The sequence below is a fragment of the Emydura macquarii genome, unplaced genomic scaffold (genome assembly GCF_026122565.2).
Source record: "Emydura macquarii macquarii isolate MOO-44397 ecotype Brisbane River unplaced genomic scaffold, CSIRO-AGI_Emac_v2 contig_67, whole genome shotgun sequence".
Taxonomy (NCBI): domain Eukaryota; kingdom Metazoa; phylum Chordata; order Testudines; family Chelidae; genus Emydura; species Emydura macquarii.
The window spans coordinates 716323-975575 of NW_027130204.1; the positions used below are offsets into that span (position 1 = coordinate 716323).

At 46.7% G+C, this 259253-nt stretch overlaps 2 protein-coding genes across 8 annotated transcripts; one reads left to right on the plus strand and one right to left on the minus strand.

Moving 5' to 3' along the window:
• Nucleotides 1-700: 700 nt before the first annotated feature.
• PITX3 (paired like homeodomain 3) lies at nucleotides 701-41589 on the minus strand. The gene is made up of 4 exons (XM_067536596.1): nucleotides 41428-41589; nucleotides 21995-22135; nucleotides 7742-7947; nucleotides 701-2149 (listed from the first exon to the last, which is right to left on the minus strand). Exons 2-4 carry the CDS (start codon nucleotides 22101-22103, stop codon nucleotides 1586-1588), a joined length of 879 nt encoding a protein of 292 aa, XP_067392697.1. The 5' UTR covers nucleotides 22104-22135; nucleotides 41428-41589; the 3' UTR covers nucleotides 701-1585.
• Nucleotides 36888-239970, plus strand: GBF1 (golgi brefeldin A resistant guanine nucleotide exchange factor 1). Of its 7 annotated transcripts, none has more exons than XM_067536029.1 (42): nucleotides 58393-60053; nucleotides 61035-61092; nucleotides 63151-63256; nucleotides 64647-64713; nucleotides 145661-145792; nucleotides 155575-155693; nucleotides 156336-156444; nucleotides 156832-156892; nucleotides 160968-161022; nucleotides 162354-162452; nucleotides 168907-169054; nucleotides 179382-179611; nucleotides 182037-182205; nucleotides 182404-182615; nucleotides 189731-189829; nucleotides 191591-191785; nucleotides 192202-192388; nucleotides 203573-203713; nucleotides 204354-204442; nucleotides 210063-210265; nucleotides 210870-210993; nucleotides 211303-211428; nucleotides 212177-212259; nucleotides 215470-215706; nucleotides 216466-216559; nucleotides 220612-220788; nucleotides 221305-221369; nucleotides 221479-221602; nucleotides 222253-222324; nucleotides 228457-228551; nucleotides 229277-229430; nucleotides 230531-230753; nucleotides 232404-232567; nucleotides 232988-233234; nucleotides 233773-233972; nucleotides 234930-235080; nucleotides 235837-235967; nucleotides 236394-236495; nucleotides 237069-237182; nucleotides 237408-237585; nucleotides 237877-237993; nucleotides 238333-239970. In XM_067536029.1, exons 1-42 carry the CDS (start codon nucleotides 60023-60025, stop codon nucleotides 238614-238616), a joined length of 5772 nt encoding a protein of 1923 aa, XP_067392130.1. In that variant the 5' UTR covers nucleotides 58393-60022; the 3' UTR covers nucleotides 238617-239970. The 7 variants fall into 7 exon arrangements, with proteins under 7 accessions (XP_067392519.1, XP_067392364.1, XP_067392130.1 ...); XM_067536106.1 differs by having other exon boundaries at nucleotides 233773-233960; XM_067536181.1 differs by having other exon boundaries at nucleotides 162354-162428.
• The last annotated feature ends 19283 nt before the right edge of the window (nucleotides 239971-259253 follow it).

The following is a 259253-nucleotide window of genomic DNA, read 5'->3' on the forward strand; positions in this document are numbered from 1 at the left end:
TGCAGATTCCTCATGACCCACTGGAAGCAAGCATCATCTGCACACCCAGCTTCCGCTGTGAGGCCAGGTCCCACAAGCTCCTCTGAGCCCATGCATAGCTTAGCTCTTGTGGGCGCCATGCCTACGGCAGCCCCCCACATAGCAGAGCCAGGCAGTGTAAGTTCACGCAGACTCTCCCTCTATTAAGAGTTGGGTCTGGGGGCAGGAGGGAGACTCCAGAAGAGCCCAGGTCTGATTTCTTCCCAGCTCACCCAGTGTATAGCCCCATGGACCTGAAACCCTCCAGGGACCCCCATGAAGGGGCTTCTGTTAGTTCATGCCTCCGCACAAGGTGGGGGATTAGATAACCATGGACACTGACAGTTCTGCAAGGGTTCTTGTAAGCCCAGCGGCTGGGCTGCTGGCCCTGAGTGTTCTCAAAAGAACGCCCACGCATTTGAATTGCAAATCAGTAGGAGAAAGATTGGCCCCGTCATATATTGGAGCCTCTGTCTCTTGACTTTGCTTAGATGACACTTCCCCTTCTGTTACTCGGACCCCACCAAGAACTGGCATCTCACAAACAGCACCCCTCGTCTGGAGGACTCTTGTCTTTCACAATGTGAGTTTGATTTTGAACCTGTCGACACAGTCACTGGCCTTTCTTTTCCCCGCATTCTCATCTGGTGCTCGCAATAACCAGACAAACGTAAACCTCTAAAGGGACTGCTCCAGCTTTCATTTTATTGTGTAAAATGGAATTGGAGGGGTAGGGGGAAGAGGAGGGTGCACAAAAGAGGGTGGTTTGTTGCAAAAGGAAAAAAAAGGGGATTCTTTGGATGTACATTGGCAAAGGAATTCCTACCAGAGTGGAAATGACTTAAGCAGTAAAGCACACGGGCTGGATGTTCCTCCTTGGTGAACATGCTTAGCCTTTCATCTGTAAGGTCTACTTCATAGATTATTCCACGTACAAAACAAAACGTGTATTTTTATATGTACTTGTGTGTTATATCACACATACACACACACACACACACACACACATCCTATAACCCTACAACTCCCAATCCCTAAGGGGTTCACTTGCAATGGCCATGCATATATCTGTAGTATAAAAATGTATGCTGGCTGAGACTGCACTTTCCTTACTGGTGTGAGACTGGCCATGTGAGAAATATAAGGGTGAGATGCCTCTAAATGAAATCTGGCTGCTCACATGTATGTGTACTCAGCCAAGCATTGAGTAGCTGCGCCATTTTGCCTGGGTCCCTGGCTGCTTCCTATAGCTGCGCCGTCAGGCTGCCTATGCTTAAACAGGGCTCTTCTGCCAGGGAGGGGCATGGACAGCTATCATACTGCGGGGTGGCGGGGAGGCAGGCAAACTGAACATCACAGGTTCCTGTTTCCAACGGGTCTTCCAATGAGCAGTTTTGATTGATTTATCCCCAAAAAAAAGAGTCAAAATTCACCATACGATAGTTAAACTAGTCTTCGTAGAGGTCCGTCTGCCTTTCTCTCTCCTGCAGGGCATCTGCTATGGTAGGGCTGAAGGTCTCCTTTCTTCAGGCTAAGGTCGAGTCCCTGGTTGGTGGTGGGAGGCCCTTCATACGGGCCTATCCACAGCATACTGGCAGGGGCTCAGGTTGGAAGCTGCCGTCTGAACCGCCGGATAGGTGAAGCTGGCGTGGTGCTTGGCCTTCAGCCTCAAGCTGGCCAGGCTAGAATTGCACGTGTCCCTGTACACATAGGGGCTGGCAGTGGAGGCGTAAGGACAGGCACCGGAGGAAACGGCAGAGTTGAGGCTTGGGCTGTTGAGGTTGTTGATGTTTCCCAGGTTGTTGAGGCTGGAGCCGGGCACCCCTGTCACTGCTGACGGGACCATGGAGGAAGGCATAGTCATGGAGGCAATGGAACTCGGAGGGGAGAACATGGGCTGGGAGGAGAGGGGGCTGACATTCATGGAGTTGAAGAAGGGGAAGCTCTTGGCTGACAGGGGGCTGGTGGCAAGACCTTTGGTAGCCCAGTTGTTGTACGAATAGCCAGAATACATGTCGTCATACGGCTGCATCAGTCCATTGAACTGCGCTCCAAAACTGTTCTTACAAAGCTCGGCCTGTTGGTTCCTTTCTCGTTTCCTCCATTTGGCTCTGCGGTTCTTAAACCAGACCTGCAAGGGAAGAAGAGAGGGGCAGATTATTCCAGCTATTGCCTTTGTCAGTTATCCCGCCTTTTACCAATGGGGACATAAGGACAGCAGAGTATGAGTGGAGAAAGCTAGGCTGAAGTGAGCGAGGGGGCTGTAACTAGGCGTGATTAGATGGCATTAGCCAAAGGAAAAAGTAGCTGAATAGCAGGAAATGTGACTTCATAGTGGTATGGTAGGCTGTGTCATGGTCTTCCAAAAGGAGCTGGTGGAACCCCTGAAACCAGAACAGAGCACTGGTGCATACAGTACAGGGAGAGCCCTGGGGCTGACTAGAGACGGAAAAGGGCCTGCTAGGTCACCTAATGTCCATGATTTACAGCATAAATATAGTGCTGTATGTTTGGATACATACACTGTTTTCACAGAGTGGACTGGGCCCTACAGCAGTGGAAAATTCAGCAGACTCCATTGAAATCCTGCTTCTGATCTCTGTTAGTTTAGTCTGGTTCTCTATCTCTAGTGGAGATAACTGGAGATTCTCCGTGGGGATTTCCACCGGTGCAGACTCCCTCCTCGGCCGTTTGCGACCATGTGACCCACCTTGCCTTCCATTCTCAATCACACAACAAATGCAGCAGTTGCTTACATAGGAAAATATTAGGAAAATACTTTGTGTATTTTTAACTGTGATCTAGCAGCTAGAAACCGGTATCATATAACTTTGTAGATCTTCATAGACCATGAGCAAGTGCTCTGAGGTGCCCATTTCAAGATGGGCTGCACTAAGGGAATTCACACTTCTTTTTGTCCGTATCTCAAAATCAGTTTGATTGTTGTATTGGTAATCTTTTGTATTCATTAGAAGGTGATGAAAGATTGATTTTGCTGGGGATCTTTAAAGACAAATGACAAATGTAAAAATAACCCCATAGGAAATACATCTAAAAGTTGACTGAAGACTATTAATGGAACACTGTCAAAAATCCTGTTTGAAAATAATTTTTTCTTATATTACTAGTGATACCTCAGATTAAAGAATTTTACAGATATAATTTGTTTTGCTACTGACGCACTTTGCTTTCTTCTGACATTTCTGTCAGTATGGATGGTGAAACAACTGGTCCATTTCACTTTTGGGTTCTTATGCTGCAGACCAGTGTAGTTGTTTATTAGGGATTTAAACTACTTGACTAGTTCCCTCTCTGAGAATCATACTTCCAGTCCTGCCAACTCCAGGCATTCAAAATTCATAAGTCAGCACCCAAAAAAACATGTGTCTTAAAAATGATAATTTTGAAAAAAATGTCATTTTGTTAATTTTGGTTTTGGCCTGGCTTCTGACTCCGCCCCACCCCACCTCACCTTTGCGGGAAGCCACACATTTCCAACTTGTGTGGGATCATCTTGGGTTCAAAATTCAATCTTAAATACAAGCACAAAAATGCACCTTCCCTGTTTGCTGATCAGAGCAAATACCACCTACCCTCTTGTGTCACCTGGGGAGGGGGCCATCCCATCCTTCTCTACCTCCTCCCTAGCTAGACAGGGCAAGCAGCTGTCCCACACACATGTTCCCTTTTGTAGTATGCATGGTACTGAAGAAAGAGGGGCAGACTTCAGGGGGATCTAGTTTGTTTGTTTATACTGCTTAGAGCTTAGTAGAGTTCCCCCATATTTACCCTGACAAAGTGTAATTGGGTGTGGATCACTTGCCAGGATTATGGGGCATATCTCACTTAATCATTTCCCGGCTATTACAGGGGGCATTGGTGTACGTTGGTCCCTAATATTCCTTGCCTGTGGTGCATAATAATTTAGTCTCCTGTGGGCTGCAATGCTTTGGTCCAATTTCCATTGTTGGGTGTAGTGTGTGGGTGGTAGGTGGATGCGGGCCTGTGAGATACAGGCAGTCGGGTAGATGATCTGGTAGGCCCTTCTGGCCTTCCACTCTATGACTGTATTAAGTCTGGGGTGATCCCAAGGGCTCAGAGATGGACCCTGGGGTGAGGCTGCTATCACACAAACTATAGAGCCGCAGATAACACTGGCCTCTCAGTCTGCTCAATATAGATCTCTTTCTGACAACGCTGGCTGCCTGCTGCATCCCCTTCGCTTTCGTACACACCATGTTCTCTTGCCCTGCCACCCATGGGCATTTTCATCCACTAGCCCTGCTGTCCTTTGACTCCTAATACAGCTTCCTGCCCTGTTATAGAGTCATAGAATCATAGAATATTGGAGTTGGAAGGGACCTCAGGAGGTCATCTAGTCCAACCCCCTGCTCAAAGCAGGACTAACCTCAGCTATATCATCCCAACCAGGGCTTTGTCAAGCCTCAGCTTAAAAACCTCTAAGGATGGAGATTCCACCAGCTCCCTAGGTAACCTATTCCAGTGCTTTACCACCCTCCTAGTAAAAAACTTTTTCCTAATGTCCAACCTAGACCTCCCGCCCTGCAACTTGAGACCATTGCTCCTTGTTCTGTCATCTGCCACCACCGAGAACAGCCTAGCCCCATCCTCCCTGGAACCCCCTTTCAGGTAGTTAAAGGCCGCTATCAAATCCCCCCTCACTCTTCTCTTTTGCAGACTAAACAAGCCCAGTTCCCTCAGCCTCTCCTCATAAGTCCTGTGCTCCAGCCCCTAATCATTTTTGTTGCCCTCCGCTGGACTCTCTCCAACTTGTCCACATCCTTTTTGTAGTGGGGGGCCCAAAACTGGACACAATATTCTAAATGCGGCCTCACCAATGCCAAATAGAGGGGAATAATCACTTCCCGTGACCTGCTGGCAATGCCCCTCCTAATGCAGCCCAATATGCTATTAGCCTTCTTGACAACCAGGGCACACTGCTAACTCATATCCAGCTTTTTATCCACCATTACCCCCAGGTCCCTTTCTGCAGAGCTGCTGCCCAGTTCGTCGGTCCCCAGTCTATAGCTGTGCATGGGATTCTTCCTTCCTAAGTGGAGGACTCTGCACTTTTCTTTGTTGAACCTCATTAGATTTCTTTTGGCCCAATCCTCCAGTTTGTTTAGGTCACTCTGTATCCTATCCCTACCTTGCAGGGTATCTACCACTCCCCCCAGCTTAGTGTCATCCGCAAACTTGCTGAGGGTGCAATCTACCCCATCCTCCAGATCATTAATAAAGATGTTGAACAAAACCGGCCCCAGGACCGACCCCTGGGGAACTCCGCTTGTGACCGGTTGCCAGCTAGACATGGAGCCATTGATCACTACTCACTCTCTCCTCCACCCGCCCACTGCCCCATTCCCAGCACCTCCACAGTTTCCTGGCTCTTACCTGTAGTCACCATGTGAAGGCCAAGTATATCTGCACTGCGATTAAAAACCCATGGCTGGACTGTGCCAGGTGACTTGGGCTCGTGGGGCTCTGGCTAAGGGGCTAGTTAACTGCAGTGTAGATATTCAGGCTCAGGCCTGCAAGGAGGGAGGGTCCCAGCGCTCGGGATGCAACCAGAGCAGGAAGGTCTACAGTGCAATTAACCAGCACCTTAGCCCAAGCCCAGCCAGCAGCCAGTGTCTAACTGAGTGTAGACACACCCAAAGGACGACCCTTTCCCCTCAGAGCATGGCTTCCGCCCCACTGGTAATTATGAGACATGGGGGCCAGCTTTGCTGTGGGCAATCTCCTACGCCTACACACGTGCGCAAGGGGCATGTTGACCAACTTGCTGAGGGCAGCCTGCACTGGGAACGGGGGGCCCTTTTGGAGAAAGGTACCATTTTGTGAGAGGAAGTCAGAAATTTGTACGACCATTTTTAAAAAAAGAAAATCCCAACAACCTAAATGTCATGAGACTCAGACTAAAATCAGGAGAGCTGGCAACGTTTCCCTTTAAAATGGGACACGCTTGCTTTTCTGGGAACGTATTCTTGCCAGCAAAGAGAAGCCCAAAACCGCCGTAGCAGGACAGGAAAAATAAAGAGGGGGAACAGTAGGAAGGGAGGGGAATAGACAAGGGAAGGGCAAGAACATGGGGCATAGGCAGGGCAAGCATCGAGGGGATGAGAAGATAGGGAGATGAAGGGGGCATGGATAAGGGTGGTGGTGTTAATCTGTATTTACAGTAGCACCTCATCCCAACTGAGATCAGAGCCCTGTTGTGCTGGGTGCCGTTAGTGTCACCTAGCAAGACAGGCCTGCCCCAAACAGCTGGCAGTCCAAAGAGCGAAGATAAAGGATGGAGGGCAGCGGGGCATAAAGTGTGCCCAGTGGAAAGGGGGTGCAGACCTGCAAACGAAATTTCAGGTACATCTACACTACAGCAGCTGTGCCACTGTAGCACAGTAATATGGATGCTTCCTCCAGTGACAGAAGGGATTTTCCCGTCGCTGTAGTTAATCCGCCTCTCCAAGAGGTGGTAGCGAGGTGGATGGAAAAGCTTGTCCATCACCCTTGATGTATCTACACCAGGGGCTAGGCTGAGCTAATTTTAGGGGTAGCCCCAACCTTCTACAACTCTAGCCATGTCATTGAGAGGCGTACATGTCAGCCCTGGGAAAACCCCTACTGATTGGCTGCTCTTGCCCAGGAGGTGGGGCAGTGGGGAATGTCGCCAATCAGAGCTGCTGCAGGAAGCAGACATGGTTCTTATAAGTGGGGAATGGTCCCTGGGGAGCAGAAATTGACCAGCTCCACTCCCCCATCTGCCAACCTCCTCCCCTTCCTGCAACATCTAGCCTGGGAAAGGAGCGGGGGGTCTGCCGCAGCTCCCCCAAGCCTGGGGGGTGGGGCGGTGGAGAACTCAAGGAGCTGCAGGAGGAGAAGAGATGAGGCTGGCGGGAGCAGCACTGATTTGGGGCAGGCAGCTGTGATGTCACTTCCATTTTCATAGGAAAGGGTAAATCGTCCCTCTCCACTTTTTCCAGACTGTGGCCAGGCCCGCGCCCGGCCCATTGGGCAATGCTGTCCCAGGGCAGAGGAAGGAATGAGACTCAGCGCAATGGACAGGGAAGAGGAATGGGGGACTAGGATTGAGGAGGAGGAGGAGGAGGGTGGAACAAGGCCTGGGCTAGGGATGAGGGGTAATGGGGTAGAAAGGCAAGGGGCAAAAGAGGGGGTTGGCAGTGTTGGGGGGCACAGGGGTCAGGATGGTGAGGCGGAGGAGGGGGGGGTGTTTCCCAAGCTGAGTAATGGCATCACCTCCGTATTGGGTTAAATTTCTCCCCCATAGCAGCACTGGACAACTCCTCTCCTGCACTCTGGCTCCCAGGGAGTGCCGGTTTTATGCTGAGCGGGAGGAAGGTGGGCAGGTCTCCACCTGGGCAGGAGCCTGCCACCTAATTAATCATTCCCAAGGAAACCCAGTGAGATTTCCCTCCCGCTCAGAACCCTGCCAGATCGATGGCTCTGGGGAGCCTGCCCTGAATCCCACATGGCAGCCTACAGGGGGTCTGCAACTGGGGCCTGTGGGGCACCGGGGGCAGGGTTGGGTGGACTCTGTGCTGGAGAAGCCCCTGGTAACCTCAGCTCTCTTTTAGAGGCAGGTTCTGGGTTGCTTTGATGGCTTGCTGCAGAGTTGGTCTTGGGTTGATTCCCCTCCTCCCGCAGAGACTGTGGGGTGGGAGATTGGCATTAAGAGCCGTACTCGAACGCGTGCCTCCGTCAGGTTGGTCCAGACGGCTATCTCCTCCCTGGTGCTCATGTCTGGATAGCGGTTCCTCTGGAAGGTGGCTTCCAGTTCCTGGAGCTGCTGGCTGGTGAAATGAGTCCGCTGCCTCCGCTGCTTCTTCTTCAAGGAGCCATCCTCAGGGTTGGAGTCATCCGTCTGGTTCTGCTGAGACTTCTCGGTGTCTGTGAAAAGCAAAGGCCAGCAAATCATCACAATGCAGCCCTGGGACTCTGGCACATGCCTGACTCCCAAGATGGCAGCTTCCCCAAATCCCACCCAGCTCGTGGGCTGGGATGCCCCTCCTTTTCATTACCTTGGTGCCCCCTGCTCTAGGCTTCTGGCCTGCACCTCTGTGTCCCCTCTCATTCCTGGTGTATGTCATAATCCAAGCACACACTTCGCATACGTGAAAGCCACCTGTCTTCCCTCCCTAACACTGCCAGCTGTGGTAACTGGGTCGGACGTCAGGGGCAGGCAGCATCCTATTACACTAAGCTCCTCTTCTCTCACCAGCCCAGACTTACAGCCACCCACCTCTAGGCATAGGAGGAGCCAAAAACCTACTCCTTGTCTACACACAGGTCGCACTGGTTTAACTTAAAGCCTGTTTTAAACTGATGTGAGGGTTTCCATTTGAGTGGCTTATTGCAATTTAGCTCAAATGTGCTCCTGACTGACAAACTAAATTGATACAAGGCTGGTTTAAATAGAGTTTCAAGTGTTCACTTAATGTTTCTTATACTGACTTAACTAAAAGAGTTTTCAGTCATGCCATTAGTTAACCTGGGGCACTTTTACATCTAGACAAGCCCCCAGAGACTAAAAATAAAAAGTACAAATTGCAGAAAAAATGCCAAATGAGAAAGAAAATGGACAAAAGAGTCGGTGGGAGCCACGTGTCAGAAACATTAGTCAGTCATGTCATTTACTGCATTTCTGGAAAGCACTTGGATTCTGGGGTGATGGTTGCAGTATAAGAGCCAGAATAGAACAGAATGGTCAGGCCCTGGATTGAGGGAACAGCAGAGGCAAGAGGTGAGGGGAGCCAATCTGCCAGTGATCACAATCAGTGGAAGCCACAAATGGAAGTAATGTCTTTTCCCATGACATTCTATTACATTTTCCTTTCCGTTTAACAGGCACATCTTGGCCTCCCTTGAACTTTTGTTATGGTAAACTGCCAGGTGCTGAAATATTTTCCCCCACCAGCCCCGCCCCATCCCCTCTGACCCCACTCCATAGCCTTGTCCCTGACAAGTGAATATTCTTTCCCATCTCTACTCAGTGACCATCTAGAAATCCCTTCTATTGGATTCATAGGTGAGAAGGGACCACAGTGATCATTTAGGCTGATCTCCTGTATAGCACAGGCCATAGGACTGCCCCAAAATAATTCCAAGAGCAGATCTTTGAGAAAAACATCCAGTCTTGATTTTAAAATGGTCAGTGATGGAGAATCCACCATGATCCTTGGTAAATTGTTCCAGTGGCTAATTACTCTCACCAGTAAAAATTGCACTTTCCTGTCTGAATTTGTCTAGCTTCAACTGCCAGCCATTAGATCATGTTAGACACAAGAAATCATTAGAAATACCTACATGGGGAACAAACATTTAATAGACTGTAATCAAGTCACCCCTTTAACCTTCTCTTGGTTAGACTCAAGGTGCTCAACCTATTTAGCTTATCGCTAGAAGGCAGGTTTTCTAATCCTTTAATCATTCTCAAGGTTCTTCTCTAAACTCTCTCCAATTTATCAATATCCTTCTTGAATTGTGGACGCCAGAACTGGACACGATATTCCAGCCGTGGTCGCAGCAGCACCAAATATATTGGTAAAATAACCTCTCTGCTCCCACTTGGGATTCCCGTTTATGCATCCCAGGATCACATTAGCGCTTTAGGCTGCAGCATCATAAAGGAAGCTCCTGTTCTGCTGGTTATCCACCAGGACCCCCAAATCTTTTTCAGAGTCACTGCTTCCCAGGGTAGAGCCCCCAGCCTGTCAGTGGCCTACATTCTTTGTTCCTAGATGTGCATATTTATATTTAGCTGTAAACCCTAGCATTCACACTCATCTCCAGTGAAGATAAAGCAGTTCAAAAATACAAAATATTTTAGAATTGTAAATCTCTTTATATCCTATAGGTGCATCATTATACTAGCCTTAAAGACAAAAGAATTTACAATCCCAGCAGCCATATTCTGCCCTGCATAGAAGTCAGTGGGACTACATGCCTTTGAATCAGGACAGAATTTGAATGCAAAAGTGCATCTGTTGAGAGCCAACATAGTGTTTTAATCATGTGTGGGGATAATATCCACCTCATGGAGTAACAAACATTATGAGGAGGAAAAAGCTGTATACATTAAAAATCTTCTAGTATGAGCAAAGATAGCCTAGAGAGACCACATAACCAATGATAAAATATTGGAGCTGATAGGAACTCTGCAACCACTAGTTTGAGATCTTATGAAAAGAAAGATGTGATTTGTAGGGCACATTTTAAGATGTTCAGTGGGTGACCTATGTTTATGGGCGCCAGAGGGGAAAGTTGATGGCAGAAGAACATGATGCAGAAAAAGAGGATCTTTGAGGGACGAGGTGCTGTCCTGGGTGGATCAAAAGGACAATCCATCCACAAAGCGATTAGCAGAGGATCGTTCACCATGGGCTACCTCGGTTGCAAAGCTTCAGTGATGGAGAGGCCACATAAGAAGAAGATGAGCAATAAAGATAATATTCAGTTATAGGCTGGAGAAAGACATTTCTGGGGGGAAATAAATAAATAATCATGGCTTTATCCCCTCTTTTATCTAGAATTAAAAACCCAGTTTTCCACTGAATCCTTGACACCTCCCTCCTTCCCCCCCCCCCCCCCCGGCTTTTGTTTTTTAAATAGAAAATTTTCAACCAACCCTAACTATAACTGATCATAACACAATTGAATTGGAGGAGGAATCGTAACAAAAACTAGCACTGCAACTAAATTTCAGATGTGGGGGATTAAAAAAGATGCTAGTCAAGGCACAACAAACTTAGCATAGAGGTTACTTATCTACCTGTATCTTTAGCTATCTATCTAATTACCGAAAAATGGGAAGGCAGGAAGAAATACAGTGTGATATAATGACAAGGTAACAAAGATTATTCAAATTAAATGAATAACCGTCAGAAAATGGAAATTCAGCCCAACAGGAAGAAGTATATTGACTACGGCTGGTAAAATGTAAGAAGGAAATTAAGAAGGTTTAAGAAGGAATTTGAAGGGCAAATAGCCAAGGATACGAACTGCTAACAAAAATTTCTTTAATTATAGATGCAGCAGGAAACCTGTGAGAAAAATCAGTGAACTAGTGAACTAGTGAACTGAACTAGTAGAGAATAAAGAGAGCAACTAAGGAAGGTAAGGACACTGCAAGGAACTCAAATAATTTCTTTGCAGGCTCTACCACTGAGGATAGATGGGGGAAAGAGGGCAATAGGGGTTTTTAAGGAGCCCACTGAGCCAATAGATTCTCTTCTTGCATGGGAACTAAATTGGGTCTACCTTTCTATCCTTCTTCATTTAGAACATAAACACTGCCATGCTAGGTCAGACCAATGGTCCATCTAGCCCAGTATCCTGTCTTTCAACAGTGCCAGGTGCTTCAGAGGGAATGAACAGAACAGGTCATCATCAAGTGATCCATCCTATTGCCTATTCCCAGCTTCCGGCAAACAGAGGCGAGGGACACTTCAGATCACCGTTTTCCATCCCTGTCCATCCTGGCTAATAGCCATTAATGGACCTATCCTCCATGAACTTATCTAGTTCTTTTTTGAACCCCATTATAGTCTTGGCCTTCGCAACATCCTGTGGCAAAGAGTTCCACAGGTTGACTGTGCGTTGTGTGAAGAAATACTTCCTTTTGTTTGTTTTAAACATGCTGGATATTAATTTCATTTAGTGACCCCTAGTTCTTGCGTTATGAGAAGGAGTAAATAACACTTCCTTATTTACTTTCTCCATTCCAGTCATGATTTTATAGACCTCTATCATATCCCCTCTTAGTCATCTCTTTTCCAAGCTGAAAAGTCCCAGTCTTATTGATCGCTCCTCATATAGAAGCTGTTCCATACCCCTAATAATTTTTGTTGCCCTTTTCTGTACCTTTTCCAATTCCAATATATCTTTTTTGAGTTGGGAGTGACCAGATCTGCAGACAGTATTCAAGATGGGGGCATACCAGGGATTTATAAAGAAACAGAAAATATCATATTGCCTTATTCTGTATCCCTTTCCTAATGATTCCCAACATTGTTAGCTTTTTTGACTGCCGCTGCACGTTGAGTGGATGTTTTCAGAGAATTATGCAGAATGACTCCAAGATCTTTCTTGAGTGGTAATAGCTAATTTGGACCCCATCATTGTATATGCATAGTTGGGATTATGTTTTCCAATGTGCATTACTTTGCATTTATCTACATTGAATTTATTCTGCCATTTTGTTGCTCAGTCACCCAGTTTTGTGAGATTCCTTTGTAACTCTTTGCAGGCTGCTTTAGGCTTAAATATCTTGAGTAGTTTTGTATCATCTACAAATTTTGCCACCTCACTCTTTGCCCCTTTTTCCAGGTTATTTATGAATATATTGAACAGTACTGGTCCCAGTACAGACCTCTGGGGACACCACTATTTACCTCTCTCCTTTCAGAAAACTGACCATTTATTCCTACCCTTTGTTTCCTATCTTTTAACCAGTTACTGATCCAAGAGAGGACCTTCCCTCTGATCCAATGACCGCTACTTTATTTAAGAGCCTTTCGTGAGGGATCGTGTCAAAGGCTTTCTGAAAATCTAAGTACACTGTATCCACTGGATCACCCTTGTCCACATGCTCGTTGACGCCTCAAAGAATTCTAGTAGAATGGTGAGGCATGATTTCCCTTTACAAAAATCATGTTGACTCTTCCCAAACAAATTATGTTCATCTATGTGTCTGATAATTCTGTTTTTTAATATAGTTTCAACCAGTTTGCCTAGTATAGAAGATAGGCTTACCGGCCTGTAATTGCCAGGATCGCCTCGAGTTTTTTTTAAAAAATTGGCATCACATTAGCTATTCTCCAGTTATCTGGTACAGAAGCTAATTTAAATGATATGTTACATACCACAGTTAGTAGTTCTGCAGTTTCATATTTGAGTTCCTTCAGAACTCTTGGGTGAATCCCATCTGGTCCTAGTGACTTATTATTGTTTAATTTATCAATGTAAAGAGCAAAAAGTCACATGTAATGAAATGGAAAGGCAACTTATTTAAAACTGACCTTTTTACACACTGTATATTTAGCCTGTGGAACTCCATGCCACAGGATATCACTGAAGTTAGTAAGAGTCAAAAAAGGATTGGCCACTTATATGGATAAGTGAGAAAACACCTGCAGTTACATAATTAGTATATAATAAACACTTATGCATCATGTTATGAGCCAACTGCTACCTGACAGAGCTCAGGAAGTTAATTCCATAACTGTTCTCTAGTGGGTTCTTTGTCCCTTTCTCTGAAGCACCCGGTTCTGGCTCTGTTAGAGATGGACTCTGGTCTGACTTGGCCATTCCCATATTCCCATTCTCTCTTTGCTTGTCCTCTAACAGGTTATGGTGCTTATGGTGTTATGCATATTCTTGTTGGTTGGCTATATGACCGTAGCACCCGAAGACTCTAACTGAATCAGGCCATTTTGCTAGGCCCAGCTCCTGCCCCAATCTGCTTTTGCTCTTACAAATCCCTTTACCCTTTTCTGTGATATCAAATTGCTGCACTAACAGTAGTGCCTTCTATACACCTTTGCTGTGAAAACCCTCCTCTAATTACTTTTGAGAGAAACAACAGAGGAAAGTGTCATTTAGGCTGCAAACAAGAAGTTTGTTGGAAATCCATGGCCCATGGTAGGAGGAGCTGTGTCTGGATAAGAGGGAATTAGCTGATATGGATGCAGAATATTACTATAGAAGTGAAGTAGAACAGGAAGTAAGATGTACTATCTATCACAGAGCAGTCTCAGAACCAACCTTCACCTAGGCTCAGTGTTCGTGTGTGAACTGAGTGCTGGCTAAAGATGCCCTATTGAAGTGAAGTTCTCTACTGCCCAACAGCACAGGCAGTAGCAATACAGGCTTCCCTTGTGCTGCCCCATCAGCCCCTCCTTAAGGATGGGAGGTTAGTTCTGTCTCCATTTCCCCCTTGGCCTCTGCTGCGTTTAACAAGAAGTCAACAGGCGTGGCCAGCTGACCAGTAGGAAGTAGAGTGAGACCACTAAATATTTAACAGAGGCCCCTCAACCAACATCAGCTCACGACAGCTGGACTGGTGAGGCAGTGGGAGAAAGGCTCCATATCCCATTCTCCAACCAGCTAGCTTCTTCACCTAATGCCGATGTTTGCGTATGAAAACACTGAAGATGTGTATTCAAAAAGTGGAAATATATAGTACCTAAAAATAGACCAGCAGGAAATTGCTGTACCCTTGTGACAGGCCAATCACTGCCATAATTATCAAGATGTGGCGACACTGTCCATTTCCTTAGGGCTCTTTGGAAGCAGATTAATTTCTCCGGCCCCCATTGATCTGAGGCTATTTGACGGCAATATGTGCTTTTAATGTGTGTGTTTCAGTTGTTGCTCCAGTGGAGACTAGAATCTTATTCCTCTGGTAGTTCTCTGGTCTGAGCCAATGACAGAGGAGAGAGAGTCAGCCCTGGTTGGTATCTGAACAGATGAGATTGTAGAAGCCACCATTTCTGAGCATGAAAGTAATGGTCTGGGTATCCAGGAGGGGACAATATTCAGTTGAACCCTCATTAATTTTGTTAGATGTGGGGCTGTAGGAAGGTGTGGTGGCTGTCCTCCGAGCCGGGGCCTGAAGAAGGGCCACAACCGCGGGGTGGGACAGTAAAAGGGCCGGCCGCCCAGTCTGCCCGGCAACTGGGAGGCCGGCTAGCGATAGGTCCAGCCGGCCGCCCAATCCAGCACCAGAGGGGCGGAGCCTCAGCCAGGGCTGAGTATAAAAAGCAGGCCCCACAGTGCAGAAAGAAGGAAGCTGCTGCTGGAGGCAGATGTGCTGCCCTGCTGGCTGCAGCAAAGGCCTGAACTGGGCTGGGCTGGGCTGCTGCCCCAAGTGAACGCATCCCAGAGCGAGGCCCTCGGGAGCGGCCCCAGTGACCAACCACTACGGGTTGGATAGGGCCCCCGAAACCTCTAGACTGGCCTAGGCCTACAGGCCCCCAGGACTGGGCCAGGCCCTTAGGCCCCCAGGACTGGGCCAAGTCCCCTGAGCCTGAGGAATGAGAGAACCCCCTGAGGCCGGATCTGTCCTGGAAGAACTGCCGGACGCTGAGCCACCAGAGACTGGACAAGACCTGGAGGAGCTGCCCGAGGCCGAACCCTGCCCTGTGACCTGGAGGAGCTGCCCCTCACAGAGCTCCCCGCCTTCCCACCCGTGGACGAGGAGGGACTGGCTGGTCTGCCATGGGCTGTGTACCCCAGTGACACCGAGGATCCCACTGATACAGGTACCTGGGGATACGGGGAGGAAGTGGCCCAGGGACAGCCATAGCCCTGGCTGAGACAGGGGCAAGCCCCGTCAGCGTATTGCGGCGGGAGCCCTGCCGACTCCGTGGCAATGCCTTTGCCACTGCTAGGGCCCTGGGCTGGGATGCAGTGGAGTCGGGTGGGCCTGCATCCCCCTCCCCTCCCCCTTATCCTTGCCACCCAGAGAGTGAGTACTGTCCCCTGCTCTCCTGACTAGAGGACACTGCTTGCTCACCCACCCCACCTGAGGGCCGGGGCGATAGACTGCTTGCTCGCCCACCCCGCCTGAGGGCCGGGCGATAGACTGTTTGCCTGCCTGCCCTATCTCAGGGCCGGGGCACTGACTCATCACAGACGCAAACGTTCCCCCGGTAGGAAGGTGCGGTGGCCTTCCTCCAAGCCGGGGCCCGAAGAAGGGCCACAACCATGGGGCCAGACCGGACCCCATGTTACAGGGGCATATGAAATCCTTCAGAGAGAGAAATACGGGGTGTAAGAGCCTGCGCGTATGAGTCAATGGCAAAATACCACTAACTTCCAAAGGACTTGATGCTAAGGCAGTAACAATGGGCCGTAATCTGCAGGCTTTGCTCAGAATTTCTATGGTGGGAGAAGCTTGCACTGCACAGGGCAGAAAGGGAGTGGTGTAGACGTAACACACTGCTTATGGGCTGTATCAGCCCTCGTTTCATGAAATATCTGACTTTTGACCTCATCAAAGCTCATGGCATCATCCATCACCTTTGGGCAGGGGTTATTGGCTGGGCAGGTAATTGTGGAGCACAAGAAGATCAGGGGATTGTTGTCCTAATCCTAAAAATCTCAGCACGCGCATGCAGAGCAGTGTGTGTGGCGACATGTTCTCAGTGCCCAACTCCCAGAAGACAGAAGCTCTGTCCTACCAGCTAAAGTTGCAAGTGGCTTCTGTAGTTTTGCCAGCGGGAAAACCTCTTCATTCCTACTCTTGGTGGCCCTGGCTTCCCCTGTGTGGTGTTTGTAGTGGAATCCAGCTTCAGTGCAATTACTGCCGTCACTCCCCGCTGCAGTATAGAGAGGGACGGAGGCCCTCTGGGAGTGTGGTGTACCTTAGTGATGGCATTGCATCTCCTTTGAGCAGTAGAATATGGGGTAGATGTAGGGCTTCATCTGCCCCCAGTGCTGTAATCAGCAGTGCAGGATCCCTTCTTAGCCCAGTGGACACCAGTAACACAGTGGTCCATGGGCTCTGACCTCCAGGGTTCCTCCTTTTGTAGCTGAAGGGCTGTGAGCCAGGAAGACTATTGCTGATACTCAGTAAAGCAAGAAAGCACAATGCCAGGGAACCAGGCCCTCCTTATTGCTCTACAGCCCCAGGACATTACACGCCCTCTCCCTCTCTGGACCCAAGTCAAGCATCAAATTGGCATGCCCAGTTCCCCCTGACACAGTTGTCAGAGGGCAGAATCAGCCCCTCTGGGTAGATAACCCCGGTTAATGGAGCCCCTTTAGTTTGTTCAATGGACAGTTTTTATGTCTAGGTCACTCTCTTGTTTTTGCCAGCAGTGGAAACTGGCACATCCAATAACTGAGCATTTACTGGTAACCTAAAATAGTACATCAAGTACGTTACATGCACCTTTCGCCCTCAATTAAGCTGCTATAGTCATAGCTGGAATTAGCTGCTTATGCTAAGGGAAAATGCCACTACCAGCTACCCAGGTTAGCTCTGTGCGATAAGATGATTTCCTGGGGCAGGACCCATGAATGGAAGGTGACGGCTCCAGTCTAAAGCAAGCGACTAGATGCCAGTAAATTGGTAAGGCTTTGCCCAGCTAAGGGCTTGTCTGAATGCAGAAACATACAGGTACAATCATACCACCATAGTTCCAAGAATAGATATTTATTATCTGGAATAAAAGGTCCACACAAGGAGTTACCAGTACAGCTATAGTGGTATAGTTATGCCAGGTAACTTCCCCACATAGACAAGCCCCAAGGCCTTGCAGGAGGGAGCACAACCTAGCATGACTGTGAGTTGAGGCTACACAAGGGGACAATTCAGCTTAGGTGCTAAGGGCCTGATTTGTAGTGGCGCTGAGCACATGCAGCTCCCATTGAAGGGGTCCTGTGAAAAAACATAGTAAATGATAGTGTAATTAGCCAATATCCAGGCATACACACGGGCTGGGTGGGCTGTGTGGGTGAGGGAGAGCTGAATTAAGGTTGTACAGCCAGCCTTAATTCTGGCATCTTCTGTTAGGAATCATTAGGAAAGGGGTAGATAGTAAGACAGAAAATAGCATATTGCCTCTTTATAAATCTGCGATAGTCCAAATCTTGAATACTGCCTGCAGATCTGGTTGCCCCATCTCAAAAAGGATATATTGGAATTGGAAAAGATACAGAAAGAGCAACAAATTATTAGGAGTATAGAAAAGCTCCCATATGAGGAGCAATTAATAAGACTTTTCAGCTGGGAAAAGAGATGACTAAGGGGGGATGTGATAGAGGTCTATAAAATCATGACTGGTGTGGAGAAAGTAAAGAAGGAAGTGTTATTTACTCCTCAGAACACAAGAACTAGGGGGTCACCAAATCAAATGAATAGGCAGCAGGTTTAAAACGAACAAAGGAAAGTACTTCACACAATGCAGAGTCAACCTGTGGAACTCTTTGCCAGAGGACGTTGTGAAGGCCAAGACTATAATGGGGTTCAAAAAAGAACTAAAGGACAGGTCCATCAATAGCTATTAGTCAGGATAGGCAGGGATTGCTGTTTGCCAGAAGCTGGAAATGGGCAACGGGCATGGGTGCGGGGTGAACCACCCCTGAGTGGAGGCTAGCCTATGGCTCCTCCCTTTCTGCCTGAGGCCACGCCCCTCCTGCCCTCTCCTTCACCACTGTGGAGCTCCCTCCCCCCCCCACTGCAGCCAGTAGAGCCCCCCCCCCACCCTACCCCAGAGCTGGGCCGCCCCAAGTCCCAATTGAGACACCCCAGCACCCCCAGCTGCCCAAGGGTCCTGGCCAGCAGCCCCAGCACCAGCTGGGTGGCCTGAGCTGCACGTGGCCCCAGCCACCCCAGAGAGGCAGCCATGTGCAATCCCAGCACCCACCGGCGGCCGCAGCCACCCTGAAGCAGTGCCTAGGCAGCCCCAGCAGCACCCCAGAAGCTTCTGCTGCAGAGGCAGCAGGAGGGGGTAGGGCCATGCCTGGCTCTTTAGGAAGGCTAAGCCTTCCCCCGCCTACATTACCGGCCCCCCGACGGGACAGGTCACTTGATGACAACCTGTTCAGTTCATTCCCTCTGAATCATCTGGCACTGGCCACTATCAGAAGGCAGGCTACTGAGAGAGGGCCCAATGGTCTGATGCAGTATGGCCGTTCGTACACTTGAATCCTTGACTTTGCAATTTTAACCTTTTCATGTCGTTTATGTAATTTAATTTTTTTTTTTTAAACTTAAATTGAAAAATAAATCCATCATGTGGGACCATATTGCCCCCTGGGTCATCAGCAGAATGGGATCTAAAGATTCCCCCACACAAACCTCTACGGCTTGAACTAACTGCATACCTGGTAAAAAGGAGCAGCTTTCACCTGCTAGGTGGACCTGCCACAAAAGGGGATGGAGCCACTTCACCAGTGAGTGTTGCAACTAAACAGCAAAGGAATGGTGAGACTCAAGAATAATTGGTTTCATTCCTGGTTCTGTAGGGGAGGGTTCTATAGTGGTTAAGAGCCCCTTCCCCCAGTCTCTCCCTGCACTCTTCTGCTTTTCTCCCATCCCCCCTGCCCTATCCATTCCTCATCCCTGTGCATTTTGACTCAGTTAAGCTTTCTCTTCCATGCTACCTGCACAGGGCCGGGCTGGCAATTGGCGCTGGCCGCAGCTGGCGCTCCTATCTGCAGCCCCCCTCTGCCCTGACACGCGTCCCGGGACAAAGGCGAGAGACCGAGAGAGTCCGTGCGAGGTGGCCCAGGAGTTTCACCCGGCTTCTTCCACGGGCGCAGAACCGAGCCCGGGAAGGAAAGGGACTGAAGTGAGCATTTCCCAACCCTCTCCTCGCCCGCTCCAGCGATCGGCTCCAGACGGATTAAATCCTTCCCCCACCGGCCGCCCACGATGATTTCAGAGACTGCAGTCCAGAAGCTGGGCCGGGAAGAGGCAGGGTGTGGGACACGCAATGTAACTGGGAAGGAGGAGAGCGCTCGGCGAGTCCCAGCCTGGGCGAGAAACATCCCTCGACAAATCCCCAGGTACAAAGGACCCTGTGAAGCCAGACGAGGCTGAAGGACGGAACCAGGCAGGACAAAGATGAGCGGAGCCAGGGTTAATATTTCACAAACAAACAAACCGGAGCGTACGGGTGCAGATTTCGAGCGAAAGCGCGCTGCAAACCATGAAAGCGCCACGGCGCGGAGAAGGGGCTGCGGAACTGCTGGGGGCGGGTGTATGCAGGAGCAGCTTGTTTGCAGCAGGCTGAGCTGGGGGCAGCCGCAACAGGGGCTGGTTTCTGTTCGTGTTTTAGGGAGTACGGGGGTGGTGCGTGCAGTGGATGAATGATTGCCTGGCACCCACGTGCGTTCTGCACCGGGGCACTGCTGGCTGCATGTTGGCGCTGCGCAGGTCGTGTGACTTTGGCCACAGTTGCGCATGTGTGTGTAGCGCTCTGCGCCGTGGTGACAGCGCGCGGCCTGGCCTGTCCGGCGCTGGGTGGTTGCGGGCAGCGCCTGTCGCGCTCCGCGGGCAGGGGGATGGGGGAGCTTGGAGCAGAGATTGTAATGTGGAAGCTGAATCTGGACACAGCCCGCTAGCAAGGGGAGAGGGAGCGTCTCCCAGCAGCTGCTTATTGCTGCTAAAGCCTCTGTAGCAAGGGTCCCAGGGACCCTGCAGGGTTACCGGAGCGAGGGAAGCCTTAGAGGCTTGTCCGTCTCAGCGGCCCCTTAACAGAGAGGTTACAAAGAAAGCCAGAGCAGTGGAAAGAGGGAACCTCCTCTCCAGGGTGATGCAGAGCTCACTACTCCAGCAGCTGCATGGTCTGTGCCCCTTCCATGGTTGCGGTGCCTGATACCCAGCTGTGCCTGCATCCCCAGCCCCTCGGAACTGGCCCTAGGGGATGCCAGCCGTTTCTGGGTTCTCCTCTTGTAGGCGTGTGTGGGGTTGGAATCCTTGTAGGGACTGCAGGGCAGGCGGTGGGAAATTGGCCCTTGGCTTCCAAGGATCTTGGATGGCCGCCTTAAGTGCAGTGAGAGCATTGAACCAAACGTGATCTGGGAGGTTTGAACATGATTCCTTGGATGAGCGTTGCCCCTGATAGATTCTCCTTTCGTCTTCAATGCCCTTTCCCCTCCCAGCTTTGATTCAGCCCGTTAATGGGGCCAAACCTGCAGCTGGGGAAGCAGCTCTTTGCAAGGCCTCTGCAGAAGACCATTATCAGCCAGCAGGCCCAGAGCAATGAGAAGAAGTCACAATTCAGGGACAGCTGGGCCCACCCTCTGTCTATGGCTTAAACCCAGAAGGGGTGCATCTCTCCCCCATTGGGGACCCTGGCTTGGTGGAAACACATCTGCCCACAGGACATGATGGTGCTGGACATTTTAAACAGACTGGATTCCTGTAGCCTTCCATCTAAGGTCCAGCACCAGGCCACCCAGCACGTCAGTGACACAACCAGGACCAGAGCCCAGGTCTCCTGACTTCCTGCCTCAGCAGTGGCCAGTCCTCCCTCCAAGGGCCTCTGGCTGCTCACGGAAGTCAACTGCTATTGATGTCATTGGGTCGGAAGGGAGCCCTAAATGAGGCAGCAGGCAGTGCTGTGGACAGGATGCATTTTATACCTCCTGTAGGTCAGTGTGGGTCTATAGGAATGGCTGATGAAGAGATCTGGAGTGATATTCTAATTAGAAAGCAACGGAGTGAAACACCTCTTCTGTGTGCTCCCAGGAACAGCAACAACTGGTCCCATTCATCCTTCTGTGCTGGTTCCCTTCTCTCCCTTATCTCCTAGGAAGCTGCTTGTTCTGCTCTCCTCTCTCCATCTCAGGACACAGGTGGGGGGTCAGGATAGATCTGTGGGTATCAGGCTCCTGACTAACCACTGAGATGTTTGTATCATTTAGTCTGCTTCAATTCCTAGCAGAAAACAAAACCTCCAGCTACAATCAGCTGTAGAAAACCACCAGCCATTTGGAGACATACAAAGAATACACTGCAACCCTGTCTTGTGTTAGTTGATGAATTTCTTGAGGAGGTGGAAGAGGTTGGACGCTTTTAAGGAAGAGCCCAAGATCCAGACTCTGGATCCACATGTAAAGTGTTGAGGATGTCTTTATTGAGCCCCCTTTAAGATTACAGTTATTTTGGGGTAGGGACCGTCACTGACTCTGTTTATACAGCACCAAACACACGAATAAAGGTCTCTACCCAGCACCCATTTAACCAGACAAGTCACTTTGAACTGACCCATGGAGCAGTGACACAGGAGAGAGTGACACAGTGACCCAGGAGAGGCAGAGAGCCTCCTGGCACGGTCAGGAAGGGACATACAAAACAGAGAGACGTCCATTCAGTGCAGGTGCCATGCGGGAGAGCCGTGCCATCCCTTCTGGACCAGGCTGCAATGCCAGGGAAGGGAAGGAAGGGTGTCTCAGGAGCAAGGGAGATGCCTACACTTACCACTATGGTCCTGCCCCTTGCAGCTGTGTTCGTGTTGCGGGGTCCCAGAATCCGAGAGGGACAGAGCAGGGCTGCGAGCCTCTGGGTCCGTCAGCAGGTTGAAATCCATCTGGCAGAAGGTGGAGGTGGAGGAAGAGAGACCTGCAGAAACAGAGATAGGGTGAGTGGGAAGGTAGAGCTCACAACATGCCCCATTTCCCCTGCAGGGAAGGGGCCAGTCAACGCAGGGCAGAGGAAGTTCTGCTAGGAAAAGTAAAAGGAAACCTGCAGGAGTAGGACCCCAGCCCAGGCTGGGTTTCCTGGCTAGGAAGCGGGCAGGCTGGCCGCAGTTCTCACTAAACTCCACACTTAGCCGCCCTATAAATCAAAGATTATCTAATGACACTTCTATTTGCAGCCTTCAGAGAAAGAGCATCCAATTTATAGGTGACATTCAGACTGAAATAGCAACATTGGGAGCAGGCTGCGTAATGGAGATCTGAGGAAGTGGCCCTGTGGCTGGCCAAGTGCAGTTAGCACCTTCCCAAAACATCCAGCTCTCCCTCCTGCCCCCCATTCCCTGTCTTCCCTGCAGTGGTCTCCCTTACCTTCTCCTTTGCTTCTTAACGAGCTGGTCAGGTCTAAATAATGTAACAGACACACACAAAAACAGAGCTATAGAGTCCTATAGAATCACTTATCAGCATAACATGAACACAGCTACACAGGCAAATACACAAAAACAAACTGCAACAGAGGGACGCAAACAAGAAGCCAGATACATGGGCACAGGCACTGACACACAGCTAGAATATTACAAGTTAATGCAGTTCTTTTCGGTGACAGGCGAGATCCATCCAGATCACTGTAATTAGGACAAGAGTAAATATCTTTGATGGCACCTTATTTTTAACCTAAAAAGGTCTTAGCTTTTCCTTTTGGCTCCCAGGTTCTGCTCTAATGGTGATTCCTATGTGCCCATGTGCTTCCTCTTCTAACCTAACACATCATCTGAGATCAGTGTCTCTACAGGAAACCATATTCCCCTTGCTCTTTTTTCGTATTCCTCAACCCGTGTTTTCCTGCCATATTTTTACAAAGGGACCAGATTGCTCTATACAAAAGAAAAGCCGAAGTGGGAAAAATGCTTTCATCCTAATTTGGGGTATCGAAACATTACAAGGGGTCAGCTTTGTATTCCTTTCAGACTAGTAAGAGTTAAAGGCCCTGCCGTGTGTCTCTAGACAGGGACTTTTCCCTAGATTTGTGCTAAGATCTCGAATTTAACCTGTGACCTTGCTGTCAGGCAGCACTAAAGATTCTTATCCAAGTGCGCATGTCCCGTGTTTTCTGTTGACTCACTCTCATTTCATTAAGAGTGAATAGCGCACACTGATTTCACAAGTGACCTTTACTAGTGCTAACTCTTCCCATTCTAGAGTCAGGGAGCCCCACTAAAATTTAACAGCAGCTAGGCTGAGACAGTAAATTGAGATCCAGAGCCAGATTTCAAACCTTTGAGTCTGGGACTGTTCAGACCCAGAGTTTTGGATTTGCACGTGCAGAGATGGGGTCAGTTGTGACATTTGCGTCCCAGTTTGGAAACATCTTCTACATTCCCAAAATTCAGTAGATTAGGAGTTGCAATTTCTAATCCAGGGCCCTGGGTGGGCTACTCACGTTTATATCTGTAAGGATAACCAGTTATCTCCTCTGTCTCACTGGGGTTGGATGATAAGTACTTGGGGCAGGATTTTCAAAAGCACTCAGTATTTGCCTAGTTCTGCCCTGACTAAAGTTAATGGAAGAACTCCTGTTGAATTTAATAGGGAGTGAGTACAGGCCAGTGCCGAGTGCCTTTAGTGTGTGTGATGTGCTGTGAGAACCACCAGGAGTGGAAGGGCAGGGGTCATCTTAATTCTGATGCCTATTATTAGATTGCTCCTATGACAGATTTTGATTTTAAAACCATGGATGACTTATCCACTCTCCTATGTACTAATTTAGTCATTCTCTCAGTTCAAAAAGCCCCCAGAGCTCTGACAAATGTATCTTGATGCTGGTCTGAGTCAACCCTCCCTTGTTTCCCTGCTCACTTTGTAAAGCCTGTGTTTTCAAGAATGGACACAGTTGCCCCCGTGCCCATTTTCCAGTCATTTGTCTTGCTGCAGGCTTCCGATCCCCTATCCAGGGAGGGAGTGGCAGGAGTGCCTCATTTGTTCTGAAGCTGGTTCCCATTTCCACCGCATTGCACACGCAGCCTTTGATGTCTGCAGACTGCATAAGCTCCTGGCAGCAGCAGGGCACAGCCCTGTTGCTTTTTACTATGTGTATGTACATGAAGTGATGTGACAGGGGCTGTGTTTTCTTTAATACCTTTGCATGGAGTTGGAGGGAGTCCATCTGCTGCTGCTATTGCCATGGCTTTTAGCATTACTCCTGGAATTATGCAGAAACGCACAGTGAATTAATTCCTTGGATTAAGTCTTGATTAAGATGTGTGTCACTTTGCTGTCTCAGAATTTATTAAGAGCCCTTCCTGAGGAGGCGGCAGATGGAATTTCTGCCCAATGTTTGTAGATGATAATTTCCCCTCTTCTACAGCCATTTGCATATGATTGCATCTGTCAAGCACAATTTCCTCTCTTCTAGGGCTTGACTCTGCACTGAACCAGATTTAAGGAGGAATTCTTACTCCTGCCTGTCTGCAGCTAAAGTACATTTTCATTCGATATAGGGTCCTGTTTGCACTGAGACTTCATTCTCTCCTCTTGCATCTTGTGTCATCATTTACACCTATGCCACCTGGGATGTGAACTGTACCAGACCAGAAGAGGGGCATTTTACAGGCACTTTGCATGGTGGTGAGTAATGCCACCATGTAAGGCAGAGAATCCCCATGGTTCAAAAAGCACGTTCTTTTATAAACTAATTCAGACTAATGGTGTAAATAAGGTTAAACCAGCAGTATGGACACAGCATAAACTTTTTTAACCATATTAAAAACCATGCTTTGAACTAGATAGGGAACTAGACTAGAACCGGTTTTAAAAAGAGGTTCCAACACAGTTTGATTCCAACACAGTTTGACTCCATCTATTACTGAATCAAGTTAAAAACCGTTTAGCTAGAACTGTCTTTAAAGCCACTGATTAAATTTATTTGAAGCTTAGTGGAGTTTAAGAGATGGATGAGTTTTTCTACTCTTGTATGGGGAGACAGTGAAAGGTCTTGGTCCTTCAGACCACTGAAACTCCACCATGGGCAGACTGTGGTGAAGCAAACGTGGGGGCACACTGCAGAAAGGATCTGTGATGGGGTGAGTGGCACACCATAAGTATCTACACTGATGCAGCTTTCCCAACATCATCTCGGGCAACTGGTAGAGAGGAGACGTGGCCACTGTTTCAAGCCCATACACTCACAGAAAGTTTAATTACTTGAGCTTTAGGCAGATCAGGGTGGCTTTCATCTTAGGTGCAGATTTTACACAAAGAAGGAACACACCGAGCAAAGAATATCTGAGCAACACTACACAGCCTGACTGGATTTTTATCTTGTTATTTATCTGTCCTTAAGGAAAGTTTTTTACCATTGAAGTCAACTTTTTCTGCTACCCCATGGTTACATTTGAAATATCGCTGTGTTGTAAAGGTAGTCAGTCAGTTTTAAGGCAAGAGTTCTCAACCCAGGGAGCCGTGAGCCCTCTAACCTGCCTGTATTGCTAAATTGTGAGGGGGTCCAGCATGGCAAAGCTCAAGAACCACAGCTTTAAGGTAGCTACTGCAGTAGTAATAGGAAATCTAGGCTCCTTCAGAGCGATTGGTGCTGTAGCCCTTACAGAGCAGAGAGCAAAGAACAAGTATATGTTTCCTCCGTTTTTTAATTAGACAAACTACAGTCCCTTCCCCAAGGTAACATGCAGAGTTACTGCACACTGTTTGGTTATATATGTATTGCTTTATTTGTGTTCGGCTCTAAAACCAGTGGAGTGTGATAGCTTTTCAGTCCTGGAGACAAAAGTTCTCAAGCAATCTAAGACAGGTACAACACGGGCAGTAGCAGGTGTTCTTCAAGCACTGCTTCCATAGGGTCACTCCCAAGCTTTCAAATTTGGGGCTTAACTCATGATAAGATTGATTTAAAAAAAAAGTTGAGGTTTAGGATACCCTCGTTATATTTACGAGCTTCTCTCCACAACAAAAAGCTTACGTCTTTAAAAGGAAAGCTAAGGCTCTCACAATCTCATATGACTCCAGAAGCTGGGTCTTTAAGAAAAAAAATAGCATGACAAGACTCCCAATACAAGCACAAGCGATAGCAACACCTTCACCAGTGAGGCTCCGCCATGCTGTGGAAGGAGTGCTACAAAGGGTGAGATGAGAAAGATCAGTCTGAGTCACTATCAAGGGATGGGCCAAGACACCCTACGCATTATAGCAGCCGTACGATAAAGAAGAATAGAAAGTATAACAAACACCCTAGATCTTAAAATGCTCTAGCAGACATGTCTACTTACATATAGTCAAGTGAGCCAGAAAGCTCAGAGATACAGATTCCTAAAATCGGTACTCAATAGGCTTTTTTCTTCAAATTGCTACCCAGGTACATCCCAGCTTTTCCTCTTCCATGGGCCTTTTGACAGCACCTCCTCCTGTTCTTCTAAATAATACAGAAATGCCTCCATTGTAGAGGACTTCCAACTCTTCCTCTTCCTTTTCCAGCATGCTTTACAAGGCAGTTGAAGGGCAGGCCTTCCTTCCCCCATTCTAGGAGAGGAGTAAATGTGTTGTGTACCACATATGTACTGTCTAGTTTTCTGGCAAGGTTTCTTCTTTTCTGCCTTCATATTTTACCCCCTTTTCTAGTTTTGAGGGAAAAACTATCCTACTCTGGCTAAATTAGTTTGGAAAGAGGATCATTCGTTCTTCTCGAAGGGTTCCACTCCAGAGCAAACAAATGGTGAGCCCAAGCTCTGTTTGTTAAAAAAAAATGGCTTTTTCCTAATTCCTAGTGCTGCTTGGTCACCCAATGGTATGTACACCATGGCTTCTTGGCTGAAATTTAGTAGTTGACATGGAAGCCAGCTAGTGCTAATTATAGTGGTGGTTTATGCAGTGTGGACAGCTATCCACGAAGAACTGGCTTGAGATCGCCAAGCTCATGTCACATAGGTCCCTTAACTATCATCAGATAATAAAAAACTTTTCACACTACCAAGCTAGGCAGCCTTCGGATAGACAACCTTGTACCTTTAAATTACTATCTGGTTGCTTGGTGCTATTAGATAGGTGCTGTGACTCACCACCAAAGTGGCTATGTTTCAGTACTGACCTGATACACTGTCTGTATAAACTTTTAGGATCAACCTTCAGGCTGAAAAGTGTTCTATAGATGTCATATTATAAACTGGCAGAGGAGACAACTCCACCTCTAGTTATCGTCTGAGATTAAGGTGTGGTTGAATTATTACATTAGGTTTTCTAAGGAAAGACTCTCTCTAACTTCTGCTCCATCCATCCAAGAAATCAGGCGGCTGGAAATGGCTTTTCTCCTGCTGGAGTTTAGTTGATTAGTTTTCCTCTCTCTCCTACAAGTCCCTATTCCCCTTGCACTCCTGTTCACCTCCCTCCTGCGGGCAGATTTATTTTTAGCAGCAATAAACATTGAGGTTTATTTAATTGCACAGTTTCACGAGGACAATGTGTTTCTCTTCACTTTGGGCCCTGAGAGAGGCTGGCTTATGGCAGAACAGTTCCCCCTTCCTGTTCCGGCAAGTCAGAGGGGAATAGGCGGAAGGTGTGCAGGGGAACTGAGGTTCCTGCCTGGCCAATCCAGGATTAGCACTTGGGTATCCAGATTCAGCGGCTGGGGGCTATGCCAGCCAGGCGTGTGGTGCTCAGTGAGCCTGGGTTTAAAGTGCCATTGCACCCTTGGCCCAGTAACGTGAGCTCATTCAAAGGTGGTTCAGGCTGTGGTCTCTTTATAGTGACACTCCAGCTAAAAAAGGCCAGTAGGGACATAGGGGCGCTAGCCTCCTGCATGGGGCTCATCTCCCAATTTTGTCAGGACTGGAGGAATCAGACGAAGGGAAGAGCAGGATCTGCTGCTGCAAAAGTGCTCAGTGCAACTTCCCTGAGTTTCTAATCTTAATGGAATGGCAACAGGAACAGAGGCGGACCATTAATCACTGGAAGATAAACAGCAGCAGCAAACCAGTTACCCAGAGTACAAATCCATTACAGGACAGGAGGAGAATATGCCTTCCTCTGTGCGGCTGTGTGTAGTGCTGGCCGGGCGAGCTGTGTGTGCAGGCGCACGCAATATTAAATGGCTCCCCTCCCCCCCGCTCAGACTAAGTCACTGTTTATAATAAACTTTTTCTTGCTTTAGCTCTTGTGCTCCCAACTGCAACTTGGCACTACCCCATGAACTCAGGCACACTGAGACGACACTTTTGGTGGCCTTGTGACACTTTCTGCCCTCAGTGGGGCCTGCCAAAACCCTTGGTGTCTCCGGACATTTGCTGCCATAGTTTTTTTTTTGTTTTTTTTTAACTGCCTGCTTAGAGAGTGGGACAACTGGTTCCCTCCCATGTGCGGCCATTCCCGTAACACTGGTTTGTCACTGGAAACAAAGTGCCATATTAACCCCTGGCAAAGGCAACGTTCAGCCTTCAGGAGACAGAAGGACCAGCTGACTTTCCAGCCACGTTTGACTCATGAACATCCCACTAGCTTCTGCTAGAAGCTCTCTGATCACTTGCCCTGGGATCGAGAAGCCCTGTCTCTGAGTTGGTGAGTCGCTAAACTCTTCTGGACCTCCATTTCCTGTCTCTAAAATGATGCTAATCATCCTGACCTCCCTGGCAGGGGCGCTGAGGCTAAATTCATGTCCGTGCTTTCAGGTCCTCAGATAAGAGGTAGCAGGGAAATGCACAGTATAGCAGATATTGACTGATGCATTGTTGAATATATAGTCCCCATGCCGTAGGCAGCTCAAGAGATGGCCAAGCTTTTACTTCTTGCCTGTAGTAATGGGTGTGGCATTGGGGAAGAGGGTAATCATTTAAATCTTGGTCTAGGACAACAGAGGTTGAATACATCATTGACATATTGTGGTGCTATCTAACGGTTACAGTGGAAATGTTCCAAGGATTGGCAGCCTCATGTCAATTTGTTCCCGGCAAAGAATTATCAGGGAATTCAGTGTCCTCTAGGCTTATTTGATGGTCTGTATTGTGTGCCCCAAGGGAAGAACTGTGACTCAGGCCATGCCTATACTTATGGCGGCAAATTTGCTGCCGCCAGATCAATCTTTCTGGAACGATTGAGCGGTCAGTATAGAGCCGCTCAATCAATCAGGAAGTCAACTGAGTAAAACCACCCCCTCAAGAATCGTAGCGCTGCATCAAGGGGAACACTGTTCCTGTTAGCGCAGCGCAGTGTAGACAGCGCGCAGAAGGGAAGCAGAGCAGACAACGTGAGTTACGCAAACCTCGAATCGCGAGGTAAGTGTAGACCAGGGCTTAGTGTCCCATATATAATGGAGCATTCACCCCAAAAGGGATGGAATGATGTTTTATATGCTTCCGCTGAAACTGATTATCTCACGTCCCAAGGGACAGACAGTGACTGCTCCGTTGAAATGAAATTGTATTGGGTCTAAAAGAATCTCTTCTTTTAGGGGAGAGTAGAATAGAGAGGGAATACAGCATGTTTCTTAGTTGGGATATCCCAAAGCAGTTTGCAAAGTAGTAATAATAGAACTCTTTAATTCTGTTGTTAAAAAGCATCAAGGGGAGTTAACTCAACCAAAGCAGGAAATGTAATTACAACATGTAAAGAAAGCACTTACTAAACAGCAACCAGAAACCTGGCTTCCCTGCTTCTTTCCTGACCTAATGTTACATTTTGCTGTAGACTTTTAAGAATCCACAAAGCCCACTGCAGATCTTGGTATGACAGACAACTCTCCTGTGTGGTAACTTGGATACTTAGGCCTGATCTATGCTACAAACTTTTGCCAGGATAGTTTTGTTGCAGGGGTGTAAAGAGGTGTGATCCCTGACCAGCAAAGCAGTGTTTGCAAAAACCCCTAGCATGGATGTATTTTTATATCAGCAAAATGTGCTTATTTCATTTGGAGGGGCAGCGGGAGCGCTTGGCCAATATGGTATACTGGTATCGCTAATACTATCAAAATACTGGTATCAAAATACTTTTAGAGTAGACTAGGCATAAGGCAATAGGTGCTACAGAAGAGTTTAAGAAGAATGAATCACACATTTTGGTTGGGAGGAACAAGCTTATTTACCTAGAAATCCTATCTGAAGAAAATCTTGAACAAATGAGCTGGTAAGATGGAGAGAGATTCAGTGTTTTTCTAATCTATACGTACCTATAGTATTATGCACTGATGCCTCATCTGGTCCTGCAGCCCTCATTCATAGGAGTAATCCTATTGATTTCCAAGATGTTACTCCCATGTAGAGCCTCTGGACCAGGCCTATATCTACATGGTAGGAACTGCACTGAAGAAGCTAAACATGTACAAGAAACACTGACACCCTTGTTGAGGTAGAGGCAGCAGTCAGAAATGAAGATTGCACTCAGACCCATGCAGAGAAACCAGAGCCAAACACCAGCATCTGTTCAAGCCCTTTCTCCTCCGACAACCTAAGATCAACAACCTATACTCAAGTGAATGAAATGCACAAGAACAGTCTCTTCCACTCATGGAATGAAGATTTAGGGCCTTATACTGACTGAAGATTTAGACCTGGACTAAACAGATTTGGTTTTTTGTTTTGGGGGGGGTTGGGGTTTTTTTGGCACTAACACTGTTTTGATTAGTAATGTGATTTTTATCCTGAAATAATCAAATCAGGCCAGTTCTTAGCATGGATGCAGTTAAATTGCTATAAAGGTGTCTGCCTGTAAATTGAGTTTCTCAACCAACTGACTGATAGTGGTACCAAAACTGTAGCCAAGCCAAGATGTATATTACCCTAGCTCCAGCCATGCAACTTCAGCTGATGACACTGGGCTTTGTATGCAGATGGAAGACAGTATCTGACTCAGACATTACTGAAGACATACAGGGTCCTTATAATTAGGAAACTAAAGGAAAGAAACAATGAGCCACGTAATTTGTATATAATGCCTCCTCCCTATCTCTAGCTTCTGCAGAGCTGATTTATTTTACAATCTGTCAGCATTTCTGTAATACATCTTTTTTTGAGAGAGGCCAGGGGGGGCTTTTAACTTGATCATAAACTTTTATTTTGTGATGAACATCGGCAAAGACCAGGGCAGCCCAATGGAATTTTGGTTTGGGGTTGAGCTGACTTCCCCCCCAAAATCACTGTTAAGTGGAGTGAGAACATTGAGAATGCCAGTGGAGTTGTGTACCCTTCTCCTCAACAGAGACTACATTGGTTATCACAAGATTGCACAAGAGGCTGGTTTGCTTTGAAGGAGATGTATATTCTTAAAGTGCAAACCCACAACACAGGAGGGGTTTAGTGTCAATTGCGTCTGGCAACAAGATTTCCTGAGGATTTTTCTCAAGTTTTTCATACTTAAAAAAAAAAAAAAAAAAAAAAAAAGTCCAGCAATAAATCCATTACATAGCACAGATTGCCTGAGAATAAAACAAGCAGATCTCAGAGCATAGTACAATGGAGAAAAGCAGATTGTCAGCCGGAGTGTATTCTGTCCCTAGATTTGTATGGCTAGGGAAAGGGCATCTCAGTAATCTATGCTAGAATTTGCTTCCCCCACTCCTCAATCCCACAGAGCTGGCGTTTATGGACCTTGCAACATGCCCTGAAGGTCAATCTGTTTATCTAGGCATTGCTTGAGGGGGGCAGTGTGTGTGTGTAGGTTATTGTTTGTAGTGGGGAGGTGCTTCCTTGTCAGCTGATTCTCTAATTCCTCTGAACAGCCCTCCAGCTTGGGAGATCAGTGCCCAGAAGGTTTGCAGGATTGGGTCCACTGGCTGGCTGATATCTTGCATTGTAACTGTGCCAAAAGATAGTTAAGTGTTTATAGATGGTGGGGAAGAGAGGGGATAACTAAAATCTACCAATAACTAGTGAGCACCTACTACAATATATTAATATAGGGCCTAATCCCGTGTACTGAATGCACTCAGTCCTCCCTCTGCAGCCTACTCTCAAATATCCTTGATTATAGCCCAAAAGCTAACTGCATTCCACATGCACATTTGCTGACCCTCTTGTATATTGTTATGAATTAACATCAGAAATAATCATGACACTAAGCTTATAATACTTCATTACATTACAAATTAACTGTACATGATTGTAAGTATCTTGCATTAATAATGTTTTTGTTCTTCATTTTGGGTTTCTGTCAGACATTGCATCACACAGTTGAGCCTTGGAAGTGTGGAATTTTGGGTGGGTAAGAAATACAGGGTAAGGTCCATAATTAATTTGTCATACAATTATTGTCCCTAGGAAAATCCTTTCAAAATCGTTAAATAAACTCTGGCAAATGGAAAGTTTTGGTTATGTCCCCATTAGTTTAAACAATTCAATGATTCCTCCTACTTCTGGAACTGAAATGGTTGCACTGTGAAATATCTTGGCTTCATCAAAATCAAGAAGTGTAATTGCTTGCCATCTAATGTAACACACAACTTAGTGGCACTGAGTACAGATTCCTAAGGATTTATACCTTTCATTCACTGGTATGGGTTTGTTTTAGTGTTAACAGACATCTGAACCAACACGCTGAACGTTCAAATAGGAGTCAGAGGGTTTTTTTTATAATACGCTCATTTAAACCTGCCAACAAAAAATTAATACACAGAACCCTTTTAAACTTGACATCAAATGCATATACAGCCCTTTATCTTGCACCTAAAATTTCCCTTGGCCTTAGTGTGCCTTCTGTACACTGGAGTATTAGGTGGCCCTGTGAATCCAACTTAAACCCACAATGGTGACTCAAATTTGATCCAAAATTTAGGTTTTGTAAAATGGACTTTTTGCTATTAACTTCAGTTGCATCAGAATCAAAGCCAACCTTATACAAAACCTCAGACCCCCATAGAAATGAGCCATGAAATTATTTTAACAGCAAATTAAACAAATACAAATGTCCCTCTCGTATCTGCAAGGCCAAATGGAAAACCCAAAAACAAAACTGATGGAACAAAGGGGATATTAATTTCATGTGCTTTTCCTTATCCACGCTCAGAAACAAACAGAAAAAAAGGCAACAAATAAATAAAGCATTTTTTAAAATGTTCTACTCCATGGTTTTTTTAGTAAAATGAATAAATAAATGTATTTAAAATAAGATTTCTAAATTGACAGATTGTTTAAATCCACAAAACCAGGTAATCTAGATTTGTGGCTGAATCTCTATTCTCCCCATGACTATATATTATATACAAGAATTGCTTACATAATTTAGCATCATATATTCAAAGATCTTTTAAAATAATTCTTACAAAATATGTTATCTACCCCTGCTGCAGCAGGGAGTGACATTTCCTATTTTCAAATTGTGATCCCCTCTTGCAGTGCGATAGACCCAACCAGAGAAAACAAATTGACGGTGGCCTCAATCTAGCAAGCAGCACTGGGTGGGTAGATCCCTCCATTCGTGGGAAGCCCCGTGGACTTGAGGGGACAGCAAATGGATGCAAGGGATTGACGGTATGGAACAATGTGGGGAAACTATGAAAGACTACACACAGTACTACTGAATGCACAAAACAAACTGAAATGGAGATGTTTCTCCAATCTTTGTTACTGGGCTCTTAAGCATAGGAACATTTTTTCAGACAAATGTAGTTTTTAAATTGGTGTCCCTTTAACTGAGGATGTCTCAAATAACTACTGAGTTTAGGGGTCCACTTTGAGACATCTAGGGTCCAATATTCTTAACTGGTAAGCACCCACAATTCCAGTCAAGGGCAATGGGAGTTATGGAGTGCTCGGCTCCATGTCAAAATCTGGTCCAAAGTGTCTGAAGTTAGGCACTGAAAATGAATGGTTGCTGCTGCCTGAGGATACCTCTCCACTGCAAAAACAAAACAAAAAAACTTGTCAGCCAGTCTCCAAGCCTGGGTAAAATGGACTTAAGTGTGCAGGGCTTGCACTATTTGCTAAAAACAGCAATGTAGACATTTCCACTCAGGCTGGAGCCTGGGCTCTGAGACCCACCCTGATCGCTGAATGATAGAGCCCAGGCTCCAGCCCAAGTCAGGTGTCCTGGGCTCTGAAACTCACTCCTGCAGAATTTGTTGGGTTTCTCTTTTGCAGTGCAGAGGTACCCTTAGTGTCCCTGCCTGCTTCTCCGTCTGTAAAATGGGGATAACTCCTGCCTGCTTCACAGATGATCTGTGAAGTGTAATTGCTTGCAGAACATTCCGTGACAGTGGATGGAGCCTTGGGCTGGGCCTCAGCAGACCTGGCTTCTATTTCCTGCTCCACCACTGGGCTGCTGGGTGACCTTGAGCAAATAACATCCCTGCTCTGTGCCTCAGTTTCTCCATCTGCAAATGGGGGATAATGACACTGACCTTTCTTGTAAAGCACTTTGAGACCGATGATGAAGTGCTGTAAAGATGCTAGGAAGTATTAATTATTATTATCATTATTATTATTATTAAAGGCAAGACACCTAAGTGCAAATGCTTATAAAAAAGCATGTGCCCAATCCTGTTCCTATTGAAACTGGTGGCAAAGCTTCTATTGGTTCAATAAGTGCAGGATTGGGTGATTTTATTCAAATACACAGGGAAACAAACAATTCCTGACAGACCCAGTTATGAGAGAGGGGAAGGCTTCCCATAATAATAATACAAATTAATATCGAGCTCTTATCAGTAGATCTCAAAGGGCTTTACAAAGATGGTCAGTACCTTTATCACCATTTTATAAATGGTGTTCCTGCACACAAGCTATTTAAATTTAATAGTAACAGGATCATTTCTCAGTGTCTCTCCAAGGCAAAAGAACACATTTATTTCCCTACAGAAAAGCAACTTTAAAATATTTAATTGCTGTACATACTGCAAAATGACAGTTCCCTCTATGAAGATATAACAGGAATTCTCTACTCTGGCTAAATTATATTCATTCCCTTGCTGGAGACTTTCCCTTAGGTCAGAGTGAAATGTTGATTTCAGACAACTCCTTTGCCAGAGAACAGCCATGTTGCCCCCCAGACACTCCCCAGCCTTTTTCTTGGCCCTCATACTGTTGATCCTTCAGTAACAGACCAGGGACTCCCTTAAATATATCAAGGAGTCCAGCAGCTAATAACCAGCTTCATTCAATTCCCAGTCACATTATTATCCAATCTGCCAGAGGCATTAATATTCAGAGGTGAAACGGGAGGGAGGGCAAGGGTGCAGGGGCGGGGGAGCACAAATAGGAAGAGGGGAAAATCGAACAGTAGCCTGGTGTCACCAGAATCCTCCTTTCTAGTCTTGTAGAAAATCAGCTAATTTCAGCAATGTGTTGACAAGGAGAGTCTTTCTGAATAGCCTTGGCATTAACTTTGGCTCCAATTTATAAACATGGAGCATGAGCAGATGAATGGAGTGACAGAATGCTTCACATAATCTGCTCCGGGTCTCCTCTCTGCACGGGCTCCAAAGGAAAGGCCCACTCCTGCAAGGGGCTATGGGTTCTCAGCATCCATCGTGCAGGACAGATGTGGAGGACGCTCAGCACCTTTTCAAATCAATCTCCAAATAACTAATAGCCTTCATCTTCCTCTTTAAAAAAAAAGGGAGGAAATAATTGAGCCTCCCTAGTTCTGCTCCATTTTTTTTTCTAGGCTACCTTATGCTTCAAGTCTCCTTTTCATGACCGTTTCCCTGGACCAGGTCTGCGTTTCCATCATGCCCCATTCCCGAACCAGGGTTCCAGCCCTGTTTCACCTACTCTAATAGGCCAGATTTACCTTTTGTTTCTCCAGAGCTCATCTCATGTTCCAGGTTTCTCTCCTATCCCTGCCAACCCAGGTTCACATTCCAGAGGACATCCTGTACATGGGAGTCAGGGCTCAAGTCTCATGTTCATCTCAGCTGGTAGGCCAGGCTCCTATTTCTGGTTCCTCTTGCTTTCTTTTTGGCAGAGTCTCTGTACCCAGGTTCACCCCCGTATCTGAAGTTTTTGGGATGCTGCTCAGACAGGAGCATTTTCTCGTACTTTTCCTGATTCCATGCACTGAATATTAATTGATACAGCTGCAATCCATTCAGAGTTTTTAGATCTATTGATTACCTGCATTATCCTCTAGACTAGAGAAAGGCAATATGTATCAAAGGAGCCTTGTAACTATTTCTCTGCCAGAGGAAAAGACACTGGCTCTGAATAGGAATATAAATCAGATCTGGGAATTTAAAGGGGCTTTGAGTGAAGAAGGTGGAGCGTCTGGACTGCAACTCCTCTAAGGTCTTCAGTGCAGACCCGTTAATCCTGTGAAAAGCAGCGGAGCCTGTTATCCGTGAAGGACACACTGGCTCGGATCCTCAAAGGTATCTAACTCTGCCCTGCTGTGAAGGCACCTAAATACCTTTGAGGATCCAGGCCCCTCTTCTTTAGAAGCAGGGTTAGGGATGGCTTAGGCAATTGCTAAAGGAAATCAGGGCCTTGTCACTTACTCAGATTTATCCCAAGTTTGTAAGCTTTTACTATCTGACAGAGGGTTGGTGGCTGCAGTTGGTGGGGCCAGTTCTCAGTGAGCACATATCCAACACAACCAGACATCGCCACCATTTATATCAATAGTCCCCCTTGTTAGCACATCGCAACAGAAAGAGGTGAAGGATTCAGTGTACTGGGAAGGCATAGCTCCCATCTCAACCTTTGAGGGGGTCCTCCTGGTCATAGTAGGGATTTGGCAGGACAGCATGTGGATAGCTTATTCTGGTGACTTCCCTCCCCCCAGCGGTACCTGTTCTGTGGATAAATGGATTTCAGCTGGCTAACCACTTTGCAACCCAGCACTTTTCCCACAACAGGAGTGCTAAAGGAGCTGCAAGCCAGCCCTCCAAAGTCTCTAGCACCCTCAGTACCAGCTACCCTTGCCAGGAGAGGGTCCAACTTCACCTCAGCAGCTTGCTGCTTTAATCTAGATCAGGGCATTTCATGAAAGCATGGGAATCATGAACCCCTGAGGGCATGGTCTAGCTATAGACTACATGCTTGGAGCTGGTCCGCCCTAAAGAAACCTATGAGCTACCTCTGCCAAGAGATTAACAACAAAGTTAACGGTTCCTCCCCAGGCACTGTGTGGTTTGGTCTTTGCTCATCATAAACTGTACTGCTTTAGCTAAATCAGTGCCCATTTATGCTACATTGAGAGAAGGCACACAACCCCATTTAAGGGTGTCACCTTATGGGGGGACACCAGTCTGACTCATTGTGTCTAAAGCCATGGAGTTAGATGGTGCAACTGTGTGTGGACAACACCTTTGGCAGACAGCGAACTAGGGTTTGTCTGTGCAACTGGCCACTGCTAAATTCAAATCGTTGAGCTTCCGCCTCATGCAATGTATTCTTTCTAGTTCTCCTGCAGGTGGAGACCTGGCCCCCTATTGAGCTGTGCGCGGTGGTATATTAATTAGAGTAGCGCCGTCCTGAAAGAGTTTGTGGTTATCCCTATACACACAAACCAATTACACCTGCGGGGTTAGCGCTGGGCCTGCCCAAGAACATCAGAAGCTGCGTTTTACAATAAAGAGCTGGCTAGAAAGGGGAGGGTTTTTCACGGTCACGTAGCTGCAATTTTAGGAAAGGTCCCCCACCTGGGATCCCAAACCTGTGCAAGGGAACCCTCCCCCTGAGGCTGGAGCGAGAAGCAGCCAGCCAGCTCCGCGGTCTAAGGGGCCGCGGGACCCAGCAGAGGCAAAGGCTGGGAGGACTGGGGCCGAACGTGAGTGCAGCGGTCTCTGGGGGCGGGGGAAATGTAGCTCCCTAGCTGCAGCTAGCTGGGCTTTTATTACTTGCTCCCCGCCAGCCGGATCGGGTCCATTCCGGGTATTTCTACCTCTCCCTTGGCCGGGGGTTTGACCGGGCAAACGCGGCGTTCAGGGATCGGCCCCGCTGACTTCCCGCGCGGGCGGCAGAAGGGAGAATCCAGGCCGAGCTCGCCGCATCCCAGTAGGCTGCCCCGGAGCGCTCTTCGCTGGGGGAGAAGTTGGCTGCAGGAGAGGCCCCGATCCAGCGCGCTGGCCCTGGTTTGGCAGCCGAGAGCGAGGGGCAGACGGGTCCCCTTCCCAGGCAGGGTAAACGGCTGCTTCTAAGGGGGGAATTTGCCCTGGAGGCAGCCCGGCTGCCCCGGCCCGGGTCCAGGCAGAGAGTGCGCAGCGCGCCGCTCTCCTGCGCTCTCTCCCTGCCGGGAACCAGCCTCGCGCCCGGAAGACCGGCTCCGGGCTGCAACCAGGGCCCAGGGGCCCTGCCAAGCCTCCCCGCTGTCTCTGCGGGGCTCGCCCTATCTCGGGACCAGCCTGCGGGCAAAGGGCCCTGGTCTCTGGCTGGCGCCGGGGGGCCCAGACCAGCGCCTCGGCTCGGTTCCATTCGAGGGAGGCTGGAACACACGGGCCCGGGCGCCCTGTCCCGGCTGGGGCTGCGGGGAGGGTAAATGGCAGCTTCAGCCTGCGCCATCCCTTCCCCTCAAACAGCTCCTCACCAGAGGCTCCCGGGCAGCTCAGGGCCTGGCCCGGGAAAGAACCACTGCTCTTCCTGGGGTCGCCCTGGGTGGTGGGGGGCGCGCTTGTGCCCCCGGACCCTGAGGATGAGCCAGGTGCCCAAGACCCACACGCAGGCAGGGTACTGGTCTGGGCCCGGCCTTGGTTGAGGGGCGCATGGCGGGGTGCAAGAGCGCTGGTTTCTTCCTGGCTGCTGGCCTGTCCGGAGAGACGCTGGTTTCGGGAACCCCAGCGATGTCAAAGAGCAGGTCGGGGCGGGGGGGGCGGTTCCGCTTCCTGCAGAGGGAGTGGGGGGCTGGCAGGTGTGACAGCCCCGGCCGGGCCCCAGAGCAAAGCGGCGAACCAAGGCAAAGCTTCTCACAGCCAGCCCTGGGGACCTCCGGCCCGACAGCTGCACAGAAGGGAGAGCTAACCGCTCCCCTCCCCGGCGAGGGGAAGGCCGGAGCGGGCAGCCTCTCTTAAAGGGTCCCCACTGCAGGAACCGAATACAACTCTAGAAGGCCACCCGCTGCACTCACTCGGCACAATCGGCTGCGAATATTTTATCTGCTGGTTGTCTGGCCTGGGATCCGGCGCGGCGCAGACTCTGCGCCCCGAAAGGGCCGGGCTAGCCTTGGGGACCTGTGGGCAGGACGTAGGGAGAACTGCGCCGGCGTGACCAGACAGCGCTGGTGCGCTCGGAACCGGGCAACGAACGTTTAAACCCGAGGCCCCGCTGGAGGGAGTCTACAAAATATTCGTTGCGTGAAAATTAACTCGAGTAAATGTAGCTCGCTTTTTCCATTGTTGCCACGCTACAGCTAGTCCATGGTGTAGTAACAGCCTGTTTTCTATACATTATCTATGCACTATTTCCTTGTGATTAGCAGCAGAATATACTACAATACACGCCGAATTCACTTTTTGTGCCCTATAATTCATACTGTATTACAGACACTGTTTTCTTGTGATGAGTAGATACAGACAACTAATACACGGGATCGAATTCTGTTATCCCGTAATTGATACTATACTATATTATATACACACCCTATTTCCTTGTTAGTACAATACAGACAGACCGTATGAAATAATAAGAAAATGCTATCGTATATGCCTATTAGTAAATAGCGTGTATACAGAACAAATAAGATAATTGATTATTGAACAAATTGATCACAATTGTTCTGTATACACGCTATTTATTAATATGTATTCTACGAAGCAAATATAAACACTCCTAAGATGAACTGATGGGTACTATACCTATATATAGTGCATATCTAGAAGTAATTTAGCATTAGAAAATAGCGCATCTTTAGCGCAAGTGTATACGGTGTAAAATTTGATATTATATAGCTAGGTTTACTCCTATTCATTAAAATACGCCTAGTTGCTAATGTACATATAATAATACAGGTTTTTTGGGAAAACGGTAGTGCCATCAGGTATCTTTAAAAGATCTTTGATGGCGCTTTCAGTCCCTGTTAAATCTTGATGTAGAAATGCGAGGAGAATTAAAATGTGACGCGGGGAAAAGGTGGAATAACTGGGTGTTGGAGAAGGTGGAAACACCGGGAGAGGAGTTTGTTGTTAAATGTTTCTTCGGGCAACTTCTTGTCAATAACGCAAATCGCAGTGAACTAGGATTGCAATCTGGTTTAGTTGCCCGCATTTCGGCCGGGGAAGGCACGCCTTAGATCTCTTTATTTCCTTCTTACATTTTAATATTAAACCAAACCCGGCCGATCGCTGCTCAGTGTTGGATTCGTTCCCTGCTTTCTGGATTGTATTTAAAGAAAGGAACCGTGGCAACTTCAGCTCAATAGCGGGATTCAACGGAAAGAATTGCGGGGAAGGCGGGGGAAATAATGAAGCGGGAGGAGGGGAGGGGGGTGAATCAATTTGTCGCTAGGTATGCAAGGATGCAGCTCGCATCGGAGGGGGTGTACAGGAGAGCTGGCCAGTCCTCCCCTCCTCCCGGAGCTGGGAACTAACTGCAGGGAGGTCGCTTTGCTGTAAACAGGCGCTAGTTCGTTACATAAATATCATTTATCCTACTGTCCAAAAGCCGTCGGGCTGCTTTCCTCTTCCCAGGCGGTGTCTCCCCGCCCGTGCTCCCCAAACCCTCTCCCCCGGACTCTGCGATCGGCTGATTTAGCCCAGCCGGGCGGCATTATTTACATCCAAAGCCCCGCTACTTTAAACAGCTCTGCCAGTCTCGCCCAGCGCAGTGGGACAGGACTAAGTTTAGAAAGGGCGGCCGCGCACACTGAGATGGCGGGCTGGAAAGTCAATCCGGGCTCGGTGGGAGGCGAGCTAGGCTGGAGAAACGGAGCGACATAAACAGATCAAAATAGTCTAGCGCTTCGGAGTAACCAGCTCCCCGGAGGCCCCTCGGGCCGGAGCAATCCCTGCTGAAGGCGCTGACCCCGCTCAGAAAGCGAGGCTAACACTAGGGCCGGCTGGTTTCCAAAACTGCGTGTGCTCGTAAAGACCCGCGTCCACAGAACACACTGTCCAGCGCAATTTCAGGGCCCGATCCTGCGCTGTCCCCGGGGCGGAGGGAGGACGGCAGGACCGGGCCCTGGGAGTACCAGGGCACGCGAGGGGCAGGCGGATCACGCTCGGGGAACCCGGCCTGGTGGCGCCCGGCCAGCTGTGCAGAAGTTGCAGGCAGCCAAGCGCCGGCTTCGGGATCTGAGTTCTCGGCGGGGAGCCGGCCCCGAGGGGGCACGCCACGGCGGTGAGGGGCAGGGAGCACTTACAGCGCTTCCAGATGCTGGTTCTTCTGGGTGGCCTTAATCCTGGGCACCGCAGGGGCCGGTGGCCGGGCTGCGCCGCTCCTGTCCTACAGTAAGCCCCCCTGGCTCCCTGCGCTCCGCTAGCCGGTGACTCATGGAGGGAGGTGGATTCCCGTCGACGGACTGACTCCTATTCACTGTGGCCATTCACTTTATGGAAGGCAGCAGGCGCCCCCAGCCAGCTGCTCCCCGGCTCTACGCTCTCAGCCCGCCCTATTTCCAGCTGCGCAGCCCAGCCCCGGTACCTGCCCCTCCCGTCCAGCTGTGAACCCTCAGGCACCGCCCCAGCATCCAGGGACCAATCACAGGCTGCGTATTTGCATTCCCGGGGCCCGCCCATCTAATTGCCTGTTGGGGTGGTTAGGCCCCGCCCCGCCTATTAGAGCTGAAGGGAGTGTTTATGTCGGGGACTAGCCCGGGGTGGGAGATACAGCGCAGAATCAGGAGGTAGAGCTCGGGGACGTTTCGGGGGGATTGCCTCGGGCTCAGCCGGTCCCTGCCTCTTAGCACTAATCAGGGAGCATCCCCCCAATTCCCGGGCTCCCTTTCCCCCGGCCTTCAGCTGTTTCCCTCCAGCTGGCACAGGGCTCGCACCATGTGCCCGAAGGCAGCGGCTGTTTCCCTCCAGTTGCACTGTCACCGGGGAAGGCAAGGCCCCGCGGGTTAGCCAGCTGACTTTGCAGAGGTGCGGCCATCTTGTGTTCTGCTGGGCCCACATGGGAACAGAGGTCTTGGGGATATGCTGGTGATCAGCCATTAGGTACCATGCTGATGGGGTTTTTAATCTGCTGGCAAGACAGGAAGGATTGTATCCCCTGGATTCAAATACACTTCTCAGCTGATTTAGTAAGAAATGGAAGAAATAATTCTCTTCTGAGCCATAGTTTGATCCCTTTAACTTTCTGCTGTGCCGCCATCTAATTTATAATGATTTATTTCCACAGTTCAGTGTTTAAAGTTTGGTTTCTCTGAAATCCTTCTTAGATGCTCCCTTCAATCAAGTTTTGCAAAGTGTTTTGAGATCTAGGGAGGGAAAGCTCATCTACTTTTGCACTTGTATTGTGCATTTTCTCTGCTTAACAGATGGGGCAGCTAAACCACAGGTGTTTAGGGAACACATGTAATACATCAAACAATTGCTTGATCAGGCATACTGGTAGGATGCTTGGAATAAAGAGCCGGAGTGGAAGTCAATAGCATAGTAATACTTCCACTGTTATTACATGGCATATTTCCCTAGAGGGCATGTGATATTTTCTAATTGAGTTACATTCTGCCAACCTAAATACCCCCTGCAGTTTTACAGTACAGTTCTTCTCTTATTGATGGAAATGGCAAAACTTCCATTCACTGCAGGCCCTTAGTTGAATGCCATATTGTTTTCACACCCTGTCCTGACAGGTTTGTGCAGTGTTAAACCCCAATTCTGCAGATACTTGCACACATCTGATGCTTAATTTTAGGTATGTGCGTAGTCCCACGGACTTCAGTGGGATGCTCAAATGCACAGACTGGGCATGTGTGCAAGTATATGCAGGACTGGAATTTTAACTGCCATGTTCCAGCCTAGGGTGTCTCCCCTTTACTGGAGCCTACTGTATGGAAGGGGTTTTACCAGGGGAAGGTGCTTATGCCGCTGGATGGTGAATACCTATTTCTGCATTCAGCTTTTCTTGAGGTCACTTCCATGTCAGCCTTTCCTGAGATTTATGATGCCAAAGGTCACTCTTTAGCTCTCACCCTGGTATGTTTTAGAGATTAGGAAGTGATGTGGGGAGTGAATTTAACTCTCGGTGATTTATGAGCTGTATTCAGAGAGCCTGTTAAATGCATAACATGACACATAGATATGTATGGAAAGATGAGAGTGCCAAAAGCAGGCATATTACAGCAAATAGGTTGTAAAGATTTAGGCTTTATGGATTAAATTCAGTAATATGAACAAAAATGTTTCTCAAACACAGTGCTGGGCAGTAAAAAAATAATTTCTTATCACAATATTGACTGTCACTGGAAGCTGCTGTGGTTTTTTTCCCCCTCAAAAGGTGGTAACCTGAGACTTTTTGGCATGTTTCTTTGGCATGTTGTGATCAGATTTGGGGCCACATTCATTCTGAAGTCAGTAGTCATAACAGGGATGAATTTGGTTCAACTCCAGATTTTTATAAAACCTGAGCCTCGGAAAATCCTGCACCGGCACAGGGACTGACTAGATTTAATAGGTCTCTTCCATCTAACACCTGATTGCATATAATTCAGTGAACACATATTTGCTCCTTGGACAGAGGTTGTTTTGTGACTCAACCATCTTCTGGATTCTGAAGATGCCAGCAGGTGGGTGTACGAACTATATGATGCTCAGGTACTGCTGTGCTGAACATGGTATAAATGTGCAGACATACATTTTCCTGAGGAGACATGTTTTGGTTTATCTGATTTAGGAAAGGATTTGTCTGTCAAGCTATTCAGCTATCAGAGCTGAATCTTTTAGTTTTCTCTTTTAGTTCTTGGGCAAAACACCCATAGGCCTCCACGGGACCTTTGCCTGTGCAAAGACTACCAGATCTGGTTCAATGTTTTTGCCCTCTGCAGAATTCTGAAGGAGAACTCTGAGGGAAAGGGTAGCAAACTGAACCTAATCCTTCCCCTTTTCATGGTGTGGACCACATTCTTACTGTTTTGTGGGTGCTTCCTCTCTCCACAATCACAGTCACTATTTCTAATTGCCTAACATCTCTGCAGCAACTACAGTAAGTGCTTATGTTGAAAAGTAATAAGGAAACAAAGGTAGTTTCAGCTGTTTAATATTAGCAGCTGGAAACAGGAACCAGCACCATGTCACGAGCTAGTTCCCCATGGACTATAGTACTAGCAGGTGCTCCATGAACCATAATTTGCGAACTGCTGGTTTAGATGATCCTGACCTGAGCTAAGAATCTAAGAGCCAAACACCCAGTAACTGAAGGACTCACCCTCTAAGAGTCTCTCTAGGATTTATCATGGTCTGCCCTTAGCCACTGATTTGAAAATACCCTGTACTAGCAGCTTTTGCTGCTTTGTGCCAAGACTTCTTAGCTATCATCTTGTCTTCCTACAGTTCACTACCAGAGAGGAGGACAACGGATTCACCTGAGATCAGGAGACAGCTATTATTATTTTATACAAATACAATTAAAGCAAAAGCAAACTAAAATCACAGTGGAGCTAGCCCACCTCTCAGCAGCAAGATGAAAAGCAGAGAGAGAAAAGGGAAGGGAATGACTTTGGACCTAAGCAAAACTTCATTTTCTCAGAGCATGACCACTTCTTTATTGAATAGTAACTTCCCCTGAAAATGCGAGCACATCATTCTCACTACAGCATCCCTCTGACTATAACCAAACATGTCTCTGGGGCAGAGGAAAGGCCTGGAAGGAATCACTCAGGGCTCAAGAGACACGATATCATCATCATATTCAATAATTGAGCATTCTCATATTTCAGAAATAGATGTTGCTTGCTCTCCTTAGAATAAGGGTGTGTGGATTTAGTTTGTTTCTTGATGCTACAACGGTTGGTGTTCTGTGAGTACCTTGAAGAGAGGCTCCCATATACAGCTCTATTCCCCTCTATTCGGCATTGGTGATGCCACATTTGGAGTATGGTGTCCAGTTTTGGTTCCCCCCACTACAAAAAGGATGTGGACAAGTTGGAGAGAGTCCAGCAAAGGGCAACAAAAATGATTGAGGGGCTGGAGCACAAGACTTATGAGGACAGGCTGAGGGAACTAGCTTTGTGTAGTCTGCAAAAGAGAAGAATGGGGGGGGGATTTGATAGCAGCTTTCAACTACCTAAAAGGGGGTTCCAGGGAGGATGGAGATAGGTTGTTCTCAATGGTAGAAGATGACAGAATAAGGAGCAATGGTCTCAAGTTGCAGTGGGGGAGGTCTAGGTTGGTTATTAGGAAAAGATTTTTCCCTAGGAGGGTGGTGAAGCACTGGAATGGGTTATCTAGGGAGGTGGTGGAATCTCCATCCCTAGAGGTTTTTAAGGCCCAGCTTGACAAAGCCCTGGCTGGGATGATTTAGCTGAGGTTAGTCCTGCTTTGAGCAGGGGGTGGGACTAGATGACTTCCTGAGGTCTCTTCCAACTCCAATCTTCTATGATTCTATGATTCAGTTTGCTGCCTTTTCTCTAGCTACCTCTTGACACCTTAGGGAAGTGTGTGACTTTCTCTTGGGGATATCTGAACAGTTTTCAAGGGAAGGTTATGGGTCCAAGTTCAAGATCTCCCCGACTGTATAGCATGCCATAGTGTTTCTGTGTCCAATACTTCACTTTCTTCAGGAGACTGCACTTTTCATTAATTCCCTGTAGCCAGTGTTTATTGAGCAATGACTTTTCTGGTCAAGATGTTCTTAGTGATAGTTGCATTATGAAGTTGCTACTCATATCAGTTCCTTATTTCATGTAGCGTACCGCATCAAGGACAGCTATCTTCCTTGTAGTTTGGGAATGTGTGCACACTACTCACACTCTGAGAATGTCATATGATGTCTTTCTTACCATGTGCATTGCTGCCCTGAGTGAAGACATTCTCCGGTGTCAATCCGCCTGTGGATGGACAAGGAGTGATTCCTTCTTGGTGTCAATTCAGATTAGTATTGCTAGAAAGTGAAACCGAACTAAGTGCCTATACACTATAGTCTGTACTGTATACTATTCAAACCCTGGATCTGGTTAGTCATCATTGGTTCTCCTCACTGCCTTGCTGCCAAAGATCGTGCATAGCTCATCCTGAATGGCAAAATACAGTGGCACCTCTAAATAGTGCCACTGCTGAGTCATGCCTTGACCATGTGTAAATGTCTATCAATCTGGCTGGCTCTTCCACACAAGCAGTATAACAGCCAATTGAGGCAGCAGAATATTCAATAACTCTTTGTATGGGTGACTGTGGGCTGGACATTTGCTTGTTTGCCAAGGGTAATGGAACTTGCAAAGCCGGTCCTGTCCAGCAATGCAGGCTACAATATCAGAGATGTCTGGCTGCAAATTTTGGGTCTAGTAAACATTACTAACAAAGTCTTGGAGGCATCTTATATGGATTTGGAGCAGGGATGTAAGTAAGCAAGAGAGCAGCTGGTGGGAAAGTTGGCCCAAATGAGGGCCATTATGGCAGCTGTCAGTCATCTAACAGTAGGGATGTGCTCCGTGGAGTTCTCCATCTTGATCAAAGCAAAGACCTCTCACAGCCTGGCAGTTTGGAACATGCTGTGTCCAGAGGCTGCACCTCCCTACTGAAGAGCAGCGGCAGTGGGCTGCATTGTACAATCACATGGCCTACCTCTGCCTGAAGCTCATCATGGAGTCAGGGTGATGGATCAGCAGCTCAGATGTCTAAGATGAGATGAAGTCCAGGGGCAGTGACTGAATTAACTAGGTTGCTGGGCAAAATCTAGGGATGCTTTGTTCAGTGTGGTTGCTTTCCTTAGGGCTGCCTTTCTATATGCTGCTTGTTGGTTTAAGGAGAACATACAGAACAGAAGTTGTTCCGGGAGTAGAATCCAGCCTTGATAGTAATAGGAGTCAGAGGCATTCACGTACCTTCTAATCCTCTCTGCCTTGATTTAATAGTGCTGCTTTATAAGAACCAGGTGTTATGCTCTGAAAATTCAGGTTCAGGGGATACTTTTAAAGGAACTGGCCTGTCCATGGCTGTGTGTCACTTTTGCATTTGCACACTCTTTGGTCTGTCAGAGCGGTCCCATCTGCATGCTCACAGGTTTGAGTAGAATGATGCGGTGTCATGTCAGTGTTCCTTGGTCCAGGCAGGGCAGTACCATATTGCCACTGTGTTCACTTGGTCCTGGTAGGGTGGTGCTGAGCTGTACTGAAGAACTTGTCTGTCCAGATGCGGCACTACCGTATCAGCATGATGTCAGATCAGGAGCGTGTAATGCTGGGTTGTGTCTGAAGGCTTTTCAGTCTGGGTAATGCTGCGCTGAATTGTGTGTGAACGTTCTTCTAGCCAGACACTGTGGTGCTGCATCATGTTAATGTTTTTCTCTCCCGCCAGTGCAAGAAGAAATGCAAAGCACGTTGAAATGTTTGTTCTGTATCAACACACTGAGATGCATTTGGGTGCATGCTGATGGTTCCTGGCTGGCTCAGTTTCAGGTTCCGTGACAAGCTTCTATAAATAATAACTTTGCAGTTTACAAGACACAGTGTCATATGCATCTGAGCTCTGCTCCTTCCATCTGCAGGAATTAGGGGTCTGAGGGATTTCCAGGTTCTACCCCATGATCCTGGAGGCTCAAGCTAGCTTGTGATGGTTGGAAACTTCTAGCCAAAACCACAGAGTCCAGCATGCTCCTGCCACATCCCTACTATGTCCCCTTCACTGGGGTTGGATAGCACCAGGAGTGGGTGGCACAAAACTGGCCAAGCTGGCGGTGTCAACTGGGAATTCACATATGGCTGGGTGAAATCCACAACTACCTCTTCGAAACATCTTTCTGTCCCCTTTATGCTCTGGAGCAGTGCAAAAGGGAAGGAGCCAGGGGCCAACATTTGATCCTGTGTCTTCTACTAATTACCTAATCTTTGCAACTCCTCTGTGGCAGGTCAGTTTTCTAATACCTGTTTTACAGATGAGAAAATTGAGGCACAGAGAAGCTATGTGACTTGCTCAAGGCCACAGAAAGAACCGATTTCAGTGTCAGGATTAGGAATCCCTGTATGTTCAAGCCACTACAGGATAATGCCTCTTATTCTATCCTTCTTGAAACGATGTTCTTGCTGGTGGCAGTTACCACTGATGGCCTGAAACTTGTAGCTCTGCAAGTTTTCAAAATAGACTCATCACTGTCCGGACTGAGGAAGTGTACAAAAGGCAAGAATGGAGAGGCCAAAACCAAACTATTCAAAAAACAACCAAAGTCTACTTTAAGAAGGCCTCCAAACTCACTCCAGCCAGCAGACTGCCTAGTTAGAATCATAGAGTTGGAAGGGACCTCAGGAGGTCATCTAGTCCAACCCCTTGCTCAGAGCAGGACTAACCTCAGCTAAATAATCCCAGCGAGGGTTTTGTCAAGCCGCAGCTTAAAAACCTCTAAAGATGGAGATTCCACCGCCTCCCTAGGTAACCCATTCCAGTGCTTCACCACCCTCCTACTGACAAACTTTTTCCTAATGTCCAACCTAGACCTCCCCCCTGCAATTTGAGACCGTTGCTCCTTGTTTTGTCATCTGCCACCACTGAGAACAGCCTAGCTCCATCCTCCTTGGAACCCCCTTTCAGGTAGTTAAAGGCTGCTATCAAATCCCCCCTCATTCTTCTCTTCTGTAGACTGAACAAGCCTAGTTCCTTCAGCCTCTCGTCATTAGTCTTGTGCTCCAACCCCCTAATCATTTTTGTTGCCCTCCGCTGGACTCTCTCTAATTTCTCCACATCCTTGTTGTAGTGGGGGGCCCAAAACTGGACACAATACTCCAAATGCGGCCTCACCAATGCCGAATAGAGGGGAATAATCACTTCCCGTTATCTGCTGGCAATGCTCCTCCTAATGCAGCCCAATATGCTATTAGCCTTCTTGGCAACCAGGGCACACTGCTGACTCATATCCAGCTTCTTATCCACTGTTACCCCCAGGTCCTTTTCTGCAGAACTGCTGCCTAGCTCGTCGGTCCCCAGTCTGTAGCTGTGCATGGGATTCTTCCGTCCTAAGTGGAGGACTCTGCACTTGACCTTGTTGAACCTCATCAGATTTCTTTTGGCCCAATCCTCCAGTTTGTTTAGTTCCTTCTGTATCCTATCCCTACCTTCCAGGGTATCTACCACTCCCCCTATCTTAGTGTCATCTGTAAACTTGCGGAGGGTGCAATCTACCCCATCCTCCAGATCATTGATGAAGATGTTGAACAAAACCGGCCCCAGGACCGACCCCTGGGGCACTCCGCTTGTGACCGGCTGCCAGCTAGACATGGAGCCATTGATCACTACTCGTTGAGCCCTATGCTCTAGCCAGTTCTCTATCCATTTTATAGTCCATTCATCCAACCCATACTTCCTTAACTTACTGATAAGAATACTGTGAGAGACGGTATCAGAAGCTTTGATTGCTCTTATTGTTCTAGAAGGTGGGCAGGCTTTCTGCCTTTCTCTTGAGCATAAAGTTATGGGTGGAGCCACTTAAATCAAACTATAAGGCCCTTGCCTCAAAACCTTGCATCAGAGCAACCAACTTTATAATCAGAAAATTACAGTCTCCAGGGCACAGGTCAGACTAGCAACCTGTAACAGTCAGCGTAATTTCTAGTCCCAACCCTGATCAGCTGCCATTTCCTGTTTCTATAGACCAGCACCACCGCAGGACAGGTCTCCATGATTGCTGTTTTGGTTGCAAGCTTTGGACTGTCCCTTGAACGGGTGGTATACCCCTGTAAAGAGGGCACTCTGCCTACGGGGTGCCAGAACTGGAGTGTTCTTAAAAGTGGGGTAATTGTGTCCTATGTACATTTTCAAGGGATCTTAAATTCTCCCTCTGATTCTCAGGCAGGCAATACTCAGGAGGTTTTATGAGGGTTGATGCATTTGCGCTGAGAAGGAAATAGTGACCCAGTCCCCTGAGTGCCCCTACTGGTTAAGTCATGGAAGGGCATTGCAATCAGCCTTTGTGGAGAGAAGGAAGGTTCTCTTTGGCCACCTAATAGAGAGAAGTTGTAGCCACCTTTAGTTCAGGGCTTAGCTAACTAGGAAAGGCCCATGCTTCAGGGTCTTGCTGCATCTTTTCCCAAAACCTTCTCCAAAAACTTTGTTTCTTCATCCAAAATATGGCAGCTGTGCTTACTGCTCTTGACTGGCTAAATGTTGCACATCCTGTTTTTTCCCCCACCCCAGCCTGCTTGTTAATCTGATCACCTGTTGTCTTGGCTTAAACAGCAAGATCTCTGGGCCAGGGTACAATGCCTAGCACAACAGAGCTCCAGTCTGGTCAGCCTGTAGGCACCACTGCAATATTGCAAACGCTTCATAATCTCCCCACCCCCCAAAGTTGAATTACATGAAAAATAATGATTGGAAAGCAGAGTGTGAACTTCAAATTGCACAGTGATACTCTGTGTATTCAAAACCATTGTTACTGCAGTAGTTCTTAGGAGCCCTAGTCCTGGGCCAGCAGTCAATTGTGCTAGACACTGTACAGACATGGAATGAATACTGTCCCTGCCCAAAGGGTATAGAATCTAAATTCATTGTAACCCAAATATCAACCCTGCGTTGCATTAAAGAAAACAATGTCTTTCTCCATCGGGCACAGGCAGAGTGTAAGGAAGATTCAGAGAAGGCCGGGCAGGCGAAACTGAAGAACGGGGAAGAAAATTGGCAGCATGTGACCTCCCGAAGAAAGAGAACCTATGTGCCCACTATGCAGATAGAAGTAAGGAATCGTTTTCATCCTCTCTGCACAAGTACTACGGCGGAGAACGATTTGGAGGACCCTTTGGAGGGAATGGATCAGAAGGAGACCCGTTTGATCAGAAGGCAAGGGATGCATTCTCCTAGGGACGGGGGTTCCATGACCACCATTCCCAAGAGGAAGAGAAGGGTGATGGTGGTCAGGGACTCCCTCCTAAGGGGGACGGAGTCATCCATCTGCCGTCTGGACCGGGAAACTAGAGAAGTGTGCTGCTTGCCTGGAGCTAGGATTCAGGATGTGACGGAGAGACTGCCCAGACTCATCAAGTCCTCAGACCGCTACCCCTTCCTACTTCTCCACGTGGGCACCAATGACACTGCCAAGAATGATCTAGAGTGGATCACTGTGGACTATGTGGCTCTGGGAAAAGAGATAAAGGAGTTTGAAGCACAAGTGGTGTTCTCATCCATCCTCCCTGTTCAGGGAAAAGGCCCAGGTAGGGACTGTCGCATTGCGGAAGTAAATGCGTGGTTACGCAGGTGGTGTCGAAGAGAGGGCTTTGGATTCTTCGATCATGGAATGTTGTTCCAGGAAGAAGGATTACTAGGAAGAGACGGGATTCATCTAACGAAGAGAGGGAAGAGTATCTTCGCAGACAGGCTGGCTAACCTAGTGAGGAGGGCTTTAAACTAGGTTCGACAGGGGATGGAGACCTAAGCCCGAAGGTAAGTGGGGAAGAGGGACACCACAAGGAAGCAGAAGGAGAAGGGTGCAGCAGGGGAGGCCTCCCGATTCATACTGTGAAAGTAGGCCAATCGGCTACTTATCTCAAGTGCCTGTACACAAATGCAAGACGCCTGGGAAACAAGCAGGAGGAACTGGAAGTCCTGGCACAGTCAAGAAACTACGACATGATTGGAATAACTGAGACTTGGTGGAGTAACTCACAAGATTGGAGCACTGTCATGGATGGGTATAAACTGTTCAGGAAGGACAGGCAGGGGCGAAGGGGTGGAGGAGTTGCACTGTATGTAAGAGAGCACTATGATTGCTCTGAGCTCCAGTATGAAACTGGAGATAAGTCAGTTGAGTGTCTCTAGGTTAAGCTTAGAAGCAAGAACAATAAGGGTGACGTCGTGGTGGGTGTCTGTTACAGACCACCAGACCAGGAGGATGAGGTAGATGAGGCTTTCTTTACTCAACTGGGGAAAGTTTCCAGTTCACAGGACCTGATTCTCATGGGGGACTTCAATCACCCTGGCATCTGCTGGAAGAGCAATACAGCAGAGCACAAACAATCCAGGAAGTTTTTGGAGAGTGTCGCAGACAATTTCCTGGTGCAAGTGCTGGAGCAACCAACTAGGGGCCGTGCTTCTCTTGACCTGCTGCTCACAAACAGGGAAGATTTGGTAGGGGAAGTAGAAGTGGGTGGCAACCTAGGCAGCAGTGACCATGAGATGGTCGAGTTCAGGATCCTGACAAAAGGAAGAAAGGAGAACAGCAGGACCATGAACTTCGGAAAAGCTGACTTTGACTCCCTCAGGGAACTGATGGGCAGGATTCCCTGGGAGGCTAATATGAGGGGGGAAAGGAATCCAAGAGAGCTGGCTGTATTTTAAAGAGACCTTATTGAGGGCACAGGAGCAAACCATCCCGATGTGCAGAAAGAATAGCAAATATGGTAGGTGTCCAGCTTGGCTTAACAAAGATGTCCTTGGCGAACTTAAACGCAAAAAAGAAGCTTACAAGAAGTGGAAGCTTGGTCAGATGACTAGGGAGGATTATAAAAACACTGCTCGAACATGCAGGAATGAAATCAGGAAGACCAAAGCACAACTGGAGTTGCAGCTAGCAAGGGACGTGAAGGGGAACAAGAAGGGTTTCTACAGGTATGTTGCCAACAAGAGGAAGATTAGGGAAAGTGTGGGCCCCTTAGAGAATGAGGGAGGTGACCTAGTGACAGAGGATGTGGAGAAAGCTGAGGTACTCAATGCCTTTTTTGCTTCTGTCTTCACAGACAAGATCAGCTCCCAGACTACTGTACTGGGTGGCACAGAATGGGAAGGAGGTGAACATCCCGCAGTGCTGAAGGAACAGGTCCAAGACTATTTAGAAGGATTGGACATACACAAGTCCATGGGGCCGGATGCAATGCACCCGAGGGTGCTGAGGGAATTGGCTGAGGTGATTTCAGAGCCATTGGCTATTATCTTTGAAAGCTTGTGGCAACAGGGGGAGGTCCCTGAGGACTGGAAAAAAGCAAATGTAGTGCCCATCTTCAAAAAAGGGAGGAAAGAGGATCCAGGGAACTACAGACTGGTCAGCCTCACTTCAATCCCTGGAAAAATCATGGAGCAGGTCCTTAAGAAATCTATTTTAAGGCACTTGGAAGAGAGGAGGGTGATCAGGAACAGTCAACACGGATTCACCAAGGGAAAGTCATGCCTGACCAACCTGATTGCTTTCTATGATGAGGTGACTGGCTCTGTGGAAGTAGGGAAGGTGGTGGATGTGATATACTTTCACTTTAGCAAAGTTTTTGATACTGTCTCTCACAGAATTCTTATCAGCAAGTTAAAGAAGTATGGGTTGGATGAATGGACTGTAAAATGGATAGAGAACTGGCTAGAGCATAGGGCTCAACGAGTAGTGATCAATGGCTCCATGTTTAGCTGGCAACCGGTCACAAGCGGAGTGCCCCAGGGGTCGGTCCTGTTCAACATCTTCATTAATGATCTAGAGGATGGGGTAGATTGCACCCTCAGCAAGTTTGCGGATGACACTAAACTGGGGGGAATGGTAGATACCCTGGAAGGTAGGGATAGGATACAGAAGGACCTAAACAAATGGGAGGATTGGGCCAAAAGAAATCTGATGAGGTTCAACAAGGACAAGTGCAGAGTCCTCCACTTAGGAAGGAAGAATCCCATGCACAGCTATAGACTGGGGACCGACAAGCTAGGCAGCAGTTCTGCAGAAAAGGACCTGGGGGTAACAGTGGATAAGAAGCTGGATATGAGTCAGCAGTGTGCCCTGGTTGTCAAGAAGGCTAATAGCATATTGGGCTGCATTAGGAGGGGCATTGCCAGCAGGTCACGAGAAGTGATTATTCCCCTCTATTCGGCATTGGTGAGGACGCATTTAGAATATTGCGTCCAGTTTTGGGCCCCCCACTACAAAAAGGATGTAGACAAGTTGGAGAGAGTCCAGCGGAGGGCAACAAAAATGATTAGGGGGCTGGAGCACAGGACTTATGAGGAGAGGCTAAGGGAACTGGGCTTGTTTAGTCTGCAAAAGAGAAGAATGAGGGGGGATTTGATAGCGGCCTTTAACTACCTGAAAGGGAGTTCCAGGGAGGATGGGGCTAGGCTGTTCTCGGTGGTGGCAGATGACGGAACAAGGAGCAATGGTCTCAAGTTGCAGGGGGGGAGGTCTAGGTTGGACATTAGGAAAAAGTTTGTCACTAGGAGGGTGGTGAAGCACTGGAATGGGTTACCTAGGGAGGTGGTGGAATCTCCATCCGTAGAGGTTTTTAAGCTGAGGCTTGACAAAACCCTCGCTGGGATGATATAGCTGAGGTTAGTCCTGCTTTGAGCAGGGGGTTGGACTAGATGACCTCCTGAGGTCCCTTCCAACTCTAATATTCTATGATTCAGCATGGTTCTTTGCTTCTAGGCCAGCTGAGATGAGTGTGCTGCAGAGATAGTGTGCAATTCCTGTGGCCACCTCAGGAACTGCACCAACAGCTCTGGAGGCAGCTCTGTCAAGTACTTGAGACTGGTAGGTGGAATGTGGTGGAAGGAAAGCCGGTGTGGTGAATGAGGGAGTTATGTATCTGTGTTATAATATCATATGCCCCTGAGTTTCTCTCTTTGATATTATCCTGCCTGACTGCCAGGGGTTAGATCAATAGAGGTTGTTGGAACCAAGCAGGAAGTGATTGAATGATTAAAGGGTGGGACAACATGCCTTATAGTGACAGACTCAAAGAGTTCAATCTATTTAGCTTAAAAAGCAGGTTAAAGGGTGACTTGGTTACAGTCTATAAGTACCTACCTAGGGAACACAAAATTGATAGTGGGCTCTTCCGTTTAGCCTACAAAGGTATAACAAAATCCAATGACTGGAAGATGACGCAAGACAAATTCAGACTGGAAATAAGGTGTAAATTGTTAACAGTGAAGGTAATTAGCCATTGGAACAATATACCAGGGATTGTGGTGGATTCTCTATCACTGACATTGGGTGTTTTTCTAAAAGATCTGCTCTAGGAATTATTGTAGGTAAATTCTCTGGCCTGTGTTATGCAAGAGGTCAGATTAGATGATCACAATGGTCCCTTCTGGCCTTAGAATGTATGAACCTATAACAGGTAAAACAATGGCATAGATAAGAGTCCTGGAGGAAACAATAGAAAAGCTGTTTATGAGGGAAAACCCCCCTATCTGCCTCTAGCCAGGCTACAATGGATTACTCTTCCCAAGGCTACAGGCTGAGATTAAAGGGGCTTCTAAACCTCAAGGGGGTTGGGTGGGAAAGGCTAGAAGAAGCACCAAGTATGTCAGTGAAAAGTTGGCAAACACACAGAGGGAAAGGGGTAGAAACTGCAGCAAGGGCAGTGTGTTTGCTGGGCTGAGGGGAACTTACATAAATGTATATAATATGCAGGGAAGCTGACCTTTTATTATTTTTACTTTTGCTCTTTTGTGCTTTGTACATTTGAGGAATAAATAAATAATGCCTTGTTTGGAAGCCGCTGTTTGTGTCACTGCAAACTTATGTTGTCACAGGCTCCCAAAGAGAAATTTGTAGTTGCCAAAAGCATGCTAGGCCAGTGGTTTGCAACCAGGGAGGCTGGAGCTCAGAGATCCAGTCTGAATGCCTGGACCACGTGATTTCACCCAGGTGCAGGAAGGCAAGTTAGCTTTGCACCTAGGGGCTGCACTCAAGAGGGGCTACAACTCTGCCTAAGGCATAGTTTACCCTGATGCTGTGACAGCTTGATGTTATGGGGAGGTGCTGTTGGGTGCTGCCCCACCTGCCCAGGCAGGCTACCAGTCTTAAACTGGGGTTTTAAATACTTGTCCTTCCTGCCTCCCATTGGCAGGGGAAGTAAAACTTTTGTCTCCTTATTACTGCAGCCAGCAGCAGATTCTGCTCTGTCTCTGCCCCTGCTGGCTGCCTGCTCCTTACCCTCCTCTGACCTTCACTACAGAGAGGGGTGGGGGAGAGAAGGCACCAAGAAACAACCATCTTTCCTTGTCCAAGGTAGGAGGAGGGAGAGACACATGCTAGGGTTGGTGGCAGGAATGGGTAGGGATGGGGACTGGAGTCAGAATGTCAGGGGAGTGGGGGTGAAAAGCTGGGGGAGCCAAAAGATTGTGGGAGGCAGAAGAGCTATGGGTGCTCTTTGAGGGGGCAGAAGGACTGGAGGAGAGACTTTAGATGGAAACAGAAGCTGCCATGGACAAGAACTCAGAGAAACCCAGTTTGGGGCAGACCTAAAGGTCCTCAAAAGGGTGAGGAAGGAACAGATGGGCGCTTACAGGATGAGGTGGAGGAAGAGTAGGACAGTGAGAGTTGTAGTTGACAGAGATAGGAAATAGGAATACTAGAGATGGCTGTAGGGTCAAGATAGAATAGTTAATTGGAGGGAAAAAAGGCAAAGAAGGGGGAAATAGTACATGGGTGTGAAATGTTCATGAACTTTAAGAAGCTAGATGCCAAAACTTCAATCACACAGGTTTGTATCTTGTTCCTTTAACTCTCACTAGACATTCCCCAGTGATGTGGGGGCCAGAGGGAAAAACTGGCAGGCTTGCTTACAGCTGGGTGTTTAGGCAGTTTTTGTGTTTTACTATGGGTTTTACTGTTTTCAGAGGCTGACTTTTGGAATATCGAGTTGCGAGCCCAACACACCCTTTTCTGGTGGAGATCCCTAGACTCTCCCTTAACGTCTATTCACGACCACCTCACCTTGGCTTAATGTTATGGGTCTAACAACAAAAGACCTTCAAGGCCTGAAGTTCACGTAGCCATCTCCAGACAATCCAGAATGAAGGCTTGGATGGAGTAGTGTATGCTTGGTGCTGCTAATCATGGGAGTTTAGTGTCTCCGGAAGCTCCAGGTGAGAGCAAACCCTACCATGCTAGGTGCTGTACGTTCCCGCCGGGATGGTCCCTGCCCCAAAGTGGCTACAATTTAAATAGCCACCACAACCGGTGGGAGAGGCTGGGAAGTGACCCAGGCAGCGCCAGGAGCCAGAGCAATGTGTACAGGGGGGTGCTGAGAGTCACTGAATGGAACTGTAAACCCTGGATACCATGGAAATGGCTTCAAGCCAGGGGGTGCGACTGCCGGGGTCAGAACCCCAGCTCTCCTGACCCCATGCCAAGGACTCTTGTTGGAGCAGGGCATGTTGGCAGCTGAGCCTGCATCGCCCCTGAGCTCCGGCTGGGAGCCACGGTTGCTGCGCGGGCTGTTAGCGCCGGCTTGGGCCCGGGACCTTTTACACTCGCTGTCCTACGAAATTGTTCCCTTACTCTTCCTGTGTGATACTCAGAGTACCCACAATGCATCGCACCGGACAGCAGTGCAGATCTACCACACATGATTCAGCCTCCTGTGGTTGTCCCGCCCCCTGCAACATAGTTCCTTCTCGCTATTGGGAATCAGTCTTGCCAACTCTATTTGCTATCATGTGATTGGTCATCTTCCCTCTGTCACGGGGGGCGTAATCCTGCTGGGTTTTGATCTCGCCTTCCTCGCTAAATGCGTTATTTTTATTGGGTAACTTGCGCCTGCCCTCCAGGTTCATGTTGTTCTGGTTGGCCATCCGGCTTATCCGTCGGAGAAGTAACCAGGCAGCGTGTTAGATTGAGTCCGTTTCCACGTCAGTAAGAGCCGAGCGGAGCGGAGCCGGCTCCTCTTGCTTGTTCTCCACTGGTCTCTGCTCTTCCTCGGCTCCGAGCGCAGCCCTCGGCTGGCCGGGGTCGCTGCTCCGCGGCCGTCCCCCCTCCGCAGCGCCGCGCGCGCGCGCCCGCGCGCTATGTGAAGCAGTCGCTGGCCCGCGGGCAACAGGCGGCGCCATTTTGGATGTGGGGGTCAGTAGAGACGGCCGGGTGACGAGCGCCTGTCGCGCAATAGGGCAGCTGCGGGAGGGGCGCTGGGCCGGGGGGCTGAGGAAGCTGCCACAGCACGGCGGGGGTGGGGGAAGCTGTCCCGGCGAGCAGCGGTGCGGCCTTGTCGGGGGCGGAGCTGGGAGCTGCCGGGGGCGAGGCGCCCTGGGCGTCGGGTTGGGTCCTAGGGCGGCAGTGGCTGGGTGAGCTGCGAGGGCCCCGGGGTGTCGTTGCCTCCTGGGGAGGGCCCGGTCCCAGCCCCAGCAGACGGGTGGGGGATCATCTTGCCCCAATTTCCTCCTGCTGTGACATTTATCCCATCTTGAGGTGGGAGGTGGGGAATCAAGCCTAGCTCTCTGTTGTGTGACCCGCCCTGACCCCAGGGGACACATGTACTTGCTCAGGGAATTTCCTTTGAGCATATGAAGAAATAACGGGTGGTAAAGGTCAGTTTTGTGCTGGATTAAACTCTTTGAGAGGTAAATGCAAATTAATCAAACGATGGTCAAAGTAGCGTATGCTAGCCCACTACACTGATTGGTTCTAGGCATGTGGGATCCTCTGGAAGGGTCAGACCTGGAGTCACTGGTCATGGTCAGTTGTGTGAAAAGGTCTGCCTAGGTTGCAGCAGCAGTTCTAAGAAAGTTGATTGGGTGTGTTCAGTAGGGAGAGAATAAAATACAGAAAATGGGGCCCCCTCCTAATTGGGAGACTGTCCGGTTGTGGTCACCTCTCCCTAAATTAGGTGGAGCAGAGATTGAAAAGGCTGAGAGAAGAGCAGCGTGGTCTATCAGCAGGATGGTGCGATTTGCATGTGATGAGATTGCAAAATCTAGGATTATTTAGGCTTGAAAGAGTTGGAGTGGATTTCTGTTAAGTGACAGTTATGGGTAATTCACTGAATATGTGTAATTTAGAAAAGTGAAAGTGAAGACTACTTCACACAACATATAGACAGCGTTTTTGATTGCTGGAGGAAGAAGGATCAAAGAGAGTGGCCTTATTTAAATGGGCACTGTTAGTATAAGACTTTCTGAACTGTAAAAACTAAGACAGTTTAATCAGTCATAAGTAAGTAGAGAAAAAGCATTCACTCCTGCTGTTCATACTGTTTAGTTTTTACTTTTCACTCCATTTTGACAGTTAAAAGAGGGTATTTAGGTTCACTTTCTTGTTCCCATGTGCTAGCGCAAAGCTGTTATATTTAGGCTTACAACAGCACTGCAGAGGAGTTATGCCAGCCTTGCCTTTCCCTTACACCAGTAATATGTTATAGCTACTTATGAGAGCACCCTAAACTGTCCTATGGAGTGTAAATGCCACAATGTCTGTTCTGTGACACCATACTGTGAAATAATAACCAAACCTTTTGGGTTAATAAAACTACTCTTATGCATTATTTTTTAGATATTAGGAAAAACTTGCTAATTAAAAGAGTAGTTAAATTCTGTACTAGGCTTCCAAGGAAGGTTGTGGAATCTCCATCAGTTCAACAAATTGAACTAACACCTGTCAGGGATGGTCTAGGTTTACTTGGCCCTGCCTCAGCACAGGAGGCTGGACTTAATGACTTCTTAAGGTTCCTTCCAGCCCTACGTATCTGTGATTCTGTGATTTTTGTCCAGTGCTAGAGAATTAGCCTTAAGAGGAGTTTCTTCAGTTGTTGCGACTCTCGCTCCTCCCAGTTTTTGTACTGTATGTAAAAAGCCCAAGTGAATTAGACTTCTAAATCAACCTTTTATATGAAGATTGAAAGGCCCAAATTCGATGAAGGCCAAAAATGGTGATGGAAAGAGGTGACTTGATGGAATTTTGTCTAACAGTTTAACCAGAGGTTGGTGCTAATTCTTGCTTCTATTTCCAAAGGCACTAGCCTCCCAAAAGGACTTGAAGCTGTTTTCCAAAATAGTACACCTGACTTTTGATGCCTGTACCCAGGAGATGTGCATATGTACCTGACTGTTGAGTAGCCAAGGGTTCCATCTGGGTATGAGATGGTAGCATGTGCCTTTGACGCCAGACATTTGAAGCATTGCTGAATGTGGAATTTTGATGTAAGATCACACACAGGTACTTAAGTTGATTATCATTTGGCTGCCAGAGAGCATTGCTCCAGGCTTTCATCAGTAGAATGATTTGGCAGACAAGAACATACTAACTGAAACATGTAAACATTTTAGACCTATTTTAGCCACAGGATTTAAACCGATTAGCTAGAGGTTGATACAAAAGAAGGTAGAAAGGTCCAGGGCAGCATTCTGGTGGGAAGCACTTTATCTACTGTGGGGTGGGGAGAAACCCTTGCAAAAAAGTCTATCCTTATACTCTGGATAGGGCGCTATTTCAGTGTCTTCAAGTTGGACCCCAATTAGATACTTGTGTATTGCAGTGAGGAGGATCACGTAAGGGATTTGTCTTTTCCTCCCTCCACACTGCTCAGCTTACTGACTATTGGGGCAGTCAGTACTTCTCCCTCCTCTCCTCTCTCTTCAGATCCTGTTCCCACATGAATAGCTCCAATGTTTACTTTTGCTTCCATTCATAATATTTCTGCATATAATAGAGATGTTGGTATGACTTTGTTACAGCTTCGCTGCTGCCTATAAAGATCTGAATAGCTGCAGTGATTCTGATCAGAGCTAGATTCAGCAAGATTAGTAGACCTTCACCAGAAAGAAATGTGTTGGGAGGAATGAGCTTTTGCTACAAAGAGCGCAACTGCATAAAAGTAGCTGAAAGTTAACAGGTGTCTAGTTTCTGTGGATTTTTAAAGCCGGAAGGGGTCAGCAGGTCATCTTGTCTGACTTTCTGCATTACACAGGCTATATAATTTTATCTAGTTCTTTCTGTATTGAGCACAATAACTTGTTTGAAGCATATTTTCTAGAAAGGTGTCCTGTGTTGAATTAGAGAATCTACCATTTTCCTTGGTAGTTTGTTCCATTGGTTGTTAATCACCCTCCCTGTAAAAATTCTACAAACAAAATTATGTAAAAAACTTCCTTATCAGGGTCATAAGAAAGTGTCATATCCTGTAATTTTTTTTTTTAGTGTCTGCGTTTCGTGAATTCTGTATTTGCTACACTATTGGCAAGTTAGGGATAATGAGGTAGGTTTAAATGACTTCATACGGTCACATGTTTGAAGTTTACAAATGTGCTAACATGACTAAAAATTTGGGTAATATACCCAGACTGTTCTTTCCAATTTTCCTGGGGTAGTTCCACATCAGTCTGCCACCCATCCTCCATTGCTGTCTTTTTATTTTCTTCCTTTAAACCAGTGATTCCCAACCTTTTTTTGCTCGAAGGCCACAGATACCATTTTTACAACCCTAAAGAGCCACCAGTCTCTGCCAGCAGGTTCCCCCTCCTCCCCACTGCCTCCTCTCTGATCTCCTGTCTCCCTGGCTGCAGCAGGGAAACCGCACATGTCCTGTTGCCCTGTGTGCTCCACCTGGGTCCCTAGGCAGTGGCTCCCTTCTGTAGCCAGGGGGGTGGAAGATCACTGCTCCCTTCCCTCTGGCTCCAGCAGGGACCCCAGCACCTAGGGATCCAGGAAGACCGCTTTGCTCTCTGCTGGAGCCGGGAGAGAGGGGAGCGCTGATCTCCTTTCCTTCGGGCTCCAGCAGGGAACCCTGCACCTATGTACCTAATTGGAGCGCTTTGGCATGCTCCCTGCTACGGCCAGGGGGAGGGGAGCACTGATCTCCCATCCCCTTGGCTGCAGCAAGGAGCCTGCAGCCATCTTTTACCCCCACAGAAATGCGCTCCGCCTGGGTCCTTAGGCAGAGGATCCTTTCTGCAGCTAGCAGGAGGGGAGCAGTGGGCTACTTTGAAAGCCCCTGTGGGCCACAGATTGGGAACCACTGCTTTAAACTCTTTCTAGGTGACCCCCTCCACCTCCATGGTGTTACCATTAATATTCAAATTTACTTCTCTGTTTCCACCCCTCTGCTCAGTCTCTCAACTCTTCCTGGGTATTCTGCTGCCATCTCAAACTCAATTGATTACAAACTAAACTTCTCATCTTTGCTTCCAATCCCTCTATACTTCCTCATTTCTAGGCTACCTTTCAACTTTCAACTCTTCTGGGTTTGCAGGCATGGTGTCCTGTCACTCTAGTCTCCTGATAAGTCCTGTTGCTTATTTGTTTTGTAACCTTAATCAGTCTTTGTTCCTTTCCATCACAGTTTCTCTATTTTTGTCCATGCTTTGGTCATCTCTAGCATTGATTACTGTAACATTGTCCTCTCTTCTCCCTGCCTCTTCACTTTTGCATTCCTCACAGTCCATCAAAAATGCTGCTGCTGCTCCAACCATATCATTCTTTCACCCCTCCCAGTGCAAATCCCTTCTTTGGCTTTCTATCTCAATTAATCAAATTCAGGCTTCTCGCCATTGCACTCAAGGCCCTGCATGACCTCAGGCTGTCTTGGACTACATCTCTGCTTTTATCTACTTCCACTTTCCCTCCCTTTGGTCTGTCCAGTTCTGTCATCCTATTGCTTCCTTGATGTTCTCCTCCTGACTTCATGCTTGCATTCCTCCTCCTTTGGTGCCTTACCACCAAGTACATCTGAAAGCAATATCCAACACAAATGGTTTTAATCTGTAAAAGTTTAACAGCCCAAGGAGCTGCTACCCTAGGCAAATCAATAGTGACCTATATAAAGGGCACAAACAAGAAGTCTAAGTCAGGTTTCCTGTACTGTGTAGGGCTGCAATATTTACATAGCACTGTAGATGTACATGATTTTATGCAGTGGGTAAACTTGTACATACAAATAACTGGAATCCTTGTGGTTACTGGGAAAAAAGTGAAACGGGTAGCTCAAGTGCAGTTGTTTATTACTGCACTTATCCCCTGATGTATCTAGCTAGCTGCTTTGAATCCTTCTTATATGGAAAAGTGTGGTGTCTTCCTAATAGTAGAATAACTGTATTGGTCTGTATCTGGAAAACTGGAAATATACCCAAATGGTTCTGTTGGGAATGCTCCTGTAACTAACCTACAGTCTATAGATATTTCTTGCTTGTTTGTTGCATCCCTAAGGTGTCCCTTACAGACCTGAGGACCAGATTGATTTCCTGCCCTGGGCAGGGGGTGATTCAGTGCACTTTATTCTGAATAACTAGGCATTAATCTGGATTTTTTTTATTGTTAGGACTGTCAGGATGGTGGATAAGAATATTTACATTGTCCAAGGTGAAATCAATACAGTGGTGGGTGCCATAAAGCGCAATGCTCGATGGAATACTCACACCCATTTGGTAAGTTTGCTTGAGTCGGTGAGATCTATATGTGTTACAAAGAACCTAGAAACTGTAAGTTTTAATAAAATCAAATCTCCTCAAACTAACGCACCCTAGAGTAGTTTTCTAGGTAACAGGAATAATCATTAGCTATGGTATGCTACTCTAGACAGCTTTGACCTTTTACCTGTGTGTGCTTGTAAGCATATATGTTATACTGGCTGACATAGAGAGATGAAGCTGGAAATCTATTGCCCTGTGAGTTGAAAAAGTGACTCAGTTAGGGATATGATTATATACCCTCACATTCACTTTAACATTTTATTCATACCATTGTGGGAATCTCTCCTGGTGTCATGAGTGTCTGAAAGTACTGCCTGTTTCATTTAGCATAGTTTTTACATGTTTTTTGTGTCCTGCCATGGCTGACAGTTTAAAACCATAAGAGCCAGGAAATGTAAATTTGGGACATGGAGTAAGTTAATAAAAATGGGGCATTTTCACCCTTTATATGGTACAGTGTCACTTTTTATCTTTTTACGTCTGTCTTGCTCTTCTGGCTAGCTATGCCATTGGCTGAAATAATTAATAGTTCAAAACCTGATTTGTTAAAAGGTCACTAATGCAAGATTTTTGGTTCATATAATATTCTCAGCCAGCATTTATCAGTTCAACAGTGTATTGTGTATGTGTTGTATGATATCTGTGGTGCACTGTAAAATAGCACATAAAACACAAGTGGCTTTATTCCAAAACAAATGGCTTTAATCTGTCAAACGGCAGGGCTGTTTTGCCTTCTAAAAAGCATTCCTTCATTAGTGTTTGGTGCCTTCCAGTAGGAGATGTGACTGTATATGCATGCAACTTGGAGGAAGGACTGCCTGTGATAATAAAAATGGGCATACTAAATTATGGCTATAGGATGTAGCTAATTTGGTAACTTTCTTACACTGGCTCTGTTTTCAAGTTACTGTTGCAGTTGCCAAGTATCTTTGTTGTGCTCCCATTATAAATCGCTCTGAGGATTAAATTGGTTCATAAGGTTTTGCTCTGGGTGTTAATGTGACATAAAGGATATCTACCCTGAACTTCATTGAGTAGTGAAGAGCTAATCAGAATTCCTTCTTAGGACACTAAAGTCAAAACAGAGTGCTGAGTCTTGAGAGGGCATTGACCCTGAAACGATACAACAGTGGAAAATTGTAAAGGAAAAGTGATGGAATAGGGAGGGACTGAAACTGATGAACCCAACCTACCTATCTTCCCCTTTGGAAAATCTCTCAGTATGGCTTGTTCTGAAGGGAAACGAAAAGGAGATGATATATTTGTAGACTCTGCATACCTTTTTTTATTATGTGACGTAGGAATCCATCTGTCTCATTAATTACTTCCTTTGTGTAACCTGTAGGATGAAGAACGGGATCCGCTGCTGCATAGCTTTAGTCTCCTGAAAGAAGTGCTAAATAACATAAGAGGTAAGTGCACATGTGCATTATGCAGGTATGTCTATCTGATAGAACATGTGTAAATATGGTATGTCTGTACCTGGGAACAAATATAGCATCTTATGTCTGGCACTTTTTATCCAAGGATCAGATATTTAGTAATGGAAAAGCATTAACATGTACACACTTCATAGAAAATAGTAAATCAGTCCACAAGATAGGGGACATGCCTTTTTACTGGGAGTGTGTACACATGCTTATGACTAATCACATACCATTTATGTGCTTATATCAGTTACTCAAACATCTTGCCTGTGTTGTTAGACTTTCATCAAGCTGAGAAATGTTGGGGTCTAGCATACCTGCTTGTTCTGAGGTACGGCATTGCTTTTATAACTTTTTTTCCCTGTAGCACTGGCTAATGAATCTCCCACCCTTTGAAATTATTCTTGTGCTCTGAGCTGTAGACCAAGAGTTTACACTCTGACCATTTGTTTTTTTTTTTTATATTGTGTTGTGTTTATACAATATGTGTGAGGGACACTTCAAATATATTTCTGGGCAATCTGTTGTCGTGACACCCATACCTCTCTGTTCACCCAGGTCTGTCTCTCTAATCCAGTATGTTTGTAGTATTATGTGAAATCAGTGCGTAAACATATGTAGTCTTTCTGTCCAAGTTGTGATAAGTGTTTTGTTCCTGTACGTGGTCATGAGTGATAGGCAAATTCTGCCTGGAAAGCAGCCTCCCATTATTTGATTTCTTCCTCCTTCCATCTCTTAGGACTGCAGGTTTGGTCACCTGCTGTCTGTAATTAATGACAAACAGACTGCAATTTCAATATCAATCTCCTGGGTTCAGGGATGAAATTCTGGTTAGCCTTGCACTGAAGGGAGGCCAGCAGCTGAGACAGATGTTCTTGCAGCGTTTGCTAGGATTTCACTGTTGTTCAACCTTCTTTTTGGAAGTGAACCTATGTGGATTAATTTCCCTGAGCTTTGAGAGGATTGGTCATTCTTACGCTACACATAAACCATAGTCTGCTAGGACCTGATATTGAGCCCAAATGGGTCATTGACACACATCTTTAATGGGCCAGTAGCCCTGTGGAATGTGAGCCATGCTAACTTTCCCCCCCCCCCCCCCCGGAATAGGATGTCTTCTCTGATTGGCAGTGTCAGGGCAGTGGCATTACTTTAAACCAGTCGTATGTTGGCATGAGCCTTTCCCTCTCATACTCACAAGTCAGGTGTGCGTTCTGTTAAATCTCACGAGATCCAATTGTCTCATGACTGAATGTAACAGGAAAACTAGCTTTGAAATCTTATGCAATGGCTGCTTCACTACTGAACTTTGTTGAGAGCCACAAGCATCTTAAGCTTATTTTGAGTTGGTCTCTGCACATTCCCACTGGTGGGCTTTGCCCATTGCTCTGCTGGCACTGAGTTTAGGAACCCTGTTAGAAAGCAGTGTTCATTGGAACTCCAGGTGCACCACCTCCTGGCTCCGAAGAAAGGTTATAGGAGTGAGTCAGTGGAGAGAGAGAGTTCCTTCCTTTTTCATGACTAGCTGCAGGCATAGGGACTTCTGCTCTGTGCCTGGAGAACTAGCTTGGTCTTAAAAAAAAAAAACAAAAAACAAAAAAAACCCAACTCATGTTAGCTTGAAGTACGGTCATTTTAGGTAGGTAGGTAGGTTCTGCCCAGTTCAATTTCTCGATTGTGTTTTGGTTCTGGGGCATCATATCAGACCCTAAAGTCCTTGAGCTAGTTGATGTAAATGTTTTGGAGCCTTCTGTCATCTTCTGAGTTGGATGAACATACCCATTGCCTTCAAAACCTTGGGAAGAACTGTTCCCTGGAATCTTTTTATGACAAACCTCTGAAAAGATAAGGATGTTCTGCTCCATTCCTTAGTTACAAGAACTGCTATGGCCCTCACTTGAGTGAGATTGGGATTCTCTCTGAGGGGCTTCTCCTGAAGTCCTTTCCTGGCAGTGATGAGGGTAACAGACATTAACAGAAATGGTGTGTCAGGCAATAACAAAATTGAACTGGAGAGCCCTGATATTTTCATACAGTCACAATGAGTAGCTGGCAGGGGTGGTGAGCATTTGGGCACTGTCCACAATAAAAAAAACAAAAAACAAAACAGTATGTTCTCTGGAATGAAGGCAACCCAAACTACTAACTGCTCATTATAAAGAGAGAGAGTTCTGTGCGCTGAGTAACCCAGAAGCTTCCTGTGAGCTCCAGAGGCATTATGCAGAAAAGGCCTGTGGCATTCTGTCATGGTAGTGCCAAAATAATGCCATTCACAAGCAGACACTATAATGTGATATCACTTTGATCACAAGGTGCTCTCCTAAACGGGCAGTTTCAGCACCAATCACTGCTCTGCCTTTGTTACTGCCTGAGAACAGGAGACAGATGCTTTGCCCAATTTGCCTGAGCCTTAGGCATGCAATGGAATCCAAGCAGTACTTTGTAATACTGGGGGAGTCTGCTGGAGGATGTCCACTACTATGCTGAGCCCAGCATCTTCTCCAGGCAGTGTGAAGCCAGAGCTTAGCTCTTGCCCAGACTTTCCTTTTCATGTCTCTTTCATTAACTCATGGGAACACACAGCTTTTATATTTAAATTTATTCAAGCTGTAATCTTTGACATTTGAGTTAGCTTTTAGTACAGTTTTGCATTTATAGTAATATATATTATGTATTTTCTCAGTCCCCCAAGAATCCATTTTAATCTGTTCCGGATGCAAATTTCAGGCTGCCTTGTCCCATCTCCCCTCTTGCTCTTCCCCTCCCCTCCCCCCATGGAGCATGTTTGATCAGGTGTGGCAGGAATATCCACTGTCAAGCTGCGCCCTTTATATTAGTCAATATTATCCTTCCCTCCCTCCCACTCCCTTCATTCTCCTCTGGGCTTTACCAGTTGATTTATAATTTTGGAATTCTCATCGGAGTCTGTAATACAGTTTGTTCATTATTTAACCAAAACCTGTTTAATGAGCAGAGACAGGCAATGTAAATGTTAGGCAAGTTGCGGTGGAGTACCTTTTGTTCTCCTCTGAGCTGGTGGATATTTAACTCTGTCCTGACTGTAATGCTTAAATACCTTGGTGTGGGGTATATAGATGCACCCTATTGCCCCCAGCAGCTCAAGATTTTTCACTTCAAAGGGTTGCTCATCAGGGGAAAGTAAACTGCATAATACAGTCATAATTTGAGTTACCAACAATAATGAAAATCCCCCACTAACTTGTGGTAGACCAGCTGTTCACAAGATAAGCAGAGTTTCAGGTGGAACAATGTCAAGGCAGACCCTAGGGGGTAGTGTTTGTCGAAGAGACTCTTGCTCATTGGGAAATATTATGGTAACGTAGAGCATGGGATTTGTTAAATTTCTAAAGTTCATACAACTTCCATAGCAAAGGCCTTTTGTCCTCCTTGGACCTAAACTTTGTGGCATGATTCCTGAATTCTGTAGCAATGTGGTGCTGAAACTTAAATTGAAGCTGTCACAAAATTTACATTTTTAAAGATGTTTTTAGTAATTTGAAAATGAATAATACAGTTAGTACAATAGACACAGTGCACTCTTTTTTGTTTAGTTTATGTTCTCACTTTTTTATCATTATTTTTGGTGTTCAGTGTGCTGCAGATTTTTGTATTGATGCGCAGTTGCAACAAAAGTAGTAAGTACGTTAGAAGTCTTCACAGTGGATAGGTAGGGGGCTTTTGGCACACTGAGAAGTGTGGGAGGCAGTCTGGGATAAGCTTCTACTAAAGCTTTTTACTAAAATAATCAGTTAAATATTGTTGCTCATGTAAGCCCTAGTCTGGGTGGGGGTCTTGTTTTGCTAGACACTACAAACATGAATTACTTCATGACCTCATAAACAAACTAGAGAAATAGGGCCTAGCTGAACCTCATATAAGGTGATTACACAATTGGATTGAAAAGCATACTCAGGGTCGTTATCAATGGTCACAATCGAGCTGGAAGTGTATGTTGAGTAGGGTTCCACAGGGATCTGTCCTGGTTCCACTTCTATTCAATATCTTAATAAATGATTTGGATAATGGCATAGAGAATACACTTATAAAGTTTGTGGATTATGCCAAACTAGGAGGGGTTGCAAGGGCTTTGGAAGTCAAAATGATCTTGACAAACTGGAGAAAAGGGCTGAAGTAAATAGCATAAATTAAATCGTGACAATTGCAAAGTAGTACGCTTAGGAAGGAATAATCAATTGCACAAATACAAAATGGGAAATGACCGCCTAGGAAGGAGTACTGCAGAAAAGGATCTGATGGTTATAGTGAATCACAAACTAAATATGAGTCAATGTAATGTTGTTACCAAAAAAAGCAAACATCATTCTGGGATGTATTAGCAGGAGAGTTGTAAGCAAGACATGAGAAGTAATTCTTCCATTTTACACAGCACTGATAAGGCCTTACCTGGGTATTGTGTCCAGTTCTGGGCGCCACACTTTGGGAAAGATGTGGCAGACTTGGAGAAAATCCAGAGGAGAGCAATAAAAATGATTCAAGGTCTAAAAAACATGAGGAAAGATTGAAAAAAAATTGGGTTTTTAGTCTGGAGAAGAGAAGACTTGGGGAGGAGGGGGGATATAACAGTCTTCAAGTACATAAAAGGTTGTTATAAAGAGAGTAATAAATTGTTCTCCTTATCCCCTGAGGACAGGACAAGATCATAGAATATTAGAGTTGGAAGGGACCTCAGGAGGTCATCTAGTCCAACCCCCTGCTCAAAGCAGGACTAACCTCAGCTATATCATTCCAACCAGGGCTTTGTCGAGCCTCACCTTAAAAACCTCTAAGGATGGAGATTCCACCACCTCCCTAGGTAACCCATTCCAGTGCTTCACCACCCTCCTAGTAAAAAACTTTTTCCTAATGTCCAACTTAGACCTCCCGCCCTGCAACTTGAGACCGTTGCTCCTTGTTCTGTCATCTGCCACCACCGAGAACAGCCTAGCTCCATGCTCCCTGGAACCCCCTTTCAGTTAGTTAAAGGCCGCTATCAAATCCCCCCTCACTCTTCTCTTTTGCAGACTAAACAAGCCCAGTTCCCTCAGCCTCTCCTCATAAGTCCTGTGCTCCAGCCCCCTAATCATTTTGGTTGCCCTCCGCTGCACTCTCTCCAACTTGTCCACATCCTTTTTGTAGTGGGGGGCCCAAAACTGGACACAATACTCTAAATGCGTCCTCACCAATGCCGAATAGAGGGGAATAATCACTTCCCGTGACCTGCTGGCAATGCCCCTCCTAATGCAGCCCAATATGCCATTAGCCTTCTTGACAACCAGGGCACACTGCTGACTCATATCCAGCTTTTTATCCACCGTTACCCCCAGGTCCTTTTCTGCAGAGCTGCTGCCCAGCTCGTCGGTCCCCAGTCGATAGCTGTGCATGGGATTCTTCCTTCCTAAGTGGAGGACTCTGCACTTGTCCTTGTTGAACCTCATTAGATTTCTTTTGGCCCAATCCTCCAGTTTGTTTAGGTCACTCTGTATCCTATCTCTACCCTCCAGGGTATCTACCACTCCCCCCAGCTTAGTGTCGTCCGCAAACTTGCTGAGGGTGCAATCTACCCCATCCTCCAGATCATTAATAAAGATGTTGAACAAAACCGGCCCCAGGACCGACCCCTGGGGTAAGATGCAAAGGGCTTACATTGCAACGAGAGAGATCTAGGTTAGACATTATGAAAAACTTCATAACTGTCAGGGTGTTTAAGCACTGGAACAAATTATCTAGGGAGGTTGTGGAATCTCAGTTGTAGGCAGTTTTTAAGAACTGGCTAGACAAACATTTGTCAGGGATGATCTAGATAATACTTCGTCCTGCCTCAGTGCAGGGGACTGGACTAGATGACCTGTCCAGGACCCTGTCCAGTCCTACATTTCTATGATTCTGTGCCCTGAACCACCTACATATAAATGATGACATCTAGGCTTAATCCGCAGTGGTGAAATTAAAAAATATCCATATCCTGGGAGATTGCTAGAACTGGTTGGAGCCATAGTATGGGCTTCTGAAATTGAGGCCTGTTTTTATCACAACTTAAATGTAGACCTGCTTTTCAGCAAGTTGAACTTAAATGCTGGTAGAAATATGTCCAGGTGCCAGAGCCTTAGCTACACTGGAGCTTCCATCAGTTCTAATGTGGGTTCAGCTGAACTGGTGGAAACTTTTATTTGAAATCTGAGGAAACTTACGAGGTAAGACCCTGTTGAGTTGAATGGAGCAGTTAACGCAGTTCAGAATAATGGTTTCAGGCTGTCAATAAACTCAAGACATTACTGCTATGGTCTGTTGTGGTTTGTGCACAAAAATGTTTTTCCTGGCAACTTTTGTGGCTGTTGAATTCATGGGACTCTGCTGATAGGTGTGAAGCTTGAGAAGAACTGTCACTACTGCAGTAAGTCTCCTCCTTTTGGAATGAGGTATGAATGGTACCCTATTCTAATGGTGCTGGCTTGTACCCACAGACTGGAGAACATGTGCTTAGCAGAAACAACCCAGAAGGAAAACTGAAATTGGTAGCACTGCTTATCTCCCAGTAGTGCTTTCCTCACTCAGTTCCCATAATCAGAGCAAGCTAGGATTTTAATGAATGAGTTGCTGCTTAATACTGTGTTCAGTGCCTTGTGGGCAGTCCTAAACTCTCTGGCACTGAAAAATCTTGTGTATGTCAGTGGTGTAGTGGGAGAAGCAGATTTCTGTGAAAATTGTGTGTCTATTTAAATAAGGCTTTTACTAGGTAAACACACCTGTGAGGAGGTGCCTATTGGAGTAGGGGGCCACGAGTGCCATGCTTGGGATGTTTGAGTTCTTTCATTCTGTAGGCCGAGTGGCTGCAAAGTAAGCCATTAGAAGTACTTGACTTCATGCACACTCATGACATTTTAAATTAATGTGTATAGCAGGGTCAGAGGAATCTGTCCATGGCTTATTTCAGACAAGAAACTGTTGAAAAATCTCCACCTTAGGGGGTTAGCAGGGTACAGTTAAGAGCTGGCTAAAGGTCAAACAATTGTAACCAGAAGAGAATCTGTGCCCAGCCTGCTAATTTAATACACTTGTTGTGGTAGCCATCAGTTTTCTGGTACTGAAATTGGATGCACACTTCACTCTTTTATGTCTCAACTTTTCATAGAATCATAGAAATGTAGGGCTGGAAGGGACCTTGAGATGTCATCAAATCCAGCCCTCCTGTGCTGTGACAGGACCAAGTGAACCTCAACCATCCCTGATAGGTGTGTGTCCAACTTGTTTTTAAAAGCTTCCAATGATGATTCCACAACCTCCCTTAGAAGGCTATTCCAGAGATTAGCTACCCTTCTACTTAGAAAGTTTTTCGTGATATCTAACTTTAACCTTCCTTGCTGCAGATTAAGCCCATTACTACTTGTTCTACCTTCACTGGAAGTCCAAATGTGTGCTTGAGGGGGTGAGGGGTCAAAGAGCCACATGCAATAACAATGCAGAAATTCTCTCCTGGTTTGGAATTAATTTAAAAAATATTTTCTGATACCTTAGTTTTGATTCAGCTTTTAAGATCCAGTAATTTGCAACAGTACAAATGAGTATATGACTTTGTGACCTAGGTTAGTTTGATTCTCAGTGCAGTTGAAGTGTTTCTAAACAGAATATGACCATAGCTATGGCATGTTTGGAAGCAGTTCACACTGGCAAGAAAAATCCCTTTAAAAGTTTGCAAGTTAGATGACATGAATAAATGAATTGCCTCTCATGGTATCTTGCCATCTCCTGTCGCTTTTGTTTCAGTCTGCAGTTACAGTGATAATTCATTCGATTTACTATTCTGAGCTTTTTCAGGAGGTTACTGGACTTCCTTTCTTGATGTCAGGTCTCGACTAAACTGTGAGATAAGACACTTTATTGTATTTATACAGCCATCTGCAGCATTAGTGCAGCTCAGCTAAGGAGAGGCATGAGTCTTGTACTTTTCAAGATAACTGTCTATACCAAGGATGGTATACACCAGTCAGTGTAACTGGGAGTAGTAGGATGAATCTGAGCAAGTGAGGACTTCCTAATGATGAGATGTATTAGACCAGAGGTTCTCAGTCTGAGGGTTGTGATCTCTGAGGGGGTCATCAGGTTATTATGGGGGGTCGTGAGCTGTCAGCCCCCACACATGCTGGTAAGGGTGGCATGGCATGGGGGTGCTCATCACTTTTGGGGGAGGAGGTATCACAGCCTGAAATATTTTCAGAAGGGGTCCCAGTTTGAGAACACCTGTATTAAACTCTAGTGTGTTTTCCCAAGAGGAGGGATAGAAGAAAGCACTGTGTTTGTCATTTAATATTAAACTGGAAGTAGTTGAGAATACACATGGAACTATCCTTTGTAGACAGATCTATTAAGTCATCTAACCCATCCCTCAAAGCTTTGAATCTTTAGTCCAAGTGGTGAGGATGGTGTTGTGCTATGAACCTTCTTAAATGTAAAAGCCAAAAAAGAAATGCAAATAGTTATGGCTGGGGAGGTTAGCCATAGTGGCACTATGGTTGTCCCTTTCCTTTCTTCTCACCTCATTCTGCCTTCTATCTCATTTGTTCCATATAGAATCATAGAATATTAGAGTTGGAAGGGACCTCAGGAGGTCATCTAGTCCAACCCCCTGCTCAAAGCAGGACTAACCTCAGCTATATCATCCCAGCCAGGGCTTCGTCAAGCCTCAGCTTAAAAACCTTTAAAGATGGAGTTTCCACCGCCTCCCTAGGTAACCCATTCCAGTGCTTCACCAACCTCCTAGTGACAAACTTTTTCCTAATGTCCAACCTAGACCTCCCCAACTGCAACTTGAGACCGTTGCTCCTTGTTCTGTCATCTGCCGTCACTGAGAACAGCCTAGCCCCATCCCCCCTGGAATCCCCTTTCAGGTAGTTAAAGGCTGCTATCAAATCCCCCCTCACTTTTCTCCTCTGCAGACTAAACAAGCCCAGTTCCCTCAGCCTTTCCTCATAAGTCTTGTGTTCCAGCCCCCTAATCATTTTGGTTGCCCTCCGCTGGACTCTCTCTAACTTGTCCACATCCTTCCTGTAGTGGGGGGCCCAAAACTGGTCACAATACTCTAAATGCGGCCTCACCAATGCCGAAAAGAGGGGAATAATCACTTCCCGCGTCCTGCTGGCAATGCTCCTCCTAATGCAGCCCAATATGCTATTAGCTTTCTTGACAGCCAGGGCACACTGCTGACTCATATCCAGCTTTTTATCCACTGTTACCCCCAGGTCCTTTTCTGCAAAACTGCTGCCTAGCTCATCGATCCCCAGTCTGTAGCTGTGCATGGGATTCTTCCGTCCGAAGCGCAGGACTCTGCACTTGTCCTTGTTGAACCTCATCAGATTTCTTTTGGCCCAATCCTCCCATTTGTTTAGGTCCTTCTGTATCCTATCCCTACCTTCCAGGATATCTACCACTCCCCCAGCTTAGTGTCATCTGCAAACTTGCTGAGGGTGCAATCTACCCCATCCTCTAGATCATTAATGAAGATGTTGAACAAAACCGGCCCCAGGACCGACCCCTGGGGCATGCCGCTTGTGACTGGCTGCCAGCTAGACATGGAGCCATTGATCACTACTCGTTGAGCCCTATGCTATAGCCAGCTCTCTATCCATTTTACAGTCCATTCATCCAACCCATACTTCTTTACCTTGCTGATAAGAATACTATGGGAGACAGTATCAAAAGCTTTGCTAAAGTCAAGGTCTGTCACGTCCACCGCTTTCCCCACATCCACAGAGCCAGTTACCTCTTCATAGAAAGCACAAAGGGACTACATTAACGTTTCACAGGCAACCTTTAATACTGGCATTTCCTAATTTTTGTATTCTTCACTTTGTAATCTTACCATTCTTTTAATGTAGTTTTTGGGATGTAATTTAAGAGTGGTGGGGTGGATTAACACTGCAGTCATTTGTCTTCCTATCTAATGGCTAATGCCTGGCAGGTAGAGGGAGGCAGTGGTGCTATTGGAAGGAATTGTTTCCTGCCCTCTAATCCTGAGGGACCCTCAGGAGTTAGATGGACAAGCACTCCTGGCTGTTCTTTTGTAGACTTCCCACAGTGTGCTTGTTCTGTAACACCAGCCCTCTGTTACCACTTCAAGACTGGGCTCTGAAGAGCTGCCACATGTGCACAGCTCGCATCTGACTCTCTCTTGTTCCACGCTTGTTGAGCAATTACTTTCCCACTTGTTGAGCACTCCATTATTTTCTTCAGTTACTGCTTCTGTGTGAAGTGGGGCCATGAAGGAAACGGCCTAATGTACTGTACATTAGAGGGCAATAAGTTGCAGTTTGATTTGGTAGAAAGTCTGAGCCAGACACGATGCTGAAATCAAGATTCCTCTTAAGTCATCCATGTAGGGTTTATTCCGGGTGTTTGTGACTATGTTGTCTTTGTCTTGGTCACTGGAGTCTTAGGGTAAAAGGGGCTGTGGGTCATTGCAGACTCCAAGGATGATGGTATTGTACTAAGAATCCTCTGGAAATAGAAGTATTCATGAAATTGTCCTGAATTCAATAAGGGTTCACAGAATATGTATCTCTTCCCCTTTTGTTCCCTTCTCACTGGCCATTTAAAATTTTGCACATTGAACATTAAAGCTTCAATAATAGTAAACATGAGAGGAAACAAACTTTTATCAGGTAACAAAGGGGATATTTCCTGCTAGTGAATGTCTGCATTAGCAGAATAGGAAGTCCTGGTCAGGACTCTGCCCCTATTTGTGCTAAGTGTTGTACAAATGCATGTGAAGACAATCCCTGCCCCACAGAGCTTATAGTCTAAGCAAAGTGGTGGAAGCAGAAGGAAACAATCAAATTATGCAATTTTTATACACACTTGCGTTTTTAAGTGGTTAACCCCCCAACTTGGCCATCATTGGCTGATTGCTAATAAGTGTTCCAGCAGAGGTGGTTTGAAGGAAAAAGGTAGTAGCCTAATGGGTTAGTTAAGGAAGAGCATTCCATGTTAAAGGGAATCATGGAAGAAAGTGCAGAGATAGTGTGTAACAAACTGATGAACGAGTAAGACGAGCCAGCAAGTTGGGAGGACCGGTGAGCAACAAGTTAACTGGATGTATTGAATGAAATATCATTGGCAGTCCCATCAACAGCCAGTTAGTTACTTTAACAAAGAGGGATGTGCAGCTGTTGGTTATCCAAAGTAAAGCTGGCTTACACAAGTTATTCCCTCTAAGGTGATTATATCTTGTGTCTCTGCTGCCCAAGTGCTGTGTGATGTCCTGAGAATTTCAGGGCATCAAGAGACATTTTTTCTGTGCTCAGGGAGAATTTAATTTCTTCCTAGAGAATACAGGCCCTCCTCAAGCTAAGTTCTTAAGACCAACGTTTTGTGCTTGACTGTTTGGTGTTTCAGTTCTTGATGGGAATAATTTGAAGCCTGCATATGCATAAGTAAACCTACATTAAGTTGCAGACTTGAGAAAGACAACTGGATAAACATAATTTACAACAGCCTCCAGGCCACTGAAGGTGTAACCTATATCTCTCTAGTAAACGACCTCCTTTGCAATGATTCCAAGTTACGTGCAGAGTGGAGGTTTGGGGCACACCTCATGCATTATTTTAATGTGGCTTGTAAGGGTGAAGACTGATGTAGTGCAGTGTGATAGGAATGTAGATTGCTCAGTGGAAGAATGTGACTGGGAATGCAGAGTGTTAGTATAGGTGGGTGAAAGTACATCAAAATGGGGGAGCACTGGTGTCCTAGGTATCACAGGGAAGTGGTTGTGAGTTTGGGGAGTGCATGGGAATGGGATTTGTTCATGGAGTAAGGAACAATAATACTTGAGTTAGAGATGTATGTAAATATTGGTGGGACAGTACATTGTATTATAAAATCGAGTTGAACAAAATGTATTTCAGGAAGTGCTCTTTATCAACTTTTTGAATTTTTTCAAATAATCATAGCAGTTATTTTAGAAAATGGATATTTTCTAATCGGTAGTTTATAAAAGTGAGCTGCATCAGAAGTTCAGTTGGCCAACATGAGTTCCTAACTGTGGAACATTAACTTCTGGAGGAGGGGCAAGTCACCTTCACTTCATACCTCTCTTCACTCTAAATCAGCATGGAATTTGTCAGAATATAAATTAGTGCTTGGGAAGTCCAGGCTCCCCATCCTGTGGTTGCACTACTAGACTATAGTGTCAGCACTGCTAGGATATAGTTACAAAATGGTGCAACCTTTCAGAAACCATTGCCGAGTTTGCTCAGTACAGCTGTATGAACACTCACATGATCAGAAATATTTTTCAATGTGTAACAAGTAAAAGACACTGCACAATCTTAAACAACACAGAAAATTTCAAAACACCTGCTCACCTTTGATCCATTTTAACTTCACCTATTAGGAGTTTGTCATTAAAATGTCTTTTCTATTTCTCCTAGTAGCTTGCAGGAAAGCGACCTTAATTTGGAACGTACTTAGCAAGGGGAAGCCTGTCTGGAGTTGTGAGACAGAATCTAGTTTTACTTTGGTTCAAGTTTACTCGTTATTTAACAAATGTAAGTGGCTAATATTTTAACTAAATACCTCCTGTTTACAAAGTTAAGTTCTTAATACACAGTTAGGGAATGGCCAGAGTAGTAACTGTGGAGTCCAGGGTGTGGTTGCCTCCACTGAGCTCAGATTAGATCCTGATCATGGCCTGTTCAAGGGTTGGAGTCCATTAGGCTTGGGTATGAAATTGGGAGGAGCTTTTGTGCTAGAACAGAAGGAAGGGAGTGGTGGTGGTATTATGCAGCTGACTGCAGTAAGATCATGCAAGAGCTGTTTACATAAGAAGCTTCATTAACTGCACTTAGGAGTTTGGATGTTCTTCAGGGCTGGATTAGACAGTTTATGTTGGTTTGATATTCAACTCTGTGTATAAGAACTGAACTGGCTGCTACGGCACCAAAGGAGGAGACCTTACTGGCTGATCATCCTCTCCAATCTGATGCTTTTACATTACTCATTCAAGGGTAGTCTGTATTTCTGCTAACATTTAAGTTTTACACAAAATAGCTGGAATTTCCTAGTCTGAGGAGCAAATAACAGTGATTCAGCACTCAGGTTTAGTAAATATTTTGAAAGTTCTCTCTCCTGCACTCCTCAGCTCATCCATGCTTCAAAAATGCTTTGCCCTAGCTGAATGAAATAAGTGGTCATATGTTACATTACTGCTTTAATTCTAAAATAGTCAGATTACTGAAGCAAAGTCAAGACCATGTTCCTGACATCTATCTCAGTGACACTGTAGTTTTTAAAGGACATTCTTAACACACATGTTGAAACATTTACCAACGTTAAAATAGCTTATGATCAGTAGGGAATGTCTTCTAGAATTTAAATCTCATATTTAAGTCTCCCATCTTAATGCTGAGCAGTTACCCCCAATAATTTTTGTTCAGTAAAAAGTAATTGTTTATTGTAGGGTGGAAGAGTCAGCTTATTGAACACCACTGTCCCCAGAGCTGTGTATACTCTTGTTGACCCAGTTATTGATGCTGGTACACAAATGGAGGGGTAAGCAAAATCCTGCCTTGTTGGCTTCTGTTCCATTAGGAACACAGGGGAAGAAATATCAATGTTTGCTAAATGAAAAAGGAGCATCTTGTCAGGGAAACGTATGTTGCCTTTTAGTGTCTCAGAGGATGTTGGAAACAGTGGAGAGGAACAAATTAAAAGGCACAGCTATCATTTTATTAATTCAAGGAGATACTTGGGAGAGGGAAGAGAACATTAATACAAAAAGCAAGATTATTGGCCATTCCTTTTATTTATTCCCTCTTGTTGCCAGTTCAGGAAAGCTTCCTTTTGAATGAGTTGTCGCTCTTAGTCCAGCTTCTGAGGGACGTTCAGTGATGTTTTAATGCCAGTTTATGACAGCTTAGTCCTTTCCATGGTTTAAAACACGAAATCACAAGGACAGTCGGTTACTGCTTTTCTGTGGCCCTCAAGAAAGGAGGGAAGGAAAAAATAAAGGAATCCTTGGCGTTAAACCTTGATCTTTGGAAAACACGCTAACTTGGCCCCCACTGTTCAATTGGTTCAGTATTAACAGACCTCTTGTGGTGTAAGCAGGATCTCATTGAAATCACTGGGGGGCTTGTCTATGCTTAAGGGTTTGCAAATATGGCTGTGCCAGTAGAATTATACTAGCAACCTCTCCTCCTCTTCCACCCCCTCCCCCCCAGTTGAAATGTAGCTTATAGCAGCAGAAAGTTCTTCTGTCAGTATAGCTTATGCCGGTACACCAAACAGGCTAAGCTGTACTAGCAAAAGGACATTTTTGCCACTATAACTGTCTATACTAGTGCTTTTGCTAGCACAGCTATGTCAGGGGGAGTGATTTTTTTTTCTTCCCCTCCTGTACTCCCCCAACTCCTAACTGGCATAGCATTGTCAGCAAAATTTAAATACAGACCAAGCCTGGGTCTTTATACTTGTTCCAGGATCAGCTTGTGCAGGTCTCGGTGCATAATTGGGTCCTTCATGAAGGATATTGTGAACACTGAGAAGTGAAAGTGTCAGTCCAGAAGTCTACTAGAATGTAGGCTTAACTCTCATTGTGATGTGTTTAATATCTTCTTTAGCAGCTGTGTCCTAGGATAAAATTCAAGAGCCCTGTTGGGTAAAACTGCTTGAATTTGAAGGTAGTTGCTAAGTACCCAAATCGCTGTAGTTAGGCAAAATCAGCCTAGCTTCAGTAGCATCTGCGTTCATTAAAAGGAATCAGAAAACCATGAGAATTTCCATCATTTCTGTTCTCTCAGACTTTTCCTTAGAGCTATGAATAAGGTAGTTCATATGGCTTCCTTACACTCATAAACAGTCTTTAGTAACCAGTGTTAATCTGTGACTGTTTTTAAGACGTAATCTTTCTTTTTCTTTAACCTGTCTATAATAATGAAATAAAGTTTATCCATCTTAGGCCAGGGTCTACCCTACAAACTTACATTGGTATAACTACAGGGGTATGAAAAATCCACACTCCCAAGCGATGCAGTTGTACCAACCTAACCCCTGGTATAGACACTGCTATGTCAACAGGAGGGCTTTTTACATCAACATAGTTACTGTCTCTTGCGGAGGTAGATTAACTACACCAATGGGAGAAGCTCTCCTCTTGGCATAGTGGTATTTTCACTGAAGTGCTAAAGTGGCGCAGCTGCACCACTACAGCGTTTTAAGTGTAGACAATTTAAAGCACAACTTAAATATAACTTTAAATGTGTGTACAAAATGTCTCTCAAGTCTTGTCTTCGCTGCGGAGTTAACTCTAGTTGTAATTCAAATATTATCCCTAACTAGAATTCTGTCCACACCCACACCCTTAAATTGAGGTGGTGCTGCTTTCAAATTTCAATGTGGCCAGTCAGAAATGTATGGGCCACATCTCAAGTTATCACAACATGTCAGCTGCTAATACAATCACTCTGCAGCTAAAACAATCACTCTCTGTTAATTTGCAGTGTGGCTGCTCTCACTTGAGCTAGGTTAATTTAGGATGAGTTAACAGCCTATATAATCTTGTGGAAATTCATGAATAATATTTGTAAAACTTTCTAACAATCTAGTTCAGATTGGAGTAGATAGTTAGATACTAGTAACTTGTGGATCTCAGGCAACAGAAAACGAAAGTGAAATAATGGAGGGAAACCACTATAAAGTACTCTGAATATTTATGGTAGTGATAGATTAGAAACTGGCCATTGTTACTTTTGTATTAAAGGTGCAATCAACTGAAATCACTATTTTAAACACTTCTTTTAGTATGTATCTGATATCCCATTAGAAATCTCCAAGTGAAATTTTTCACTCCGCTGTCGTCCCCAGCTTTAAAATTTGTTTTTATGTGGCACTTCTTAGTCATATGGACTTTTACAGACCATCCTTGTACTTGTGCATGGGCACTGGTGCACATGAACTACTCTGCAAGGTCACATGCTAGCTCTCACTCCAGAGGAACAGCAGGTGACAATACCAGCTGTTCAGATCTGTGTTAGATGCTTGAATTTGAGCAGCTGTATGAATCTGCTATTAAATTGTAATTTGCACCACTTTTCACTTGACCCTACTTTGCACCAGCCAGCATTTCTTACACCAACATCTTCCAATATTCCCCACAAGATACTGGTTTTTCCCCTTGTTTGTTAGTTCCCAACCTTCCCACATATGATACCTCTCCCAGGCATACACAGATCATACATTTGCATAGGGTGCTATTGTGGGCCAAACCTAAAAGGAAAAACATCAGAAAAAATAGTAGTGTAGAAGGCTTTAAGTAAAAAGGAGTAATTGCTTTGGCATACATTTCTGTAAACTGTTTCATGATTGAACACTTGTGATGTGAATAACTTCCAATCCAAAAACATTAGGTCCAGAAGTAATAATATCCAGAAGTAATTTTTGTTTAAAGTGAAGGGTATCCTTTGTCATCAAGGACAGCTAAGAGGTGCCCTCTTCTTCACAGTGTCCCACACTGATACCAGGTAGCCAGAGAAGGCTTATTATACAAATGTGCTGTTAAGAGAAGGTTGCAATGATTTTTAACTCCATTTTGAATAATAAAATTGGTCTGACTGTGAATTTTAATATTATTTACCCACAGCTGGTTTCAACTTTTACTTTTTATTTAAAAAGCTTAATTGTGAGCTGTAAAAACTCTCAGTTAAGCCTGTTAAATAAACCCTGGAAAGGTTGAAACTGCCTGTCTGCTGTTTCCAGGGGAATTTTTAGAAATAAAAAACCTTCCACTCTTCCCCTGCAACTTTTCTTACTCTCTCTTCCACTTTTCTCCTTTCCTCTTACGTCACTGGTACCATATCTGCACTATAGGGACTATAATGGCATAACTGCAGTGCCATAGCTATGCTGACATAATCCTGTAATATAGATGCAGCCTACAGCGATATAAGGGGTTTTTCCATTGCTGTTGGAATACCACCTCCCCGAGTGATGATAGCTAGGTCAACAGAAGCATTCTTCCATTTACCTAAGTGCATCTATAGTGAGATTTAGGTTGACATAACTACAGCTCTCAGGTGAGTGAAAAGACTGCTCTTGGATCTTCTGGACCAGTTCCCAATAAGATCTCAAGATGGTTTTCCCCTGCCAATAAGGTGCATAGAGATCCAAAAATCTTCTGCAATTTAAAAAATAAAATAAAAATTGTTTAGTTCCTAGAGGCCCCGCTCAGGAATGGAACCCATGGCGCAAAGCCCTGTGCAGAGCTTGTGAATAAGCATGTTTTAAAAACAGAAGACAAGAGGCTGAGGGAGAGGTGGAGCAGTTTTGTTTGAATTCTTAATGGGAATGAATATCATGGTCCTTGTTGGTTTGTAGCAGCAAGCTCTATCTTACAAAATCACTTCCTGTTGGAGACAGGGGCAAGCTGCCTATAATGAAGTTATGCCTGAGAGGAACAAAATGGGAATGGGGTGGGGGCAAGCGCGTGTGCCTCTGCTCTTATTTTGTCCCTACCAGGCACATATATGTTGGGTAGGGGATGCAGGGGGACATAGAGAACATAATGATAAAAAATATGAAGCATCCATGGTTCAGAGAAAATACAAGTAAAGTACAGGAAAATAATCAGGTTTATCACTGCTCAGCATGTGTAACTTGAAGAAGGGTTCTAGACTTTCAGTAGTTCATTTGGTCCTTACCCCTCTGCCCCTAGGATGGCAACCTGCCTGGAACATTACTCTGTGGCATTTGGAGTTGGTCCTCTCTTGACAAAATAACCCAATAGCCTCCTGGTTTAGCATTAGCCATTTCGTTTCAGGAAACTGTGAGATGCTTTCTAAGAGAACTAGTATAATTGGTTGGAACAGTCAGTTATTTTTAACTTCATACTTCAGATTTTTCACTATTCAGGTGTCCCCTTCAGCCACCAAGAAAGCAGTTGAAATAAACAGCTGTGTCAAATGAAGTGTCCCTTGTTCCACAACTGCTTCCAAAATAAATGGGGAGTAATGCTTTACACATTTTGTCATCTTGTACTCCAAAGGCAAGGAGCGGTAGAAGCAGCATGGATTAACATGTAGTGATTTCTTGGAGCTGTTCAGATTCCTCTGTTCCCTGGGCTGATTGACAGGGACATGTGGCTGGAGTGCAGCTGAAAGTATATAACTGGCAAATTTTGGTTGGGTAAATATAGCAGGAGCGGATGTCAGAGCAGGAGACAGATTGTTCTGGGAAAGGAAGCGTTGTCTGTCTTTTATCTGAATAACAGTTTCCTACACTTCTGGGACTTCTCTTTCTTTCAGTACAGAGGAGGAGTTGTCAGGGGGTTGGCACACTTGTCACGTTCTATCTGTGTCACTGTTTGTTCATGTGATTGGTGTTGGTGTGGTGGAAACAATAAGAGCTGTTTCATTATGGTAGGAATACTAAGATGCAGAGAACTGGCATTGATCAACTCCAGATGGTTTAATTAGCACTGACGTTTATTTCAGTCTGGTTTGTGCTGCTTTGGAAGAAGGGAGAAGCAGTCTTTGTTTGGAGAACAGTTAGGGGTGGGGTGGGGGAAGTGTTGGCAATATTGTTGCAAAGCTGAGGTAAAATATCCCAGTTGCAGAGCCACTAAAATGCAATTAGTATAAGTGTGTTAGAGAATTGATGGGGGAATGAGAGGAAGTTGGGAGTCAGAAGAAGAGAATTGTTTGGTGTCCAGTGAATCCTTGAGGTCCTTGAATTAAAACATCACCAGAATGCAAGTTGGTGTGGCTGCATTGTTCTGTCTTGAATAGGGGGAGTCAGTATTAGTGTTAATGTGAGATGATGAGATCATAAAAGAGTAAAGGTTGGGAATGCTCATTGTGAGTCACAATATTTGTTGTGTTTCCTAAAGCTCCACCTCCTGAAACCATGTGAATACATGAGAATCTCAGCTTTGTTTTAAAAACGAAATTAAGTGTGTAGCCCTCATGGTTGAAAATGGGACTCAAGTCTATCCTAAAGATTAAATCAGAAGGTAAATAAAATAAAAAGAATCCCCAACTTTTAAAAAATCTCATGCTTAACCAATCTCAAGATTTTTGGGGTTCACAGCATTGTCACCTGACCTGCTACTGCTTTTTTCTGAAACTTGTAAATGTTATTAAGTAAACTGTGGGATTAAGGAGTTTGCCTTCTAGGAGTTTGCCGAAGTGGGGAGGTGCTAGATAAGATTACACTTTCCTTGACTTTGATTTCAACGTATCCACAAGCTAATATTTGAATTTAAAATACAAAATTTCTGTTTCTTAAGTAGGACAAGTTTATGCTAAAGGGTTTGCTGTTGTAACTATACTGGGAAAAGCTTATGCTGGCAAAAATGCTTTTTCTGGTATATATTATACCAGCTTCCCAAACAAAATAAGTTATGCAGGCAAAAACACTTACGCTAGTATAACTGCATCTATATTAGGTCTTCTGCTGGTATAGAAATGTCATGTTAAAAAAAAAAACAAAACCACCTCTAATACATGCTACTATATCAGGAAAAGATTCTAATGTGGACCTGGCCCCAGTTAGCCCTTAGACAGCAAGTAGTAAAAGTTCTATTCTTGGAAGTAGGGCCCTGGACTGACCTGGGAGAAACAAGCAGCATTGTCAAATACAAGAGTTCAAAAATCATGCATCAGACTACTAAAAAGAAAAAAAAAAAAAAAAATTTTTTGGTGGGTGGGTGGCCCTCCACAGCAAGAGCTCTTGGAAATTCTGCTGCATCAGAAGCCAGCAACTTCTCTCCACATTTCAAAATCCCAGTTAATTCTGTTCTCTGATCCCCACATCTCTTCTTGTCCAGCCCAGCAATTATGCAACCCCATATCAGTTCTGCTCCCACATCTGCCTGTTCTCCTCCTGCCAACCATCACTTTTACTCTTCCCAAACTCCTAGGTTTCTTTACCATCTCTTTCCTCCAGGCCTGGGGGTAGGGTGGGGAGGCAGCTCCATGGGCTCTTTACCCCTTTCCCATTTCCAGGTCTGATGCAGTGAGGCACAGCAGACAGACCCACTTTTTGCTGGAAGGGAGGAGAGAACAGAACCCCCTGAATTGCTGGGCTCTTGATCCTTCCTCCTCTCTTGTGAGAATAGTGTCAGCTGCTCCCTCTCTCATACCCAAAAATTCCTCTCTGCTCCTAAAGGGCAGTGGGGGAGTTCTCTCTACTTCCTGCAGCAGCCTTCCCCAGTAGGTGGGCCAGTAGGGAAGACAGCCAATCACAAGTTGTCATGAGACTGGTTCCAGACCCAGCCAAAACTCTTATTCTTGAAGAAATTGTGTGAGTTGGCAACACTTCTGGAGTGAGGCCAGCGGAGGTTTACTCAGGCAAGGGGATATCCAATTTGTTTACATCTGACATAGAAATGTGTAATTGCTTGGTAATGTCAAACTGAAGTCTTATAGGTACAAGTCACAGAAATCAATATCTGTATAGTACAGTCCTCCTGAATGGCGATAAGAAAATTTGAAATAAATGAAGTTGCAAAATCTACTAGAACAGCAGTGGTTGGCCGTGCCTCCTCCCCAACCACAGTGTTGAATAGCATGATGTGATAGGGTTAGGTGAAGCAATTTCTTGACTCCATAAACCATCTGTTGGAGCTGCTCATCCCAAGAGTGTGCAAGTGGTGGAGTTTCTTGACAATCTTGTATAGTAAAAATGAGTTAGCTCAGGACAGTCTCATATGGGAAGTCACTGGGTAACGATGACCACTGCATAATTAGATTTGCCCTAATAGAGGGCAACACTTTAGTAGGGAGCAGTCACCTTGAGCTTCAATAGTGGAGACTTGACAACTGGTTACTTACATAGCATCTGTTGTCCTGAAGGATCCCAAACTGCTTTACAAACCAATATACTGTCCACATAGCACCACTAAAATGTAGCCACCTCTGGGGTGATAACAGCCGACAGGTGCACAACATACTGCACAACTGTGGAGGAAGGGAATTTTTGTCCAAGGATACTGGGGTAAACATCTACCCTTTAAAAAAGCATTGTGCAAATTTTAATGCTCACATGGAGCTTTAAAAATCTCACCCAAGCAGAACCGAATAGTTCTACCTCAGAAAGCCAAGGGCTGAGTCAACTTCAGGATTTGCTTTTAAACCATATGGAAAAATGGCTGAAAGCAGGCTGAAGAATAAAGTAGAATCAACCTGGAGGCTATCTAAGAACATTGCTGCACAGCTGCATAGTTCAAAGCTCAAATCCAAAAATGTAGAAGTAAAATCTGCATGGCTAAGTGGAAGTTTAGTTTAGTAGGACTTGCAAGGCTTCTTTTAATAGTCTTTGCCACAGTTCAAGGCTAGCTGGACTTCTGTCCTCTCTTCTGAGTGCACCCTGCCAGGTATTAGGCCTCTTTTTTCACTGGTCCTGGCGTGGAATCCCACAATTTTTCCACTCTTAGACCAGGTCCAGGGCTCTGTACCTTGTGTACCAACCGTGATTGCTCAGCAGATCTTACTGGGCTCAGTCACTTATAAGTCTTTCCCTTGAGAGCTATGTCTAGTACAGAATGCGGTGACCCAGAAAAGCCTCTTTAGAACAAAATGTTGTGGAACCCCAACAGTAGGAGTAATGTAACGGTAGAAGGGATTTTAATGCAATAAAATGTCTAAACACATATCCTGCTTACCTAGAAGCTTAGGTAGGCCTATCTCACCCTGGATGCCCCAACGTCTGGGGAATGAGGTTCAGATGCTCTCCAGAAGTCTCTGCCTTACTCCCTCCTGTTCTTCGGGGGCTGTCTTTTTAAACACTCTGAAGTTTTTGTTCCTAGATTTTCCTACCTAGATCCCCCCCACCACCTACAGTTATGTGCCAGATGGTTGAACTCTGCATGGACAGAGGTGAAACTTCACAGTGAATGCCACCTGCATTATTCTTTAGGTATCAGAAAACTGGGCTATCAGAAACTTTTGTCTGCTTTCCTGCGTAGGAGCACTCAGATCCTCCTAGAATTAACCCCTTGGAATCATATAGCAAACACAGGAACAATCAAACAGAATATACAATAATCATAAAATATTACAGGCAGCTCCCATATCCTTCAGTTTTAGGGAAAGGAGCACTGTCCTTTTATATATGGTAATATATTGGCTTTAATACACAATGGGACGTAGCCATTTTTAAAAACAAAAATCTGATAGTAAGTTTGTTTTTTTCTTTGTCATAACATCCTGTGATGTGGAAAAGTATTAACTTAGGTTTGGAAAAAATCCTAGAAGGAGCTAAGGAAAAGGGGATTAATTAATATTTGTACAGGCTAATGAAAATATAAAGCATTGTGTACAGTTGACACTAAATGGTAACGGGCAGCACAGCAGCAGCATTAACTTGTATAATAACAAGTCTAAGCTTCTCATCAGCAGTAGTGGGCTCTGAACTTGCAGAATCATAAGAGGAAAGACCAAGCAGCCAATCTAATTAGGCAGTTATCTTTGCTCTACTGACAAATAAGATTTGAATGGATGTGTTAAAGGGATAGAAAATATGGGAGATATGATATCATACAAAAGGATAGAATATTCTTACATGAAGTACTATGTATGCAGTGTTGTAGCCGTGTTGGTCCCAGGGTATTAGAGGGACTAGGTGAAGGAAGTAGTATCTTTTATTATACCAACTTCTGTTAGTGAGAGAGGCAACCTTTCAAGCTGAAAAAGAGCCATGCATAAGCTCAAAAACTTCTCTCTCTCAACAAAAGTTGGTTTAAAAAAACCCCAAAACTACCTCAGCCACCTTAGCTTTCTATCGAGTACTATGCTACATCTTAACGAGGAAAGCTAAACTGAACAGGGACTTAGAAAACCCTTGGGGCAGCAACAGTGGGTATGGGTGGATTGTTTCTCCTGCATGAGTTTGAAAAGAATAGAGGTATTTATCTTCAAACAGAGATGAGTGGGGGTGGGGGGAATATGATTCAGAACAACTGTATCCTTTATGGTTTTTAAACAGGTTAATTGTTGTCTTAGGCCTTGTCTACATGGGGAAGTAGACTTGCATAGTTAGAGTGGAATAAACTATTCCAAAGTGGCTCCCCGTGTGGACAATATTCTGGAATACAAGTGACTTTATTCTGGAGGAGTGGGGCCACCTTTGGAACTATTCTGTAATAGCTATAGTTGAATAGCTTGTTCTGCTGTAACTATGCTGTTCAGTTTCCCTGTGTAACAAGGCCTTAGTCTGTATTGTGAAGAATAACTTTTTGTATTCTGCAACAAACTTCATTACAATTGCCAAATGATGTTGGAATCCTACTGTATCTGAGCCCTGTTTTTGTTAACTGGCTGTATTTTTGCTAGATTACAAGATTGTTTAGTTTGCATATATTGAAAACCTCATTACTTTCACTGTATAAAGATTGTAGGCATTTCACAATTTAAGCATAAGCATCCTTCATTCAAACTATTTGGCATTTTTATAACAACTAACAAGCATCAGAACAACAAACTTAAGGGAAAGAACAGAGAGCAAGCAGGAACAGTTAGCTGATTTTTTTGGTCTGGTGCCTCAAGTTCTTCATTCCTCACCTCTCTTCCTCCACTTGGGTATCTTCCTAGGAAGTAGCTTTCATGGATATTGGAACTCTTCAGTCCATCCAACTGGATCTTCAGATCACCTTCATCAGTCTCTTTAGCAATAATGCCAGGTATTTCAAATGATAGTTAAACTTCTTAGTTCATAAAATGTACCAGGATCGTTAGCTTAGTACAGTCTTTCAGTGTGAATTCATCTGTGTTCAGAGTCCCTGATTACAAGAAAAGGTTGCAAAGTGTCTAGACTGCAACCTGATTTCTTTGTCAAAAAAGGAAAAATCAAAATCCAGAAGAAGTGCTTTGGAAATCAAAGCAACGGAAGGAAAAACTAGGAAGTGGGAGACATGGTGTCACAGCTCCAGTTGAGAGCCCCCTCTTACTCACTCACCACACTGCTGTGAGAAATCCAGTTACTTGCTTCTTGGGTGTTTTAAGCCTGTGGAGTCTGACGAGAGTCCAGGCACTGCCCTAGTCTTGGAGTCCCTTGGCACAGTTTCAGGGTTTCCTAAGAGCTTAAACCATGTGGTCCTTCTCCATGGTCCCTCAGTGTTGACTTCTCAGACTCCACCATAACTCAAACACATGCTCTCCTAGAACTCCTCCTGAAGGTATGAGCTTTCTGGTTTTTCCCTTCAAAGTGGCACATGCTAGGTATAAATGCTTAATGCCCACAGATAGACTTTGCATTAGATTCTAACACACTATTGCTCTTTGCTCAAGCACAGGATATACACAGAGTACAGACAGTAAGGAAACAACAAACATCCTGAATGCAATGCCTCCCACTCTAGCTTGTTTTTCCCTAGGGAGTCCTTTGGGGACTGTTGTTCAGGTAGACAGGGTTCCCTCCACCTCAACAGGTTCTTGCAGCAGCTTCCCTCACCTTGAGCTGGTGAAAATGGCTGAAGTCCTAAATAGATCAGCTTGTGCTCTTTTTATAACCTTCTGGTACCTCGGTCAGCTGCCTCCTGGATCAGCCTTTTCAGTTGATCCTAGACTCAAACCTGGTGATTTACTTGCTAGGCTGTCTCTCCTTTGATACACCAGTTCTCCTGGGTAAGAGCCAACCTCTTTAGAGCGAAAGCCCTGTATCACTATCCTTTAGAATTTTAATCCAATATGGAGGTAGCACAACAACAGAGAAGGTAATGAACCCCACATCCAAAATGGAATCTGCAGTCTAACCCAGATACAGACCGAGAGCCCCCCCTACTGAATAGAATTCATAAGTTGAATATACAGATTCCCCAAATCGGCACACATGGACCATTGTGCTAAAATGTAGAACAATCTTTGAATCAGTTAACATGATTTAAATCATATTGCAAAAGTTGTGTCCCATCTCCTTATACTAGAACATGCAGCACTCATGATCAGATTGGAGACTTCAGCACACACACATTCTCTGTAAACTTAGAGTTAATTTAGCAAAAGAAGGTCTTTTCCCTGAAGTCTGTTGCTTGACATTCATGTTCTCAATAACCCTGATTCTTTCTTGAACTTGTCACCACTGTATTTTGGAAATGAGTTCTCATTCACCATCCTCCATACACAAACCTATTAAGGCCAAAACCCTTGGATGGTAAATGACAAGACATGTTTTTTCCCATTGAAAATTCACAATGCAGCAGCTCTTCCTAATATGGTTCTTCTTCCCTCCCCCCTCCCTCCCCTAAAAAAAATCCTCAGTATCCCTTTGCATAATCAACATTGAGTTTTTGCTGGGCTTTTATACAAAGGAACTTGGAAAGGCAGGTATTTCTGGATTTGAACTTATGAAACTTCCAGACATGGAGTGTGTTGTGTCCCCCTACTCTCCTTCTGTAATACTCTGTAGCCTGTAATAGGTTGAGTTGTAACATTCATTAAACCATTCCTTACATTCCCTGCTTTGAAAGCTTATCAGGACTGCTTTGATTTAGTTATCTGGAACAAAAAAGGCAGTTTGTGAAGGCTGGAAAGGAGCTCTGGAGCAGTAATATATTGGAGATCACATTCAGGTCCCAGTTGTATTATTCCTAGGGATTTATTTGTCTGTGTACACACAGGAGCAGAGTGGTATGTATGGAAGGCTTGTCGGAATGCAAATTGGACACATTTTGTTGGGACCTGTAGGGGATTTTCATTGCTTCATAATTTTTCGAAGGTTTGTATACATCAGGCAGCCACTGCTTTTTCTTTAAAGCTTTAAATCCCCCCTCTTTTTGCTGTTGTAAAGGTCAGATTTTTTGACAACTGTGTGCAGGAACAAGATTTGCTAAATCCCTTCATTTTTATTCATACAAATATCGGCGTTTAGTGATCAAGAGTCACCCCAGGATTCAGAGGCAGATAGAGCTCACCACAAGCTTTGTGAACCTAAATTCAGTTCAGAAACATTTCTTCAGGGCTGAGCCTGCCATCTGGATTTTAACCCTTGGCTGTCCTGGTAAAGGTGGCAGCAGCTTGCCCTTTTTTGTGTGGTGCTAATATAAGTAAAACTAAACCCTTCACAAGTGTGAATGGATTGTTTGCTTAACTGGGCAATGGAAACTCAAGAAGCTCAAAAGGGCTGTGGGCATATTCTGAAGCTCGCTTGTTAGGACTCAGGCCTTGAGAGTTCTAAAAGTTGGTCATATCACATTCTCTTATCTAACTCCAGTTAATCATGATGAGACAGCAGAATATTTTCTTTTGAGCCTTTTCCTTTTCTGGTCCAGTCACTGAAGTAATGGAGTGCTCCAAGTGGCAAAGTCCTCACAGAAGCTTTTTTTGCTTGCCTTTATGTAAATTATTTGTGATGCTCAGTCTTGAACAAGTGATGTGAATACTGTTGGTTTTTGGTAAGTGCATAAAGACTTAACTCATATCTGTACCACCTTTCTTAGGGAAGGCTGACACTATTCTAGGTCTGGTTCTGTGAGTGCTCAGGTCCATGGGAATTGAGGGTGATTGGCATCATTGAAGGGTTAAGCCCTGGAAATAGGTTTTTTCATAGGGGTGTCCTCTTTTCTGGCTTAATTCAATCTGTTCCTTCACAGTCTACCTTTCCTTGATCTGTCAAGACATGTGGGATCATATTTTAGTTGGCCGTAGCTGGTGGTGCAACTCAGGTAGCATAAAAGGATTTTTTTTTTCTGCTGGCCTCCCATCTAGGTTATTTAAAAACTAAAATGTTAGCAAAAAAGCCCACTACCCTTGCTTATCTGGTTTAATTAATGCTTTAATACCAAAAGCAGTTGGAATTCTGTCTCAATTAGGGCTCCCATCAGTGCTACCAATTCAACTGAACCATTGGTAACACATATAGGAATTTCTATATAAAATAAAAAAGATCAAGGACAGTTAATACTTGTATTTAAAGCAAATTGAAAATGGAATGTACCCCTTCATTTTTAGCTTTCAGAGAGGGACTTCCTGGAGGCATTCTGGAATTAGCCAAATGTTCCTGTCACTCAGATTTCTTGACTTAGGTTTGAATTGGCTATCCATCTCTAGCTTTTCCCAGTCACCTTCAGCAAACTTCCCGCCCACACAATGAAACTGACCAACTGTTCTTTGCAAACCCTGTGTTGACTGACTGGAGTAGGCTGAGCACTAGGGCCATGTCTGATGGCTGTTGTTTAGATAAGCGAGTCTTGGATTTTTATTCCACTGGCCCCAAAAGACTGGAATGTGCTTCCACTTTCACACTTGGTGCTCTGAAATAGAAATGTGCAAGTCCCAAGTTGAAGTTTATTTTAGTCTGTTCTGTGCCAGCCAAATGAGGCTGGGGAATTAAGAGCCATTTTGACACCCACTTGTACTAATGTGGTGTTCATCGCCTCTCCTGTGTAAGCAGGCTTGTAGCTGCAGAGTGAAAAAATGTAGTAAAGGATAGATTGAGCTTGACGCCTGCAAAAGGAAGCTTAGCCTGTTGCTGTGCTTAGTAACTGCGCCGGCTGTGTTTATACTTCTCATTCTTGGTGTGGGAAAACCCTGCTTTGGGCTCCATATTGTCCTGGATGACGAGGGCGTGTGTAGGGGCTGGAGGGAAGGACACAGGCAGCTTTCTCAAAATAACAAGACAGCTAACACCACCTTGGAAAAAGACCTGCTGTGTGGAGGAAGCTCATTCAAACAGCATTGCTGGAATAGTTGAATGGGCTGTAATGGAATCTGTAGTAGATTAACCTTGGTGCTTTTTAAGTGAGCCTGTCCGTCAGAAGGGTTTGACCTGAGCAGCAGTTTTAAACATAAGGTCATGGTTAATCAGTCAGCAATGAAGAGAAAAAAAGGGGGAAGTAAAGAGTGAAAAGCTTGTCCTTCTTGGTGATTGCATTAAGAAATTTTGGTATCTTTAGTCATTTTCTTTTCTTTAGAATGATCAGTTTAAATGTGTTCCATCCAACTTCCTGGAGCGTTCGAAAACTGGTGCAGAAGGGCATTTTGAGGGCACAAAAGGTAACAGCTAACCAAAAAAGCATGAATAAAATCAAAACAAAACAAGGGGAAATTGTCTTTTGTGTAGATAACCTGGCCTGAGAAATCTTGATTGTGCTGATAATGCAGGCCAGATGCTGGCTGGAACAAGCCATGAGAGATTACTTCGTGGAGAACTGGCTGTGTGGAAGCAAGAAGTCTTTTAATTAGTCTCTTAATTCATTAGAAATGACTGGGATTAGTTGAATGTGGTGCACACTTGATTTATCTGTTTAGAATAATCACTTTGGCTGTTCATTGCTCATAGGTAGCACCTTGGTCTGACCATCTGAAAAGGAAGCTAGGGCTTCCTTAGCTTGAGTTTTGACGCATCTGTAAAGATAGTGGCTGGGGCAGTCTCTTGCTTACAGCTCCAGCTTCAACCTGGCCAGTTCTCATGGCCGTTTCCAGGGCTTATCTACAAATGGGTACGTTTGAAGAACATCCTGTTTTTTCTTTATTCATTCAGATTAAATTTCAGACACCACCTCGATCTCTAGAAATAAATGTGTGAACAAGAGCTTAGCCGATTGTCCTTGTATAAAGTGCAGTTTTAAAGGGTGACATGCCTGGTTGGGAAAATGGGCCTTGAATAAAAGTGGGAGTAGTCAGTTTTCTTTGAAATGTAAAACTGTTGGTGTAATACTGAGGATCTCAGTTTGTAGCTTTAAGATATTTTTTTACATGTCCAGAGATTTTTATTTCTATGTGTAAATCACATGATTGGAATTGTAGTGGAATTTCTGCTACTTCTCATGTTACCAAAGGCAGACACACATGTCCCAGTGCTGGTGCCTGTGTGGCCTTTGAAGCAGCTTGTGGCTAAGAGCAGTGAACTTGGCTTTTGGGATGAGAGATCTTGCCATGTGCATCACCCATTAGGAGCGCAGACTAGAGGGAGGAAGAGGGAATGCAAGTCTCCATCTGACTTTGGGTGAAAAGTAGTGATTAATAGAAACAATTACAGTGAGCAGCCACTGAGCTGCTGGTTGGGAGCTGTAAATCTGGCCACTTAATGGCACTTTAAACAGGGAATGACAGCTTTGGCTTAGATCTGGTGTGAAGAGGGGTGCAACTGTTGTCCTGCTTCAACAGCTTTCAACAATATGCTGAATGGATGAAGGGTCCCAGACAAGAGTAATTAATCAGTTCAGGGTCTCTGAAGTGCTGACAGAAACATTGTGTAAGACACTTGCAAAACCAACTTCTGAACTGCAGCCGCTGTATCACTGGATTAACTTGACCAGTTGGGTTTGCAGGGGGATAATGGCAATTACTTGACAATTGGTCTGCCAGTTGTTTTATAAAATAATAGTAAATGTGGTTTGGGCTGAAGAGTAATAGTGAAACGGACTGTGTTCTCCTCTAGCTCAGTGGTTCCCAATCTTTTTGGCTCGAGGGCCACAGATACCATTTTTACAACTCTGAAGGGCCACCAGTCTATCAACTCATTAAAAATGTATTGATGTATACAGCATTAAGGACTACAAATCACTACATATTTAAAGTAAACATTTTGATGCTACTGTGCTCATATTTACATTCACTATTTTACACCTACAAATTATTCACGGTATGTCTCACAGTCACAGACAAAACACTAATGTACATGAGTGACTGTCACTACACACTGAAGCACAGGGCCTGGCAGCTAAATCATGGTGGGTGGTCTGCTAAGTGCAGGCCAAATCATAAGGCACTGATTTTTAGAGTCCTGTCTCTCCTCCAACATGGTAGGTCCTGGCTATTCATAGAATCATAGAGTTGGAAGGGACCTCAGGAGGTCATCTAGTCCAACCCCCTGCTCAGAGCAGGACTAACCTCAGCTAAATAATCCCAGCGAGGGCTTTGTCAAGCCGCAGCTTAAAAACCTCTAAAGATGGAGATTCCACCGCCTCCCTAGGTAACCCATTCCAGTTCTTCACCATCCTTCTAGTGAAAAACTTTTTCCTAATGTCCAGACTAGATCTCCCCCACTGCAATTTGAGACCATTGCTCCTTGTTCTGTCATCTGCCACCACTGAGAACAGGCTAGCTCCATCCTCCCTGGAACCCCCTGTCAGGTAGTTGAATCAAATCTCCCCTCATTCTTCTCTTCTGCAGACTAAACAAGCCTAGTTCCCTCAGCATCGCCTCATAACGCTTGTGCTCCAGCCCCCTATTCCACCAGCAGTGCCCCTCCATCCCCAAACTGCAGCGAGAAGGAAGAAGTTCAGCAAGGAGAGCTGATCTCCCGTCCCCTGGCTGCAGCAGGGAAACTGCATGTACTCTGTGCGCTTCAACTGGGTCCCTAGGCAGTGGCTTCCTTCTGCAACTGGGGGGGATGGGAAATCAGTGCTCCCCTCCCTCTGGCTCCAGCAGGGACTCCAGCACCCATAGACCAAGGAGTAGCACTTTGCCGTGCTCCCTGCAACAGCCAGGGGGAGTGCTGATCTCCCATTCCCTTGACGGTAGCAAGGAGCCTGCACCAGTATTGTAGCTCCACAGCAACACAGTGCCTGAATCCTTAGGCAGCAGCTCCCTTCTGCAGCCAGCAGGAGGGGAGTGGCGGGACACTTTGAGAGACCCCTTATGCCACTTTTGGCCCCCTGGGCCACAGGTTGGGAACCACTGTGCTGTACTATGTATATGACACTGGCTGTAGGTTAAGCCCTCTGCCTGACTGGGGACAGGCATTAGTTTGAGAATATTGGCTGAGCAGCAGAGATCCCAGCCCTCGGGAATGGTCATGTTTTATTCACTTTTTAAAATATTGATTTACAGGGAAGGACTCTTTGTGTATAAGGAAGTTAAGAATTTCTAGGATGACCACTTTTGATTTAAACTTGCTGTAGGACATTTGTCTCTTGAGACCACCAGACAATTCTTCATAGTTTAGAATGCTCGATAGTTTGAGGGATCCAGTATCGGAATGGAATCTGCCAGCCAGTCAAATGACTAGGTGGCTGAATTTTTAAGTCAGTGTGGTGACAATTCAAAAGTAGACTTAGTGCTGGTGAGGCCAGGTGCCAAGTTGACCATGTTAAAAAGTGAATTAATTCTTTTAGCTACAAGGATAAGGGTTGCTGCACTGCCAACTTAACTAAACTATTCTATTCATGTCTTGATCCTGACTTGGACAGACTATCTCTGGATGAGAAATTCTCTGTTTGTCACCTGTTGGACTTGTCTGCTGAGCCTGTATCAGACAAGCGTTTTGCCTCACAAAATTTCTACCACGTCTGATAGGAGCTTGACAGACTCACCAAATTTATTTGATGTAAATAACCATAGTTAAAACTTCAGCTTTCATGATGGAGGTGCCAGTCATGGCTCCATAGTTAAGGCTGTTGAGCACATATATAAAGAAAAATACAGTTTATCCTCTGCAAACTTATACCATTTGTGGAGTTCAAAATTAATTTTCTGATGATGCACAAATAAACACATTGGTTTACATTAAAATTAATTTAAAAATGCGTCTTTTGAGAACTGTTGCATCTGTCAGATTTCAATCCAACTGATCTTAATAGAACACTCTTCAAACTTTCCATATAGTTAAGCTTATTGAAATCATGCATAGGTTATATTTGAAAAAAATTGTGTTGTAATTAAGAAGTTTATTTGTTTTGTTACCTGAGCTGTAGACCTCAAGTTGTGTGTAGCTTATGTAGTTCTAAGTGACATCAGATGTAACTTGATTGACTGGACACGTGTAAAACTTCTCAAAGGTTCCATTGCTGTATACTATCTGGGGCATTTGTGCTAGAAAGGCTTACCATAGCTCTGTCTCAGCTTCCCTGCACACTAAGGCAGCATTGCTGGAGGAACTGAACCAGGAACATAATGGGGGAATTTAAAGTGGGAGACATTGGAACTTGGGGTATGAGCATCCCCTTTTTTTCACATAACACTGGTCTGTCTAATAACTCTCTAACTAATAAATCACTTGCAAATTAAATCAGTGATTCACCAGTGCACTTGGGGTATGTCTGCACTAGAGAGCCTATGAAGGCATAGTTATGTCAGTATAGTGTAGATGCAGCCTACCCCAACAGGAGTTCTTTCAGTCTAGTTTATTCTATTTGCCACCTCCACGAATGATGTTGGCTGCGTCAGCAGAAGCTCTCGTCCTTCAACATAAACTGGGGGTTTTGTCTGCATAGCTGTCAGTCATGGGTGTGGCTTTTTCACACCCCTGACCAATGTAGCTATATCAACATAACATTTAGGTGTAGACCAACCCTGGGGTCCCTTCATGCTGCTCTCATGTATCAGTGAATCTACCTTTGCATGTTAAAATTTAAGCAAGATTTAAAGTTGATACTACATATCTTCACATCATAAGAAGATAAGACTCCTTGGGATTACTGTTTAGTTTTTTAAAATTAAATTAATATATGAGCTACAAAGAATTCCCTAGACACACTGTTAAAATGTAAAATAGCAAAAGTTCTGTGGCACCTTAAAGACTAACAAATTTATTTGGGCAGAAACCCACTTTGTCAGATGTGAAATGTTAAAATGGAGTTTGTTACTGATATGTACTGTCAACGCTAAGGTAAACATTACAGGGATGTTGTAACTAAGCATTACAGTGCCAGGCAAGTCAGGTTACACTTAAAGAAATCCAACAGGGTGAGGCACCCAAACAGCCTTAACTCTGCCTTGTAACTATACCATGCAATAACCACACAATTGTGATGAAGGTATGTTAGTATTTGTGTTCCAAGGTAAGAGGAAACTAGTTTTAAAATACTTTTTCACATTTTTTCTCCCTATGCTGTCACTATAAGGCAGAGTTAAGGTTGTTTGGATGTCTTAACTGTACATTTCTGTCCTCTATTCAATGCACCATGCTTACTTATTAAAACTACATACACCATGTATCAATATTTGATCAAATATCTAGGAATGATGCAAGTGAAACACAGAATTATCTACACAAAGTTGCACAAGTTTAACCCAAAGATGTGATTTTTAAATGTGATTTAAACTGAAGTAAGCCACTCTTAAACAAAAATAAGTGTCCATGAATTTAAATGAAGGTATAATTATTTTTATTTTAAAAATCTTTTCAAATTTCAACTTTCTCGCTTGGATAAGCCCTTAACTCCCATTTCTCTGGTATTTAAGGATTGGCCATTGTCTTGTCAAGGGAAGTTGGAGAAGTCCCTTCATCTCTCTGTGCCTGTTTTCCCATCTATAAAATGAGAATAAAGGTGTTTATCAGCTTTTATAAAATGCTTTCAGATCTATGAAGGAAAATTGGTATAGCAGGGCTAAGTATTAATTTTAATCAAACCCTAATGGTAGAAAAACTGAGCTTTTGTGTATGACAGTGAGAACTTCATAATATTGCACTAAATCAACTTTTCTGCTATTGTCAGTAATACTGCTAATTGACCTTCTCTGTCTCAGAAAACTATTGTAGTATATAAAATTAAACTAAACTTCAGGAACTGCCAATAGTCCAATCATGTGATCTGTCAAATGGAATGTGGCAAATAACTCTTTGGTTGCTATGAGGGGCACTAGATATGGGACCTGTGCCTCACAAAGTTAGACAGCCCAATTAAAACAATCATGCGTTAAATAACACATCACCAGGCCCCTTTGTGTTTCTTTACTCTGATCAGGTGTCAGAAACCATTAGGATCAACACTCTCCTTTTCAGTTATATAATACCATGGTGTAGTCAAGGAGAGAAAGGGGAGGTTGGGGCCAGCAGTTCTGTAATTGATTAAGGGCACCTTACTAATTTCATTGTTGCCTAACAAAATTTTGCAGGTTATCTTTGTGCAACCAAAATGTGGTGGAATGGAATTCTGGTTTAGTCCCACACTGTTGGTGTCTTTCCTTCTAATGTTCAGTGCATCTTGAGAGACTTAATAAGATGAAGTGGGGAGTAGGGAAAGCAATGTGCAAAGGGGTAGAAAAAGTAGAATTGACCCAAAATGAGTACGTCTGATCCTCTCCCTGAGTTTTAGAGATCTTGGATAAATTAGGGTTGTAAGTTAAAGGCACCCATGGGGTGCTAGACTAGCACTTATGCTTCAGAACACCTTGGCTTTCTATCACAATGTGCTATTACAGTATTATATTCAGGCCTTTCCTTTCTCCCTGTCTCTTCAGTAAGGTAGTGCTCTTCAGTAAGCTAGTGCTGGGGTCAATGTATGACTGTGTCTTCTCTTGGAACATTGCAGCAGCAAAGTGTAACTGCACCACTGTAGCGCTTCAGTGTAGACCCTCAATACAGTGACGGGAGGGGTTCTCCCACCGCTATAGTTAATCCAGCTCCCTGAGATATGATAGCTAGGTCGACAGAAGAATTTTTCCATTGATTTGAACGCTATCTACACTGGGGATTATCGTCTTAACTGCATTACTCAGAGATTTGGATTTCTCATACCCCTAAGCAACATAGCTGGGTCGACCTAACTTTTTATGTAGACCTGGCCTCAGGAACATCCCATTCTCCATTCATATTAAGTTCCATTATGTCCCCCTCACATATTTTTTTTCTCTGTCTGTCTCTCGAGTCTATGCCAGTATAGCTATCTGTGTAGACTCAGCCTACTCTGGCAGAAGGAGTGTTTTATTAGTGTTGGAAAACCAGCTCCCTGAATGATATTGATAGAACACTCTGTTGGCATAGTTGCATCTACACTGGGAGTTTTGTTGGCATAGGTATGTTGGTCACAGGAGTGTGGTTTTTTTTTTTTTTTTTTTTTTTTTTTTTTTTAAAACACCACTGACCAATGTAGCTATGCCAACGTAACGTTTACATGTAGACCAAGCCTAACTAAAAGTGTGACGTTCAAGCACATTAGGACAGGTCTATACAACAAAGTTAAGTTGACCCAGCTACATCATTCAGGGGTGTGAAAAATCCACACCATGGAGCAATATAGTTAGTTGACCTGACCCCCGATGTAGACAGCGCGAGGTTGGCTAAGAATTCATAAGAATGGAAGCCTGTGTAAGAACGGCCATACTGGGTCAGGCCAATAGTCCATCTAGCCCATATCCTGTCTTCCAACAGTGGCCAGTGCTGGATGCTTCAGAGGGAATGAACAGAACAGGGCAATTATTAAGTGATCCATCCCCTGTTGTCCTGTCCCAGCATCTGGCAGCCCAAGGCTTAAGGACATCCAGAGTATGGAGCTGTGTCCATGACCATTTTACCTAATGGTTCTCAACCTGCGGCCCAGTCAGCACACAGTTGTGGTCCATGTGACATCCTCAGGGCCATTCAGGTAATATTGGAAGTGACTCTCAATCGTTAGTAGGTTGAGAATCACTGATCTTGACTAATAGCCATTGATGGACCTGTCCTCCATGAACTTATCTAATTCTTTATTGAACCCAGTTTTGACCCTCACAACATCCCCTGGCAACAAGTTCCACAGGTTGATGGTGTGTTGGGTGAAGTACTTCCTTAAATTTGTTTTAAACCTGATGCCTCTTATTTCATTGGGTGAGCTCTGTTTCTTGAGTTATGTGAAAGAGTAAATAACACTACCTTATTCACTTTCTCTATACCATTCATGATTTCATAGACCTGTATCATATCCCCCCTTAATTGTCTCTTTTCCAGGCTGAATAATACCAGTCTTTTTAACCTAGTTAGCACCTCTCAGGGAGATGAGTCACTACAGCTACAGAAGAGCACTTCCTGTTGCTGTAGCGAGTGGTTACACTGAAGTACAGTGTGATGCCTTGTAGCAGGTTAAGTATAGATATAGCCTTAGTTAAAACACATTAAATCCCTGTGTGGACACACCCATTCAGAAGTAAAGTGGCTTTGGTTCACTTTAGCTTAATCCCCTTTGACCATGGACTTTTGCAGATTGACAGTAGACATGTGAGAATGGTCACACAAAGTCAAATTTCAGGGCTCCATGCTGACCCGTGCTCTTTCTTGCACAGAGAAAGGAATGGGGAATTAGCTTTAGGAGGTGAAGGTAATACCTTTTGCAGTGTTGGGTCAGAATGGCATACATGCAAGCCTCTTAAAGGTTTTGCTATGTCAAGTGTTTCTGAGGCTGCAAGGCAAGGTGCAGTGTTCCTTGCATGTTGAGCCGCACAGCCAGTACATTCCCAGTTAGTTACTGGTAACTTTTATCTTAAGTATTTCAGTTATCACATAACAGAATCAGGGTTGTTCTTACTTTGGTAGCCTGTACTGCATTGTACTGAGCATTTTGGATTGTTGGGCACTATGTGAATCTCTGGTGCTACAGACATATGATTGGCTGAGTGTTTGAAGTTCTCCAGAGGATGAGTAGGTGTGTTACTAATTCCTGCAACGTCTTTTATAGCACTGAAATCTCTGCATGAACGGTGGAGGTTTGTTAGTGTGCGTTTCTTTGATCCTCTACCATGGGGTTATCAGGGAACAGCTCCTTTTGCTGATAGTAGGTTAGTTCTGATGCTCTGGGCATGCTGATCAAAGAAGGAAATGAAGTGATTCTCATAGTTGGAAGACTGGACTATGTAACAGCTGTGGCTTCTAGAGCCATTTCCTGCTGCCAGCCTTATGAAGATGACAGCAGTGGGCAAACTTGACTCATGAGCTAAAATAATCTGAGGTCAACCTGGCATTGGCTTGTTGCATTTGTGGTGGGAGGAGGAAGTTCAGAAGTGAGGCTTTGACCTTACCACTGGTAAGGTCAGTCCTGTTGGAAGGTAGTTCCCTTTTTCCTGAAGTCCTGCACGTTGGGAATTATCTGTTTTAGGTCAGCAGCTACTGCATCTTGTGCTTTTTAGCCTTTGCTGTGTGATGCCTTCAGCTGAGGAAGGTGAGGAATCGGCAACTTACAGCTTTCCACAAACTTGCAAAGGGGCATTTGTCCTGTTCCTGCTGGACATTGCATGTGAATGATTTCCACTGACTGTTTATCTGGCATGTGCAAAGTAGTATGCAATATTATAAGGTGGTATAAAGTTGTATTGTGACTGTATATTATTGAGTAATAGGATGTGATCCAGTCATTAAAGTCTGGGGGTATAGTTAAGAGTCCCAAATTTGAAAGAGGCCGGTTAAAAGAAACTTTGACAGCTTGGTGTAACTGAAAGTAGTGCACTCATTATTTTTAATTTTTGTGCCATATACCATGTTGTACTATCTGCTGTTGTGACGCCAGTGAGAATTAGTGATAGATAGCTTGAGGGACTGGTACAGGAATATAGAGCTTTTTCTTACTTCTAAGTCACTGATTCAAATGCAGCTGAGGGCAGGGAAAAGAGATGGCTCAGCAGTTGTTAAAGGGATGTGGTGTTCTGAGCTCTGGTTCTGATAGGAGTCCTGGTCAAGTCAGTAGTAACTGGAAATTAATCTTGCAGCTGTTCAGTGGTCTGTATGAAATGGGTGGCCTTAGTCCTGTTTCTAGTGCAAATTCTCAGTTGGTGTGGTACCATTTATCCTCTGGTAGAGAGGCTGAAGATTGAGTGGGGATGGAGATAAACTGCCCTCCTGACTCTGGAGATGGCCCCTCCAGCTCAGAGTTTACATTCCAGCTTGTTAGTGGGAAGTTAGAGAATGCTTTCCCGGCCTCTGTGCTTTTACCTATTCCGTGACTCTTCTAAGGACTTCAGTCTCCTGGGCAGGCAGTTAAATAAAGTAGCTTCTTAAAAATTTGTTTCAAGCTGTTGCAACTGTCATGATCCTCCCAAGTCTGATCTCACCAAGTTTTCACAAAGATGACAGCAGCCCACAGCACAGTCAAGCTTCCTTTTGCTAATGCTGGCATGCATTTGTAAGTCTTCAGAGACTCATGTATTGACTCTAATCAAATCTACGTGTCAAGAGAGGTTTTTTCTAATTTCTGCGCCTGATCAGTCACTGACTGATATGGCAGTCCATGTGTCCAGAGTGTCAAGCAGAGCAGGTAAGTGCTGACACTCTGATTGGACAAGCCACATTTTGGGGATTGACAATAATGTCTGCAATGACGTTGGAAGGCCAGCCAAGAATTTACTTTCAGTGAACAAATGGGATTAGTTACTATGTTTAGCTGACATTAAGCTATAAATTATTTGAAAGGTGAGAGGAGATTCCACTCAGAGTTCACATAGAATTTCCATTTACTAATCTGGCTACACGAGGTCTGGGTGTTTACTAAGCTCTTCCTGTGCCACGTATTGTATTGTATTTTTGATGAATGTGTGTAGTAATTATATTGCAGTAGCATCCAGAGGGTCCAATCAGGATCAAGGGCCCATTTTGCTAGGTGCTGTATAAACATCATAAAGCCACAGACACTCCCCTGAAGACTTTATACTCTAAGGTCCTGTTCCTGCATACACATGCATATGCCTAATTTTAAGTATGTGTATGGAGCCCCCTTGAAGACAATGGGATTAATTTTAAACTTCTGAGTAATCATTCAAAGCCAGTGAATATTACTAGGATACTTCCTCTAAGGATACTTTCTACCTTTTGAGTTACTTCCACTGAAGTAACATTGTTATGGCAATAGTTCTCTGTGCGAGCTGCTTTCCAAACACAGAAAATGGCCTTTTTAGATTATCTGCTGTGAAGGACAGGGGTACAGCACAGGTCAGTGTCATGGTAGTTACATACTTGTAAGAAAAAATAAAAATTCAGCATTAAATCCCTCTCTACCCTTCAGCAATCTCAGTTTGAGTTTTACCCAATGTTCAGCCTGTTTCCTCAGCATAAAGTTATCTCATAAAATAAATACACTAAATATAAATTACTTAGTCAGCTAGTTTCTTGTAGGAGTCACAAGAAGGGTCTTGTAGATGTCCTGAAATGAGCCTTCAGCAAGATGTTCATCAAAATGTCTAAAGCAAGAGGGCTTTCTTTCTGGTTTGTAAATGTAATTTGGCCTCTAATCTAACTTTATGTATTTTTGAAATTGCATTTTTTTTCCTTGTTTGATAGTTAATTTTTTGCATTATTGAAGCTTGTAGATTTCTGTATGGTCAAGAATTCATGCTTGCTGTTTGCACCTTTTTTTGCAGAGGTGATTATCAAAGAGAAAGTGCTGATCACTAGAGAAGGGGCAACTGATGTGAAATGACTGGCTCTGAATTGCAGCTCATAGTCAAGCAAGAAGGATTAGCAATTTTGTGGTGGTAGTAATGAAGGTGGCATATGACTAGTTTACTTCTGCTTACTACTGTTAATAGACAGATGTTAAGAACACTTACTGCAGAGCAGAAGCTGTCTAGTAGTTAGGCACATTAAAATGCCACCTTAATTTTGCTCCTTGCTGTACTGTGAATAGCTGCCCTCTTTCTAATTGTTGATGAAACGGCAAGTGATTTGAAGGGAATCTTACTGGTGGAAGGCTTCAACATGCTGCTCCAAGGGCTTTGCTAGTTGGCATTAGCTATTATGGGCAAGGAAGTTGACTATAATGGAAAACTCTTGCTCCTCCTTATGTGGCAGCTGCTCATTAACGCCGGCATATGGCTATTCCTAAGGAAGCTGAAGGCTGGGGAGTAGGCCTTCTCTGCCATGTTTTCATCCTCCTGTTATGCCTAATGCTCTTCTTCCAACTTGTCATATAGGTTTCATTTTACCTGTGCATTAGGGAAAACACCCTGTGTGGCTAAGGATACCTGAGGAAGGTACATAGAGTAATAGAGGAGGGAAAGCGAGTTGGAGGATATGTCTGTCCCTTCTTCTCCTTTCTATGTGCCTTTTAGTGTAAATATATTTGTAATGCTAGTGAAAGCATGTCGCAGGCAAATTTATTTTGGAAAGATTGCATTAATAAACTTATGTAACTCTGTTTGTTTGTTTGTGGAGATTAATACAATTACAGCCGTAATTCAGCAAGTTTACTAAATACTGTACAGATTTTGATTTATCAGCAGACTAATGCTTTGTTCAAACTGTACCAAATCATTGAGAGATCTTAGTTTCTTGCTCAGACTTTGGTTTTCTCTGGCTTCCTTTCCCTTAAGTGAGGTACTACTGTTCAGGCAAACTTGAAATTAAAATAACCAATAGGGTCTGTATATGTCCTTTAATTTCTTCATACTCAAGATCTGGAAGCTCTCCATCTGAACAGGAATTAAACTGTTGGTCCCAGAAGGTTAACTGTATAAAACTTCAGAGGTTTAAGGCAATGTTTGCTGTCAGGTTTTAGGTGAAGAGTGACATAAAAGAATGGATGGTTACTCTGGTGGACTAAAATTCCCGAGTCAGTTGTATGTTGCTGCTGCTGCTGTTGCTTATATGGAGGGACTTGAACAATGCTACTTACCATGCAGCTGAGCTATTGCTTGGGACCAAAAAGTTATGCAAGAGTTACCCTTCCTTTTCTAGCTTCAATCAGGTATTTTTACATTTAGTTACATTTAGATCTATCATGAAGCATATCCCACAGCTCACTGTCCATCAGATTTTCTATGGCTTGTACACGCCACCAAGTCCCCCCTCAGATTGGAGACGTCTCCTGTGGAGTTTGGAAAAAGCAGTTTTTATAGTTTAATACTTTAGCCATAACATAAATGTGACCCTTTCCATTGAGACAGTATAAAATACTAAGGGGAAAAGCTTGCACCTCACTTGTTTTTAAATTCTCTCTCATTGTATGGTGTTCTGTAGTTCCTTTCCCTTCAACAAATCTGTCTCCCATGCCATGGGAAAAGAGTCCCTTCTGTGGATGCCTGTGTTTTATTTGTGTCTTTCTGGCCAAAAGTTGTGTCCCAAAAGCACCATTTGTTCTAGTAGGAATGGGGAGAGGAGACAGTTCAAAGAAATGCTCTGAAATTTAGAAATTTTCAGGAGTAAAAAGAACGTATCTTTTTTTATTTTGAGTCAGCATTCCTCTGCAGACATTTTTCACTTGGAATCCTAAGAGTCCCTGGATGCTGTGTTGAGCATCAGCTTCATTGAGGAGGTAGGAGAGTCCTGAAGAGTGAGAGCTGAATTACTATTCTTGTTGTCCCTCTCCATAGAGACATTTTGGTGTAAAGAAGAGAGAATAAGGCTCCCTTCGGTATCCATATCACATTTCACCCACAAAACCAGGACCAGGAATAAACAGCTTGCAAAAAAAAAAAAAAAAAAAAAGCCATTTGCTGGGGGATTGTTTTTCTGTTTATTGGAGGTGACATGAGCAGTGGGGCAGTGGCAGAGAGGCCATGTTGCCATTGCTAAATATACATCCCTGACAGTCTGATAATAGGTTCCAGGAAGTTCAGTGGAAAATTAAAACAAAGCAACATTTATAGCTGAATGAACTTGAAAAGCAGTGTTCATGTTGAATGGTAAATATGTGGACGTCAGCATTCCAGGAGACTGATGCAGCCCCACTGGATGGGCCTGACCTTGTGTGTGCAGAATGGACTGTGTACACAGCAGCATGCAGAATGGTTTCATCTATAGAGCACTGTATGGGCAGGAAAAATTTGCTATCGTGCACAAAAATTGTTCTCACATACCCTTATATTTATACAGTGTCCACAGGTCTGAATAGCATCTTTCGTATGAGTCTTTTGCAGTCTGTTAATGGTACAAGAATGATTGGTACTGGCCTGTCTCTGCCAAAGTGCTATAAATAAATACCCTCCATCATCCACCCCTCCTCTGAAGCTGTAAGCAGATTTTGCTGCATTGTTTATGCACAATAATGTGATAGTTACAGTTTATATACAAGGGATGGGGAATGGCTCTAAATCAAAATTTGTTCCTTCCATCACAAAGATTTTAAAAAATCAGCTGTGCAGAAACTGTTATAATTTAAACTTATTTTATTCCTTTGAATGCTGGGTAACAAACCCCATTACACAGTGCAATTTAATAAAATAGAAAGATGGAAGCAGCTAATTCAGCTGATGGTGATATAGAATGTTGTCATAAAGAATGCTAGAACTGCAGTTCTTGCTCAGTTTCTCAATGCTAAAACACACCACAAGCTGAACACCCATCTTCTATTGGGACCCTCTAAAAGAGATCAGATGAATACTGTGCATTTACAGCCTCTTTACATTTAGAAGGCCCCGTAAATAGAATTTTTAAACATCCTCCATTGTACAGCTTTATTATGTTAGACTGATTGTAAAAGTAAATGTAGGTGTATAGATAGGATTACAATATTCTGGCCCATGAGTCCTTGGCTAAAATTCCCCTCTGCTCCCCAGTGCTATGTAATGGGCTGCTTTCTTTTCACTCCTAGTGGTGCCTCTGTCTGGCTGTCCCATACATGTGTTTGTAACTATAATATCAAGCTTGTAAAGCACTCTAGTGTCTTGCAGGATGAAAGGCATAGTAAACAGGGTTATATCAATGACCAGATTGGGCCAGAATCATTCTAGGATTCCTGTGAGGATCAGGGCCTAGACACCTTAGGGGAAGAACAGAGGGTCTGAACCCTAAAGAACAAGCAATTGAATCAACTTGGCTGTGTAACATATTGTTGTACTATAAAACTGTATTGAGTAAGGTCTTTTATGAAAGCTAGTGACATACTGGTGTTTAATATGACTCTGTAATGCATGCATTAACGCTATATGAGCAATTATAGATACTCACTTTAAAGTTTGTGACCAAACAGGGAGAAACAGGCTCCCTCCCAGACAGGAGGTGAGGCAGCTGGCTGCCTGTCTCCAGTGTAAATTAAGCATTATGGAATCAAAACAATGGAAGTCCCATTTATGCACGAATCAGCGGGGGGATGGGAAGTCGACAGGAAGGGAAGAGCAGCAGAAGGTTATCCTGACAATGGGGACAAAACAATGAATTTTGGTAAATATAAGCAGAAGCAAAAGGCTATTTTGGCTACCATCACTTTCGAATATAGCACCTTCTGAGCCTGTGAAAGTTGGATCCCCTAACCTGGAGGCTTGATGCCGGTAACTTGATGCAAGCAAGAAAACTGCTTAGGCAAAGATTGAAACATGCTAAATTTAAGATTTAGTCACTAGAAAACATGTTTTGTTTTGTTTTGTTTGCAGGCATGCCTTTTTCATTCTTGTTTAGTGTCACTTAAATCCCTGTTCTTTGTTAATAAACTTTATTCTTAGTTTTACTATAAACCATCTCACTTCAAGATAACAGCACTAAGTGTGAGTCTTCAGCTAACCTAACAGCCTGATGTGTCTTTGTCACTGCTCTTTGAAGGTAGCGAGCCTAATACTTTCTGAGAGTGCCCACTGAGAGGGACTGGACACTGTGGGGAGATGTCTCTGGGAAACTCGGGAACTGGGGTTTACCGATTGTTACCTGCAAGGCAAGGTTTAGACCAGTGTTTCTTAACCTGGGGTTTTAGAGGGGTCGCAAGTGCAGAGCTGGTATTGGGGGTGGCAAGAAAGGCAATTGCCTGGAGCCACAGGGGCGCCATGAAACTAAGTTACATGCCTCAGCCCCGTGGGGGTGGGACTCAGGCTTCAGGGGTACAGTAGTTTGGAAAGGTTAAGAACCACTGGTTTAGACTGACAGAGTCTCAAGGAGTTTGTTAGTGAAGCAGACAAATTGGCATGGCAGGGAGCTGACACACAGCCTAATCTCCATCAAAGCTCCCTTTTGCTAAGACCATGTCTACAAGTACAGGGTTGCTGCAGGGCAGCTGTACCAATGCAGCTGTGCTGCCGCAGCGCATCTGGTGAAGACACTCTATGCTGATGGGAGGAAACATAAAAACAGCTTCTGCTGTTCGCGGAGGTGATGTCGATGCGATAAGCTTGCTGACTTAGTGCTCTGCACACAAACGCTTATGTCAATGTAATTTATGTCACTCTGGGGTGGCTTATGCCGATATAAGCTGTAGTGTAGACAAAGCCTTAGGCAATGAGGTGTAACAGTGGTTTTTGGTTCTGGTCTGCCCTGAGGAGACCATCACAATTCCATGAATATCTGTGCAGCTAGGACTGTGGGAATAGTAGGCAAAACATTGACATTCTTTAAATCGCTGCAGACTAATCAACTATTATCGAGTGTGTGCTGCATTTCAGATAAAAATCAAGATTCCAACTGTGATACTGTCTTACTTCTGGTAAGAAAACCCAGGTGTTAGAGTCTGAGCCATGCCCCTTCCTCACTGCCAGATATTTCTCATGTGAAAGTGCAGTGGAATGTTTACAAATACAGAAAATGTCAACTCCATTGCTGCTCCATTCTGCTTTTAGAATTGTTGGATAATGCACTTAATGGATCCCTTCCCATCTGCTCAGCTGTGTGCAGTGCAGCTCCAGTCTGTCTGTTTGCTGGCGTTTAGTTTATAAACTTGAGATAAATTGGCACGAGTCCCTCATATCACTTACATGTTAGTGTAACAAAAGTTCAAGACTTTTATTGACTTTATAAGACTGTCCTTCTATTTAATGTAGTGTTTTTTTTCTTATTTCATAGGCTATAAGCTACATGCTTGCAAAGTGTCTGTACTGTATTCACCTGAGTTACTAAGGTTGCTGGTGTGCTGAGATCTGTTGAATTGATAATAGTTTTGATAGGCATACCCTCCTGATTGATATGATCCGACTCCAGTGAGGATCTGTCAGGGCCCTTATGGGGACAGTCTGACCTAATGGTCGAAGCTTAGTGTAGCGTTGGGATCATGGTCAGGAGTCATGCCAAGGGTTGGAGCCGGAGTCAATAACTGGGATCAGGACGAGGTAGCAGGAACAAGGAGTTGGGAACCAGGCAAAGAGACAGGAGCTTGTTTTTAGGGGTCTAGTCAGCAGCAGGTCTAGCATCTAGTTGCTCAGACAAGGGGTGTGTCAGGAACAGGAAGCTTTCTGGTAGGAGATGACCAGTCAGCAGTTGGTAGCCAGTCAGCTGATCTTGCTGAGTCAGTGGGTATAGCCTCTGTTTGCGGGGTATCAGTTGCACTTTCCCTGTCAGGCTTTGCAGCACAGTGGTGTAAAGAGTAAGGCTCCTGCTCGGCAATCCTGGATTCAAGACCCGGAGTGCCTGACAGGATGTGGAATTATGCTGTGAAAGCAGGCTATGCTGTCTACTTCAACTCCTCTCCTCCTCACTTTTACATATTTTTCTCACCCATCCTGAAGAATGTAGCTGTTTGACTTTGTTTCTGAAAAGCTCTCTGCAATCCATCCCACTGAATTAACTGAATCTGTAAAAGGTTACTCCTTCCTCTAGATATAGTTTAATCACCACCTGTGAATAAATCAGCATTTGTATCTGGAACTCTTTTTGTGCCAGAGTGTTCTACTATTGTTGCTATGTATCGTTAGAAGTAGAAACCACCATCCTTATATAGTTTAGGAGCTTTGCTGGGACTAGGCCCACAATGAAAGGCAAAACCTTTTTTAGATAGAATCATAGGGCTGGAAGGGACCAGGAGAGGTCATCTAGTCCAGTTCCCTGCACTCATGGCAGGACTAAGTAATATCTAGACCATTCCTGACAGGTGTTTGTCTAACGTGCTCTTAAAAATCTCCAACGATGGAGATTCCACAACCTCCTTAGGCAATTTATTCCAGTGATTTCCTAACTCTTAAGGTGGATAGTTTTCCCTAATGTCCAACCTAAACCTCCCTTGTTGCAGTTTAAGCCCATTGCTTCTTGTCTTGTCCTCAGAGGCCAAGAAGAACAATTTTTCTCCCTCCTCCTTGTAATAACATTTTATATACTTGAAAGCTGTTATCATGTCCCCTCTCAATCTTCTCCAGAATAAACAAACCCAGTTTTTTTCAGTCTTGCCTCATAGGTCATGTTTTCTAGACCTTTAATCATTTTTGTTGCTCTTCTCTGGACTTTCTCCAATTTATCCACTTTCTTCCTGAAATGTGGTGCCCAGAACTGGACACAACACTCCAGTTGAGGCCTAATCAGCGCGGAGTAGAGTGGAAGAATTACTACTTGTGTCTTTCTTACAACACTCCTGCTAATGCATCCCAAAATCATGTTTGCTTTTTTTGCAACAGCATTACACTGTTGACTCATATTTAGCTTGTGGTCCACTATGACCCCCAGAACCCTTTCAGCAGTACTCCTTCCTTCGAGTGATCGCTCATATCCATTCCAGTATAGGTGTGCGCGCGCCCCGTGCACAGATTCCTGGAACTTTTTTCCCTTAGCTAGCTCCGTAGGGTTGGCTCAGGTGCCCCCTGGAGTACCGCGCTCATGCCACGGTACATAGGGCACTGCCGACCCTGCAGCCCCACCGTTTGTTCTTTCCGCCTGTGACGGTTACTGGAACGTCTGCCTCTTGCATACTGCAAGTAGCATCCCTTAGTACTATAGCTTTGTTATTCAAGTTCTTGTTAATTGTTTTCATAGTGATTAGTAGTAGTTAAGTTGTGTAAAGAAATAAGATAGTGCCCTTAGGGGCTAGAGCTGAGCCATGCCTGGCTCCACCGGCTTTAAAGCCTGCACCGTGTGTGCAAAATCCTTCCCCGTGAGTGACCCTCACGACCGTTGCCTCCGATGCCTCGGGGAGCAACATAGAAAGGAGAAATGTGGGATCTGTAGGTCCTTCAAGCCACGGACCCAGAAGGAGAGGGACGCAAGGCTGAAGGCGATCCTAATGGAGTCCGCTCTTCGTCCAGACTCCGAGCCGTCGCGTTCTCCAGCGGCACCGAGCATCTCCTCGGTGCGGAGCGCTCCACCGGCACCGTTGTCGGCACCGAGAAAAAAGAAGCGGCCAGAGGCCACACACATGGACTCCCCCCTACTACCGGGACAGCAGGGGGTACAGCAGAAGATGCCCCAGCCACGTGCCGTGGAGAGTACTCTGGCACTGGCATCTCCCCGCAGGTAGCCTCCCCCAACTCCTGGGGGTGGGGGAGCGCCCCTGCAATGGCCGTCGATGCCGGAGGCTTTCGTTGCAGCACGTGCCCTCATGGGCCTGCCCACGCCTCCATCCCCCCCTCAGCCGAGGGTTCCGGGACTGGTGTCTTGGGGTAAACCCGCGTTGGGTTGCCCCAGTGGGTGGAAGAGACGGGAGTCGAGGTCTCCCCCAAGACGGTCGAGGAGGGTCAAGAGTGCGGGCTCCCCTCCCAGCTCCAACTCTGAGTCGTCGAGCTCCTCGGCACCGAGGGCGGTCGAGAGACAAACGCTCGAGGTGAAGATGTTACAGTTCCGCCTCGAGCGGGGACCACAGCTTAGGCTCCGGTACTCCGGTGCAGAGCCCAGCTCGGCATCGATCCCCAACGCTGCCTGCCTCGGCACCGAGCGCCTTGGCACCGTGTGATATGTTGCTCTCCTGATCAGTGTCGCGACGGCATAGGCATCACCGCTCCAGATCTGGGAAGTGTCGCCGTAAGTCTTCCAGACAGAGGAGGCGTTCCACCTATAGCTCCTCCAGCAGCTCCTCCCCTCGTCGGCACCGCAGATGCCAGCACCGGAGGTCATCATTATCCCAGAGCCGCTCCCCTTCCAGGACCCACAAGCACAGGTCAAGCGGCTCGGGTTCCAAGGGGCGACGCCTGGATGTGACCCAGCAGGCTCCTACGCCTGCACCTACGTGGCCCCAAGGCCCCTGGCAATGGCCATATTGGGGGCCGTGGGGTACCCAGATGGGTCAAGGGACCACCTCAGTTCACTCCTCGGTGGCCCAGCCAGTACCCCCCATCGACCTGTCCACAGGAGGGCCACCCCTCGGAGGAGGGGTCTGACCCAGAGGAAGGCCCTTCTACAGGGGCCCTTCCACAGTCCTTCTCCTCCTCTCTGGATGAGGCGGCGGCCAGGGACCATAAGGCCCCCCTCTTTGACTTCCGGGCCCACCAGGAGCTTCTGAGGAGAGTGGCGGACAATCTCGGCTTAGAGATTAAAGGATTGTCGGAGGAGGAGGACCCCCTCTTCGGGGTTTCTGAGGCAGCAGGCCTATCACGACTGGCCCTTCCTGTTCATGAGAGGGTAATGAAGATAGCCAAGACCCTCTGGCAAACCCCCTCCTCAGTGGCCCACACTTTGAAGGGCGCTGAGCGCAAATACTATGTACCTAAGGAGGAGTTTGAATTCCTTTATACGCACCCCGCCCCAGGTTCGCTCGTAGTGGACGCAGTGAACCAGTGGGACCGCCAGGGTGGCCAGGGCAACACCCCTAAGGATAAGGACAGCAAGAAGCTGGACCTTTTCGGGCGCAAAATGTATTCTACTGCGGCGCTGCAGCTGAGGGTTGCGAACCATCAGGCCCTCCTAGGGAAATACAATTTAAATCTGTGGTCTTCTCTACAGAGGTTCTCCTCGGGGTTGCCCCCGGACCAGGCTGCAGACTTCGCCACTGTGTCGCAGGAAGGCGTGGTGGTGGCTAAGGCGGCACTTCAGTTGGCCAGTGACACAGCAGATGCTGCCAGCAGGACGATCGCTTCGGCCATTGTCATGCGCCGCTGCTCCTGGCTCCAAGCTTCTGGCCTGTCCCAGGAGTCCAACAGTCAATTCAGGACCTCCCCTTTGATTACACTGGCCTCTTCTCCGAGAAGACGGACGAAAAGCTCCACACCCTAAAGGACTCACGAGGACAGGACCCCCCTTCGAGCCCATGGCCACATGCCCGCTGCTCGTCCTCTCTTGGAAGGTAGTCTTTCTGGTGGCCATTACATCGGCTAGGAGGGTCTCCGAGATAAGAGCTTTGACCTCAGAGCCCCCCTACACGGTCTTCTACAAAGATAAGGTCCGACTGAGACCCCACCTGGCTTTCCTGCCTAAGGTGGTGTCTCAGTTTCATTATAACCAAGATATCTTCCTCCCTGTGTTTTTTCCTAAACCGCACGGTTGGGAGGAGGAGCGGAGATGGCACTCCCTGGATGTCAGATGAGCCCTGGCCTACTACATTGAGCGGACCAGGCCGTTCCGGAAATCAACACAGCTGTTTGTGGCAGTGGCGGACCAAATGAAGAGCTCACCTGTCTCCACCCAGCGCATCTCCACCTGGATCACCGCCTGTATTAAAACCTGCTACGAGCGGGCGAAGGTGCCGCTTCCAGGAGCTGTGACAGCGCACTCAACCAGAGCCCAGGCCTCATCGGCAGCCTTCCTGGGAAGAGTGCCCCTGCAGGACATCTGCAGAGCAACGACCTGGTCATCGGTCCACACCTTCACGTCCCACTACGCTATAGTGCAGCAGGCGGGAGAGGATGCAGGCTTCAGCAGGGCCGTGCTGATGAGCAGCTCACCGATGACTCCTACCCACCTCCAAGGTATGGCTATTTAATCACCTATACTGGAATGGATATGAGCAATCACTCGAAGAGAGAAAACAGGGTTACTTACCAGTAACTGTTCTTCGAAATGTGTTGCTCATATCCATTCCACACACCCCCCCTCCGTCCCCACTGTCGGAGTCGGCAGAAAGAAGGGACTGAGGGGCCGCAGGGTCGGCAGTGCCCTATGTACCGTGGCATGAGCGCGGTACTCCAGGGGGCGCCTGAGTCGACCCTATGGAGCTATCTAAGGGAAAAAAGTTCCGGGAATCTGTGCACGGGGCGCGCACACACCTATACTGGAATGGATATGAGCAACATCTCGAAGAACAACAGTTACTGGTAAGTAGCCCTGTTTTTTGTACATGTGCAACTGATTGTTCCTTCCTAAGTGGAATCCTTTGCATTCGTCCTTATTAAATTTCATCCTATTTATCTCAGATCAATTCTCCAGTTTGTCCAGATCATTCTAAATTATAATCCTATCCTCCAAAGCACTTGCAACCCGTGCCTCCCCCCAACCCCCCAGCTTGGTATCGTCCACAAATTAAATACGTGTACTCTCTGCTATTATCTAAATCATTGATGAAAATATTGAACAGAACCGGACCCAGAACCCGGATAGCTGATCTCTTTAACGATACTTGTCTTTTACCATTCTGGTGTCTCTTAATATCCAGGAAAGGGCTGCAGTAATGAAGTTGAAATACCCCCTCTTCCATCTCTCTCACTTGTGCAGAGAATAAAGCAGATTAGATAGCTTGGAGTCTCATGTATTCTTTTCTTCTGTAAAATGAAATACACTCACAGGTGTCCCTGCCCATCCCACAGAACTGCTTAGTGTCAGCACTCAAAACAAGGGACCATGGCCCACTCTGAACACAGACAACTTGTTGTAGCAGTTATTTCTGCATACAAGTCCATTTAAAAATTAGTTATTTATGAGGTGTGTGCTCTTATGCAAAAGAAAAAAACCTCAGCCATCATGCAGGCCTTTTAAATTCCTGGGTTTGCTTGGAGGTGTGGGTTACAGGAGATGCAGGTAGTGAATGGACACAATTCTATGTTGGGCTCAGCTGCCCAAAGTATTTGTGCTGGTATGTATATATTTATGAGCCTGTCTTTGCTGGGGATTCACCTGGTGAGTGAAGACTCATGGGCAGAATGAGGAGGCACTCATTAACCTTCTTGCTCTTGTTTAGGATTTCTCATGCTGCCTGCTACAGTTCCTCTTGGAGCAGGGACAGGCCTCTCTCAGTGAATCGAAATGGCCAAGATTAATATTAATCCCTATAATACTGCAGCTCATGATATAGTCATTAGGTGACTTGGAACTAATCCCACCCACCTAACTAGTGTGATTTATTAAATACACATGGAGGATTTAGTCTCAATACAGCTTGGTGGAATAGGAATCAAATAAATACCTCTCTGTGTCTGTGTTAATGCTGGCAGATTGGGACACAATTGCAGGATATGCTGGGAAGAAATAGGAGTGGAAGGGATACTTATCGCAAAGTTCAGTAGGCTCTACCTTGTTAGGATTAGTGTTACTGACTTCCATAGCTGCAGGCTGCATGTGTCAAGAGGTGAATTTGGATAGAGGACTTAATGTAAGAAGAAACTTTCTAAAATCTGCCATTTAAATGGAGCTTATTTTTGCTCCAAGGATTTAGAAAGTAAACAAAACATGGTGGAATTTACACTATGTACTTCACAGTAAAACCTGTTCAAGATCTTTGACGTATTGTGTGGAAAAAGCCAATCCTGCTAGCCTCAAATTCAGGTTAGTGCAGTGGAATATGCCAATTGATAAAACTCTTCTACAGATGTTCAAGCCATTGAGTACGAAGGCAGTGAGTTAATTAATACTAGGCTAATTTAACTTAGTTACCACTTTTACCTTGCTGGACCACAGAATTTCACCACTATATTTTAGCAAAGTTATTCTTTAAAGCACTTTCTTTATTGACTCAATCACAAACATCCATGCAACAAAAAAGCCACCTTTTCCCCCACATATTGGACTATATATCCTAGACCAGTGTTTCTCAACCTGGGGTTTTAGAGGGGTCGCAAGTGCAGAGCTGGTATTGGGGGTGGCAAGAAAGGCAATTGCCTGGAGCCACAGGGGCGCCATGAAACTAAGTTACATGCCTCAGCCCCGTGGGGGTGGGACTCAGTCTTCAGGGGTACAGTAGTTTGGAAAGGTTAAGAACCACTGTCCTAGACCCACAAGATCTTAGGGCCAGGTTCACACCGATCTTCCTAGCCATATATATACAAAGCCCCAGTTTCTGACTTTGTTTTGTTTCAATATCTGGCTCGCCCCTTTCTTCCCCTACCCCCTAGGTTGTGCAAGAGAGTATTTAATTGATCTCAAGTATCTACTTTCATCCCTAAACTCCTTTTACTTAAAATCCCCTCTGTCCCCAATATATTTCCTCACTGGGACAAAAGAAGACTCTGGGTGAAACAGGCATGATTCATTCCTAGGTCACACCAAAACAAAAGCATTCTGTTGGCTAGCAAAAGAAAACAAACCACATACACATAACCCCTTATGCATGCTGGTAGTGGCCCGAGTTTCGTGTTCCAAGTATCTACCACAATACACAGGCAATTACTGGGTAATATTTATAGCGAGTCTTTGAAAGCCAAATAAAAGAATACCAAACTAGTTAGTTAGAGACTTCCATGTCTCACATTCCTTCCTACCTAAGGGAAGAGTGGCCACCGGGCTTGTGTTTTAAGAGGCATTTCTTACTGAATATGGGTGCTAGGATGTTACTTATCAAATAAGGAGCTACTCTGTAGTAACTGATCAACTTAAAAGCATGTTTTCAATCAAACAGTTAGATTTCCTGTGCCACATCTGGTCCAACAAGTAAAGGATTCCTTGTCCAGACTGTTAGCTTCACTAATTTAAATTTGTACAGAGTAACAGCAAAATTATTTTAACCCTGAAACCTGGGGGAACTATATAGCCTTGTTCATTGTTGATGCAGAACAGCAATCTGCTTTGGCTGTTCTTTTCACTGCCTAGCACTTTCAACCACTTTCTCTTCCCAAGCCCCACAACTTTTAGCTGATTCTGATCAACCATAGGCTGTCCCCAGGGTTGCCTGATACTAGCTAACACTTCTTAAAGTGGTTAAACCCTGCCTATTAGTGTTTTTAAAATTTGTTAAGTTGATGTTGAAAAATTATTTTGTTAGGATGGATATATTCTTTGTCACTGTAGTTGGTCATCTCTTTAACGTACTTGAGTGGAACAGGTATGGCTTATCTCTTGGTTCATGTGGGCTCTGCAGTGGCATATCTAATCTTATGCAACTTGCACTTCCAGATTCTGGTCTTGGCTTTAGAGTATGTTTGCAGAAAAACCATGGGAGCAGGAGGAAAGGAAGACTACATCCTCCCATTCATTCTTCCTCTTTCTCCGGCTCCTCATCCCTGCTTGAGATGTGGAGTGAGTAGCAAAGGATTCTGACATTCCCTAGAGCATGTCATCCATCTGAAGGAATCCAGCAGGTGAAGCAAATGTATAAGGAGCATTTCTTTTTCTCTGTCTCTCTCAAACGCACACAGTTGTGGATGTTTGTACTCTCAGAACTAGTGTGAAATTTAGTCACAGCCACAGCATGTGTTCCAATTTTCCAGGGAAACTCTTCCCCAGCTGTGATTTTAACCCTCTCCCTATTCTGCTTCTTCCTTCTGTTTCAGTAGTTAAGGAAAATTTGGAAAATGAAGAAAATGGCTGAGACCAAAAGCAGTCTTGAGAGATTGAGGCAAGATTTAAGTTTTAGTGATCTTATTGGGAAAAGGGAAGAGGATAAGATGTGCCTGGTTGATAGGGCATGCTGGAGGAGGCTTTTACTAGTTTTCTTCAGATAATGAAGAGTTACATGTTTTCTTTTTTTAAACAAACCTTAATATACCATATTTTCTGTAGCCTACTATTTCTCCACATACTAAGGGCTTATCCATACACAATTTGTACTGCTTCACCCACCTTGTCTCTTTCTAATATCCTGGGACCAGCATGGCTACAACCACACTGTAAATAAGTTGTACTGCAGTAACTTTACTGGTATGGGTTAAAGCAGTACAAACTACCTAATGTGGATGCAGTTATACTGGTATAAAAGTATTTATACCAGTGTAACTGCATCCATGATGGGGGTTGTACCACCATAACTTTCAGTAAAATCACATCCCTAACCAAAACATTTGTCCCGGTACAAAAACTGTATGTGCTACAGGCCTAAGGGATCCTGTACTACTACTGCTTGAAGTAAGAATTGCTCTGCTAAGAGGACAGACAGTTTTTCTCCTGTCTGATGCCGACTGATACATGTTGCATTACTTCTTGTTATGTATTCTATTGATGAGGAACTAATGTGTTGGTATTTTTTATTTTCTTGGTGGGAGTGGCATTTCTTTTAAAGCAGGTTTTCATGTTAGTAGTGTATTCATTGAGAGATTTCCTGTTAGTGCATTGGAATAAAATATGGGATAAATGGACATCAACCTTCTAAACTTAAACCTAAAGAGAGAATGTAGTTTTGAAACTTTGAATTTTAAACTTAATATTATGTGGAGGGAGGAAAGAGGAGAAGACCCCTAAATTAAGCCCATGTTAGTAATAACTTACTTATATATGGTACTTTACAATTTGAAGAAATCCAAAGCAGTTGACACACTATATTGGCAATCCTTTTCCCAAACACTGAAATGCAGCTGTGACTGGTGTGGAAAGCAGCATGTATTTAATAGTGCCCACTATTAAGCAGTCTTTGGCAGGGAGTGAAATACCACATCCAGTTCTAGAGTGGAGACATTGTGGCACACTTTTCTTCAGCTGCTTTTCTCTTTGGCTGTACTGATGTAGGTCATGTGATCTCCTTTGTCTGCTGCTGCTCTTTTCACTCAATTCTGTGTTTGGATTCTTTTTCCATTAAAGTTGACCCCTTAGCAGAGCTGGAAAACCACATCTTCAGGTTCTCTGCTGCCAGTTCGCAGCAGTTTGAATTGGACACTTAAAAAGCTGAAACAGGTGCTGGAAACCCTATTCCCCCTTTGGTGTGATTCATTGAGTGCCAGCTTCAGCTGAGGGGGGAGGGGAGGTTCTCTTGCCAATAAAATCTAAAATTGCTTACTATTAGTAATCCTCTAACACAGCAGAATAAAGATTCCATGGGTGGTGGTTATTGTTGCATTTTCCTGTAGATCAGGGTGGCTGCCGTGGCTACCGTGTGGCTCATTTTTTGTGTGAAGACATGGCTATGTGGCTCAAGAACAGAGCATGCCGTGTTGTGGCCTTGAGTTCTGTAGACTTCATCTCTTAAACAGGAGAGCCAGGGCAACTTGCTCCATTTTAATCCTAGCAAACATGAGATCCCCAGACTCTGGCAAACTATCAATGTGATTCTTGGGTGGGGAAAAGCTTGAGTCCCTTTGTTGACTCTGTATTTGTGTTTAGGAGTCTTATAAGAAAATTATGAATGTATTTCTAGTACCAAGTTCTTTGACAAGGGTGCTGAAGTGCAAACAAGGAGTCCTTGCTGTTACTCATGGTATTGACCAATGCTGGGGCTGAGAAGAAGGAATTGCTTAATTCAGTGAAGACTATAATAGATGACACTATTAGTGCAAAAACTCTTTTTTTGCAGAGCTTTCTGCTTTTGGAGTAAGCAAAACTTAGAAATCCTTGATCACACTCTTCCTGTTGGAGAGATATCTGATCTCCATCTCTGCCTTGTTTGGGCTATTTTAGATTCTTAGAAACTTTGGCAGGCTCTTCTTGGGCTTGAAAGGCATGTTGGGTGCTTTTCTTGGTTAGCTGTTGGGGAAGGTGACTGGTTGGTGAGACTGGCTCCAGAGATCAGTTGGGCTTCCCATCATTGGAGGAGAAAACCCACAATCAGTTGGGGGTTGTCAAAGCAAAAATTTTACAACACTGCTCTGGTAGAAAAGGGAGTAAAAAATTAAAGTGTTTTGAAGACCTTATCCTTTTTCATAGCTTAGTCATTAGCTTTAGCTTTTAGGAGAATTGTGGAAGTCTCACTTTAGATGTCTGCTTCTACAGACCAAAATCCTTCGCGTAGAACTGTATAACATATTTGTGTGTCTCAGTATAATCTGGACCTGGACTAAGCTGTAGGTACTTTCCTAAGAAGTATTAGGTTATGCTTCCATATTACAGGAGAGCAGTGAAAGAGTTAAATTGGAAAATCACTTGCATTGCTTCTCCTCTCACTCCCACCAGGAACAGCTTTTGCTTCTGCTTGTCACTGCTCCTCTTGTCTGTTGCTCTTTTTTCTATCAATTTTTAATTCAGTGTGATAAAACATCCGTTATTTGTAAGTTGACTGAGCATGAAGTATTTCATTATAAAACGGTCATCCATCACCGGGAGGCTGGGGGCTGCAAAAAACATTAACTGGGCACTTTTGGCTGGAATGCAGCTTTGCCAGAATAATGCAGCTTCTGTGTAAAGTATGCAGCATAAAAAAACGGACTGTTCAAGAAAACAGGTGCTGAGCCTGCTCTCTGAGTTTTGGGATTTCATCCCAAGTTTTTGGAAGGACCCTCCACGTCCTTCTGTTACCTACATTCGGACAAATGGCCTCAAACTAAGCAAAATCATTTTGTATGATGACTTATCTGCATATGCTGTTCTCAATAGAATATTTTCTAGTGCTTTGTATTTTAATTGTGGTTCTTGAGCTGTAGATGTAGGAACTGGTGGTCCCAGCTATTCTGCAGGTCCTGCATCTTTCCCAGCTAGTTAGTTGTCCTGTGGATTTCTAGGAGTGAGACCTTGCTTCCTTAGGTAATACTTGCTTGGCCATACAGCTTTCCAGATGTGCATCTTTTCAGAGTATTTTTTATGCTGCTATTGCTTTGAATCTAGAAATTCTGCACTGAGAGAAGTAATAATTGCCTGCTCCTAGCCCCTGTTTTTTCTTGCAGCTGGTAGATATAACTCAGTGTTGAATTACCTCTTTGAGGTATGTGATCATTACTAAGATGGTTGGAGCGCAAATCTGAGGATGTGATGGGAGCATGTTAAGTGTCTGGGTTGTTGAAATAGACACTGTATCTGGAAACAGGTTAACCTGATCCATTGTGTGAGAGAAGTTGAAATAGCTCCAAAGAAGCTTTTCCCTATTCATCCTTTCCTTCACCCCTTCTTTCCTGAGCTTTTCCATAATCCTTTTGACTAGCCGAAGAGTGAGGAATGGAGAACATCCTGCACCAGTACCATTGTCAATGTGGTGTAAGGCAAAGATTTCTTGGAGAACTTCCTAATCCATCTTTTTTTAGGATACCTTCTGAAATCTTTGGGCATTGGAGGTCAGCAACTTAGTATATGTGTGTTTGTAGTCTTATACATACAGTGAGATTTCCTTTGGAGACCGTACTGTTTAATGCATTATATTTTTGGAAGCGTGAGCATGGGTACAAAAGGAAGAAAATACATGACCATAAATTAAATAACTGAGTGACCAGTTATATTCAGACACTGCTGAAAAGGCTTGCTACTGTTTTGACTGCTACTCTTTAATATATGGAGTATTACCACCCTAACCCCCTCTCAAATAAATATTCTCCACGTTTCTGATCCATAGCATCACAAAGATGCATACGTAGCTCAACTTTAGAAGGTTGTGTCTAGATCTTTCTCTAGTGTGCTCATAATGTTACTGCTCTGAGTTTTATTGTGAGTACTGCACTACTTAGCGCTTTTCTTAAGTATTGCACTTACATGAGAATCTCAGCTTTTGTTTTAAAATAAGTTTCTAGCTCTCATGAGTTCAAAGAAACTGGTAAACTCAGACTCAAATTAGAGGCAAAGAAGACCCCCAAATTATTATTTTAAAAATCACGTGATGTTTGGGGGGGGCCTTGCTCATGACTCTTGAATGCTTGGGCTTGGCAATAGTGTGCCAATCACAATAATATTTAGTCTTCTGCTACAACAAAGTGATCTAAATGTTGCTCAGGAATTTGCCTGCTTCTCCTTTCAGACATGTGTTGGCAAAACTTCTCAAGGATAAATCTGTTTGTCAGAAAAGATGACAGAATGATGGACTTGTGTTGTTAGGGTTAATGGATTTTAGGAAGCTGAAGTTGGGAGAGGATGTTTTGAATGGGGAGACCGTGGGTGTTGGCAGGCTGGAGGGTGAGGATGGCCACACTTTTTTCATGCATAAATAAAATCCCCGTTGGGGTTACTGAGCTTGAGGTACTGAAGAAAGATGAGTTGTGGTTAGTCTGGATGTTAATATTGCTGTATCTAGTTATTTCTTTGATTGGAAACTCAATTGAACAAGATGAACTCTAAGCGAACGATGTTTTTTGGGGGGGTGGGGGAGGTACTATTGACTTGGGATCTTGAACTGGTTTCAAAACCATTTAAAAACAACAACTAAAACTTTCCATTTCATTTTACATCTGTCACTACAACACTCAGTATTGTAATTAGAATATGATATATAGTTGAAAGCTGATGAAATCACTGGAAATTCTAAATACCATATAACAAACCCCATGAAACTGGGAGAATTGTAGGAAAAACTTCCGTACTGTCAGGGTAGTTACACACTGGAATAAGTTATCCAGGGAGGTTGTGCAATCTCCATCATTGGAGATTTTTAAGAGAGATAAACACCTGTCAGGGATGGTCTAGATAATACTTAGACCTGCCTCGAATGCAGGGGACTGTACTAGAAGACCTCTCAAGGTCCCTTCCAGTCCTATAATTCTATGAGAGGTATGTAAGAATCTACATTATGATTCATTTTTCTGTGTTGTTTCTTCCAGAGTGTGTGTTTCCAAGTGAGTTAACATCAGAAGTGCTCAGGTGTCTTCCTCCTCTGTTTCCTTAGAAACATCCAGCAAAAAATGCACTTTATCAGAGAAAGTAGGTAGAGGAGTTTTTTGCAGTGCAGTCTCATCAGCAAGTTGGTGGTGTCTTGGTCTGATTCTACCAACTGGGTCACTTTAGAGAGAAGGACAGGAATGGGGAACTGAAGCAGAAGTGATGTGACTTGCCCAAAATCACCCAGGAGGTGAAAGTGGCAGAGTCAAAATTAGAACTAATCTCCAGATTTTTTGGTCTAGTATCCTGTCCACTAGGCCGTGCCACCTTCTGATGGTTATCTTATCTGAATATACACTTCAGCACTGTCAGGACCAAAATTATTGGTAGCTGAAGGAAGTTCTTGCTTTGTTTTTTGAGTAGGATTTTGAAAGAAATGCCAGTTTAGTGATTCTATCCCAAAGGTCATGGTAGGAAAAATGCTGAGGGTGAGAGGTTAAAGCAGAGAGATGGTGTTTGTTGGTCTGTTAAATGTGTGCTTTCTAATTAACATGGAGGGCTGGGCTGCTCTATGCCCTGAGGGAAGGAGAGGAATTGAGGAAGTCCACATAAGCATGTGGATTGAGAGATGCCTTGAGCAAATATGTTTGTCTGTATGAATTCAAGTTTATGCTGTGCTGTCACTTTTAGGTCAGTCTGACTACATGCTGGTCAGTCAGTCAGTCAATGATAGTCTTAATAAAATCAAGACAAGGACACCCAACAGAGCTTCCGAAGCATGCTCACAGATTCAGCTGCTGTGGGTAGTAGGATTGGAGGAGTTATTGGCCCACAAAGATAATTGCAAATAGGTTGTTTCTTCACCACTAGCTTCATCCTGTGAAGTGTTTACAGTGCCAGTGCCTGTGCAGGAGGGCGTCTGTTACTCTTTACACTAGCTGTCTTACCTGGTGTATATTGGCCACTTGTCTTCTTTCTAAGGGGTGTGTCAAACGGTTAATGCTGTAATGACAGGCTACATGTTGTGGCTTGATGTCTGGGGCAGTGGCTGAAGTAGTACTCATAAAGGTGTGTGCAGACCTCTACATAGAAACCTTATCAACTTCCTGGAGGAACTTATGGAGCTGCTGTAGAGCATAGTACTAGAATTCCCCAGATTCTTAGTCCTCGGTGACCTCCATCCTCTACTGATAATGTAAAGCATACAACAGTGCTTAATCTCATGGCCAGTGGAAACAATAGGATTCTCCTAGACAATCTCTGGACTTAGACGTGCAGCTAGGGACACACACTGGATCAATCCTGTCTTCAGTGAAGGAGTGGCCATTGAAGACATTGCCAGCATTCTGCTCTCTTGATCTGACCACCACCAACTCCTCCAGGCAAAGATCAGAGCCTATCTTCCTTCCTACTCATGCCGCAGTAATGATATTTATGCTGCAAGACTTCTCTGCAGCTTTTGACAGGGTAGAGCACAAGGTATTACTAACATAACATACATAACATAACATAGCAGGAGTACAAGGTGACTTAGCCTTTTAGTGGCTCCGCTCACTTCTCTCTAGCAGAACTTGAGGGTAATGGCTCTCTGCTGCTGCTCCTCCTTTGAAAGCTGCTCCTACAGGGTCCCAGAAGGGTCCATATGATCCCCTCTTGTCCAACACATGTATGAAATCATGGGGAGAGATGGTGAGATTCCACAAGCTCAGTTGGCAACAACATGCTGATGACACTAGACTAGAGCTCTTTAATCACTGTCACCACTGCTGCAACCACCACCACTCTTAAAATGTCAGAATATCTACAAGAGATAAGATCTTGGATGAAGAGAAGATGGCTTAAACTGAACCCAGGCAAGACCAAAGAGAAGCTAGTTGAAAGGATGAAACACGTAGCACTATCTGAGATGCTGTCCCAACTTTCCATTAGAGGTTTACAGTTCCCATTTATCTAAATGGTGTGAATCCTTGAGGTCTTGTTTGACTCTTCACTAAATTTGAGTAGTCAAGTAGAATAACTCTCTCAAAATACCTTCTTTTCTAGTTTGCTAACAAAATCTCCCCTTCCTCCTGGATGTAGACCTGGCCACAGTGGTCCATGAATTTATCTCCAGGCTGGATTATCATAATTCACTTTATCTGAATGTGGAGATAATGCACAGGCTCTAACTGATACAGTGCCCACCTGCTCTATTGTCTAGGTTTCAGGCAGCCCATCTTCGTCCGTGCTTAAGTTCCAGTCAATATTCATTTTATGAAATGGAATTTCATCGTTATCCAGTGACAGATTTGAGGTCATTTTAAGACATGGCAGACATTTAAACTCTTCACAATTTGCCTTGTGGGACTGGTTCTGGGAGGGTGGAAGACCTATATACTAACTAGGAAGCTGGTGTGATTTCCATAACACACAGATGTATTGAGTAACATACTATTCTGGCTGATGATCAGAGTGGATTGATTTAAATCATAATTTAAATCACCAAGAGAAAATCACTGATTTAAATTAAGTTTCCCACTGATACTTCTTCACATATTTCATAACAATGGTGCAAATCTGATCACTAAAACATGTTAATTTACAACTCAATACAGCATTTTACATCATCTAGGAGGGTATACTTTGTGTAATTTTTTAGATAGCTTGATTTTTATTATTTTAGAAAATAGTACATAATACTCATTACCTGTGTCAAGCTGCAGATGCAGCAGCAGCACATTAGGAATGGTAAGAACTAAATCACACACACAAATACAAAAACACATTTATTAAACTAAATCTTAAATGTTACATAAATGTTTCACATTTGCAATTGCAGCAGTCTGCTTGAGTTGCTGGCTGATGGCTGTCGGCTGTCCTTAAACTTTTTTTTAATTTTCAAAGTTTATTAACTCTAACAGCCCATCACAATACTAAATGTACGCTGTCCTTAAAACTTCTACTCATCTTCCCCGCTCCCACTGTCATTTTTATTCATAGACTGAAACAGAAATATGAGTTTTCCTGCTTTTTCAACTCCCAGTCGATTTCTTAGCTTTGAGTGAATAATACCAAATGATGAAAATATTCTGTCTGTGACTGTGAGGAAGCTACTACTGTGAAAAGTTGGCTTTTACCCAGGGAAGGAATTTCTTCAAAATACTCCCAGATAGGGTCTCTGTCATGGCTTCTGGGCATAAGAGTTTTTCTGTGGCAAAAGTGTGGGGGAATATAGGCAACTGTGTGTGTACTGAATAATGTCTTCCCTTTTTCTTTCCAGTCCACTCCACCGTTCCTTTCTACTGTGCCTCCATCCTTTGTCTTAACGACAGTGTCTTAATGAACTCTTCTGCTTTGCTTGGCCGAACTTCACAGCCACATAAGCACAGAACAACAACAATCCTATCCAGCCTGTGTCTTTCTTTGCACATGTGACTTTAGTCTGCTGAGAAACAGAAACTGAAAGCCCAGAACTTTTAAGACACAAGAGCTGGTAGTTAGGCTGGACAGACTAGAGCCATTAATTCATTTTTATGAGACTGTAAATATAGGTTTAGCATGTTTGTGATGAGATTTAATTGCAACTGTTTTTTAAACAAGAGAAAAATTTAGTATTGTATTGATTTAAAAAAAAAAAAGGATTTTTATCCACCCTATTGAAGATCCTAGCTGAAATTAAGAATTCACAGACCTATCATTCTTTCATTGTATCTGGGCCTTGTGAGTTTCACAGACTATGGAAGCAAGGTAAGTCTTGAACTATTGGCTCTGTCTATAAATCAAACCTGCACATTAGCACTCTACCAACAGGTCACTACAACACACAGGATTGGCACTGAAGGTTTCCCTTCTTTCCTAACATATCTTTAGAAATGTCTGGCAATATCCATGTGTTGCTGTCTGAGGATCACGGGCCCATTTCCTTTTTTATAGGAGTCTCCCATTTCTTGGACTTTGTTCTGGGAGCGTTTATGCTGCATGTATAATGCTCACTTCGGTTATTACTCTGTTAAAACTGTTCTTATTCTACTAATATTTTATATTATGGTAACACATTAAAGCCACAACCAGGTAGGTCCCCACTGTGACAGCCTTGTGTTGCTTTTATTTTTTGATGTCCCTCATCCACTTCCAGAGGTTAGGAGCTGTAATGTTCCTAAGGAATTTTGAAGCCCCTTTGCTGAGGCTCACCATATGCATCCATAAAAAGTTAATATTGGTGTTTAAGCTATTCAGAACTCATGGAGCTTACATTTGGCATTAGTATTTGGAATTGCAGCTAGTGACAACAAGGTGCAGAAGCACATTCTATTTCCTTCATTATATACAGCTCTGATAGAGATACATTTTGTAAAAGTCAAAATGACTAGGTGTGCTAAACTTAGGAAGAAGTTTTGTGACTGAAATACATGGTTCCATTAAAAAGCTCCTTTGTTGAGCCCATCAAGTTTTTCTTCACCCCTTTCTCTGGTTATTAGAGTTTTGTTTGCTTCCCTGATGGTTTTCAGATTCTCTGGCATCAGAAAGAGTCTCTTGGCTTGTTTGGAATTTGTTTCCCTTTGATTTCCTTTTAATTTTCCCCCTCCCCGCTCCTGTGCTTCCCATGAGAAAGGTGTAAACAGAACAGGGTAACAGCCAGAAAGCTAATTGATGATAAAACTGTAATTCTCTTTTTCCAGCTTCTCAAAAACAATTGAGCTTTCTTTTTGACAACACGGTGAATTTGCAATGAGACAGCTACTCATAGTGTGCCAGCCACAAAAAGCTGCAGAGAATTACTGTGCTTTAAAGTGCTACAGAAGAAGTTTTAATTTCTCCTGGGCTTTCAAATTGCCTGGTTAGTTTGGGTTTGGTATTGTGCAAAGCATGTACAAAATACCTCTATGGAGCGAGTACAGTGAGTTCTGTAGTGTTACTACCTAATTGCTCTTTCTTCGACATGTGCCAATTTTCTAAGAAGGGGAAAAAGAGTGCTTAAAGTTGACACACATCAAACTTGTGCTGTCAGTAAGATGGATGGATCAGTCCATCCTCTGGACTTGGCAGTGTGCAATGCAGTTCCCTGTAGGTTTCATTTAGCCCAGCTGGCCTTGTTAGAGCGGCCTTGCTCTTTTTCTCGTATTAAGAGGAAACCTGGCCCTAATTCACAACAGGAGCAAGATCAATAACTATCAGTGTTTGGTCATGGGCAGATGAATTTGTCATGGGGTGGCTGCTTTTGCTTTGGTTTAGTCTGATTTCATAATTTCATTTGGAGTTGAAAGTAACTGCCTCAGTGGTATTGGCTGGCCCTGGGTACTGAAGCTTGGAGCTGGGGCAAGTTCAGTCCAGGGGCTGACCATTGTCCTTTGTTTATTTACTTTGTGTGAGAAATCTACCAAAAGGGTCTCAGTTGGAAGTAGAGACAGTGTTAAGCTTATCTGTGCTTGTGGTGCACTTTAACTGAGCTTTATGGCCATTTTCAGTAGTGATTTATGAAAAACAGTTTGTAAAACCACGCTTTCCTTTCTCCTTTTCAGTAATTGGTGCTACTGAACTAGTGTAAATACTGACTGCTGACCCTTGGGTGAAGGAGTAAGAAGCCCTTATTTTTGTAAGCTGTTATTAGAAATCTGTTATAAGGAGAGGTTCAGTTGTTGTGTGTCTCAGTGAGTTGACCCCAGATTGGAGAGATGGCTGTCCTGTACATCAAATGATAGTGCCTCTTGTTGATTACCATTCATCAACATGAGCTTGTTGCTTTTACTTTAGTGATAAAATAATGCCTTTGTTATTGTCTTGCTTTTATTTAAAAAAACAAAATAGCCATGAAATGTTACTGAGTTAAAAGAAAGCATTAAAGTTGTTGCTCTTGTTATACTGAATTTTAAAGTACTCAAAACTTTATTTAGTTAGCAGCCAATACAGGCAACATCAGAAACCAGTATGATGGGCTCATGAAAGCCTTGGATCCAACTTCAAAGAAAACAGCCCCACCGAAATCAACAATGGGAAACAATCAATGACCACTCCAAGCAGGTGGATTACTGGGTTGAACACTATTTAGAGGTTTACATTTGCAAAAATATTGTTTATGGACACAGCTATTAACACCAGTGAAAGCCTGTCTATTATGAACCAACTCAATCATGAACCAGCTGTCGAGGAGCTTAGCCTTGCTATAGATGGCCTCCCTAATGGAAAGGTCCCTCAAAAAGTCTTCGTACCATCAGAGGTCAGAAAATGAGAAAACCTATCCTTTACGAGTTGCTCTGTTTGTGCTGCAAAGAAGGCGAAGTACCCCAAGAAATGAGACACCAACATCACTCTCTATAAAAACTAGGGTGACAGGAGTGACTATAACAACTATTGTGGCATTTCCCTTCTTAGTATCATGAGAAAAGCCTTTTACCAAGTCGTCCCAAAAAGACTTCAGATCCTGATGGACAGAATTTATCCTAAATCAGTGTGGGTGCTGAGTCAAAAGGTCTACTATTGACATGATCTTCTCACTGAGACAGCTACAAGAGAAATGCAGAGAACAAAAAAAGCCCATTTTTATATAGCCTTTATCAATCTCTCAAAGGCTTTTGACCTTGTTGGTAGAAGCGGACTATTTGCACTTCTAGAAAAGATTGGCTGTCCCCCACCCAAGCCCTTAAGCATGATTTGATCCTTTTCATGAAAACATGTATGGCATAGTCCAATATGATGGCTCAGTCTCCAAGGCTTTCCAGATTCAGAGCAGTGTCAAGCAAGGCTGTGTACATGTCCCATCTCTATTTGGGATCATCATCTCCTTGCTACTGAAACAAGTTTTGGTTCCTCAACTGAGGGAATCTGCTTGCACGCAAGATCTGATGGTAAACTGTTCAATCTTGCAAGACTTCGATCTAAAACCAGGACTCAGGAGGTCCTTATCCAACCCCTCCTTTTCGCTGATGATGCAGCAGTGACAACACACCTAGAAGCCCATCTCCAAAATCTCATGGACAGTTTTTCCAAAGCCTGCCATGACTTCGGGCTTACTATAAGCTTAAAAAGGACTAACATAATGTGCTAAGAAGTTGAAGAAGCACCCTTCATCAACATCAATAATTATGAACTTGAAGTGACGAATGAGTTCACATACCTGCGGTCCACTATCGCAGACACCCTTTCACTTGAAACAGAACTCAATATCCTCATCGGAAAAGCTGCCACAACAATATCTAGACTGAGCAAGAGTGTATGGCAAAACAATAAACTGACAGAACACACAAAGATCCGTGTGTATCATGCATGTGTTACCAGTACAGCTTTTGTACAAAGGAGCAAGCCATGGACCTTTTACTCTCATCAGGAAAAAAGTCTCAACAGACTTCATATGCATTGTCTTCATTGAATTTTTGGAATCTCCTGGAGAGACACAGTCACCAATACTGAGTTGCTCAAGTGGGCCAACATGAAAACACTCCTTAAACAGAGATCTTTGCTGGCTTGGGCATGTGTGCCGAATGAATGATGGGCGCATCCCAAAGGATGTCCTCTACGGCATCTGGAAAAAGGCCTAAAGGATGCCCAAAATTGCGTTTCAAGGATGTGTGCAAGCGAGACCTCAAAGAAATGGACATGGATATGGAGAAGTGTTAAGATCACACTCAGGACCACAGCCTTTTGAAACGAGTTCAGTAATGCTCTCCAAAGCTATGAGAGGAAGCAGTCCAACTTAGCAGAGGAGAAAAGAGCTCGCAGAAGGCAGAGCCCAAAGGGTCAAAACACCACCTTTAAATGTGACGTGGCAAAAAAAAAAGTGAGATTGTCTGTCTCAAGTGGGTCTCTTTAGTCACAGCCGCGGCTGCCATAAAACTAACTGAGCAAATTTATTACCTTTCAGTGTGCATACCTGTGTTCTATTGAGACCGAAGGATGCCTACTACTACTATTTAGTTCAGTCACTTTTCTCCCACGTAAAAAACAGAGTATAAGCCCACAGACATGGCTACTTCTGGGGCTTTGAGACAAGGGAACAGCGAGGTTGTAATTTGCTTGATCATTTTGCAATGATTTTTCACAGATGATTCAGTACATCTACTCTAACCATAGTGAATCGGTTGAGGGCCTTTTAGGGCTTGTCTACACTTAAAACACTGCCGCAACACAGTGCTGCTGTAGTGCTTCACTGAAGACATAACCTATGCTGATGGGAGAACTTCTCCTGTGGGCATAGGTAATCCACCTTCCTGAGAGGCGGTAGGTAGTCAACAGGAAAATTCTCCCATTGACCTAGCACTGTCTGCACTGGGGACTAGATCAGTTTAACTGCATTATTTAGGGGGTGTGGATTTTTCACATCCGTGAGCGACGTAGTTATACTGACCTAATTTCCCAGAGTAGACTAGGTCTTATTCTGCATCCACAGTTGTACTGTCCTCAATTGCTTCAGCTGCAATGCCCTTCACCTAGAAATACTTCCTCTCCAACCTGTTCTGAGAAATATCCACCCTCTGTTATAGAGCTCTGCAGAGCTCAGGCACGGTGCCAGTCTTCTGTAGCTACAGTTACGCTTTCTCAAATGATTGAGGCTCAATTGATAGCCTATGCTATTTTAGGGGTTATCAGCATGACTGGTATCATGTTCAATAAATGATTTGAAGAGCTCTTATATGTAGGAGCAGAGTATATTGCAATCATGCAAAGAGAAACAGCATTGCTAATCATGGCAAATTTCTCTAGTATAGTCAAAGCCTTGGTGGCCAGTTTGGAGGACAGTAATGAACCAGTGTAGGGATTAGCGTATAGCACAGAGACTGAAAACTACCATGGTGTTGTAACTTGTTGTTCCTGTGCTAGGATTTTGGTGAGTTACCACTGATGGAGTATTTCAGGTAAACTACAGATGTGTATGGAGAGTTTGTACCATTAATGTTAGCATATACCATATTTTGAATACATTCTATTATGTCCCAGATACTTTTTTCCCCCAATATCAAACTTTCAGGTATTTATAAAGACCATTAATTTTTTTAGCCTGATTTGCCCATTGTGCTCACAGAATTTCTTTGGAGGAAAGGTAAAAATGAGAGCCATCTCTAAAAGTCTCTCAGATAACTTCCATCTTTAGGAGAGAATTTGTCAAAAAAGGCTGCTTGGAGCTAGGTTCTCACACCAGCATTTGTGAAGGTAGCTTCAAGAGACCAGTTCATTGAACAGGTTGTGAGGCATTTCTAGTACTGTTGGGAGCTAGGACTACAAATGTATTGATGTCTTTGAAAAAGCTAGAACACTAGCATTCTAGAATCTGTCAGAGGATCAGCTTGTCTGAATTCTTTTCTTGATCTGAGAGCAATTGGTCTCTCCAGAATTGAGGTTCAGATCTATTGTGGACCAGTGTACAGAGTTTGTATCTGTGGGCCTTAAACATTGTGTCCTGAGCTAATGTGTCTCTTTCTGGAATACAGTAGTGCAGTGTTTGATCCTGCACAGCCTCTTCGTTGTATGAAATATTAGAGGAAGGTTTTTAGAAACTGGGTTGGATCAACATTTAAACTAAACTTTGATAGATAGGTACTGCTGTTCACAAAGGGCTCTCAACATTCCCCTAGGAGTCTGAAATAGAGGCTATATGGTACAAGTAGATTATTACCGGGCAAATGCATAGTGTAGAGTAATTGATTTGTTGACTTGATTTAAAAAAAGCCTCCAAGTCACTGAAGAGGTATTCAGGTCACAGGGTGAGAGTGAGCTCTCTAGGATTAATTTTAAATCCTTCTTCAAGTGACCTTCAACCTTTCCATGCCAAGTAGCTGCTTAGTTCAATTTTACTGGTGCCCTGGTTCTGGAATAGAGCCTGTTGGACATGACATTCAGCTAATTACATATCAACTATAGCTTAAATAAAAGTTTTTATATGGTGCGATTCCAATGTCTGTGTTTCTTTAGTTCTAATAATTAAGATCACAATTAAGACAAATTCCTTCAACTTCTGAATTAAAATCCACCCCCAAACTTATTTCTTCCACAAGGCCCACCTATTCAATTCTATATTGGTAAAACCCCACCACAGGTTTTGTAATCCAAAGAAATCTGAATGGTGGTATCATCTTGGTCTGTAAATGCATCTCTTAACTTTTGTCTTCTGTATTGTAAGCACCTCTGAGTAGGAACAAGGAATGTTTGTGCTTTGTGCAGCTCCCTACTTGCCCTTGGTGTTAACACATCTGTTTTCCTTGTAAAGGGGTGATGAATATTTTTCAATTTTTTATAATGCCACTGAAATGCATCCATCTCTGGAGCAGAATATATGCAGTGGCCAGCTTCTGGGTGATGAAGTGTTTTTATAATATTTTAGCTGAGGATGCCAAGGCAAATGCCTGCTCATGAGAAAACTCAAAGGATTTTTAGTCTCCAGGAAGAGTATATGTTAAAAACTAAAACATGATAGCTGGTCTAAGCCAAACTCCCATCATTGCTACTACTGGTGGAGCTATACAAGTGATAGGCTAGGGTGGGAGATTTTAACAATTGCTGATGGAGATAAGCCCTTAAGTGAGCTAAAGGTGTCCTGACCAAAAGATATGAGTATCAAATGTTCACTATATACCTTATGTTCCCTTCCCCCAAAATAAAATCTCAGTTCTGAGGGGCTCTCGAGATCCCAGCACAATGAAGCAATCATTTGTTAAAGTCATGTTTAGTGAAAGGGAGATAAACACATGAAGCTGCAGTCTGACAAATGAAAGCATTTGTGCCATTGTAATGAAATTAGGCAAACAGAACAGGCTTGACAGCTCTAGGTTCCCTGTCAAACTGCATTTGTAATTGTAGCCCTGCATTCATATGTGTCTGTGAATGGCACCGTTCTCCTTTCAGCAACACAGGCAGGGCCCCTGAATGCCTGCACTAATTCACAGTGAATTAGACGTGGAGAGTGTATTTAGAGACTTTCTGAAAAGGACTGGTAATTAACCTCTCAGCTCTCCCTCATTAACTGGGACATCCTTCATTTTAGACCCCTATTTATCTCTGCCCCATACAAACCTGCTATTATATCCCCATTTATTATTGTGACGTATTAACTTCAGAGATTTACAAACTAAGGGTTCTCCCTCACAACATTGCTTCTGCAGATTCCCACAGTGAGCTCACATGCTCTGCCTTGCAGCAACAGAACCTATTTCAAAACACCAAGGGGGTATGTGTGCATGGCCCTCTGTTCCAGCATACTAGAACCAAGGGTATAAAGCAGGGCTCAACAAATTTGCTTTCGAGCTAGGAGCCAGCACAAAAATTAAGGAGCCAGACAACGTGGGCCCAGTGGTGGGGCACTCTGGTCGGAGAGCAGCGACCGTTCTCCCCTCCTGCCCCCGCCCCCTCCCACAACGTGAGCCCAGCGGCTGGGTGCCCTGGCTGGAGTGTGGCAGCTGATTCGCTCCCCCCACTCCCAGCCCTGTCACATGGGCGCAGTGGCGCCCTGGCCAGAGCGCGGCAGCCGTTCCCCCTGGAGAAATACTAGGCGCCAGACTTAAATTTCTAGGCGCCATGGCGACCTGGCACCCGGGGTTTGTCGAGCCCTTGTATAAAGTCTCCCACTTGACAGCACTCCCTCAGCCTCATCTTCTCCCCACACTGTGGGTTTATGTGGGGGTAAGAGGGTGGCATTTTTGGTGACCATTAGGGAAGGTCAGGTTGTTGCCCTCAAAGAGGTTGTATCTCATGATACATGTATCTTATGATACCTAGAGACCTGGTCACCATTGTTTGAAGGTATTTATGCTATGGGCTTCTGTGGCTGGATGAATCACTGAGGCTGGGTCACTCTTTGTAGAAGTAGAAGTCCTCTTTCTGATTTCAGAGGCCTTGTCTAGACAAGACGTTTTGTTCCACTATAACTAGAGTGACAAACCTGATTTTAATAGCTAATCTAGACTCTGCACAAACATTTGTTCAGGGAGACCTAGGGTGCACCAGAACCAGGAAAAACCATGTGTCCTGGAACAAACGGATGAATTGCCTGAATTTTAGTGTTGCTTTTACCAGTTGCTCAGGTTAATAAGAAAACGAAGGATCTGTTTGTAAAGTAATTGAGTGCTTATTTAAGGAAGGTGCCTCATGCTGGAAATGTTGTGTTCTTGTCTGAGTTGTCTGGTGTGTGTTACAATGAGGTGCACATAATAAAGAAGATTTCAACAGCCTTCCTTAAGGCTCAACATCAAAGGGTAACAGCTGCTGCATACGAAAGGGCCGGGCAGGTCATGTGGTTTGGGTTGCAGTTGCCTGTCCTGTGGACAAATGATGTTGAAATAACTTGTCACAAACTATTTTTTCTTGCCCATTTAATCTGATTTAGACTGCATAGCAGACCCTGATAAGAGTTACTCAGAAGTGAAGAGTTTAACTGCCAGGGAAAGCAGCTTATGTGAACATTTTAGATCAGGAATGTGCCAACAGTGTATCAGCAATGAGAGGAAATCTCTTCACAGAAGGACCCACTCTTGTACGCCAAAAACGTAGGGGAATGAGTGGCCTTAATACACCTTGTTTGCTGGGGTGCAGTTACAGGCACCAGCTAGGCCTGGAGTGCAAGTGGGTGGGATTGCCTCCCAGGCAGTAGGAGACTTACTTTTGCCCTCAGTGAATTTAGTTGTTGCTCGGAGAGAGGAAGAAATGTTTTCTGGTCTGCTATTGAAGGTGGCATTATGTAACGTGGGGTGGCTTCTAGTTTTTTCAGCACAAGAGAGATCTAATCTTGCAGTAAAAGCACTTGAATGAGGAATAAGTATCCCTAACGCTACAGCTGTCCTGCAGAGTGAATGGGAGTTGATAGCTTTTGTTGTTGTACAAGCACAACCTGAAAATGAATGGGTCTGGTGTTCTCATAGATGAAAATAGTCCAGAGGATCTGAGAGTGAAAGAATGGTGGTTGCAAGGTTTCTAATTTCCGGTTAAAAATCTGGCTCTTCTGGCCAGGCTGCTTTCGTATGGTACTGAAGTGATTAAGGACATTTCCTTCACTGCTTGCTCAATCCACACACACTGTCTTGGGTCATCTGAGCCTACCACAGAGCTGTTGTGGTTGACTTCTTTATTTGCCTTCTTGATGCTGCATTAGTGACTCCTGAATTTTCAGTTAATGGAGAGTTGGAGGTAGGGTTACCATCTTTCAGGTTCACAAAAAGAGGGCACTGTTGGAAGATGGGGGGACCTGGAGAGGGGGTGTTGGTGTGGGTTTTGGGGATGTGCTGGAGGGGTGTGTGTGTGTGTACTGGGAGGGGAATTGGGGGTGCAGAAGGGGTGTGTGTGTGTGTGTGCATGCTAGGAGGGGCACCTGGGAAGGGTTAGAGGGGGGTATATGTTATCTCACTCTCGAGATGGGGGGCACTGTCTCTCCCTGTCTGCCAGCACCTCCCTGCTGTCCCCCTGACCAGGGCTGGGAGGGCAGGATTGGGGCAGGATCACAGCGGCTGCAGTCAAGGGACCAATCAGGACATGAAGCTAGCTCTTTCTGAGCTGCAACTTCCCTTTTGCAAAAATCCAGACATTTCTTTTTTGAAACTCTTATTTAAAAAATCTGCCTGGACAGAGGGTGGAGGATCAAAAGAGAGGAAATGTCTGGGAAAACCCTAGTTGGAGGTGTCCTGAAGCTGTCTCCTAAAGGAGATCCACTCCCTCCATTGATCACTAGACTCTTTTAGTTATTACTATAGCTTCCTCTCCCCCCCACCACCCATTTTGAGGGGTTTGCACATAATGTGGACCCTTGGTAAGATTTTGATCTGCTTTTGACACTCATTCAGTTTGTTCTTCTCCATAGTTCATGGCAGTGGTGTGGTGACTACAGTTTTTATTGCATAACTGAAATCAGGTGCCTAGTCAGAGAGATTTGCCGTGTTTCTGAGATCTCATACACTGAGATGCCCCTTGCTGGGAAGTGCATTTGAGACACATCTTTAATTATCAGTATTTCTGAGCTTCTTACTGGTGTGGCCACTTCACTTAAAAGTGAGTGACATCTGACCCTGGCAGAGCAGGAACCTGAGGGACGAGAACAGATGAACGTCTTTCCAAAGTGCTTTAAATATTGGCTTAGCAATCATAATTTTTAAGTCTGAACTTTCAAACATTCAATACTTTGTTTAAACAGATTTTCTGATGGCTAAGCCATTATTAAAGTAGGTTGGAAATGGGTTTTACTGTCTCTTTTCTAACATTCCCACGCTGCCAGGGTGTCACACAACTTTGCTTTTCAGTCAGATGTCTCAAAAGGATCAATCTGCAAACAGCTCCTCTTCTTCCCTCACACCCCAATTCGTCATCAAAAGTTCTTCTCTATTAACTTTCAGGGCTGAGCTACTCCTTTAAGGATGTGACTCCTCTTCTCTCCCCAAGCAGTAAGTGAACCTTCAAGCTAAGCCAGTAATAGAACAAGGGAATGGAGGATGCTGTCCAGTTTTCATTGTCAGTAGAGCTTATATGAGGGAGCACTGCCTGGGAAACCTACAGTGAAGGAGCACAAATTGCAGTTGCAATATGTGGGCTGGAGGCGCTGGGAGTATGATTTTGAACTTGACAATTCTCTGCAATATTGGCTGTAATGTTATGTTGAACCTTTGGCTGGAGACCTTCTGAACTACAATGCTGAGGCACAATAACACTAAATAAATGTAGAATTATTTTTATGGGTTTCTCTGTTGACTTTATTTAACTAAAAGCTCAAGAATCATGTTTAAAACTTTTTAAAAATGTTAGTGTTTTTAGGTGCTGAATTTATAGTCCAGGAAAAGGATGTTTTCTATTTACAGATAGCATCTGCCCATGCTATTTGTTATACAGGCTTCCCCCATATAATAGTTCACTGCCACTGAGCTTCAGTTGTTTTATGAAAAGACAATGCAAGAGTTCAGTTGTCATGCACGTTGAATCCTTAGTGTATCTGCCAAGACTACCAGTAAGAGGCCTCAGTGACGTTATGAACACTAGTCCCCAAAGAATCAGACTGAGACCACAGACCTCACATAGGCCACTGAGCAGCCTTCACAGGGTGGTAACTAGGAATGTGATCAGTACTTCATTGGGCTTCAGTCTCTTTCTGAAGGTACTTGGATTTTGTTCAGGGAGCAATCCCTTTCATTACCCCCTACCAAAAAATACAGGTAATTACTCCTAATATCAAATATTACTCCTAGTATTCTGTTTGCATATTAATATTTTTAACTATATATGGAGATCTTAATGGAAATAGCAAAAATCCTATTAATCAGAGAACTCGGTGGAGAGGGGGAACACAGACGGACAGCACTATCTCATAATTAAGGCTTTGTTCTTTGGGGTTATTTTTAACAATTTGTGAGTCTTATGTAGATGTCCAAAAATTGGAGTTTTTTGGAACTATGCTGTAATGATTAATCTCTTCGTAATGTTCCCTAGTGGGCTTTAACGTAGTACTGTTTCAAAGAGCACTGCATTACAGCACACTAGAGAACCTTTAGTGAGGACCAATGGGGTCTTCACAGACCAATTAATGCACAACATGTTAATGAACTTTAGAAATTGCACCACTGTAGTGTGCATTAGTGCTATGTGTAGACAAGCCCTTAGATATAAGTAACCATTTCCAGTATTTATGCAATGTTTATTGGATAAACACAGATTTCATTTTTTTGTATCGGGGCATTTAACAGCGTTCGGTTAAAACCTTCTTCAATAGGAAGCTCTACTCATAATCAGATTCCCAAATGAAAAGTTGACAGAGCACATAGTACTGATTTTGCAATGGCAAGTAGTTTGTTGAGTCCAATCTTTCCATTCTCTCCCAAGCTCTTGTCTATGAGAGGAGGTTACTAATGTCTGCTTGTCCTCTCTCTCCTCCCTTCCCCCCTCACGCCCAATATCCCTTTGCAAAGGGGAAGGGAAGATTGCTAGCTGTGAACCTTTGTACAAGCCTTTCTGCTCTGGATTTTGGCCTATTGGTGGGAAAAGGAACATGTAGTTTCCTTCTTCCCTTCCCTACACTACTGTCACAAAAAGGGTTCAGATTATCTTCTGCTCAGACTATGCCTCCTTCAGTTATTTAGGTGTGTAGCAGGTGAGTGATTATCCCCAAGTTAACTCTTCAGAAAGTTGGAAATTGAGTTATTTACCTTCAGAAATGGCTGGTTACCTTCGTTTTGGGCCTGTAAGAGACTGTTGAACTGGGCAGGAGGAAGAGCCTGGTTAGAAATCTGGGGTGCACTTGGTTCCATCCTGCTCCATTTTCTTCTGGTAGGGAACGTCTGGTTCTTTGCTGGTTTGGCTCTGTCCCATCTTTTCCTGCTTCTGCACCCTGCCCTCTTGCAGTAGGGTTGGGTGGCTCAGCCATCAGCAACTGAGGAGAGGGGCGCTTCCCTAGAACATGCTGAAGAGGCTGCCCAGCAGGCAGGCAGAGAGCAGAAAGCTTCTCTCTTCGCTACGATAGGGGATCAGTTTTGGTGATTTGAATAGTGGAGAAGTGTGGGGAGGAGAGTTGCCATTTGAGAAGCTAAGGACTTGTATGTTTATCTGTAGAGTTTTAAGAGTAAACCCAAGACTTAGTCAAAGATGGAATTGGAGTTTCCTGCATTACTGGCTTGCAGCTCCTTGTTCCATGGATTCTGATATTTCTGAGCCTATTGGTACAACAGTAGTACATCCATCATCTTAGATTGCATTGATTAATATTATAAAGCCATTTACAGCAAATTTCATGTAAAACACCACACTACCCTAGAAGCTGAGTGTTGTATCCAGAAATAAACGTTGGCTCTTGCATGTGAAGGGGATTCTAGTCTCTCTTGGCTCTGTTTTCTGGCCTGGGTATGATAGAGCAACAACACTAGACTGATCAGGTGTCAGTTCTGATTCATTTTGATCTGCCAGTTGCCTGTGATACAGTTGACGGTTTGAGATTTTTGGACACATCTGCTACCGTCTCTAGCGGGAGTAGATGTGATTGCTTGTGAGTGGCTTTGCTCCCTTTCAGAGATATCCCAAAAGATAAATGTTCATATATCCTGTGGGGTTTTTTTTTTTTTTTAGTAGTAGTTTTAGTTTTTGTAGTAATTTTTGTAGGATTAAGAACTTTGGGACGCTACTTCAGCGGTTTCCTGCCCACCACCCAGCACCTGTGTCTGGGTACTGGATTATGCCGAAGATGCTAGGATACAAAGTTTGTGCTTCCTGCCTTCATTCATTTTCACTCAGCAATGAGCTACAACGCTGTCAGTGCTGCTTGAGGAAAGCCCATGTCACGTCCAGGTGCAATATCTGCCTCTCGTTCCCAGCTTGTCCCTGGGAAAGCTAGGCCCTATTCATTAAGAAGCACCTCATGGAGGTCGCTATGGGGCGGCAGTTGGATCCTGGTCACGGACCCCCCCTGTACATCAGCCTGAGCAATCCAGGAGTGCCCCTCCTACTGCACAGTCCCAGTCTGGTTCTGCTGGTACCACCGCTATAGATCTCACACTGGAGCCTAGCCCTGAAACGCTTATGCTCATGCTTCTGTATGGGAGTAAGTCTTGCTTCAGATCCAAGAAAGACGCTGCACCGTCCACGATTTCTGGCCATGGAGGAGGGGCACATTCCAAGGCCCACAAGAGCAAGGAGTTGCACTGTTTGCTGGAATCTCTGATTTTGGCTTCTGAACCATGCACCCCTCCTGCATCAGCTCTACTGGCGCAGCATGAATGATAGGTCCCAAGGTAGGCCCCCTTACCAGCCTGGTAGTTCTGTCTGTGGACCAGATGTTGACGCTAGAGAGAATCGTACGTGGTGCTCAGCCTCATGAACTGTTTGCCCTGGAACAGATGAGGTCTCCACAAGTTTCGGTCCATTCGCCTATCTCAGGTCTGCCACCCTCTGGTCGTGTTCCTACAGCACACCCCATTCCATTGGTGCCCCCATTCATACAGCATTCCAGTTACTCTGAGTCTGAGGATTCAGATAGTATGCATGGTCCGTTACTTCCATTCTGAAGACGTGACTGCCAGAGCATTCTGATGGCACTGTGGCGGTACTCTCCCTTGCCTCAGCTCAGGATCCACGGATACTCAACTCCATGGGCACTGCCGCGGCAACAGCACAGAATCAAAGAGGTTGGCCATATTGGAGCTGTTGGCCACAATATTAGCCTTCACAATAGTCTTGCTCAACCTGGAAGGAATCCCATCTCACCACCCCATCTGTCATCAAGTAGATATTTGGAACTGTAGCTTGACAATGTGTTGGTGAGCCTAGCTTTGCTGGTACCAACTGATTCAGAGAGGTTCCCCTCATTGTCCCCAGATGCAGCTGTGTCATCGACATCCTCCTCTCCCCTGGATGACTACCATCAAATTCAGGAGCTGCTCAGAAGAATAGCTAATGCTCTTCAGATCCCATTGGAGGAGGTGTAGGAAAGTCCACACCAACTACTAGACATCTTGCATGCTTCAGTACTGGGCAGAGGGTCTCTACTGACCAACTACTCCATTCTCTAACCAGCATACCACAGCCATGTGTGCTCCCACCCCAAAGTGGGCAGAAAAGAGGTACTATGTCCTCCCAAGAGGACTGAGTTTCTGTTCTCCCATTCTCTGCCTAATTCCCTTGTGATCCAGGCTGCTACAGAGTAGGCCAGACAATAGCATGCATGTTCCACCCCCTCTGACAAGGCTGGCAAGAGGTTAGAGCTTATGGGTAGAAAGGTCTTTTCCTCAGCCAGACTCCAGTTTCGTATCTCAATCTACCTAGCACTGATGGCTAAATATGATTTTTTTGAATTATAGGCAGATGGTGGATTTTGCAGATAAATTACCTGGAAGGATTAGGATTATCAGGATCGTGCCCGCTTCCAAGCTATTTTGTGGGAGGGCAGGTTGGTCTCCAGGTCCGTGCTTCAGGCTGCAGTTGATTCCGCAGACATGTCCTTGCGTACAATGGCAACTGGAATCATCATGAGGAAAGAATCCTGGTTACATTCTCAGGCTTCCCTAGAGAGGTACAGAGCAGTACTGAGGACCTCCTTTTTTGATGAATCACACCTCTTCAACCAGAAGACAGATGATTTCTTACACTCACTGAAGGACTCTAGAGCCACCCTGAGATCCTGAGGTATATATATGTCAGTGCTGAAATGAAAATTTCACTGTTCACTTCCTGGACAACACTATAGAACTGCCAAGTTCTACCACCAACGAGCCTACAGACCTCCACAGAAATGCCTGTAGGTCCATAGGTCTCATCTGCATGATCCACTAGTGCAGGCCTCCACACAGCACACTCAATCTTTGCATAAGTGATATTTCTGAGTGCATCTATGGAGCTGTCAACCACTTTGCACCCCAGTGCTCTTGCCAGCCTCCTTCTTTGGGTGCTGTCTCAAACTCTTTCTACCAGCATGGAGCACGATAACGGACAAGTGGCTCCTGGATGTCATTCGACACAGCTGTATGATCTTGTTTGGCACTACCTCCTCTATGCCCCGAGCCCGTTTCAGGGATCACTCAGTGTCACAACAATATTCTTACCCTAGAAGAGGACTCTCCCCTGCAGAGAGGAGCAGTGAAACCAGACCCTGCAGCCTTTCAGGGCACAGGGTTCTTCTCCAAATATTTATTGGTACCCAAGAAGAAAGAGGTTGGAGACCTATCTTGGATCACTGACATCTCAACCATTCCATTTGTAAACCAGAGTTCCACATGGTTATGCTCGCAGTCATCATTCCCTCACTAGAAAAAGGCATGTGGTTTACGGCTTTTGATATGCAGGATGCTTACTTTCACATTATCGACTTGACCCATAGAAAGTTCCTGTGGTTTGCGGTGGGTCCGCAACACTTCCAATAAAGGGTCCTCCCATTCATACTTACCACTGCTCCACAAAAGTTTTCTCTGTGATAGCGGATCACCTCTGACAAGGCATTTTTGCCTTCCCTTACCTGGACGACTGGCTGCTGGTGATGCGATCTAGAAAGGAAGCTCAGAAATAGACATCCCAGCTCCTTCTACTCCTCTTCTCCCTAGGGATGAGTGTGAAAGCTGAAAAATCGATTTTGCACCCTACATGGTCCCTGGCGTTCATCAGAGCACACATTGATGCAGTCTCCACATGTGCTTACCTGCTGAAAGACAGGTTCCAGACCTTACTGGACCTGAGGCTTCAGTGACATCCAACCCCTTGGTCTCAGCCAGAACATTCTCTCATGTTGGACAACACCTTTACGGCTTACTACATACACAAGGTCCTACATCTCTGTGCAGAGGCAGTTCATCTCTGGAAATGGAACATTGCACACTGTATCCTCTTGGTGGCAGTGTACATACCAGGGACCCAGAATGTGATTGCTGATGCTGTCAGCAGGAACTTTGCAACTGACCACGAATGGGAACTGCATGATACAGTAATCGCAGACCGTTTTGGTCAATGGGGAACTCTAGTCAGGAACCTCTGCATTTTACACCAACACCAAGTGCATTCAGTGCTGCTCAAGGGGAGGACTTGGTGCCCATTTGCAGGGCGATATCCTGGTCGGACTGGATCAACTATATCTTTCCTCCTGTACGGCGCTTGCCATGCATCATTCACAAACTCTGACAGGAGAGGGCAATTGTCATCCTGGTCTCTCCATTCTAGCCTCGTCAATTCTGATTTCCTCTGCTTCTTCCGCATGTCGACACATCCTCCGCTCCCGGTCCTGATGTTTCTGGAACTGCTCAGACAACGCAGCAGCAGACTGACATCCCAATCCACAGACGTGTCACCTGATGGCCTGGTTTTTTGGATGGATGCCTCCACTAGCATGAGAATGTTCATTGGCAGTACAAGATGTCCTTTCCAGTAGCAGGAAGGACTCCATGAAATGATCCTACCAAGCTAACTGAGCATATTTCACCTCTTGGGTCCAACAGAAAGGTCTTGAACCAAAGGCTCTTGGCATGACAATGCTCTTGGACTATTTCTTCTATTTGAAGGCCTCGGGACTTGCTCTCAACTCCATCAGGGTACACAGAGTGGCTGTTAGTGCTTTCTGCCCTCTGGTGGGATCTTTGGTTTTCATCCATCATTTGACTGCCCAATTCTGGAAGGGCTTTGTATGTAAATACTTACCCATTCAGCATATTGCTCCTCAGTGGGACCTCAACCTAGTTCTTACATCATTAATGTGCTCTTCCTTTGAACCCATGACCTCCTGCTTCCTTTCTTTTTCCCTGAAGGTTGCTTTCCTGGTGGCCATCACCTCTATAGGGAGGGTTGGCGAACTGGAAGCCATGATGTGGCAATCCCCCCATTTCACCACAGTTCATAAAGGTAAAGATTCACTGCGCTTGCATCTCAAATGTCTTCCTAAAGTGGTTTCCCACTTCCACTTCAACCAACCCATATATTTGCCAACTTTCTTTCCCAAATCACATGCCTCTAATGAGGAATGGCGGCTTCACTCCCTCAATGTCCGTAGGGTCCTGGCCTTTTACCAACAGAGGATGAAGCCCATCCGGAAGTGTTCTTGATTATTCATTGCCATAACGGAGAGAATTAAAGGGCAGGCCATCTCCACCCTGAAAATCTCAAAAATGGGTCTCAGGATCCATTATGCTTTGCCATCAACTACTGGGACAATCTCCACCAGATGGGATATGGAGCCGATTCCACGAGAACCCAGGCATCAGCTATTGCCATGCTCCACGACCTGCCCCTTTCAGACATATTAAGGTGGTAATGTGGCATTTGGTACACACCTTTTCTTCTCATTATGCTCTAGAGCATGACTCTGCAATGCACGCCTTGTTCGGTGCAGCCATCCGTCATTCCACGGTTATGTCACCTTCCTCCCACCCTCTGCCTACCTAGGTATTGCTTGTTAATCACCCTCAGTGGAATACAATAGGTACCATCACTTGAAGAAGAAGGGGAGGTTACTTACCTACAACTGGGGGTTCTTTGGGATGTATGCTCCCTATCTGTATTCCAATCCCACCCTCCTTCCCGTCTGCTGCAGATCTGATGGATCTGCAGTTGAGAAGGAACTGAAGATGTGGTTGGTCTGCCCTGCTCTTTATCACCTCAGGTGAAACCACGAGGCAGTGCAAGAGTACATATGTGGACCAGCGAACACTACTACTTTGAAAAGCTCTGGCTCTGGGCACATGATGCATGCACATACCCTCACTGTAATACAGATAGGGACCACACATCTTGAAGAACCTCCAGTTAAGGTAAGTAACTTCTCCTTTTTCACGTCCAACTTTAGATGTATAGTCTGAAGACCAAGGTTGTTTAGGGAGGGGAGGTGGCTAAAATGGTTTGGCTCAGTTTCTCTTGCCTAAACAAAATGAAGCTGGTCTAGAATACTGGTTTCAATATAAGCCCTTGGGACATACCAACCAAAAGTGGTCATGTGTTCACATTATAGATGTAAGCGGTGGATATGCTATGCACACAGTGGATATTGGTGGGGGGGAGGGGGGAGAGGGGCGGGGAAGGATGGGGAAGGATGAGTCAGGTTTTATATAGCTAATTTGGTCACATTACAGGCATCGGAGGAAAATGCTGCAATATCTGCCAATTAATTAAAGCATTAATCTAAGGAGCAGCAGCTCTGTGGTGTTTACATAGTGCTCTTACAATGGGAGTTCAGTCAGGAGGTTCCAGAAGGCGGTTTAGAAGATCACTACATTTGCATAAGAATTAAGGAGCTTCATAAACCCTTCCCTGCTCTGCGGTGCTCATATTTTAGCAGGAGCCCCCACCTTCCCACCAATCTTCTGAAATGATTAATGAGCCATTTGTACAGCTTCCTTCCTAAGAGACTGAGCTTGGGCAGCTTCTTAGTGGGGAAATTAAATACAACCTAATGAATGAGACTAATAAGCAAACTGGCAACATGAGTACTTAGGATGTAGTATGCTGTTGGAGTTTGCAAGATATGTTGTCTCAGGCTCAAATCATATTGCCAAGTCACCAAAGGGATGATCATCATGGCTGTACACCAAGGTCCCACAGAGCTTACTCCCCTGTTTATAAGAATTTTGTTTTTGCACAAGTGATCTGGTCATTGGTAAACTAAGTTTCTAACAATGTCCTCTCTTTGTTACAGATCTCTTGGAAATTGAACCCAATGTCTTTCTCCGGCCCTTCCTGGAAGTAATCCGTTCTGAAGACACTACAGGTCCCATCACTGGGTTGGCCCTGACATCTGTGAACAAGTTCCTCTCATATGCATTAATAGGTATGGAGCTTGCATCACTGGCATTTCCCAAAATGCCAGCCAAGTGTATGCTTTGGAAATCCCATGAATGTGGGGGGTAACACAAATTTGTAGTATTCTCAGGGTTGAAGTCTGCCTGGGCTGCTGGTGTGGGGTGACAGAATCTCTAGCAATACTTAGGAAATAATGTTCGAAGTTGGTTTTCTGTAAACTTAGTTCATATGACACCAACTAGTGCCAGTCATAGCACTAAAATGGTGGTAGATGGTTGTAAATAGCTCTAGGACTTCTAGTCTTTTTTAACCATTACAGGCATTTGGCATATTTGTTTTAAATACCAGGAGTGTTAGGTATGTCACAAAAATACATACAGGTGCAATCCATGCACTGGAGTGTTTGACATATATGTTCAGACACAACAAGATGGGGAGGGAGAGTGGAGATTGACTACAAAAAATAGGTTCACACCCACAGTAAACTCAGCAGGGTTATTTGGGGAGGTATTTCCAGATTTTGATGGTTCTGTGGTAGGTGGATTTTTATATAGTTCAATCCCTGTCCAGTGGTCTACATCGTCTGTTAGCTCTTGAAAAACTAATTTCTCACAATTGACATGGCAGTAGTTTTGCTATTGCTTCTTTATGCTTACATGTATAAAGAGATAGTATTCCTTGGGAGAAGTGGGGGTAAAATCAACTTGTGGCACTAATATTTTTAAGTCAGCCACATGGGAGATTAGGGTTCAGTGGAAACTTGAAACTCTAGCTTCCTGTGCTTTCTAGACTCCCCGCATATCTAGATTAGGGGTGGAAAGTGGTGCATGTTGGACTGTTCTGTAGCACCCCCTAGTGGATGAATGCACTGAGTTGTGTGTTCTGACAATTACAGCCAGCAATCATCGCAGGACATGCTATATGCCACTGCTTGTGTTGAGGTGGTAGAGATATAGTAGGAACAAAGAAGCCAGGCAGTGCATATGAGGGATGGACAAAAGGTGAGCTCCTCTCCCACATCTTGTGTTTATAGGATGGAGTGGTTGTGGAGTTGGAATCTAGTGACAAATGGCAGCTCCTGCTTACATACGTTTAAGGCACTTGTTACCAGAAAGTTTTGTATGGTAGGAGAATCTAATCATCACTTTGACACAAGAAACAAAGTTCCCAAGTTAAGGAAAAAAACGCTAAGACGTTACTGGGGGCCTTATGACCTATTAAAATGGGCATCTCAGTCTCTTTCTTCTAAGTGATATCTTGGCTTCTCTGCAGTGGTGTGTGATTAATAAAGATAAATGCTTAAAATGGTAGGATACCGTCAAACTTTTTATGCAATTTTAATGTAATGTACTGTGATAGGTTTATTTGTTGTTAATGCATTTACTTTCTAGCACATGCAACTTTGAAAGTATAAGTAACAGTGTAGCTCTATTGTATCCTGGTAGACAGAGGGCATGACAGCTTCTAAGTGGAATGGGTATACAATGCCTTCCTGTGTGTGCTTGTGAATAGGGCAGTAGGACCAAAGTGTCAGATACACTTAGCTTTGTGTTTTAACAGGTAGTGTCACCTGTACAGTAGACACACTGCATTTCAATCAGCAGGATAACTGCTTAAATGGCTAAAGACAGTTGGTTTAGGATTTCAGTTGTTTGTTTTAACAAATCTAGACAGAAAATGATTGAGAGTTTGACAACATTCTTTAACTTTGTAATTAGCTATAGGTCACACCAGAGCTCCCAGCAAGAGGCCATCTTCTAAAGTGTGTAGGATGTGTGATTTTTGCAGGCAAAGGGAGAACCTTTGCTTTTTGTTTTGGAACAGCACCTGTAATCCAAGTTGTCAGTGATTGCTTTAGGTGGTGTTTGCCAGGGGCCTTGCCTTTTGTCCTGCTCCAGACACCAATGAGGCTGGGATTAACCGTGCTGATTGAATGTCTAGCTGGGGCTGCATTGTTAAATTAAAGCCCTGTCATTCTTACCTTGCCTTTTGTGATATTAACTTCACTCCAGCACAGGAACTAAGTGCTATCTAAAGATACGCAAATTGTAAAACTCTATTTAACAAGCAAGCTTTTTCCAGATTATAAACAGGGAAGAAGAGTGGAGAAATGTAGTGTGGCTAATGTGTGCTGTGCTTTCGAACTCTGGGTAATTGAATGATCAAACCAGAACTCTTTCCAAAATTGGCATTCATTATATCTGCTTGGGAGCAGATTCCCTATGCTCTGCACTTGGGATTTAAGATCAATGGAAGGGCTGGTGTACTAAAGACAACACATTTGAGTAAGTGTCATGAGATGCAATATGTTTATAAATTGCTCCTTCTTCTTGCTCTTAAAGGCATTTTGTGTGCAACACTCATTTTCTCAGGTGGAATCTATGCCAGCTAGTCAGGTGGTTGGTTGTCTAACCAGTATTAAGAAAGATTGGTTGAAAACTCTTAAATCAGAAAACATTCTCTTCAGAGTAACACAGTTCTTGAACACTGTTTTAGACATCTGATCTCTGACTGTCTAAAGCACAAAGATCTGTTCTGAATTTGTATGAATGCCTTCCATTTACTAATGGTGTAGTATGCCGCCTGTCAATCTGCAGTCCAGTTGGGTAAAATGATTAAGTAGCCATCATGCATGTGGTTTGATAGAAATACTCGGCATTACAGAATGTTGTCACAGGTTGTGTCTTCTGCTCTGAAATAAACACTTTGTCTTTGCTTGGACATTTATGTTCTGTAAATGCCATAGCAATTTTTTGCAGCAATAAAAAACCTTGTGGCAATATTAAATTCCATTGCATTTATTTCCATTGTTTCCCAGTGCATTTGCTTTTGGATTAGTTACTTTTATGCTTTGCTATTTTTGCAGAATGACTAGCAGCCCACTTCTTTGATAGACACTGTAGAGAATATAAGAATAGCCATACTGGGTCAGACCAATGATCCATCTAGCCCAGGATCCTGCCTTCCTACAGTGACCAGTGCCAGATGCTTCAGAGGGAACAGAACAGGGCAATTAGCAAGTGATCCAGAGCATGGCGTTGTGTCCTTGACCATCTTGGCTAATAGCCATTTATGGACCTATCATCCGTGAATTTACATTATTCTTTTTTTAACCCAGTTATACTTTTGGCACTCACAACATCCCCTGGCGACGAGTTCCACAGGTTGACTCTGAGTTGTGTGAAGAACTTCCTTTTGTTTGTTTTAAACCTGCTGCCTATTTATTTCATCACATGAACCCTGGTTTTTCGTTATGTGAAGGGCTAAATAACACTTCCCTATTCACTTTCTCCATACTGTTCATTATTTTATAGACCTCTATCACATCCCCTCCCTTAGTCTTTTCTAAAATGAACAATCAGTCTTTTTAATCTCTCAATCTGTTCCATACCCTAAATTATTTTTGTTGCCCTTCTTTGAAACTTTTCCAGTTGTAATGTATCTTTTCTGAGATGGGGCAACCAGAACTGCATGTGCAGTATTCAAGGTGTGGGCATACCACAGATTTATATACTGGAATTATGAAATTTTCTGTTTCGTCTGTCTCTTTCCTAATGGTTCCCAGCATTCTATTAGCTTTTTTGAGTGTTGCTGCTCATTGAACAGATGTTTTCAGAAAACTATCCAGAATGATTCCAAGATCTCTTTTTTGAGTGGTAGCAGCTAAGTTAGACCCCAATCTTTTTGTATGTATAGTTGGGATTATGTTTTTCAAAATGATTACTTTTTCACTTATCAATATTCAATTTCATCTATCATTTTGTTGCCCGGTCACCCAATTTAGTGAGATCCCTTTGTAACTCTTCAGTGAGTTTTGGACTTAACTGTCTTGAGTAATTTTGTATTGTTGGGAAAATTTTGCCATCTCACTGTTTACCCCTTTTTCCATATCATTTATGAATGTTAAACAGCACTGGTCCCATTACAGATCCTTGGGGGAACATGCAATTTACCTCTCTCTACTATTAAAACTGGCCATTTATTCCTACCCTTTGTTTCTATCTTTTAACCAGTTACTGCTCCATGAAAAGCATCTTCCCTCTTATTCCATGGCTCCTTGCTTTGCTTAAGAGCCTTTGGTGAGGGACTTTATCAAAGACTCACTGATAGTCCAAGTACACTATGTCCACTGATTCATCCTTGTCCACATGTTTGTTGACCATCTCAAAGAATTCTAATTGATTGGTGAGATATGATTTCCCTTTACAGAAGCCATGTTGATTCTTCTCCAGCGTATCTTGTTCATCTGTGTGTCTGATAATTCTGTTCTTTACTATAGTTTCAATCAATTTGCCTGGTACTGAAGTTAGACTTACTGGCCTATAATTGCCAGGATCATCTTTGGAACCTTTTTAAAAAAAAAATGTGTGTCAAATTAGCTATCATCCAGTCATCTGGTGCAGAGGCTGACATTAATAGATTAGTTACATACCACATTAATAGTTCTGCAATTTCATATTTGATTTCCATCAGAACTCTTGGTGAATACCATCTGGTTCTGGTGATTTATTCCTGTTTAATTTATCAGTTTGTTCCAAAAGCTCCTCTGTTGACACTCAACTCAATCTGGAATAGTTCCTGAGATTTGTTACCTAAAAAGAATGGCTCAGGTGTGGGCATTCCCACACATCTGTTGCAGTGAAGACCGATGCAGAAAATTTATTTAGTTTCTTTGCAACAGCCTTGTCTTCCTTAAGTGCTTCTTTAGCACCTTGATCATCCAGTGGCCCTACTGTGACTGTTTAGCAGACCTTCTTCTTCTGATGTACTTAAAAAAAATTGCTATTCGTTTTTGTCTCTTTTGCTAGTTGTGCTTACATTTCTTTTTTTGGCTTGCTTAATTATACTTTGACACTTGACTTTCCAGAGTTTATGCACCTTTCTATTTTCCTCAGTAAGCTTTGACTTCCAATTTTTAAAGGATTCCCTTCTGGCTCTTTTACTCTGCTGTTTAGTCATTTGTTCCTCGTATTCTTTTTGTTTTGTTTTTTTATTTTGTTATTTAGGTTACACATTTAGTCTGAGCCTCTAGTGTGGTTTTTTTTTAAATAGTTTCCATGAAGTTTACAGGCATTTCACCCCTGTGACTTTTCCTTTTAATTTCCATTTAACTAGCTTTCTCATTTTTGTGTAGTTCCCCTTTTTGAAGTTAAATGCTACTGTCGTGGGTTTCTTTGATATTTTTCCCCATACAAGGGTGTTAAATTTAATTACATTATTGACGCTACTACTGAGTGGTTCAGGTATATATTCACCTCTTGGACCAGATCCTGTGCTCCACTTAGGACTATATCAAAAATTGCCTCTTCCCTTGTTGGTTCCAGGACTAGCTGCTCCAAGAAGCAGTCATTAATGTTCTCTAGAAATCTCATCTCTGCATCCCATCCAGTCAATATGGGGAGATTTGAATTCCCCCATTATTATTGGTTTTTCTGTTTTTGTGGCCTCTCTAATGTCTCTAATCATTTCACAATCACCTTCACCATTGTGGTCAGGTAGTTGGCAGTATATTCCTACTGCTACACACTTATTCAAGCATTGAATTCCTATCCATAGATATTCTGTGGTACAATTTGATTCATTTAAGATTCTTACTATATTTGGCCCCATGTTTTCTTTCACATATAGTAATACTCCCCCACCCACATGGCCTGCTCTGTCATTCCTGTACATTTTGTACCTAGTATTGCGATGTCCCATTGATTATCATCATTCCACCAGATTTCTGTGATGCCTATTATGTCAATATCCTCATTTAATACTAGTCACTCAAGTTGACCCATCTTAGTATTCAGATTTTTAGCATCTGTATATAAGCAATTATGAAATTTGTCCTTTGTCTACCTTCATGTGAGGTAAGTGAATTCGATTTTTTTCATTTGACTGTTTCTTTTAGTTCCTGCCTGTACTTTGTCAACTTTTATCCTTGCCTCTTTACTAGGATATAGAGCATCCCCTTTTAATAAATCCTTCCCTAAAGCATGTCTTTGTCCAAGCCATGTGCTCCACCACACTTGTCCGCTTTCTCCCAGCCCTTAATTTAAAAACTCCTTTGCAACCTATTTAATTTTAGATGCCAGCAATCTGGTTCTGTTTTGCTTTAGGTGGAGCCCACCTTTTCCACAAGGTTTCCCAGTTCCTAATAAACCAAAATCCTTCCTCCCAAAACCATCTCATCCATCCACTGAGACCCTGTAGTTCTGCCTGCCCAACTGGTCCTGTGCATGGAACTGGAAGTCTTTCAGCGAATGCTGCCATGGAGGTCCTGGACTTTCATCTCTATCTAGCAGGCTAAATTTGACCTTCAGAACTTCTCTCCTAGCTTTCCCTACGTCAGTGGTAACAACAGGTGCCACGACCACCAACTCTGCAGCACTGCACAAAGCCTATCTAGATGTCTTGAAGAGTCCTCAGCTTTCTCCCAGCCCTGAGTTCAGTCAAGGCTAGCAGTGAATTTCAAAAGCATATTCTTTGCTTTTCCCTTTGTAATGTATTTGCTTTGCTGTAATCACCGTAGACTTCAGAACATCCATAGCAGCTTTCTAGATTTCCACTTCTAAAACTAACTTTCACTCTCAACATCACTAGGCTCAGCATGTCTATGGGTGCAGCCTGGATTTTCACCAGTTTAGCTCCACCTTCAGCACCACAGGATTCAGCACCACAGGGTAGCCAAACTCTGGATTTGTATGCTGCTGCAGAGATGATCTATCTTGTGTTGATTTGAGAGAGAATAAATACATCCTGCTGTAGTAGAATTGGTTTTATATTGTGGTAAGAATAAGAATCCTCTTCCAGTTCTGACGAGGTTCTGTTTATTTTCCTTTTCTGGTGTATACATCTGCTACTAAGACCTGTACAGCAGTCTGACCAGTAATAAATGACTAGCTAATTAGTCCAAGTTTTGGAATGAGTTCACTTCATGCTGAGCTATGACTGTTTATAGGACAATACATGGGTAGGTGATAGGCCTTTAAGCCTTTTTTTCTTGTATTCCTAACTCTTACATGCTGTATTGTCCCTGGAACCATCTCCTATTTCTTTAAAATAAAAAACTCTATTTTTCTTTTTCCACATCCCTCCTCACTGGAAGTGATGAGAATAAATATGGCAACTGTACCTTGGGTATGCTATCTGTTTTTACAGCTAATTTGATTTACTACTTCAGTCACTTGTAAGCTTCTATCTTTGCTCCATAATTCTTTATAGCTGCAGTAGAGCTTGCTTATTAAGCTGTTTGAAGCATATTTTCCCCCACTTTATTTCACTTCCCTTAAAGCTCCTGCTGAGAGGACCCCTTAGTTTCCTGGATTCCACAAAAGACAAGAGCCTATACTCTCCATTTCCCCTTTTACTTTTGCTTCCTGTTGTAGGAATGCAGCCCTACATTAAACACATCAGACTGTATAAATGCAAAGTCTTTAGATCTTTCAGGCACAGATGACCATTTTAGACCTGCACCTCCACTTTGCAGAGATTCCATTTGAGCAATAAGTCAGAGCAGATGGCATTCTTTTTCCACTGTACCTTCTCATCAGTCCCTTGTTCCCTTTCATTTTTCATTTCAAGCTAGAAAGTGTGAAGAATTCCTCATCCCTTTTTGAGTTCCAGTATGAAAGGAACTGTACTTTTAAAATTGAACTTGAGGCCTGGAGTACTGTGATGACAGGCTTAAAGTGCTTTAGTGGAGCTGTGGTAGGGATTCAAGTCTAGACTGGGGGTTCTATATGTCAGGACTGAGGTGTACTGTTGGTGCTGTGGGTAGAACCTAGGACTGGAATAGAAGGGGAGCTGAGGATCAGGATGGAGGGGCATTGGTAGAGCTGTGTAGGGAAGCATATATATTCCTTTCTTGCATTATTCCTGCTTCTAGCCAGTGCTACGAGTCTGTCATTTCACAAACACTTTACTTGTCCAAAACGTTTTTAAAAATGTATCCCAACTAGTGGCTGCACTGAAACTGAATAGTAACCCATTTGTTACGCGTGCTGAATGGGAGCAAAGGTTTTTGTCTACACTAGACTTTTTTCCCCTACATTTTTCCCACCATTGACCTGATCAGTTCAGCTTCACAACAGTATTGCTACTGCAGGCAAAGTGCCAGCAAGGTCACCTAATGCAGCTCAGAGGAATGCAAAAACGGCAGTGACCACGTTGTCTGCACAGGCACCACTACAGGTGGAGTTGAGCCGGCGATGACAATGGTAGAAGCCATTGTATATCCCAAGCAATTAAATGTTTACTTTTAAGTTATGCCACCAGATAGAAACTGCTGTCACCTCTCTGATGCTGAGGTCTACGTGCTGCCCTTTGCCACCAAGTGTCCATGCTTGACAGGATGCCACTGAAGCAGATTCACAGATGACCGATCCAAATCTCTTGTAACAGACTCTGATCACAGTTTAATAGGACTTTATTGGCATTATGGTTATTTAAGTATTGCCCAAATATGTAAAAACAAACCCCCCCAGAGGAAGGCAAGATCTGCACAAGACAGGGATGTACACTGTATTGCTGGGCTAATGTCCCATAGCCAGGAGTGTCCATGCATCATCCAGTGGCAGGCTGCTACATAGCATGATGCCATCCATCCCTTGCTGTGTGTGTAGCTGTCAAATGGTTTTTTACTGATGGCTTTTCAGAGCCTACACAGCACTGTTGAGGCTGCTCTCCGTGATGGGGCATGGAGCACAACGAGGGCAGCTTTCTTTAATATGTAGGTTTTAGTGCTTGAGGTGTGAATGCTATTAGAGCTGACGAGAGACTCTACTGCAGCTTCTCTGCCAAGTGCACAAGGTCCATTCACTCACTGGGCTCTTCTGCCAGCTCTGTTTTTGCTGGAGTTCATGGGGCCCCGTCCCCAGTTAATGAGGTATTAACTAGTGTTTAGTTTGTCTCCTCTCTTTCCTAATGACTGTTTAGGTAAGATGGTAACAAGATTCTTGCTCAGTGCAGTATTGTTTGAGAGAATGAAATCAAAGCCGGAGGCAGCTTTTCTGAAGCCACTGAAATGTGGCACAAGATACGGTTACCAGCAACAATCCTGTCCAAAACTCCTTCTCAGCTGCACCCATGTTTGTAGATACAAGAGAATGAAATGGAGATAGGGGTCTTGATGAATGATTGAAGTGGGAGGGCTGCAGGTCTGGTATATCAACCATGATCCTGTCTGTCTACCTTTTCCCCCTGGGAGAGCTGCTGGCCCATTTCTTCTCCCTCACTTGCTCCTTGGGAAGGACCTTAGGAGCAGGGAACAGCTTATGTCCCTATCTGGGAGAAACCACAGGCAGGCACTCCTATGCCTGTAGTAGAAGTGAGTTTAGAAAATGGAAACTGGTTCTATATGTTGTCATTGTTTCTCTCCCCAAAGTAATGTGGAATAGCATGCACTTAACAGCTGATTCTGACTAGGTCATGGGGGATTCGGGGTAGTCTTATAACTTACTAAAAAAACCATGATCTAACGGGCAATAACCAACTTAATCACTTCCTCCTTTCCCCTTCCACTTACGCCTTTCCCCTTCCCTTTGTCTGTGGAAACATAAGCTCTTTGCAAGTATAAAGGCTCCTAACCCAAAGGGCCTGTGTACAGTGCTGAAAGCTCAGCAATAAACAAAAAGTCTATTAGTGCTAATGGGAGTTGAGTGGGCCATACAGGGAGAGGAATTCACCCCAAGCCACACAGAGACAACAGATGTGAGTAAAGCAGCTCTGGGTCCGTGTCTTCCCACAGAGGAGGCGGCAGGCTGCAGTTGGCCTTTCCCTGTCCGTTTCCTTTTCCTGTCATGGCTTCCTCATTTTCTTGTGCAGATCCTAGCCATGAGGGAACAGCTGAGGGAATGGAGAACATGGCAGACGCCGTCACGCATGCCCGATTCGTGGGCACGGATCCGGCGAGCGATGAGGTTGTCCTGATGAAAATCCTGCAGGTAAGCGGAGAGAAGTGGCAATTACCATAATGGTTGCTTCCTGGCACTGAGTGGATCCAGTTACATGGAAACGCGGGAGGGAGGGAGCAGTATTTTGACTCTGCAGGAGCTTAGTGACAGACTTTATTTTTAAACAGATGGCTCATGTACCTGTGGTAAAAGCTTTTCCAAATGAAAATAATTAAAAGCTTAAATGAATTGATTTTTAAATGGAGTTCTTGATGTGCTATAACCTTGATGATCCTAGCCTGTGTGTATTCCTCCCCATTGGTGGGGAAAGCAGGAATGGGGAACCCAGTAGCTTGTTTGGTGGTAGCTAGGGGTTGGGAGGGGAGTGAAAAGAGTTCCTCTGAGATGAGCCTAGAGTTATATACCTCTTGGATCTATATTTTGGCTAAGGGATCTAAACAGACACAAATGTTGGCAGCATTTGAGGTATTAGGCCTGGGAGCATCACTCTTGCTTTCCTGCCCTTGAGCACAATATTCACTTTGACGTGACTTCTGGAAACCCTCCTGTTCATGGCAGCGATTTCTGGGTTCCAAGTAGACCTTTCCTGAGTGCCCAGAGTCTGCCTCAGTCATGCTGGTGAATAGCATTGGTAGGTGAATGGCATTACATTTAAATTTTGCTCTTTTGCAGGTTTTGAGGACCTTGCTGCTCACTCCAGTGGGAGCCCATCTCACCAATGAATCAGTGTGTGAGATCATGCAGTCCTGCTTCCGTATATGCTTTGAAATGAGGCTCAGTGGTAGGTCTGTTCTTCACATTCCCATGGTGGTGGCTCCCAATAAGTGGTCTGGGCTCTTCAGACCTCTGTATCTAGGCCCAGTGGTTGAAATCCAGTTAGGGGAAGATGCTGAGTTTACAACGTGACAAACTTCCACTGCTTCATGTAAACTTAGAGGTTCATTGCACAACTTTTTGCTCAGTGGCTCTGCTGGTTTTTTTCCCCAGCTCTGTGGTGCCATCTTGTGAGTATGTGCCCATTTTGCAGCGAGGCAGAGTTGGAGCTGGTTTTAATAAATTTGCCATAATCCTCTGTAAACAAGGCTCGGAGGGGAGTCTACTTGGAGAAGCCTCTTGATAATATCACACTGAGTAATGACACCTGTGTTATTTGTTTTTGCCTTCGCAGAGTTATTGAGAAAATCTGCAGAGCATACTCTGGTCGACATGGTACAGCTGCTCTTCACAAGGTAAACCTGCTTGTGTTTGCCTCTGCATTGCTGAGATGGCCCTCTATGGACAGGAAGATTCCACCCTTCCACTTAGGGGCTCGCAGAAAGTCCGTTTGATAGGACCATGGTTTCAGGGTGCTGGGGAAGGAAGGAATTGATCCTTCTCTCTTTGGCTGTCCCACCAAGACTGACTGGGGGGTTAAGCCAACTTGTATGGTTTAAGGTGTCCTTTAGGGACAGACAGACAATCAAACTGTGAAGAGCTTTAGGCCAGGACAGATAATGCAAATTCCGCTCAAAAACCCAGAATCCATTTTAGTGCTTTAAAAATGTATAGTTCTCTTTAAAAATGTAATAGACCATGTTAAATAGACACATGCTTAATTCCAGCAGAGAGTTTCACCTCAGATGCTGAAAGGAATTTAAACTGCTGACCAACACCACCAAAGTGTTGAACTAGGATTCCCTCTCCTTCTAAACTCACTACTTAATTCATTTTCGTAAGCAACATCTAAACTCCTCTTTCTGGCCAATGAAATAGTCAAAGCCTTTCTCTGGGTATTATACAAATATAGAGATCCCTTCAAAAGGAAGCAGTGCAGTAAGTTTGCTCCGAGAAATGCTAACTGTCTGGAGAATACAGTGTGTCTGCTCTTTTCTCAAACCCCCAGCTCCCACAAGTACATCCCTCCATCTTCCACATTTCCAGCAACTGCAACTGGCCCTGCTAGCCCCATCTGTGTTCCACATCGGAGGTGGAAGAAAATCTTAAAGAGCTTAATGTGCTCAAATCAGGAACACTGGATAATTTCCATCCCAGAATACTGAAATAACTGGCACATGAAATTCTGAGTTCAGTAACAAGGATTTTTAATAAATATATATATTCAAAGATAATACTGAATGACTGGAGAGTAGCTAATGTTGTACCTATATTTAAGAAAAAGGAAAAAAGTGATCTGGGCAATTAGACTTGTTAGTCTGACATCAGTAGTGCTCAAGGCTTCAGAATAAATTGTGAAGGAAAGAATAATTAAATTTCATGGAGGTAAATAAAAAAGGGGAAAGCAAAGCAACATGGGTTCACCAAACATAGGTCATTTCAGACTAATCTGATTTCTTTCTTTGAGAAAATAGCTGATTTTTTTATATAAGGAAGGTGCAGTAGATCTAATAAACTTGGACTTCAGTCAAGCATTTGACATGGTATCAAATGGGAAATTCTTAGTTAAATTAGAGCAGATGGAAACCAGTAAACCAGTACAAGAATTATAAGGTAGATAAGGAACTGGCTAAATGGCAGAAAGGCAACGCATCATGCTGAAAGGTGAATTATCAGACTGGAGGGAAGTTACTAGTGAAGTTCCTCAAGGATTAGTCTTGAGACCAACTTTATTCAATATTTTTCTTAATGACCTTGGCACTAAAAGCATGAGTCTGCTAATGAAATTTGCTTATGATACAAAGTTGGGAGGCATTGTCAATAAGACCTGGATTGGAATATTATGACCTTGAAGACAGGAGTGACAGAAATAAGATGAAATTCAATAGCACAAAAGTGCAAAGTCATGCACTTAGGGTCTAATAATAAGAATTTCTGCTACAAACTTGGGAGCTCATCAGTTGGAAGCAAAAAAGGAGGAGAGACACATAGGTGTTTGGGTTGATCACAAGATGACTATGAGCCACCAATATGATGTGGCTGTGAAAAAGGCATGTTTGATCCTAGGATGTACTGGGCAAAGCATTTCCAGTAGGTACTGAGAAGTATTAATACCATTGTACAAGGCACCTGTAAAACTTCATCTGGAATACTGTGTACGGTTCTGGTCACCCATGTTCAGAAAAGATCATTCAGACTGGAATAGGTGCAGAGATGAGATACTAGGATGACCAGGGGAGCGGAGGGTCTATCTTATGAGAGAAGATTTGAAGATCTTGGTTTGTTTATGCTAGAAAAAGATTTAGGGGCAGGGTGGATTGATTTAAATCAAGGCGATTTAAATAATTGATTTAAATCACTTAGAGAAAATCATTGATTTAAATCAAGTTTCCCACTGATACTTCTTCACATATTTCTTAAACAGTGGTGCAAATCTGATCACTAAAACATGTTAATTTACAACTCAATACAACATTTTATAACATGTAGGAGGGTATATTATGTGATTTTTTTTTAAGATAACTTGATTTTTATTAATTTAGCACAATTTATTAATTTGGCACAAGAACAAATGGGTATCAATTGGCCATAAACAAATTCAGGCTGGAAATTAGAAGGTTTCTAGCCATCAGAGGGATGAGTTTCTGGAACAGCCTCCTACTAGGAGTTATGGGAGCAAATTTAATTTTGAGAGAGAAATTTATGAGTGCAATTGTTTGACTGGGTTGCTTTTGATGGTGGGGACAAGGCTCAGTTCCAGTTTGTCTTATGTTTCTAAAAGCTCATGCTTCAGGGTTTCAGCTGGCCACCTGCAGGTGTCAGAAAAGGATTCCCCCTGATTTCCCCCTCCCCCCATATATTCTGGATTTTTTAAAATATCCTTTCTCTGAAGCATCAGGGATGGCCATGGCTGAAAATGGGATTGGGGGTGGGGAGGATGGAGATGGCTCAGGGCTCTGAGATGGCACTGAGCATTCTCTTGCTCGCATGCTGGTTCTTGCTCACATGCTAGGGGTCTAATTTTGGAGTCAGGAAGGAATTTCCCCCCAGGTCAGATTGGCAGTGACCTGGCAGCAGTAGGGTTCGCCTTTGTCTGCAATGTGTGGGTGCGGCTCACTTGTCAGGGTTCTCTGAGTGTATCTCACTTAATCATTTCCTGGCCATTGTGGGTGCCTTGGATATTGGTGCACTTTGGCCTTGCCTAGTCTCTGCTATGGCACATAATAGTTTAGCCTGCTGTGGGCTGTAATACTTTGGTCTAATTCTGGTTGTTAGGTTTAATATGCGGGTGGTGGGTCGTGTTAATGGCCTGTGATATACTGAATGTTTTGGTCCCTTCTGCTGTGAAATGACTCTGATTTTGGCCACACAGATAACTGGATGAATGCAAACACCCCATGGTCTATAGGTCTTTGTGGCTAGGTTCAGAATCAAGTGTATGATAGAGGCAAAATGTTCAACTTATTTGTTTTGACTTGTTTGGGGGCTAAGCAGAGTTCTTATTCACAAATCCATATGCAGCTTCATCTTTACTTCCCCCTCTCAATTTAACTTAGACGCTACCTGCATAGCTAGTTCCTTTCACAGTGAGCAGCTGAGCTTGTATATACCTGTGGCAACCATTGAGTCACAAGTAGGATGAGCATTTCCTCTGGGTTAGTGGACTTGTCCCCTATTTGTCTTTCCTTTTGAATATTATCTTGTTCCCCTTTGTGCAAAGTGGGGGCATGTATTTGTTGTCTCCACAGCCAGGGAAGGCCAGAAGTGTAATTTAGCAGATGAGAGGAGACAAGGTGTGGGGGATGGTAAAGATTTAAATGTTGTTTATTTCAGAGATCATTTGGAAGGAGAGGTTTAAGCTGCCCATCTCTGCCAAGCTCGGACCTGCCCATCTATTCTGCCCCCAAGGAAGGGGCTGCTTACTGTGAGCCTTTCAGGCTTCTAGATGGTTCAGTTGGATAACTTCACAGTAACAGACCATAAATCTGACACTGCTGCTTGTGAGAGAAGAGAAATCAAGGCACAGTTCACTGGTGCTAGCAATGTTGGGAGCCCTAGTGTAGGTGGCTCTCTGTCTCCTGCTGCCATTTTCAGTAGTGTGCTGCTTGGAGTTGCTCTGGACAAGTTTTAATTTGCAGTGCTGAAAACAACAGCTGGAGCCAGAGAATTCTCTACATAAATGCTACCAAAGCTGTTAACATCAGCATAGATGTACCTCTGTTAGCAAACATTCCCTAGTGTAGAGAAGGCTTTTCCCATAGCATTCTCTACAGAGGAAAGAAACTGGGAGAGGGCCATTTCCTGGGAAAGGTCTGGGGTCAAAGGGGTCCTCCATCCGTGGTATCTGCCGCCAGTTCTGAAGAGGGTGTTCTCTTCCTGCACTAGTGCCTGGGAGGTCGTGTGCATTCCTGCTTGTTCTTTGTCTTTCAGATTGCCTCAATTTAAGGAAGAGCCTAAAAACTATGTGGGGGCTAACATGAAGAAGGTAAGAGCCAGTACATTCCCTGCTGTCTCCGCCTTCTCTTGCTTGCTCACATCTCTCTTCTTTGCCTTCACCTCTGTGGCTACATTATTCCTGGAAACCCCTAGCTCAATGAAGAAAGCACGCTTAGTAGCACAGGGCTGAATTCACCACTGGTGTAAATGGGCACAGTTTTTATTGAACTCTGTGGAATTGTGCTAATTTTTTCCAGCAATGAATTTTGCCTACAAATTATTGCCTGGACAAGACAGACAGAGCTCTGGGAATAGGCATCTGCTGCTCCTCATCTAGAAAACCCCTCCAGGCCCTGGGATCTGTTGGTGATGACTTCCAAATATTTTACCCCTTTCTGACATCTCTTCAGCTTCTTTTTCATCCTTCCCTTTCACAACATTGGCCTGTATTGCTTACCAGTGCAACTTGTTCCTGCTCCCCTTACCTAGAGAGGAAACCTTCTTAAGGGTAGGTGAGGCAGTGTGAAAGCCTTGTAAAAAATTCTCTAGTGTTGACAAGGTTTTGGAGGCTTTTCTCATGAAGAGATAGGAAACTTAGAGAGGGATGCTCCATGATGATAGTCTGAGTTCACAAGAGGGCTTCCATTTTGGAAGAGGATTTTCTTTCTCCCCATCTCCACTCCACACCCTCTTGGAGGAGAAAGGGGCTATAGGACTCTGGGTTGTTGCCTAGCACCATCTTGTGTGTGCAGCTGCCTTGCCAATGAGTGTTAAGCAGCTGGATGCAGTAGAGTGTATTCCACAAATAAGATCTCACATGTTTAAGAACGCAATATGTCTTTTTCTTCCTTGTAAATCCCTGACATTTTAGAACTTCTCTTCCTAGACTGGTACTCTAAATAGCAGTATCCTGGGAAATCTGCTGCCAGTGTGTGCTTATACTGAGGGATCTGAACCAGCAGGGGCTCTGGTACTTCCACAGCAGCTTATGGTGACACTCTATTGTTCCATGTTTCCTTCTCTGATGGAAGGAAGCAACAAATTTTGTGCTGAGCATAAGATGGGGCAGTGAGAACAGGGAAAGGTCAGAACTGGTCTCTGTGACATACTGCAAGTGCCAGAATTCCTAATGCCCATATACAGAAGCTATAGCTTTCCATAAGTAAATCCTCCCCCCAAGAGTTCCAGTGATCATGTGATGGCTGCTCCCAGCTCATGATGGCAATGCTCCGTGTCCAGTCTCTGACCCACACAGTCACCTTGTCCTGTCTGTTCCCTGCATGCCACAATTCTCCCCCATAGTCTTGCACTCTGCCAGGTTATTCTTTCTCTTTGGGTTTATTTTGCTGTTTAAACCATGCATTTGCCTGTCTTTCACAGATCTCTCCATGTCTCCTCAACAAACTGGAACTAAGTAGTGGGGAACAACCCAAAGCCCTGAACCAGTTAGAGAGGGTACTGCTCTTTAAGAACCTGAAGGTCTCTCTCTCCCTTCCTCCCTCCATCTCTTTCTCCTTCCCTTCCTTCTGCAGACACCACCTGGGATATAGTTACGTTGTGTATAGCAAATCGCCCCCCACCCTTTTCACACAGCATGGCTTTTGGGGAGAATGCATGCAGTGATTGCTTTGCAGTGTTGTGAATCTGAAAGGAGAGAGCCTTGTTCTCACTGGGTTATTAAAGGTCTTGGTGAGTGGGATCTGGGGCACTTTTATGGAGTCATCTGAGGGAAAGAATGGGGAAAACCTAGACAAGGGATGCATCATTTCAGTGACCAGTGAAAACAGAGAAGGAGCCTGTTGCCCACAGCCTAAGTAACTCCTCAAAGACCAAGTCTTGCATGTCATTCTTGGGTGATGGCTGCAGAAGCATGATGGAGGAATCACTTGACAAGGACACAGTTATACAACTCTGGCTTGCAGGCTGAGACTGTAAACTCCTTTACACAGTGCAGTGGTGGGTAGCTCATCTGCCTCCCAAACATTCGAAGGGGACTGTGTGGTATTGTCCGTGTTTCTTTGACCTTTTCTCCACTGACATCATGCACTTTGGGAGCCATATTTAAACTGTTAACACAGGGCCTCAGCTAAACCAGTTTGCACAGTGGGTGTGAGTGTGACCAGACTGGATTCAGAAATATCTTGGAAACCATACTTTCCACTAAAACAATGGTTTTAAAACCTATTTTAAGTCCACAGTTTGGCCCTGTCTATATTGTCCCCACACAGCATTAGAAACTGGCTTAGCTGGAGCCATTTTTAGGCTTCAAAACTGAGTTCACAGACCAGTGTAGATTGAACTTCTTTTGCTGCCCCTACCTTCTTTTGCGTCTGATACAATAGGAATGAAAGTGCATAGGGTCTTCAGCATGTTCTAGCCTGTCTCTTTAGTCAGGACAGTTTGGAAAGACCATGGCTGAAGACACTTCCATAACTGGAGTACTTATGCTAAGTTGCACAGGAATGGAGGTTAAGTGAATTCCCTTTTTTGCTGATAGATGGTATTCTAGATGAATTTCTTGCTCTGAAGAGGAAATGGGGACCGGGGTTTCTGGGTTTTCCCAGGGATGGGGAAAAGATCTGTCCTTAATCGTGTAAAAAGATGTTTACCAATCTGATTCTATTAGACCTATGTGGGAGAGAGGGGCGTGTGAATAAGATGACTGATCCCATCAGTGTCTTTACTGGGACAGGACTCAGATCTGGGACTGCATTCTCTCCGCATGCTGATGTCTTGAATGCCCCTCGGTGCACTGACCAGTTCCATGCTGTATCTAGAATGAGCTCACTTGCTAGTGTCATTGCTTTAGTTACTAATCATTGGCCCCTGCCCTTTTCTCTTGAGGCTTACAATATCTTGTGGAAAACCAAACGTGTGCAGGTAAGGTGCTTGTTGCATAATGGGCTCTCTCAGACCCCTTAGAGAAAGCTGTGGTAATACATTCTCCCCCACTTTTCTAACCCTCAGCTGGGATCTTATTGTCAAAGCTTGGGAGTTCAAAGGGGAGAGCGTGAGGCTCATGGTGCCTCTGCTAGTTCCTCTCCTTATGCAAAAGAAACTCAGTTGAATGTCGATTTCTTTCTAGTATGAGGCAATTTCCCCTCATTTTCCCAGACTGTAAACTTATGGGGGCATGTGGCTATGGAGGCAAAGTAGGAGGAGGGAGCAAGTTAGCAGGATGGAGAAACTTCCAGATTATAACTGGAGTTTGAAGGAACCCAAATATAGTGGATTCCATGTAATTGTCACATCTTTGTGGATATCGTATTGACTGCAACTAGATGGAATGATTTAGTTTGGGCTGGTCCTGCTTTGAGCTGGGGTTCGGCTAGATGACCTCCTGAGGTCCCTTCCAACCTTAATTTTCTATGATTCTGTGACCAAAACGGCTGAAGCATGACTTGCAAATGGAAAAAAATATATTTTTTTTCCTTTTTTTTTTCTTTCAAATATCAAATGTTGCTTGTTTTTATTCTAGAAATACAGATATGGGCTTTTCTGAAGGACACTGTTGATTGGAGAATTTGTGACATCAGAAGACGCTGAAAGAGCATTAAAGAGGGAAAGAAATTTTGAATTGCTGTTTAAAACACAGGATTTCAAATTTCTATTAAACTTCAATACCTAATAAACACTAGGTGGAAAGGAAATTTTGGTTTCAACCCTCCTGCCCTTTATTTAAGGTGCTAGATGGAATAACACATACGCTTTTGGCACCCCCCCAAAAGTTATCCAGTAAAATCAGGAAAGGCCATACTTTATGAATTGATATTTCCAATGTAAAAATAGCATGAAGGAGGGAACCTCTTGTGGGAGGAGGAGAAGCTGTGGACAGCCTTTCAGATCATCTTTATATTATCAGAATAAAACAAGAAGGCATAAAATCTATTAAATTATTTGCAAGACATCTTTAAAATTAAGTACAATAAAAAATACAGGAACCAAGAGGATGTTACTTTTCATCTTTATTTAATTGTCAGAACTCCACAAGCATAGAATTTCATACTGTAGCACCTTCTTCAAACACCATGTGCCAGGGGTGAAACACATTCCCAGTAAGTGTAAATCTTACGCTAATTCAGTGCTGATTAAGCAGCAGTCATTAGTTGCCATCCAATTCCCTGGGAGATGTCCTAAAAAAACTATATTCCTGATGGAGTAGAGTATGGAATTCTGGAGAGTAGAGATGGAAAAGCCTTACTGGATAACCTTAGCTGTCCCTAAATTGTAAAACCAAAGCTTTTAAATAGGCCTTGGTTTATATGTTTGTGTTTTATAATATTTGAATGAATGTTAAAGTTAAATCATAAAGAAACATCATTGAGTCTCTTGTGTTCCTGGTCCAGAAGTTGCTTGCCTGCTCAGGGCATTGAGTTTGAGTCCCTGGCAAATGGTGCAAATTGGCAGAGAAAGTGAGTGTGTGGGAGTAGAGGGAATACAGAATTCAAAGCAAACCTCTGCTCACAGAGCTTTAGAGCAATCAAACTAGCATCTTAAATATCTCAAAGTTAATCATTTTAAAATAGTGTTTGTAAAGTTCCCTTTCTTAAAAGCCTGGTTGAGGGTAGAAGAGATGAAACCAACATGGCTAGTTCCCAATAAGAAATCTTGTCTCTGTGTACCACTTGCTTCGCTTGTCTTGGCTTTGTTTTTACTCTTTACCAATCAGTTAATTAATGGTTAATTACTTAGGCAAATTATGGAAACAGGCACAAGGTTTAGTAGCTAGAAGCATAATCTGATATTTTACAATTGCTTTGAAATAAACCTTCCTGGGTTTAATAGTTAATGATTCCATTTTTCTCTTTCATGCTTACATCTCTTTGCGTGTAATTGAGCATATAAAAATCTCTAGAAGTCTTTCAGATGTGGTCAAAAATGAGGAAATTAAGCTTATTTATTTCTAATAAAATAATCAAATAATACAGTGACCAGATTTGATAGCTGTCTTGAAACCTCTCCAAGCATTAAGGGGCACATAAGATTATAATTGAGCAAATTGGGACTCTTAAGGGATTACTGGGAAAATTAAAAAAGGAAAATGAAGTTGGTAGAGATGAAATATGGAGGAGGAGAACTGGCAAAAGTCTAAGGTCTAGCTATATTCTAGAAGCCAGGGCATTAAGCAGGAAATTCTCATGCAGTAGCCCATGCTGGCATTACAGAGGCTCTGTGGGATGAGGCGCATGACTAGAATACCAGAATAGGAGGATATTGGCTATATAGGAAAGACCAGCGGTGGGTGTAATGTGTGGATCAAAGTTATGTATGTAAGCGCTGGAGTACAAATAAATACTAGTGAAATCCTATGGTTAAAATAAAGGATTAACAAGCATGGAGGATAATGAATAGTAGTTTATATCCCTCTGAACTGGGAAGCAGGGGAAATGAGACATCAAACAAAATGTCTACATGAAAAAAACCTTATCAGTGAGGTTTGTAAATGGTTGAGATCTGTTAAATTGCATGTTGTACATGTTTTATATCATTTATGAAATAGTTACAACCTAAGGAAGGGTAGTTTCTTACTATAAAACTGGAGGAAATAGCCAGGGACAATGCAGTCCCAGATCTGTTGTTAATTAACTAGCTGAAAGGAAACTGTAACATCTCTAAAACTTGGGGATTAGCAGTCAAACAAATAGAAATTGTGGTGCAAGGAAGAGTTACACAAATGTGTTACCACATTGGGACATAACATTTTCACAAGCTTTATTGAAATAAGAGTAATTATAGGCCATGTAGAACAGATTATGCAGTAGAAGGGAGGAGGGGAAAGGGGGAGAGTCTTCCAGTATTATGTTTTCTGAAATGCTAACTGCTACAAAGATTAAAACAATAGCTGAAAGGATGGGTGGTGAAAGACAGGAGCACCCTGAAACAATTGGCAGGAAATGGAAAATGGGAAGAGTGAAGAAGATAGACCTAAGATGGCTATGCAGGAGTATAAACTGAAATAAGGAGGCAGAGAAGCAAGACATGATTAGATCAGAGAGAGATAGTGGGGAGTGCTATAGAGAAGTTAGTAGTTTATGACAGTAGCCATTCAACTGCAACAGTGCTATGTTGCTAAGAGCAGATTTTCATGACATTGGTAAAAATATTGGAAGCCCAATGTACACATCCAGTTCCTCTAAAACTTTAATTGCACTTAGATATCTAACCAACACTATTATAGGTATGACAAATGTGCTTTTTGGCAAGAGATCCTAAAAATGACATGGTCATAATTAAGGGTTCATAAATTTTTTTTTTTTTTTTTTTTTTTTTTAAAGGCCAGAAGGCACATTAAGAATGTTTAGTCTGGTCTCCATTCATAGGCCATAGAATTTAACCAAATGATTTCTTCATCAAGCTCAGAACTTCTGGCTGATTTTGGGCAATTTAATGGGTGTTTTGGTGGCAACAGAGAGAAAATTGTGAAGGTGAGGCATCTGAGTGTCTTGGGAATTGTGTTGATTAGGTGGTAAAGCATGCAAACAGAGTTGCTCTGGAAGTTTCTGTTCCTTAACTTCCAATTTCCTTGACTTAATGCTACAGAAGTTTGATCAGAAGCACATTTTTGAGTGAGGATAGTCCATCTGCATCTCAGTCAGCTATTCAGTATACTTCCACATGGTTAACTGAAAAATTGGATAAATGCCAGCTAGATAAAGTACTGAAGCCTTGAATAGAAATTGGTTGACAGAGGGATAATGGTAAGACTTGCAAGGAGAAAATATCAAGTAAGGGAACTCCAGGGATCAGTATTGGAACCTGTTTAATATTTTTGCCGCCTAGTTGAAACTCCCTTCTCACAACACCCAAATCTGAGTGGTTATTTCTGCACAGAAGAACAACCCTACTGTAAAGGGATCTGTAGAGGTTGGATCAGTTGGCTGCAGCAACAAAATTCAGTACTGACAAGCATTAAGTCCTAGACCCAACGAGAGGAACTAAGTCTCTCTCTGGGGGACACCTGTCTGGAAATCAGCCTTTTCAAGACCTAGCTCTGACCGTAGATTTACTAAATGTGAATGTGTGTGCGTGTGCATGCGTTGATGTTGACACTGCAGGGTAATAGTGCAACGCTACAAATCTTGATGTGGTTGTATTATAGTCTTAGTCTGCACATCTTAAGAAGAATATAAGAACTAGAAAAAATACAAAGGACAACAAACAATTCAAAGGTTAGATTTGTTCCTACATCTTAGGAGAGTAAAAGTTAAAATCTAAATTAAGGGGGACGTGATTGCAGTCTGATAACATCAAGTTAATATTCACAAAGAAAAGGAATTAGTCTCCCAAGAGCTAAAGGAAAAATTAGATATTAAGGAAAATGACTCGATAGTGGAACAGATTCTTAAAGGAAAAAGTGAAGGCCCCATTGCTGCAGAGATTCAAAGTATGGTTAAGTATGACAAGATGCAAGTGTGAATGATACACTGAGCAGAACTGCAAAAGATATGGAGTTGCACTGACAGAGTCTTAAGTCCTAACCCTACTGGGTGATTTTCATGGAATCTTCCTTAAAGGGTTTGAATTGGTGCCTACTTAAATGTCTTTGGAGTTGCTAGGAGAGTGTCATTTAAAACATTAGCAGGGACCTGCAGGCAAAAATGAAAATGTTTAGAGGCCTCTGGAGGACAGTCTTAGAGAAGACTGCATCTTAATATAAAGCAGGGAGACACTGATGTCAAAAATAGGGATATGGGACTTGGACCAAATGACCCTAAGTGAATTGTCTCCTGAATCAGAGTGGGAATGTGGGCTTTGGAGTACGGTGCTGTGAGCTAGTTTGCATGACCTTGAGGTGTTTGGTTTGTGTGAGATAGTGGGGTGCTACTGCCTGTTTTTTTGTGACTTTGGGGCAGCCTTTCTGGGCTAGTTTTATGTGGTCTTTTGTGCTGCACAATGCTGCTTTGCTGATGTTCTTGGTCTTCACTATTCACAGCTGAAAATGAGAGCAGGAGGAATGAGTGATTCATCTAAATGGAAAAAACAGAAGAGATCCCCAAGACCCTCTCGCCATGCAACCAAGGTCTCCTCAGGGACGGAGCAACCAGCCACCAATGGTACTGTTATGTCCAGTAACATCACAGGTAAGGGGAAACCTGTTTCCAGAGGATGGGTGTCATCCGTCTTATGGCCCTGTGCTGTACCTCTTTATTTTTTTTCACTTTTCCCATTCAGTTTTTCTGTATGTAGTCTTCATGTTAGCCTTCAAAGATCCTAGCGGCACACATCCCACAGCTATCCAAGCCCAGAAAGAAGTGTATGAGAAAGAGGGACTACTTAATGGTTGAGCAGGCACTACGTGCAACTCAACAGCATTCCTCTGTTTGACTCTAATGTGCCTTATAGGGAGGATAGTGGGGGTGGGGGGAAGATGCAGGGACTGGAACAAAGGGAGTGGGGGATGGAATCGGGCTTGGGAAAGATTGGTAGACTAGGTCATGGTGGGGGAAGCAGTGACCTGATGCAGAGTGGGGACACAGACAGATGGGAGAAGAGGGGGTTGAGCATGTGGGGGGAGATGCAGGAGAATGGAGGGGTGGGGAGTAGTGGTGGTGATGGAAGCAGAGACCCAAAGGGGGGAATTGGACAGGTGGGTGTGGAAGCATGGACCCTGAATGAAAAGGGGAAGGGGAGAATGAGGACACACAGACCCAGGCATCAAGGCAGGGAGCACCCTGAGCCCCTGACATGTGGGGAAGAAGAGAATGTGGTGGGGCACATAGGTGCCCTTTCAGGAAGGGAGAAGAATGGAGGATGAGGGGGAAACAGAGCCCTTGGGATGAGGGTGGAGGGAGTTGCAGAAAGTGGCCCTGGGAGTTTGAGGGGACTAGAGGAATGCAAGGAGCCCTTTGTTTGTGCTTTAAGCTCTGCCTACAGTAGCCATAAAGTATGCTACCCTCTAGTATTGTGATGCAAAGAAAAGAGTCTCATCTAGGTTGAAAGGGGAATTTGCACACCCATGGCTTTGCTGTAGGAGACAGACTGCACGGTTTCAGTCTTTAATCTTTAATTTGGGTACATGGGTTCTCTTGGCTGTGGAATAGATTCTGGTCTCATGTGCTCTTTAAATTTTGACAGGTCAGAAATAAACAATAGCAATGAAAAGAAGCAGGCAGGAAGGTTGCTACAGTCATTATGTAGCATACACAGCTCTGAAGCATACTGCCTGTGCAAAAAACTATTTAGGGTGTTTCCTAACAACAACGCAAACATTGAAAAGCAAGGAAATCCTATGGTAGAGCAAATTGCAGGCAGCATAATACAAACATTCAAATATTAGCCTACTCCTTACACCAAGACACTAATACCTTTTCTGACATTCATTTTCAGTTCAATAATCTGTCATCCTCGGTGCACACAGGAAAAAACTGAATCCTACTGCGGCATATATCCTTAACTCTGGCGTTCCTGTGCCATTATTTAATAATTATCTCTAAACTGCAACCAGAGAGGAAAAATGCAAAGTTTCTGGATTCCGTTTCTTATCTTGTGTAGCAGAAGTTTTTTGTTTTTTTTTTTAATTTGCCCTTTGCCTTTAAAAAAAATCAGCTCAGCTATACAACACAAACTACTAAACAAAACTATTCATGTTTTATATGTAAATTCATAATGTACAACTCTGGTTTGTTCATTTATTCTATTAACATGCTCTGCATGTGACTTTCTTACTTGCTTTATATTTTCAAGGTTTTCCTTCACAATCATGAATGCTACAAACGGGGGGGTTTGTCTTAAATGAAAGCTTAGATTCTGGAGTGTCCACTTGACATGTGGAGATGATGAAAATGTTCTGACAGTTCTCATGTTCATTTGATTTCTGTTGAAACTCAATTTGATTGAGGAATTACAGGATTAACTCTTGTTCTCTCTTCGAGTGATTGCTCATATGCATTCCAATATAGGTGAGTGCGCGCCCCGTGCATGAGTCTCCGGAAGCTTTTCTGCCCCTAGCAACCCCCGCGGGTCGGCTCCTGCGCCCCCTGGAGTACCGCGCTCATATCTCGGTATATAGGGCACTGCCGACCCCGTGGCCCCAAGTTCCTTCTTTCCGCCCGTGACGGTCAGTGGAACATCTGCCCCTTGCTTCGCAAGTAGCAATCTCCGTTCAGTTAATAGTTAAATAGTTAAATAGTTTATCTGTTAAGTTGTGTTTGTATAGTTAAAGTTAGTTAGTAATAGTTAGCCTTAGGGCTCCACTGGAGCCATGCCTGGCTCCACCGGGTTTAAAGCCTGCGTGGCTTGTGCCAAGGCTTTCCCGGTTAGTGATCCGCATGACCGCTGCCTCCAGTGCCTGGGAGAGCAGCACCGCAAGGACAGATGTCGGATCTGTAAATCATTCAAGCCCCAGACTCAGAAGGAGCGGGATGCTCGTTTAAGAACCATCTTAATGGAGTCAGCGCTGCGTCCGGACTCCGAGCCTTCCAGATCACCGGCGGCACCGAGTGTTTCGTCGGTGCGCAGCGCTCCTCCGGCACCGGCATTGGCACCGGCGCAGAAGACGGTGCCCAAAAAGAAAAAGCAGACGGAGACCGCACCTCTATGGACTCCCCCCTGCGACCGGTACAGCAGGGGGTGATACGGGAGATGCCCCAGCCACGTGCCGTCGACACCGCTCCGGCACCGGCATCTCCGCGCAGGGAGCCTCCTCCGACCCTGAGGGGTGGGGGCCGTCGACGCCGGAGGCGTTTGTAGCGGCACGCGCCCTGATGGGCATGCCCACGTCTCCGTCCGCCCCTCGGCCGAGGGCCTCCGGGACAGCGTCTCGGGGTAAACCCATGCTGGGTTACCCCGGTGGGATGAGGAGCCAGGGATCGCTGTCTCCCCCCAGACGGTCGAGGAAGGGGAAAGAACCCCTCCCCCCCCCCTCCTCGCTTCGACCAAGGGTCGTCGAGTGCTTCAACACCGCACCGGGAGCGGTCTCGGGGATCCAGGAGTAGCCGCTCCAGCTCCGCATCACCACTCATCTGCGAGGTCACCACTCATCTGAGTCCCGGTGCTGCTCAACCACCGCGGCACCAAGGGAGGCTCGGCACCATCCATCCTCGGTGCGCAGCTCCCGCCACAGGTAGGGCTCGCCAAGGGATGGCGGACGACGTTCCCAGACGCGGCACCGGTCCCACTCGCAGGAGAGCGTCTGGCACCGATCACCTACCCCAGTGCCGAGACATACGGCACCGCAAGGGCGGGGCTCCAGATCCCCGGCACACAGCCCGGTGCGGATCCCAGTGCGCGAGAAGACTCACGGCACTCGGCACCGGTCGAGAACCCCCGCCTACGACCCAACAGTAGTGCCTAGTAGCCGGCGCCGCTCTAGATCGCGGACGCCCAGCCCAGCGAGTGCCCCAGCACCGAGGAATGCCTCGGCACCGCGACAACGCCTTCAAACCCAGGCTTCGGGGCGCTACCGTTCGAGATCCCGGATGCGCAGTCCGGTGCGGGCTCCAGCACCGCACCACTTGGCACCGAATGACCCTTCGGCACTGCAAGAGCGCGACCGCCCCAGATATTCGGCTAAGAGGACTCAAAAATCTCAGAGGCACTCCTCTACCAGCTCTAGCCGTTCGCCCCCGAGGTGGACAGGGATCGTACTAAGCGTCACAGATCTCACAACCTGGAGCCCCGGGGCCCAGTCTCGTATCCGGCACCGGGACCGGTACCGAATTGGGTGCAGGGGCCATGGCAATGGCCCTACTGGGGCCCCTGGCCACTGCAGACAACCCAGGGAACAGGGTCGGTGCCTTCAGTGGCGGCCCAACCGCCACCCCCACCCCCAAGCCAAGACAGGGGTCAGTCATCGGAAGAGGACTCCGACCCAATGGAAGGCCCCTCCACGGGTCCCCTTCCACAATCCTCTTCCTCTTCCCCACCAGATACAACAGCCGGAGACCAGAGGACCCCGCTTCCTGACTTTAAGGCCCATCAGGAGCTCTTAAAGAGGCTGGCAGACAATTTAAAGATGGACCTCAAAGAGCTGTCTGAGGAGGAGGACCCCCTCTTTGGGGTTTCCGGCTCAGCGGGGCCATCTAGGGTCGCACTCCCAGTCCATGACCGTGTCCTTAAATTGGTCAAGCCCCTATGGGAGACGCCGGCCTCCGTGGCGGCAACATCAAAAACGGCCGAGCGCAAATATTATGCCCCCCCCCAAGGATTCGAATATCTGTATAATCACCCTCCCCCGGGGTCGCTGGTTGTCGATGCAGTGAACCAGCGGGACAGACAAGGAGCCCAGTCTAATACTCACAAAAATAAGGAGAATAAGAGATTAGACCTTTTTGGGAGGAAGGTTTATTCAACGGCAACTCTCCAACTGCGTATAGCCAATCACCAGGCGCTCTTAGGCCGTTATAACCTTAATTTATGGACCTCCCTTCAGAGGGTTGCCCGCGCATTACCTCAAGACATGCTGGAGGATTATAACACCCTGCTCCAGGAGGATGTTACTGTTGCGGGAGCCGCTCTCCAATCCGCCAGCGATGCAACGGACGCGGCGGGGAGGGCAATGGCGTCCGGGATAGTCATGAGACACTCCGCTTGGCTGCAATCATCAGGCCTGTCACCTGAAGTACAACAGGCCATTCAGGACCTGCCCTTTGACGGGGTGGGCTTGTTTTCAGACAGGACAGACAGCAAATTGCATGCCTTGAAGGACTCTAGGGCCACCCTAAGGTCCTTAGGCCTGTATGTGCCGCAGGCCACAAGGCGCCAGGGCAAACAGAGGCCTCAAAGGCAACAGCCTGTCCCCAGACCGCCTCCTAGGCCTAACCAGCCGAGGAGAGGCAGAGATCGCTTCCGGCAGTCTAACCGCCGAGACCGCCAAGGCCCTGCTGGGGGCTCTCAGCAAGGGCCGCAGAAAAACGCCAAGCGCCCCTTTTGATGGGACGCTCGAGCGTGGCGTTCCCCCCTCCCCCGGATCTCACTATGCCCTTCGCAGACAGACTGCGTCCCTTCTTCCGAGAGTGGCAGAGAATAACCTCGGACCGCTGGGTGCTAAGCATGGTAAAAAGAGGTTATGCCCTCCAACTCTCTTCCTTTCCACCGGACCTTCCCCCTACCCCGTCCCTTTTCAGGGACCCCTCTCACGAGCTACTCCTGCTGCGGGAGGTGCGCTCTCTCCTCCTCCTAGGGGCAGTAGAGGAAGTTCCTCCTATAGAAAGGGGCAGGGGGTTCTATTCCCGATATTTCCTTATCCCAAAGGCAAAGGGAGGCCTGAGGCCTATTCTGGACCTTTGTCGTCTGAACAAATTTATCAGACGCCTCAAATTCCGTATGGTCTCCCTAGCCTCTATTATTCCTGCTTTGGATCCAGGGGATTGGTATGCTGCCCTCGATTTAAGAGATGCATATTTCCATGTCTCTATCCTCCCAGGTCACAGACGTTTCCTCCGCTTTATGGTAGCGGGTGGCCACTACCAGTTTTCGGCCCTCCCCTTTGGCCTTTCCTCAGCACCCAGGGTCTTCACGAAGTGCATGGCGGTTGTGGTGGCCCACCTGCGGCGCAGAGGCGTCCAGGTCTTCCCTTACCTAGACGACTGGTTAATACGGGGAAGATCCAGAGTCCATGTGGAAAACAGCCTGGCCCTGACTTGCGCGACATGCACCAAACTGGGGCTGCTCATCAACGAGCAGAAGTCCACGCTCACCCCGGTGCAGCGCATAGACTTCATCGGGGCTACCCTCGATGCGGTTCAGGCCAGAGCCTTCCTCCCATGGCCCCGATTCGAGGCCATGGCCGCCATAATCTCCGAATTGCACAGGTCCCCCACGACGACAGCCAGGCACTGCCTTCAGCTGTTGGGACACATGGCGGCATGCACATACGTGGTGAGGTTGGCTCGCCTCAAACTCAGACCTCTCCAAAGTTGGTTGGCCACTGTATACGCCCCGGCCAGACATTCGCTATCCAAGGTGGTTACAATCCCAACCCAGGTACTGGCATCCCTCAGTTGGTGGACAAACCCGAGGGAGGTGCTGAGGGGGGTCCCCTTTGCAGAATTGACCCCCTCCATAACGCTAATAACGGACGCTTCAGATGTGGGCTGGGGAGCCCACTTGACCCGTGGCCTCAGCACGCAGGGTATTTGGTCACCTCAAGAAGTGCGCCTCCACATCAATGTCAGGGAGCTCCAGGCTGTATGGCTAGCCTGCAAAGTATTCCTCAGGTTCCTACGGGGCAGGGTGGTGCACGTCCTCACGGACAATACCTCAGCCATGTTTTATACAAACAGGCAAGGAGGAGCACGCTCCTCGGCCCTCTGCCACGAGGCTATACAATTGTGGGACCTAGTGGTGAGGCACAATTTTCATCTGTCTGCCTCTCACCTCCCGGGGGTCAGGAACGACCAGGCGGACCACCTCAGCAGGTCATTCTTATCCCGCCACGACTGGTTGCTACATTGGGAGGTGGCAACTTTTCTCTTCCACAAGTGGGGTGTTCCCCAACTGGACCTGTTCGCGTCAGCGTACAACAAGAAGTGCCCGAGGTTCTGCTCGCTCCGGGGTTGCGAACAGGGCTCCATCTCGGACGCCTTCTTAATAGACTGGAAGGGGCCTCTAATGTATGCATTTCCCCCCGTTCTGCTACTTCCCAAAGTACTCTTGAAAGTCAAGAGAGACAAAGCGAACGTTATTCTGATCGCACCAGCATGGCCCCGGCAGCACTGGTTCAGTATGCTGCTGGACCTGTCCATAGCCGAACCAATACCACTTCCGAAGCACTACGACCTGCTCTCCCAGGACCAGGGTCGCCTCTTGCACCCGGACCTGGACTCCCTCCACCTGACTGCATGGAGGCTCTGTGGTTGACAGAGGGAGAGAGAGCCTGCTCAGCGCAAGTTCAGCAGGTTCTGCTGGGAAGCAGGAAGCCTTCCACTCAGGTGTTGTATAAGGCTAAATGGAAGCGCTTTAGTATTTGGGCAGACTCCCGGGGCATCCTGCCAAGCTGTTGGCCCATTCAGGCGATTTTAGAATATCTACTTCACTTAAAGATGCAGGGTTTGGCACTAGTCTCCCTCAGGGTACACCTGGCGGCTATATGTGCCTTCCACCGGCCAATGGAGGGGAGGTCAATCTTCTCACACCCTATGTCCCTTAGGTTCCTCAAGGGAATAGAGAGGTTATATCCGCAGGTCCGTGACCCGGTACCTCTCTGGGATCTGAATCTGGTCCTGGCCGTTTTAACGGGACCCCCCTTCGAGCCTATGGCTACATGCCCATTGCTTGTCCTTTCCTGGAAGGTAGTCTTCTTAGTGGCCATTACATCGGCCAGAAGGGTCTCCGAATTAAGAGCCTTGATCTCGGAGCCCCCTTATACCGTCTTCTACAAAGACAAAGTGAGGCTGAGACCCCACCCAGCATTTCTACCTAAGGTGGTGTCTCAGTTTCACTATAACCAGGACATCTTCCTCCCCGTGTTTTTCCCTAAACCGCACGGGTCGGAGGTTGAGCGGAGATGGCACTTGCTGGACGTCAGACGGGCCCTGGCCTATTACATCGACCGCACAAGGCCATTCCGGAAGTCAACGCAACTGTTCGTGGCAGTCGCGGACCGGATGAAGGGATTACCTGTCTCCACCCAGCGCATCTCCTCCTGGATCACCGCCTGCATACGTGCCTGTTACGACCAGGCGAAGGTGCCACTTCCAAGGACCGTGACGGCACACTCAACCAGAGCCCAGGCCTCATCAGCGGCCTTCCTGGAGCGTGTGCCCCTGCAAGATATCTGCAGGGCAGCCACTTGGTCATTGGTCCATACCTTCACATCTCACTACGCCATCGTGCAGCAGGCGAGAGAGGACGCGGCAGTCGGCAGAGCCGTCCTAATGAGGGCTACTCACCAGTGACTCTTACCCACCTCCAAGGTCTGGCTATTTAATCACCTATATTGGAATGCATATGAGCAGTCACTCGAAGAGAGAAAACAGGGTTACTTACCAGTAACTGTTGTTCTTCGAGATGCGTTGCTCATATCCATTCCAAACCCGCCCGCTGTCGGAGTCGGCAGAAAGAAGGGACTGGGGGCCACGGGGTCGGCAGTGCCCTATATACCGAGATATGAGCGCGGTACTCCAGGCGGTGCAGGAGCCGACCCGCGGGGGTTGCTAGGGGCAGAAAAGCTTCCGGAGACTCATGCACGGGGTGCGCACTCACCTATATTGGAATGGATATGAGCAACACATCTCGAAGAACAACAGTTACTGGTAAGTAACCCTGTTTTTTCCTATTTTAAAATATTTCCCTTTCAAAAGTTACTACTCCGTTTTCTTGCCATGCCAACATACTTCATTGGAATCTGAGACACCTGCCAGGGTTTATAGATCCTGTAGAGCAAGGTGAAAATGTATCCTTCTCTTTTTTCAAGGCATATTGTATTCTTGCGTCCGAATTTATCAGATGTTGTTTTCCTGGATTTTTCAGTTAATTTTGATACTCTGTGTATTCATGATAGTAATTTGATTAGGTTGAAAGGGAGCATGAGTCAATGTGGGTCTGCATCCTCTTTATATGCAGAACGTAAGTAAATAGACTCAGACTCCTACCCATCCTGTCCCCTTAGTGGGTGATCTCATCCCCTCTAAATGCCTCCGTATCTGTCTCGTTCCTCCTATAATCCACTGTCCTTTCACATAGTTTCAGGCAGAGAGTTCAGAAATGGTCTCCAATTCTGTTTATGGAGAGAAAAAAACAGCAAGAATAAAGAATAAAAGAAGTCAACAATTTCTGCAAAGTTTGCTATCTAGTGATGATAAAGGTGGGAAGAGTCCATCCAGTCCCAGGATTATTTTCCATGCTGCACCAAGGCACAGTTTTAGGTCGCTGTTAACTGAAGAAGGAAGCTTGCATGGTATAGGCATTTCTCTAAATAGATGCACCAAAAGGTCTAAACAATTTCACAATGTTGATGTTGTTTTCCCCAGTGTGGGAAGCACAACAACTGCCAGTAGTTCTAGTCTACTACTTGTATGCCATGTTTCAGACATGGTCAACAAAGGGGGAATAAATTTGCTTCTGAGCAGTGTAATAATATATAATTGTGTACAGTTTCCCTTGCATCTGCCTCAGCAACAATGCTAGAATGAGGTAATGTAATTCTTGAGACCATTAATCAACCTTCTGTCCTATAATACACCTCCTGCTATTCTAACTGTAGACATTTGGAACAGGAAGCAATTTGTATATGATAGATATAAGGGCCTGAGATTCAGAGTAGATTCCAGGTGAGTCAGGCGAATGCCCATTTTTCATATTTGCAATTCTCTAGAATGTTTCCATAGAAAGTAGAAAAATAATTAAGATCTGGGAAGCTTTGCTCTTTATGTAGTTCTCCAGAGTTGTGCAGACCATGGGGACCAAATAAATTAGCCAAATACTTGTTTACTGTGTGCCTTTTTTCATACCTGGAAAATTGAACTGGCCTGGATAGGTTGGGAGAAGGAATGATTTGGCTGGTTTTTGTAAGGATGTAAACTTGCCAGATTAACATGTTTCTCAGAGGCTAGCTACTGAGGAGCAGACTCAGGTGGGTTTAGTGATGTGGAGCCCAGTTGTATGACTTATTCCTGGAGGGCACTTACTTGTGCCAGAGAAGTCAAGGGAACTACTCAGATTGACTGAGTTCTCTGGGTGAGTAAGGTTGTGCAATTGGGTCCATAAACATCTGTGAGCCAAGAAGGATTGTTGCAATGCTGAAAAAGGAAAATGCCAGCTTTGGTCTTGGCAGGAGTACAAGGGCTTGTCTACACAGCGCTGGCAAAATGCACTAAGTAGGTGTGATTTGTAAAGCACTCTAACATGCTTTGCTATAACTGTCCCAGGTAGACCCTGCTGGTATGCTCTGAAAGGTACCTAGTTAATGCACATTAGGCGTTCCTTAGAGCGTGCCAGTTGGGTCTGCATGGGGTAATGAGACATATGAAATAGTGTGACATATGAAATATCTGCCTCTCCTGCTCTGCCCTCCCACAAGCTTGTCTGTACCTCTAGTTCAGACATTGTGGGGTGCAGGGAAAGGACCATCTCTTTCAGGGCATCCAGCTTTGGACCGATATCCCACCTGGCATCAGTCTTGTCTGCTCTGCCCATTTCCCCTACAGATTGTGGCAAGTGGCAACTGCCCTGCCTGCCCACTCCCATTTTAGCTAAATGTATGCATTGTTTGAATGTGGTCTTCACTTGTTCTCTAGGTCTGTTAAATTAGATCTATTGTGTGATAACAGGGAGCTGCCAGTCTTTCTTCTTGTGATCTGCTTGGCTTGCTGTTACCTCATTTATCTGAGTCTTCTGCAGTCTTCCATCGCTTTGAGAGTTTGCGGAGCAGCCTGACTCTGGTTAAAGCAGTTATTTGTTGCTGTTCTGACGTGGTGATAAGGACAGGGCTCACAGTTTCACTAACCTGTTGCTGCTGTTTCTCCTCAGTGGATGGAGTTACTTTCATTGATGCTCCTTCTCCCATCTCATCTGGAAGTTCAGAAAACACCTCCTCTGCAGTCAGTCCTGCTACAGACAGTGGCTTGGAATTGTCCTCCCAGACCGCCTCCAAGGAAGATCTTACAGTTTTGGACCAGGTCACCTCTTTCAGACTTAGCGCAGCAATGCCTTCAAGTGAGCTTCGAGCAACTGATCATCCAAACCAGCCTGAATCCCAGGTATGAGTGTGATCGTGTGTAGAGGAGGCAACTCCAAACCCACTTATTAATTCCCTTACAGATCTAGTGTCTGTATTTGTGCCCTCCCTTTGGTCTGTGTGTCTAGTGCTATCCTATAGTTGGGAGCTTAGAAAGGGGTCAGGGAGAAATTTTCTCTTAATAGCATGGAATTGCATCATTTGGGTGCTTTGTGTTCATACTCTTCTCAAGACCATCTGGCATTGGCTGCTATCAGAGGGTAACTGTGTGGTCCAGTACACCAGTTCCTATGTAGCTGTATCCTTTCCAATATTTCCATTACACCAGCCTTAATTAAAGGAGTAACTAATAAAGGCAGAGATGGCTGACATTTGCTGTGATCCCTTTTTGCCGTCTTCAGTAATAATTTTCCAGCCTCAATTTTTGAATTTGTAGGAGAGTTTTTGATGCTTGCTTGGTGCATGTGCACTTGCATTTGGTCTTGCCTAGTCAGGGAGTATGACTAGATATAATGTGGTGCAGTTAAGAGGAAAGTGTACTGTAGAGATCAAAAACTTACTAGCGGTGCAGGTGAAGTGATGTAAATCATCGAACTAGAAACCTTGCTTTAAATTATTAATTTTAATTGTGTTTTGCATTTGTACATTTTAGTTATTTTCCTAAAGAGAAGTTCATTCTCATTAGCTGGTAACCTTTAAAACATGTTGATTTGCTACTAAAGATAACCTTTACACTGAATGTCTTGCTTCTTTTTGCTAACTAGGATACACTTTATATATACACATTTATTTAAGCAATTATATAGCTTAATTTACACTTATTCAGATGCTTTTCTCCTTTTTGATGGTTAGGAAATGGTGAATGATGCATTTCCTATTTACTAGAAGATTACATTTTTACTTGTGATTTGTGTCAAGCTCTAGGTGGATGGAAATTTAAAATTCAATTCACAACCAGCATTTTAATTTTTATTTATTTATTTATTTATTTTTAAATAAAGTAACCTTTTGAAAGTGCCGGGCTCATAAGAAAAAAAGTTTTTATTAAAAGGTTTTTCAAAACATGTTTTGCATTTAGAACTAACTGATTTATTACGCAAAGGAAGTATCTGTAGTTAATGAATTGAACTGACAGTGCTGATAATTCTTCAAGATTTTAGAACTTGTGGATCTCACCCAGCTTTTATTCATAGATTGGAAGAGGAAAAGCTTTCTTGCTTTTTCAGCTCCCAGTTGGTTTCTTAACTCTGAATGAACTACTCGTTGAACTGAATTAGTTGAATATACTGAAATGAAGAAAGTATTTTCTCTGCACTTTCAAAAGAGGCAAATGCTGTCAAATGTTGGTTTAGCAGTTCAGCAAACTCTGGTTCCAGGTGCTTAACTGGTATCTTCCAACAGTTCAGTAGTTTGACTTTCTTTAAGGGTATGTTGTCACTGAAATTTGCCGCTGTCAGATCAATTCTTCAGGATCGATTGAGCGGAAGTGAAGACCCGCTCAATTGATCCAGAAGTTGATTTAATAAATCCAACCCTGGAAAAAGAGTAACACTGAGCCAATGGGAGCATATTTCCCATTGGTGCAGCGAAGTGAAGATGCCGTGGTAAGTAGAAGTTAGAAAGTCAATGGGAGATACACAACCTCCGTAGAGTAGCTTGCGTATCTCCCATTGACTGCCGCTGAATTTCCCGGTCAGTGTAGACCATGTCTAAGACTTGGCAGCAAACGTACTACTTAATATTATTTTTATATGTAATTTATATGATTTTACTCTATATAAAAAGATTCCAGGATTGTCAATCTGCATGTCACTCTGAACCCTAGAATGTCAGTGGAATCAATGTGATGGAAACAACTACAAGCATTGTTGTTCGCCCTTTTTGTTCAGAATATCCCCAGGTTCAATCATCACTGTGATTCATGGTCTGTTGCCATCCAATTTAAGTTTTAAGCCATTTTTGGCTTGGCTACACCCACGACTTTATGAATTACAGCTGTGCAACAGCCACTGATGGATCCTAATGAATTTAGGACATAACATAGATTGCCAATTTCAAATATAATTTTAAATAAGTTTATTTTTAAAAATGAAACCTGTGTTTAATTTACATTTAAAAACAAAGTTTTGGGTTTTTTTAAATCAGTTTTTTGTCTACCCTGCTAGCAGTAAAATCTATTGGGCTGTGGAAGCATCTTCCAAGTGAAGCTGTTGAAACACTATCATTGTGGACATTTCAAAAGCAGACTGAGGCACACACTAAAGGAAGTTTCCACACTGGCTGTGGAGGATGGACTATAAGTGACTTAAGAGGTTTCTTCTGTCTGAATTTTGCGTTTTGCTTTGGCCACTGAGTGAGTGAGCCTCACCTGCAGCTGGTGCAATGATAGTTTACATTTGCTCTGTTTTGTTTTTTCCTTGCTTTCCAAATGATGGGTATTAATGAAGAATGAAGGTCTCAGGGTGGAGAAGTCCCAGTCGGCCTCAATAGAGTCTATCCCAGAGGTCCTAGAGGAGTGCACGTCTATGGCAGAACATTCTGACTCTTCCTCTGTTCATGACATGGACTATGTCAATCCCCGAGGAGTACGTTTTACTCAGGCCTCCCAAAAAGAAGGTGAGAGTTTTAGAATACTGCCAGTGTCCTTTGTGCCTCCATCTGTACTACTCCTCTGCTGTAGAGGAGGGAGATAAGCTCCTGTTCCTGAACTATTTTCTGTAACACATTATTCCGTACTTCTTGATGGGCATCAGTAAGAGATAGGAGCAGGCTGGTAGAGATGCTAAAGTTCCTCACCAGCCTTATTTTCCTTAGGAACAGCACTGGTCCCCTATGGTCTGCCTTGTATCCGAGAGCTGTTCCGTTTCCTCATCTCCCTCACCAACCCACACGACCGTCACAACTCAGAGGTGATGATCCACATGGGGCTGCAACTGCTCACCGTTGCTCTGGAGTCTGCCCCTGTTGCACACTGCCAGTCTCTGCTGGGACTTGTGAAGGACGAGTTGTGTCGGCATCTTTTTCAGGTGAGTTTGGGCTTTGCTGCTGGCTGTGCTGAGCTAGTGAGTTTCCCTGTGTACCAGGTGGGAATGATGGTGACCTAACATGCCTCCCCTGCAGATCGTTTTTGCTAGAACTTTTATTTTGGAAGCTGAGGTGAGGTTAGCTGTGATCTAGGATCACAGCTCTGGTTGCTCTCCCAGTGAGAGGAGAGGAGTGTCTCTGTTAGAAAGAGACCTTCATAAGAATTTATGCAAGAGTCTACTAGCTTTCTGTTGTATATGGGAAAAGACGACACATAGGCACTCTTCGTCCCTCACCTTTCCAGAACCCATTCCCCCTCGTGCAGCAGATGTCACTGTCAGATCACCCCTGACTCCCAAACTTCCAAAGAGGTACCAGATAATTTCTTCTCATCATTTCTCTTCATCAATTTCTCAAATGGTTCTGAAGGGCAGAAACTGCTCCTATTGACCCATCTTCACCCTCCCTCATAAAAGCAATAGGTGGACACCTTCTGCCTTTCTTTCCCCAAGGGAAACTAATCTTAATGAGCTGTTGTGACTGGCTTGGTTCTATCTTCGAGTGATTCCTCATATGCATTCCAATGTAGATGTGTGCGCGCCCGTGCACAGATTCCCGGAACTTTTTCCCTAGCAAGCCCCGCATGGCCAGCTCAGGCGCCCCCTGGAGTGCCGTGCTCATATCGCGGTATAAAGGGCGCTGCTGGCATCGCGGGTCCCCAGTTCCTTCTTTCCGCCTGTGACGGTTGCTGGAACTATCGCCTCTTGCTGCGTGCAAGTAGCTCATTCCCTAGTTGTTTGACTGTTTTTCAAAGTTGTTGTTTATAGTGTTTATAGAGTTAGTAGTTTAGTGTTAAGTCTGAACCCCGGACGGGGTTCCTCCTTCAGGAGTCATGCCGGGCTCCACTGGCTTTAAGAACTGTGTCTTGTGCACCAAAGCCTTTCCGATCAGTGACCCGCATGACCGTTGTCTCCGGTGCCTTGGGGAAGAACACCGTCGAGACAAGTGCAGAATCTGCAAGTCCTTTAAGCCTCGCACCCAAAAGGAGAGGGATGCGAGGCTAAAGGCAATACTTATGGAGTCGGCGCTCCGTCCAGCCTCTGAACCGTCCCGGTCTCCGTCGGCACCGAGTGTGTCGTCGGTGCGGAGCGCCCCCCCACCGGCACCGCTTTCGGCACCGCAGAAGGCCTCCAAGGGTCCCAAGAAGTCGGCACGGCCCTCGGCCGCACCGGAGATCTCCCCCCGGCCCTCGCAGGGCGGCGGGAGCACGGAGACGCACCAGTCACGGGCCGTAGAGGTTACTCCGGCACCGGGGTCTCCGCGCGGGTTGCCTCCCCCGACTCCTGGGGGTGGGGGAGTGCACCCGCAAGGGCCGTCGACGCCGGAGGCATTTACCGCGGCATGGGCCCTTATGGCCATGCCTATGCCTCCGTCCCCCCCTCGGCCGAGGGACAAGGGACCTGCGTCTCGAGGCAAACCCGTGCTGGGTGGTCTCGGTGGTTGGAGACGTTCCCAATCCAAGTCTCCTTCCAGACGGTCACGGAGGGTGGAGAGCGTCGGCTCCCCTCCGAGCTCCGACTCTAGGTCGTCGAGCGACTCGGCACCGCGGCACCGTGGGCGGTCCCGAGTCCGTCGCCGGAGCCGTGTGTCCAGCTCCAATGCCAGCAGGGACCGAAACTCGGGCTCGCGCTCTTCGGCACGGAGCCCGTCTCGGCACCGCTCCCGGTCACCGTCTGTCTCGAAAGGCCCAGAGACACCGATGGCTCCGGCACCGATGGCTCCGGCACCGATGGTCCAGGCACCGTTAGGCCCGGCACCGATGATGGGCCCGGCACCGGTTGGCCCGACGCCGACATCGGGGCGACGGGACTCTCCTCTACGTCGCCGTCATCGGTACCGCTCTCGGTCCCGGGGAGGAAGCGGTACCGCAAGTCCTCTCACCGCAGAGGCCGGTCGGCTACGTCGTCGTCATCATCTTCGACTTCCTCGTATCGCCGGCACCGCCGACGTCGGCACCGGTCCGCGTCGTCCTCGCCCGACCGCTCCACGCGTCGGCGACATAGACGACGCACGGCGGGCTCTGGGGACAGGAAGGCTGTGCAGCTGCAGCAGCCTTCCCTGCAGGCCCCAGGGTGGACCCAAGGGCCTTGGCAGTGGCCGTACTGGGGGCCCTGGAATGCCACTATGCCCCAGGGCTCAGTGTCGCTGCAGTCGGCGGTGGCTCCCCCCGTACCTCCCGCACCTAAGGTTCAGGAGCAAGGGTCGGAGGATTCGGACCCAGGGGAGGGATCCTCCACTGCGCCCCTACCCTTCTCTTCCTCCTCATCGCCTGATGAGGCAGCAGCCAGGGATCGTAAGGGGCCCCTGTTTGACTTTAGGGCTCATCAAGACCTCCTAAAGAGAGCGGCTGAGAACTTAGGCATGGAGTTTAAGCTCATGTCCGAGGAGGAGGACCCCCTTTTTGGGCCCTCGAGCTCTCTGGGACCCTCACGGGCCACCTTGCCAGTACATGACAATGTCATGAAGATAGCCAGGAAACTCTGGCAGACCCCGTCCTCTCTGCCCTCTACGTCCAAGGGGGTGGAACGCAAGTATTATGTCCCCAAGGAACCATTTGAGTTCCTCTACAACCACCCGGCACCTTGCTCCCTGGTGGTCGATGCGGCCAACCAGAGGGACCGCCAGGGGAACCAGGGTAACACGCCCAAGGACAAGGAGGGTCGCAAGATGGACTTATTTGGGAGGAAGGTTTACTCTACTGCGGCGCTGCAGTTTAGAGTAGCGAACCATCAGGCCCTGTTTGGGAAATATAATAAAAACTTGTGGGCCTCTATGCAGAGGTTTGCCTCCCAGCTGCCCCCGGACCAGGAGGCAGACTTTTCCACTATCCTCCAGGAAGGGGCTGCTGTGGCCACCGCTGCGCTGCAGTCGGCTAGTGACGCGGCGGACACAGCCAGCAGGGCTATGGCCTCGGCGATAGTGATGCGCCGCTGTTCATGGCTTCAGGCTTCTGGCCTCACCCAGGAGGTACACCAGGCCATTCAGGACTTACCGTTTGATGGCCTGGGTCTGTTCTCGGAGAAGACAGACGACAAACTCCACGCACTCAAGGACTCTCGGGCCACCCTGAAGTCACTTGGGTTGTATACCCCTCAGGCCTCCAAACAGCAGTCCAGGCCTCAAGCCCAGAGGCAACCACCACCCCCGCCCAGGACGGCTCCTCGCCCCGCCCAGCAGAGGAGGGGTCGTGAGCGCTACCGCGGTCCCAGCAGAGGAGGCCGCCAAGGGTCCTCTGCAGGGGGCCAGCAGGGGCCTTCGAAAGGGGGTAATCCAAATAAACGTTTTTGACCCAGAACCGGAGGGTGGTACTCTTCCTTCTCTCTGGGATCTTGGCCGGCCGTTTGCAGATAGGCTTCGCCCTTTCCTTGCGGATTGGGAAGCCATTACTACGGACCGGTGGGTCCTGGAGGTGATTGCTAAGGGGTACTCCCTCCAGCTCACAGCTTTTCCCCCCAACACCCCTCCGCGGCTGTTCCCCATTGGGGATCCGGCCTCGGTTCAACTCCTTGTGCAGGAGATTGGGTCGCTCCTCACGTTGGGGGCAGTGGAGGAAGTCCCACTGGCCGAAGAGGGCAGGGGCTTTTATTCTAAGTATTTCTTAATCCCCAAGGCGAAGGGAGGCCTTAGGCCCATTCTGGACCTCCGTGGCCTAAATAGGTATATTAGGCGGGTTAAGTTTCGTATGGTCTCCCTCGCCACAATCATTCCGGTCCTTGACCCAGGGGATTGGTATGCCGCCCTTGACCTAAAGGATGCATACTTTCACATCTCGATATTACCGGCCCATAGGCGGTTTTTGAGGTTTGTGGTAGCGGGACGCCATTATCAGTTTCGGTCCCTACCCTTTGGGCTCTCCTCAGCACCTAGGGTCTTTACTAAGTGTATGGCTGTGGTGGTAGCCCACCTGCGCCGTAAAGGTGTTCAAATCTTCCCCTACCTGGATGACTGGTTAATCAGGGGGAGGTCGAGTTCCCATGTGAGACATAGTCTGTTCCTCACACGCGAATTGTGCACTAGACTGGGGCTGCTTATCAATGAGCAAAAGTCCACACTCACTCCGGTACAATGTATTGAGTTTATTGGAGCCAGGCTAGATGCGGTACAAGCCAGAGCCTTCCTCCCTCAAGCAAGATTTGAGGCGATGGCAGCCATCATATCTGATCTCCACTTGTCCCCCATGACGACAGCCAGGCACTGCCTGCTGCTGTTGGGACATATGGCGGCTTCTACATATGTGGTGAGACTGGCACGATTGAGGCTTAGACCTCTCCAGGCGTGGCTGGCTTCGGTGTATGTACCACACCGGCATTCTCTAACTAGAATGGTCCTGGTTCCCCCACAGGTGCTGTCATCCCTCGATTGGTGGAGGGACCCGAGGGAAGTGATGATGGGCGTTCCCTTCAGAGAGTTCATCCCATCTGTGACGCTCATCACAGACGCATCCGATCGGGGATGGGGAGCCCACATTTCTCACGATCAGGGCACCCAGGGGCTTTGGTCACTGGAGGAGAGAGCTCTGCACATCAACGTGCGCGAGCTCAGAGCGGTCCGATTGGCCGGCAAGGCCTTCCTCCACTTCCTCAGGGGCAGAGTGGTCCGAGTCCTTACGGACAATACGGCAGCCATGTTCTACATGAACAGGCAGGGGGGGGCACGTTCCTCGGCACTCTGCCAGGAAGCCATTCACCTCTGGGACTTCGCGGTGAGGCACGGGTTTCATTTATCTGCCTCTCACCTCTCGGGGGTACGGAACAGCGAGGCAGACCGCCTCAGCAGATTTTTTTCTCCCCGCCACGAATGGTCCTTACACCAGGACATAGTGGCTTGCCTCTTCCAACGGTGGGGTACTCCCCGTCTGGACCTGTTCGCTACAGCGGAGAACAGGAAATGCCCGAGGTTTTGCTCGCTCAGGGGTCGCGAGCCGGGCTCTCTGTCCGATGCCTTTTTGATTCCCTGGACAGGGGATTTAATGTATGCTTTTCCCCCTGTCCCGCTCCTGCCACAAGTCCTCCTAAAAATCAAGAGGGACAGGGCGGACATTATCCTGATTGCCCCAGCGTGGCCGAGGCAGCATTGGTACAGCATGCTGCTCGACCTCTCCATCACCGAACCGATTCCGCTACCCAGACGGTGCGACCTGATCTCCCAGGACCATGGGAGATTGTTGCACCCCGACCTGGACTCCCTCCACCTCACCGCCTGGAGACTTTGTGGCTGACGGAGGGAGAGGGAGCCTGTTCCATGCAGGTTCAACAGGTCCTCCTGGGCAGCAGGAAGCCGTCCACGCAAGTAACATATAAAGCTAAGTGGCGTAGGTTTTCGGGGTGGGCAGAAGCGAGAGGGTTACACCCTAGCATCTCACCTATACAGGCCATCTTGGAGTACTTACTGCAGCTTAAACTGCAGGGCCTGGCTTTGGCCTCCCTCAAGGTCCACCTAGCAGCCATCTCGGCCTTCCACCAACCCATGGAGGGCCGCTCCCTGTTTTCTCACCCTATGTCGGTGAGGTTCCTTAAGGGGGTGGAGAGGACTTTCCCTCAGGTGCGGGACCCGGTGCCACCCTGGGACCTCAACTTGGTCCTTAACGGGCTGATGGGTCATCCATTCGAGCCCTTGGCTACATGCTCCCTTCTACTTTTGTCATGGAAGGTGGCCTTCCTAGTGGCTATCACCTCGGCCAGGAGGGTCTCCGAACTGAGGGCGTTAACCTCGGAGCCCCCCTACACGGTTTTTTATAAGGATAAGGTCCGGCTGAGGCCTCACCCGGCTTTTATGCCTAAGGTGGTGTCTCAGTTCCACTGTAACCAGGACATTTTCCTTCCTGTGTTCTTTCCAAAACCCCATGGGTCGGAGGAGGAAAGGAGGGGGCATTCGCTGGACGTCAGGCGAGCCTTGGCCTTCTATCTCGAGAGGACCAAGCCTTTCCGGAAGTCGACACAGCTCTTCGTAGCTGTGGCGGATAGGATGAAGGGCTTGCCTGTCTCCACCCAGCGCATCTCCAAGTGGATTACTGCCTGCATTAAAGCATGCTATGAGCAGGCAAGAGTACCCCTCCCAGGGCCGGTGAGAGCACACTCCACTAGGGCCCAGGCCTCTTCCGCAGCCTTTCTAGAAAGGGTTCCCCTGCAGGACATCTGCAGGGCAGCGACCTGGTCGTCAGTCCATACGTTCACGTCGCATTACGCCATCGTGGAACAAGCGAGGGAAGACGCAGGGTTCGGCAGGGCCGTGCTGTCTAGAGCAGGTCACCGATAACTCCTACCCTCCTCCAAGGTATGGCTACTCAATCACCTACATTGGAATGCATATGAGCAATCACTCGAAGATAGAAAACAAGGTTACTTACCAGTAACTGTTGTTCTTCGAGATGTGTTGCTCATATCCATTCCAAACCCACCCCCGTCCCCACTGTCGGAGTTGGCAGAAAGAAGGGACTGGGGACCCGCGGTGCCAGCAGCGCCCTTTATACCGCGATATGAGCGCGGCACTCCAGGGGGCGCCTGAGCTGGCCATGTGGGGCTTGCTAGGGAAAAAGTTCCGGGAATCTGTGCACGGGGCGCGCACACACCTACATTGGAATGGATATGAGCAACACATCTTGAAGAACAACAGTTACTGGTAAGTAACCTTGTTTTACAGTGTCTCAGTAGCTTTGTGACAACACTATATGGCTTGTCCTGGGAAAACAGGGTTTTGAGATGCATCCCCAAGATGGTAAGTAACCAGTCTGGCACCAGGTGGAGACTTGGGAATAACTATTTAATCATTCTACAGAGTGACATACTTGGAGGCAGTTAGTCACCTAGCTTTCTGCTCCGAGGAGATGTGCATGCTCTACAAAAGAGCAAGTTTAGCTGTTAAAGGGAAAATTAGTGTTCCCTGAAAGCAGGGGAGTAGTGTTTGAAGCATAGCCACTGCCATTCACAGCAGAGAGATCTTGAGAGGGGAGGATTGCTTCCAGAAATAGATATGCTATTTGATACAACAATAACATTACTCACCTGGGAAGATAGTGTGGCTGGACCTCTCACTCCTTGTGTTTTTGTTCCTTGTTCAGCTGCTCAGTGTGGAGCGGCTCAATCTGTATGCAGCCTCCCTCAGGGTATGCTTCCTTCTCTTCGAGAGCATGAGAGCGCACCTGAAGTTCCAATTGGAGGTGAGTTTTTGAAATACAACAACATGGTCCCCATGGGATATGTCTGTAATAACTGTTTGACTGTTAGGGGTATACAGAATGGGGTGGCAACATATATTGATTCAGTAGGATAAAGCCCAAGTACCAATCATCTCTGTGTTAATAGCTGTATGGGGGAGTTCTATGGGCTGTTCAGAGTCCCTGCCTATTAAACCAGTGAAGTGCTTTTGAAACTGATACACTGCCTTGCCTTCCCTCTCACTTTTTTGGAATCATGAATCAGTGTGCTGAATGGTAAAATAATTCAATGACACCTTTAAGAGTTTGCTGTTGAAACGTGTATACAGTTACTAAGGCCTGGTCTACACTGGTGGCTGAATTCGAATTAAAGTTCCTTAATTTGAATTAATTACTCCCGTGTCTACACTTGCGCACTGTTAATTCGAATTAAGGAGCCTTTAAAATCGAATTAATAAAACCACCTCTGCAAGTGGATTAGCGCCTGAAGTGCATCAGTTAATTCGCATTAGTGTGAGTGTGGACACAATGGGACTTAATTCGAATTAATTGGCCTCCAGACTGTATCCCATGATGCCCCATTTCAGTATCCTCCCCCAAAGCAGCCCCAGGAAGATTTAAATCTTCATTTCCTGCAGTGAATGGGTTTAAAATCCAAGCTGTGATCACCCCTCCTCCCCCCCACACACACAACAAGCCCTTTGCAGTTTGTCTCTTTAAGGGTTTGAAAATTTCACCCCCCACCCCCGCTGCGTGGTGAATGCGTTTTAACTGCCCAGCAAGCCCTTTGCAGTTTGTCCCTTTAAAATTTGTCCCTTTGAAAGTTTAGCCCTTTAAAGTTTTTGTCCCTTTGAAAGATTTCATCATCCACCCCGCTCCCTACATGGTGAATACCTTTTAAATGACAGCAGTGAGAGGAAATTCTTTGCTACATTGTTCCAGTAGCCAATCATGAAAATTGATACTTTCTTAAGAGTTTATTCACATTGCTACATGTGGATACATTATATCATGCTTTCCATCAGTGAAATAGAAACATTTGTATCAGTGTATTAATATACTAACTGACTCCCTTGTTATTTATCTTACATTCTACAGACACCTGTAGAATCAAAATCAAAGGCAAGCAATATACAGCGTGTGGTGGGGGGAGCGTAAAAGGCAAACAGCATACAGTTCTAAAGTAATCCAGGATAAGCTGCAATGTATTTGTCACGGTCAAAATGAGAGCATAGTTCAGCTGGCTCCATGTGCCTGCAGCAATGGCGATCGGGGGAGTAAAAAAACAGCATGAAAATCCTTTTCCTGTTTGTTTGGGGGTGGGCGAAGAGGGTGGGGGAAGCAGCACTGCATCCTGGGATGATGACACTCGTCACAACAGCCTTTATGGTTAGTTGCACTGTGGGATAGCTTCCCACATTGCACTGCTTTCTAATTCGAATTAAGGCTGGCCAGTGTGGACGCAAGAAACCAGCACAAACACTGTAGTATGAACAGTCTGCAGCGCTTTCTATAAATCGCTTTCTGTAATTCGAATTAAGCTAATTCGAATTAGTGCTGCAGTGTAGACATAGCCTAAGTGTACAGAATCCTGAAGAGGCTCTTTCATTGGAGTGAGCATTCACTAAATGTGAAGGATTTCACACTGTGAATCACATGTGAAGCGGGAACTCCTAAATCTTCATTTAAATAGCCCTGAAAGCTCATTATTGTCCTGCTTTCCTTTCTCTTCCCCTAACCTTAGCTGCCCTTTGTTTCTGCCAGATGTACATAAAGAAGCTGATGGAGATCATCACTGTGGAGACCCCCAAGATGCCCTATGAGATGAAGGAGATGGCCCTGGAGGCCATTGTTCAGCTGTGGAGGATCCCTAGCTTTGTCACTGAAATCTACATAAACTATGACTGTGACTACTACTGCTCTAACCTCTTTGAAGACCTCACCAAACTTCTCTCCAAGGTCCTGAAAAGGCTCTGCTTTGCCCTCCCCTTCAGTTAGTGCAGCAGACTTGAGAGTATGAGCTAGAACAGAGCTGGGAGAGAGGTGTAGGTGGGGATGTGGAGAGGAAAGTCCCTTGAGAGCAGGGATGATGGTGAGTCTGAGAGAGGATGGGTGAGGAGCAGATGCAGGTGGATAAAAAGTTGTGGTTGAATAGGTTTGTATGAATAAGAAAGACCACTTAAGTTCTGGAAAGCTCTAAGAAGGGGTAGGGGTGCAATAAGTCTAATAGGGGGGAAATGAGTGGGAGTGCTCAAAAACGTTATGTGGAGAGTTTTGGGGGTGTTGTACATTTGAGTTTCCAGAGCGCTGGGTCAAATTCCCTGGGAAGGGTGTTAAATCTGAGACATCTGATGTTCAACTGTTTGATTTCCCAGAATGCCTTTCCAGTTTCTGGACAACTCTACACTACCCACCTGCTGTCTCTTGAAGCATTGCTGACCGTGATTGATAGCACTGAAGCACACTGCCAGGCCAAAGTGCTGAGCAACATCCACCAACAGGAGAAGGAAGTGGCCAAACCCAGCACAGAAACAGCCAGTAGCACCAAAGAACCAAACAATAGTGAGACCTTTCTCTTTAACATCTCCATGTTCAGCCCTAGCTTTATTTTAAAGCCACTAATGTTCCAACTTTTGGTCACTCAGCTAGTTGAACTCCAAGCAAATATATTTCCATTCTTCCAGTTGCATGCTTTCCAATACTCTTTAGCATTTAAAACCTTGATGTAAGACCAGTTCACTGGCACTGAGACAAGGAGACCGAGTCCATTGTCTGTCCCAAGATGCAGTCTGGAGAGGGCAGGAGCTATGGCCTTCTCTGTTAAGGGTTCTGGAGACATCTCTGGAATGCTCTTCTGCTTCATGAATGCTAGAGTCCATCTGTGGCATTCTTCGGGACAAAATGTTTAATGTTGTGTATCTGCATGTGTGTGTTAACCTTGCTGCTGTTATTGCCCCATTTAGGGCAATATGCTCTTTCTTTGAAAATATACTGTTCTTTGAGAGATTGTCCACATGGATTCCATTCCGCCTGCCCCTCATGAAGAATCAGTGCCATTTCCCAACTGTGGCAAAAGTACACTTCAGGTGCCTTTTTTGTGTAGGAGAGGGATGTATCCCTGAATGATGATCCATGTCTGTCCTTCTCTTAAGTAGACTCAAAGTTGGAGGCTTACCTAAAATTGCCCCTCATGGACACTCTGTGCAATCCTCTGGATACCAAAAGAGGGACGCAGCTAGACTTCAGTGCTCTGGTCAGTCCCTTTCCATGAGCACCCTACTCTGCTGAGATTCCAAGCCAAACTCCTGTGCTATGTCAACCAAGAGGCCCCAGTTGTCCGCCTCATTCCAGTCTCATGCTCAGACAGGAGAAGGAAGGAGCACCACTCCAGAGATAAATCAAGGCATAGGTCATCCTGTCTGTTGCCTACCAAGTCAAGACACAAATGTCTGCAGGTATCTGATTTGTCTTGGGCTCAGCAGTTGAAGGGTAACTAATGACCTGACAGCTCTCTCTGGTTCCTGTGGCACCTCTTAAAACCATGGACCACGTTTTGTGCAGTACTCAGCACCTCAGTACTGCGCAGGTCTGTATCTAGAACATATGTAGTCTTGAATGATCCATCTGTACAACTGGTACTGAAGTCACCTCTTCAAGCTGATCTTGCGTAGCATAATTGGAGTCAAGAAGGAACTCTGCAGAGGTCACTGTCATGCTTTCATTCGAACAAAATCTATAATGTATCTTGGGTTTCTTTTTCCTAAAACTTCATCCCTTTCTGGAACAGCCTTCCTTCTGGAACAGCCTTCCAAGGAGAGTAGTGAAGGCAAAACACTGAAGTGGCTTCTAGACTGATCTTGATAAGTTTATGGAGGGAATAGTATGAGACTGCCTACAATGGCATGTAGCCGATCTGTGACTGCTAGCAGCAAATATCTCCAGTGGCTGGTAGTGGGACACTAGATGGGTAGGGCTCTGAGTTACTACAGAGAATTCTTTCTCAGGTGTCTGGATGGTGGGTCTTGCCCACAGGCTCAGGATCTAATTGATCACCATACTTAGGGTTGGCAAAGATTTTTCCCCCAGGTCAGATTGGCAGAGACCCTGGGTGGGTTTTCACCTTCCTCTGCAGCATGATGCACAGGTCACTTGCAGTTTTAAACTAGTGTAAATGGTAGATTCTCTCTAACTTGAAGTCTTTAAAACCATGATTAGAGAACTTCAGTAACTCAGCCAGAAGTTAGGGGTCTATTACAGGAGTGGGTGGGTGAAGTTCTTTGGTCTGGAATGTGCATGAGATCAGACTAGATGATCATGATGGTCCCTTCTGACCTTAAAGTCTGTGTCTATGAGAGACTGAAGTCCATTCCGTGGCCATTTCAAGGGATTTGCTATACTACCTTCAGAAGGCAAAGCCGTTCAGACTGTCCCCTCTGTCATTTTATTGCCACATCTGGTGCTTCAAGGGTCAAGCCGTCTCCTCCCAGAGAACATCAAAACAGATCACATAGTGTATATCAATTTATAATGTGATATTCTATGATATTCCTCTCCCATTAGATATTGAAAGCTCACTCCATGAGAGCAAAAACTGCATTCCTTATCCAAAATTTGCAAGACAATATGAGGAGTAATCCTCTTACTTTGATTAAACACTAAGCCCTTGATCTAGCTGCAAGATCAAATGCAAAAATTTGGCAGAGCATGTTACCATCATTGTTCAGTTAGTGACAATCAAGATTCCTCAATCCCACCTTCCAGATAGGGCACTGCCTAGCAGTCACCTACAGTGGGATCTACTCAGACACATTTTCAAAGAAAAGGAAGAGATTACTTCCCTTAGAGTGATTGTGGTTCTTTGAGGTGTCATCTGTGTGGATTCAAAAGATTTCAATGTCACATGCTTGAGGTACTTTTGCACCTACAGGGGGATCTGCACAAATGACATCATCTCGAAGAACTACAATCATTCTAAGGGAAGTAATCATTCATTACACAGAGTCTTTTGAAAGTGGGGATACCTGTTAATAGACTTGTTTGCCACAGTTTAGAACAAGAGCTGCCAAGTGTTCTGTTTTAGAGAGATCTCCAGTCTAGGCTTCCTGTCATTTGCCTTTCTTATCCTTTGAACACCAGGACCGATGTGCTTTCCCTCTCCCAATCCTCATGATACTGAGGAAATGAGGAATTTGCTGAATCGTGATCACCCTGGCATGGGCCAGGCAATTCTAATATTCAGATCTGGTGAACATCTCATCGCAGCCCCCAGTCACTTTGCCCCATGTGCTGACATAGTCTTACAAAACAATAGTCACATCCTACGGATGAACCCAGCATCGTTATGTCAGACAGCCTGGATGCTGGCTGGCTGATATCCATCAAAACAAGCTGGTTTAGCTGAAGTTCAGAATGTTCTCCAAAGCAGGAGAGCTACAACTGTACTGAGTTACAAAGCGAAGAGGAAGTGATGTTCTGTATGGGCATCTCTGCACCAGTGGTCTCCCTGGACAATGCTCATTTAAACAATATTGGATTATTTTATCCTGAAACAATTGGGACTTCTATTAGTGCTGGAAGGGTCCAACTAGCAGCGATATTTGCACATCTCCCCCCGCCATCTTTGGCCACACTGTATTTTCTCATCCTACAGTGGCAAGATTCCTTAAGAGCCTAACTCATGTTTTTCCCCCAGTTTGGGAGACCTCTGGAGATCTCGCTATAGTATTAACGTGTTGATGGGTCTTCCTTTGGAGCCCCTAGAAGCCTATTCTCTTTACCACCTATCAATGAAGAGTTCCTTTTTAGTAGCCATTACATCAGCTCAGGTAGGGGAGATTCACACCTGCCTGGTGGGTCCCCCTTATAATAGTGTTTGATAAGAACCAGGGTCATTCTTAAACTTCATTCCAAGTTCTTGCCCAAAGTTCTTTGAGTTCCAAACAAACCAATTTATTCATCTTCCAGTCATCTTCCCAAGCCTCATTCAACTAAATTTCACATACTTGATGTAGTAAGGTCATTGTCATGCTACCTTACCAGGACAAAATCATTCAGGAACTAATCCAGACTGACTGTGACCTTTGCAGTGAAATGTCCGTATTTCTGGGATAGCCGTAGAGCTTGGGCCACACATTTCCAAGACACTATACTTTGATAGAGGCTTCCACGTTAGATGCCAATTTTGTCCTGCAGTTATTGTTTTAAGCAGGACTCCTAGCACCCATCTCCAATCAAACTGCTTGTTAGTCACCAGGAGTGGGTTCTGTGTGGACAATAACTTGAAAAAATGATTTACATACCTTACAGTGACTGGTTCTTTGAGATGTGTTGTCAACATGGTTTCCTCAACCTGCCCTCCTTCCCTGCTACCACGAAGTCCTGCTCCCCTGGGATTCTGTATTGGAAAAGGAACTGAGGGGCAGTTAGACCCATTCTGCTCTTTATGCCCTTGGGTGTGTCAATTCCTTCACCAATACAGGAACCCAGGAACATAAAGGGCGGAGTGGATCCAGACATCCCTCGGTTCCTTTACCAACACAGAATCCCAGAAAAGTAGGACTATGTATTAGCAGGGAAGGAGTGGGGTCACAAAATCCATGAGGACAGCACATCTCAAAGACCCATAGTTTCTGTGAGGTAAGTAATTGTTTTTCTTTCGGTAAGCCATGCAAAGGCCTTCAGGTGGTGAACAGCAATTAAACTAAAAGGCATTGTGGTTCTTCTTTGAGTGCTTGCTCATGTCCATTCTATGTCGTTCATGTGCGGCACATGCACTAGTGTCAGAGATTTTTTTTTTTTTCCCTCAGCTGTATCCGTAGGGCCAGCTCTAGTGCCCTCTGCAATGGCGCGCGTATGTGTTGATCTAAATGGCAGTGCCGGCCCCTCCGCCCTCCAGCTCCTTCTTACCACCCGTGACAGTGCTGGAACGTCCTTGCCTCGGCAAGCATTACTACCAGTGGTTTTCTCCGTAGCATTAGTATATATTGTTCTGTTAGATAACTTAGTTTGTAATTTTAGAGAGAGTTGTAGTTAGTGCTGCAGGGATATAGTCCCAGGGAGAGGGCATGCCTCGGTCCCCAGACTTCAAACCATGCATATCATGTAAGAAGCCCTTGCCCATGAATGATCATCACCAAAGCTGCTTTAAGTGCCTGGGTAAGACCCATGTCCAGGATAAGTGCAGGATCTGCAGAAATTTCAGACCCCACACTAAAAAGGACCAGAAGATCAAGTTGAGTGCTCCTGAGGGAGTCTGCTCTTAGACTGGACTCCGAGCTGGGTCGCTTGAATTTGGCACCCAGCACTTCAGCATCAACTTGAAGTACCACGCTGGCACCGAGTTCATCCCAGCACCGGTCATTGTCCCCGGTGATGAAGAAATGGCGAAAGAAGTCGCATGTCAGAAGAGGGCATTCACTGGCCTCTAAGAACATTGTGGTATTGTCAACATCTAAGGGCTTTCTCTCACTCCCTGTGCTGCCCACTCCTCGAGAAGAGAGACCTCCATGCCAGGATCCCATGCTGGTGCAGCCAGCTAAGGACCTGTCCAATGGCAAGCCCATAATGGGGCCCCCGTAGAGATCTCCAATGCCGCTCCCCGGCCCCACATCAATCACTGATATCCTGACAGCAGTCACTGAGACCCTGTTACCGGTCCTTGGAGAACTGTCACTGACAGCCAGGTGCCTGGTAGCAATTGCTGGACCCCTGCTACCGGTCCCCAGAGCTACAATGCTGGTCACCAGAGTCTCAGCACTGATCCCCGTAGCCCTGTCATCGATCTCCAGAGCTCTGCTACTGATCACTGGATTACCATCGTCTGCCTCTGGATGCTCAGCACTGATCTGCAGAGTCCCGGTACCGCTCCCTGGAACCAAGATGTCAGACCTCCTGGTACAGTTGAGAGGTGGAGACAAGGTTTGCACCACCATGTTCGCCGGAAGAGAACCCCTCGGAAGAGATTTCCTTGCCCAGGGATCAAGTGAATGCAGCAACAGCTGCAGGTTTCCCTGCAGGCTTGCCACCCGACTCGTGGCTTCTGGCGCAATGGCCCGGACCATAACCGTTCTGGAACCCATGGGGATTCCCTCCTGCCCCAGGATCACAGGTGCTACAAACACTTTCTGGAGCATCTGAGAGACAGTCGGTGACAGTATCACACCTGCTGCTAGACTTGGATGAGGAGCCGGACCAAGCTGCGGAAGCAACAGTGCTGATCCTAGAATGGACTACTCCTGCTGGGGAGGAACAGTCACCTACTCCACTCTTACCTGTCTCCTCCTCATGATCATCATTGCCTGATGAGGTGGTAGCGGGACACCCTTCCCCCACCCCCCATGGTCTCACATGATGATTTCAAAGCGCACCAAGAGCTGCTCAAGAGAGTAGCCACAAAAACTTTGGCTTGGAGGTGGAGGAGCTGAAGGAGCCAGCTGATGCACTCTTTGATACCTTGGTGGTAGCAGCCCCTTCTAGGGTAGCCCTGCCGGTCAATGATGGGGTCGTGAAACTTGTCAAAGCCTTATAGCAAATCTCTTCCTCTCTGCCCTCTACATCCATGCAGGCCGAGAAAAAACGCTATTATGTGTCTGCTAAAGGGTTTGAATATTTGTACACTCACCCATCTCCAGGGTCATTGGTGGTGTCAACTGCCAATGAAATAGACATGCAGGGACAGTCAAGCTCAATTCTCAAAAATGAAGGCGTAAATAAGCTTCACCTTTTTGATAGAAAGATTTATTTGACTGCTAGCATGCAGCTGTGCATATTGAACTAGCAAGCTTTGCTGGGGAGATGTGACTATAACATATGGCATTCTATGGCCAAAATCGCTGACTCCCTGTCCCAGGAATCCAGAGAGGAATTTGTGGCTATATTGGAGGAGGGTGAATCAGTAGCCCGAGCTTCTCTCTAGGCAGCCTCTGACATGGCCGACTCGGTAGCCAGAACAGTGGCATCAGCTGTTGCAATGAGAAGGGTTTTATGGTTCCAATTGTCCGGCCTGTCCGCTGGGGTCCAGCAGACTATCCAGGATCTCCCTTTCAACGGTGAAACCCTGTTTTCCGATCAAAAGAGTGCCAGGCTGCATGTGTTGAAAGATTCTAGGACCACACTCTGCTCCTTAGGCCTATATACTCCATCAGCTTCAAAGAATCACTTCAGGCCCCCTGCAACCACAGCACTTTATGGGCCAAACCAGGAGTTGGCTCTCCAAGAGAAAGAACAGAGACTATAAATGCTGTCAAGGTCAACCCCCTACCAGCACTTCCCAGTCGGGCTCAAGTTGCTTACATGCCTGTGGGTACGCAGGCCTTTTGAGGATGCAGCTGGAGATGACTGGCCAGACTTGATCCAGGATCCAAACCTCCCCTTCTTTTCAAACTGCCTTTTACCCTGCTTGGATGGCTATAACATTGGACCAGTGGGTGCTAAGCACCATTGCAGTGGAGTACACTCTGAAGTTTATTTCAGTCCCTCCTTCCTATCCCCATCTCTCTTCAGGGACCCTTCTCAAGAGCACCTTCTCATCCAGGAGGTGTAAGGCCATAGAGGAAGTTCCCCTACAGCTGAGAGGGAAAGGGTTCTACTCCTGTTGCTTTCTAATGCCAAAGGAGGCCTATGGCCCATATTGGATCAATGTCGCCTCAACAAGTATCTCAAGAAGCTGAGGTTCCATGTCATCTTGCTGGCCTCCAGCATCCCCTCCCTGGATTCTGAAGACTGGTACACCACCCTCAACCTACAGGACGCATATTTCCATATTTCAATTTTCCACGGCCACAGACAGTTCCTACAGTTCGTGGTGGTAGAAAACCACTACTAGTTCACGGCCGTTCTGTTTGGTCTATCAGTGGTGCCAAGAACATTTACAAAAGTATGGTGGTAGTTGCAACATACTTCAAACATCAGGGAATACAAATTTACGCTTACCTTGACAACTGGCTCATCAAAGGTCTCTCGAAAGCTCACGTGCAATGCAGTATCGCGGTGGTACAGGCCAACTGTCTAGCAGTGGGCCTTTTGATAAAGGAACAGAAATCAACAGTAGTACTGATGCAAAGGATAGAGTTTTTTGGAGCAGTCCTCAACTCATCCCAGGACATAGCATTCCTATCGCAAGCCAGATTTCAAACCATGTCAGAGCTGATCACCCAAGTCACAGCTCACCCACTCACCACAGCGAGAGTTTGCCTCAGACTGCTAGGTCACATGGCAGCCAGTACCTACATGGTACAGTACACGAGGCTGTGCCTTAGACCCCTCCAAATGTGGTTAGCATCGGTTTACTCCCTGGCAAGACACAACCTGGACTTGATCTTTGATACCTCCTTGAGTACTTACCACATTGACATAGTGGATGAATTCTACCCACATAACAAGAGGGGTTCCCTTTGCGGTCCAACGTTCTCTTTGGTATCAGATGCCTCGGATTGGTGGGGAGCCCACCTCAGCATCCTCAGAATTCAAGGTCTCTGGTCCATGGAGGAGCTGACATTACACATAAATGTCAGAGAGGTCAGGGCAATCTGACCAGCCTGCAAAGTGTTCCTTCCCCAGATGTTGGGAAAAGTAGTACGGGTGTTAACAGACAGTGTGGCATCAATGTATTACATCAATAAGCAAGGAGGAGTGAGATCCTCAGCCATCTGCCAAGAGGCCCTCTGTCTGTGGGACTTCTGCATGGAACATGTAATCCACCTAGAAGCCTCACACCTCTTGGGGGTCAAGAATACATTGGCAGATCACCTCAGCACGTCTTTCTCTTCTCTCCATGAGTGGTCCCTATACCCAGAGGTAGTCAAGATCTTCTTCCAGAGGTGGGGAACTCCCCAGGTGGACCTATTTGCGACCAAACAGAACAGGAATTGTCATTGTTTCTGTTCCCTGCAAGGGCTCGACAATAGCTCGCTTCCCAACACGTTCCTCTAGCAGTGATCGGGAGACCTCATGTATGCCTTTCCACTGATCCCTCTCATCCACAAAGTCTGCATAAAGATTAAGAGGGACAAAGCACGGGTCATACTGATTGCTCCAGCATGGCCCCATCACCACTGCTTCTGCACGTTGCTGGACCTGGCAATGACAACCCCTTGGATGCTTCTGGACCGTCCAGACTTGATTTTGCAGGACCACAGTCGATTGCTACATCTGGACCTCACCTCCTTACACCTGACAGTGTGGATGCTGCATGGTTAAGCCTCAAGGAGCAGACTTGCTCCACTCAGGTCCAGAAAGTCCTACTAGAAAGCAAAAAAACCTCCACTAGGACTACTTACCTGGCGAAGTGGAAATGCTTCTGCTCGGCAGCTGAACGGAACCTCTCCCCGACCCAGATGCCATTACACTCCATTCTGGAGTACCCTCTCCACTTGAAACATCAAGACCTGGCGTTATCATCAATCAGGGCACACCTGGTGGTCATCTTGGCTTTTCACCCACATATTCGGGGCAAATCAGTCTTCTCTAATGAGATGATGGCCAGATTCCTGAAAAGCTGGGAGAGGTTATTCCCGTGGGTCAGGAACCCGGTCCCTCCATGGGACTGCAACCTAGTCTCATCCAGACTCACTGGGCCTCCCTTTGAGTCCCTGACATCCTGCTCTCTCCTTCACTTGTCATGAAAAGTCACTTTTCTTGTGGCAATTACTTTGGCAAGATGAGTCTCCAGAATCAAAGCTTCAACATGGGAACCTCCCTATAGAGTGTTTTACAAGGATAAAGTCCAGCTGCACCCTCACCTGGCATTTCTGGCAAAGGTGGTATTGCAGTTTCATGTCAACCAGGACATCTTCCTGCCAGTCGTCTTTCCAAAGCCTCACAGCTCTAGCAAGGGGAGACACCTGTACACTTTAGACGTTAGACGAGCACTGGCCTTCTACACTTAAAGGACTAAGCCCTTCTGAAAATCCACGTAGCTTTTTAACATGGTCACCAAGTGGATGAAAGGTCTACCAATTTTGTCCCAGTGGATTTTGTCACGCTGGCTGGATTAGGGGCGGGGAGCATTTATGATAGTTTGACATCAGTATGTCAAAATCATAATAATTCATGTGACATATGCAATGTCAGGTACTGTTAGAAAGGCTATAATGTGCTAAGTAAGATGAGGATGTTTATGTTCATGTGTTATATGTGTAATGGAAGTTATAGATACGTTTGGTATATCAGTATTTCAAATTGTGCTGTTTGAGTGGCATCTCAGACAGGATGGCTGAAGAACAATAGCCTGCTTAATGGCCCATTAAGACATTCCCAGGTGCAAGGGGTTCAAGGGGAGAAGCCAGGGATATACCTGATGAGTCACGGGGACTTGCCCATGTGACTCTGGACTCCATTTTGGTTCCTGTGAAATTCCATAAGCAGCATGGCAGAGGATATATAAGGCAGAAGCCTTGGAATCCATTTTGTCTTCAATCCTGTTCAGCTTTCAGCCACCTATCTACCTCTGGATCAAGTCATCTGCAACTGAAGCTGTGTAACAAAGGACTGAGACCCATCCAGGTACTAGTTGTATACCGGAGGGACTATACAAGCCTGCAAACTCCACAATTCTTCTAGAAACCTGATGTATATGGACTTTCAAATCATTTGTATGTATCTGATTACTTTAATCCTTTAACATTTCTCTTATCGTTTGTTCCTTTCTTTTTATAATAAACCTTTAGTTTTAATTACTAAAGGATTGGCTGGCAGCATGGTATTTTGGGTAAGATCCAAACTTATATTGGTCTGGTACTGTGGCTGACTCTTTGGGGTCAGGAGGAAACTTTTTAGTAAAGAGCATAGAGTTCAAACAGCTGGTCTCTTTACTGGACCTGGTGGCTGATTGGGAACCGGAGACTGAAATGCAGTAAAGAGGACTGTGTGTAATTGTGTACTGGCTTCTTGGTAACCGGTTTGGGAAATCAGAAGCACAGTTTGTGGCTGGTTGGGAAGCCTGACTTCAGTGTCACCCACCACTGCTGGGAGAATCTGCTCTCCTTTTACAGCCTGCCCTGATCTTGGCATTTTCAGGTGGCTGCCTTAGGCACAGAAGGGTCACAGATTTCCTCCTAGATCACTGCCTGCATCCAGACCTGTTAGAGCAAGCAAAGGTTGCCCCTCCTGTCACTCTGACAGCTCATTCAACAAGAGCACAGGCATCGTCAGCTGCTTTCTTAGCTCAAGTTCCAATACAGAACATTTGCAGAGCCTCAATGTGGTGTCCTGTTCACACCTTCACATCCCACTATGCCATCACTCAACAGGCCCGAGATGATACTGGTTTTGGTGGAGCAGTATTACATTCGGCATATCCATGAACTCCTGGCCCACCTCCAGAGGCACAGCTTGTGAGTCACCTAACATGGAATGGACATGAGTAAGCACTCGAAGAAGAGGCTGTTACTAACCTTTCATAATTGTTGTTCTTTGAGATGTGTTGCTCATGTCCATTCCATGACTCACATTCCTTCTCCTCTGCCGGAGTTCTGGCAAGAAGGAACTGAGAGGGAAGGGGGGCCAACGGTTCCTTTTACACTAGCGCATATACACACCACTGCAGGGCTCTAGAGCTGGCCCTCCAGATACCACTGAGGGACAAAATCTCCAGCACCAGTGCATGTGGCATGCACTCACCTAACATGGAATGGACATGAGCAACGCAGCTCGAAGAACAGTTACAAAAGGTTTACTAACCATCTTTTATTCATATGCTCTTGTCCATCTTCCATTGGTGATTTCTCTTGCCTTCTCTTTTGCCCACAGACAATGAGAGAGTGCTGAGTGAAGGGAAAACTCCCAGTGTGATCACAGAGCCGACTGGGGCATGCCCACCCACCAGTGGGTGCCTTATGGCTGACCAGATGAAGCAGGGTTGCCTGGATTTGGAGGGAGGAAGTGATGCAGGTAATAGTCCCTACAGGACCTTGACTCTGACTGAACATCTGCATATGGGGAATGTTTCAGGCATTTGTTCTTCGGTATTATTATCTTATAGTGGACTGTTCTACACGTGTTTATGGAACCTGCTCAGATCCAGAAATACGTGCATGGGACGCTCAGTTACTTCAGATGTGCTGTTTGACAGAGCATAACTACTGTAGATGTTTGTATGTATGGAGAGAGTAGGAACTGGTGAGCCCCCTTTGCTTGTAGCAAAAACACATGAGATTTGCCCTTGTTGGTAGCATTTATAATGGATAGTCAGGGGTAGCACAGCACTCTGAGATGATTGCTCTCAGACTGCAACAGTCCCAGAAGAGGGAAAAAAAATAAACTGTGTGTGAAATTATCATGGCTGAGAAGCTCCCGTGCATGTGTGGTGCCTGGAGCTGTTGAACAGTGGCAGGAAGGTTGTGTGTGGTGGAGGAGTTGGGAGTTAGTATAATGAGATGGGAGGGGTTACTATGACATTTGCAGATAGGGCATTGCAGCAGGGGGTTTGTGATTGCAGGGAGGCACTGAAAGATCATGTAGTATGCCTTAATGAGTGATGCTGTTGTGGGAGAAGAGTTGGCTGTAATGACGCTTTCACTTTCCTTCCTAGCCGAGAAGAACATCCCTAGGAAGCCTACTCGGTTTTCCTGCCTCCTGCCCAGCACTCAGGAACTGATGGAAATTAAGAGCAAAAAGAAGGTGTGGGCTGTTAACGTACTGTAAATTGGTTCTCTGGGCATCCTCCCTATTTCTTCCTGCATAAACTATTTACATTTCGGCCTGCTGTGATTAATCAAATCTTTAGAATGTTCATTTGAGACCTTTGTGTGTATAATGAATTAAGTAGTCACACCCTGAGGAGTAACTGCATCAGAGGAGGCAGGGCAATGTCTTAAGGGAACAGATATTACTTTGTGTCCCTTGAGTTTCATTCTGGTAGTGTTCTGAGTTACTGGAGATGATGGGGAAATTTCATGCTTGAACTTGTACACTGGATCTGTGGTGCACCAGGCTGTTAGAGGCCATTGGGGAAACTACTGGGGCAAACGTTAATGGAGATGGTCAGCACCTCCCTCAAGAAGGGTAGGTTGCTTGCTGTTCTTACTGAAGTATTGGTACAGCCTAGTCTCCAGAAGCCCCCATTCGGAAATGATGTTCTGGTGGCCAACTGTATTGCTTTGATCTTCCCTTTGTGAGTAAGATAATTGAAAGACTGACAAGGCAACCATATCTAAATGATTCAATTTCTTTGACCCTTGTTAATCTGGATTCCAATCTGAATATGGCACAGAGACTATACTTGCTTAGTAGTTGGCCTCCTCCCAGAGCTGGATTCAGGTCAGTTATCCATGCTGGGTTGTTAGATCTATCAGCTGTCTTTGATATCAAAAGCAAGATGGCATTGACATGCCAGCTGACCCCAGGGTAGGAGGGCGTGGATGAGGCTGCTCTGAGAGATGCCAGAGGATAGAATTATAGAATCATAGAATATTAGAGTTGGAAGGGACGTCAGGAGATCATCTCATCTAACCCCCTGCTCAAAGCAGGACTAACCTCAGCTAAATCATCCCAGCCAGGGCTTTGTCAAGCCGCAGCTTAAAAACCTCTATAGATGGAGATTCCACCACCTCCCTAGGTAACCCATTCCAATACTTCACCACCCTCCTAGTGAAAAACTTTTTCCTAATATCCAACCCAGACCTCCCTCACTGCAACTTGAGACCATTGCTCCTTGTTCTGTCATCTGCCACCACTAAGAACAGCCTGGCTCCATCCTCCCTGGAACCCCCTTTCAGATAGTTAAAGGCTGCTATCAAATCCCCCCTCACTTTTCTCCTCTGCAGACTAAACAAGCCCAGTTCCCTCAGCCTTTCATCATAAGTCTTGTGTTCCAGCCCCCTCATCATTTTTGTTGCCCTCCGCTGGACTCTCTCTAACTTGTCCACATCCTTCCTGTAGTGGGGGGCCCAAAACTTGTCACAATACTCCAGATGTGGCCTCACCAATGCCGAATAGAGGGGAATAATCACTTCCTGCGATCTGCTGACAATGCTCTTCCTAATGCAGCCCAATATGCTATTAGCCTTCTTGACAACCAGGGCACACTGCTGACTCATATCCAGCTTCTTATCCACTGTTACCCCCAGGTCCTTTTCTGCAGAACTGCTGCCTAGCTCATCAATCCCCAGTCTGTAGCTGTGCATGGGATTCTTCCGTCCTAAGTAGAGGACTCTGCACTTGTCCTTATTGAACCTCATCAGATTTCTTTTGGCCCAATCCTCCAATTTGTCTAGGTCACTCTGTATCCTATCCCTACCTTCCAGGGTATCTACCACTCCCCCTAATTTAGTATCATCTGCAAACTTGCTGAGGGTGCAATCTACCCCATCCTCCAGATCATTAATGAAGATGTTGAACAAAACCGGCCTCAGGACCGACCCGTGGGGCACTCCGCTTGTGACCAGTGCCAGCTAGACATGGAACCATTGATCACTACCCATTGAGCCCGATGATCTAGCCAATTCTCTATCCATTTTATAGTCCATTCATCCAACCTATACTTCTTTAACTTGCTGATAATAATACTATGGGAGACTGTATCAAAAGCTTTGCTAAAGTCAAGGTCTGTCACGTCCACCGCTTTCCCCACATCCACAGAGCCAGTCTCCTCTTCATAGAAGGCAATCAGGTTGGTCAGGCATGACTTGCCCTTGGTGAATCCATGTTGACAGTTCCTGATCACCTTCCTCTCTTCCAAGTGCCTTAAAATGGATCCCTAGTGTTGGGTAATTGCTCTTCTTTCAATAGTGCTCTCATATGGAGTTCTTCAGGGTTCTGTCTTATTCTCATTTTCACTCAGGCTTGGTCTACACCTAACTTAGATCAACTGAGCTACATTGCTCAGGGTTGTGAAAAGTTTCATGCTCAGTGTGATGTAATTAAGTTGACTTAATGTCCACTGAAGACACCGTTAAGTCGACAGAAGACCTAGATACTACCTCTCAGAGAGTGGATTAATCACATCAGTCGAAGAACACCTTCCATTGACATAGGAAGCATCTACACTATAATGCTACAGCAGCACTGGTGTAGCTGTGCTATTGTCGTGCAAACATACACTTGGTGTATAGATGAGTCTGTTAAAAAGGCCTAAAGAGGAAGCATGAGTTATGATATTTTAAGTATGAGGGACAGAGACCCAATCCAGATGATATAGGGGGGTGTTGGTAGGCTGGAGCAAGCAATCAAAAGATATGGTAATTTTAATTATTCCTTTATGGGTGGTTGAAACTTGGGTTGAATAGGCTGGCATTCAGTGAGGGTCAAGATGTCTTTTTACACATGCATCTGGCTAGAAGGCTTCAACCTTTTCTCTCCAATGCAGATTTCACTGCTGTGATTCATAAATTTATCATGTCAACTAGATTGTAATAATGTGCATTCTTGGGGTTGTCTTACATCTATTCAGAAACAAAACTGTCACAAAATGTGTACGTGCAGGTTCTCTCACGGTGAGCACATTACATCTGTGCTTTATGATCAGCTTTGGCTGCCTGTGGGTTTGTGTGGAGTTTAAGGCATTGGTTCTTATTTAGAAAGCACTGAATGGCATGGAACTGTCTTGCAGTACCGGAGAGTCCTTCATTCCCCATAACATAATGGAAGAGCTTCAGTCTGAGCTTGCTCAGTTATAAGGGAGGGAATTGTTGGTAGGAGAGTCTCTACAATGGTCTTTCAGCTTTGGAATTTGCTCTTCTCCCTTGGGCTGGAAAGGACCACATTATATTAACCTTCACGTCCCACTATAAGGCTGCTTTGTATGGAGGCCGTGAGGGGAGAGGATGTTGTTTAAGGATCAGTTTTTAAGAAGAGTGGATCTCATCTCATTTTGCTGAGAGGGTTAATTAACCACATATAGAGGTCATTAGATTTTTTCTTTTTAAGATAACAGTCAAAGGTGCCTAGGGTTTGGAATAGGCACCTTTTTTGGTCCTATGGCTCCAAATATATAGTAACAGTTTTCCATACCAAGGTAATCCCTCAGTTTATGTAGGTAGGTAGTTACTTGAGCTTCATCACTGTGGTATCTGAGCACATCACAGTCATTAACAGATGTTTTCCTGACTGCATCCCTGTGTTCACCACACTGTATAAATGAGCTGTGTACTTGAGAAAGTTCACACAGGCATATGTTGAGGGGGAGGTAGAGAGGAGTGGAGGATGGGCTCTGAGGTACTGAGAACCCATGGGAGTTAGAATTGGGATGGTCATGAATTCAGTTCACTAGGTCATTGCTAGCGGTTTCATGGTGATGGGAACTACCAGGGAACTGACATTTATTCTGGTGCTTTAGTAAAGTTCATGTAGCTGTTGTGCGTTTGGTTTTCTTAACACAATGAAACCTTCAGTTAACCCTTCATTAACCAGGTGCTCTATTGCACTATAGATTTTTTATTGTATAATCCTGAGCCCTGAAACACAAATCAAGCAAGTACAAACGGAGCTGTTGTCTTTTTAAAAAAAACAAAAATAAAATAAAAAGCCATTTGTGTTAAATTGTCCCAAACTCTCAGGCCAGGTCTACACTTACCTCCGAATTTGGTGGCAGTCGACAGGAGTTATGCAAGCTACACAGAGTAGCTTGTGTAACTGCCGTTGACTTCTTAACTTCCGTTGTGCGCAGCGTCGTCACTGCGCTTCGCCGACAGGAAATGTGTTTCCATCAACACAACACTACGCCACTTCAGGGGGTGGTTTAAGTGCATCAACTTCCTGATCGATTGAGCGGGTCTTTACTGACTGCTCAGTCGATCCAGAAATATCATTCTGACGGTGGCGAATTTGCCGCTATCAGTGTGTACATAGCCTCAGTTGGCTTTTCTTGTCCTGGTGGAGTTCCAGATGTTCTAGGGACTTGCCTCACCTTCTGAACTCTTCCTGGTTCTTATTTCATTTATGCCTTGTTTACACTAGGAATTTACATTGGCATAGCTACGTCTCTCAGGGGTGTGAAAAATCCTCACTCCTGTGGTACATAGCTATACTGACTTAACCCCCAGTGTAGACAGCGTGAGGTTGATGGAAAAAATTTTCCATAGGCCTAGCTGCCACCTCTTGGTGAGGTAGATTACCTACACTGATAGGAGAAGCCCTCCGGTCGGCGTAAGTAGTGTCTATACCAGCGGTTCTCAACCTTTTTTTTTCCCTGAGTACCACTCGGGTCAGGTACAGTCAGGTCAAGTACCGCTTCACCTGTATGTACCTGGCCCGAGTAGAACTCGGTAAATAGGCGGGGTTGCGTGGAGGGATCAATACCCTCCGCCGAAGCCCTGCCGCCGTTTGACCGTTTTCGGCGGCAGGGTGGGTTGGATTTTTGGCAGCAGTGGGCTTTCTCGGCGGCGGCAAGGGGGGAGAGATTGGTGGCGGCAAGGAGGGAGTGATCGGCGGCGGCACAGTTTCTCGGCGGCGGCAAGGGGGGGGATTCGGCGGCAAGGGGGTTTCTCGGCAGCGGCGGGGAGGGAAGAATTCAGCGGCGGGGGGGGGGGGGAGGATTAAGCGGCGGCAGGGTTTCTCGGCGGCGGTGGGGGGGGGGATTCGGCGGCGGAATCAGCGGCGAGGTTTGCCTTGTGTACCACCGAGCCATCTTCCGCGTACCACTGGTTGAGAACCGCTGGTCTACACTGAAGCGCTTCAGCTATGCTGCTGTATTGTTTTAAGTGTAAACATACCCTAACCCCTCACAGTATTTCTTGCTTCTGAATGCCACATAAGTGTGTAGGACTCCTGCTACCTGCTCTCCTGTCAGTGGCATAGAATGAGATTTCAGTAGTCCAAAAAACTGGATAAAAGTGGCACTATCTCCTAGCTACTGTTGTAGATGAGTAGCTCTGATCCCCTGCCATATGTTTGGAGTTCGTTTTGCAGCTTCCTCTACTCTAGTTGAATAACAGTGTTGGGGAGGACTGGATACCCTGTAGTATCAGAATTAGTCACTGGGTGAGACTTGAAGCTTTTCTAAAACCATGGTTTCTGTTTGCCCCATTCGCTGTTGTTTTGTTGTATCTCTGAGGAGGGAGATCTGCAGATCTTCAGGCTCTGGCTTTGAGTGATCTTGCAAGACGGATCACCCAAGTAGAACAACATATTCAGTCCTGAAGTCAGTTTTATTTTCCATAGTGCCTTTGAAGTTATTTTTTGTGTGTGGCTTTTGAACCCCAAGAGCACCCTTAAGCAAAAAGTGGAAGTGAATCTCAATAGAGGTCCTCCACTGTGTAGGACTCCTCAGCCAAATAGGTAACTGTTAGATTGTCTCCGGCAGCTCCTGATAACTGGCACAGAGCAGTTCAACCAGAAGCCAAGGAAAGGGATACAGTTTCTGCAGGAGAAGAACCTTCTGGCCACCACCATGGACAACAATGAGGTGGCCCAATGGCTGCGAGAAAATCCCCGGCTGGATAAGAAGATGATTGGGGAGTTTGTGAGTGACCGTAAGAACATAGATTTGCTGGAGAGCTTTGTGGGGTGAGTATTTTTCCATATTTAGTATCTGTTTCTTGTATTTGGTCACAAAGGATAACTAGTTCAGGAGCTTGGAGGCATTCTCTAGGGGATGTGAGAGAATGGCTCCTAAGGCAATGGGATTTCCCAGTGCCAACAGCATCAAAATCACATAGCTCTCGGACACTGCAGTGGTCTTAGAAATACGTGTAATAGTAGTGGTGATAACCTAGGGTCCTCCAGGAAGAGAACTCTCTCCCACAGTATTGGTGACCCATTAATACTGGTGAATTGGACTCATTCCCCAGTGTGTGTAAGTGCATTCTCTTTAACAACATGGTCAGAGTTTGAAGATGTGACTAAACACATCACCAGCTACTGTGGCCACTGTTCCTCCTTCCTCACTCCCATTCACTGGCTGATATTGATAACCTTTCCTTCCACCTTCTTCCACCCGCCACTCTTGCCATCTCTCCCCACTGCCGCTGCTAGGTAAGGCTCATTCCTATGTGGTGATCCATAGTGTTTTCCAGTCAATACATTTGTGAGTGCACACATGCCTTGCTTGGTCTGTCCTGCCACCCTCTCCTGTCCGTTTGTGTCTCAGAGCTTTTCACTCTTATTGCAGGACTTTTAATTTCCAAGGCTTAAGATTGGATGAAGCATTGCGACTTTACCTAGAAGCATTTCGCTTACCAGGAGAGTCACCAGTGATTCAGAGGCTATTGGAAGCCTTCACAGAACATTGGAGGGTGCGTATTGGGTGGGAAGAAAATTATGCTCCACCCACCTTTGCTGGCATCTGTTTGACATTCCTGCTATGTAAAATCAAAGAGTGAATCTGTCCTCTTTTGAGCTCCGTGTTCTATAAGCAGCAACCATCATTGTATAGGTGGGGGATGGCACAATGACATCTTTGGGGACATTGCTGGGAGTAGAGCTCTGTTTTTTCAGTCAGTCCTTTTGTTGAATTCTGTTGTGCTGGCAGGAAAATGGAGATCTCAGGCCATGTGTGCATCTGTCTCCCGTGGATCTGACTTGTGGCTGTATTTGCCTTTCAGAAATCAAATGGCTCTCCGTTTGCTAATAGTGATGCCTGCTTTGCCCTGGCCTATGCAGTTATTATGCTGAACACTGACCAGCATAACCATAATGTCCGCAAGCAAAATGTTCCAATGACCCTAGAGGTGAGAGTGGATTCCCTGCATACAGCTGTTATGCTGCCTCTTTACTCTTCTTCTTTTTAGTAGCACTGAGTTCTATTTTCACTTTTCTGGCTTTCTTTCATTTGCTGTTCCTTCTGTCTTCTGTTGAGTCTTTTTCATTCATCACTCTCTGATGTACTGTAAATAACAGTAGTGTTTGGGGTAAAGTGCAAGATTGATGCAATCTGAAGACATAAAAGCCAAGCATTAACATGCAGGGATGGTTTGAATTGCTTTTACTCTGTAAACAGTTTCTTGACCTGCTGTATCATAAGACCTAGTAGGAGTGAAAAAAGCAATAGAAAAGACTAGTCAGTGAGAAGTGATGCTAAATGAATAAGCAACTGGGGATGTGCAGTGCGCTCAAAATCATGCTAGTGTCCTGACGGGTGGGATATTTGTCACCCTGATGCACAGTTGAAGCTAATCACGTGTAACATGGATGGACCATTCCCCATGTAACATCACCCGTCATCTCCTTCCCTGGCAGCTGGAGTGGAGGCTACTGAAAGCTCCCACGCTGCTAATAGGATTATTCAATACTCCTTGAATTGTGATTGTGCATTGGGTAGAGTTTCTTGAGTCCCAGGAAAGGCAAGCAGACAATTGATCAGACCATGGAGCCTGCAAGTTGCGTATGGGCCCCTGAGTTGCTGAGTGCCACTTAAGTTAACATTCTTGAAATACTCTTCAGAGAATCTTCTTGGCGCTAAAACTGTAATGTTTCCAGGAATTCCGGAAGAACTTGAAGGGCGTGAATGGAGGCAAAGACTTCGAACAGGACATACTAGAGGACATGTACCATGCTATTAAGTAAGTATTCAGCCCTCTGTCTCATGCCTTCTACTCAGAGAGCAAAGTAGTGCTGTTTTGGTCTGAGAGCTCTGCTGAGCATGTGCCAGTCTGCCATGGACCATCTTCTGCCTCAGTCTGGGGCTGTGGCAATAGGCTCTTCACAGTTATTGAATTGGATTTGTATAGTTGGATCCCTGCCATGGTATTTTAATCCACAAAGCTTAAGAGAAAGTTTAAAAAAAATAATGGCTTCTATCAACATGTGAAGGAATGGCAGGGTGAGAGCAGCACATGTGAAATACTGTAGCTAAGAAACCACTCCTCTGTGCCAGGCTTTCTACTGCATTAGAACTACTGTGTAGTGCCAGAGGCAGCGTCCTTCCCCAACACTCTGTCGTTGCCCTGAGGTGGTGTGGCCAGGTCTTGGTCTCGTATATTCTGCTTTTGTGTTTGTCCCTTTCTCTCTCATGAAAATGTCTGTTCCTGGTCTCTTCTCCCCATTCCTGGGGCTCCTGGCCCACAGTCAACTGCCTGAGGGAATGCCTGACTGCTGGGACCCTTTCATGCACAGAATTGGTTGTGGGTGGGGAGGCTTTAATAACAGCTTAGAAATATCCTATTCAGTAAATCCAGGCCCAACCACTTCGAAGCTAAAAGGTTTACAGCACTGAGGAGGCAGGATGTGACTCTGACTCTCAGCTGGTTTCAGTCTGTGATTGCGTGCAACAGCGAGGCAAACTTCTTACTCTGGGGCTCCCTTTCAAGTCGCCTCCAGAAGGCGAGTCAGGCAGCCACCTGCACGAAGTACCAAGAAGTTCCTCGAGAGGCATCTCCAGATTTCAACAAATAAATTGTAGTTTTGATCAGTATCTATTGCATGCTGGGGTTCTCCTCACTTCAGATGGAGGATATGTCTACACTGATGGCGGCAAGTTCGCTGCTGTTGAATCGATTGAGTGGAAGTGAAGACCCGCTCAATCGATCCGGATGTCGATTAAATAAAACCACCTCCCCAAAAAGTGTAGCGCTGCGTTGATGGGTACGCATTTCCCATCAATGCAGTGCAGTGGAGACAGCATACTAAACGGAAGTTATGAAGTCAACAGGAGTTACACAAGCTACTCCGCATAGCTTGTGTAACTCCCATCAACTGCTGCCGAATTTCACTGGCAGTGTAGACCAGGACAGAGTCTGGGGAGTCCTCTGAGATCTTTTGTTTGTCTAATGACCATAGGCGGCAGGTATAATAGACCCGGGGAGGCTAAGTCTCCCCAACCAACCACCGCCAGAAGCTCCTCCGCCTCTCTACCCTGCCCGTGCTCCACCCCCACTCCACTCCTGGGCCTCCATATAGTGCTTTGGGAGGAATCTGCCCCTCCCTTCCCCGCCCGCCTGCCTGCTGTTTCTAATTTGCACATGACAGACCCAGCCCGGGATGGGCCTACATAGTGCCATGGCTACTGCCCCCCAACTCCACAGGGACTGCAGCGAGGCGCCCTATGCTGGTGGGACATGGGCTGCGCTGCCCTTCCTCCTCTTCTCCCTCCCCGCCCCCCGAAAAGCAAAGGGTGCCTGCCCTCCCTACTGGGTAGCACGGAGCCCAGCCAGCACGGAGGGTCCAGGTGGGCCTTGCTCATGCTTGGCCCCCTCCCCTGCCTGCTGCTCATGACTCTTCGCCCTGTCGCTCGCGCTTCTCCAAAATTACACCACTTATGCTCTGGGCACAGAATTAATTTTCTGAGAATTTCCAAGTAAATCCATTAACTCTTTTGAGTTAAAACTAATCAGAATATGGGTCCTTTAAGAAACTTTTCATTGGGTCAAACTTCCAATCCATAACAACACAACAGTGTTTTCAAACTTTTCATACAGTTGAAACTTCTGAAACCTTATGCGGAGAGCACATTAAGAATTTTTTTAAATTAATGGTCTCTTTTTGCTGTTGATCTTCATAAGCGGAAGTTTCTTCTTCAGCAGCTGAAGAATGTTCTTCATTAGAGAATTGCACAAAGAACTGACCTCTTTCAAAATGGTTGTCTCCTAATCTCAGTAGGACTGAGGCCACAGTCTGCTGTCAGTTAGGTGGGGCAGGATATGTGAATTAATATCTTTTACTGGACCAGTTTCTGTTGATGAGAAAGACAAGCTTTTGAGCTCACACAGAGCTCTTTTTGGGGTCTGGGAAATGTCAGTGTCACAGCTAAATACAAAATGAAACGAATTCTTTAGCATAAATAGTTCACCTTGAATGGTCCCTTGAAAGATGTGTTAAGTGGCCTTTTGACACTTCTCCAGTCATAGGGGACGAAAGGAGGAAAAAAAGATTGGGGGTGTGTGTTAGTGGTTTACAGATTGTTGTAACAAGCCATAAATCCAGTGTCTCCATTCAATCCATGATTTTTGGTGTCTATCAAAGTTATGAATTTAAGCACCCAGGCTTGTCTTTAGAAGGTGTTTGTGCAAGTTTTTGTTGAGGATGAAGACTGAGAGGTCAGATATAGAGTGATGTATCTTTTCACTTTGTGAAAAGAGTTCGCCCACAGGTGATAGGATGTTGTTTATCTTTTATCATTTTTCTGTGCAAGTTCATTTAAGATCATTGTGATTGCATGGTTTCACCCACATAGTTGTTGTTGGGGCATCTAATGCACTGGATAAGGTACACCACATGTTGTGATAGAACCCATGGATATTGAAATGTGTGTTGTGGGGAGTGAGAGGGTGTTGATCATCATAATAATGAAGATATGTCTGCAGGTTTTTCATCTGTTCTGGCACAGCTGGGTGTTGCTTTGAGTTGGTGTGTCTGTGGGGAACTTGCTTCTGATGATGATCTTGGAGAGGTTGGGTGGTTATCCGAAGGCTGGAAAAGGAGGTTCAGGAAAGATTTCATGCAGGATGCTGAAGATCAGGAGATACTGATCTGCTACTTATCAAGTGTCCTGGCTAATTCTAGTTTAGTTAATTTCATTATGCCGTAAATTCGCCCTTCAGTTTTAGACAGAGATGGGTTCTTCACTTCCTGACCTAAGCAAGTGTAGTGTTGCTGAGCGCTGTTAACAGATACTGCATTCCAGCCCCAGGGCGGGTGCATTTCAATAGTGGGCAAAGCGATCTCATTGTCTGCATAGTTTATGATGTGCATCCTTTATAATGAAAGGCCACTGTGTAAATGTTAGAGTTTTTGTTATGAGCCAAAAGTAACCTGTCCACCTCCATCCCTGTTAGAAATGATGAGATAGTGATGCCGGAAGAGCAGACGGGTCTGGTGAAGGAAAACTACATGTGGAATGTACTGCTGCATCGTGGTGCCACTGATGAAGGCATCTTCCTGCATGTACCTCAAGGAAGCTACGATCACGATCTCTTCACCATGACTTGGGGCCCCACCATTGCAGCCCTATCTTATGTTTTTGACAAGAGCTTAGATGAAACAATCATCCAGAAGGCGATCTCTGGCTTCAGGTAGCCCTGCTCTTCCTCCCCAGAAACCCAGTAGGCTTCTAGTTGGTGGGTGTAATCATCCTCGTTTTGGCCAGTGTCTCCTGTCTGCTAGCTGGAGGGAGCATAGAGAATATCAACTGTTGGCTTTCCCTAGCAATGTAGAAGCTTTTGTTCCCAGCCCACAGCCCCATAGTACTGGTTGGTGCTCTTTTGGATTCAATCCTTAAAGGCTTCTGATTGGTACCACTCAGTCTTTGGCTGGTCTACACTGTTGTAATAAGTTACTTAAAGTTATTGAGCACCATTTAAACTTAAGTTTTGGCCAAAGTAGATCCTAGCATGGTTTTTGGCCAACTAGTACTCAAAAATCCATGATTGAGCAGAAATCCCTCCCTAGACAGAGCAATCTATATTGGGGTTCTTTGGCTGCCGCTAAGTTCAAACTAGATGTAAGCACATTTTAAAAGCTCAGTTATTACACCATTGTAGCTGGGGCCTTTTTGAACCTTGAATCTCAACGTCATAAACAAACTCACCACTTGTACTTTTATGTCAAGGGTTTAAACTGGGGACCTTGATCCTGTCTGCCTGGGCTTCTGAGATTTCTGGATAAGGAATATCAGCGTTTCAGGATCTCAGTGCACCTGTGCCAGTAGGCTGTGCAGGAGGGTGGGGGGGGACAGAGGTGGGTGCTGCAGCAGAGAGGGAACCTGACCTGGGGTTCTAGATTGGGAGCTTCTGGTGCTGCTGTGGTTACATTGCTTGTGGTTTGTCTTTCAGGAAATGTGCAATGATTTCTGCACACTATGGCCTAAGTGATGTGTTTGACAATCTCATCATTTCTCTCTGCAAGTTTACTGCCCTCAGCAGTGAGGTGAGTTTGTGGGGAGCAGTCAGGAAGCAGATGCTTGTCGTATGTGATTTTCTGTCTTAACGTCTCTCCATCTTGCTGTGACCAAGGCCATGACCCTTACAAATCTTAAACCAGAGCAGATATTGCAGCTGTTAATCCTGAAATTTAACTTTTGAGTGTAATTTGGTGTCGAGGATGGCCATTTTCTGAACTAAATGTCTCTGAACATGCCTTAGTGCTGTGGCAGAAGCTCTGCATTTACCTAGTATTAGGGGGTTAGTAATATATATGCTTTCAATTCTGACCCTAGCTATACAGAGTCTGATGAGAAAATCAGGTGAGTCAGCCTGACCATTGCAAGTGCTAAATCCAGTCACCTTGAGATGTCTGTGAAAATAGTCACATTCAGGGCATGATGCCCAATGTAAATTATTGGCTGAAGTTTCTGTCTCAGCCCAGGGTTTCCAAAGTATCCTGTATTTGATAGACACTGGTGGGACCATGCATTGTGTTAAGGAGAACCAGGAAGCGTCATGCTACTCTGATGCCAGAGTCAAAGATGCTGATTCACAAGCCCACAAGTTGAACACATTGGAAAGAACAGTGTGTGCACAGATAAAAAGCAGATAGGATCATTTAAGATCTCAGCAACTGATGCAGAGAAGTAAAGAGATCAGAACAAGTGATCTCTGAAATCCCGTTGGGTGAGAGCAAGATGATGATCCTGGGAATTAATCCAGAGAAGAGGGTTTTGGATTCTTGGATCATTGGTGATCCTCCTCTAGAGAAAAGGCAACTGTTTGGACTGGATGCTTTACACTTACTGCTTTACTCTCTGGCTGAAGACCATCCAGGCTGCTTGTATCACAGAAGTTTGTACTACTGGTATGTCTACACTGGACACCACTGGCAGCAGCGCGTAGGGTATATGTGGTTACATGCTTTGGTGACAGGCAGGTTGCGTCCATGCTGTAGTGTTTATCTACATGCAGTAGTGAAGGGCTCTGGCAGCAGGGAGCTGCTGGAACCTTTCATTGTGGCAGGGAAAGACTCCAGCAGCAGGGAGTTGCTGGAGCCTTTCCCAGCTGCCTGCCCTCTGCTAGAGCCTTTCTCCTCTGTTCAAGCCTTTCTGCAAGTGGAGAAAATCTCAGCATCAGGAAGGCAGTGGGACACTTACATTGCTAAAAATAGCAGTGTAGACAGGGGAGGCATTGTTGGGCATGTAGAGAGCTGTGTGAGGTACATATTCTAAGGTTCTGGTGTGTGTCTACTTACCTAAGCAGTGTCTCACCATCTACACTGGTATTTATACCGTCACTAGAGGGATGTATGTACTCTACACCCTGCTGTAAAGCATGTGCAGTGTAGACATACCCTGAATGTATTGGGAAAAAGACACAATACAAATAGACTGTAGACAAAGCCTTTAGGAAATAATAGAGCAGAAATTTGAAGAAGTCGCTAGAGTGTACACACGTGCAGAAAAGCACTATGACTTGGCTGACATTACAGAAACATGGTGAGATAAATCAATCTGGGTTGCTGGAGGATTTTATATTTTTTTACAAGAAACAGAGGGAAGGAGAAGAGTGCAAGTGTTGCGTTATGTGTCTGGGGCACTTACAGGGGTAATGGTAACAATGAAACCCTACCAGTTTGGTTATAAAGAGAGGCAGGAAAATTCAGATTAGTGAGTGCTCTAGATTCCATCGTCTTCCACAAATCAGGATCATAAAGACGAAACACTTGAGGATCCCAATCTCGAATGCTTGGAGAGTACCAGTAGATAATGCAGGCAGGGGAGTGCATGCCATCAAAGAACTGGTGAACTGTGTAAATCTTATTCCCAACCTTATAGAGCACTGTACCAAACTTCTAGACGAAACCCTCAGAGGCACCAGCTGTTGTTTGCTGCTTCCCATTCAGTTGTAAGGCTGGAGTTTGGAGCACTGCAACCCAAGTTCCTTTGCAGTTTAGCAAGTGCGTCTTTTGGTGGGCAATGTAAAATCAAGGACTTCTAGTCCTGAAAAACGCCATTGGCTCTTCCACAAGAAATAGTGTCTTATCCTTTGCTGTATTCCAGCTGTACCAATTATATTCTGCTGCCCTACATTTCCATACAGTCTGGAGACAACAGATATTTGAGAGGTAATGTAGTGGAGGGGAAGGCAGTGTTGAGAAGGGATTGAGAAGATGACAAAGAGCAGAAGTGTGAAAATAAGGAGAGACCATTTTGGTTTAGTTCAGCTGTTAACTGCTTCCCTAAGCGAACGTTTTAGTGATCTGGTATCTTTTCTGAGGCACTGCAGTTGCAAGAGGTGGCCATATCGGAGATCAGCTGCAAAAGAAGAGATGGAAGCGGTCCCTGGTTGTAAGCAAGATAATCCTGGTCTCCAGTGGATTCAGTAGCGTTGTTGTTCTTGCCTTTCTCTGCAGTTAGACACTAGCCACTGGGTGTTCTGGAGTTGCTGGCTGTTGGGATGAGTTGGATGTGGCTGGTCAGTGCACTGAGGAAGCCAATGGATGATGAAGGTCTTGTTTTGATGTGAGCGCTCACTGATATGTTTGTTCCTGTGGTTCTCTCATGATAATGGGGGCTGGCACAGGAAGTGGAACAACGGCAGCTGAAATGTTCCTGCCAAGCTTCCAGAACAGAGCCACTAATGCAATACAGCTCTGGTCACTAGCACTGACAGCAGTCCCTGCCAAACCAAGTTTTGGTTTTTCAGTTGGACCTCTGTCACAAATGATCGGGTCACAGGATGGGACACATCTGTTTTCTGGGCTTCAAGTGTGAGATCTGAGGGGCCCCACTTCTGACTAGTCCAATCTTTCTCACCCCTTCTCAGTTAGCAGTGGGGCTAGACACAAAGTTATTGGCTTTTCTTTTCCTTACTTACACAGACTTTCTTGGCATAGTGTTGCTCCTCTTGAGAGCATGTTGGGCTCCACAAAAACACTGGACATATTTCTGATCCTAGTTCACATGGTTGCTATATAGCTTTCCTGAGAGGATTGCTTTTCCAGCATGTGGTCAGTTTGGTGGAACAGCATAACACACTTTCTCTGTTGATAAGCCGTGGGTGTATGGGACAGGTTGCCATTATAGAGGGACTGTGATCTAGTAATTAGTACAGGGGATTGCAAATCAGGACTCAGAGTTATGTTCCTAGCCCTGCCATTGACTGGGTGGGAATAACTGACCGTAAGCAAGTCACTTATATCCTCACGTTACTTAGGGCTTGTGTACATTTATAAAGCTGCAGCAGTGCCACCGCATGGTTTCAGTGAAGACACTACCTACAGTGACGGAAGGGGTTCTCCCATCAATATAGGTACTCCACCTCCCCGAGAAGCGGTAGTTGGGTCGACAGGAGAATTCTCCCACAGACCTAGTGCTGTCTACACTGGGGGTTAGATTGGTTTGACTGTGTCACTCAAGAGTGTGGATTTTTTGCTCCCCTGATCAATGTAATGATACCAACCTAATTTCCTGGTGTAGACCAGGCCAGAGTGGGAAACTGAGGTACAGAGAAGTTAATAATTCTTGCCTCCCAGGGGAGCTGTGATGTTGAATGAAGTATATAGTAAAGATCTTTGTGATCCTGGAATGAGTTCCTGGAATGCAAATTCTTAGACCTGGTCTACATTAGGAAATTAGATCTGTATAACTTCATTGCTCTGGGGTGTGAAAAATCCACACCCCCTGAACAACATAGTTAAACCAACCTAAACTCTGGGGTAGATAGGAGAATTCTCCCGTTGACCTAACTACCGCCTGTTGGGGTGGTGGAGTACCTATGCCTACCAGAGAACCCTCCTGTCGGCATAGTGTCTTCACTGAAGTGTAACACTGATGCAGCTCTGTCTTCCCGTGGTGTTTCAGTGAGGGTCAGGGAAGCCAGCTGACTCCAACCTTCCACAAAGTTTAGTGCTAACTGTAGTTTACCTACAGCCTTTCTTAGAAGTATAGTTTGTCCAATAGCAGGGTCCACAATGCACTCGGTCCTGAGCTGTGTTGAAAGAGAAATCTGTCTTGCTGATGGACTGCCACCCACTCTCCTCTCTTGCAGTCTATTGAGAATCTGCCCAGTGTTTTCGGAAGTAATCCCAAGGCCCACATCACAGCAAAGACAGTGTTTCACTTGGCTCATCGCCATGGCGACATTCTGCGGGAGGGCTGGAAAAACATCATGGAGGCCATGCTGCAGCTTTTCCGAGCAGAGTTGCTGCCCAAGGCCATGGTGGAGGTAATGACAGTCAGCTCCTGGCTAATTGAAGACAGGGCAAGTGGGGACCCGTCACCCAACTTTGCGGTCACAGCTCAAAGGGGAGGAGAGCCCTCTCGGAAGGGCATGGCTTTAGCAGTCCGTATATACAGCAAGACAGCCTTTGAGGGGCTTAGCATAGTAGTTACCTATGGGCTCCTACTTCTCAGGTTGGGGGTTTTTTTTTAACTGAATTTGATGAATTCTAACACTCAAACATCTGCTAAAATAAATGGCAAGACTTTGTGGGGGAGAGGGTTGCAAAGGTTTGAGGTATGCAACACTGGAATAGAGAAGGCTCAATTCTGCAGTATTGCCTGTGAGGTTGTAGGCTTGGTTACAGTGTCTGTATGGGGGCCAGAGTGGAGGCTTCTGTATATAGGTCAGTTAGTGTAGACTTTCAGGGATGGGAGGTGGAATGGGAAGCTAATTAGAGGATGTGAAGAAGACAGAGCTGAAAGAGGTGGACACTGGGACATACTCTGTTCTGACTTCCAGGTTGAAGACTTTGTGGATCCCAATGGCAAGATCTCCCTGCAGCGGGAAGAGACCCCATCTAACCGGTGAGTAGCAGGTGGAGGTGTGCTGTTCTAGACTCTGGGTCCCTGTGGGGTGCTAGGGAACATTGCATGTTTTTTTTATGTGGCTGATGTGAGTGTGTTCTGTTTGTAGCGGTGAGTCCACAGTGCTGAGCTTCGTTAGCTGGCTCACCCTCAGCGGTACAGAACAATCCGGCATGAGGGGGCCATCTACAGAGAACCAGGAGGCAAAGCGAATGGCTCTGGAGTGTATAAAGGTAATGTACAGGACTGAGAAGAATCTGGCATAGAGGGCAATGCATTGAGCAGGGGCATCGGGGTGTGTGTGAGAGATGGCAGCGCTTCACAGATAATGGGAAGTGGAGTTCTAACTCTAAGTACCCATTTCCTGTGTAGGAGTGTTAACCATTTAGATGGAACCAGGATCTAGAGGTCTTGGGAACTACAGGAACCTAACCGACCCTGAAGAACACCTGCAGATGTATAGCAGTAGGGAGCTGTAGTGTACTCTGTACAGGTCTAACAGCACTTGCCAATGGGGAGCTGTCTTCCAGCAGTCCATGAAAATGCAAGCACTTCCCCATAGGGAGTTAGGAGGTGCCCTCAAATTTAGAGTCCCATAACTAAGCACAAGCTGATGAGAATGGATTTGTAACAAATACAGATTTTACCTGATGTGGCAGTCAGAAGATGTCTTGTTGTCTCCTCTAAAATCTGCCCAATGCAGGCCAGGTTCTTGAGAAGGAATGGTTTCTAGTGATGTGTATTGGCTGAAAGAGGACCGAGGTCCTGGAAATGGGCTTGATGCTCCCTTTCCCGTCTACTCTGTTTGTGTGTGCAGCACTGCATGAGCTGCATTTCTTCAGTGTGCCCCACTCATTCTCCCTTTCCCTTCCTTTCTTTGCAGCAATGTGACCCTGAGAAGCTGATCACTGAGAGCAAGTTCCTCCAACATGAGTCCCTCCAGGAGCTCATGAAGGTGAGGGGCATCGCAGGAGTGTTGTAGGGCTAGAGAATAGTGATCAGGAAAGTATGCTGTAATTACAATCATGTATCACACCCTGGTGGAATTTCCCTTGCAGGTCCTTCTCCCAGAAGACTTACCTAGGAGTCCTTTAAGAACAGCAGTCAGTTCAGCTGTTGACTCCAGGTTTCTCACTGTTTCTGGCATGGGAAATTAGACCCAGGGGTTTCCGTAGGAGCAGAGTAAGGTGTTAAATGTGTTGTATCGCTTTCTAAAGGGTCAACTGAGGAGTTCAGCAGAGGCTTGACAACTTGTGTAGCTGTGCCTAGGAGCCCTGGGACAGTCCCTCTTGTCTCCCCTTGGCAAGCTGAATGCCTGGTAGAGTTGAAAATTAGTGAGAGCGTCTAAAAAAGGACCCAGTGGTTCGGCTCTCCCAAGCAGCTGTTCTTTGAGTGCTTGCTCATTTTGGTTCCATGGTAGGTGTGCATCATGTGTGGTAGGTGTGCCTCCACGTGCATGACTGTTGGAGTTTTTTTTATTTTAGTGGTATCCGTAGGGCCAGCTCTGGTGCCCTCTGAAACTCTGCACTCATGCAGCAGTATATGAAGTGGCACCTGACCTGTGCCCCCTCAGTTCCTTCTTGCAATCTGTGACGATTGTTGGAACAGCTTTATTTCTTGCATTCAAAAGTGCTTGGTGTTTCTTTCATAGATAGTTGTTAATAGTTCTTGTAAATAGTTAATAGTTAAGTAAGAGCTAGTGGTCCCATCAGGGATGTTTGCCCAGTGGTGGGGCATGCCCTGGTCCCCGAGCTTCACTCCATGTTCTGTTTGCCATAAGCCCTTCTCACTTAGTGACCCCCACAACAGTTGCTTAAAGTGTTTAGGGGAGATGCAAGTGAAGGATAAGTGCAAGATTTGCAAGGGCTTCAGACCATGGACTAAGAAAGACAGGAACATTTGCTTGAAAGCCATGTTGATGGAGGCAGCACTCAGACCGGCCTCAGAACCTTCCTGCTTGGACTCAGTGCCGAGTACTTCAGCATCAGTGGGGCACGCCCCACTGGAACCAAGCCCTTCTTGACGCCATTCACCGGTGTTGAAAAAGTGGCAAAAGAAGCAGCACGCCGATCAAGGCAGTTCCCCCATGCCGAAGAGGGATAAGAAGGTGAGGTCAGCCACAGGACCCACATCGGGCCAATTGCCTTCTCTGGGACGGCTAGCCCTTTGAGGGAGCCACCCCCAATTCCTTGGAGCGGAAGGGGTCCCTCCCCCTAACGGTGCCCTCGATGCCAGAGGCCTTTCAAGCAGCCAGGGACTTGTTGGCCCTCCCAGTGCCTCCCACTTAGCCGGCCTTATCCTTGGCACTGGACCTGGTGAGGGCACCTGTCTCCATGGGTAAACCCGCCATGGGGCCACCGCAGTGGTCAGTTGAGCAGCGCCGTTCCCTTCCGGAGCCACGACGAAGCTCTCCTCCATCTCAACCTCTGTCCCCAGCACCGTACTCCCTGTCTCCAACCCGGAGGAGAGTCTCGTTGGTCTCGGCCATGACCGGTACTGGGGAAACCCTTACGGTATTGGTCACCAGTAGCATGCCGATGGTCACCGGACCCCCGGCACCACTCAGCCTATGACACCCCATCGCATGCCACTGTCTCTGTGCTACTCCCCTCCGACGTGGCACCGCTCAGGGGAATCCTGTCACCGGTCACCATCTTCCCACTGAACAGTCCATATTGGACTACATCTCGAGCATCAAGGCCTAGCTCTCTCATCACTTAAGGTTCACCTGATGGTTATTTCGATCTTCCGTCCTCCAGTTCAGGATCGATCAGTTTTCCTCTCTTGACATCACGATCAGGTTCTTAAAAGGCCTAGAGAGAGACTACCCATAAGTCAGAGAACCTTTTCCTCCCTGGGATCTAAATCTAGTCTTTCAAGGCTCACGGGTCCCCTACTCAAACCATTACCATCCTGCTCTCTGCTGTCCTCTCCTTGAAGGTTTCCTTCCTGTTAGCCGATCACCTCAGCAGAATGGGTTTTCCGAGATCATAGAATCATAGAATATTAGAGTTGGAAGGGACCTCAGGAGGTCATCTAGTCCAACCCCCTGCTCAAAGCAGGACTAACTTCAGCTATATCATCCCAGCCAGGGCTTTGTCAAGCCTCAGATTAAAAACCTCTAAAGATGGAGATTCCACCACCTCTCTAGATAACCCATTCCAGTGCTTCACCACCCTCCTAGTGAAAAACTTTTTCCCAATGTCCAACCTAGACCTCCTCCCCTGCAACTTGAGACCATTGCTCCTTGTTCTGTCATCTGCCACCACCGAGAACAGCCTAGCCCCATCCTCCCTGGAACCCCCTTTCAGGTAGTTAAAGGCCGCTATCAAATCCCCCCTCAATCTTCTCTTTTGAAGACTAAACAAGCCCAGTTCCCTTAGCCTCTCCTCATAAGTCCTGTGCTCCAGCCCCTAATCATTTTGGTTGCCCTCCACTGTACTCTCTCCAACTTGTCCACATCCTTTTTGTAGTGGGGGGCCCAAAACTGGACACAATACTCTAAATGCGTCCTCACCAATGCCGAATAGAGGGGAATAATCACTTCCCGTGACCTGCTGGCAATGCCCCTCCTAATGCAGCCCAATATGCTATTAGCCTTCTTGACAACCAGGGCACACTGCTGACTCATATCCAGCTTTTTATCCACTGTTACCCCCAGGTCCTTTTCTGCAGAGCTGCTGCCTAGCTCGTCGGTCCCCAGTCTATAGCTGTGCATGGGATTCTTCCTTCCTAAGTGGAGGACTCTGCACTTTTCTTTGTTGAACCTCATTAGATTTCTTTTGGCCCAATCCTTCAGTTTGTTTAGGTCACTCTGTATCCTATTCCTACCTTCCAGGGTATCTACCACTCCCCCCAGCTTAGTGTCATCCGCAAACTTGCTGAGGGTGCAATCTACCCCATCCTCCAGATCATTAAAAAAGATGCTGAACAAAACCAGCCCCAGGACCGACCCCTGGGGCACTCCGCTTGTGACCGGTTGCCAGCTAGACATGGATCCATTGGTCACTACTCGTTGAGCCCTATGCTCTAACCAGTTCTCTATCCATTTTATAGTCCATTCATGCAACCTATACTTCTTTAATTTGCTGATCAGAATACTGTGAGAGACGGTATCAAAAGCTTTGCTAAAGGCAAGGTATATCACATCCACCGCCTTCCCTACATCCACAGAGCCAGTCACCTCATCATAGAAAGCAATCAGGTTGGTCAGGCATGACTTTCCCTTGGTGAATCCGTGTTGACTGTTCCTGATCACCCTCCTCTCTTCCAAGTGCCTTAAAATGGATTCCTTGAGGACCTGCTCCATGATTTTTCCAGGGATTGAAGTGAGGCTGACCGGTCTGTAGTTCCCCAGATCCTCTTTCCTCCCTTTTTTGAAGATGGGCACTATATTTGCTTTTTTCCAGTCCTCAGGGACCTCCCCCTGTTGCCACGAGCTTTCAAAGATAATAGCCAATGGCTCTGAAATCACCTCAGCCAACTCCCTCAGCACCCTCGGGTGCATTGCATCCGGCTCCATGGACTTGTGTATGTCTAATCCTTCTAAATAGTCTTGGGCCTGTTTCTTCAGCACTGTGGGATGTTCGCCTCCTTCCCATTCTGTGCCACCCCGTACAGTAGTCTGGGAGCTGATCTTGTCTGTGAAGACAAAGGCAAAAAAGGCATTGAGTACCTCAGCTTTCTCCACATCCTCCGTCACTAGGTCGCCTCCTTCATTCTCTAAGGGGCCCACACTTTCCCTAATTTTCCTCTTGTTGGCAACATGCTTGTAGAAACCCTTCTTGTTCCCCTTCACGTCCCTTGCTAGCTGCAACTCCAATTGCGCTTTGGCCTTCCTGATTTCATTCCTGCATGTTCGAGCAGTGTTTTTATAATCCTCCCTAGTCATCTGACCAAGCTTCCACTTCTTGTAAGCTTCTTTTTTGTGTTTAAGTTCGCCAAGGACATCTTTGTTAAGCCAAGCTGGACACCTACCATATTTGCTATTCTTTCTGCACATCGGGATGGTTTGCTCCTGTGCCCTCAATAAGGTCTCTTTAAAATACAGCCAGCTCTCTTGGGTTCCTTTCCCCCCTCATATTAGCCTCCCAGGGAATCCTGCCCATCAGTTCCCTGAGGGAGTCAAAGTCCGCTTTTCTGAAGTCCATGGTCCGTATCCTGCTGTTCTTTCTTCCTTTTGTCAGGATCCTGAACTCGACCATCTCATGGTCACTGCTGCCTAGGTTGCCACCCACTTCTACTTCCCCTACCAAATCTTCCCTGTTTGTGAGCAGCAGGTCAAGAGAAGCACAGCCCCTAGTTGGTTGCTCCAGCACTTGCACCAGGAAGTTGTCCGCAACACTCTCCAAAAACTTCCTGGATTGTTTGTGCTCTGCTGTATTGCTCTTCCAGCAGATGTCAGGGTGATTGAAGTCCCCCATGAGAATCGGGTCCTGTGAACTGGAAACTTTCCCCAGTTGAGTAAAGAAAGCCTCATCTACCTCATCCTCCTGGTCTGGTGGTCTGTAACAGACACCCACCACGACATCACCCTTATTGTTCTTGCTTCTAAGCTTAACCCAGAGACACTCAACTGACTTATCTCCAGTTTCATACTGGAGCTCAGAGCAATCATAGTGCTCTCTTACATACAGTGCAACTCCTCCACCCCTTCGCCCCTGCCTGTCCTTCCTGAACAGTTTATACCCATCCATGACAGTGCTCCAATCTTGTGAGTTACTCCACCAAGTCTCAGTTATTCCAATCATGTCGTAGTTTCTTGACTGTGCCAGGACTTCCAGTTCCTCCTGCTTGTTTCCCAGGCGTCTTGCATTTGTGTACAGGCACTTGAGATACGTAGCCGATTGGCCTACTTTCACAGTATGAATCGGGAGGCCTCCCCTGCTGCACCCTCCTCCTTCTGCTTCCTTGAGGTGTCCCTCTTCCCCACTTACCTTCAGGCTTAGGTCCCCGTCCCCCGTCGAAACTAGTTTAAAGCCCTCCTCACTAGGTTAGCCAGCCTGTCTGCGAAGATACTCTTCCCTGTCTTCGTTAGATGAATCCAGTCTCTTCCTAGTAATCCTTCTTCTCACCTCAGAACCGCCTCACACAGTGTTTTATACAGACAAAGTCCAGCTGCAACCCCACCCAGTCTTCTTACCAAAGGTTGCACACCTAGATGTCAGACGGGCCTTGGCCTTCTACATTGAAAGGACTAAACCCTTCCGAAGGTCAACGCAGCTCTTCGTTGTAGTGGCAGAAAGGATGGAAGGTCTGCTGGTCTCCTCCCAGAGCATCACCTCGTGGATAACTGCTTGCATCAAGTGCTGAGCAAGCAAAGGTGCCCCTGCCAGCAACTGGAACAGCTCACTCAACCAGGGCACAAGTCTCATCAGCAGACTGCCTGGCACAGGTGCCGATCCAAGACACCTGCAGAGCTGCTACCTGGTTTTCAGTTCATACTTTCGCATCCCATTATGCTATCACCCAGCAGGCCCGGGACAACACCAGCTTCAGTAGAGCAGTATTGCAAGCAGCACATCCATGAACTGCGATGAACTCCAGGGATACTGCTTGTGAGCCACTGAACGTGAAATTGACGTGAGCAAGCACTCAGAGGAACAAACGGTTACTAGCCTTCCATAACTGTTGTTCTTCCAGATGTGTTGCTCATGTCCATTCCATGACCCGCCCTCCGTCCCCGCTGTTAGAGTTGATGGCAAGAAGGAACTGAGGGGCTGCAGGGCCAGCGGCACCTCATATGCCACAGCATGAGCATGGGCCCCAGAGGACGCCAGAGCCAGCTCTACAGATACCACTAAGGCAAAAAAATCTCAAACAGCTATGCACGTGGTGCGCACACTCCTAACTTGGAATGGACATGAGCAACTCATCTTGAAGAACAAGAGTTACCAAAGGTTAGCAACCGTTTTTATCCAGAGACAGAAGCTGCAAAGTGCTGTGTGATTTTGTGCCTCTGGGTGTCTCCTCCCTTGGATGGTGGGGCTGACTGTGGGAAGGCAGGATAAGGCTGGTCCCTCAGGGAGGGTTTTCACTGCATGCAGAGGTCTGGGGCTGGCTACTGATGATCTTTGGCTCTTTTCAGGCTCTGATCTCCGTGACTCCTGATGAGGAGACGTATGATGAGGAGGATGCTGCCTTCTCTTTGGAGATGCTGCTGAGGATTGTGCTGGAGAACAGGTGATTCTTTGAACTGCGTGCCAATGCCCTCATTCAAAGAGTCTCCTGAACAGCTCCAGCAGTGACAAGCTTCGCCTAGGTCCAGGAGCTCAATCCCTAATGGGCCTGGTTTGCCAGCTGAAGCACAGCTGCTGGGTTCTGCAGTTCCACTACAGTATCTGTAAACAGAGGGGCCATCCCCTGTGAATCTCTGCTTACTCCAATAAGACCTAGAGGACAAGGAGACTACAATGGTATCTCCCCCAGCTATATGGGGAAGGGGGGGGGAGACCTGACTCCTAGAATAGGGTTGGGGGGATAGTGTTGCCGCAGTGCCAAGTCATATGGTCAGGAATTACAATTCTCCCATGTCTCCTTGATGGTGGAGTGGGTGGCCTGCTGCAAGGATCTTCTGCTAGATCTGCTATGGGCAGGCTGGCAGGTGAGGCTGTGGAGCCCCCAGATGCCTGGCACACCTGAGGAGGGGAACGCGTTTGCTAAATGAGCAAAAGGGCCTGGAGGTTCCAGGGAAGCTGCTGAAGCAGAGTTTAGGGTGCCCTCCCTCACCTGGGTGCTTGTGAGTAATGAAGCAATGAACTCCCATATATCTGCTGCTGTTAACTCTCTGCTGGAGCTTCCAGTTGCAGCAGTGAAACACCAGGCCTGCAAGCGCTCTGGGAGCGTTGCTTGGCCCTGCTATTCATCTCCCTTCACCCGGCCCTTTCTCCTGTTGCTGTACTGACTAGGGACCGTGTGGCCTGTGTCTGGCAGGCAGTGCGAGACCACCTCTATCACCTATGCGTCCATGCCCTGGAATTCTGCTTCCTGGTGGAAAGAGCAGTGATAGGGCTGCTCAGGCTGGCCATCCGGCTCCTGCGCCGGGAGGAGATCAGTGCCCAGGTAAGAAGGGTTGGTGTAGGTCGGTGCACTGGGTTCTGTGCCTGCACTCCCCAGCCTGTGAGGGATCTGTCGCTACTGTTAGTCATCCTAGCATGGCATCACTTGGGTGCTGTGAACACTGACTTCCTCATTGTGTTTGTTGCGGGGACGTTTCCTACCTATTTGCTTGCCTTGGGATTTGGTGCACTGCTGCAGACTTCAAGGCAGTTTGAATTGCAAAGAAGGGGAGAACTGCGACTAAAAGGCAAAAGCCAAAGCATCTGGCTGAGGCCTCAGAGCAATGAAGATGAGGAAGGGAGGGAGAAGTCCCCTAAGAAGACCCATAGCAAGGGAAAATCCCATCCCCAAAAGGCATCTGAACATGCCACCTGAGATGGAGAAGGTGGGTAGGTGGATCTGGTCTGGGAGAGGGGAATCTCGCAGCCAAAAGAGCAGCGTCCCTTAAAATCAAGTCAGTTAAAAGTAGTCTCAGGTCTTGACAGGCTCTCACCAACAGGGACGATTGAGTGGCTCTATGAGATAACTGCATTTGAGAGCACTTCAGAGTCAGTTTGACAAGTGAACAGACTGAACTGTAGACCGATGTTCTCTCCACCCTTTCAGTTCTAGGGGTCGTGGGTATTAGGTGGAACAATGGTGATTAAAACACTTTTCACCCAAGTGTGTTTTAAGCTTATGTGCCTAAAGGGACACCCTTACAATGTTCCTGGCTTGTGTCCTGTCTGTACTAACACCCTGCCTGGGTGATGAAGAGTTTGGACTGCTCACTTTCATACATTCTTTACACCCCACATTGAGTGGCCTTGTCCCTGCATGTGCTGCTTTGCTGACACCTTACTACAGCAGATGCCAGCTCACAGAAATTGACCGCTGCCACCCCCAGGGAATAAAGGGCCTGGCCTGAGCATGCTGTATGTGACTACTGCACAGCAGCGAGCAAGGGGGCTGAGTTTAATCTCACAGTCCTTTGCAATGTGTGCAACTCTGCTGTAGAAGCTGCAACTGTTAGCTGTAAGTGACTGGGAGAGGAGGGCTCTGGCAGGAGATGGGAGTGGATGTAGCACTAACTGTGAGCACTCACTGCCCGCTTCCTTGGCCAGGTGCTCCTCTCACTGCGTATCCTGCTCATGATGAAGCCCAGCGTGCTGTCCAGAGTTAGCCATCAGGTTGCCTATGGCCTCCACGAGCTCCTGAAGACCAATGCTGCCAACATCCACTCCGGGGATGACTGGTACACTCTCTTCACTCTCCTGGAGTGTATTGGCTCAGGGGTGAAACCGCCTCCAGCCCTGCAGGGTACAGCAAGGGCAGATAATGACACAGGTAAGACGGATGGCTGCTGCTAGGAAATCTGATGCCTGCCTGCCAGATAAGCAGCTGCTTCTTCGGGCTTTTCAATTAGCGAAGGAGACGGCAGGAAAACAAAGCTGATATTAAACTACTTAGCAAGATTAAAAGCCAGCACCTGCTGTTCACTCCTACTCATGATTTGTCCCTTTCTCTGCTCTGCTATCATCCCTGAGCAGTAGCCTGTTCACCAGAGGGAACAATGGAAGGGAAGCTGAGATTGCACAGCTGCTGAGGGACTCTGCTGTGGCCCAGGAAGGTTTCCTGGGGACGGGGGTCTTGTCCTGTACAGTATAGGGTTAATCCTTCTCAGGAATGTTCTATAAACCCCGCTGCTGTCCCCATCTTCCTTGCTGCTCTTCCAGGAGCAGACAGCAGGGAAGTGAAGAGGCTGGCTCCTCTGTGGCTGTTTTAAGAGTAGTGTGCTGGGAACCTGCAATCAAATGTGTGATTCTCAATCCATTTGGGTATAGACAGGGCACCAGTCACTCCTGCAAAACATGCCCACACATCCCCCTCTGTCTCACCCTGATACTTACTGGTCACATGAGAGCCTGGGCAGTCCCAATCTAAGTCCTCCTTCCGGCACATGGCAGAATGATTGAGGGTTGTGCCTTCAAAGGCTCATTGCCACAGGCCTACAAGAGACTTCTGCGGTGGTTCTTGCTTTCCCCTCCTCCCTATCCCCAGCTCGTACTTGCTAGGTCCTGGTTTGGCAAGTCCTGTCATAGACTCCTAGACATTGGAGACAGGGCATGAAGGGCGTTTTCCATCTTGGCCTTCTCCAGGGGCCAGCCCAGGATTATTCTCTACAGTCTCTCCTAGCACTGCTGTCTGTTGGTGGCACGAGCACGCAACAAGACCCAATGGCGATGTAACAGACCACAAGCTCTTCTGCTATAAGTCTTGTACCAATCAGTGTATTTAGACACTATTCACAGCAGAGCTCCACTTTCCTCCCTGCTGGCAAATGCTGGATGATGGAGAAAACCCAACAACTGCTTATAAATAAGTGATCCCGTTGGCTTCAGTTTTGCCCCTAGCAAGGGTTGCTTTGCTTGGACTGTGCGATATGGCCCGGAATGCCAGGAGCAGGAGGAGAGCCCTACGACCACATTCTAAAGTACACTGCTGACTATTGGGGAGCATGAGGCTAGTGCAGGGTGGGGCCGTGTGAATGACCAGAGGCCTTGTCTGACGCATTACATTCTCCAATGCATTGGCTATGCTGCCCTGTCATGGAAAATATTGCATATGCAATTTCAAAAGCCAGTTTAGGGAACGTGGCTCCATCTTTATCCTGTCCAGGCTTCAGCGTTGGACTTTCTCCCCCTCCAGGTTCACAGCCATTTGGAGCATGGGGAATCCTGTAGAAAGTCCCAGAATAAATCATGTGTTCCCTTAGAAGCAGAGAGGAGAGACTATTACAAAGATCTGTTCTTTCTCTCTCTCCCCTGGGGGTGCTGCTCTGATGGCTGCTTTCATGTTGGAGAAGCAAGAGGTGATGAGGCCTGGCCAGGTTCTCCTCTAACTGGGAACTCATGGGCAGGGGCAGCCTCTCTTGGCTTATATCCTCTGGTGCCCTGCTTCTGGCTTTGGCTCACTACTATGCATTCCTTCTTGAAGGTGCTCAGTCTGACAGTGAGATTTCCTTGTCCTACCACTCAAGTGATGTCAGCCTGGACCGCGGCTACACCTCCGACTCGGAGGTGTACACTGATCACAACAAGCAAGGCAAGATGCATCGCTCTGTGACTGATGTGGATGTGGTGAACAGCGGCTGGCTGATGGTGAGTGACGCAAGGGTGCCTGGGGCAACAGAGTGTACAGGAGTGAGACAGGTGGGGACACACCCACCCGAGTCTGGGTGAAGCTGTCATTGGGCTCCCTGCCCTGCAGTGTCTGGATCCCCATCTCCCTTAATGTGCAGCTAGCTAGGCCTTGCCTGTGGTGAGTGGTGCAGTTCTGTGACAGCTGTAGGAGAGGGTGAGATGGGGTATGAAGGGAGTGGGACTGGAGAACAGAGCAAGGGGGAGGAGAGGAGGTGAACAGGAGGAGACAGATGTAAAAGGTAGGGGAAAAGGGTCCTGCCAGCAGCATTGCCTTCTGTTGGTGAGAGAGGAAAGGGCCTGCCTCTGGCATTGGGGATGAGCTGAAGCATGTGTGGTGTGCTGCATCCTCTCACACTATGCTGTTGCTCTGCATTGCAGGTTGGGAAGGATGACATTGACAGCTCCAAACCTGTGGCAGGGCTCAGCAGGCAGGGTCCATCCCCTCTCGTGAATCAGTATAGTCTGACCGTGGGTCTGGACCTGGGCCCACACGACACCAAATCTCTCATGAAGTGCGTCGAGTCCTTGTCCTTCATTGTGCGAGATGCTGCTCATGTCACACCAGAGAACTTCGAGCTCTGCGTCAAAACCATCCGCATCTTTGTAGAGGCGAGTTTGAATGGAGGTGAGGCAGGGCTTGGGGCTTGGTTGGGGTGCGTCAGGTAACAGCACGCAGAGGAGCAAGGGATGAGCAGAGCACACCTGCTGAGAAGGAGCGCCTGGGCTGTGGGATTTCTTGGGGGTGGGGGAGGGTGGCTCGACTGGCTGCAGCAGTGGAGATCACCCAGTGAGGGGTCAGTCCGAACCTGGCCGCTGGAGTAGTGAGCTAGCGTTCACCTCATTCCATAGCTCCTTCCTGTCTCTCCTTCCTGCCAGTGAGGGGAGCTATGGGACTGTGATGTGGAGAAAAAGGAGCACCATCAGCAGGAGAAATGGCTTCCTGGCGGGGCTTCTGCCCTTGGCCTTGATTCCGAGATGCTCTGAGCGTCCACTGACATCTGGGGTATTCAGCACCTCACGAGGTTGGGCCTTTTGCTTCCTAGGGGGACATTCAGAAGATAGTTTGTGTATAAATTGAGAGGCGTGCAGGCAAATCTGCATTGGGATCACAATGTGTGATGCAGTCTGTCCACACGTGCAGTACTGCCCTTGATGCTCTCTAGGGTACAAGTCCCAGGAGAAGCGGGTGAAGAGCCATAAGTATGACAGTAAATCCAACCGGTTCAAGAAGAAGCCAAAGGAGAACTCCCTGAGGCGCTCGCGGGCCTCGAGCCAGCACCAGACCCACTCCCACAGTGACGAGGAGGATGAAGAGAGTGTCCCTGCCAGCTACCACACTGTGTCTTTACAGGTTAGTCAAGACGTAAGTATAGCAAGGATTTCCTCCTCTGCTTTTCCCATCTCGGGGCCCTGCTGTCCATCCTGGGTGGGGATGAGCCATGGCGCTCCCATGGGAGGGGTGGGGCTCGTCTCTTGATCAGTGAGCAGCTGGGGTCAGGCGTCTGTCTGATTATGATGTTAAAGGAGTGTGGGAGGCATGTGTGCGATGAGCGGTCTTTGTGATCAGCAGACCCAGACAGATGTGGAGCTGTGGGAGTCACTGATGAGGGTGAAGGGGGACTTTGTGATGAGTTAGTGAGGGCCCAGAGTGGGATTAGAGCGGTTTCTATGGAGAGGTTAGGAGGATGGGTGCCTGATAGAGGAACGAAGGGTGTGTGAGCCTGGAGTGTGTCTGAGATGAGGGAGGTGGAGTTAGGGCACTTCTGTGGAAGGAAGTGAAGGATGTGTTTGGAATTTCGGGGTTTTCGGAGGGTGAGGGAGTCACGTCTGTGGGATGAACTCTCTGGAACCAGCTCTCAATCCGGACCTTGATTGTTGGCCATGTGCAGCGCCGTGCTGGGGGTGGGTTGTCCTGTTGGAAGTGTTATGGTGTAGACTGGGAGTTCAGTAGCTGAGTCATTAGTCCCTGAGCAGTAGCCTTGTTACAGGCTTTAAAAGATCAGGAAGTGCCTGGTCAGCATGACTGCTCTGAAATCCCGGGTCTCTCCCTCTCCACTTCCCAAGAAATGGCTCCATTCTTTCCTGTGTGACCCACTAGTCCTTCTGATCCTCCCTCCATCTCCCAGAGGAGTGCTGCTTCCCCTGTGTCCCTTAAAGACAGGCTCCTCTCTGCCAGTATGTCTGTCCCCCTCTCCTGCATGACACAGACGTGCTCTGTGTATGGTATGGGCAAAACTGGGGTGAGTAGCGGAAGTCTTCATCCCCAGTTTGCAGCACGAGAAGTCCTGCGTATTGCTTAGCTGGATGCATTTCATTGCAGTTGCTGGACCTCATGCACACCCTCCACACCAGAGCTGCCACCATCTACAGCTCCTGGGCAGAGGAGCAGCGCCACCTGGAGACCGCAGGGAAGAAGATCGAAGCAGACTCTCAAACACTGTGGTCCAGCTGCTGGTGCCCGTTGCTGCAGGGTAAAGCTGCCACCTGACTGCTTTCCTATGCTGATGGGGTGGAGATTTCCAGTGTCAGGGTAGGGCTTGGTACATGGGGGAAGGAGGAAAGTTTAGCTAGGGCGGCTCCTCGTCTCCTCTCCAACTGGAGAAGGACAAGCACGTTACACCTTGGTAGTAACACTGCATGTCACATGTATGCCAAGTGCTGTCTGAGCCCAGTTTGAGAAGAAACCCATGCACTTGCCCCTGTTCCTTGACTGCTTTGACATGGCTACTGCTACTGGTCCCGCCACTGACTAATGTCCTGTCTCACCGAGGCCAGGGGCCTGAAGGCTGAGATGGGCTTGCAGAGCAGCACGGCAAAGGGCAGCAGGGACTGAGTGAGCCGCAGCATTGCTGTTCTGAGCTGTCTGGGCTGAGCATTGTCCAGCACAGCTGTGCCGGGGAAAGACCTGACCTAGTGCTCAGGGCGAGTGCAAGAGGAGTCAGAACTGTCATCTCTGCCACTGGCTCACTTTGGACTGATCGCTTCACCGTTGTAGGCCTCGGGTTCCCCACTGGTGACCTCGGTGCAGTGTACTCACTCTCTCCCGGGGGCGAAGGTGGATCAGCACTTGTCACTGAAATCTCCAGATTGCAGTGCAAACTGTTGCTCTGCATTCAAATGAGCTTTGACACACGTCCTCTGGGGCGGCTGAGGAGGACATGAGGCCACCCCATGCTTGAGGCAGATAAGAGATTCTGGCTCTCACTGTGATACCCTCCCTTGTGCAGGTATCGCCTGGCTGTGCTGTGATGCCCGGCGCCAGGTGCGGATGCAGGCGCTTACCTACCTGCAGCGGGCTCTCCTTGTGCATGACCTGCAGGCACTGGATGCTCTGGAGTGGGAGTCCTGCTTCAATAAGGTAACCTCCCAGCTGAGCTGTGTGCTCGGGCAGGGACCGCTGCCTCTGGGAACTGTAGCTGGATGTGGCTGGCTTCCCATTGGCTTTAGCAGTGCTGTATGTGGGAGCCAAGGAGCCAGCTGTCCTGGGGCTGAAGGCCCTGGCTTCCCATGCCTTGTGGCTACCGTGGCAGCTGCCCACTCACAGCAAAGGATTTGGCTTTTCCCCCATCCATGTGTCCTGAAAACCCATTTGCCCAGACTGAGCCTCTTTGGGGTGTGAAACTGGCCTCATCCTCCTCGTTTCCTGCAGCAGCCTCTGTGCTTGCTGGCCTGGAAATGCATCCCCAGAACACCATGAGCCAGCCTTTTCTGCCAAGCTAGCACCCTCCTCTGCTGCAGTGATGATTCCTGAACCCCCAGCGTGTTGATGTCCTTGATCCAATAGGTGCTGTTCCCTCTGCTGACCAAACTGCTGGAGAACATCAGCCCAGCGGATGTTGGCGGGATGGAGGAGACCAGAATGAGAGCCTCAACGCTGCTGTCCAAGGCAAGGATGCTCCTGGGTCCGCCAGCGTGTGCAGAGCTGTGTGGGCAGATGGCTTGGTGACTCTCTGCTTCTTGGCTAGCTGAAAAGTTGTGCTTAGGTTTTGACCAATTCTGCTGCTAAGGGAGTGGGCTTGAAGGTTTGACTGCCAGTGTGTGGCCTGGCCAGCCATTAATCCTAGGCATTGGGCACTTCCCCTGCTGTGGTGCAATGCCTGCTTTCCAGCACGTCCCATCCTCCCAGCATTCAGAAATGTTCCTGTTTGCAGAGGATGGAGACCGGCATTTTAACACTGCATTCTTCCTCCAGAGCTTTTGACCCGTGCTCAAGGGGCAGTGGATACTAAAGGCTCGGAGGGGGGGGTGTCGCTGGAGATCTGAAAGAGGGAAGATCTAGTCCTGCACGGAGCCTCAAGAGCCCTTTGCTGGGTTCTCCTGTGCCTGGAATCCTGCCTATCCCTCTCTTGAACCTGCTAGAAAGAGGGTGGAGGGCTCCAGGATGGAGGGTTTGGCCCCAAAGCCGAGGGTTGCAGACTCTAACTCGCGTCCCTTCCTGTGACGTTGTTCGCGACTGTAGGTGTTCCTGCAGCATCTCTCCCCACTGCTCTCCTTGACGACATTCGCTGCTCTGTGGCTGACGATTCTGGACTTCATGGACAAATACATGCATGCTGGCTCCAGTGACTTACTGGTATGGCACTGAGGGGGTGCTCCAATGCTTCCCCTGTTTTGGGGCCTCCTGGCGCCTGCTCTTCCCATTCTTAAACCCCTGGCTCCCTCCCCTGCTCTGAAACTCTCCTGGGCCCATCTATTCTGTGGGCTCGTGCTCCAAGACCCTCTGTCAGCTGTTCTGTGCCTCCATTGCTCTGTCCCTGAGTTGTCCCAGTTCTGTTCCGAGCAGTGTCCCTCTTTGCAGCCAGAGGCCATCCCAGAATCTCTGAAGAACATGCTGCTTGTGATGGATACGGCTGGAATATTCCACAGTGCCGACTCACGCACAGGGTACTCTGACCTCTGGGAGATCACCTGGGAGCGGATAGATTGCTTCCTGCCCAGGCTGCGTGAGGAGCTCTTCAAACAGACGGTCATCCAGGGTACGCAGGGCTGGGGAATTGCCACCACGGGCTCTGGCCTTTCCTTCCCGGGGGGGGTGGGAACAGCCTTGCTCCAGTGCTGGGATGTTGGTGGGCCCGTAGGCCTGGGATGGAGGGAGTGCCATTTGCCAAAGCCCTGAGGGTGGCAGGCCTTGTGAGCAGGGCAGCCTGGTGTGAGGCTGCACACTAGAGGTGGGGGCGAACAGGGCAGGCAGGTATGAGGTTGCACACTAGATGGGGAAGGGGGCAGGAGTATGGCAGGCAGACTCACTGCTTGTTTTATGTATCTAGACCTTGTCCCCAACGTGCCACCAGAGCCACATCCTCAGAAACCAGGGCCATCTGCCCAGCCTGCTTCTGCCGCCCACTCAGTGCCCTCGGAGAAGTCATCTGAGCTGGGTGCCAGCGGTGAGTGTCTGTCCCTCCCCAGCTGGGTTGGGGTTCAGTGGAGCCACGAGCAGCCTTGAGCCAGACTGGCCTGCCGGGACTGGTCTCCTGAGCAGGCTGAGCTCGATGGCATGGCTCCAGTTTTCAACCAGACAAATTAGGCCTCTGTTCCCCTGAAGTTGTAGTGATGGGGCTGGGAGGGGCAGGGGTTGCTTGATCTGCCCTGGCTCGTGTCTTGGCTCAGGCTGCCTGGCTGGGGGTGAGGGAGGGTATCTGGGGAAGGCCCTGCAACCCCTGCTCAGCTCAGGGCGACATGGCAGGGTTGAATATAAAGGCATGTCCTCTCTATTCCTTCTGCAGACTCTGAGAAAGTCCCAGCCTCTGGCCCAGCCATCAGAGGCGCCTCTGGCTCCCCTCTCTCTGCAGTGGCACCGGGGAAGATGAGCCCCGTCACAGATGTACCTTCTCCCATGGCACAGCCACCACTGATCCTGCAGCCTCTTGCCTCCCCCCTGCAGGTCGGGGTGCCACCTATGACTCTGCCAATCATTCTCAACCCTGCCTTGATTGAAGCCACTTCACCTGTTCCCCTCCTGGCCACTCCACGGCCCACCGAACCCATGACAACCTCTGAAGTCAACTAGAGTGAGGGGGCTCGAGGATGGCTTGCTGAGGAAGTGCTGAAGGTGGAGGATGGGCCAGATCCTCCCTGGTAGTGCCACGTTTGCCATAGAGGATAATAGCTTGAGCAGAAGGGTACCAGAGTGCTTGGCAGGGGAGCTACTAAAATCCCCCTGAAGCGTGTTGGCCTCTGCTCCCTTCTCACGGCTACTGCTCAGGAGTCACTGGGCTCCCTTCCTTGGAGGGAGAGCTCAGTGCCACTGACCACCCGCTCCTTGCCTTTGCAGTCTCAGAGGCCAGGCAGCCATATTTTCCCAGCAGCCTGTGACCAAGCCGCTGCTGTTAGTTGGTGAAGATGGAAGCTCCCTGCCATGGGAGCAGAGAGCTGGGTTCCTGGAACCCCCTCTGATCATTCAGTCCAGCACATTAATCCTAGTGTGGGGCTCCCCTTTTCCTTGGCAGGCCCTGTGTATGCCCACACAGCCGGTGTGTGGCTTTCGTTCCTCTCCCCAGGAACATACAGCCCCCATAGCATGGCTCTGAGCTTGCTGGCTGTGATGTGCAGGCTGTGTGCTCTCCTGGCTCCAGACTGCAGTGTATCACCACACTCTCCCACCTGATGGCAGGAGACCCCTGGTGAGATCAGCTCTGCCTGCCTCCCTCTGTGTCTGAGTAATACACATGACAAGGCCTGTCTGGGAGAAGGGAGAGAATCCAACCAGATTCACCTATTGGGCAGACTAGAAGGAAGCCAGCAGCTGAAAGCAGCGCGGGCGATGCCTCTCCCATGGCAGCTCTTGGGGAGCTACTCCCCATGCAGTGAACAACAGTACCCTCTTGTGTAGACACTACACTAGCCCCTTCCTATTTCCAGACCCAGATGCTGTCTTCTCCAGCCATCGGGCCTGCATACTCCTTCACTTGAGAGAGGAACTGGGAACTGGCTGCTTGTCAAGTCCCACTGTGGTGGGGAGCTCCCCCAGGGATGCCGTATTCTAGCCGTTTGGAGTTGGGGTGCTCAGCTTCCCTCCTTTCCTGCGTCCAAAGCTCCAGCAGCTCAGCAAAGCCCTGGCAGCATTGCACTATGCTTCTCCCCTGCCCTGAGGGTGCCGGTACCTCTCTGGGCCATGCCCTCCTGAAGTGGAGGCAGCTAGCTGGAACGTACCATATCTCAGTTCTTCCTCTTTTCTGAACTCGTTTTATAAATTCTCCATGCTGATTGCAGAAATCCTATTGGAAACGGGGAGCAGCTCTGAACCGGCATGCTGTGTACTCAGAGGACACCCAGCGCCACAGGGGATAGACAATGTACATAAGGAATAAGTGGCTGGGAATCAAATGGACTTTTTACAGTGTAATAAATGTCCTGCAAATGAACACTCTGGCTAGATGGCTCCGTCTTTTTCTCTCGAGTCAGTAGTGTTGATAGCTGGGCTTTGGGAGGAGCAAGGATACTGCCCCCTGTGCCTGGCATGCCAGGCCCAACCCCCATGCAGTGGGACACCCCCAGTGACAAAGGAACCTTTCAAAGGATGCTGCCTCGTTGGCTTTCAGTGGGGAGGCTGCAAGGGAGAATGGCAACGAAGAGTTAGGAAGAAATGGCTCTGGACCTAAACAGGGTGGAGCTGTCAGGTGAATTACCTTTCTCATGAACACAGAAAAGCTTTAGTTCTGTGGTAAAGGTCCTCCTGGCCTCTCGCTAGTATGCAGCTGTTCACAGGGAGTGCCAAGCTCATGAATCAGTGCGGCAGGAATGCCAGCCCTGCCGTGTTTCTCAGCACAAAGTGTGGCTGCAGTCATCCCCTTCTCCAGAGTGTCATTAGCAGGACAGCCCAACACTGGGCAGGGACCAGTCCTGGCTTTATGTCCCTGTGCGTGGAGTCTGGCAGGGCGTATGAGAGTTAGCATTCCAAGAGCTCCCACGTGACCAGGAGAACATGCATGTTTACCTGTAGTGTCTGCCCCTTTATGGATCTTCTCATAAGACAGTTAAATTGCTGCAGTGTGCTGACAGCTGTACAGGACCCAATCCCTGTCCCAAGGCTCTTACAGCCTAAAAGATGGACATCAGGTAACAGCATATGCTCAAGAGAGCGCTTAAAACTGTGTGCTGGATTGACTTTAATTGAGAGGGGAAAGGCCTAAATACCTAGTCATGGCAGACATTGCCTTGGTAGCCCTTGTGGGCCTCTTGGAATGGTACGAGGAAGGGAGCCTAGAGCACTGGGGTAGAAAGGTCCCATTACCAAATCCTGCTGCTGCTGCTTTTACAGCAGGCCTAAAAATCCATCCTTCCCTCTCCATCCCTCCTAATAAAACCCTGGGCCATGCCTTGGTCACCTTCACAGCTGCCACCTCATCCTCTCCCCTCCAGTACTGCCACAATCTTCCTTTTCCACTACTGATTGTTACTCCCTTATTTGCATCCCTCCACTGGCTCTCCAATATCTTCCATATCAAGTTCAAGCATCTGGTCTCCTGCCTTCACCTCTGTTCTCATGTCCTTTCTCCAAATTCCTCTTTATAGTCTTCTATCCAATGTAGATTGCTTGATGGTTTGCAAGTTTACAAACTTAAAGCATCTTAGCTTCAATATTTCTGCCCAGTTTCCTGGTTCATTCATTTCATGATGTAAATGCTAACTGGCCAGTGGCATTTTCCCAACTACTTCATAGCTATTTCCATGAGCACTGCATATTAAACAGGGTAATGCAAATCTGCTCTGTGGAGCTTTGCATCTTAATTCAGACAATTAGGGTACCAAACAATTTTAATGCAAGACTGCAAAGGCAATCACAGGAGAAGTGACACTAGCATGGAAATTCTGAGTAGCTTTTTTTGTTTTGCATAGAGCAATTACATTTTAAACAGTTTCACTAAACAGAACTGCAAATTGCGATAGATTCAATCAATCAACTTCCTTTACTTAAAGTTTCACCATAAATAGGCTTCACGCATCCCCATTCAAAAATCTCATGTGGAAAATCATTCACTGCAACTGGATCTTTTCAATCTAAATGCTGTGGAGGTTAAGGATCTACTGAAACATAATTAGCAGAAACAGTAATAGTGACTTCATTGCATCAACTATCCTGTGCTTACTTGTTAAAGTAACTGTAAAGATAAGTATATGGCACATGTAACATACTGACACTAACCTGCAGCATCCATCCAGTGAAACCTTATTGAATGAGCTGTAATACCTGTGGGGGTCCGTTATAGTAACCATATAATGGAGTATGTAGTAATGTGAAATTGCATGCAACTCTTCTAGGAGGAGCTGGTTGTTAATGTAATTCCTCTGGTTATCAGCCCTTTTGAAGCTGGAGAGGTTCACATGTATTAGTTCAAACTGGATTCTCCAGGGACCAACAGACAGGACCCCATGTCTATGGAGGGTCCCAGTCTTTAGGGGAGGATTCCAAGGGCAGGGCTGAGGCCCTCTAAGCCTGTGTGCTTGTTCTGAGCTGAAGCTGTGATTCACTTGAAACCACAGGGACCCAAGAACTGATCCTGGCAGAGCCGTATTAGGATTGGGTGATCTCTGGTTATTAGGATGCAGGTCGGGTCTTTTATTGTTTTTGATACATTTTCTCTGAAGTGCCTCTACCCTAAGAATGAAGAGGCTTGCGTAAAAAGAGCTGTGTGGCAATGATAGCTGTGGGCAGCCACTCTCAAATGTCTCTGAAGAGAGCTTGGGCAGCCTTTGTCTGCTGGGAATAACAGTGAAGGCAGGAACTGTTCAGCCTGGAGATACCTAGGTCAGAATGGAGAGGGATGTCTCTCTTACTGTCAGCCTAGCCTTTCTGCTACGGCTTTTATTTCTCATCTTTGCATGTGCTTCACTCACTCAGTGTTGGTAAAAAGGACATGAAAAATCCCACTTTGAATTTTTTTTACCTACTATTGTTCCATGTAACAACTAAGACACCTGTAAGTGAAAGAATGTGAAAAAACAGTTTCATATGTAGACTGACAGCGCATCCTGTTGTGACTGTTACTGCTTTGCCTGTCTGTGTGGGCCTTTCCATCTGCAGCTGGTGTGATGAGCTCCTCTTCACAAGATAAACCATGGCTGCCAACCCGCAAACCAAGCACGTCGACTTGGGGGTGTTTGTAGAACCTGAACCTCGTTGGTCAATTTTAAAAGAAATCAATTTAAAAAGAAATGGGAGTATCCCTTCAACTACAGTGGGCTTTGGTTACTGAACTTATCCAATCCAACAGAGGGAGGAAAGTTCATACCAAAGTCCTAGATCTTACAGGACCAGACGTGAGCACCCCTGGACCCATAAGTGGGACCAAATTTTCAACTGTCTTGGAACATCTGGCCCCAACCTCTTTCAGACCACCTGTGCATGCAAATGAGCGCGTTAGCAATCCCAAAGCAGCCTTGTTCGGTTTACACGGTTCTTTCCATTGTTTGTAAACAATGTAGTCCCCAACAAAGGGTGCTGCATCCAGCAGCAGCTGTGTCATTAGCCATGGAGCCCTAACATAGTGGAGTGCATTGTTCTTGTTCCAGGCCATAACAGGGCGCTATTTGTCCATGCAGTAGATCCTGCTGCCAGCAGAGGGGGTTTCAGAGCTATGCTCCCTTGGTGGAGACAAACTGCAACAGGAGATCTAGCCTGTCTCTTTCACATACTATGTGAAAGAGACAGGTGGGGGACGAAATGTGTGTTACTGGACCAGCTTCCCTTAGTGAGAGAGCGAGAGAGAAGCTTTCAAGCCACACACCTTGTCTCTCTAATATCCTGGGACTGATACGGCTCCACCTCCCCTGCATGTAGTACGGGAAAGGTGTTGTTTTAGGAGTACAGCATGCTTACTTGAAAGCACATCTTAGCGTACAAACCTCCTTGTGGTTAGCAGTTGACTGCAGGAGATGTTTGGAAATCCTGGGGATGCAGCTGTGTCGGGTACAGCTGAATTTGCTGTCTGGGACCATGCAACCCACAGACTTCGATGAAATGGCCTGTGGTTATGTTCAACTTCAGGAGACCCAGGGAGCCTACAACGCCCAGCATGCACTACTCTGATGCAAGCGGCCTCCATCCTGAAGGTGTGCTGCCTGATGGAAGCTGGCAGGTCACTCGAAGCCAGAGCCTTGCTTAACCGCATAGCGAAGCTATTTCTAGGCCAGCGGGTGGCTTCTCTTACTCTGGCATCTGACAATGGGCACTGGGAGGGAGATTTCTTGGCCACTTGTTACCAACTCCAGACTGTAGAATGCCACCTACGCTGTGTGCAGAGGGGTGTGGCCATGTTGGACCAGGATAAGAGGGAGACAAGATATCACCGTCTCTCCCAAATGCCTTGCTCGGAGGGCAGGACTTAGGCTCCCCCTTCCACCACAGCCATGATGGGTGCCTGGGGGTAGCTCTGCTGAACTCAAAGCTTTGCCTAGGAGCCCCTCACCTCAGGGACAGGCAAGGAGTGAAGTGATAGGATCAGGGATGGTTCTGGAGTTAAATCACAAGCCTGGCCCTTGGGAGATCTGGCTTCTATTCTTAGCTGGGCCACAAAAGTCCGCTGTCAGCTGGGCCAGGTCAGTTTCCCCACCCCTCCAAGAAGGGAAATTCCCAACATGCCAGGAGGAGTAGGTGGCTACTGCAAAGCAACGGGAGCTGCTCCACTAGCAGGTAGTATTTGTGCTGCTGGGCCATGGTACCTGGTCAGAAGTGTCCTCAGCTCACACATGGGGCTCCCAGGATCTTAACCTCTAAACACCATGCCATGGAGCAGAGTGGTTACTCCAGCATCAACGTGGAAATGCTGGGTGTTGTGACTCCCGCTCCCAGTAGCCATCTTGATGTGAGGACTGAGCAAAATGGAGTGGTGCAGGCCCAGAATTGCAGGGGAAGGGAAGAAGATGCACTTGAGTGAGGGGACAGCCATGGCAGGGTTTACCCTCTGGCTTGCAGGGCAGCCAGCTGACCTGAGTTTAACCCCACAACACTGGAGTGCATCTCTCAAAGATTGGAGCTGCCCCACATGCCCCTTCCACCCCTTGCTGCTATTCATGGCTGTTATAACTAGCTGATCTTCTCTGCCTGTTCCCTTCCTCCCTACCAGCCCCAGAGAGGCTCAGCACAAGCTGCAGGAGCTTTAAAAAACCTAACTATTCGCAGAACCTTCTGGGTGGGGGGGTTCATGGCTGCAGCTCAAATGGCCAGGCATCGATCCCTAGCCTTGGCCTCCCTGCCCTGTTCTCAGTTGGGGTGGAGGTGCAGTTCCTCAGGACTGTTTTCATGTACAGGGCTGTAGGGAAGAAGGAAATGTCCCTTTTCAGTGTTCCCGTGCAGGGTGCTGGGCTTCCTTTCCTGCATATGGCCCGTGGGGCAGCTGGCATGGCAGTGGCCCAAGGCCTGATATCACGGAGCTCTCCTACGCCATCCCAGCAGTGCTGGAATATCCTCTTGTCTCGGGTGGGATCTAGGCTGCCCCCACGCTCTGCATGCTCTACCCTGCGGTCCCACATCACAATTCACTGCAGGTCCATGGAGAAGAGGCCTTTCCCCACCCACCATGGGAAGGGGCAGGAGCTATCGCCTTGGAGGGACACTGGGTGTCTGGGCTAGTCCTTGCTGCTTTCCTCCTGTTCTCTCTCCCCCTCCATGCCCCTCTCTAGCTCTAGAGGGACCTTGGGGCCACTGCTCCAGGGAAAGCCAGGAGGAAGGTCTCCCTCCCTTCCCTGCTGCAGCACCAGCCTTAGAATGGGGGAACAGCCTGGCCTGCCCTGTCCCCCTTGCAGTTCTCTCCTGTGCTGCACTTAGGCCCTGGGCTAGCAACATTGAGCTCCCGGCTCCAGGATGTGGGGGCCGTGACTGAGTGCAAGGAGTGGGCAGCAATGGGGGCAGGGCCCACCTTTCACTGTATACTCTGCTCTTATGGGCTGTGGCTGGGTGCTAAGTTCACCGCCCCACCTGCACCCAGCCAGGCACAGTTGCAATGCAGAAAAGGGGTGCAGGGCAGCAGGGCCTGCAGGCAGGGCCGTTTCCACTCGGGCTGGGGAAAGAGGAGCCAAGCTGCCGCCTGTGAGACAAGGGGGCCTGGGCCTCCCTGCTGTTCATAGCGTACACAAGCGTGGGAGGGCGGGGGGTGACCCTGGGGCCCTGGCACTGTGGAGCAGCCCTGGCTGTTCTCGGGCCCCACGGCCTGTCCAGCGGGGGAAGGGCCCAGCATCGGGCTCCGGAGTCGCCCGGCCCGGCCGGCCTCGCGTGCACGTGCCGGCCGGGGCCAGGGGCGGGGCTGTCCCGTCCAGTGCCGGGCTCGCCTCGCTCCTCCCGCCCGGCCCAGAGCTCGCAGCTCGCGGGGGAAGAAGCGGAGCCCGTGGCCGGCTCTGGCGCCGCTTCTGCAGGTGCCCGGCCCCAGCCCAGCAGGGTCTCCGGGGCTCACGGGCAGTCCCCTCCCCTTCTGCGCTGCGCCGCGCCGCCCATGGGGGCTGGTCCGGGCCCGAGCCGCGGCAGCTGCTGGATGCCCGGGGCCACAATGCCCGCTTGGGGGATCCTGCCCGCTGTCCTGCCCGCCGTCACCATCTCCGGCATGTGGATCGTGTAAGTGCCGGGCCGGGCCGGGCCGGGGGTAGGAAGGGGGCGCTAGGGATCGCGGACACCCGGAGCCTAGCCCGCGGCGGGTGGCGATCCACCCCCAATCACTGCCCCTTTATAGGTCCTCGGCGACCCCGCCGTCTCCGGGAAAGCGAGGTGGGAATCGCTGCAAATCATGCTGGCCTGGGGAGTCCCGGGGCAGGTGGGGCGGGAGGGCTGAGGATCCTTTCAGTGTCTTAGCTGGACAGCACAGCTCACGGTCCTGGGTCGCCTGGCCAGGGGTGGGGGTGGGGGAATGTCGGAGTCTCGGGGGCTGGCCAAGGCGGCCTGTCCCAGGAGCAGATCTCGCAGCAGGTGTTGAAGGTTCAACATACCCGATCCCAACTCTTTAAATCAGCCACTTCCTCCTCCTCCTCCAGGCAGGACCTTCCCTGCCATGAACTTCCCAGGAATCCGGCCCAGTCTAATGTGAAAGGTCCTGGGGGATGGATGGGGCTTTCACCACTTCCTGTGGGAGGATTCCCAGGGGATAAGGCTACTCATGGTGGGGAAGTTTTCTCTGATCCTAGCTGAACTGTCCCCTTCAGTGCTTTAATTCAGCCAAGCCCCCTTTGCACACCGTATGCTGCACTGAGTACCACTTCCTCTGGCAGCTTTATTCCCCTCACGCACTCTGAGACTCCCATTGCCTTCCCAATGGCTCTGCCAAGGGGCACGTGGCTGGCTCAGTTAATCCTCCCTTCTCCCCAATCCATTGCTGCAGCTCCCTGCTCGTTTTTACTGCTCTTCTCTGAACCCCCCAGAAGTGGGTCAGTGTCTTTCTGGTGCCCAGGACTGAAAGCTGCATTCCAGGCGCGGTGACCGTCACCTCCCTGCTCAGTTCCCAGCCCAGGATGCTTTGATCTCGCTGGCTGCCGGCCTTGACTAATCTGTTGCCCTGTGCCACTCCTCCCTCCCAGCTGTCCTGCCGAGCGAGGCTGGATCACAGTTTATTTGCTCATGTTTCTAATCGCCAAGTCCCTCGGTATCGTCTCTTTGTCTTCGGCGGGGCTCCTGATTTTGCATCATCCCCGGCCGTTAGTAACTACGGTGTGCTGAAGCTGTGACATGAAACAGGCCGCTTTCCCAGTGCCTTTTATCACCACCACCATCATCATTGTTGGTAGCCTTTAACCCTGTGACCATGCTGGTATTGGAGCCACTCAGGATGAGTGTTGAGGGCAGCATCTCAGGAGACATGGTCTCAAACGCTCTGGGTTCCTGCAGCTTCATGGACCGATATAAAGTTGAAGAAAAGGCAGCGAACTCCGGAGGTGAAGATAACAAACCCTCTGCCCCCTGTCGAAACTGAAGTGAGGTTTCAGGGGTGTGGTGTAGAGCAGCTTCAGTGAGGGGTCTTTATCTTCCTTTGTTGCCACCGGACAGGAGACAGGGTTACTGGACTAGATGGAGTGTTGGTCCGAATTGGGCCTGGCAATGCCTAGGTTCCTACGTTGCTGTGCTTTGAATGACTTGTCAAGGATAAGGCTGCTTCCTGCACACTGCTGCATTCAGGCATCTGGCTGGCTGTGAGCACCAACATACAGCATCTCCGTTCTCTTATTCCTGCCACACTGCTGGTCTTGAATTGTATTAAAAATCCTAGTCCAATCTAGGAGTAGTAAACTCCCAAACTGGCTCCCTGCAGGGCCTTTCTGGCCAGGCTGACCATAGGACTGCAGCAGGGGCAGAGTTGCTTACTTTGTGTTGCAGAGAGGAGAGAGATTTGCAGGGTTCTCTGTTCCTTACACATCCTCACCCTGACATGCATCCTCAGACACGTGTTTACCACCTACCTCTGCGTATCTCCACCTGCAGCCTCACCTGTAGGTGCTCATGTGCCTGCTGGCTTCCTAGCCATATAAACCAGTGTGGATCTGTTCAGTAATGATACCAATATGTCAGTTACCCTGCCTACATGATCATTGTCAATAAACTAGGCCTCCAATGGATGTTGCCTGGAGAAGGGTCTTCAGTGCCCTTCACCTGCACATACAGCAGAGTTCTTCCCACCCTCTTGTGCAGTAACAGACCCCCAATGGGCTTGTCTGCACAAGGACAGCTAGGAAAGTTAATGTGAAATAACTAAAGGTGTGCATTTGAAGTGCAGTAGTTAAACCTCATTGCATCCCTGTGTGGATGCTGTTTAGAATTAAAGTGGGTTTAGTTTGGTTTAGTTATAGTCACTTTGGAAGTGAATTCAGCTAAGCTGTGTTAAGGCCACTTGAATTCTGAATGCAGGTCTTCACGGAGGGTTTAATGTGGTTTAACTAATCCACTTCACAGTCACACCTTTAGTTGATTTAGATTAATTTTCCTGCACATCCCTGAGTAGACATGCCCCCAGATGGTATTCTGGTGCCCAGCTAGAGCAATCACCCCTTTAAGGGGTGGATAGAATGTGGAGCATGAAGATTTCATGAGTGGTGTAAAGTGGCGATCTGAGACACCTGGAGGAGAAATCAGCCCAGTGACTGAGACACCAGAGCTGGTGGGGGGTGTCGGGTGTGGTGGACACATGGGGAAGGGGCCTGAGGCCCGGTGGTAATGGGAGTGGGGAGGAGCAGAATGAAGCCACAGTCTCCCTGCCAGTGGAGTTGATTTGGGTCCAGGCCCACCCGCATGTCCTGTGTGAATCCACTGACCCATCCCTCCTCATTCCCTGTCCTTGTTACCTGCTGTCTGCCAGCCCATCTCTAATGCCACCTCCCTGCAGCTCTATGGCCCACAGCAGTAATTAAGTAATTCCCCCTAAGGGCTGGAGCCAGGCACTTTGGGCTGGGTCTGCCAGGGTATATCTACACTGCAATTAGATAAGGGTTAGCAGCAGCCCCGGGGAGGGGAGAGCAGGAACTGGGGCACCACTGTGACCCTGTAACCCTATGGAATAGCTCTCGCGCACACCAGGCAGTGGTACCCTACATGTGTGCACCTGGCAGCTCTGTCCTCGGGCCTGGCTGTCTGTGCAAGGCTTCTAGTACCCGGGGCATGTTTCTTGGCCACCGTGGGAAATAGAGAAGCTTCTCATGGGTGCTTGTGCCTATTTTTAGCTGGCGTTGGTCAACGTTAGTGTCAGCAGCAGCCCACAATTGGAGCCGGCCCAGGGCAGGATCTGCCCGATGCTCTAGGGCCGGCCAAGCAACAAACTGCACTGGTGCAGAAGGATCCCTGAGATGCACCAGCTCCCGCGAGGGCCTGGGAGCATGTTAGACACTAACCATTAGACCTCATGTCCCCGCAGCCCCTATAAAGCACTAGCCGTTCTGCATCTGTATAATGAGGCTAAGTGATTATCCCAAGAGCCCTCTGAACTGCCCCCTGCTCTGATCACTTGTGCGCTGTCTGACCCTGATCTTGCAGCTTTGTGCACTGGAAGCTGCCACTGCTGTCAGCAGGAGTTGTGAATGCATGAGGACTGGGCCTTCGTGCCTCCCAGAGGCTGGTGTGGAGCAGCACAGCTCTGAGCAGCACTGGGCACAGTGCCTGTTTGTTTGGCTACGTTCGGCCTCTCTGGTGTCCCTGCCTCTTCCTTGGAAAGGGAGATGAGACGTGCTGCCTGTCTGCCCTGCGTGACCCCCTAAGACGCATTGCTGTAACTGGGCTCGGCTGCCTTGCCAGCTGCTGAGCTCTGAGCCATCGCGACTCCTGCCTTCAAGGAGCCATGCAGCTAATTTGTGATCCAAGCCCGGCTGTCCAGTGCCGTCTGGCGGGCAGCCCTGGATCCCAAGGGGCAGCCCTTTGTAAACGCAGGCTTGATGTGCCTATGAATGAATCCTCTCTCTCCCCGGGTGTGAGTGTCACACAGTGAGAGAGGAGAGGTGCAGGAGGGTGTGGCTGGACAACTGGATGTGTGCGTGTGAAAAAGGGACACTTCCCTGGAGCCTGGCTGGCTGAAACAGCCGGAGACTCCTGCTTTGGGGCAACCCCTCTGTGACCCGTCCGTGCCCAGGGCAGCCAACTGGTAATGCCAAGGTCAGGGCAGGCTGTAAAAGGAGAGCAGATCCTCCCAGCACTGGTGGGTGGCACTAAAGCCAGACTTCCCAACCAGCCAATATACTGCACTTCTGAATTCCCTCTGAAGCCAGTACACAAATGCACACAGCCCCCTTTACTGCATTTCAGCTCCAGGCTCCCAAATCAGCACTAGGTCCAGTAAAGAGACTAGTTGTTTAAACTCTTATGCTCTTTACTAAAAAGGTTCTCTCTGACCCCAAGGGGTCAGCCACAGTACCAGTTCAACATAAGTTTGGAACTTACCTAAAATACCATGCTGCCAGTCTTTTAGTAACTAAAACTAAAGGTTTATTGTAAAAAGAAAGAAATAAACCATAAGAGAAATGTTAAAGGGTCAAAGCAAATCACAGATATACAAATGATTAAAAGTCTATATACATCAGGTTTCTGGAAGAAATGTGGATTTGCAGTACTGATTCACATTCAGTACTTGGATGGGTCTAAGTCCTTCGGTTCAGTTGCAAGATGAATTGATCCAGAGGTCAGTGTATGTCTGCAGACTGGACAGGAGCATAGACAAAATGGATCCTGTGGTTTGATTTTATAAACCCCCTCCCCCGGCCATGCGGCCTGTGGACAGTCACAAGACCCAAACTGGAGTCCATAGTCACATGGGCTAATCCTGATGACTCTTCAGGTATGCTTGTGCCCCTCCCATCTGTGAGTGCCTCAATGGGCCATTAAGCAGGCTATTGTCTTGCTGCCTCTCTGTCTGGGGTGTGTCCCAGCCAGCCCAAATTGACATACAGAAATAGCAATACATCGATAACTTTCATTTTACATATAATACATGAACACAAGTATTAGTATCTTACTCAGCACGATATATTCTTTCTAATGGTACCTGACATGGTGTATCTCACATGCATTATCATGATTCTGCCATACTGATGTCACACAATATACTAAATGCCCCCCCACTCAAGCCAGCCCACGTGACACCCTCCTTGGTGAGGCGGCTGGAGCATGGGGGCCTGGAGGTACCATGCCGGTGGGGGAGCAACACTCGCTCCGGGTGGAGGAGGTGACAGGCAGCACAGGGTCAGAGGGAAACCGTAGGGGTGTGCCAGCTGCTGCCACAAGCTGCCCCTGGGTGCTTGGGAACTAGTGCAGACAGAGGCGGGTGGGTGAGTGACTGAGCAAAGGGGGCCGGGCACACTGGGAGCTGCAACAGATGGAGAGGTTTGCTCCCTGCTCCAGCCTGCAGGGAGTGGGGGGGGGCTGTCCAGGAGGGAGCTCCAGGAAATGCTGGAGAGAGACCAGCTGGTGGAGGCAAGCCTTGGTGAGTGGGTGTGTTGGGGGAGGCAACCTGGTGTGCCAGAGTTCCTGGAGCGGGGGGGGGGGGAATGCTGTTGCTGGGACCTGTATGGCAGTTGGGTCAGGGATCGGCACCCCTTTGTGCTGGAACTGCCCTATTCGGTCCCACAGTGACCACACTAGACTCGGCTTTCTGCATGTCCCCCGTGCCAGGGAAACCCCAGCAGTGATCGCTTTGCAGGCAGGGAACAGCGAGGAAGACCCTGGTGTGCCCGTCCACATTGCTGCTGTTACCAGAGACCGATTCAGGCTGTCCGGCCTGATGTCCCTACCCCAGGGCGGGGGTAGAGCTGAAGACCGGTTCTCCCTTGGCTGACGTCTCCAGCCTAGTTAGTGTAGTGCTGCTCTCCCAACAGCTGTCTGGAGCCATGCCAGCCCTGCAGGGGGTTTATCCTGTTAACGTAGCAATCCCGCCCCCCACCCACTGGAGCTCGGCATGGATCCAGCCTTTTTCCCTGAGCCCGGACCAATGGTCCATAGAAACCTCGATGGGGAGCGAGGGGGTCGCTCTCTGAGCTAGACATTCCAGTGTTGCTCCTTTGCTCTGGGAGACGCTTCCTGGGCCGACCAGCGGCTGCTGCTGGGGGGTGGGAGGAGTGTGGGAGGGGGTGATCGAGTGAGGATTGAAAGCTGAGCTAACCCTGGCCTCCTTCTCTCTCCTTTAGGTATGCTATGGCGCTCTCCAACAACCACATCTGCCCCGTCTACAACTGGTAAGGAGCCCTGGCGGGATGGGACCTTTGTGGGCTGGGAGGGCTGGTTTCACCCAGGGCTGGTCTTCTAAGCAGAGTGAAAAGGCCTGTGCTGGCAGCAAGACACAAGGCCATGAGGGCAGGTGGGTTGCGGGGTGTGGCGACACCGTGCCCCTCCCCCACATCTAGCCGCTGGGGGGGCACAGCTGTAGACAGGTGGAGGTTGGGCTGGAGTTTGGGGACCCGGCACGGACATACGCATTCTGTCTCCGACCTAGTTCCGGCTAAGCCTGGCCCTGCCCAGCAGATCAAAGGGAAAGCTGCTGCCGATCAGGTTAGACAGGCCTGATTCCGGGTAGCTCAGGTCCTCTACTCACCAACACGCCTTGGCCCGGCCCCTCTGACTCTGGAGGTAGGGTAGGGAGAGGAGGGGTTGGTGGATGGTTCACATGATGGGCAGAGACAAAAAGCAGTCAATAGACAAGCCAGAGCCCCTGGAGTTATGGTCCTGTCCCGTCTCCACAGCTAAACCGGGTCAGGCCCAGGCAGTGCATGGATGGGAGACCTCCCATGAAGGCCTACGTTGCATGGCTGGCTCAGGAAGGCCACTGAAGCAATGCTCCAGTATGGTGCCGGGGCTGCTGGAGGTGTTATTTTTGGGGTCTTGGCCAGCTACGCTCCTCCTCCTCCCAAGTCCCGTCCCCCCTGTCATGGCAGACATCACTTCCTCCCCATAGCTGCTGGGTGGCATGGCCCCTAGCTGTGGCTGATGGGCAGAGCAAAGCAGTCCTGGTGCCTACCTTGTTAATCTGTTAATTAAAGGCAAATGCTTCTGCCCCCAAATAACCTGACTGGTCTCAGCAGGCCGCCATTGGCTGCAATAGAGCTCACAAGGTGAGTGACGCTGATCGCGTGTGTTGGAGTCTTGCAGGATGGAGCCAGAAGCTTGCAAAGTGCTTTAGGGTGCTGGGGGATGAGTGGTGCTCTACAAAGCCTTCCCCCCACCCTCCGCAAACATGGTCAATACGTGATTAAGGCTGCTCCAATAAATCATCTGCTCCTTGGTAGACGAAACTACCACTCAGAAAACCCTAGAGCATGAAAACGTCTGCAGAGAAGCAGTGAAGGCAATCATTGAGGGACGTGAGTTTCCATGGAAAAGGCTGAAACTAGCTAGACATGCCCTTCCCCCAACTTTGCCAAACCCAAACCGATCATCTTGCAACTTTTCCTATCGGATTTTAGCAAAGGGTCGGATTTTCTGCAAAGTTATGGACAAATCGGGCAAGGTGTTGGGTTGAGGGTTGGAAAATTGACTCACTTTTGGATGTTTTCCTGAATGGTTTTTGGCTTGCTGGGACTCCTCCAATGTAGAAACGACATGTTAATTTAATTCTGGCTGGTGTGTACAGCTGTTGGTGCAAGGGATAAAAAAATATACACTGCCATTTCCTGGAGAATATTTTATTTTGTCTTCAGACAAACACATTTTTCTCCACTGGCTTCATGGTATAAACAGAATGCTACTGTTGCTGAGTAATGCTAAAGAACTTTGTTTTAATTTAAAAAAACAACAAAACCAAGAGTTGCGCATGCAGGAGAGGCCGTTTAGCTCCCACCGTTGTGGTTTCATGGTTGGAAAACAGAGTTGCATGTAAATGAGAAGGGTCTGAAAAAACACCAGTTATAATCTTTTCAAAGGGAAGTCCTTTTTAACTCTGTAATTACCAAAACGATTAATTCGTAAATCACTATTAAGAAAGAAATTGAGCTTACTAGTATGTGGTGTAGTTATGAGAACCATCAACCCTTGTTTTTATTTGTGCCTGGCCTTCTTTTAACTAAAAAACTCCACTTTAATTATAGAGCTGAGAGGAAAGCCTCCATCTAGGTGCCCAGATGTCCCAATGTTATAGGGCCAGTTCCAATATTTGGGGCTTTTTCTTATATAGGCGCCTATTACCGCCCACCCCAATCCTGATTTTTCACACTGGCTAGCAGGTCACTCCACCTCCATCTATAAGGTCAGATGGACTTTCAGGCTGGGAGCCTGGGTCTCCAAGGTCCTGGGGGCTCGACACCTTGGGGCTCTGTTGGAATCCCAGCCATACTGGTCTAGTGCCCGCTACTGGAGAGAATCTGAACTGCTTAGCTGTGTGGCATAGGTCTTCAGCTCTGGTGCCTGGGGCCCATGCTTCTGGAGCCAGAGGACCTGGGTTCGATACCCGCTGTCGCTATAAAGCCCTGAGGCGGGTGGTGTCGGGGTTTGCATTGCCATGGCTGTGGTATGTGTGTGCGTGAGCAACGGGTGTCCACCCCTGTGGGAGGGTGCTTGTCTGTCTGTTGGGGAATGGCTGGAGGTGGGTGCCCAAAGGGAGAGGGTTTGTGGGGACCCAGAGGGCCGTGTTTATTTCAGGGAGTGCCTGAAAGGGTTACCGTGGAAAATGATCAAAGAGTTCAGATCTTTGTATGGGGTTTGGCCCTATCCCAGGTTCCTCCTCCTCTCCCCCCCAGTCTAGGAGAGAAGTGGGGGGCCTGGTCCTTCCTCCAACTGGAGCCCATCATGTGGGCGGGTCTGGGGGACAGACCGGGCTGTTTCCATGCTGGGAGCCCTAAGTGGCAGGGGAGCAAAGGGGACAGCTGGGGTCTGCAGGGTAAATACCTGCCCCGCTTAGCTCCCATTGGATGAAGGGGGAAAGGTGCCTCCCCAGGATGGCTGGCAGGCGGAGAGGGACCTGTTAGCTGAGTAAGCAACAGACCAAGGCACCCTACCAGCTCCTGCCTTCTTAGCCCATCTCCTGGGCTGCTGCTGCTGCCTCCCCTTCTCCGGGCCAAGCTCCGAGCAGCTGACACATCACTTGTGTCTGATGGGAAGGGAGGAGGTGCTGCTCTTTGGCCTGAGCTGCAGCCTTCGGGGACCTACAACCCCCTTTCTCCTCCCCCCAGTCCGGCCTTAGACTGGAAGGGTCTCCTATACCCCCCCCCCCGCCATACACCACTCGCCCCCCTCCACTTCCCAAATCCAGCCTTATCCCCACAGATCTGAGTGCAGCTGCCCAGCCCAGGCGGGTCAGGAGTGTGGGACAGCCCCAGTGGGCATAGCTTAGCCACTCCAGCTCCAGCCCCAGCCGCAGAAACGGGGGAGGTCGGGGGAGTCGGGGGGCTCTCTGCACCGCAGCCTGGGTTCAGGCCATCTGCAGGCAGAGCTGCGCAAGGCAGTGGGAACAGGCTGCCCTTTATCCAGCCAGATTTGGCTGGGCCCCGTGGGGTCTGTGAGCAGCGCTGCTTGCCCCGAGATGTTTTGCCTCGTGCTGTCAGCAGATCAGGGGGTGCAGCAGTGGCGAAGGAGGGGCTTTGGGGCAGGCTTCCAGGGTTCTATGCCATCAGGACCCTCGCTGCAGGGGTCCCTCCCATCCCTTTGAAGCAGGCAGGGGAGGATGCCGTGTGTGTGTAGGGAAAGGGGTGCAGGGGGCTGCCGAGGACAGGTGGGGCACTCTGCCCCGCTCCATTTGTGGTGCTTTCTCAGCAGCTGAAGCCTGTTCCCACCCCCCGGTTGGAGACCTCCCCACCCCCCGGTTGGAGACCTCCCCCCACACTGAAGGCCTTTCCCCCTCTCCCCTCCCCCCCCGCCTGGAGGCCTGTCCAAGTTTTGAGCTCTCTGAAAACTGGCGGAGATAGAATTCCCTGGGGTACCACTTCTGCCCATACCCCTCAGATATGCCTTTTTCACCCTGAGCAGCCCAGTCTATCTCCCGCCCCCAGGCAGATGGGCTCCTGCTCTGCTCCCGCCCCCCATTTAAGGCAGGTTCTCCCCACACCTTACTTCCCCTCCCCATCTCTCCTGCTTTGCCTGGAGGAATGAGCCAAGGGTCATTGGTCAGGAGGGTCCAGAGTTCTACTCCTAGCTCTTCCACTGACTCTCTGGGTGACCTTGAGCAAGATACATCCCTGCTCGGTGACTCAGTTTCCCCATCTATGCCATGGGGATAGTAGCACTTTCCTACCTGCCGGGGTGTTGTGAGGGTGAATTAATGTCTGTATAGTGCTTTGACCATACAGAGGGCGGTATAAGTGTGGAACCTTAGTAAAGGTGTGACTGTCTCTCCCTGCATCCACATGAATGACTCTGCTGCAGCCACCTCTGGACTGGAACATGCTCCCCTGTGGATGCCAGTCCATCCTCACTCCTTTCTGCACACAACCCTTTACCACCCTGCCTGCTCCAACATCCACAGCTGTTAGCACTGGAGAGGCAATAACCTGGTGGAGGGGGGCACACAGAGGGCAGGAAACGACAGAGTTAAGGTTGCAGTGGATGGTCTGTGATGTCTGGCAGTCATGATAATTGGAGGGGGGGCAGGAGAAGAGGGTACGTGCTGTTAGGTGGTTAACTTTCCATTTCCTTGCTTTGTATGTGCGTGCGTGTGTGTGTGTGTGTGTACACTTTTTGTATTGGGGGGCCCAAAACTGGACACATTTCTTGCCTCACCAATGCCGAATGAATAATCACTTCCCCCTCTAGCGCCCCTCCTAATGCAGCCCATATGTCCACATCCTTTTTGTACCTAGCAATCTGAACTGCTTCCCAACAAGCTTTGTGTTAATATAAGCAGGGATTATTCATTTGCAGCCATCTCTGGGGTGGAGCACGAGAGCTGTGTAACAGTGCACAGCAACAGTTTCAGAACAGGAAGTGAAGAATCACATGTCCAGTTGAAGGATCCAGGGAGAACAGAAACAGGCACAATGTAACTACCCCAGTTGGCATGTGGCCAGGTGTGTGGAGTTAATGACCCAACTCTCCAGGATTCTGCCCTGGGCTCTTTACTGTGGCCACTGCCTCTTCCAGCAGGGTGGCGCCACCTAGGCCTGGGGGCAGAAATGATTCAGAGGGAGGAGACCCCTTACTGACCAGCCTTCCTGAGACTCCAGAAGGTCTCTCCTTGGCCTGGCCTGGCAGTGACAGGGTCATCTCCATCCCTAGGGCCTGCTGTGAAGTCTCGGCACTGGTGACTGGCTGGGGGAGTAGAGTGGAGATGGCAGAGGGGGGAGTATCCCTGTCCCCATGGAGATGGGGTCCCTGGCTCTGTTCCCAGGGGAGCGGGGGACAGCATTGCAGCTCAGGGATCATCCAGATCAACTTGGATTTGGCTCTGGGTACCAGGAGACTTCTCTACTCCCTGTGTCATTCTGCCTGCCTGGGCAAAAGGATTGTTAACGGGCTCTGCAGGACCTGCTGGGCTGGCCTCTGCCACCGCCGCTGCGGTTCTTGGCTGATATGTCAGCAAAATCTGCAGTGGGGGCAGAACTAGGGCAGGCTGGTTTCTTTCCCACACAGGGGGCAGCTGGCCCTTTCTGCCCTGGGACCAGTGGGTTCCAGCACTCAAAGGACCACTGGGGAGGAGCAGAGCCCATTTGGGCTCCAGTGTATTATCTGCAGAGGCAGCCTGGCCTCTGGCTGGGGTGGAAACTTGGCCACCGCACCTGCTCTTCGCAGCCCCTCACCCGAGCTCTGACCCCATCAGTGCTAGCAGATTGGACCTCATTCCCAGGAGCTACTGTATCCGGCTTGTCGTCCTGTTTTTACCTTCCAGATCCCTGCCTCCTACCCAGTCCAGCCGGCTTGTTCTGCTTCCCTCCCTCTCTCATTCTCACGCCCCCTTGCCCTGGAGCCCAGCCCGGGTTCCGGCTCCCCACACGTCTGGAGCGGTGGCTGTGCTGCGTATGGCCCGGCTTCCCTGTTCTCTCACCTCACAGGGGGGGGTGTTTGGGAGAAGGAAGCAGAGCATTCCTGGCACCTCCCACCCCCCCTAGCACTTCCTGGCAGGGACGGAAGGGCTGCCTGGTATCCACTCCCACCTGTCCGCTGCGACCCTGCCTAGTCCCTCCTGAGCCCCGGCCCCGCTGCATGGCCCTAAGCACTGTTACCTGGGGGTTGGCTGCCTACAGGTGCTGCTCTGGATTCATTAAATGGGTAATAGATGGAAACCAGTGGTACCAGCACAGCCGCTTCGGGATTGACAGAGCTGGGCCGTGGCCGAGGTCACGGGGTCGCTGGGCGGCCACGCTCTAGCAGAGGCGACAGGGAGTTGCAGGGTGGCTATGGCGCACCCTCCTGGTGACCAACCACTATCTCCTCGGCCACAGTACAGCCATCCAGCAACGTCATCTCCTCCGCTATGGCACTACTGCCTGTCGGGTTGGCCGCGCCGCCACGGAGGGGATGGGGTCGCCGGTGCTCTGCCGTGGCAGAGGTTGGCAGTTGTGAGGCTGTCCCAGCACCAGCTCGTTCTGTGTGACAACATGGGGTCAGTTTTTACCTGGCTGGGCTGGCAGCAGCCATCCCAGCAGGCTGGGGCCCCCCAACACTCCCGCTGGAGACCTGCGCCTGACTCTCGGTGCTGTACCATGGGGCTTGGCGTCCCGCTTTCTAGCCCTCTGCCTGGCTGCGCTGGGCCTGCCATGTGGGATGGATGTAGATCTCCCGCAGGTGGGAACTTCCACCCAGCACACAGCAGCAGGGCTGGCTTTCTCTGTGGGCTGCCACCCAGAGACACGGGACCAACACGGCTCCGGCTCCAGCTCTGCTGCACCCACAGACCTGTCTGGAGACACTGAGATGGGCCTCAATGTGTTGAATAGGAAGAGGTGTGGGCCACCTTTCTTCCTCGCTTTAGGGGGCTGCGTTTTAGGGCCAATTGAAGAAGGCCAGGTGGTTCCAAGTTTTCCTGGAGGGCCTGTAATGATGCACTGGACTGGAGGGCTGTGACAGGTGTTCCTGGCTCTGGGATTCTGGGGCTGGGCCAGTTTGAGAAGGAGCAGCTGTGGCAGGGGTAGAGTGGGGGGCTGAGAGCCACTGAACTAAACTGCAAACCCTGGATCTGATGGAACCCACTTCAGGCTGCTCCCCCTCACCTCTGGTTCCAGTACCTGTGAGCTGTGGTCATCCATCGTCTTTCTGATCTCACGCAGGTCCCTAGTCCTCGCCTCTCAGTGACAGGAGCAGGGTGCCTGCAATAGCAGAGATTGGACCTGGGGATCCACA

Excerpts from the sequence above, each read along its gene's own strand:
- GBF1 (XM_067536029.1), top strand. The coding sequence starts at position 60,023 with ATGTGGAATTTTGATGTAAGATCACACACAG. Across the intron at positions 155,694-156,335 it reads TCCTGATGAAAATCCTGCAG|GTTTTGAGGACCTTGCTGCT; the intron begins GTAAGCGGAGAG and ends GCTCTTTTGCAG. Across the intron at positions 233,973-234,929 it reads CTTTACAGGTTAGTCAAGAC|TTGCTGGACCTCATGCACAC; the intron begins GTAAGTATAGCA and ends ATTTCATTGCAG.
- PITX3 (XM_067536596.1), bottom strand. The coding sequence starts at position 22,103 with ATGGATTTCAACCTGCTGACGGACCCAGAGGCTCGCAGCCCTGCTCTG. Across the intron at positions 7,948-21,994 it reads CAAGGGGCAGGACCATAGTG|ACACCGAGAAGTCTCAGCAG; the intron begins GTAAGTGTAGGC and ends TGCTTTTCACAG. Across the intron at positions 2,150-7,741 it reads TGACGGAGGCACGCGTTCGA|GTCTGGTTTAAGAACCGCAG; the intron begins GTACGGCTCTTA and ends CTTCCCTTGCAG.